The 288358-nt window shown below is 45.3% G+C and overlaps 1 protein-coding gene and 1 long non-coding RNA gene across 2 annotated transcripts; one reads left to right on the top strand and one right to left on the bottom strand.

Annotated features, from left to right (window-relative positions):
* Positions 1-80868: 80868 nt before the first annotated feature.
* LOC137531863 (uncharacterized) lies at positions 80869-133373 on the bottom strand. Its single transcript, XR_011023787.1, has 3 exons — positions 133060-133373; positions 126053-126133; positions 80869-81247 (listed from the first exon to the last, which is right to left on the bottom strand). It is a non-coding gene; the product is annotated as an uncharacterized lncRNA (long non-coding RNA).
* On the top strand, positions 133165-234403 carry RYBP (RING1 and YY1 binding protein). Its single transcript, XM_068251842.1, has 5 exons — positions 133165-133424; positions 139468-139593; positions 212067-212651; positions 230913-231011; positions 233984-234403. Exons 1-5 carry the CDS (start codon positions 133393-133395, stop codon positions 234234-234236), a joined length of 1095 nt encoding a protein of 364 aa, XP_068107943.1. The 5' UTR covers positions 133165-133392; the 3' UTR covers positions 234237-234403.
* The last annotated feature ends 53955 nt before the right edge of the window (positions 234404-288358 follow it).

Here is a 288358-nt window from a genome sequence, read left to right as displayed (position 1 = left end):
CACATTATACATTCCTTACTCCTCTACCCCAACGCTTACATGATACATCCATCAATTCCCTTCTGCAGGCCCCAATTGCTCCTGATCCAACTGATCTCAATGTCTCTGTGTGATGATCGCTGCTCCAGCAGCTGTTGCTGGAAGTAGTAGTGCTGCAGCTCAGGCAGTTCTGATCTATTTCCATGCAAGCTGCATAGCTTTGTCTGTCTTTCCCTGCTGTCAGCTTGTGACTGATTATCATTCACCTGTGTGGGAATCTGCATGTCTGCTCCCATTGGATGACCTCAGTATAAAGATCTGCTTCCTGCAGGGTTTCCTTGGGTTTTCATAGCTTCAGCTTAAGCCTGTCTTGCTGTCGCTTCAGCCCTCGATCGTGTTTCTTGTTCTAAAGATACTTTGCTGGTCTTTGCATCATATATTGGTTCATGGCCAATATATATGCATACCAGCACGTTTATTATTTTCCTTGTATTTGTGTTACGTTGATACATCAGTGTCGCTGATGTATACGTACACGAACTATTTATATCCTGTGTGCAGTTAGTCAGCTTTCCAGCACGTTTTGGTAGGTTGCGCGTACCGTGACCACCCGTGCTGAGGTAGTTACCCTGCTCCTGGTTCTGTTTGTGGATTGCGTTCATCTCTGCGAGGAGATAACGAATCCTTCCGAATCCTGTCCTGTTACCGTTTGTGGATTGCGTTCATCTCTGCGAAGAGATAACGAATCCTTCTGAATCCTGTTCTGTTACTGTTTGTGGATTGCGTTCATCTCTGCGAAGAGATAACGAATCCTTCTGAATCCTGTTCTGTTACTGTTTGTGGATTGCGTTCATCTCTGCGAAGAGATAACGAATCCTTCTGAATCCTGTTCTGTTACCGTTTGTGGATTGCGTTCATCTCTGCGAAGAGATAGCGAATCCTTCTGAGTCCTGTTCCCTGTGTTACTCCATTCCTAGTCAGCGTTCCTGCTTATGTCATATATCGGTTCATTGCCGATATATACATATGTTAGTCAGACGTTACAAATAGTTTCATTGATAGCTGTAATTGTAATACGCTAGGAAAACATACTTATTGTATATTTATCTGTGTTACGTTCATCTATCTTAATCCTGCTATTTTCTGACTGTCCTGTCCTGTCTTTGTGAGGCACGCCATCGCCGCATCGCATTGGCTGCCTCATTCCAGTCTGTCTGGTTTTGGACGCTTGCTGTCGCTTAGTAGCCGCTAGCTAGCAAGCGTTCATTCTGTCTACCTGTCCTGATCTCCTCAGTTCTGGTTTATGCGCTCAGCGCTACTTTGCGCTGAGACGTTATAACGAAAGCATTGTTTGTGGCTGTCAGATCTGCACCGGCTCTGTGCACCACAATCTCCTATTGGAGTCAGTCCTCCCCTCCACTATACTAGGGATAGCCTGTTTCCTTGTGCTAGTGTGTGTACCTCCTCCACGTCAGCTCATGCGTTGCATGCTGACTGTGGAGAATACACCACCAAGCCTTACACTCTGGCCATGGATGACAACACCCCTACTCTTGGCCCCATGGCAGCTGCTATGGCAGTTTGTATGCCACTGAATGCTTACATGTCTACGTAATATATTATGTACCATGATCCATACATCAAGCCTGATAAAACAGGTCAGGGAAAGAGGGGATTACAGAGTAACCAGACCTGATGTGCAGATAACAGATCACAGATATTGCATGCTATACAAGAAAAAGGTCAATACCTGCTGGCTTCACTGGGGTGAGGGCATTTTTGGACCCCCCCTCCAGGCACATCGCTCCCATGCTGTCCTCCTCCGCCTCCTCATTTGCCTGCAACTGGCCCCAGTAAGTCGTCCAGTCGGCGCAGGCGCAGTCCAGCCGAGCACCCTTCCCTGCCTTGCTCCTGCCATCAGGAGCGTTCTGCACTTTGCGCAGCATGCGCAGAATGCTCCTGGCGATGGCAGTGCAATCGGCCAGGCCGCGCAAGCGCAGTTGGCCCCGGACCAGAGGGCTTTCTGGGGCCAATTGCGGACAAACATTGAGGCAGCAAAGGATGGCATGGGAGCGAGATGCCTGGAGGGGGCTGGAGAAAGCCCCAGGTTTGTATATTTTATGTCTAAGTCCCCATTTCAGGGTCACTTTAAGTCAAACATCTGATCTGCTTGCTTGCCCAGGGTCTGTGACTAAAAGCATTAGAGGTAGATGATCAGCTGGACAGCCAGGGAATTTGCATTGTTTAAAGGAAAATAAATATGGCAGTTTACATATCCCTCTCAGGCCAGTTGCCCTTTAAATTGACATTTGTTTTTAAGATCATATAACCAGTCCTATACTGTATATGGAACTGGATTGAATGATAATATTCAAGGTGGATTCAGCCTCCTACCAATTGCATATGTCGTCTAGTAAATTATGTCGCGTGAGCACACACATACACATGTACATACACGCGCGCACACACACACACACACGTACGTACACACACACACGTACGTACACACACACACGTACACAAACACACACATGTACACACACACACACACACATGTACACACACACACACACACACACATGTACAGACACACACGCGCACGCACACACACGTACGTACACACACACACACGTACGTACACACACACATGTACACAAACACACACATGTACACACACACACACACACCACACACATATCCCATCCTGTCATCACCTACTCCTTGTCTTCACTCTCTCCCTCCTCCTCCTCCTTCCAGTATTTTGCGGTATCTGGTGGCTGAAATACCTGGGGCAGTTTCTTAGTGGAGCCTAGACTGGCGATCCATTAATCCCTCTTCTTCTAGTGGGGCTGTGACACATAGGATATGTCAGTAAGGGAATGATGAACAAAGCTCTCTGGCAGCGATCTGTCTTGTGCAGGTAGCTGCATGTTTCTCACACTGATGAGCAACCCAGCATTTGCTCCTCCAGTTCAGCTTAGGACACGCGCCAGCACTGGAATTAACTCTTACAGTGAATATCCACTTTAGCAATATGGTTGTCTATACTCATGCCTTTTCAGGCATATACTTTTCAACATATAATGTCCGGTTTGCTAATCTTTTTAGCTCTCAGACTTGCTTCATTTTCCTTCAGTGTCACAGACAGTGAAACACAATCAGTTTACAAATACAGTACTTTAAAGATGCGCTCACAGGCAGGCAGCCCCGCTATATCACAGGGACAAGGTCTCCTTGGTTCAAAACTGTAGAAGATGGTTTAAACAAGGACTCTAACTTTTCTATCTTTTCATTCATTTTTTTTGTGCCATATGCTGTGTAAGATGGTGTTCACTGTCACTATTCATTTTATTTGCTTTCATGTGCTGGTTTTAAATGCCACAATTCTCTTTCGCTTAGAATCAATGGTGCATGTAACCAGCCCAGTTACAATTTGAACTCGGAATTTAGGATGTCTCCCCATCACCAGAGTCTACTTTACGTTATGTTGAGGGAACTATTGATCTTATCAATTTAGCCAGGATGCCTGGGAAAGCCTCCTGAGTTAAGGCATCTAATTACATTTATGTATGCTAAAGAATGTTTCTCCTCTGTATGTCAGTGTATATAAGCTGTGTTTTTCAGTTTTTGTCAGGAACCAGACCGACGAAGGCTTTTTCATCTCTAATTTAGCCAATAAATGGTATCATCCTGATTCAAAACTTCTAGCTCTGGAATAAGCAAAGATATAGATCATAATGCAATATTACCACTTCATATGCATGGGGGCCACCATTGGACATCTACCGGTATATTCAAAGTGCAACATATTGGAACAGCAACTTCCATCGTGATTCAGATGGACTACCAGTCCTAGCACTCTCAAATTTTAGGCCCACACTCACAGACAGCCGTATTCACTTAATGCAATCATCCACCGCCCGTCCCCCTGGCTGAATGTGAGTATACCTATAAATGTGTCACCCGGTAAAAATAGCGCTGGAGACTGCCACTTGTAGATTATCTGTAAAATTACCCATATTCTCCTAGTTATAATCTTTACCAATATTTTACTACCCCTTCTCTCACACAGAACCCTCCCTCTACCTATGCCTAACCCTAAGACCACCCACTCCCCACCACCACCGCCAGTGTTGCCCAACCCTAGGACCACCACCCCCAGTGCTGCCTAACCTTGAACCCCTCCCCTTGTTGCCTAACCTAAACCTTCTTGGCGGTAACCCCAAGTCAGGTTTGGGTGGGAAACTGCAGCTCAAAACGGTAACCCCGAGCCTGATTTGTGGTAGCCGCCGGGAGATTAACGCAGAGCATAGCCCGCTGCGGGCGTTTCAATTTACCTCCCCCAGGATCCAGATGTCGGCAGCCATTCTTCTTCCTGTCCTCGGAGGCTCTGGATCCCTCTAGTGAGATCCCCTTCTGTTGTCATGACGAAAGCTGGCAATTTCACTATAGGGTTGCAGCGCCACACTGTGGATGAAGGGAGAACTGAAGCGCTGGAGCCCAGGGAGCTGAGTAAGTGCAGGGGCAGCTGCAGCCTCTCTGAGGGTATGATTTTTTCTTGCTTTTAGGGTCTAAAAGCGAATGAAATTTTTTTTACCACTTTGAGACCCAAATATCAGGAAGGAATCATACCGCCAGGGAGGTTAATGGCTAGTTCACACTCGGATTGAAAATTGTGACTCATGATCACAATTCATGATTTTGCACTGCAATTTTGCCGCGATTTGTGGTGTGATTCCTGTTCAATAGAATCAGTATCGCATTGCAATTGCCCCCAAAGCACTGCATGCAGCACGTTTGTGTTTCATGCAAATCGCAAACACTGCAGTGAGAATGATCCCATAGGTATACATTAGCAACAGCACTTTGCTGATCACTGGTGATCAGCTAAGCTTAGAAAAGTGCCTAATTGTGAACCAGCTGTAACCACCGCAACCTAACCTTAACCCCCCTGGTGCGTAACCTTAACCCTTAGTGACTAAGCCAAAACCTAAAACTAATCCTAAACACCCTAATGCCGATATTCTCGCTGCTATAGGTGGCAATAGTAAAAGCTGCAATTAACGGCAATGAACGATAATTATGGCGCCCGATAAATAGCAGGCACTTGACGCCCGTTATTTATCCGGTGCCATAATTATCGTCTATTGCTACTAATTGCAGCTTTTACTATTGCCACCTATGGCGGCGCCATTTTTTCTGGCACTCCTTCAGTGCCATTTATACCTGCTTCGCTCTCTGACAGCATTACTCACATATCTGTGATCTGTTGTCTACACGTCTGGTCTGATGCTCAGTGACCTGGATAAAAGCACTGACCAGTGGCATAAACAGAGGGAAAGGAAAGGTTTGTTCAGGATTAACACTATTCAAACCACATATTGATTATTTCCACTGCAACACCAACAAATAGCTGTGCATTGACTAGTCCATCGGGTCCAAGGGCCCTGGGGCTGCACCACTGGCACTGATCAATAAGGAAACTGAAGCTATGTATACAGTTAACATACCTGTCCAAAATGTTTGTTTGACGTACTTTAGTAATGAGAACAGTACAGACACGCTTCATAGCTCACTCCTGAACAGCATATTCTTCTCTTTGGGGAAGGGAGGAAGAAGGCGTGGGATATGAGACCTTCACAAAAGTTCCCACAGCAATCTGTCAGGCTCAAAATATTTGTTTTGAGTAAAATCTAAAGTGTGTTTGTAACTTCAGGGAGGGATCCCACTTGGAGGAATTACAGGCGCTTTGATTCAATGCAAAATGGCATGTGAAAATCAGAGGTGCTCGGATACCCCCAATCACTATTCAAGTAATCCGGCAACGGCAGTTTCGAAATCTAGATACTCCATGACCGTGATCCTGATTTGATGCCCAAATCCGAATTCGATTTTAACTGTGCTTTGAAGCAGAATCCGTGATCACTTTAACGTTAACAGTAAAGCCCCCATAGATGCTACAATCAACAAAATTGCATGGATTATAAAGGTGATCAGTGGCTAAAATGTAAGAAAAAATCAAAAAACTTTTAGTTTTTGAGAAAATCGATTTTAAAGTTTTAAAGGAAAAAAGTATTCGTGATTAAAAACCCACCGACTTTAGCGGTTAATAGCAAAGCCCCCTTACATGCTAGAAACACAAATTCGCCAGATATGTTAAGAAGAACAGTTTTTTCAAAAACAACTTTTAGTTTTTTTCAAAGGAAAAAAGTATACATTTAAAATGCGGTAAATGACAGTTAATGTAGCAGACCTAATGGTAGTGTAATTTTACATATTTCACAAGAAAGAGCAATGAATTTCATGACGGGGTTTCAAGGGGGTCCGTATGCAGTGCATATGGACCCCCTGGAATCCTCTCCGGAGCCGCAACACTTTGGCCAGGGATCGCTATACAGCCGCAATATGGCTGTATAAAGATCCCTGGCATGTTTTTCTATTTTTGGAAAAAAAATGTTCAATGTTCAGAGGGTGGGAAATAAAAAAAAATGGCGTGGGGTCCCCCCTACCGAGCATATTTAACCCCTTGTCCCCCATGCAGGCTGGGATAGCCAGAATGTGGAGCCCTGGCTAACTGGGGCTTCGGGGCTTGGTTAATAGACCAATAGACTTGGAGCCAAATTCAAAGATGCTTTAGCTCTGCTACACTTAGTATAGCAGAGCTGTCGGCAGTGTTGCGGCGGTGTGTGGCGGCGGCCGATGGAGATCTTCAATCAAGTTGTTACAGAAGATTGCAAGATAGAGGATATTGGCGTGGAACCTTTTCCAAGGATATTGGCGTGGGAACATTTTCTTAAAGGAGTCATCATGCAACGTAAAGTAAAGTAAAGAGTGGTACTTACTGGGGGCTTCCTCCAGCTCCAAGCTCCCGGGATGTCCCTCGCCGCAGCTCTCCCCGTAGCCGTTCGCCGCAGGTCCGTCCCGGTCCCCGGCGATGACGTCAGAGCGACCTGGAGGTCACTCTGTACTGCGCCTGCGTGAGCGGCGCTGTCAATCACCGCCAGGTGGGCCAGAGCGGACTGCGCAGGCGGCGGGGAGAGCTGCGACGAGGGACATCCTGGGAGCTTGGAGCTGGAGGAAGCTCCCGGTACGTACCACTCATTTTACTTTACGTTGCCTGATGACACCTTTAAAGGAACAGGTAAGTATTTCTGGTTAATTTTGAAGGACTTTTTTCGTTGTGTATTTATTTCATTTAACCCTTTGTGGAAATGGGTAAGGTGTACTTTGAACTCCTATACTCATTTCTCCTGGGAGGGGGGTGAGCATCTGGGGTCCCCTTTTTAAAGGAGACTCCCAGTTGCAACCATGAACCCCTCCCCAGGGAGTCGTCGCCCCCACATCCTCCTGGGGCACCGTAGGTGGAGAAGAGTTTCTTGTCCATGGATTGGACAAGGGCTCCTGGGGGGAGGGGAAGGCTTGAACACCCCCAGGTGGGTTTCCACCGGGTACTCAAGTTCTTCAAACATCCAAAAAACATACATACCTGTAGTTGGCTTCCCCATAAAAAAATGGCCTGCAACAGGAAAATAACACATTGGCATGATTCACAAAGCTTCTTCACCTGTTTTCATCTTATCTATGTCACATTTTTAAGCTTCCAAAGAGCAAAAATATAATACAGAATAATTAAGGTAAGAAAAGCAATATTGAAATGAAGTTAATCAGCACCAAGTTACTTTGAGTGATTATTTTGCTTGTAAATATGCTGGTAGGTAATTTGTAACAATTATGTGGGCAGCACGTTGGTGTAGTGGTTAGCGCTCTCGCCTTGCTGGGTTTCTTCCGGGTACTCCAGTTTCCTCCCACATTCCAAAAAGATACAGATAAGTTAATTGGCTTCTCACTAAATTGGCCCTAGACTATGATACATACACTACACGATACATACACTACACATATGACTATGGTAGGGACTAGATTGTGAGCCCCTCTGAGGAACTTTTAGGGACAAGACAATATACTACGCACAGCGCTGCGTAATATGTCGGCGCTATATAAATAAATAATGCACTGGTATGGAGAAAAAAAATTATTGCAACGCATTAAAATGCATTAAGCGTAAAAGAGCCCTTAGGCTGTCCTCTCTACCTGTGTTGTGTGATGTGTTTGTTTATGTTTGTGTCAAGTTTATAATCTATACTCCTTATTTAAAGGATAAGTGTACTTATATTAATCAATAACAAAGCGTACTTACATCAATCAATACAGTATGTTTTGCTTTCCTAAGGAGAACTGCCTGACCTGTCTTCTTCTTCACAGCAGTCTCTGTATGGACTGTGTACAGTTTACTTTAGCTGGCACTCTGACAGCTTCCTCATGCGGGTCCAGTCAAAAATGGCGCATATGAAAAATGGCGCATGGTGATGCCGCTGTTTTTTTTTGCCACTTATTGTTATTTAACAATAAGCTATAAATGTTACTAAACATTTTTTAACGTTTAGCTGTAACACGTTGTAAGTTCTTCTCTGTGTTGCCTGCTGTTAATCCCATTAAAAGAGAACCTCAAAGCTGCCATGTCAAATATCAGTCAGATGACCGAGGCTACACATATAAATGCCTGGGCTCTGCCACTGCCCTGAAAGTACTTTCTTACCCTGTGCATAATGCTCTTGGATGGTGGCTGGCAGGCAGTGCCCACAGTCTACTTATTATGGTGGTCAAGTAGGTGATCCTGTGTGGGTGACCCAGCTTACTGCTGCCTGCATGGCATTCCAGCTCCTGCTGCTTCTCTCGCCTCCTGCCAGCATCATCCCCGCGCTGTCAACCATCCTCACCCCGGGATCTGCTTTTGCTAGATGGCAGAGGTGGCAGGGCTAACATGTCTGCTCCCCACCCATCTACTCCTCCTCGTCCTCCTCACGGTGGGTTAATTAACGTTAAAGACTAGAATAAAATGATAATTAGCGATATGCCACTTAACAATTGAACCTTTCAATTACTTTTTCGTCTGTGCACCTTAATTAAACATTGATATTGCTAAATAACGTTAAGGCTATGATTTCAATGCGGCGCCATTTTTAAACATCAGCGCTGTGTGCCCTTTTTCTCTGACCCGTCCTCATGCACCCTTCAAAGCCACCACAGCTGCCCATTAAAGGGAACCAGAGATCCTGTAAAGAAAAGAAGTTACACATACCTGGGGCATCGTCCAGCCCCATACGCGCTGATCGATCCCACACCGCCATCTACCACTGCCCGCAACTACGAGAACCGGCTCCTGTCAGTGATGTCATCGGAGCCGGGCTACGCAGGAGAAGTGCGCCCTCTACGTATCTCTCCATACAGTGCTGCAGAGATACGCAAAGAGCGCACCTCTGCTACGCTAGACTGGCTTCGACTGGCGGCAGAGCGGGGTCCCGGTTCTCATAGCTGCGGGCAGCGCTGGACGGCGGCATGGGATCGATCAGCGCTTATGGGGCTGGAGGAAGCCCCAGGGTATGTATAACTTCTTTTCTTTACAGGATCTCTGGTTCTCTTTAAGCATGTTAAAACCAGGGATACTGCTAGGATGCCAGAAGGCTTGGAACACTTCTAAAAACCAAAACTGGTATTTGTATGTTGCACTACATGTGCCTTAGCAAAATAATTGCTTGGTCATGACAGTTTATTGGTGGGGCCTAGTAAGATATCTGAACCTAGCACCTCCCCACAAAAAAACTTTAGACAAAGCCTTCTCTCCTTAAAGAGAATCTGTATTGTTAAAATTGCACAAAAGTAAACATACCAGTGCATTAGGGGACATCTCCTATTCCCCTCTGTCATAATTTCACCGCTCCCCGCCGCATTAAAAGTAGTCAAAAACAGTTTTACAGCAGACCTGTGATGAAGGGGGAGGTCAAATTTGGATACTTACTTACCTCAGTAGTGGGGTTCACCAGTTCCAGCCCACTACTGCAGAACCCGCTCCTTCTTCTGGCTATCCGAACTGGGCATGCTCAAATAAGGTTTGCACATGCCCAGTGGAACAAAGCACTCAAGCACAGAGGAAAAAAGGCATGCAAGAGCAGCTTCATTCTGCTTGGTATGCACAGACCTTACTTGCACATGCCCGGTCTGGATTTGCTCGTATGTGGTGGGAATATGGTGATCAAGCACGGTACAGAATTTTTTTTTAAACCTATTCAGCAAACTCTTAAATATGCAAAGCTATTTTATTTTATATACATTATCATTTATTTTATATACATTATCTTTTAATGTACAGCATAGTGTAATATAGTCACACTTTATAAATAAAAGATTTAACACTAAACATGAAAGCTTGTCTAAGCAGAGCGTTCAAATACAGGTATATGTAAGCCTTCCATTGCAAAACCAACAGAATGGTCAGATCTCGCCTGCAAATATGCTACCAGGACACGCTGTGTGGCATGCTTGTACTTTCCCTTTAAAGAACCATTTTGGATGAAGAAACAGTTAATGAGCTGTTAGCCTGAGCAGACACAAGTGTTCCTGCAGGGCTAGACAAACAACTGCAGCCTTCCTAATTTCCATGTAAATGCGCAGCTGATCCCAATTATTGTTCCGGTCAAGTGCCCTCTCATTTCCAGGATATCCCAAATACCTGCACTTAATCCCTAATGAAGATCTCGGGCGGCAGATGGGACTAGGAAGAAATGTGATGTTCGCATGGAGTTTTTATGCTCATTTCAGAGCGTACAGAAACGTGTAATTGCACGCGGGCTAATTGATGTGGAAGCATCTTGTCTTCCAGGCTGCGCACTGCAAACTCAGATTGATCCAGCGTGTCTGAAAGGTGCCCAGTGACAATGGATGGCTGCAAAGCCTGTAGGCATAGACAGCTCGGGCTAACATGTCTGGGTTTACGGAGAGGCACTGAATTAAGTGGTTGATTGCTATTGTCCACCTAAATTAGGGGTTAATATTGGTCATTAGCTGCCACCAGTATAGTGATATGGTTCGACCACAACCAGCATAATGTCTGCTCACAAAGATTCACATAGTCTAAAGCCTGGTATACACCTTCAATTATTATTGGCCAATCACCAGGGGTGTAACAATAGACCCTGCAAGGGATGCAACTGCAGGGGGTCCAGAAGCCACAGGGGGCCCAGTCTTTAGAGACTGGCAACTAAGGGCAAGTAGAGAAAAAGCTTTCTGCTCTCTGCACAATTGTTCTAATGACTATCTGCTCGGCTACTGATAAGGAATCATACAAAGTTTTGCAGACAAAGATTTGTAGACAGTCCCTATTCAGTGTTCAGCAGGGTTTTGTCTGCAGCTCTTTTCTACCCCCAGCCTTTCTACACCTCCCCAAGTACTGTGTCCTGTAGTGATGCTTGATGAGTCTGGGCACGGAGAGAAAAAGCTTTCTGTTCTTTGCAGGTTTGAGGTTTGGTGGGAGGGAGCCCCATTCAAAGTTTCGCAGGGGGGCCCAGTGATTTTTAGTTACGCCCCCGCCAATCACTAACCAAGTTTACCACCTCGATGTGTTATGAGAGTTTACCTAATCAATCTGCTCATAGTATTCAATATCTGTTGACCCTTATACTACAAGGAGGTGGTAAAATTGGTCAGTGCATCAAAAAAGAGTGACAGAGCGAGTGCACACCAATGCCTTAGAATTTCACCATCCCCTGCGTAACAGCGGTGCAACATCCGGATGAAAACAGTGTTATTTTCATAATTTCAACAAAGAGGAAAGATTATCCAGGAGCAACTCGCCATACATAACTTCAATAAAACTTCAAGCTTTAATGTGATTCTTCCAGTAAAAACATCAAAAATAAGAGACATTCAAGCTGCAATACTTATCATCCAAGAGGTAGTACAGGTGGTGTGGAGGAAGGTCGACAATCGTTTCGCCCCTCTATGAGGGCTTTCTCGAGATGTAAAATTGGTCAGTGACTGTCAATTTATAATTAAAAGTGTGTACCATGCTTAGGGCCCTTTTTCGACGATCAGCAAGGCCAGAGTTATACTTTTTCTACCGCTAGGCCAAATGTTTTTGACCCCCTTCCTTGTCAGCTTGTTCTGCAAGTGCTGCATTCTTTCTGCCTTCTGGGGATTTGGAAACATCTCCGCCACTTTGTGCTTATGCCGATGGTCTCGTAGCGTGGCCACCCAGTACAGCTCATTCCCCTTGAGTTTTTTTTATACGGGGGTCCCTCAACAGGCTGGACAGGATGAAAGCCGCCATCTGCACACATTTGGATGCAGACGTACTATCCATCTCCTCTTGCTCTTCCTCAGTGATGTCAGGAAAGTTCTCCTCCTCCCCCCAGTCACGAACAATACCACAGGAAAGTTGAGCAGCACAAGCCTCCTGCGACACCTGCTGCGGTTGTTCTTCCGCCTCCTCCTCCAAAAAACCCCCCCACCTTCCTCATCATCTGACTCTTCCCCACACGACTCCTCCCCCTCTGTGCTGCTGCAGGTGTTGAGGAATCATCTGCTTCTGCTGAGAATTGATTCCACAACTCTTCCTCCTGTTGCTGTTCCTGCTCCTCCACAGCTCGATCCACCACTCTACGCACAGCACGCTCCAGGAAGAAAGCATATGGGATCAAGTCGCTGATGGCGCCTTCACTGCGACTCACCAGGTTTGTCACCTCCTCAAATGGCCGCATGAGCCTGCAGGAATTTCGCATGAGTGTCCAGTACTTCGGCCAGAACATCCCTATCTTCCCAGAGCATGTCCTTTGACTGTAGTTGTAGAGATACTGTTTGACGGCTTTCTCCTGTTGTAGCAGGCGGTTGAGCATCAGGAGCGTTAAATTACAGCGAGTCGGGCTATCGCAAATCAAACGTCTCACCGGCGAGTTGTTTGAATAGTTGCTGAATATCGGCAAAGCGTGCCATGCCCGTGTAAGACCGCCTGAAATGCCCACACACCTTCCTGGACTGCTTCAGGACGTCCTGTAAGCCTGGGTACTTACACACAAATCTCTGAATTATTAGATTCAGCACATGTGTCATGCAGGGTACATGTGTCAACTTTCCCAAATTCAAAGCCGAAATGAGATTGCTGCCATTGTTACACACCACGTTGCCGATCTCCAGTTGGTGCGGGGTCAGCCACTGATCTACCTGTTTGTTCAGCAGGGGCGTTTCTAGGGTCCCTGGAGATCAGTGGCACCTGTGGGCACCAGCGCGCGCCGCGGCAAAAAATGGGCGTGGCCATGCGGTGAGTGGGCGTGGCCATGGGTGGGGCCAAATGTACATGAACTTAGCAGCGGTGTAAGCTACGGATAACGGGCCTGCCCATCGAAATATTGGACGGAGCCCCCTGTCCTTTATTTCGATCATTTACAATCAGTATAGGCATAGATCAAAGATGTATACGCACATACAATTTTGATTGGTCAATCACTGACCCCCAATTTCCCACCCCCGTGCAGTAAGTGGGCCAACAGACAATGAATTTTATGAACAGAGCTAAAATTGGCTAATCAAAATTGTATGTGTGTACCAGGCTTTACAGCTAATACTGTACATACTGAAAGTAGCAGGGATCAGCATACAATACAGCTGGTTTACAATCAATAAAGGCACAGAGTAACACCTTACACTGTACACACTGGAGGTAAATCAGCACACAGTGCAAGCACTAGAGAACAGCGTATACTGTACATACTGTAGGCAGCAGAATTCAGCACACTGCAGCTAGCGTGCCAAAAATATGACGATCACGTTGTGTGGCGTGCTTATCGCGCCGCACCAAAAAATGGGTGGGCCATGGACCAGAATATAGGTGTGGTAACGGGTGGAGACAAATTTACATGAACCTAGCAATGGTGGGACATCAGATTAGGACAGTGGTGGCGAACCTTTTGGAGGCCGAGTGCCCAAACTGCAACCCAAAAGTCACTTACCGGTATCTATCGCAAAGTGGCAACAGCAATTTAAACTAAATACTGTACAAACGTTTTAACTCATACATGAACATTATGGAAAATCCAAGTTGAAAATAAACTGTGAAGATAAACAATTTCATCCATCCTACTCCTGAAAAATGTATTCAATTTTTTAGAACCTCCCAGTTTTATTTTCTGTTTTAAAACGCTAAAAAAGTAGGTTTAATGCTATTGTCTCATATGATAAGGATTCAGCTTTTCCCATAGTCTCGCAGTTAGCAATCATGTGACCCCCAACAAGACATATTCAGCAATCATGAGGCCCCCAACAAATCAGGAGGCCCCCAACAAGACAAATTCAGCAATCATGAGGCCTCCAACAAATCATGAGGCCCCCAACAAGACAAATTCAGCAATCATGAGGCCCCCAACAAGACAAATTCAGCAATCATGAGGCCCCCAACAAATCATGAGGCCCCCAACAAGACAAATTCAGCAATCATGAGGCCCCCAACAAATCATAAGGCTCCCAACAAGACACATTCAGCAGTCATGAGGCACATAAATAGACAGCATTTCACATAAATAGGCAGAATGCCCCCTTAATATGGTAGCCCCCCCAAGTTAGGTAGTGAGTGACAGGGACCCCCAGGTTAGCTAGTGAGTGACAGGCGCCTCCAGTTAGGTAGTGAGTGACAGGGACCCCAATAGTGAGTGACAGGGAGCACCTTTAGGTAGTGAGTGAGTGCCAGGGAGCCCCTTTAGGCAGTGAGTGAGTGCCAGGAAGCCCCTTTAGGCAGTGAGTGAGTGCCAGGAAGCCCCTTTAGGCAGTGAGTGAGTGCCAGGAAGCCCCTTTAGGCAGTGAGTGAGTGCCAGGGAGCCCCTTTAGGCAGTGAGTGAGTGACAGGAAGCCCCTTTAGGCAGTGAGTGAGTGACAGGAAGCCCCTTTAGGCAGTGAGTGAGTGACAGGGAGCCCCTTTAGGCAGTGAGTGAGTGACAGGGAGCCCCTTTAGGCAGTGAGTGAGTGACAGGGAGCCCCTTTAGGGAGTGAGTGAGTGAGTGAGTGACAGGGAGGCCCTTTAGGGAGTGAGTGAGTGACAGGGAGGCCCTTTAGGGAGTGAGTGAGTGCCAGGGAGCCCCTTTAGTGAGTGAGTGCGTGCCAGGGAGCCCCTTTAGTGAGTGAGTGCGTGCCAGGGAGCCCCTTTAGTGAGTGAGTGCGTGCCAGGGAGCCCCTTTAGTGAGTGCGTGCCAGGGAGCCCCTTTAGGGAGTGGGTGCGTGCCAGGAAGCCCCTTTAGGGAGTGGGTGCGTGCCAGGGAGCCCCTTTAGGGAGTGGGTGCGTGCCAGGGGAGCCCCTTTAGGGAGTGAGTGAGTGCCAGGGGAGCCCCTTTAGGGAGTGAGTGAGTGCCAGGGGAGCCCCTTTAGGGAGTGAGTGAGTGCCAGGGGAGCCCCTTTAGGGAGTGAGTGAGTGCCAGGGAGCCCCTTTAGGGAGTGAGTGAGTGACAGGGAGCCCCTTTAGGGAGTGAGTGAGTGAGTGACAGGGAGCCCCTTTAGGGAGTGAGTGAGTGACAGGGAGCCCCTTTAGGGAGTGAGTGAGTGACAGGGAGGCCCTTTAGGGAGTGAGTGAGTGCCAGGGAGCCCGTTTAGGGAGTGAGTGAGTGCCAGGGAGCCCCTTTAGGGAGTGAGTGCGTGCCAGGGAGCCCCTTTAGGGAGTGAGTGAGTGACAGGGAGCCCCTTTAGGGAGTGAGTGAGTGACAGGGAGCCCCTTTAGGGAGTGAGTGAGTGACAGGGAGCCCCTTTAGGGAGTGAGTGAGTGACAGGGAGGCCCTTTAGGGAGTGAGTGAGTGCCAGGGAGCCCGTTTAGGGAGTGAGTGAGTGCCAGGGAGCCCCTTTAGGGAGTGAGTGCGTGCCAGGGAGCCCCTTTAGGGAGTGAGTGAGTGACAGGGAGCCCCTTTAGGGAGTGAGTGAGTGACAGGGAGCCCCTTTAGGGAGTGAGTGAGTGCCAGGGAGCCCCTTTAGTGAGTGAGTGAGTGAGTGAGTGAGTGAGTGAGTGACAGGGAGGCCCCCTCTCTAGCCGCTGCCGCTCCCCCCCCTACCTCTCAGCAGACCTCAGGATCAGCGGCGACCCGACCAGATGTACGAGCGGGCGCTGGACGCACCCGCTCGATATGCGGAAGTGATGTCACTTCCGCATATCAGTGCGGGCGCTGGGTCCTAGCGCCCGCACGATTGGTCGCCGGCTCGCCGCCTGATCCTGAGGTCTGAGACGCGGCGGCGGCGGCTGGAGGGAGCCGCTGACAGAGGGGGCAGCGGCGGCAGGGAGATCCGTGGCACCCCAGGAAAGATTGGGGGCACGTGCCCCCCTAAAACAGGGCTAGCGACGCCCCTGTTGTTCAGAGCAGCCAGGAGAGCTGCTCCAGTGTGACTCTCCACTTTGAGACAAGACATGTCTAAGATGGCGTGACACCGTCGTACCTGGCATGCAGCATAGGCCCTGGAGAGCTGGGGCTGTGTAGCTGGAGAGGAGATTGCAGCACCAGTAGAGTTGAACTGCCACTCAGCCGAGGAGGAGGAGGACAATAGCTAAGAGGATGTAGCAGGAGGAAAGTAGGTGGCAGGAGGCCTGCCTGCAAGCCGTGGAGGTGTCACAACTAGGTCCACTGCACAGCCACATACTCCCTGCTTGCCAGCGGTCACCAGGTTGACCCAATGGGCTGTGTAAGTAATTTACAAGCCCTGACCATGCTTGGCAGACCAGGCGTCCGTGGTCAGATGAACCCTTGACCCAACGCTGTGTGCCAGAGATGACACCACTTGCCTATCAACTTCATGGTACAGTTTGGGTATCACAGTTTTTGAGAAATAATTGCGGCCTGGTATCTTCCACTGCGGTGTCCCAATGGCCACAAATTTTCAGAAGGCCTCAGAGTCCACCAGCTGGTATGGTAACAGCTGGCGAGCTAACAGTTCTGCCAAGCCAGCAGTCAGATGCCGGGCAAGGGGGTGACTGGCAGACATTGGCTTCTTCCGTTTACAGATTTCCCTCATGGACACCTGGCTGCTGCTGTGTGCAGAGGAGCAGGAACCGCTCAAGGTGAGAGGCGGAGTGGAGGGGGGTGGCTGTGATTGTGAAGGTGCAAGGGAGAATGCGGCTGAAGATGATGCACCTGAAAGAGGAAGAGGAGAAGGAGGGTGGCTTTGCTTTTGTGTTCTGCTTTCCCTCAGGTGGTCTTCCCATTGCAGTTTGGGCCTTTTCTCCATGTGCCTTCGTAAGGCAGTTGTCCCTACGCGGCTGTTGGCCTTTCCACGGCTCAATTTTTGGCAGCAGAGATCAGATGGCATTGCTCTGATCTGAGGCAGACACACAAAAAAATGTCCACACCGCTGAGCCCAGGGGTGTGGGCACTATGGTGGCATCAGCAGCTGACGTTGAAGGGCATGTTGGCTGGCTGTCCATAGGTGGCTATACATGGCGCAGGACACTGCCACCAGCTGTTTCTGACAACGAGCTCCCCCTGCTTCTTTCAGCAACTCGTCTCCTCCTACTCCTCTCTCACTCCCCCTCTGAACTGTCCCCTTGGTCATCATGTCTATTAGGATCCCACGTGGCATCCATGGCAGTATCATCATCATAATCATCCTCCCCAGCTTCGCTAGCCTCAGACACCTCATAAACTGCACCAACAGCAGGTAATTTATCATCCTCCTCCTCACACCTTCCGTCCATAGTGTCGCCTATCTCAGACATATGAGATGGTGTTACTTGCTTAGCACCTTCATCTTGTTGTAACAATAATGGAATAATAAGAATGTGAATCAGTGAATTCCCTACCAAATAACTCCTGCGAAGTGTCAAATGCAGCTGATGTGGTGCTTGTAGTAGCGCTGGTGGCTGTGGAAGATGGGGTGTTCTCTGTTAAATAGTCAACCATGTCCTAACAATCTTGGGAGTTGATGGGATGTGCCTTCTTCAGAGCACTATACTTTGGGCCAGGGCCGCACGAAATCACGTCAGCATGACCTCGAACAGACCTGCCGGGTGGCCTGCCTCTGCCTGTTGTTTTGTCCTTATCGGGGGGGGGGGGGGGGGGAGGTATGCACTGACTGCCAGGTATAATACAATGTGCAGTCACAGATGCAGTGAAAGGTATGCAGTGACTGGTATTACAATACAATGTGCAGCTGTCACACAGGTGCAGTTAACAGGTATGCACAGACTGGTATATTACACAGCGTGCGGTCACACAGGTTCTGTGAACAATCATGCAATGACTAGTATTACAAATGTGCAGCTGTCACTCACACACACACACACACACACACACACACACACACACACACACACACACACACGTATCGTGAACAGGTGCAGTGGCTGGTATATAATATAACACTGTGTGTGCTCACATAAATAGGTGCACTGAACAGGTAGGTATGCAGTGATTGGTATTACAAATGTGCAGCTGTCTCACACACACACAGGTACTGTGAACAGGTGCAGTGACTGGTATATAATATAACACTGCGTGCGCTCACTTTGTTAGGTGCACTGAACAGGTATGCAGGGATTGGTATTACAAATGTGCAGCTGTCACACACACAAGTAGTCACTGAATGTGCTGGGCCTGGCAGTGGCACAGTAGGAATTACCAAGGGGCCAAGGTCCCACCAGCAGCTGCGACTGACTGACAGGGCTATATATGCAACATAAGTGTCTGTGGGACACACACAAAAAAATAAATAAAAATAGATCACAAGAACAACATTGGCTCTCAGAAGAGCTGTTGAGGATGTGGAGTGCTTTTTAGCAGTAAGTATCAGCAAGGAGCAAGCTAACAAGCCTAACACAAGAGCCTAACTAAGCTTTCCCTATGCCTATACAGCAGGTTCTCTCCCTTCTCTAATTACTGCATCCACACAAGTGAGTGAAAAGGCTGATGCTGCCTGCCTTTTATAAGGGGGGGGGGGGGGGAACTTCAGGAGGGAGTGTAGCCTGATTGGCTACCCTGTGTCTGCTGACTGTGATGTAGAGGGTCAAAGTTGACCCTAATGATGTAGTATAGGGGGCGGGTCGAACTCTCATATAGTTCGCGGTTCACCGTGAACATGAACCACTGAAGATCGCACAAATAACTTTGCGTGCAAACCGTTCGGGCAATCTCTATAGGGCTGGGGCCCACTAAGGGCCCATTCACACTTAAGCGATTAGCGGGTGATTCCTGCTAATCAATAAAGCGATAGAGCTTTTTAAAGCACTAGGGCTATATTACCCTATGGCAGTAATTACACTGCCGCGATTGGCACAGATCGTGGGTGTTTTTTCGATTAGCGCCAATTGCAAACGGGTTACCTACAGCATTTTCACAGTGATTCAGAAGCGATCACGGTACAGTGCTTATAAAGCGCTGGCCGCGATCGCTTCAGTGATTTTTACTGCTCTAATCATGGTAAAATCACTTGAGCAAAACTCTAGCAGTTAGCGCTAGAGATTTGCAATTTTAGATGTGAACAGGGCCTTAGGGCGCTTTGCGGAATCACAAACCAATCATTCACTGACCAATTTTACCACCTCCAAGTAGTAAGAAAGCTTACCTACACAATTTATTAATTGTATTCAAGATCTCTTGACCATCATACTACATCAAGGTGGTAAAACTGGTCAGTGATTGGCCAATCATAATTGAAAGTGTATACTAGGCTTTAGGGACATTTTCCATGAGCAGTTAATAGGCAGTGAAAAGACTCTCAAACTCTCAAAACTGCTTCCTGCTACCTGGAAACTGCTCACAGCCTGGTAACTGCTTGCTGAGCACACAGTTCAACTGTCCATGGAAATGGGCCCTTGTCCTAGCCCCTTACACTATTCTTTGACTAAAGCCTAATGCTACATAAAAGTCTTTGGAAAAGGCAAGATCACAGACCAATTTTACCCCATTCCATGTAGTATGAGAGCCATACTCTACACAGTCTATTCCAGTGATGGCTAACCTTGGCACTCCAGCTGTGACAAAACTAAAAATACCATCATGCCTCTGCCTCCCCGAGTTATGCTTAGAGCTGTCAGAGTATTGCAATGACTCATGGGACTTGTGGTTCCACCACAGCTGGAGTGCCAAGGTTAGCCATCACTGGTCTATTCTATTGAACTGAACTCCCCATCTGATAAAAATCTTTGCAAGATGCTGCACACAAAGGTGCTGTACACATGCAACAGATCAGTATCTGCAAAAGATCAGTCCCTGCAAAAAATCCGTTCTTGCAAATTGCATTCATGGTCTATGAGATCTGCAGATGTCATACACACAATCATCTGCAGATCTGAAGATCCATCCTGGTGGATCTGATGCTGAAGACCCCTCCCCTGGGGACAATTATCCTGGATGTGGTGTCTGCATGGTGACTAGACAGCAAGGTCATGAATGTGAGGAGCTATTGACTTGTGTGACATCACAAATGTTCTCTCAGTCGGCATAGTGAATGGGTGGCATCAGAGAACACACAAGAACCCTTCCATAAGCAACCTGTTCATAGTAAAAACCATGACCTATTTCTTCAGTGAAAACGTGCAGTCTGGATAGTGTTTATCAGAACACATGCAAAGAATGGTACGGCAAAGGTGAAGCTGTTCCCCAGACCATCTGTTCAATGAAATAAAGGTTTTTAATCCTGTTCATGCAAGAACAGGGGGCAAAGCGCAAAGAGAGAAGGTAGGACAGCAAAGCTGAAGGGCCACCGAGGTTAGGGGGGCACTGAAGAATCCCCAGGTATGCTTTAAAGTTTGGTAAAAAGCTCACTGGTGCTTTTGTACCAACTTCCATATAATACAGGGTGCACATAAGCCAATCCGCAGGCAATCCTTTTGTTTAGTTGATCATGATGGGTCGGAAAAGCAAAGACACCGTACAACTCATCCTTTGTTCCCAACAAGTTCACCGCATGTTCTTGTATATGTTACGGCCAGAACCCAATGTCTGGCCACTTCGGGTTCTGGCCGGGCAAAACTAGAAGTGGCCGACTCACTGCGGCCAATGTGAGACATGAAGGCCAACTTACTGTTTCAATGTGAGAAATAAAGCCGGCTCCTGACCTCTGGCTCCTCCCCCTGCCGCAGTCCTATTCAGCTCTGGCAGCGGGGGACAGACACGCGTCCCCCCAGAGTCATTTGTTGCAGCAGGGAATCCTACCATTCGCTCCTGCAGAGCGGGTGGTGGAAGAAGCAATGTCTGCAGCGTTCCCACTCTGCTTCCCTGCCGCGATGAACGACTCTGGAGGGGACGCGTGTGTCCCACGGCTGCAAGAGCTGAGTAGAAGGTGGGCAGAGGGAGGAGCTTCAATTCTCACACTGACAACATAATTTGGCTGCAATCTTAGTTCATTTCTCACATTGGCTGCAGTGAGACGGCCACTTCTAGTTTTGCCCGGGCAGAACAGGAAGTGGTCATACTTCGGGTTCTGGCCGTAACATACTCACTGATCTGTGGGCCACACAAATATCCAGTGCACCGTATGTGGAACTGATTGATTTTACTAACACGTGTTGCAAAGCGACTCGTTTATTGATCATTTCCAATTGGTCTGCAGCAGAAATCACTTCCAGTCAGCAGACAGTATGATGATTTTGATTGGATTGTTAGTTGATCTGGAGTCAGTGTATGAGCTGTTACGTTTCCTGCCTTTCATAGAATGTACTGTCCAGAGTCCCTCAACTCTTACCCGGCCCTCTAGAGCGACCACAATAAAAATTCATCATAGCCGTGGCCTCGTCCCTGGCAGCTCATTTTCATTTTGCCTCCGAACTCCCAGAGCTGCTCACGCCATGATGTAATTGTGAAGTGTAAACCAACCCAATTAGTCGGGTACTTTATCATATTCAATCCCTGCAGGCTTCACTCATTGCTGTCACGCTGCCCCGTTCTAACCTCCCCATTAGAAAACGATTGGACATCTTTATTTTGCTATGGAGTGACAAGACCCAGGGGGCCGTTCCTGCCCTCCTCCTTACACCCCGGAGAGCGTTCTCCGTGCACCGAACATAATAGACTCCGGAGAATGGACAAGCGTCACATTCTTCACACATCTGTGCTGCAAATTAATAATGAGTGGAGGAAGGGGGAGCCGCATTCAGCGCAGGATAGACAGGATGGTCTACGGGAAATCACAGCTTATTTTTCAGACTTCGGTTAAAGCCAAACTCTAGGGACATATCTAGAGAGATTCTAGACTATGTGATATCTCAGTAAGCTAAGTGCAATGGCCTCGTTTCCATCTATGCGCTTCTGTCCACTTTTCAGCAACATGTATCAATCTGTATCATTGATGTGCTGATAAAAAGCGGACAGAAGCGGATAGAAGCGCACTAAGTGGAAACAAGGCCTTGGCTTTCTACATGCGTTAGGTACAATTCGGTTGAGTTGGGTGATAACGGCCGCTTCCACTGAGAATCTAGCATGTGTACAGTGGCCCCAGATCCCCCCAGAAGATCGACTCGGCTGAGTGCTGGCTGAGAGAATTTCTCTCCCCCCTCACCCCACCTGCTCTGAAATGCCCTTCTGCCCCACAACTGTATAGCAATAAAACGCATCACTAGCCTATCGAGTATTGAGTCTCCAGACCTTGCCAGGCAACAATACTCATACATGTGTAAGCTACCTTAGGTAAGCACAGAGTTTATGCTGAATCCACTTACCTCTGTGTGTTGTCTGTTACTGTCCCCGTTACCCCCAGTTACCATAATTGCTCCTTGTAAAATTTGACTCACCCACTGTTCTGCCCTCTTCTTTCTATGCCTTTCCCCTTCTATTGTGCCCTCTGCTTTCTATGCCTTTCACCTTCTCTTGTGCCCTCTGCTTTCTATGCCTTTCACCTTCTCTTGTGCCCCCTGCTTTCTATCCCTTTCACCTCCCCTTGTGCCCTCTGCTTTCCATGCCTTTCACCTTCTCTTGTGCCCCCTTCTTTCTATCCCTTTCACCTCCCCTTGTGCCCTCTGCTTTCTATGCCTTTCACCTTCTCTTGTGCCCCCTGCTTTCTATTCCTTTCACCTCCCCTTGTGTCATCTGCTTTCTATGCCTTTCACCTCCCCTTGTACCCCCTGCTTTCTATCTCTTTCACCTTCTCTTGTGCCCCCTGCTTTCTATTCCTTTCACCTCCCCTTGTGTCATCTGCTTTCTATGCCTTTCACCTCCCCTTGTACCCCCTGCTTTCTATCTCTTTCACGCGTACGTTAAAAAAGGGCGCCGGGAAAAAAGGGCGCAGGGTTTTAAAAGATAATCATGAATAACGTTTAAAAAAAATTGTGTTATATTTCGTGTAAAAATAATGTTTTATAAAGTTATAAATCATTAAATAATGTGTATAAAATCGGCAATTTTAAAAACGTTAATCTTTCCTGTTTAAAAATTGAAATTTATAATAACGTTTTATAAAACATTAATAAGAATTTAACTAAAGCTATACCTAACCCTACTCTCACACAGAACCCTCCCTGTACCTATCCCTAACCCCTAGACCCCCCTGTTGGTGCCTAACCCTAAGACCCCCCTGTTGGTGCCTAACCCTAAGACCCCCCTGTTGGTGCCTAACCCTAAGACCCCCCTGTTGGTGCCTAACCCTAAGACCCCCCTGTTGGTGCCTAACCCTAAGACCCCCCTGTTGGTGCCTAAACCTAAGACCCCCCTGTTGGTGCCTAAACCTAAGACCCCCCTGTTGGTGCCTAAACCTAAGACCCCCCTGTGATAAGCATTAATAACGTTTTAAAAAAATATGGTGCGGTTTTTCGTTTAAAAATGCAAAAAAAAAAAATTAAAAAAAATTGTACGGTTTTTCGTTTAAAAGTAATGTTTTAAAAATTATAAATCATTAAATAATGTGTAATCATGAGAAACAGTTATAAAACATTAAAAGTCTCCGGGCGCCGCTTTTAAAACGTTATTTTTCTCCGGCGCCCTTTTTTCCTGTTGGGTGCCGATTTAAACGATATTTATTATGGGAGTGAATGGCGGCGCCCTTTTTGTCCACCTGCTTCATGCGCCCAAATTTCCTGCTTCCCTCTTTCACCTCCCCTTGTGCCCCCTGCTTTCTATTTCTTTTACCTCCCTTTGTGCCCTCTGCTTTCTATCCCTTTCACCACCCCTTGTGCCCCCTTCTTTCTATCCCTTTCACCTCCTCTTGTGCCCCCCCCCTGCTTTCTATCCCTTTCACCTCCTCTTGTGCCTTCTGCTTTCTATCCCTTTCACCGCCCCTTGTGCCCTCTATTCCTTTCACCTCCCCTTGTGCCCTCTGCCCTCTATCCCTTTCACCTCCTCTTGTGTCCTTTGCTTTCTATCACTTTCAACTCTTCCTCTGCCCTCTGCTGCACCACGTTTTCATAAAAATAAAATTTCATCTGTGTAAAACTGGCACAATTGTTTCCATGATAACTGTGGTGCCGCTGCAATCAGCAAACTGCGTGCAATCAGAAAATTGGATCTAAAATTGCAAAAGGGCCCTTCAGTGTAAAGGGACCCTTTGTGATGCAATAAAATGATAAAATACCCTCCTACCTTCTGCTGTAAACTCTCCCTGGGACCCACCCAAACCACCCCCCCCCCCCCCCCCGCCCCCGCCCAACTGTTTTTAATCCACATGCTCCTCCTCGGCCTTGTAGTGTCCCCCAGAAGCCTAATAATAAACACCACAATGTTTCCCTATTGTTTTGCATTGCTTACAGTATGAAAGCTTCATTGCCGTACTTCTGCGTTGTGCGTTACTGTCATCGTAGCTTGAAATATAAAAATGCGAGAATAAAAAGAGATACGGTACGTACATTGTATATATACAATGTTTCCCCATTAAAGGACAACTGAAGTAATAGAGGCTGCCATATTTATTTCCTTTTAAGCAATGCCAGTTGCCTGGCTGTCCTGCTGATCCTGTGCCTCTATTACTTTTAGCCATCGACCCTGAACAAGCATATGCAGCATATCAGGTGTTTCTGACAAGATTAGCTGCATGCTTGTTTCTGGTGTTATTCACACACTGCTGCACCCAAATAGACCAGCAGGGTTGCCAGGCAACTGGTATTGTTTAAAAGGAAATAAAAATGGCAGCCTCCATATTCTTCTCACTTCATTTGTCATTTAACTTCAATAGTGTTTGAATTAAAAATCCTCTGAATTCAGATTATTTTGACCTGTCTGCTGGGGAATCTAACAGAGGTCTATTCAAGCACCACTATTTATAACTACACTTACCCTTTAATCCACTCATTAACCTCACACAGCTTTGTCTTAGCTCTCTCCTCACACTGCACATAGCTGGAATCACAGAGATGTGTAACATGACAGTCATGTTGTAATAACACATAATGAATTTTACAATTAAATCCAAAAACTCTTCGCGCACACACACAAGTGTTCATAATCTCCGCTAGGAAACAAATAACAGGATACAAGTCCCGTGTATGAGGAGAAACTGATGACACATCCAGCCTCTGGCGAATGAGGAGGGGCGCCGGCTACATAAATTTACTTGTAGGGGAAAATAAATCCAGATCTATTGGACAAAATCCAATCGCTGCACAAACTGCTGACTCTGGCCTTTCGGTAAACGAGGGAAAGAAAGCGCGCAGGTTTACAGTCCCTGTGGAGGTAATGATCATTATTACTACATAAAGGGGTCTTTCTTCAACACGCCATTATTGTAGGCAAAGGAGAAGCTGTGAGTCCCCACTGCGGCAAAGGTTTCATTAAAGCAGGGCTCCGGACTAGGGGGAAATGTAAAAATAATATTCAATCAAAGGTAAGAAATAACCTGAGAATCCTTAAAGCCAAGCTCCAGCCGATGGTAATATGGTAAGGATTTGCAAGCAGGGCGTCCTATGCTACCTACTGTATATCAAAAGATGCTCAAGCTACTAAAATATAAATAAATGTGAAATTTTTATAACTATACAAAAAATACAATTAACAGCAGTCTTTGTGGCAAAGGCTTCTGTCTGCTTGGGTCAGAATGATCATGCTGGTCACGGTGCAAGAGGACACAGATCAGACAAAACTTTCTGAGATGATCACAGCCTTGCGCTCTGGGAGTCTGCACTGGGGGAAATAATGGCAAGGGGGCTCCTGACTAAAACTTTAATGTAATACTGTAGGAGGGAAAGTGAGTACCTAAGTACCCAAATGATGCAGAGGCTTCCCTTCTCCCACTCCTCCTCGCCGTTCCTCCGCTGTCCCCTCCACAAAACCACTTGGCGACTTGGCTTGTGCATTCACAGTGGCGCGGACCTGTTCGGGCTCTGGTGGAAAAAGCCTATTCAGGTCGTGCAGTGCAGACATGCATCGGTGATCCTTGTGGCTGAGTTTTGGGGACAATCCCCTCCTGAGGTAAGTATCTGAACCCCCCAACCCTCCGAGGTGATTAAAAAACAAAAATCTACTTACCTGGCTTGGAATTCCTCCAACCCCTTGCAGCCGTCCTGTTCCCTCGCCGCAGCTCCAGTGGCTCCCAGTCCCCTCCGGTGCAGATGTCGACTTCGCCAGGACGGCATCTGCTGCGCTTTAGCGTTTGGCATCTGCTGCGCTTTAGTGTTTAGCGAGTCGCACTGACGTCATCCGGACTGTACTGTGCAGGCGCGGTATACAGTCCGGATGACGTCATCGCGACTTTGTGAGCCACATGCTGGAGCGCAGTAGACATCTTGCATTGAAGGGGACCCCGGGCTACGAAACCCCAGGTAAGTATATTTTTGTTTTTTTAATTACCTCGGACCTTCCCTTTAAGGCCCCTTTTTTCCTTGCATTGGAAATCTGCATTGTGCTACCATATTTTACCACAGGATAACACAACGGCAATGTGGCCCAGCATCCTTACCGCATTGTGTTGCGCCAGAAGTGCCAAATCGGCCACCACAAAATTAAGAACACTTTACCGTTGGACTTCCGCAGTGCAGTGGTGGCACTGTAGCGCGTATGCTTGGAACGACAGGTATACTAAGGAGATACTGCACTCCACTGAAAAGAAAGCGTCATATGCTAATCACTTGGCGCCTGATGCTTGCTTTTCAGTGGAGCGCAGACGCTAGGATGGAGGAGGCAGGTGAGTGTGCGTACCTCTGCCCGTCATTATGCGCCGAGCAGAAGTGAAAGATAATGCAGGTTAAAGGTCAGCCAAGTCACCAGGACATCGGGAGGAATAGGAGAATACCTGTGGCTGACGGTGGGGAATGACAGAAGCGGTAAGTATCTAATCTTCTCTCCCTACCCAGTGCAGGTTTCATTTTACCAGAGCCTTTTGGCTTCTGGTAATCTTTAATAATAGCGTGTAACTGTGCAGAGGACATTACAGTGAAAGCTCCTCTTGTCTAGGAGGGGAGCATGATGGGAATGCATCAGTGATCTTGTACAGCGCTATGGAATATGTTACAACTACATTATATCATTAAATAGAATTAATTCAGATATCACTCACACTAAGGCCTCGTTCCCATTGCGTTCCGTTCGTGTGTCCGTCCACATTGGGCTTTTTTAGAGGCGTTTTTTTTTCCTCTCCCGTTGCTTGGGTGGATGATGCGATTTTGTTAAAAGTGCTTCGCTTTTCCCGAGCGTTTTTTTAATTCACTCCCTGATGCAAGTCAGGAAGTTAAATCTTTGAGCGTTTTGCGTGTTTCCTATACCTTCCATTGAGGCGGAATCGCTTCAAAAATGGCCCATGCAACGCTTATCTGAGCGGATTGGAATTGATCCGCTCAGATGTGAACTTTGTTATAGACAATCATTGCACAAGTGCTTTCAGGGCGATTTTGAAAATCGCCAGCGCTTAAAAAATCTCAAAAACGTCCCTAGTGTTAACGAGCCCTCACAAACAGAAAGTAATGGAAAGAAATGACACCAGCTGGTATTTATAACATTTTATAACATTTCCACATTCCTCACTAGTTTCCAGATACCAACCCAACCACAGTATCAGATCTGCACATGACCTTCTATTGTCCTCCTTTAGAATCACCTCCTCGCATTCACATATACAAGATTTTGCAGGTGCTCCATCCCGCCTCTAGAATCCTTTGCCACAACACATCAGTCACTCCCCAACCTTTGATATTTTTAAACGTGCCCTCAAAACTCACTTTTTCCATCAAGCATATCCTCTAACTTAGGCCACTTCACCTTTTGACCTCTGGCCAAGTTGTACTTTCTACCAGATAATCTAAAACAAACTGCCTGTAGGTATGAATATTGTATACTACCCCACCTCTTGTTCCCCCCCCCCCCCATCCCTTTACATTGTAAGCTTGCAAGGGCAGGGCTCTTTCACCCTTTTGTGTTTTGGATTATGTTACACATTTATTCATATTAATTCTGTCACTGTTATTATCGATTCTGTACTTTATACTAATTCTGTATTTTGATAAGCGAAAGTAGATTCAAAAAGCGCTGGGCACCAAGACGTCTGCTACCAGTGACTTTATTAGGACAGGGACAGGTACAAGGTTATGCAAAGGGAGGGGTAGGTCTAACTGAGTGCCAGCCACCTCTGTACCTCTTCTACTATGAATGAATGAATGATTCTGTATTTTGTACCAACTCTGTATTTTGTATATTGGTGTATATCATTGTCTGTATTATATTGTACCCCATGTTTTCTTACTTTTTACAGCGCCACAGAATTTTGTTAGCACTTTATAAATCAATAATAATAATAAAGATTCCTTTGTTATGCTAATCAGCAGTGCCCATTTAAATGTTAAAATTAAAATTTCTTAATGGAAATATTACCATATTCTTCAGCGTATAAGACGCACTTTTTCTCCCCCCAAAATGTGGAGAAAAAGTCCCTGCATCTTATAGGCTAAATACAGGGTGTCTTCCTCCAGTGGCCCTGCTGGTCTCCTCTGCTCCCTGTGTGTAAAAACAATTAGCATCAGCGTGGCTCACGTCATCCAGCAATTCTCTCCTGCAAGGCTCCCCTAGTAACAGCTTCTGATGATGACATGATCAGCAGAAGCTGGCACTAGAGGAGCAGCACCAGAGATGAGAGGTCTGCACCCGCCACTGTATGAAGTGAGACACGCTGCAGCTATGGAAGCAGACAATGGGTTAACATCCTGTGTTTACATATTAGCTGTGTCTGCCAAATTTTTGTTCTGACACAGCTGAGAGATCAAATTACACCTGTGATTACTTGCAGATGGGAAGGGGATATTAGAAAGGCTCTTCTACCGAAAAACACACAGGGAGCGTTTCTCTCTGTTTTCCTTGTGTCCTGCTCAGGTCCACTTTAACTGCAGTCAGATACCTGACCAGTCGTTCATTTCATCAGATATCCTTCGATTTTACTTGACTACAGTGCATTGGGAGGATAATGATGATAAATAAGTAGATGTGAGCGGCCCTGAGCTCCACCGGGACAGCCGCTGTACTGGCTAACAGGATTAATAACAATCTATAATTAATAAAGGCAGCCTCAGCTTCAAGTAATACCTGCATCTGTGTGTGTTCCGTGGCAGCCCCTAACAAGAAACGGTTTCATTGGGTATTAAATGAGACCTAAAATGAACTTGATTGGGCATTGAGATTTTACATTTCAAAAGATTCATGCCTCAAAAACACATCAATCAAAACAATTAGCTGCAAAAGTTGGAATACACTTCATATAGTATACTCTTTTTCAACCACTATCGTCATCCTTAGTGTGTATTCTATACAGCTACCTCAATGTGTCACCCACCCAGAGATCCACAGTGCCATATCACCTCCACTGAGCACAGTGTGCGCCTACTTTCCCCGCCCACAGGAAGGTTTGTTACATAGTTTGGTTGAAAAAAGACATTTGTCCAATAGGTCCAACCAAAAAAATAATAATAAATGAATAGGCATTAGGTACCTTTCTCTCCTGCACCCTTAAATATCTCATTTGATCCAGGAAAAGCAGGGCTGTGGGGTCGGCACTATAATCTCCAACTCTCACTCCAGATACCTAAAATGGCTCAGACTCAGACTCTTTGACTCCGACTCCTATAGGTCCGTACACACGCCGGACTGGAGGCAACGACGGGTCCGTCGTCACCTCCCGCTGGGTGGGCGTTCCAACGATAGTCCTGCGTGTGTACGCACTGTCGGCGGACTGATACGGCTGTTTCTGAGCGATCCGCCGGGCGGATCGCTCAGAAACAGCCGTATCAGTCCGCCGACAGTGCGTACACACGCTGGACTGTCGTTGGAACGCCCACCCAGCGGAAGGTGACGACGGACCCGTCGTTGCCTCCAGTCCGGCGTGTGTACGGACCTTTAGTCTAATACTTACCAGGGTTGTGGATTTTGTAAAGAAAAATCATCCGACTCCCGACACTGACGCCTCAGTTTATGAAACCACTGACTCCTACTCCAGGTACCCAAAATTGCTCCGACCCCCTCGACCCCGACTCTAACTCCGACTCCACAGCCCTCAAAAAAACCCTTCAAAGGTTTGGGCCAATTAATTTTTAAGGGGGAAAAAATCCTTTCCGACTCCAGGTGGCACTCAGATAAAATCCAATGATCAACTCTGCTAGGAATTAACTAGTGATTATAGCCGTCCTTCAATGCAAGGAAAGCACTGATATAGAATCTGTCATAACTACCGGTACTTCCTGTTGTAAAATATTACTGTAAAGAACCCCTTCCTAAATAGATGACAAAACCTTTTTTCCTCCATACACAAATGATGTCCTTTATACAAGCCTGGGGGCAAAAAGCTTATCTGCCAAGTTTTTGTATTCCCATCTGATGTATTTATACATGCCAATCAGGTTACCCCTTAGCTGACTTTTTTTCCCCCAAGTTAAATAAACCCAGTTTGTCCAACCTTGGATCATGGTGATTGGTGAGACCTTCTATCCACCTGATTAATGTAGATGCCCTTCTTTGTACCTGTTCTAGTATGGTAATGTCCTTCCTATAGTGCGGTGCCCAACACTGTATCCAATATGCCAGATGTGACCTTACAAGAGATTTACACAGAAGGAGTAGTACACTAGCATCTTGTGATTTTATTTCCCGTTTCATGCACCAAAGAACGTTATTTGCTTTAGCTGCTGCTACTTGGCATTACATATGGGTGTTTCACTTGTTGTCAACCAATATTCCCAAGTCATTCTCCAAGTCTGAGGTTCCCAGCTGCAAGCCATGTATTTTATATGTTGCTCTAACATTGGCACGTTCAAGGTGCATGACCTTACATTTACCTACATTAAATTTCATCTACCATCTGTCTGCCCATATAGCCATGCTGTCGAGATCCTGTTGTAATAATTTGTATCATATGCACCATCTTATCTCATGCCCCGTACCACATTTCTGTACAGCACTTGGCTCCAAACTGTGACTCAAAGGATCAAGTTTTTTCCCTGTGGGTGACTTTCTTCGTATCTTCGTATATCTGAGCCTTTAGTAGTTATTATTTTACAACTTTGCATCTCTAAATCTCAATTTCTGCTAAAATCTGATCACGAACCAGTTAGAGTGCTGCTCCAAACTAGCGTGGTGCTGATTGATGTACAAGGCTATGTAGCTGTTTATCCTCTGCTCCCTCCTCCATGTGAAATTGAGAAGATTGACTGCCATGCCCCACCACAGCTCCAATTAATAAATAGTATGAGAATGATCAGGAGTTTATTTAGCAGCTTGGGGGAGTCAATACATCACCAGCAGATTGGACCAAGGTGATTGAATGTGCTGGAAATGTCAGGTAAATATTGACTAGTGGATGGTGGCCTTCAGTAGAGTGACAGAGATAAAAATAATAGAATACACCATTAAAGTCAATGTAATGGCTGGGTTCTGCCTGGAAGAACCTGATTATACTTTTACAGATGGAGGTATAAAACCACCACTGAAAGATCATTTTAACTTACAGAAGATATAAAGCCTGTTTACAGCAATCTTTTAATGTATAAAAATTATAAACCGGGAGGAAGGGTATGATATTCAAAAATGTATTACAACAATTGATATACCGTATTTGCCACTGTACAAGACGACTCAGAATATAAGACACTCCTAGGTTTAGAGCAGGGGAGCCTGATCCACCAGACCGTACAGGCGGTCACCTGGAGCGGCCACCCCCCGCCAGATAGTGTGTTTTCCCAGTGGTGACCTGTCTTGCAGCATCTGATAGATGCAGCGCCAGTTCATCGGCCGCACCACAGCTCACCTCCAGCCTGCGGAGTCTGTGGGTTCTGCCAGGAAGAGCAGGGCTATGGGAAAATGGCTTCTAAAGCCCTGCACTAGAGACTACTTGTGTCTCAAGTGCAGGGCTTTGGGCACCATTTTCCCATAGCCCTGCTCTTCCTGGCAGCGCGGGAGTTTTGCAACAGGACTTGCTGCACTGACGATCATCGGGGAGCTACGCCTGGAGACCTGGAGAGGAGTCTTCTGTCAGGTGAGTAAATGTTTTTCTTTGCAGGGGACTCACTAGCACCAGGGCGCTTTGGGGGCACTAATGGAGGAGGAAGACAAAAAAAGAGGAGCCTACAAGCTTAATTTTCTACTGAAATGTTGCCACAATAAGTGTATTTTCTGGTGAAACACTGCCACATTACTCGCACTGCCACATTACTCGCACTACGATTATTTTCTGTTGAAACGCTGACGCATTATGATTGTTTTCTGATGAAACACTGCCACAATATGTGTATTTTCTGGTGAAACACTGCTGCATTACCATTGTTTTCTGGTGAAACGATGGCGCATTACGTGTATTTTCCGGTGAAACGCTACCGCATTACGATTATTTTCTGGTGAAACGCTGCTGCAATACATATATTTTCTGGTGAAACGCTGCCGCAATACGTGTATTTTCTGGTGAAATGCTGCTGCATTACGATTATTTTCTGGTGAAACGCTGACTCAATAAGTGTATTTTCTGGTGAACTGCTGCCACATTACGATTTTTTTCTGGTGAAACACTGCTGCAATGTGTGAATTTTCTGGTGAAGTGCTGCTGGATTACGATTATTTTCTGGTGAAGCGCTACCATAATAAATGTATTTTCTGGTGAAACGCTATTGCAATAGGTGTATTTTCTGGTAAAACACTGCCGCAGTAAGTCTATTTTCTGGTGAAACGCTGCTGCATTATGATTATTTTCTGGTGAAGCGCTGCCACAATATGTGTATTTTCTGGTGAAATGCTGCAGCAATAAGTGTATTTTCTGTTAAAACGCTGCCACATTATGATTATTTTCTGGCAAGACGCTGCCGCATTACGATTATTTTCTGGTGAAACGCTGCAGAATTATGATTATTTTATGGGGAGGTGTGCAGGGGTGCCACAAGTTTTCTCGCCTGGAGTAACAAAATGGCTAGAGACGCCCCTGGTTTAGAGGGCAGACACCAGGGAAAAAATATATATATATTAAACCTGGTAAGTCCATGTTTCAGGAGCGTCTTGTAGATGTTCTCCCCCAACTGATGTCCTCCTGTGTTCTCCTGTGTCCCCTTCTATCCACAGTGAGTCCCCTTCTGTCCTCAGTGAGTCCCCAGTGTGTCCCCTTCTGTGTCCAGTGTATCCCTTTCTGTCCCCCATTCTGTTCCCAGTTTGTGCACTTCTGTTCCCCCCTTCTGTCCCCAGTGTTTGTTCCCAGTGTGTCCCCTGCTCCCCATATGTCTCCGCTCCCCTGCCCCCACCGTGTCTCCTACTCCCCCTTGTATGATTAGCAGTGTAGCGGCAGCGTGTCTCACCTAATCCATTGCTCCTGCGGGAATCGCAGACCTCTCCTGTCCTGCATGGCTTCCCCTAGTGACGGCTTCTGCTGAAGACATAATCTGCATAAGTCGTCACTAGAGGAGCTGTGCAGGAGAGAAGAGGTCTGCGATCCCTGCAAACACCATGGTTTGGGTGAGACATGCCGCCACTACACTGCTAATTATACATAGGGAGCAGGAGACACGTGGGGGGAGGAGGGGGGGTAGAGCGGGCACACAGGGTGAGACAGAGACACACGGGGGGACAATTGCAGGGAGTCCTCGACATGACGGCAGGTCAGAGGTTCTTATCGGCGGACGTTCGTAAGTCGGGGATTCCTTGCATTTGCCGTTTGAGGTGAAGGGACTTTTTCTCCCCATTTTGTGGAGAGGAAAAGTGCGTCTTATACAGCAGCAAATATGGTAATTGGGTAAATGTTTTGAAATTATTTACAAAACAGAAATTTGCCTTCTTGAAGCAAAGTATTTGCGATTTTTCGGGTTAGGGTGAGTTTATGAAGTGTGCCCCAGTGCATCACTGCTGAATATGCAAATTGCCCCTTTGTTGTCCCTGAAAACTAACCATGCAATGATGTGTCAGCTTGTTAATTTTACACACTCCTAGGAGTTCTGTTTTACCATGAGCTTGCTGGGCAATTTTTTTAACTCTTAAAGGACCACTATCGCAAAAAAAGTAGGCAGTTAAGATCTGACAGAACAGGTTTTGGGCCAGTCCATCTCCTCATGATGGGGGATTCTCAGGGTTTTCTTTGTTTTCAACAGCATTTCCTGAACAGCAGTTGCAAAGTCAACTGACAAAATCGCATGTAAGGGAGTAGGGAGGCTGGCTGGTATCTTACAATTTTGGCAGTTAAACTGCTGTTCAGGAAATGCTGTTGAAAACAAAGAAAACCCTGAGAATCCCCTACGAGGAGATGGACTGGCCCAAAACCTGTTGGTTCTGTCAGATTTTAACTGCCTACTTTTTTCGCGATAGTGGTCCTTTAAGAATGCTTTTTCTGAATGCTACAGGGATGCACCAAATTCAGCATTCAGCCAAAATCTAGCTCAGGGTAGTACCATTGCTCATCCCAGCAGAGGAGGAACAAGGGAGGAATAAAAGGTTTAATAGCCTCATTCATTCTAAGCTGGTTCTCCTGACTTCAAAGCCTTTCAGGATTTCCAAGCTTTGACTTTTGTCCTCAGAGGGAAGTGTCGCAGAATACATACAAAAAGGCCCTAATTGATTGCTGATCCTGTAGTGACAGGCTGAGGATGCACTGTCTGAGAGGGCACTTATCCCTCACAATGCTACAGAGTCTAATGGGACCTTCACAATAAGAGGTATAAGGTGTTTATGTCCACATCATATAACCAAACCTACCCAAACAGAAACAAAAACACAACCACAGAACTGTTACTAAAATTAGCAATGACTATAGGTCCATACCCACGGCAAGATATTGTCTGTCATTTTGACAAACGTTCATTCATTTTGCATGATATTGTGTAACTGTCTTTAAAAATACATTCAAGATCGGTGACGAACAATCATTTGTTTTGAAAGGCTGTCATGACGCATCACATTGGAAACGTCCATTCAGATATTTGCTAAAGCCAATGGACTTCAGCAAAAATATTGTTTGCACAAAATTTTTGTTCCATCGTTTGCGTCCCGCTGAATGCAATGTTGAAAGATAGATTGGGGAACAATCGTTCATCGGAGGATTAAAAGGGCAGGGCTGTCCCACCCTTTTGTATCTGGGAATTCTCTATACATTTTGCATCATGTTAAATTTGTCACTGACACTTTGTCTACCAGTTCTGCATTATGTACCGATGTCTATATTTTGTGTATACCATTGTCTGTATTATGATGTACCCCATGTTTTGTTTTGTACTCTGTACAGCACCATGGAGTATATTGGTGCTTTATTAATCAATAATAGTAATAAGGCCTCATTCACACCTAAAAATGCAAACGCAAGCGTTTTGCGTGCTTCCCCCCCCCCCCCCCTCCTGGCGCTCCACTGCGTACTGCATTTCTGGTAAAAGCACTTTTCGACGCGCTTTTCCTTAGCGGTTTTGTAATTCACTCTTTAGCGCAAGTAAGGAAGTGAACTCTTTGACCCGGAAAAGAATAAATACATTGGCTTCAATTCACTAAGCTTAACTCCTGTCTTTAATAACTCTTCTGAGCTGTTTACAGTTAGCAATTATATCACCATGGTGATAACTGTAAAACAGCTCAGAAGAGTTATTAAAGGCCCGATCAGCTCTCGATCGATAAAGCGCTTGATTTTGCACACTTATCATTAGAAAATCAAACGTTTTATCGATCGGGTGCACTTTGGACATGTACACGCGATGCAACTTCCCGTTCAATCACCCATCGATCGGGCGGGAAATTGTATCGTGTGTACCCAACATTAGATTGTAAGCTTATTTGGCAGGCCCTTCCTCCCTGTGTGCTCTTCTCCGCCACCGTATGGACTCAGTAACTCATCTGTTTTATTTATTCCTATGTTGTTACCTCACTATTTTGTGTACCATTGTTGAACGCCATAAAGTCCATGTAACATTATTTCATGTTGTAATGCCTCCCCTATCTTGTACAGTGCTACGTAATATGTAAGCGATTTATAAATAAAGTTTATTAATAACAATTAAGTATGTTTGTTTTCTGTATTGTTTATCCAATCCAACAGAGTTTATAAAATGTCTGTGTGGAAGGGTGCTAAGTCCTCTCCAGTGCTCCAGGATCCCCTCTTCCAGTGGTGTAGCTAAGGAGCTGTGGGCCCCGATCCAAGTTTTACAATGGGGCCCCCCAAGCACTCTATACATTGCAATTGATACGGCACACCAAAACCTGCCAATGGCAACTACAGTGTCAGAGGTGCAAGAAGGGGATGGGGAACGGTTTGTTAATGATTACCACCAATCAAAGTATGGATAGAAGTGTTTATTATGAGCACAGGACCAATAGAGAGCTAATGCTATAGTTAAGGGAGGGCCCTTCGGGGCCCAAGGGCCCGATGCGGTCGCAACCTCTGCAACCCTTATTGCTACGCCCCTGCCCTCTTCCCATCACCAACAGGTCAAAGGCTGAGAATAAAAAGGACATTTTTTTGTCCCTTTTACTGCATCACAAAACTGACAAAAATTGACTGCTATTTAATATATAGGAGCCGCTCACACTTGTCAGTCTGCAACGGTCGGATCCATAAGATCGTTGCTGTAAGTGGTGGAAGTGATGGAAGGTGACATCAGATTTAGTAAATGATTGTCACAGGACCTCGTATTGCTAGCCGTGGCACACAGATCTTATTTTTTTCCTGGATTATATTGTCTCAGAGATGCACACTAAACAGGGCTGCTCAATACTGCTTACATAGCAGATAAAGTAGTTATTGTTTATTTATTTCAACAGGTCACCAGAGGCAAGACAAAGCCTGTCACACTTCACAAGGGCATTTTCAAGCTGAACACTGAGTAGAGATGAGAACAGGGGACGTTCTCAAGACAATCTGAGGCGATGTTGTCTGATAGTTGGTCCTACAGTCCTTTGCACAGTATACTAGCATCTGCGTATGATTGTATAAAACTAAACAGGCATCACTCAAACAGATACCAGGTTCATCATATTCAGTTATAGCTATTGGTATATATGATCTGTGTTCATCTGCACTGCAAACAGAAAAAGTGTAACAGTACTCCTTGTGTTCCCGCTGGCTCAGCAATGGTTAAAGAGAAATCGTGACCAAGAATTGAACCTCATCCCAATCAGTAGCTGATTCCCTCTTTTACATGAGAAATCTATTCCTTTTCACAAACGGATCATCAGGGGGCGCTGTATGGCCGATATTATGGTTAAACCCCACCCACGAGAAACCCTGAGGACCATGGTCCTGGCAGTTTTCTGTCTGTGAACCTTGTTGCATTGTGGGAAATAGCTGTTTACAGCTGTTTCCAACTTCCAAAAAAGCAAACAGCAGCTACATCACCTTCCAGCAGTAAAAATGTCACCAAGTGATAAATGTCAGAATGTAAATCAGGGATCTAAAAGATTTTATAATGGGCAAACACTGACTAAATCATTTATACGTATTTATTGTTAAAATGAAGCACTTTTTTTTTATTACATTATTTTCACTGGTGTTCCTCTTTAAACTCATCCCTTGTTGCAATAATGACCTATCTTATCTGCAGAAAATACATTTTGGAATGGGCTGGCCTTTCTTATGGGCAGTGAAGACTTCTCCTGGACCTCACTCATTACTCTTCACTCTTCATGGAGAAGAGGATGACCCTCTGTGGGAATGCCTAGCAGTGACTATCATCCAGCCCTAGGAACTACCGAGCTGCAGACGTGCTTGCTTCTTACCTGAGGGGAGGAGCAGACTTTAGGAGAAACCAGACCAATCACCATCCTCGTCCATGTATAGAACTTTTGTAAACAATATTTTGCATGGTTCCTAGTTTGAATGTGGGCCAGGACTATTTATTGTATTTTCTCCCTGTGTTTGCACTGGATTCCTCTGGGTACTCCGGTTTCCTCTCACATCCCAAAAACGTTCAGATAAGTTCTTATTGTTGCATATTTATATAGCACCAACATCTCCTGCAGTGCTTTTACATAGTGTATATGCCAATAACTGTCCCTCAGAGGCGCTCACAATGTAATCCCTACCATATTTAGTAAATGGGCTTTATTCACAAGACTTCTCATAATTGACTTATTTATCACCTAATTTTTATTTATTTATGTAAGTATTTATATAGGGCCAACATATTACGCAGTGGCGGCGCTGTGCAGAGTATATTGTCTTGTCACTAACTGTCCGTGAGGATCCGCGTGGCTGCCTGCGCAGTCAGGCAGCCTTTTGATCACTGTTCAGGTCTGCATTCTGCAGGTCTCTGGAAGAAAGACCTTTTGTCAGTTGTGCAGCTTGCTGCTGAGGAATTTGCATACGTTTGTCATGCAGATTGCCTAGCCACGTCCCTTGTGGGCTTGCTCTATAAAGAGCTATGTTTCCCACAGTAAGTTGCTGGTCATAAGAGTTAGTCCTGTGGAACACTCACCTGGAGTGTCAGCCTTGCTCTTTGTTTGAAGATTAGCCTAGAGTAATTCCTGGGACTGCACTAGGCAGGTTTCCCTAGTGCAGTTAGGATTGCATTGTTTGTATTGCCTGTTCTGTCTGTCTGTGGGGTGCTAACCAGAGCAGCGGTTGTTGCTGGTAGGCCCTTCTGTTTTGTTGTTTCCTTTCTTGGATCGCACTCGCTCTGACGGTAAGAGCAGTGGATCGTATCTCTTACGTATTCCTGTTTCCGTGTATCTGTCTTGTCTGCTGCGAACACTTGCTGGAGGCTCGGTGAGGTAACCGTTAAGCAAGCGCTCGCGTCCTCTGTTTTATGTTTGTCTGTCGGTGGTTAGTTAGGCGTGCTTGTCTCTGTTGTGCTTATCACACGGGGACCATGCACAAACGCGTGCACTGTTGCGAATGAGTGCGGTGTTCGCGCTTAGTTAGCGTTTGTTATTTTCCTTACCTTCTCATTGTATGATTTGCTGTGCCTTTGCTACTCTCGTGCTCTGCCTTGCTGTAGCCTTGTGTCACCTCTGGCAATCGCCTCTCTCGCGATTGCGTTCCTACTTCATATCTGCTGTTGTGTATGCACTGTCGCGGGTTGGCGACTGGAGGATTTCCGCAGTGTCAGCGCACGTCTTGTGCGCTGATCACGGAGAGAATTCCACAATCGTTACACTGTCCCTCGGAGGGGCTCACAATCTAGTGCCTACCATAGTCATATGTTTATGTATGTATCGTGTAGTGTATGTATCATGCATTGTATGTATGGTAGTCTAGGGCCAATTTAGGGGGAAGCCAATTAACTTATCTGTATGTTTTTGGGATGTGGGAGGAAACATGAGTGCCCGGAGGAAACCCATCACTGCAAGGTGAGAGCGGTAACCACTACGCCCCCGTGCTGCCCGCATAATTGATAAAAATAACCTATCAGCATATTTACAAGCAAAATAATCACTCAAAGTAAGTTGTTCCTGATTAACTTCATTTCAATATTGCTTTTCTTACCTTAATTATAATGTATTATATTTTTGCTCTTTGGGAGCTTAAAAATGTAACATAGATAAGATGAAAACAGGTGAAGAAGCTTTGTGAATCATGCCCAGTGTGTTATTTTCCTGTTGCAGGCCATTTTTTTATGGGGAAGCCAACTACGGTATGTATGCTTTTTGGATGTATGAAGAAACTTGAGTACCCGGTGGAAACCCATGCAAACACAGAGAGAACATACAAAATCTGTGTAGATAGTGCTTGGAGCACCACTGTGCTGTCTATTAACTGTCTTCCCCCCCAGAAAATGGTCTTAGACTATGATGGACGTACGACCCTCTGAAGGAGAGTCAGTGAAATGATTATGTACTCTGTGGCTGGATAGTGCACCGACTAAGGGCTCTGTGTCCGACACAGGAGACCAGGGTTGGAATCTCTGCTCTTCCTGTTCAGTAAGCCTGCACCTATTCAGTAAGGAGACCTTGGGCAAGACTCCCTAACACTGCTACTGCCTATAGATAGAGCGTGTCCTAGTGGCTGCAGCTCTGGTGCTTTGAGTCTGACAGGAGAAAAGCATGATATAAATGTTCTGTGTTCATGTGTCTTGTACTCTGTAAAATGCTGCAGAAGATGTCAGTGCTATATACATGCAAAAGGTTAATTTCAAGTATAGTCACAAAGTATAAACTCTATTCTCCACTGTTGCTGCTAAACACTTTTAAAGAACAAATTAATTATAGTAATGATGCAAAATTATGTTTATTGTATATATAAATTATGTAGCATAAAAAGGAACCACACGGAATTCAGTTGAGTCAACTTGGAATTACCGTATTTGCAACTCACTGACCATCCCCAAGACGTTTTAAATCAGGATGATACCATTTATTGGCTAACTACAAATGAATAAGAATAAACAAGCTTTCGGCCTTGCAGCCTTCGTCAGGTTTACATCCTGTTAGTTTGCAAGCTGGTGGTACAGACAGCTTATATACATGCAACATCAAAAGGAAAAACAGATATTTTTTTCAAGCATAAATACATCATTAAGATGCCTTAATACAAACAGACCATCTAAATAGGGTAAGATAAGGATCCTTGTTTACTTTATTGCTCACAGACCTGGTATTAGGATTGACCCAGAGGTATCGTAAATTCTTAGTTCACAAGTTCAGCTAGGGTGGCTGAGACAGTTCATATATCATCAGCCTCATACCAATATAAAAAGTTGTTGTCCTTATTCAGACCCTTCTGCACAGCTTTGAAACAATTTATAAATTTTGTTTCTGCTATTAATCGGTCATTTGACGTTTTGAAGCCGCCCTTCAGGGCAGTGACACGAAGATCATCCATGCTGTGTCCGTTGGACCGAAAGTGTGTAGCAACTGGGAGTCCAGATTTGGTATCATTAATAGTGTGCCTGTGTCCATTCATACGTTTGCGCAGAGTTTGTCCAGTTTCTCCCACGTACATAACATTGGGGCATTTAGCACACATGATCAGATATACCAGATTGGTGGACCCACAAGAAAATTTACCTTGTATTCTGTACTCCTGTTGTGAACCTGGTATCGTTACCCTGTCAGTGGAGTAAATGTGTCTGCAGGTCCCACATATTTTTTGTCGGCAGGGTGATGTTCCGTTTTGTTGAGGCCTATTCAAAGAGCTCCTGACAATCATTTGTTTTAGATTGTGTGGTTGCCGATATGACAAGAGTGGAGGTTTAGGGAATATCAGTCTCAGTGATCCTTGTGTAAAATGGGATGAAGTTCCTTAGCAATCCTCCTTAAGATTTCCAGGTGTAGCAATAATAGGTATGAAGTACAAATGTTATTTCTATGTTGTTTACAGTCAGTAGGTTATTTGTAAGAAAGTACAATAAATAGTGTAAAAATACAGGCAGCGTTATATTTTTCTCAACAAAACTTGCAATTCCCCTTAAAGCTGAAATATATACAGTATATATTTAAATGCATTCACGGTTTAACATTTTGTACAATTCTATGCTTTGAGAACAGTCAGTACAGAGCATTCATGATGCTCTATTTGTGGCTTGGAGATGGGGGTGGGGTAGGCAGACAGTGGCAATAAATGACACAGGAAGAATCAGAGAGAAAAATAAACTTAATGTGCTTTCCCAGGCACAGAAAATAAACAATCTCAGCAGACAGCTCCAATTCTCACATATAGGCAAGTGTCAGTCTGACTGTCACTGCACACACAGGGGTACTCAGGCAGTCTGACTGTCACTGCACACACAGGGGTACTCAGGCAGTCTGACTGTCACTGCACACATAGCTGGGAGGGTACTTAGGCAGTCTGACTGTCACTGCACACATACTGTAGCTGGCACCGTACCCAGGCAGTTTGACTGTCACTGCACACATAGCTATAGGGTACCCAGGCTATCTGACTGTCACTGCGCACATAGCTGGGAGGGTAACCAGGCAGTCTGACTGTCACTGTGCACATCGCTGGGAGAGTACCCAGGCAGTCTGACTGTCACTGCACACACAGGGGTACTCAGGCAGTCTGACTGTCACTGCACACATAGCTTGGAGGGTACTCAGGCAGTCTGACTGTCACTGCACACATAGCTGGGAGGGTACTCAGGCAGTCTGACTGTCACTGCCCACATTGCTGGGAGGGTACCCAGGCTATCTGACTGTCACTGCACACATAGTTGGGAGGGTACCCAGGCTATCTGACTGTCACTGCGCACATAGCTGGGAGGGTACCCAGGCAGTCTGACTGTCACTGCACACATAACTGTGAGGGTACCCAGGGACGGATCAAGACCAAGTTGCACCTGGGGCAAGGTCAGGTTTTGGCGCCTAAACTTCCATTCATTTTGCCGCCTTTTTAAGAATTCAACAAACTGCGCCTGGGGCAAGATACCCGCTTGCCCCCTCCCCCTAGATCCGTCCCTGAGGGTACCCAGGCAGTGTGACTGTCACTGCGCACATAGTTGGGAGGGTACTTAGGCAGTCTGTCACTGCACAAATAGCTAGGAGTGTACCCAGGCAGATTACAGAGTACCACCAGGACACAAAGCAGAGTCAGGAACATTAGTCCTGATGAAGACTAAATAGTATTCCAAACTAGATGAAATCTGTGGCTCTGTATGTTAAAAAGGAACCTGAAGTAAGTGGAATACTGAGGCTACTTTATCGATCCAGACTGATGCAGCGCAAAGGTATTTGGTGCAGGATGCATCCTTGGCTATGGTGTGCCATTCACTTGAATGAGGTGGTGAAATAAGTTGTGATGAAACCACATGCAGGGGGCGAGACCTCCCAGCAATCAGTGTAATCTTGGTTCTGTTCACTCCAGTATCAAGCAGTTTCTTCGCAGACTGTGGGTGATCTTGGCACCAAGGATTTGGGTTTTAGGCTCCTTCATTAGGTGGAGTATTTTGAGACTTTATGAGTTCCTTTATTCTTTGATGGGATGGGGTATTCCCAGGATATGGTAAGTCATGTGGTTATAGCTTGGCTTCAGAATTGTCTAAAGCAGTCTGTCTGCCAGGGTCCTGTTGATCTTGGCACTGATGGTCAGTGTTGGCACTCCCATGGTGAGGAATTTGTGACCACGGGACTTTACCCCAGAACCCCTCATGGAATAATGGGCAGTCACCCCTAGGCTAGAAGGTGGCATACTACTTTGCTGCCTGGTGGTTAACAGGCCCAGGATTGCCCAACCAGTGACTGAAAGAACGGGAGGGTGAAGCACACAGAGGCTGGGCAGATTGACAAGACTGACAGAATTAGCAGGATGGTGTGACAGGAAGTACTGGGAGGGCAGACTGAACAGGATGGACTAGTAGGGCAGACTGAACAGGAGGGACTAGTAGGGAAGACTGAACAGGAGGGACTGATGGGACGGACTGACAGGACTAGTGGGACAGGCTGCATGCTTGATTTTGGTGTTATTCAGACACTACTGCAGCCAAATAGACCAGAAGGGCTGCTAGGCAGCTGGTATTGTTTAAGAGGAAAAAATTATTGCAGCCTCCATATACTTCTCATCTACAGTTGTCCTTTAATTACAATAAATGGGCTGCTCCAGCCCACATGCCCAAAATTTTAAAGCCGGTTTGTTAGCAGAAGCATTGTTCCACAGAGAAAGGGAATATTTGAGTAGTGTTATCAGATGGTATATTTAGATCTATATATGTAATCAGAGTTTAAGATGGCAAAAATAATTTGAATGACCCATTTTTAAAAAATGAAATGGAAAACACTGAGGTATTTTTTTTTATAGGTGAATAAACGTTCAACTGGAAATCCCTTTTTTTTAATGGCTTTCAGTGTCTGTAAGAAGCTGTACAAAAGACAGCATGTTTCCTTTACATACATGGAAGCTGTCTAAGGCTGCTATGATAAAAAATGTGTAACAGTGTTCCGTTATTTCCAGGTGGACGCTGAATGCATTTGCCACTTGCTGGATAATCAGGCGGTGAAATTGCTTTCTTCTGGCTAACAATGGTGACGAGTGCGTCATTTAGCCGCGTAAGTCTCTTGTTAAGTGTCTGTTTTCTGCTCCTTTGTTGTGCGCTGAATAAACCAAAGCGGCTCTCAGCTGGAGATCTCTGCAGACCTTGTTCACAACATTCCGCCGCGCTCAGGAGGAGCTGCTCTGACTGATCCGCTCATTCCGCTGCTGGATCTGCCGTTACACTGTCACACCGGCTCCCCTAAGACCACCAACTCTGTCACATCCCCATTCTAGGGCATCGTAAACTGGAAAGCGTGACATTGGAGGACAGCCGTCTCATAAATCCAATAGTAAGTTAAGTCTTGTCACACAATATGATAAATAGACATCTAGTTTCCATTTTATAAAGAAATGTGTGTAAAGAAAATGTGCAGAAAGGAAAAAATCTTATCTCAGTAGATTGCAAACATAGGTAGCTAACAAACCCGGCCCGCACTGTTGACGATGTCTGCGACCCATCTTGCAAGAAACCCAGTATCACATCTTCACAGGACCTGTGTGAGAAATTTGCCCACTTCTTCTCCAACAAAAGTCTCTTCCATACAATCTGCCATTCAACCTACAACACCAAAAACCTATGCAGAGCCATATAATGGATGCAGAAACAACTGCCATGGTCTGACTTTAAGGTAATTACTAAAGATTTCTTAGATATCCTGCTAAACCATCGTCAGGCTACCTGTGACTCGGGCCCTGGCTCAACAAAGTTCATTTTGAAATTCCCTGACCTGTTTAGACCAGCATTTCAACAAACAGTCCACTGTTCCTTACAAGCAGGAACTGGATACTGTGGTGGAGCCGCCCAGTGTATCTGTAATATAGATACCTGATGCGAACTATTCAACACAAGATAATAAATCTTTTTCCAGTCACACTGGTGTCTCATCTTCTAGAGAGGTAAGAAATTACCTCTCTTCCCTTTTAATTTCATATATAAGTGTATAGATAGCTATGCTATAGATACATCGGGCTCCTCCACCACAGTATCCGGTCTAGATCTAGACCTCCAGAGGAGATAATTATAGCTTTACAGTTGTCAACTATAAAGTCTTCAAGGAGCGCGACCATCTAGCGTCCAGTTTGGCCTGCAGAACCAAGCGGGAATGGTTATTTTCCTGCAAGTCTAAACGGTAGTTGCAAGAATTGTGAGTATAAATCACAATTATTAAACCTTGCTCCTATACCTAACTGTACTGCGCCATTGGGCTCCCAGTCTCTCCATTTTCTCTTTAGGAGGCACTCTGTACTCACCATAAAGATCACCGATACCTCGTTACAAGAAGGGATGTTTCCCACCTGTTTGAAGAGGCAATCATCAGACTGATACTCAAGAAACCATCCTTATGCTGGGAATACACGGTTGTTTTGTAGCTAATTAGATGGTTCGATAGATCATTTCCGACATGTCCGATCTCCCTTTCGATTGTGTTGCCGCTCGATTTCTGATAGAAGTGAATGGAAAAAGATAAGAAAAACGAGAGGAAGATAAGAATCAAGAGCAAAATCAAGCGGCAAAAACGATCGAGAGCAAAAACGCACGACAGAAACAAACCGTGTATTCCCAGCATAAGACCCAAGTGTTATGAGAAGCTACAGACCTGTCTCCAACTTTTGACTCTTTACAATCTGGCTTCAAGAAAACATTACAGCATCTGAAAAGATCTACGCATGGCAAGAGACAGAGGCAAGTGTTCCATTCTGATTATGCTTGATCTCTCAGCAGCTTTTGACACAGTTGATAATAAAGTCTTGCTTAACAGGCTGCAAGAGTACTGTGGCATAGAAGGCTTTGTTCTCCAGTGGTTCAACTCCTCCCTGGTTGGCAGAACATAAAGGGTATTCTTGTGGCCTTTCCTGTCCAACCCTGTACCACTAAAATACTGTGTGTCCCATTTCTCAATAATGACGACACCCAGCTACAGTATATTTATCATTCAAACCTGGCATGATAAACCCGAGCTGCAGGAGTGGATGAATGATAGCTGGCTAAAACTAAATGTTGACAAAACTGAGGTTCCTGTCATCCGAGGTCATCACTTGAATGCAAAGTAGCTCCAGTCTCAATCAGCACCACTACGGATAGGAAGTTCAGACCTGAATAGCTCAGACTTTGTGCGCAGCTTGGGTGCACTGATTGATGGGGACTATAACTTCAGGAATCAAATCTCAGCTGTGAAATACTGTATTTCTTTTTTTCACCCAATGAGCATCGCAAAAATTAAGCAGCTCAAGCAGATCTTCCAACCCTAATTCATGCCTTCATCACATCACGGCTAGACTATTGCAATGCTTTCTATAAAGGCCCTGTAAAGCTCTGCAACGCCTGCAATTAGTGCAGAATGCCGCTACAAGGCTGTTGATAAAGCAACCCCACCATTACCACATAACACTGATCATTCGCTCACTCCACTGGCTATACATAAAATGGAGCATCTTCTTCAAGATTGGCCTATTAACATTGAAATCTTAAAAAAATTTGGGCTCTGGATACCCGAAGACTTTGTTGCAACCCATTACACCTCTCACAATCTAAAAAGATCAGAAGATCTAATAAATTGGTCACTCCAAGTGTTCACATCAAAACCTTTGGAGGCAAAGCCTTCTGATATACTACCCCTTCGCTTTGGAACTCCTTGCCACACCCAATCAGAACATCTCCATTAGTGATGTTGCGAACTTCCGAATTTCGGTTTGTGAACCTCCGCGGAAAGTTCGCCGCAATAGACTTCAATGGGGAGGCGAACTTCAAAATTTATAAAAATTTCTACTGGCTGGAAAAATGATAGAAATCATGCTTCAAGGGTTCTAATACCTGGAGCTCCACCCCTTCTACCCTTCTACCTATTCCCTCCTACCGGAGGGAGGAGGGTCTCATCTGCCAGGGAATTATAGTATTTCAAAAGCCAGCTTACATACCGTGGCTGGGGATTGAACCCAGGTCTCAGTGTATGGTAGGTAACTAACATATCCATTATACCACCAACACTACTAGCTGAAACTAGCTGAAACTAGCCTAGCATGTACCATTTATGCTCAATCCAAGAGAAAAATTAGACAAGTTCAGTAAGTCAGCACCTATTCAGTAGGAGACGTTAGGCAAGTCTTCCTAACGCTGCTACTGCCTATAGAGCGTGCCCTAGTGGCTACAGCTCTGGCGCTTTGAGTCCGCCAGGAGAAAAGTGTGATATAAATGTTATTTGTCTTGTCTAATTTTTCTCTTGGATTTAGCATAAATGGTACATGCTAGGCTAGTTTCAGCTAGTAGTGTTGGTGGTATAATGGATATGTTAGTTACCTACCATACACTGAGACCTGGGTTCAATCCCCAGCCACGGTATGTAAGCTGGCTTTTGAAATACTGGAATTCCCTGGCAGAAGAGACAAGAGGCTAATTAAACTCTCCCTAGCAGAGTGTGTGTAGCAGCTGTCCCTTAACTAATTAGTATAGGCAGACGAGTGAGTCAAATGGCTCAAGGACCTTGCTTTGTATAAGGGGGGTGGGGCTCCACCAGTGAGTGCAGTCTGATTGGCAACAATGTGCCTGCTGACTGTGATGTAGAGGGTCAAAGTTTTGCTCAATAGAGCATTATGGGGCAAATCGAACTTCCGGGAAAGTTCGCTTTTGGCAGACGAACGCGAACCACCGAAGTTCGCCGGGAACCGTTCAGGACATCTCTAATCTCCATCCCTGGAAGCATTTATGTCCAAACTGAAACGCTACCTGTTTAGTCTGACATTTACAAACACTTTACTATTTCCTCTTTCCTGTTACAGTACATAGTCCACTTTGCAACTATGTATTGATATGAGACGTAGCTATGCGCTTTGAGTCCTACGGTAGAAAAGTGCTTTAAAGTGCTACTATAGGACTTCACTAGAGTCACTTCATCCTAAAGAACTCTTTCCCACTGCCCATCAGGCTTGCCCCCTCCTTCAGCACCTTTAAACAAGCCCTCAAAACTCTTCGTGAAGGCCTATCCCACCTTGCCGATGCCATCCTCAATTTATTATTTACAGAAAAAGTTCTCCATGTGAGTGTGTGCATGGAAATGCTGGTGCACAACTGTATTAAAGGGACCCGAGCCCCATATATAACAGATATACAAAACAGACCTCCCCTTAGGTAAGTAAATGCATAATGTGCATCCCAAAAGCCCACACCTTCCTGTCAAGTGACAGGCAGCCTATTGGGCCAATCAGAGTGCGAGGATCATATCCTTTATAGTGATTGGACCCTGAAGGGGCTCAGGGCGGGAGAAGAGTAGCGCTCCTTATTTGCTGGACAGAGGCTTAACCACTTTAGGACCGCAGTGTTAAACCCCCCTAAAGACAAGGCCATTTTTCTTGAAATTGGCCACTGCAGCTTTAAGGCCTCGCTGCAGGGCCGCACAACTCAGCACACAAGTGATTCCCCTCCCCCCCTTTCTCCCCACCAACAGAGCTCTTTGTTAGTGGGGTCTGATCGCTCCCCCCGTGTTTTTTTTTTTTTTTTTTTTAGTAAATATTTTTTCTATTTATTTTGTAATATGTTTCACCTTTTTTTTTGTAGTAAATATTTTTTATATTTATTTTGTAATATTTTTCCCTTTTTTTTTTCTTTTTTTTTTTATAAATGTACTAAACCCGCCCTCCCTCCCCCTGCCAGTCAATCACTGTGATCAGCTGTCATAGGCTTCAGCCCCCAGTACAGCGCTGCTATGGATCGCATCGCTGTACAAGGTAATTAGACGGCGGCTTCGCCGACTAATAGTCTCCGAGTGGCAAGCAGGGATGCGCATGCAGCAGCGCGAGCGATCTTCTGATCGCTCCTGATAGAAGGCAGTTCACACCAGTCGGCGTGGAGCAGTCCTGGGGCTGCCACCGCGTTCACGCCTATTGGCATGGAGCAGTTGGCTAAGGGTTAAGTTAGGATACGTGTTCCCTGAACAGGGTTAGGCCCTTAGCGCACTAAAACATAACTTTTATTAGTTCTATTAAAATCAGGTATATCAAAGGTACAGCATTTATAAAACAAAAAACAGCTGCGTTGGTGTTTGACACTATTGTGTCATATATGTATCATATCACTGAGATGGATCACTTTCAGGCAGATAAAGATTGTACATCTATGTGCATGTGTCGTGGAGAGGGAAGGAATCTCCTCTCCAGCACCTATGCACAGCTAGTACATGCACAAATAGGACCTGCTGATCACACCCTCTTGCACCAAACACAGGTATAACGGACAGTAGGGGATCACACCATGCAAACAGTGTACAAAATTACAAATAACTCGACATGTTTCGGCTAAACGCCTTCGTCCGGAGTGAATACATATATACAGTGCTGTGCATCAAACATATACATTGCCCCTGCCCCACATAACTGTCAGCATATATAGCCCCTATCAGAGCTCTGATAGGTGCAAGAGGGTGTGATCAGCAGGTCCTATTTGTGCATGTACTAGCTGTGCTGGAGAGGAGATTCCTTCCCTCTCCACGACACATGCACATAGATGTACAATCTTTATCTGCCTGAAAGTGATCCATCCCAGTGATATGATACATATGTGACACAATAGTGTCAAACACCAACGCAGCTGTTTTTTGTTTTATAAATGCTGTACCTTTGATATACCTGATTTTAATAGAACTAATAAAAGTTATGTTTTAGTGCGCTAAGGGCCTAACCCTGTTCAGGGAACACGTATCCTATACAAATCCCCCGAGTACTCTATTAAGTATTTGCTAAGGGTTAAGTTAAAAGCGTTTGCTAGGCTGCAGTAACCGCTGCTGTGGAAACGCACGCTACACGACTAATAGCACGTGTCGGGTGCAGCACATTACATTTAAAGCACGCTGTGGAAATAACGTAACAGGAGGTTACTCGCACTATTTCCTTTAGTGAATCAACCCCCATATGACTGCTATGGGGTCCTTCAGTACAGAGAAAACTGTGGAATGTTTGGCAGCATACTGATAACAACTATATTCAGGAAAGAAGGGTGAAGAAAATGAATATATGACTATCAAACTGCCATGAAAACATAATACACTGTGCTGCAGTGTCTTATTGTTCTACAAAGGCAAAAATCTGATTGGTACTTATGTGCTTTGGCTATGCAATCAGAGATGCTCAAATCCGATCCGGATGCTATTCGGATTGTAGCTATCTGGATTTCTCCCAGTAAAGCTTTGTGGCCTGGGCTGGGGGGTTTAAGCTTACCTATCATGACGTCTTCTTCGTCCGTCCCTCGGCGCCTCCCACGATGCGGTCCAATCCGGCGTCATGTGACTATACACTTCCTCCTTCAACCCGGAAGGAGGAAGTGTTTTTAGTCACGTGACGCCGGATTGGAGCGCATCGTGGGAGGCGCCGAGGGATGGACGAAGAAGACGTCATGATAGGTAAGATTAAACCCCCCAGCCCAGGCCGCAAAGCTTTACTGGGAGAAATCCGGATAGCTACAATCCGAATAGCATCCAGATCGGATTTGAGCATCTCTGTATGCAATGCGGTTTTTGTTTGTAGTTGTGCTTTTGATTGCCAAACCATAGCCAATTCCCTTTAAGAGAATCCAAGGTGGATCTATTAAATCTTAATAGGACACAGAGGCATGTTCACAATGACATGCCTCTGTGTCCTTCTTCTGCCACCGCCAGTCTTCCCGGGCTCTGCTTTCCCCCTGATAAATAGCGTCAGGCTAGCGACAATCTGCTTGTTGCTAGCCTGATGTTTACCTGGCAGCTTATCAATCAGTTTTCCTCGCATCGCCTCCCCCGCCTCCTCCATAGCGTGGCTCCCACCGCCTCCGTTAGCTTCCTCTCATTCGGAAGCTAAGCCCGGCCCCAGGAGCCGCTCCCCACCTACGCTAGCTTCCTCCAATTGTAAGCTAAGCTGCAACTGAGGAGTACTTCCTGGGTTGTGGCATAGGTTCCAATTGGAGGAAGCTAGAGGAGGCGGGGAACTGCTGAGGGAGCAACGTTATGGGGCAGGCGATGCATGGAAAACGGATTGACAAGCTTCCAGGTAAACATCAGACTAGTGACAAGCAGATTGTCGCTAGCCTTGCGCAGAGCCTGGTTGGGACTGGCGGTGGCAGAAGGACACAGAGGCATGTCATTGTGCACATAACATGCCTCTGTGTCCTATTAAGATTTAATAAATCTGCCTCGGGTTCTCTTTAACAAAGATCTCTTTCCTGACGGCCTACCCCAACCTTCGCATTTAACTTTAAAGGACAACCGAGGTGACATGTGACATGATGAGATAGACATGTGTATGTACAGTACCAAGCACACAAATAACTAGGTAGCATTCCTTTTTTTCTTTCTCTGCCTCAAAGAGTTAAACATCAGGTATGCAAGCGACAGTTTCTGTCCAGGTCGGGACTGGGTCGGACTGGGTCAGACTATAGCATAACCCTCACTGATAAGTAATTACAGCCATAAAACAATTTCCTATCAGTAAATAGCTTCTGAAAGTAGAAAAGAGATAAAAAGGATAAATAATTCATAGATTTGAGCTCTGGCATACTTCAATGAAGGTGTTATTGAGCAGAGACAATGAAACAGTAAAAACTTAAAAACTAGATTTAAATATAAAATAAAACTGTGGGATATCTAAAAAAAAAGAAATTTTTAGAAGGAGGAGGATAGATACAATTGTTTTTCTCATCGGTTTATCTTCACCTTGGATGTCCTTTAACCCCTTGCTGAAGACTAACCCTAAACTGTCCCATTAGCATTAAACCCTTTCTGATGCCTAAACCAATTCTCCCTAATGTTAGCCCCCTTAAAGGGAACCAGAGATGGGGACATGAAAAAGATGTTATACATACCTGGGGCTTCCTCCAGCCCCATACGCTCTGATCAATCCCACGCCGCCGTCCTCCGCTGCCTGCATCTACGAGAACCGGGTCCCGTCACTGACGTCATCGGAGCCAGCCTACGCAGAAGAAGTGCGCTCTCTACGTATCTCTCCAGCGGCTGCTGCAGAGACACGCAAACAGCTAAACCTACCCCTCCAAAACGAACCCACTCTTGACTAGTCTAACCAGGGGCGTAACTAGGCCCCACCGGGCCCCCCTGCAGATTTTCTGAGCGGGCCCCCCCCCCCCCCCCCCCGGGGCCCGCTCGCGGCCGTTTTGTGGGTGCTGGAGGGGTGGCAGCATGAGGGGAAAGCCTTGCCCACAGTCGGCGGGGAGAGGGGTAGTTCCCCCCTCTCCCTCACCTCGGGGCTCTCCCCTCTGCGCTCCCCTCCAGCTCGTAAGTGTCTGTGGGGCTGTGGTGGGCAGCGAGCGGCGGGCAGATACATACCTGCTTCCGTGCGTTCCATCGGAGACTTCTCCCTCTAGCGGCTGACAATATTAACATTATTTTTGTTGTGATGCCTAACCTTTAACCTGCCCTCTAAGAATTAACCTCTTGGTGATGCCTAACCCTATCATTTACCCCTTCCTGATCCTCAACCTCCACCCTACCATTCATTTCTCTCTGAGGCATAATCTTAACATCTCACCTTTCCTTCTCTTCTCTCAGATGCCTAATCCACTACTTGTTCAGTGATAAATCATGCCTGGTCTTTCGCCAAAACTTATGTGTTTTGGGCAGAACCTTAGTAAATCAGGTCTGGCAGTTCACAACTTATAGTTATTTGGTAAGTGAAAGAGGAAATCCAGTCTGTTAAATAATTATTAAGCAAAGAACATGCCCACAAGATTTCCAATTATGAGGTCCATGAAGAATTCATTGGCAAATGTCAGCATGCCATACCTCCACAGATGTATGGAACAGGGATGAGCAGGGACAATTACCAAACTTAAATTTGCGGAAAATTGGCCCATTTTAGCTTACCCAACATTTTCACACCACTGGCGCATATTTCGCATTAAAATTCACCTTTACAATTTCAGCAGATTCACCTTAACAAGGAGGGATCCCGTTGGTTAGTGTACTAACCAGTGGAAAAACCTTGGAGGCAAATTCAAAGATGCTTTTGCTGGGATTCCCCAGTACGTTAGTGGTGAGCACAGGTGTTGGTGGTGCGGTGGTTGACATGTGATGGGGTCAGCGGGTGTTAGGCGCTGGATTGGACAAGGGCTTTGGGGGAGAGTGGGAGGCTTTGCTGCCCCTCTCTTCCAGAGCACACCACCCTCATATCATAGAGAATGCAGTCTGGTAAAGCTAAGGGTGCGGATCCCCATGCGGTCCGGGCTTCTGTATTCTTTCTATACCAGTCTGCATGGATGACAAGGTGTTAAAGGAGTTATCAGGCAAAAAAAACTTACCCCACTTACCTGGGGCTTCTACCAGCCCCATGCAGCCATCTTGTGCCCTCGTAGTCAGTTACTGCTGCTCTGGTCCCCCTCCGTCAGCTAGTTTAGTTTTTGACGACTTCGGGGTCGACGGGCCGTTAAACCGCTAACGCGTAAAAATGTAAATGTTAATGTTCCTGCACCAGCGGGAATGCGTAAAAATGTACGCAATGCGGCCCGCCGACCCCGAGGTCGGCAAAAACTAAACTAGCTGACGGAGCGGGATCAGAGCAGCATTGAGTGACTACGAGGGCACAGGATTGCTGCATGGGGCTGGTAGAAACCCCAGGTAAGTGAAACTCATTTTTTTTGCCTGTTAACTCCTTTAAAGAGGAATGGGAAGGCCACACAACATTTAAAAAAATGCCAGACCTCTACGGCAACTGTCTTTAGTTTCTACTTGATCTTGGGGCATTTTCCCTTCAGTTTTGTCTTCAGCAAGTAAAAATGATTCAGGTCAGGTGATTGACTTGGCGATTGCATACCGTTACACTTCTTTCCTTTAAAAAAACTCTTTGGTTGCTTTTGCAGTATGCTTTGGGTCATTGTCCATCTGCACTGTGAAGCACCTTCCAATGAGTTCAGAAGCATATTGCTGAATATGAGCAGATAATATTGCATGAAACACTCCTGAATTCATCAATAAATACAAGAGAACCAGTTCCATTGGTAGCCATAAATGCCCATGCCATGACACTACCACCACCATGCTTCACTGATGAGGTGGTATGCTTAGGATCATGAGCAGTTCCTTTCCTTCTCCATACTCTTCTTTTCCCATCACTCTGGTACAAGTTGATCTTGGTCTCACCTGTCCATAGGATGTTGTTCCAGAACTGTCATTTGTCATTAGATGTCAATTGGCAAACTCTAATCTGGCCTTCCTGTTTTTGAGGCTCACCAAAGGTTTCCATCTTGTGGTGAACTATCTGTATTCACTCTGGTGAAGTCTTTTCTTGATTGTTCACTTTGACACACATTCGCCTACCTCTTGGAGAGTGTTCTAGATCTGGCCAACTGTTGTGAAGGGTGTTTTCTTCACCAGGGAAAGAATTCTTCGGTCATCCACCACAGTTGTTTTCTGTGGTCTTCCAGGTATTTTGGTGTTGCTGAGCTCACTGATATGTTCCTTCTTTTTAAAGGACACCTGAAGTGAGTAGAATATGGAGGCTGCCATATTTGTTTCCATTTCCAACAATACCAGTTGCCTGGCAGCCCTGCTGATCTATTTGGCTGTAGTCGTGTCTGAGTAACACTAGAAACAAGCATGCAGCTAATCTTGTCAGATCTGACAATAATGTCAGAGACACCTGATCTCCTGCATGCTTGTTCAGGGCCTATAGCTAAAAGATGCAGAGGGTCAGCAGGGCTGCCAGGCAACTGGTATTGCTTAAAAGGAAATAAATATGGCAGCCTCCATATCCTTTTTGCTTCAGTTGTCCTTTAAGAATGCTTTGGCCACGCAAACAGGTTTTTTTCAGCCTACTGATGGCTTGCTTCACTGATAGTAACAGCTCTTTGGATCTCATCTTGAGAGTTGACAGCAACAGATTCCGATTGCAAATAGCACACTTGAAAATAACTCTGGACCTTTTATCTGCTCATTGTAATTGTGATAATGAAGGAATAACACACACCTGGCTATGGAACAGCTGAGAAGCCAATTGTTCCATTACTTTTGCTCCCTTAACACGTGGTTATGTATAAAGCCAAAAATTTTAGAATTATGTTGATGTCCCAATATTTATGAATTTGACTGTATATATTTATTTAATATTGATCTTGATAAGCAGGTTACAGGAATGCTGCGGCATTGATGGCATAGTTGTTCAGTGGTTCCAATCCTTCTTGAGTGGCAGAACCCAAAAAGTGTCTATGGGGCCCTTCCTGTCCACCTCTGTACCACTTAAGTATGGGGTGCCCCAGGGCTCAATCCTTTCTCCCATGCTTTTCACAATTTACATGTTACTGCTTGGAAAACGAATCCAAAAACACAGCCTGACATACCACTGCTATGCTGACGACACCCAACTATATCTTTCCTTCAAGCCTGGCGTGACAGACCCAACTCCAACTATAAACACTTGCTTAGGCAAACTTCAGCAATGGATAAGTGACAACTGGCTGAGACTAAATGCAGATAAAACTTAAGTCCTTCTGATCGGTGGGCAGCGCATGACAACAAAACAACTTAACTTGCAGTCTTCACCCCTGGGAATAGGAGGCGCAGATCTACACAGCTCTGAGAATGTGCGTAGCCTGGGCGTTCTAATTGATGGGGATTTAAACTTCAGAACTCGCATTTCTGCTGTGGTGAAACCATCCTATTTTCACCTGAGGAACATCGCAAAATTCAAGCACCTCATTCCCCAGAAGATCTGCCAACCTTAGTTCATGTCTTCATTACATCCCGACTGGACTATTGTAATGCTCTCTACACCGGCCTTCCAAAAAAGGACTTGTACCGCCTACAGCAGATACAGAATACTGCTGCCAGACTGTTAACCAACCAACCCCCTCACTGCCACATAACACCATTCCTGCACTCCCTTCACTGGCTACCTATAAAAAAGAGGGTCTTATTCAAGATTGGCCTACTTACATTTAAATCACTACATAATCTGGGCCCTGCATACATGAAAGAAATGTTACAGCTGCGTAGCAATCCCTGCAATCTCAGATCCACGGGTTCTAATAATCTATTTATACCCAGAGTCCACCTGAAAACTTTCGGGTCCCAGAGCTTTTTGACATGCTGCTACTACGTTATGGAATTCCTTACCTCAGCAGATCAGGACAGCACCACCTCTGGATGTGCTTAAATCCAGACGGTATATATTGAAGGGGTAGAGGTTATCATATCCTCTCTAGGATTTTCCAGCTGCAAAGAACAGGTCCTGCAGCCCTTCAAAATTAGTTTGCATTTAGATCAGAGCTGGATCATCCACAAGGCAATTCTAGGCAGTTGCGTAGGCCTGGACAGTGGCAAAGCCAGGATTTTCAAGGGGGGATTCCTGAAAGATCTCCCTCAGCCACGCACAATACAGTATAATAATATGGTAGGAAATCATGCTTGGTACATATAATGCAATTTCCCATTTGAATGACAGGATCTGACAATTATTTCCTAAATGTCCGATCTGCTCCCGATTAACAACGGGATCGAGCAGGAGCAGTTTGTATACAGATAATAATGAGGACTGCCGACATTGCTGATGAAGGGGAAAGTGAAGCATTCACACAGCAGGGCACAGGGCTGTGCTCATATCTGGTTCTGTGCTCTGTAAGGGCTGGTTCAGACGGACGTCTGTGTGGTGAGGCCTTTAGGGCGTTGCGGCGGCTGCGCAGTCAGGCTTTCAGTCGCGTTCCGATGCGCTCGCGGTTTTTCTTCCCCTAGGGGAACATTAGCCGTCGCGGTTGGCAGCCCCCTTGAAGCTACATGTCGCTTCCAGGGGCAGCTCGAACGCTAGCAAAAACACTGCGGTCGTGTAAACGCGTGCAAAAGCCCGGTGTAAACGCTCCCATTCACTTGAATGGGAGCGTTTACCGCGACGTTCTGAACGCTTGTGGTAAACGGTCCACAAGCGTCCGTCTGAACCAGTCCTTAAGTTCCCCAGAGCTGCTCCATGCTCTGTACACGCGCTGCTGCTCCATGTTCTGTATACACACTGCTGCTTTATGCTCTGTACACACTGCTGCTCCATGCTCTGTACACATGCTGCTGCTACGTGCTCTGTACACAGGCTGCTGCTCCATGCTCTGTACACACGCTGCTGCTCCATGCTCTGTACACACGCTGCTGCTCCATGCTCTGTACACACCCTGCTGCTCAATGCTCTGTACACACGCTGCTGCTCCATGTTCTGTATACACACTGCTGCTTTATGCTCTGTACACACTGCTGCTCCATGCTCTGTACACATGCTGCTGCTACGTGCTCTGTACACAGGCTGCTGCTCCATGCTCTGTACACACGCTGCTGCTCCATGCTCTGTACACACCCTGCTGCTCAATGCTCTGTACACACGCTGCTGCTACATCTAAAGTCAAGTGTAGCAGGGAAAGAGAGGAGGCAGTGCTGTGAGTTGCAGGATACCTGCAGATTCTGGTGTCTCAACTTGTGCCTGTCCCCAGACACTGCACCGGCCCTGGTCTGAGGGGGGTTCTAGGCAGCTGTAATCCCCCCCCCCCCCCCCCCCCCCCCCAGTTTGCCTATGCTGGAGAGAGTCTAGGAGCCTAGTGATTGAAATCTTACTAAATCAAAACTACCACCAAATCTTAAACAAAAAAAAAATAAATGACCATCAGTGGTGGGCAAAAACAACTATCTTGCCTTGGGCCCCATTTCATCCATTTCTGATTTAGATGTTGTTCATGTGTTTCACTGTAAAAGGCAGTACTTTTATACCGTTACTATTCTGTGCTCTCTGCTGCTGCTGTCAGGGCCTTACACTGCTCACTGGAAGAGGTGGAGGGTTAGTGGCAGGGCTGCAGCCAGCTGTGTGCAGGGTGGAGCCGGGGCGTGCACAGAGTCACAGTGTTTTGTGTGCCTTTAGTGGTGTGTGACAGGTGGGGCATTATGCGCCTGTCACATTGAATAGGTTCTGGGCCTGAAGATAAATAGACGGAGCGTATTGTAGGATTTCTGCTTCCCCTGATAACCCATTACAAATATTTTCTCTCCAATCATATATATATCAATTTAGGCTTTCCAGCACTGTTGTGATGGAGACATTTCCAGATATATCAGCGCTACAAATGACCTGTGATAAATGTCTGGCAGTTTCTGCACTGGGTGCCTTATTTTACATGCAGACATCTTTGCCCTGATACCAGTGAAAGCACAGATTTCTGCTGCAAGCAAGTTTATAAAGGGAAGGCCATAATAAACCCACACTGTATGTGTATAGTATATAGTGTATAGTGTGTATAGTGTTACCTTATGTGTGAAACTATTATTTGACTGACTCCTGACTAAAGTGGTGAGGTGAGGTAAAAGAAAAGATCTAAATGTACCAAGTCATAGTGAATTATGCAAAAACACATGTAAAAAAACATATAATGTATCTGTATGGTGCAACTTTATGTGTGCATTTTTTGTAGTACGTTTCCATTGCATTTTTAAAAGTGAGTATATGCACTACTTTATCGTGTGCGTCTGAGAATCACACGTGAAAGGCAAGCGATTGGCACATTATACATTTAAATGAGACAGAACGCACTAAAAATGCATCTAAAAATTTAAAAACGACGCCTGCCTAACAGTATAAATCAGCCAATGTGTGTCAATGTGTGCAGAGCTGCTGTTGTTAGTGATTAGCCCCTCATGCTATTCAGTGTGTATGGAGGTGGGTCATAGGCAGCTGTGTGACAAGATTACAGTCTACAGCAAGGGTCCACAAACAATTTGGGTCGAGGGCCGGGTCAACATGCTTCAGACTGCTGGGGGGCCGGAGTATACATAGAAGTCTTTGCGAGCCAGACAGTGATGCATACTAAGGTGACAACCTTCAATCCAACAGTGTCACCTGATGTGGAATTTGATTGGAAACCAGCAAATTACTGCTTTATGGCTTCATTCTATATGCAGACCACCAATATTTGAAAATGTAGTTGACCACATCTATAATACAACTGTGTGTGTGTGGGGGGGGGGGGGCAGTAAAAAAAAGCCTCAGGGGGCCACATTCGGCCCGCGGGCCTTAGTTTGAGGACCACGGGTCTACAGGTCTGGAAACCTGTACTGTCTGCTGTAAATGGGCTGGGGCCTCATCTCTAGGGACTTTAAAGTGGACCTGAACTCTTGCACAGGACAGGGGGAAAACAGAGATAAATGCATGTATGTATTTAGAGAGTTTAGCCTGTCTAATTCCTCCTCACCTTTGCCTAAAAGTGTAATTTGATCTCTCTGCTCCGTCATCTGGCTGCCTCAGCAGAGCAGCTAATTTGTAAACACAGGATGTTAAACCTGTGTCTACTTCCATGAAAGCATCAAGTAGACTGAAGATTTATTGCAGGATTTGTATCAGCTGTAACAAATAAAAGTCTTTTCTTTAAATGTTATTATGCATCTTTTATAGCAGAGAGGAAGTTCTGAGTTCAGGTCCGCTTTAAAGGTAGTGCATAGAGGCTTTGGTTTTCAACTCAACAAACTTCAGTTTCACATTAGTTCAGTTTGATAGCGGTTGATCAGTCAATTTCCTGTTGGCATTGATTTTCTTGGCGCTCCAAACACGGATGATACAGAGAACAGACACTGTTGTATTGACCTGAGGAAACAGGCAGGTCCCATGAAATGTGTTGTTTATTTCTGGTGACAAATAAAATTCTTAAAGGACTTCCGAGGCCAAAACGAAAAAAAAAAAAGTTAAATACCTGCATCGCATATGAAGGCACGGAGGACGCCGTCCGCGCCTTCTGTGCCGTTCTGCCGGGTCCCCGCCGCTCAATAGCCCCCCTGGGCCGGCTGCCAACCCCACGGCCTGGGTCGGGCTCTCCTGCCTCCACAAACATGGCCACATGAGCTGGCCGCAGCTGCACAGTCCGCATAGCCGCGAGTGCGGCTGCACAGCTCTAGGGCCAACACTAGAGGCTGTTTCCTGTACCGTGGATCAGGGGGTTGGCCCTAGAGCTGCGCAGCCACACTCGCAGCTATGCGGACTGCGCAGCTGCGGCCAGCTCATGCGGCCATTTTTGTGGGGTCGGGTGCCGGCCCGGGGGGCTATTGAGCGGCGGGGACCCGGCGGAACAGCATGGAGGGCATGGACGGCGTCCTCCGTGCCTTCATATGCGATGCAGGTATTTAACTTTTTTTTCGTTTTGGCCTTGGAAGTCCTTTAAACCTCCTTACATGAGGTAAGACTGTTTCTTTTACTTATCTCCACTTATTACAATAGTAATTTCACGATCTGGGGCGCATCCTCCCATTCGTTAATGGTAATCGTTAATGTGGCTGGGACACAAATTTATGTCACATAAACTAAAAGCAAACTATGGTCAGCAGTTTGTGCACTTAAGGCAAGGAACACACTAAGCAGAAATGCTAGCGTTGCGGAAAATGCAGCGTTTATGTATGTAATGTTAGTCAGTGGGCCGCATCAAAAGATGCATGTGTATGCATTTTGACATTTGCGATTTTAAAAATGCTGGTTTTGTTGCATATTTTTCAAAAAGGCATAAAAAAACGCACATAATGAAAGTCAGTGGTGACGCAATGTAATGCGTTTTGTATGCGTTTTTGGTATAAAAAAAAAAACTTTTCTGATGTATTTCCACTTCCTGTTGACCGCATGTTCGTTTTGTATACGCTAACTGCAAATGCATTAAAACGCACACAATGCGCAAAGAACGCATGTGCAGGAACAAAAACCGCAAAATGCAAACACATGGAAAATGCAATACAAATGCACAAACGCATATGCATAAAAACGTGACATTTCCCGCACTGCTAAGTGTGCACCCAGCCTTAAGGTGGCCACTAACAATCCAATTTCTAGCAAAAAATCTTTGAGAGATCAGAAATTCTGATCGGATTGGTTGTAAATAGTCTCAGTTGATGGGCACAATCGATTACGAACGATTATAAAAATTGTCGTCCGATTGGATTTTTGTGAAACCAAAATTTGGATTTTCTTGTTGGTTGTAATAGATAGGAAGCAAAGATTGGTTCGTTGATGGTATAGTGAACGATTTTTCTTCCGATCAGAATTTCTGATCGCTTTAAAGCTGGCCACTAACGGTCCAATTTCTAGCGAAAAATCGTTCGAGCGATCAGAAATTCTGATCGGACGAAAAATCGTTCACTACACCATCAACTAACCAATCATTGCTTCCTATCTATCACGACCACCAAGAAAATCCAAATTTTCGTTCGACGAAAATTAATTCGGGCGAAATTTTTTTCACTCGTTCATAATCGATTGTGTCCACCAATGGAGATTATTTACAACCAATCCGATCAGAATTTCTGATCACTCGAACGATTTTTCGCTAGAAATTGGACCATTAGTGGCCAGCTTAACGATTTTTCACTAGAAATTGGACAGTTAGTGGCCACCTTTAAGCTGGCCACTAACGGTCCAATTTCTAGCAAAAAATCGTTCGAGCGATCAGAAATTCTGATCGGACGAAAAATCGTTCACTACACCATCAACTAACCAATCTTTGCTTCCTATCTATCACGACCACCAAGAAAATCCAAATTTTCGTTCGACGAAAATTCATTCGGGCGACATTTTCTTCACTCGTTCATAATCGAATGTGTCCACCAATGGAGATTATTTACAACCAATCCGATCAGAATTTCTGATCGCTCGAACGATTTTTCGCTAGAAATTGGACCGTTAGTGGCCAGCTTTAGACTTATTTGAAATCTGCTAAAAAGTTTATTTGCAGATGAAAACAATTTCTGCCACTGGGTTCCTGCACAGGAAGAGGAAATCCTTTCTACCTGTGAGTCACACACACGCGTGCGTGCTGATGCTGTTGCTTGTCTTTTAGAGCAAAGAGGAAGTTCTGAGTTCAGGTCCGCTTTAAAATAAGAATCTTAGTGCAGAAGCTTCTGAGAGCAATGTGTGTACTCAGCTATCAGATGTTATTTTCTAGCTCTGCATCAGCAGTTGGGCTGTAAATCTGACGTAGGTAATGTCAGATGGCTTCATCATTCACCAGAGAGGCCACATAACCGCACTGACAATTACAGTGTGAAGGTTTCAATGAGACCCTTCAGGTGTGCAGGCAGCATGCAATCCAATCTGGCCAAAGAACAGATGTCACCATCTGAGGTGTTTATTGAAGCAGACTGCACAGTGATCATGTGTCACCTATTCCTTCCTCCCCTTCTTCCTCATCTGCTGATAACATACACCAATTATCCAAGGAAACCTGAAGTCAGAGAGATATGGAGGCTGCCATGTTTATTTCCTGATCCCCTGCCACTAATAATACTTAGCCATAGACCTTGAACCAGCATGGAGATCAGAGGTTTGACTGAAATCCGACTGGAATTGCTGCATGCTTGTGTTAGGTGTGTGATTCAGACACTACTGATGCATGAAAGATCAGCGGGACACCAGGCAAATGGTAATGTTTAAAAGAAATAAATATGGCAGCCTCCATAGTCCTCTTCAGGTGTCCTTTAGGGCCTGTACACACTGCTGTGCTTTTAAAATCGCATGCATTTTTTAATCACAAGGTCATTTGAAAAATCATAAAAATCGTGAAGACCTGTACACACTGGTGCGATGCAATTTTTCTGTTTTCATGAATGCTTTGCGATTTAAAAATCGATTTTAAAAACGCAGCGCAACCGCAGTACTTTTTGGTACTTTTTCAATTACAGAATGCTGAAAAGTTATTTTAAACTGAAGATGAAAAATGATCTCCTAGAAGAAAATGTGGGAGACAAAGTGAATTAAATAAGGCCGGTTTCTCACTGCAAACTGGCAGCAGTGATGTGGTGCGTTGCGCCTGGCGTACCGCATTGCATTACTACGGGTTGTTCCCTATCTGTCCACCAGCCAAGCAGGAAGTGACGCGGGCTTGCCGTCACTTCCTGCTTCAGGTATCCGTAAGTGCACGGAAGCGTATTCACGCAACGTCACAACTCCAACATTTTGAAAATTCCTGCTTCACCCTAGGGTAACATGACGTCCAGTCCAATGCAGAGTGACGCAAGTACGCATATTAACGTAATTTTGTCCTAGCGTCAGGGGTGTGGGGAAACATCACTTCCATCGCATCGCGCCATACAGTGACAGTATGAAAGTCTCCATAGACTTTCATCGCCAGGCGGTGGGGTGTGGTAAAAATACTACACCGCGCTGCCCCGGTGTGAAAGGGCCGTCAGGGCGTGTAATTGAAAAAGTATTTTCTCGCTTGCAGTGAGCTTAAAATGTACCCGAGGCGGTTTTGTATGTAATAAATGGGACACAGAGGCTTGTTCCCATCAGCAGGACATGTCACTGTGCCCCCTCCGTGCCACTCTCCAATACTGACTAGCAGATAAGTAGACTATCAGGAGAAGGAGCATCTCTTGCAGGAGTATAACCCCTGCTTAACGCCCCTTCCCCGCCTATCAGGCCATCTCACTGGCTCTCCACCACCTATTCCCTGCCTCTCCCCCTCCATGTATCTCTGTGCTCTGTGCTCTCGGAGGAAATGATTCTGCAGAGTAGTGACCCAGGGGTCGTGGCCATTTTGTTTTGTTTACAATGATACTGCAGGATATCTGGCAAAAAGGAGCAGGATTAGATAGTATGCTTTTTTTTTTTTTTTTTACTTTGGATACCCACTCAGTTTCTCTTTAACCCCCCTGGCAGTATGACTATTTCCGGATTTTAGGGTCTTTTTAAAAGGTTTAATACCCTAAAATCAAGAAAAAATCATGCCGCCAGAGTCTCCGCAGCAGCCCCTGCTCTGACTCACCTCCCTGGGCTTTCGCGCTGCAATTTTACCTCCCTCCTCTGGGTGGTGCTGTAACACTTTAGTGAGATCAATGACGGCGATATCACTAAAGTGATTCAGAGCCTCCAAGGACAGGAAGGAGAACGGCTACCGACATCTGGATCCCCCGGGAGGTGAGTAAAAATGCCCGCTGCGTGCTATACTCTGCACAGAGCTCCCGGCTGCTAGCCCGAGCTTAGCTCGGGGTTACCGCCAGGGAGGTTAAAATGATCCCAAGCCAAAGTTTGGGGTCAAAATTAGATACTTACCTTTAGGACCCATTCACACTGGAAGCACTTTTCTGAGCGTTTTGCGATTGATTACCGTTTTTTAAAATAGATCCAGAGGCTTCCCTCACTAAGTATCTAATTTTGTACCTGAGCTTCAGCTCGGGTATACTTTAAAAGGCATTTGATTGATAAGGTGTTAAAATATCACCTCTGAGAAAAAATGAATTTCATATGGACCACACAACCACACACTCCATGTAAATAGTGTCCTTGCCATGAATCAAACCTGCACTGTAGTGATTACTATTTTGTAAGGCCCCCCTTCCCCCCTCACTTGCAAGCTGCATTGCTATACAACTTTCTTTGCTGTGGTTGCGATCAGATACACGTGCGTTGCTGAAAACTAATCAGTGAGGAAGGAACCTCAATGTTTGTCTCTAGAAATGTCCAGGGCTGTCAACAATCAATTCAATCTGAAAGTACTTCTATAATAAAAAATGTTGACATTCAGCTACCCAATCAATCATGAAATTGCAGCTGAATCAAACCTTCAGCGCTCTGGTGACTTCCCAGCGTGTGACGTCAATCTGCACATGCCTCCAGGAAACACTGATGCAGCCCCATCGGGGAGACAGCAGGAGACACAGTGATCAGATTGGACAGGTGGAACAGCTCCACCAATCCTCCACTGCTTCATGGGGCCAGGATACTGAATACTCCTATGGGAGGGGAGGGGGGCACCAGGCCACCACATTCTGTTATGGAGGTTACCGGGCTACTTAATTGTTATGGGGAACCAGGCTACTTAGCTTGTTATGGGAGAGACCAGGCTACTTAATTCTGTTATGGCGAGACTATGCTATGTAGAACTGTTATGGGGGGACCAGGCTACTTAGCTTGTTACTGGGGGACCAGGCTACTTAGCTCTGTTATGGTGAGACAAGGCTACGTAGTTTTTTAATGGGGGGACCAGGCTACATAGTTCTGTAATGGGGACCAGGCTACTTAATTCTGTTATGGGGGGGAGCAGGCTACTTAATTCTGTAATGGGGACCAAGCTACGTAGTTACTGTCATGGGGGACCAGGCTACTTAATTCTGTTATGGTGGGAGAGCAGTCTACTTAATTCTGTTATGGGGGGGGGGAGCAGGCTACTTAATTCTGTAATGGGGGGACCAGGCTACATAGTTCTGTTATGGGGCGAACAGGCTACTTAATGATGTTATGGGTAGAGATTGCCCAAACGGTTTGCCGGCGAACGGTTCGCCGGCGAACTTCCGGTGGTTCGCGTTCGCCATCTAAGGCGAACTTTTCCGGAACTTTGATTCGCCCCCATAGTGCACCATTAGGGTTAACTTTGACCCTCTACATCACAGTCAGCAGGCACATTGTAGCCAATCAGGCTACACTCTCTCCTGGAGCCACTCCCCCCCCCCTTATAAAAGGCAGGCCCCGCCGGCCATTACACTCACTCGTGTGCCTGCATTAATTAGAGAAGGGACAGCTGCATCAGACTCTCTCATAGGGAAAGATTAGTTAGGCTCTTGTAGGCTTGTTAGCTTGCTCCTTGCTTATTCTTTTTGCTAAAATAGCACCCCACAACAGCTCTTTTGAGAACTAATCTTGTTCTTGTGATCTATTTTTTTTCCTGTGTGTCCCGCTGACACTTGTGTTGCATAGACAGCCTTGCTAATTCATACTGTGTGTGCCACTGCCAGGCCCAGCACATTCAGTGACTACCTGTGTGTGTGACAGTTGCACATTGTAATACCCAGTACTGCATATACCTACCTGTTGTGTTGAGAGAACCCACCTCATCACTGCATATACCTACCTGTTGTGTTCAGTGAACCCACCTCATCACTGAATATACCTACCTGGGGCTTGATTCACAAACCGTGCTAACTGTTAGCACGCTGGTGAAAAGCCCATTATCACGCCTAAACTCAGTTTAGGCATGATAAAATAAACTTGCACGTAAAGTTTTACGTGCGTAAACTTTTACACGCGCAAAGTTTACGCGCGCAACACCATTAAACCCTATGCGACGTTTCGTGCGCACCAGACTTTGCGCGCAAGTGTTTCCCTCAAAGCGGTGCTAACCTACTTAGTGCAATGCTTATCACGCCCAAAAGTCTTTAGGCATGCTAACTAGGTTAGCACCGCTTTGTGAATCAAGCCCCTGTTGTGTTCAGTGAACCCACCTCATCACTGCATATACCACCTGTTGTGTTGAGTGCACCCACCTCATCACTGCATATACCTACCTGTTGTGTTCAGTGAACCCACCTCATCACTGCATATACCTACCTATATGAGTGTCTCGGGGGGTGGCACACCACAGATAATAAGGTTGTTGCTTCATTGTGGACAGACCAAATTTGATCAGCTGGACAGTCACTGTTGTTCTATAATTGTGCTACCACAGCCTGGCGACCATATGGGCTTGAAAACCGCCACGGCCTGCACACTGGCCATGGTGCGCACCAGTCCAGCACGGCCGTCACTACGCAAACAGCTGTTTGCGGTGCATTACACAGTGAGTTTGGTGTGTGTAACGATTGGTGTCAGCAAGTAACAGAATTCTGATTATTAGGTGATCTGCAGTATCACCTATAATGCAGATATATACCTAATTATATGGTGATCTGCAGAATCACCTATAATACTGGTATATAAGAGCTGATGTGACTACCAATAGCAATAAGTGATAGGCAAGGTATAGTGCTTGGTGCAACAGTAGTACTGATAGGTATAGCTATGCCACACCAGAGGAGCTGGTGGGCACTAACTGTACCAGATAGCTATGCCACACCAGAGGAGCTGGTGGGCACTAACAGTACCAGACCCCTCACCAGAGACTAGGGCCCTCTGGTGAGAGTAGAGAGGTCAGACTAACAGAGTTGGCAACAGGCTGGCAGATACGGTACAAAGTCACAAGGCAAAGGCAAGAAGGATATAACAGGCTGAGTGGGCAACAAGATCAGATGGGCAGAAGTACAGAATCACTGAGAGTAAGAATAGTCAGAACGAGCAAGAGTCATACAAAGATAATACAATATTCAATTATAATTATGGCTATCAAACAATCCTATCACTGTGTGAAATCCTCGTTTTCCTCCCGGATCAAAGCACACCGGATCTATCTTAGGCCCCGTTCACACTTGCGGTTGTCAGCCAAACGGACCGGATGGCCTGACCGGATCCGGACCGGATCCGGATCGGAACCGTACGGTTCTGATCCGGATCCGATCCGGATCCGGTCAGGTTGCATCAGGTGTTCATCCGGATGCGATCCGGATCCGTTTGGCAAAAGTATCGTAAAAAAAAAAAAAAATGTTGGGGTCTGGGAGGTCAGCAGAAGGGGGACCTGTGGAATCAGGCCCTCTGCTGTTTAGCACTCACCTCCACCTCCAACATGCTGCCAACATCTCCAGCTCGTGCTGCTCCACTCCAAAATGCTTGCCCATGTGTCCCCGATCCAATATCGCCGCAACAATCCTCATAGGAAGTGGGGTAGAACATCCGGATTTTTTGCCAGTGTGTTGTGCGCTCTCCGGTTCTCATTGGTTTCCATTGGCCGGATGGTGCAGTCCGGCTCCGCCCCGGATACGGCTGCCGGAGGAGCCGGACCCAAAAATAGCGCATGTTGGAACGGACACCGGAGTCCGGATCCGGTCCGGCTCCGGTCCGGACGAAACGGACGCATGTGAACCGTGGCATAGACTTACATTGCTATGCCGTGCGTCCGTTTCGTCCGGCCACCATGCGGTGCGGCTCCGGCACGGCTATTCCGGATAGCCACCGCTAATGTGAACCGGGCCTAAGGTCTGAGCGCTAACACGAAGTATTCGCAACAGCAGACAAATAGCAACTGACAGCTCTCTGCCTTTATGCTGACAGGGACTCTCCGAGCCCTGCCCAACTAGCCAGACCAATCAGCGGCGAGAAGCGTTCCCTGTGACGTCAGCTGACCCGCAGGTCAGCTGCCACGCCTTCGGGAAGAGTAAAGGTCCCGCCGCTGGGCGCGCACACACGCGTAGCTCTGAGCCTGTTTGCTGACGAGAGCCCCGTGCGTGGCGTGTGAGCCAGCTGAGCGGCAGGGATGGCGGCGGCAGTCACGCTGCTTTTCGTGATCGCCGCTTCCCTGCCGCTCGTTGCAGTGTGTCAGTGTGAAGCAGTACTCTAAATACACTCCCTGATTGATGTATACACATGCAAGATGTTTTAAAGCACTTTAGGCCTGCAATTTAGCATTCAATGTGATTTCTGCCCTTAAAACGCTGCTTTGCGTCAAATCCAGATTTTTTCCCGGGACTTTTGGCATGTAACCCACTCTGCCATGCCCCCCTCCAGGTGTTAGACCCCTTGAAACATCTTTTCCATCACTTTTGTGGCCAGCATAATTTTTGCTAGTTTTCAAAGTTCGCCTCCCCATTAAAGTCTATTGCAGTTCACGAAAGTTTGCGCGAACCAAACCTTTTGCGGAAGCTTGCGAACCGAAAATCGGAGGTTCGGGCCATCTCGAGGTGGACCATCCTACATAGTTCTATTATGGGGGACCAGGCTACTTAATTCTGTTATGGGGAACCAGGCTACTTAATTCTGTTATGGGGGACCAGGCTACTTAATTCAGTAATGGAGGACCAGGCTATGCAGTTCTGTAATGCAGGGACCAGGCTATGTAGTTCTGTAATGGGGGGACCAGGCTATGTAGTTTTGTTAGGCCTGTTTCACACTAAAAGTGCTTTTTAGCGCTTTTGTGATCAAAAGCATTTTGAAAAACGCTTACACAATGAAATCCTATGGGCTTTATCACGCCACAATGAATACTTTTTTTTATCACAATTGCAAAAACAATGCATTTTTGCAGCAATCGTGTTATATTTACAGTATAGAAAAGCAAAATTGCTGTCAAAACACAAAGAGATTGCAATGCAATTGAGATCACGAGTCACAAATTTCAGTGTGAAACTACCCGTATGGGGATACCAAGGTACTTAATACTATTGTGGGGGTACCAGCCTTGTTAACTCTGTTATGGGGGGCAGCAAGCTACTTAGGCCTGTTATGCAGGTACTAGGCTACATCATCCTGTTGTAGGGACCACCAGGCTACTAATCAGCAATCCCCATGGCTACATTTTGTTTGCATACACTTCTCCATTACTCGCATTGTGTACACTGTGTAGAAAAGTGCTGTAACTGCTGCTAGCTTTCCCCGGCTTTCTGTTTCTCCCTATATGAGACACAGTGGGTTTGATCCAAATCACTTTTTTTTACTTTATTTTTTCGTAGGTGATATTTTCGCACCTTACCAATAAAATGCCCTTTAAGCCACCAGCAAGAAAGAAAACAGAATCATTTTGACTAATTTTTTTAACTTTTTGGAACTTTGCAGAGTGCTGAAAAATTATCTCATAGGAGAAAACGTAGTAAAAAAAAAGTTAATTGGGAACAGTGGCGGCTCCAGATTCAAATTTTTTGGGGGCATATAGGGGGCACAATGGCTGGCTGGTGGGGCCCATTTGGGTGATCAAAATCAATGTTTAGCGAGCTTTAAATATTTTTTGCCTAACTCACCTATTTCCACTACACATGGATTCTGGATGCAGAAAACTGACTCCAATTAATGCCTATGGGCCTGTTTCCACTAAACGTGATTTTTCTGATGCAGAGTAGTGGAAACAGGCCTGAAATTAAGGATAAGTTGTTCAGCAATGATAGGAACCAAATGTAAACATCACAAACAGAACTCAGAGGCTTTTGAGCAGAGCAGATTGTCCAAATGATGGTGCTATTATGCAAGAAAAGTTAACTACAGATGTACTTGGCTTAGATTCAAAACATTTTGTCTGTAAAATACACGCTCTACTCTATTGGCTAATTTAAAAGCAAAACAGTAAGTTTTCAGCTTGTAAGCGTTCTTCATACTCTATTCCTGTTGACTGACAATGTTAGAACATACAATCAGAAGGAGGTATAGAGATTTTTTTGCAAATATAAGTGTCACTCAGGTACATTCATGACAAGGGAACTTGCAAGGATTGTGAGGTATTTATGGCAAATAGATAATACCCTTGGTTTACTTAATGCCTACATAGACTCAGGCTGACATGGAGAGTTTTTTTGCAGATCCTTATCCTGTTCAGTGTATGCTGCTGGAGCCTGAAAACATTTAACTGTATATTACTGAGTAGGAGGGTACTCAGGGGAGGGGGGGGGGGGGGCAGTGATTCACAGGGGGGCAGTGCCCTAGTGTAGGGCCCATGATTGGGAAGGTGTCAATGCTAGATGTAGGATTTACATCACATAATTGTGAGTAATGCTAAGGTGTTATGAGGTCAGAAGGAGAGCCAGGCAAAGCTTTCAAACTAGCAGGAAGCAGCCACAGCTCTGCTGTACAAAGAAATTAAGACAAAATAAGTCTTGAAATAAAAAAAGTCTAAAAATAAAATAATCTTAAGGATTAAGACAAAATGGGGCCCAAGGCAAATAGTAGTTTTAGCTGCCCCCATAGTCTTTTTGATAATCTAAGGTGGTAGAGGGGTCAGAGAAGGTGGCCGTCTGGTCCCTTGATAGTCTTTAGGCCCCAGGCACTTGCCTAGGTTTGCCTTGTGGATGATCCTGCACTGGCTGTACACAATGTGCACTTGTAAATGACAGGCAGCCAAAGGGTTCTCACATCTCTTCTGGGAGCAAAACCAGTGTTGCTTTATCCATGCATTATTGATCAGGCAGCAGAGCAAGGCTGATTTGTGTTATTTAAAGTAGAGTGACCAGACGTCCCGGATTGCCCGGGACACGTCCCGGATTCGGGGTCCACTGTCCCAGGCTTAATGAGGTCCCGGGAAACGTCCCGCTTTCAGCAGCGGGACGTCCCGGCCTCGGGACTCTGGCCACTCTCTCCTCAATGAACTGGCAGCGGCGTCTATAGACGCCGTGCCAGTTCATTGCCCGCAGCCCGCTCCAGCCTCCTCTTCCGGTGTCTGTTTCCGACACCAGCAGGCGAGCAGGGCTACGGCAAGATGGCTGCCGGAGCCCTGTACTGGAGACCTATTTGTGTCACTAGTACAGGGCTTCGGGCGCCATCTTGCCGTAGCCCTGTCAGCGCGGGAGACCAGAGCAGGAGGAACAAGACGGTCCCGGGACGGAGCAGCGCGCCAGAGGCCGGACACTTCTGCCAGGTGAGTAAATGCTTTCTTTTCCAGGTGAAATGTTTGCCCGCATTGTTTCTTTTCCAGGTGAAGTGTTTGCCCGCATTGTTTCTTTTCCAGGTGAAATGTTTGCCCGCATTGTTTCTTTTCCAGGTGAAATGTTTGCCCGCATTGTTTCTTTTCCAGGTGAAATGTTTGCCCGCATTGTTTCTTTTCCAGGTGAAATGTTTGCCCGCATTGTTTCTTTTCTGGTGAAATGTTTGCCCGCATTGTTTCTTTTCCAGGTGAAATGTTTGCCCGCATTGTTTCTTTTCCGGTGAAATGTTTGCCCGCATTGTTTCTTTTCTGGTGAAATGTTTGCCCGCATTGTTTCTTTTCTGGTGAAATGTTTGCCCGCATTGTTTCTTTTCTAGTGAAATGTTATTGTTTGCCCGCATTGTTTCTTTTCTGGCGAAATGTTTGCCTGCAGTGCGTTTCTTTTCTGGCGAAATGTTTGCCCGCAGTGCGTTTCTTTTCTGGCGAAATGTTTGCCGCATTGCGTTTCTTTTCTGGTGAAATGTTTGGCCGCAGTGCGTTTCTTTTCTGGTGAAATGTTTGCCCGCAGTGCGTTTCTTTTCTGGCGAAATGTTTGCCCGCATTGCGTTTCTTTTCTCAGCGAAATGTTTGCCCGCAGTGCGTTTCTTTTCTGGCGAAATGTCTGCCCGCATTGCGTTTCTTTTCTGGTGAAATGTTTGGCCGCAGTGCGTTTCTTTTCTGGTGAAATGTTTGCCCGCAGTGCGTTTCTTTTCTGGTGAAATGTTTGGCCGCAGTGCGTTTCTTTTCTGGTGAAAAGTTTGCCCGCAGTGCGTTTCTTTTCTGGTGAAATGTTTGGCCGCAGTGCGTTTCTTTTCTGGTGAAATGTTTGCCCGCAGTGCGTTTCTTTTCTGGTGAAATGTTTGCCCGCATTGCGTTTATTTTGTACTGACATGTTTGCCCGCATTGCGTTTATTTTGTACTGACATGTTTGCCCGCATTGCGTTTATTGTCTGGTGAAATGTTTGCCCGCATTGCGTTTATTTTGTACTAACATGTTGCCCGCATTGCGTTTATTTTGTACTGACATGTTTGCCCGCATTGCATTTATTTTATACTGACATGTTGCCTATTGCGTTTATTTTCTGGTGTCCGGGGTAACTGTTACTGCATTTATTATTTAATGGTCATAGATGGCTATGTTTGCTGCTTTGTGGTTACGGTATACTATTAGCATCACACAGTTTCTGCACACCCATGATACAAAGTCTCGTTTGTCCACATCATGGCATAAACACTGCTTTCTTATGCCTCGCTGTTACATCATTACGTTAGCTCCGCCCATACAATGTCATGGCCACGCCCATTTTTTCGGCGCGCCGCAGCCCCCCTCCCCCAGTCTTCGCCGCTGCGTGCTCCTCACTCCTTCCCACTTTTCGACGCGGCGCGCTACGCGCGCCCCCCCCCCCCCCACGCCCCCCCCCGTCCCAGGTTGGACCCACAAAAATATGGTCACTCTATTTAAAGGGAACCAGAGATGAACGATTCACACAAAATAAACATATCAGTTGATAGCTTGTAAAGAATAAATGCTCTACCTGATAATTTCGCCGCTCTGGTGTGCCTTTTTGAGTGTTTTTTTATCCATTATTGCTCCAGGAAATATCCTACATGGCCGCCGGCTCATATCACTTCTGCTTCCAGGTTATGAGGTGTTCTGGATGTGCTGTCTAGCCTCTGAGACTATAGACAAGCAGGGCTGCTGCAGGCTTTCATCTGTCTGCTTTCAACCATTATTCTGGTATGCTGTGTGGCTGCCTGTGTAGTAAGTGTCTCTCATAGAAATGAAACTGCATACAGTAGATAATGACTGGCTGCACACTGCACACAGATACACTGTGTGTGTCAGAGCTTCCTTCTCGGCAGCAGCAGCCCCTCCCATGTCAACAGCTCTGAGTAGGAAATCTGAGCCAGGAAGGGGGCTGGCTTGGGCTTGAAAAGACTCCACAGAAGAGTGACTCAGCTTTAATGATTCCAGGTCAAACCTCGACTGAATAGTCGGAGGATTCTTATCACAGTTGATAACAGATAGATTAGACTGAAAAGAATAAAACTAAAAGCAGGGTAGGTGTTTACTGTCATGTTCCCACTGATAAATGTAATAAAATACATGAGGGTGCTTCGTCTCTGGTTCTCTTTAAAGCGGATCCGAGATGAAAAACGAACTATAACAAGTAACTTGTCTATATATCTTATGTACAGTTTAGATGGTTTAAACAGCAAATCTGTCTGCATACTGCTTTAATAGAATATGATTATTTCTTCCTGTGATACAATGACAGCAGCCATGTTGTTTGTAAACATTAGACAGAGGCAGGCTTATCTGCACCATCAGCACTCAGACTGAAAAAAACCTAATCTCCCCTCCTCCTCCCTCCTCCCCTCTGCCTCTGAAATCTCTGGCTAGTAATACCTCCCCCTCCTCCCGCCCAGACTAAGCTCCCATGAGCCCTTGCTACTGCCAAGGCTCTCTGAAAACTGTGGGTGGGGCTTATTTAGTTTATAGGGAATTAACAAAAACAAAAAAGTATTTAGCTTGAGGAATGCCCTATAAACTATAGGAAGGGAACACAATTATGCAATGAGTAAAAGTTCATCTCGGATCCACTTTTAAGTGTGCTTATTGTTTAGGAAGTGATGGATGCAATGGAGTCACATCCCCCAGCAGCCCACAGATCACACACAAGCGGACACAATCCATAGAGGACAAAACGAGGCCCAGTAAACCTAGGTGTACACATATTGATTTTTCTGGCTAATTTCGATCACTTTGATTGAATCTGTCGGACATTTATTACCCCCTACATATTCACCTTTAATCAATTGTGGGCAGTTTGTTTATTGAAAGTGTCATGGTATTTATTGGAAAACATCAAGCAGCTCAAGTAGTGCCTCATAGATTTCAGCTAAAATCTATTGAAATTGAATGTGCAGTGTGATGTAGAAACTGATCACTATCTGATTGATTACCGATCAGGAAGGAACTGGTTTGGCATGCTGGGCCAATAACTGACCTGCGTATGGCAGCTTTACTCTTGTACTTCAAGAGTAAGGACCCGTTTCCACTATCGTGAATTCGCATACGTTTGCCGCTTGCAAATTCGCATAGCCAATACAAGTGGATGGGACTGTTTCCACTTGTCAGGATTTCTGAGCGTTTTCATCTGCGTGAAAAATCCGCATGGCAGAGCCATCAGAATTCGCATACCGCTATGTGGGTGTATGCAAATTTTCATGCGAATTCGCACGTGAATTCGCATGGAATCAATGGAAAAGCACACAGGCACTGCCATGGTTAAATTCGCATACAGCGCCATGAATGCGAATTCACATGAAAGTTTGCATGAAAATTTGCATACACCCACATGCAAAATTCGCGGCGATTCGCACCGCACAAGTGGAAACGGGCCCTGACTCCAGTGAAAATAATGTAATAAAAAAAAGTGATTCCTTTTTACAATAATTATGTATAAATGATTTAATCAGTGTTTGCCCATTGTAATATCTTTCCTCTCCCTGATTTACATTCTGACATTTATCACATGGTGACATTTTTACTACTGGCAGGTGATGTCACTGGAAGTAGCTGCTGCTTGCTTTTTTGGCAGTTGGAAACAGCTGTAAACAGCTGTTATTTCCCACAAGGCTCCCACAGTTTGATGTCAGAACCATGGTCCTGATATCACACTGTGGGAGGGGTTTCAACACAATATCAGCCATACAGAGCACCCTGATGGTCTATTTGAGAAAAGGAAAAGATTTCTCATGAGAAAGGGGGTATCAGATACTAATTGAGATGAAGTTCAATTATTGGTTACAGTTTCTCTTTAACTAATCCCTGTTTTTCTATACGAACAGCATCCGCTAGTTGCTACGGACAACACAGGCAGCTCTTGTAGCAGACATTTGTAGTATTGAGGCCATGTGTGGCTACACAGGAGCTCAATCTGTATGGTCTTGCTGTGCTCAGAGGCCAGTGTCTTGTGCTCCACATACTTCCCTAATCTCTCTCATGTAATTTGTGTTTGCACAAGTGGTACTTATCAGATTGAATGTAAACAGTGGTCTCTGTTCCAGAAGAGCCTGCTGTGACTTCAGCATCAATTTGTGTCAAGGGTGAAGCAGTTTCACTGGGTGCTGCACTGAAACCTGACAGTGGGAAGAACAAAGTCTCCGAAAGCTGTTACCTGGAGCTGCTTCGTCACATCAGTATTGTGATGCAGCACTTGCAATGTTAATAAATGCAATCATATTTCCAGTATTGATTACTCTTCTAACTAGACATTTATTTATCCTTAAAGAGGAACTGTAGTGAAAATTACCTAATTAGTAAAATTGCTTATTTTTTTTTTACAATATTCATATATAGATTATTTAGTCAGTGTTTGTCCACTGTAAGATCTTTCCTCTCCCTGATTTACATTCTGAAATGTATCACTGTTGGTGACATCGTTAGTACTGCCAGGTGAACTGTGCAGAATATTCGTTACTGAGGGTTCTATGCACAGAACGTGATATTGTTTGCTTGGCAGAAAAATACCTTATTTCGCACAATGGAACAAAGTTTATAGACAGTAAACTGTCAGGACCATAGTTATGACATCACACTGTGGGAGAGGTTTCACCACAATATCAGCTATACAGGACCATCTGATGATCTATTTGAGAAAAGGTATATATTTCTCATGGTAAATGGGGTATCAGCTACTGATTGGATTAGCCATAGCCATACATATGCCTATTATTGCCAAGTCCTGTGCGTTGCTAAGTGGCGGAGATTGCTTTTATGTGTATATGCTGCATATCTGTATATGATATATATATATATATATATATATATATATATATATATATATATATATATATATACTGTATCTGCTGAAGCCATCATTCTCAGACTCGTGGGTTGTCTATTTTTAATACATACTGTATTGTGTGGAATATTAAGCTAAGTACCCACTGAAAGATGAATCCTATGAGATGACCAATGAACAATCTGTCCACGAGTCATATTTCAAGATATACTTGCAAAACCGGCCCCATCAGATTAGTATTATTGCTCTTTTTATAAACTAAAAACAGAAGGTAAGCGCTACACAACTGAGTCCATGTGAAATGAAGTTTGCAAAAAGAGGCATCAACCGCAAAGTCCACATCCAATGATAGCATAAGGCTATAACTTCTTATCTTCCTCTATCCTCCACCAACAACCGGTGTGCAGACACTCACCAGAAAATAAGACCTTAACTAGGTCTATAGGTCCGTACACACGTCGGACTGGAGGCAACGACGGGTCCGTCGTTGCCTCCCGCTGGGTGGGCGTTCCAACGACAGTCCGGCGTGTGTACGCACTGTTGGCGGACTGATACGGCTGTTTCTGAGCGATCCGCCCGGCGGATCGCTCAGAAACAGCCGTATCAGTCCGCCGACAGTGCGTACACACGCCGGACTGTCGTTGGAACGCCCACCCAGCGGGAGGCAACGACGGACCTGTCGTTGCCTCCAGTCCGACGTGTGTACGGACCTTATCAGCGCTTTGGGACACTTCGGGTCGTCCCCCACCACACCGAACTGCTGTATGTCACCACCGGAGCTGTATCTCCTTTTACAGCCCTTCTCATTAGATGCCGACCTCCATGCACTTGTCACCTCAAAGCAAATGCCTCACATAGTGTAAAACCAGCAATATTTATTTGTATATAAAAAAGATTGCACTTACACATTTTCTTTCCTTAAAAATTGCACAGAGTTATTTCTGATACGGGCTCTCCCCCGTTTTGTTAGGCCCCGGCTGGCACTTGTAGTCCCTCTGCTGTGTCCGATACGGCGTGCACTACCGCTATCCCCACTGCTCAGGACGCCGCTCTGCCCTCGTGGTAGCTGTTATTTCCGCGTCAGTAACCCCGCCTTACATGTTTCGTCATAGTGACTCATCAGAGATTAACAAAACGGGGGAGAGCCCGTATCAGAAATAACTCTGTGCCATTTTTAAAGAAGAAAATTTGTAAGTGCAATCTTTTTTATATACAAATAAATATTGCTGGTTTTACACTATGTAAGGCATTTTCTTTGAGGTGACAAGTGCATGGAGGTCGGCATCTAATGAGAAGGGCAGTAAAAGAAGACACAGCTCCGGTGGTGACATACAGCAGTTCGGTGTGGTGGGGGATGGCCCGAAGTGTCCCAAAGCGCTGATAGACCTAGTTAAGGTCTTATTGTCTGGTGAGTGTCTGCACACCGGGTGTTGGTGGAGGATAGAGGAAGATAAGATGTTATAGCCTTAAGGCCCATACACACGTCGGATTTCCGTGAACGACAGGTCGGATCGCTCAAACTCACTTTTATCGAGCGAACGATAGTCTGTACACACGCCCGATTTAGCGACCCGTCGTTCGCGGAAATCCGACGTGTGTATGGGCCTTTATGCTATCATTGGATGTGGACTTTGCGGTTGATGCCTCTTTTTACAAACTTCATTTCACATGGACTCAGTTGTGTAGCGCTTACCTTCTGTTTTTAGTGTATAAAAAGGGAAGCTCCAACTTACTTTTGGACTCTATTTAGAATCCTGAATGTGTGTGGTGTAGCGCTGGGCTCCTTATACATAACATTATTGCTCTTTTATTTAAAGACACATGTACAGACTGCAGTACAGCATAGCGATGTTTCGGAGGATAACACCTCCTTTTTCAAGCTCATGGAGATCACATGGAGATAGACCAATCATATTGCAGCAGTTGCTTTTAGCGACCAATCCCCATCCATCCTGCAGAGCGCACCTGACAGGGGACTACTACTTGTTATGCATGCATCTAAATAGCCAATAAGGATCTTGGAAACACAGGTCATGTGTGGAGCAGTGCGGCTCAACATCACCGCTGCCCAGACACTCCCATCCAGAGCGCCAACCAATTAGGAGAGGAAGGCATCATCAGGTACACGCCCCTGCATCATCAGGTATTACGCTTCTGCATCAAAATATACTTGCAACATGATGCAAACCTTGTGTTGTGTTTTTAAAAGACTAATGGCCAATATGGATCGTCAAACGATGAGGAGGTGCTGTAGACTGCACAGACACACATCATTTAATACTGTATATACTTGAGTATAAGCCTAAGCCCAAAAAATTGCCCCAAAGTGGGGGTCTCGGATTATACGAGTCACTACTCTTATGGCCCATACTCACGGGCTACAATTGTCGCCGCAACACGCGGTGCGCGCGTGTTGCGGCGTCAGGTCGCCTGTGAGTATGGGCCGTCGTACGGGCGCGCACCCCGAACTGTCGCCCGTCGCTGATGTCGCCAGGCCATTGAAAGTTTCAATCGCCTGGCGACAGTCGCCGCCGCAACTGTCGCTAGTCCGCGTGAGTACGCGGACTAGCGACAGCAACCTCCATTGAGAATGCGGAGCTTCCGGCGGGGGGGAGGAGGAACGTCGGCGACAGCTTCCGTCGCGCCGCTGGTCCCTCTTCCGCGTGTGTACGCAGAGGGACCTGGCGAGGAGCTGTCGCTGGCCTGTCGCCCACACGCTCACGTGTTCTGGCGACAGGCAACTTTTGCTGCCCGTGAGTATGGGCCATTTGAGTAACCACCACAGTGCACTTACTATATGCACAGCGGTGCATCATCTGAGGGAGACCACACATTTGACATTTCCATAGGAGGTCCTAGCTAACCTCATCTCGAGTTGTAGTCTTGGAAGGCATACAGGAACAGTGTCTACTGAGTGGTGAGAATCCTTGCATTCCTATGTCAAGTTTTAGATACATGACTATGTGTCTCTGCATTCCTTGCTTTATCTTTATACCAGCTTAAACTTTGCAACAGGATTTCTTTGCATGTCCATCTCCATTGCAGGCCTTTCTGGCTAATTATTGCAGTCTGCTGAATTTATGCTGCTTTTCTAATATATGGTTGTGGCCGGCCATGGCTGTGAGTGGTTGTGACTTTTGCCACCCCCGGCTTATACTTGGGTCAAACGTTTTTCCAGTTTAAGATAAAAGTTGAGGGTTTGGCTTATACTCGGGTCGGCTTATACGTGAGTACATACAGTAATCTTTCATAGCTCTGTACTATGAACAATTATTAAAAAGAACCCCTAATGACGGCTTAATGCCTAAACTGGTTGGGACTGGAGACTGGGCATGTGTTGTTTACTACTTTGATGTATCTATGGTGTATTGTTTAAACGATATGCTCTATATGCTTGAAGGGTCCCTGTCGCGAGGACCCTAGAATTAAGTCATTGTATACTTGCTGTTACATGTTTTAATGGAATAATGTGACTCCTATATTTAAGCAAAAAGTGACCTTTTGGTTTATTTCTGTCCCAGTGATGGTCACTTGTTAATGCTGCTGATATTGCAGATCCTGACCCAGAGCAGGGACAAGGTCCTCCAGCACCCAAGGCTGAGACACCAAAGTGCGCCCCTCCATCCCTCCCACCCCAGCTGTCACACACTGATTGCTATTAGACTAAGAGGGCCACAGGGCCCACAACCTCCCCAACACCTTAATATCTAGTTATCTGGCTTGCAGTCACTGCTATGTATCCCCTTTTCTTATTTATTTCTGCTTCATACACAATTAGGAATGACAGCTGAATGAATTGTGCGCCCCCTCCTACACTGCACCCTGAGGCTGGAGCCTCTCCAGCCTATGCCTCGGCCCTGCCCTGTCCTGACCCCATCATTCAGCGCTGAGGATTCTTGTATATATTTTCTAATACCATTGTTGGATCATGTGGTGACCTGAGCAGCTGATGGATATAATCTCTTTCTACCGATATTGGATCAACGCCTGTATTCTACCAAACAACAGTGAACAATTAACTGTCAATCTGATATGTCATGATGGCCACTCGAAACGCCCATTGCATATCGTTTGTTGGAAGTCGTTGTTTGCTACAATTTCCATGAAAGATATCTGAATGATGTGCCTTCATTTTGTGCTATTTTTTTTCTCCCATGGGTGTGGGACTCTAGCAATACACAATGGTTTGTGAATCGTATATAAATCATTCTACGTTTACAGTTTTAGTGACGCATACTTTTAATGTACTATATGCTTTACTGTGAACAAGTGACTTTTTCCCTCCGTTGCGTTGCTATCCAGTATAACCTGTATGTACTTCTATGTGATGAACTACAAGTGTCAGTATAGCCTGCACCTATTCCACTGTGCAAAAGGTACAGGCTATGTTAACACCTGTAGTGCTTTAGGTGAAGGCTATGCTGGTACTTGAAGTGCTTTAGGTGCTCTCTCTAGGCATGCAGTCCCCCATTGTCCCCTCCCCAAGCTGTCACTCATACTGCATGTCAGTCGTGATGGGCCCAGGGGCAACTCTCCTGGTCTGACTAGCTGGTCCTCCGCCATGCAGTTGGCTCCCATTTTCCCTGTTCCTGTCCTCCTCCTACCCAGAAGTCCTCAACCCGCTCTGCGCCATGAGCCACCAGCAGCCCCGCACCCACCAAGTCACCCGAACACAGGCGGCAGCTTCAGCCAATCCTGCTGCACGCTGCCACTGCCTTCCTTGGAATCCCCACCCCTCCACACCACTAACAGGCTGACAGGCAGGAACTGAGGTAAAGGATGGTGGAGACAATGTTCATTTCTGCTCACTGTATTATATAAGCCACCCTAAGCCATTGCAACAGGCAGTCGGATGACTAGGATCGGGCGATTTGCAATTGCCGGCAAGCACGGATCGGGGTGTGGACAGTTTGCAATGCGCACATTGAACTCTGGCACCCTAGGCATGGGCCTTAGGGGCCTTCCCACAAATCTGACTCTGCCAGTTGCCTGGTAGTCCTGCTGATCTCTTTGGTTGTAGTAGTGTCTGAATCCTGCTCCAGAAACAAGCAAGTCACAGTGCTGAGTTCCACATCGGCTTGAAAAAAAAGCATCGGAGTCATGTGAAGCGCGTTGTACGAATCTCTCCGCAAGTAATGGTGTTGAATTGCTTTTGACGACATTATCACGGTGTCTGAATAAGGAAACCAAAATTTGAACAGCAACACTAACAGTTTTCATTATAACCCTTGCTCTGTTTTTTAAACAAATAGGATTTATAAAGGAAACGACATGAATCAGGATACAATGTCTGATCTATTTGAATTGTTTACATCGTACAGGCTATTTCCCCTGATTGACTCACCTGCCATTATTATGTCATAATGTCAATAAAAAGTCTGTGACTTTTACAAGGATGAGTAGCTGCAATATCCAGGCTAGTTGGATTCACCTACAACTGCAGGGATTGCACTTTCTCTCAGTCTCATTTATATGTGGGGACAGTGGGGACTTATAAAACAACCCAATAAGCATTTAACATCCTTTTCTTCCGGTATGAATGTTTTACTTAGACTAACTTTACACTGTTCTAGCGTTCAGTCTTCATTCATAGCATGTTAAAGGGACCCTAAGCAGAGGTAAAAAAAAGTAAATCTGGACTTACCTGGGGTTTCTTCCAGCACCCCATAGCCCGTGAGGTCCCTTGGTGTCCTCTGGATCCCCTCCGTGGTCCCACTGGTGGCACCAAAACCTGGAGACTTCAGCTGAAGTCACGCATGTGCAGTATGTATAGGCACCCGGCGCGTCATCACGCCCATCGCCGTAAGAGTCCTGCACATGCGCAGTTCAGTCCAGCACCGCTTATGTGTACGACCCCCCAACATCAATGGATGTGATGAGGCATCGGGTGCCTGGACCCAGCATGCACAACTCTGACCGAAGTCGCGGAGCTGGCAGCGGGACCATGGAGGGGACCCAGAGGACACCAAGGGACCAGGCAGGCTACAGGAGGCTACAGGAAGTCCCAAGTAAGTTCAGATTTCCTTTTTTTCACCTCTGCTCAGGGTCCCTTTAAGTACATCAGATCTTTCACTAATAAAAACAACAAATCAAATGAAAAGCTATCAAGAATTAGTGGGATGTTTACTGTCTCATTTGCATAGTTCTCTTGTCCCTGAACCGTTGCCAGGCTCCATCTTGTGCAGACACCTCCCATACAACCAGTTTGTTCTCTCTTCTTGCACGGCTTGGCCGGGATCACTGTGCTACGCCCTCTGGGGACACTGGAGAGGCACAGTTTACAGGCTGTGCTAATTATCAGCTAATTATCCAATTAAAGTGACACCAACACCATTTCATTGTTTGCTGTAATAAGCACCTGGTGTTGTCACCCTCTGCCTATATTTCACCTACATTTCAGTGGTATCAGAATAGAACTATTCTAACAAGCAGTACATTAATTAGTCAGCACATAGGAAGGAGATCAGGTACGCTGTGCCTGGAGAACTACTGTCCTCTATCATGGTAGCCACATTTGGCTGGGTCGGGTGACAGTCTCATGTCATTGGTGAAACTGATACCCACCACCCAATCAGTGGAGAAGAGTTGCTAAGAAGCGGCCACCATATTATTAATTTTCCTCCAGAGATAAACGATGCCTCTAGAATCTATGTTCCTCTTTATGAGAAGCAGTAAAGTGTTGTACCGTGTTAGCCATGAGTAAAAGCAAGAAGTTTTGAATCAGGATGATACCATTTATTGGCTAACTTAGAGATGGATAAACAGTGAGCTTTCGACTTATAAAAAGCCTTCGTCGGACTGGTTCCTGACCAGAACTGAAAAACACAGCTTATATACACTGACATACAGAGGAGAATGTTTCTCCCCTCTTTATGAGGTGACTGTATCTTAACTGTATGCTTTACTACTTCTGATCAGCTTCTCTTCCACTGGAGGATCACATCCTTGTATTTATATTATCTATGCTGCATTTGTTCGGCTGATTGGTATTATATTTTCCCACAGCATGATGTCCTCCTATAAAAACTGAGCCTGTCCATAGTGCTTCCCCTTTCACTGCCCAAGCCTTACCATTGGTCATTTGATATGATGAGCACTTTCACTGGTGATGAACAGCTCAGGAGATGAATCTACTTTAACATGAACCATTTGCAGCCTTCCCTTCCATATGCAGTAACCCCTTTTCCATATCCAGCTACTCCTTTGGACAGTAGCCATCCAAGACCTGGGCCTTTGTGGCCTTTCCATAAATCCAGCCCTGATTTTTAGCAGCTTTATAAAGTGCAATAGTGTGTTCCTTCCTGCAGCTGCATCGCATTACTGACTACTGAGGTAAACCCCATACAAAAGATTGGAAGCTGCAATGCAAACACCCAACTGATGCAAACACCCATCATTGCAATCGTAATAAGGAGCCTAGTGTAAGAAGTCCTGTAATCTTAAAAGTTCAGCTGGGCCAGATAAAAAAGTTTAGTGGGGAGACGTTCTACCAGAACTTGGGTATTGGGTGAAAAGGGAGTTGGTACTTGTAGCAGCTGAAATTGGCCTTGATAATATTCAAACTGGGCAAGATACAGTATTTCACATTTCTTAGAATCATGTGGTTGTTGCCCTATCAGATTATTTATGGTTGGATTTGGAGACGGGCCTTATTCAATTCATTTTGGGCCCGATCCAATTCACTTTTTCTCCTAAGGGCCATTTCCACGGGAGGCTGAACTGCACGCTCAGTGAGCAGTTACCAAGCAGTTACCAGGCAGCATTGAGCAGTCACTAGGCAGTTGAGAGAGTTTGAGAGTCTTTTCACTGCTTATCAACTGCTCGTAGAAAAGGGCTCTTAAAGGAAACCTGAGATCGCAGGATAAAAATATTTTATACTTACCCAAGGCCGTGCATGCACAGAAGAGTCGACTGATTGTGGCCAAACGGAGGCACTCCTTAGGATGGCAAAGGAGGCATCAGTGCTCATGGGGCTGGAGGAAGCCCTGGGTGAGTATAAAATCTTTTTATCCCGTGATCTCCGGTACACTTTAAGCCACCAGCAAGCAAGAAAATACTCAAAAAAATGTTGACTGTATTTTTTTACCCTTCTTAGGAGATAAAAGTTATTTTTTAATTTAAGATGAAAATTATCTCATAGGAGAAATCATAGGAGAAAAAGTCAATTGAATAGGGGCCTTGGCATGGGAGGCCAATGATTGCCAATGATTTCATTACCTTGCCATAGGAGTTCTCCTGCTCCGCTACACTCTTCAATCTCTGTATGTACACAATTAGCTGAGTCATGTTTGAACAACAGTCCCTGGTTAGACTGACATATAATAGTCAGATCGTGCTGTGCACGCCCGAGTATTATCTCTGTCTATACCAGCCCGTGCTTCTTTCTCAGCCAGTCAGCGGATAGCTATTGGCTATGCAGAACAGGTGTAAAATCACCTAAACTTGTGTTAACTGTAGTGCTATAGATCTATAATCTCCTTTTATTAGTTCCTCTGCTTTTGTTTTACTTATCACCTTGGAGGTATTACCTGCTTCTGCGTAACGGCAGTCACACTTAATTAGCTATTTCATCTCATTATCTAATTAACTGAAATTGCTAACAGCAATCTAACTTAATTAGGCTTAGCCACTAAGTGATTCATGACATGGGTTCATGTGCGATTTTTGGAAGAGCTGCAGCATGACCAGATACAGCACTACATTCTGCTCTCAGCAATGGAGATTTCTTCATAAAGCAAAGGATTTTTACAATAGAGATTAAGCTGCGGCAGAAACTAGAAACTACTTTAGTATTATTTACTTCCGCAGCGATGTACAGAGTATATTGTCTTGTCACTTAACTGTCCCACAGAGGGGCTCACAATCTAATCCCTACCAGAGGAGTAACAATAGACCCTGCAAGGGATGCAGCCGCAGGGGGCCCAGAAGCCACAGGGGGCCCTGTGGGGGGAGAAGTTTCTTTTCCCTGTCCTGAAACACTGACAACTAAGTGCCCAGAAGCCACAGGGGGCCCTGTGGGGGGAGAAGTTTCTTTTCCCTGTCCTGAAACACTGACAACTAAGTGCCCAGAAGCCACAGGGGGCCCTGTGGGGGGAGAAGTTTCTTTTCCCTGTCCTGAAACACTGACAACTAAGTGCCCAGAAGCCACAGGGGGCCCTGTGGGGGGAGAAGTTTCTTTTCCCTGTCCTGAAACAGTGCACAGAGTTGAAAAAGCTTTCTATTGCCTGCACAATTGTTATGACTACATCTGCTCAGCCACTGATAAGGGTTAGGCAGCGCCGGGGGGGGGGGTTCGACTAGTGTTAGACATCACAGTCTAATCCCTACTACAGTCATATGTCCATTATAATCTAAGGCCAAATTGGGGGGAAGCCAACTAACTTATCTCTATGTTTTTGGAATGTGGGAGGAAACTGAGGAGCCTAGAGAAAACCCATGGAAACATGGGGAAACCATATGCAAATTCCATGCAGACTCTGTCTGACCCAGATTGAAACTTGGGACCCAGCGCTGCAAGGAAAGATCTACTACAAACGTAATAGTAAATGGCCATCATACTACAGATATTACCTAGTCACTATCATACAACACAGTGGAAAAAGGTGCATAGCAAAAAATACAAGCCAATATATAGCAACACTGTGATACATTAGGAGTGATGGCCCATGTGATCTTACAGTGTAAAGGAATAAGGGGATGAAATGTAAAGTGAATGGAAGTCGGTAGGCTGTACAGTAAGTTGGCAGTAATGTTCTCTCGGAGCAGAAGAGATTGAGACCAAGCAGATCAGTAGCTGGATAAAATGTCCCAGCTCAGATTATAAGATTGCCTGAAGAGTTGGGTTTTAAGGTTGAGTGCAGAAAGGATTGTGAAAGCATGTCTCCCAGCTTTCTGAGATGAGAGATAGGGAACCTTCCTTCTGATCACAAGCATATGTAAACATAATACATTCCCACCACACCACCAGTCACACCTTCATCACACCTTTTCCATTCAGGCATGCCACAGGAGTCCTTAACTAGTTAACGTTACAGTATATATAAATGACCTTTGAGACTCCAGAGATGCAGGAATACTTCCTCAGCAATTAATGAGTGCAGAGCGAGTTGCATGTGCCTGTGCTTATTTATGCCGAAAAATCAATCAAGGACTAATCTGGGAATCCCCCTTTCATGTCCAATCTCTCCTCCCCCAGAGATCAGCAGTTTCAATTGATGCTTAGGTAAGTAGTAGTCTCACCTGTCACCTGTTCCAGCGACAATCTTAGCTCTCCTGTATCCAGTACTGTTTCCAGCCTCCTCCATCTGCATGTACCCGCTCCTGGCTTGATGGTGTCGCCAAGCTGGAAATAAGTACATATAGCAGAGGAGGCCGGCTGGAGTGAAAGAATGGAAGTACCACAATAACTGCTGAAATGTGGAGAGGTGAGATACTACCAAGTCAGCATGGAGTGGCATAGCTAAGGAGCTGTAGGCCCCGATGCAAGTTTTACAATGGGCCCCCCCAAGCATTCTATAAGTAACAAATTGATATGACGCACCAAAACCTGCCAATGGCAACTACAGTGTCACAGGTGCAAGAAGGGGATGGGGAACAGTTTGTTAATGATTAACACTATTCAAAGTATCTATAGAAGTGATTATTATGAGCACAGGACCAAAAGAGAGCTAATACTGAAGTTGAGGGAGTGCCCTTTGGGTCCCCTCTAGCTCAAGGGCCCTTATGCGGTCGCAACCTCTGCAACCCCTATTGCTACGCCCGTCAGCATGCTTCTGACTGCTGATTTGTGTATGGGAGGGGGGAGGAAGTACCTCTAGACTAGTGGTGCCCACGCTTTTTTGGCTTGTGAGCTACTTTACAAATTAGCAAGTCAAAATTATCTACCCATGTACAATTTTAGGAGCACAATTGTATATGTTACGGCCAGAACCTGAAGTGGCCAGACTTCGGGTTCTGGCCGTATCATATACAATTGTGCTCATAAAATTGTACAGAACGCGAAGTGGCCGGCTGATACGGCCAATATGCGAAACGATTCTCCATTTCGGACTTTGGCCGGCCAGAACGTGTTGTAACTAAATGTGGCCAGACAAGTCCTGAAGCTCACCTCTCTGCAAGTGTCCCCGCTCAGTTCTCCCGGCACTGTCAGTGTCCGCGCTGTCCCATGAGGGACAGGTCCCAGGCTTGTACCGCAAGATACCTCCTCTTCTGTAAAAAAAATGCCTCCATCCGATTCCGCCTCCTCTCCCTGCGTCCTCACCCCGGGGCTTCTTTTCATGCTGCCGGCTGCAGATGCTTTCTACAGTGCTCTCCTGCATGATGGACACAGGGCTGGCTGTAGCCGATACCTCCGCTGAATTCAGTCTTCATGTCCGGCTGATCCCCACCGCTCCCCGTGGGCCTTATGAAAAGTGGACCTGAACTCTTGCAGGGGACAGAAGGAAAACATATAGGAATGCACCCCGTATGTATTTAGAGAGTTTAGCCTATTAATTCCCATTCATCTGTGTATAATCACAAGTTGTAATTTGATCTCTGTCACCTGACCGCCACAGCAGAGCAGCTAAAATTGAAAGCACATGATGTTAACAATATGTCTGCTTCCATGAAAGCAGGAAGTAGACACACAGCAGATGTATTGCAGGATTTGTATCAGCTGTAACAAAGAATATTTTTCTTTAAAGAGAGCCCAAGGTGGGCTCATAAAATAATTAAAAAAAATTAGGCTACCTGATCTGGGGGGCTGAGCGGATCAGGTAGCCGCCAAAACCGCTGCTCCTGTGGGCCGCACTGGCCCACTTTCACTTTTCTGACCTCGGGGTCACGACACTGGAAGGAGATTGATTCTCTCTCCCAGCGTGCAGGGAGGCATGGGGCCTCTTTAAAGGTTGTTATGCTGTTGCGTATATTTCAGAGCAGAGAGGAAGTTCAGAGTGCCATTCATGGTGCTGGACAGGACCCGGGATAATCTGGAATTTGTGCATTTTGGACTTTGGCCGACTGACTTTTGCCGTTTCAAGAACTGGCCGGCTAATGTCCGAAATCCCCAGCATTTTGGACTTTGGCCAACATCAAATCGGCCAGGTCTAGAAACGGCCGGCCAATTCTAGAATTGGCTGATTTCTGGTTTTGGCCGTAACATATATATACAAAATGGAGAATGTAGTGCATCAGGATCAACAATGAAGTGCTTTGCAATCTACTGGTAGATCGCGATCTACCCAATGGGCACCCCTGCTCTAGACTACCAAGAAGAACCATGAGGGGAAAAGGGTGGAGGGGGGAAACTAGACTACTAGAGAAAACTACAAGAGGGTTGAAGGACTACTTAAATACCAAGGAAAACTATAAGGGAGGAGGGACCACTAGACCTCCAAGGCAACCAAAAAGGAAGTACAGGACAGGGGCCATTATAAGGAGGCACAGCATGTGGGCTACTTTAAGAGGGCAGAGCACAGGGGCCACAGGATAGGAACACTATAAGGCAGGCAGGGTTGTAGGGAGACTATAAGGTTGGAACAGTGTAGAGACCACTTTAAGGAGTACAGCACAGAAACATTGTAAGGAGGCCCAGAGTAAGAGAGCACAACATTGGGGTCACTATAAGGGGCAGTATATATAAATAAACTAGGAGGAGGACACTATTGGCATGCTAGAGGCTTCTTTATTTGGAGGGGGGTGTTCATAGACATGCAATAAGTCACCATACTAAAGGGCATGCAATGGGAATCAAACTGAGTCATCTCGTCACAAGGCTGGTGCAAGCATGTGAGCTGCACCGGGTCTCACCGCAGTGGTGACAGTGACACGCAGGCAGAAGATAGACCAAGCGTGGGTTGACTGGGGCAAAGGGGCGTGTCACAAGCCCCCTAGTGGCCGGACTGCACAATGCCTTCCAATCGGTTTCAGCACACAGACCATGCAATCTGTGGTCGCAATCGGTGCGCAGAAACCACTGGAATTTTGGCAGCAGATCGACTAGAAGGGAGCTTGTGAGTTACGGTAATACAATTTACACACAATTTCAGGGTATAACTGCCACCATCCTACAGAAGGGTAGGAGCCCTAACTATACTGAGACTAATACCTGCAAATAAAAACGGTTAAACACACTCTATTTTGTCTAGCTATGAACAATAGTAGCGACTCTTCAGAAGCTAAGTTCGGTTTTGTGTTGCTGAATAATAGGTGTAGCTGAACAAATAAATGACGTTAGCGTTGTTTATTATAAATGCAATATAAATACTTAATATATACAGAAAATCGTTAAAATCAACAATTATAGAGACAAATAATAGCACAGTATGGAAAGTAAAAATAAGGGAAGAAAATACTTAAAGGGAACCTTAAGTCAGGGAGAAAAATGAGTTTAACTCACCTGGGGCTTCCCTCAGCCCCCTGCAGCTGATCGGTGCCCTCGCAGCCCCGCTTTAAGTTTGTGGAAATATGTCCTTTCTGAGAAAATTCGTAAAGTTCCTTTGTTTCAGTTCAGGCAAAATGGCCACCAGCCACATGGTCCTCAGGCTGGCTTGATCAGGTGATGGTACACAGGGGAGGACTGCCTCTCCTTGTATGCATCCTGGTTTTATGAAAGCTAGTTTTGGGGTGGGACCAAGCCCGCCCCTCTGGTTGACAACCCAATCACATTTCAAGTCCTTGGAGAGAGATTTAGGTTTAAACTTATAAAACGCTGTAATTCAAAACCGATAAATGCCACATTTGCGCTGATAACAGATTAATACACAGTGAATTTGGGGAATCATACAGAGACCAAGAATCCTGAGTCTAGCCCAAGTGGTTGCACCAAAATTAATAACTCCGCTTAGGAATGGGCTAAAAACTCCCACGATCTCTTAAAGCGTGCACAATTTCAACTGCGCCTAAATGTGTTATTTTAGTAGAGATAGTCAGTGGCATTCTGCTACAATCTTACCAAAAAATTACTGGCTATATTTTCACTTTGGGCTGTCCATATGACAACAATGTCCTGCTGTGTTGCTGCTGTTCTGTCTATGGGACTGCAGTTTTGAATAGGCCCCCTGCTGTGGCTTTTCCTGACTATTCCTGTGTATGCTGTAGTTCACAGATAACTGTGATGAGGTTAATTACCTGGTCAGAGTTGTGACAGGTACTTGTGAACTGTCTTCTTTTGATCAAGTTAATTTAAACCAACATGTCTTCACTGGTCAGCAAACATACGTCAGGAAAAGAAAAGATGTAATTCTGATCGCTGCAATGACTGCGCAAATCTAACCGGGAAGCGATCAGAAAATCGACTGCGCGAATCTTTCCGATTCGCCTGCGTTTCTCACGGCTGTTCCTTGACAGGGTGGAGCCAACGTGCAGAGTGCACAGCAGAGGAGTAAGGAACTCACCTCTACAGGATCAGTCTTCATTCTCCTAGGCTCTCCTTCTCTATAACTTGAACAGCATCTGTCATGTGACAGATGACACTCGCACCATACAGATGTAGAATCTAGGAGGATGAAGATAGTTCCTCGAGAGGTGAGTTCTTTACCTTCCACTGCGCACTCTGCATGGGGATGGAACACCCTCTTGGGCTACCTATACTGGGGGAGGGGGCCATGTTGCTACTTATACTGGGGGGGGGGGGTGAATCTGGCTACCTATACTGGGGGAGTCAAGTGGCTGCCTATACTGGGGTAAAGGGGGGGGGGCATCTGGCTACCTGCACATGGGGTGATACAAATCTGGCTACCTATACTAGAGGGGGGGGGGGGGGGTTCACCTGATTCCACACTGGGTGACACCAATCCTTGGGACACCTCTGACCATGCCAAATTATTATTATTATTATTTATTTATAAAGCGCCAACATATTCCATGGCAAACAAATCCATGTAAGCAAACAAACAAGGGATACATAATGATACAGACAATGATATACATCAAATATGAACACTGATACAAAAATACAGCACTGCTGATTACAATTTGATTTAACATGATGACTAAAATGTATAAATGTCTAACAGAGTGCAAGCAATTAAATTAATAACATTTCATGACACAAAATTGAGTGTGGTAATTTGGTTCAAATTCATTGCTTGCCTGGGGTCCTGTATAGTCTTAATCCAAGTTTAGTTCCAGAGGGGGGTATTACATCAGTGTATTTAGGATATGACAGCATACGTTAACATTCTCCCCATGTGGCACTGTTGCCTGCTACTGGTTTTATACATTTTGCTATAAAAATAAAGTTTTAGCTTAATGTGCACTGGCACTCTGCCTTTTGTTTTGGAAGTTGCAACAACCCTATGATAAGCTGCACTCTGGTGTTTTTGGTCATGGTCCTCTGCATCGGCCTGTCTCTCCCTATGTGTTATACTTTAGCATTCTGGTGGTCTCATCTGAAAGGAAATGGACAAGGTACAAGATGTTTTTTTTTAGCTGGAGACTACCAAAGGTAATTATTGTGTTTATGTAAGGTATTAAAAAGAGTAAAATCAAGTGTTACTTCTAGACCAGGGGTGTCAAACTCAATTAAAAAGTGGGCCGAATTTGAACACTGGGACAGAGTTGCAGCCCACACTCAATGTCTACTGGCTAACTCCCTCCCTTATAAAGTTCCCTGGTGTCTAATGCACCTCCCCCCACCATACAGTTCCCTAATGTCTGGTGACCCCCTCCCTCCCCTATACAGTTCCCTGGTGTCTATTGTTAGTTCTAGAGAATCGCACACTTTTAACAAAAAGCCTGTTGGTACTACTGTCTGGACCCTCTTGAGATCCCGAAACGATCATCAGAGTGACGGTCAGATGCCTAAGTAACTGCACTTTGGAACAATAAACATCTTTTGTTCCTGTCAACCTGTCTGTGTGCGGACCCTACTTTGAATTTATGGTGTCTATTATTTTGCCCCTTCCCTATACAGTTCCCTGGTGTCTATTGCATTCCCCCGCCCCCCTTATACAGCTCCCTAGTGTCTAATGCATCCCCCCTCCCTCCCCCCTGATACAGTTCCCTAGTGTCTATTGCATACCCCTCCCCCACTTATACAGTTCCCTGGTGTCTTGCGGTCCCCTTCCCACCCCTATTCAGCTCCCTGGAGTCTAATGACTCCTCCGTCCCCCATATAGTTCCTTGGTGTCAACTGACTCCCCCCCCCCATTTAGTTCCCTGGCGTCTAGTGCTATACCTCTCCCTCCTCCATATGGCTTCCCTGGTGATCAAAGGCTTCACCTTCAATATAGCTTCCCTGGTGGTCTAGATTGGGCCAATCATAATGCAAAGTGGGGAAGAAGCCACTTGCTGGCCAAATTTTATGGCTAATCATTTGTATAGCTTGAATTGTCAGGTTGTTATAGCAGACTAACACATCCATTCAGCATTTCCTATAAAGAAGCCTCTACAGCTACTCAAATGCAAACACAATATCAACCAGAGTACCATTTGTAAAAATCCTGGCACTCTATAAAGCTGAGCTAGAGTTTAACTTTAAAGCAAGCACTCATCATTGCAGTTAAAGAGGAACTGAAGAGAGAGGTATATGGAGGCTGTCATGTTTATTTCCTTTTAGACAATACCAGTTGCCTGGCAGCCCTGCTGATCCTCTGCCTCTAATACTATTAGCCATAGCCCCTGAACAAGCATGCAGCAGATCAGGTGTTTCAGTGGTTCAAACTTATAAGTCTGATCTGACAAGACTAGCTGCATGCTTGTTTCTGGTTTTAATCAGATACTACTGCAGAGAAATAGACCAGCAGGGCTGCCAGGCAACTGGTATTGATTAAAAGGAAATAAACATGACAGCCTCCATATACCTCTCTCTTCAGTTCCCCTTTAAAACCCCAGTATAAAGCTTGAGCTGCAGAGACTGACAAGCCTTCTGTAGCTGTGCTCGGTTTAGAAAATCCTTCCCAATCAAGGCCAAACTATTCCAGTTTCCTGCAGCCTTGCCGTCTATCCAGGCAGAGACACGCTGAATTAACCTCCTAAACAAAAGCTCTTTTTTCCCCTCTTTCTTTTCACCCGCAGAACGGACGGAGGCGAAATAAGAGAATGTGTCTGACACGCACGCCGGTAGCCTGTCTGGTTGCCACAGAGACAACAAATACTATTGCAGTACCTGCTCTGATTCTTCAAGAGCTCCCCAGCTAACTCTGATGCTTATCCTTCTAAGTGCTGATCCGTCTACTTAGCATGCTCAATAGGCATTATGCCTGCCTGCTCTCTTCTATCTGACAAGTGGCTGCGTAACAAGAGCTATTGAACTACCAGAGAACCTCAGCTTTTTCGATTTTTGGGCACTTGCAGAGATGCGTCTGACTGACGCTTCCATTGGCAAATTGCTTATCTGCACTCTGAGAGGGTAGAACAATGGAATCCTGGAGTGCTCGATGTGTGCCAGTAATCACCTGCCAATCGTGTAACAAAGATCAGCAATGTTTATTGATCAAGTGTAATATAGGCAAGCAGACAACACCCGCCAGTGTAGATGCCAACACACTTCATGTGACAGTCCATTCTGCCAAACCAATCCAATGCCTAAAGGATCTTGAAAATGTACCCGCAAGTAGAGATGTAATTATACTTTTAGACCACACAGCCAGGGGCATAACTACAGGGGAGTAATCAGTGTGAGCGTAGGGAGGCCAAGAGATGTAAGGGGGAATTACTACTACACTCTCTCCAATAAATTGGTCTATCCTTCAGATCGGGAGTTTTTGAGGCTACACTTGTTATAGGTGTGAAGATTATGATGTCTACACTTTTTGTTTGATGACCCTTGCAAGATGTCCTCCTGGCTGTGAGGGTCAACTGAGGTGTACAAGCGAAAGGATGTGAGCATTGGGGGGCCCAATCACTTTTTGCTGGGGGCCCCCATAATTTGTAGTTATGCCACTGCACACAGCCCAAATGTCTTGTGCACTCTTTCCACTTGAAGCATCCCTCTGCCATTTATATGTGTCTCTGCCCTCCCAGCATGTATAGCTACAGCCTGTGTGCAACCCCCCAATCCTTCCTCCCAGCTTCACTGCTACATGCTCTGTCCTCCTCCATCTGCAGCTTTTCCCCTTCCACCTGAAGTTCCCATGTTGTTCCAAATCTCCTTTGTGTTGTCACAGACCTGCCCAGCTCAGTAAGCATGCTTGTCATTCTTTAACTAGCTGATTAAATCTGTTCCCAGGTGTCCCCTGAATGTGACATCATAGTCATGTGACCAAAGCCATGTGCAAGACCGTCATCAGAATTAGTGTTGGGCGAACAGTGTTCGCCACTGTTCGGGTTCTGCAGAACATCACCCTGTTCGGGTGATGTTCGAGTTCGGCCGAACACCTGACGGTGCTCGGCCAAACCGTTCGGCCATATGGCCGAACTAAGAGCGCATGGCCGAACGTTCCCCGAACGTTCGGCTAGCGCTGTGATTGGCCGAACGGGTCACGTGGTTCGGACCCGAACGCGCTCTGATTGGCCGAACTGTCACGTGGTTCGGGTAAATAAATACCCGAACCACGTCATATCTCCGCCATTTGTCTGTGGGTTTAGCTTTGGGTAGGCAGGCAGGGTAGTTCGCGCTCCAGCCACGCTAGCCAGGGTCCCCCCCAGTCATTGTGTGTCACTGCTGGGAACAGTAGTACACCGCTCGTTCAGCCACACTATATAGCATTCTGTGTACTGTTCTGTGTCTGCTGGGAACAGTGGTACACCGCTCGTTCAGCCACACTATATAGCATTCTGTGTACTGTTCTGTGTCTGCTGGGAACAGTGGTACACCGCTCGTTCAGCCACACTATATAGCATTCTGTGTACTGTTCTGTGTCTGCTGGGAACAGTAGTACACCGCTCGTTCAGCCACACTATATAGCATTCTGTGTACTGTTCTGTGTCTGCTGGGAACAGTAGTACACCGCTCGTTCAGCCACACTATATAGCATTCTGTGTACTGTTCTGTGTCTGCTGGGAACAGTAGTACACCGCTCGTTCAGCCACACTATATAGCATTCTGTGTACTGTTCTGTGTCTGCTGGGAATAGTGGTACACCGCTCGTTCAGCCACACTATATAGCATTCTGTGTACTGTTCTGTGTCTGCTGGGAACAGTGGTACACCGCTCGTTCAGCCACACTATATAGCATTCTGTGTACTGTTCTGTGTCTGCTGGGAACAGTAGTACACCGCTCGTTCAGCCACACTATATAGCATTCTGTGTACTGTTCTGTGTCTGCTGGGAACAGTAGTACACCGCTCGTTCAGCCACACTATATAGCATTCTGTGTACTGTTCTGTGTCTGCTGGGAACAGTAGTACACCGCTCGTTCAGCCACACTATATAGCATTCTGTGTACTGTTCTGTGTCTGCTGGGAATAGTGGTACACCGCTCGTTCAGCCACACTATATAGCATTCTGTGTACTGTTCTGTGTCTGCTGGGAATAGTGGTACACCGCTCGTTCGCCACTGTATAGCATTGTGCTCTGTGTCGCTGCTGGGAATAGTGGTACACCGCTCACCCGTCACTGTATAGCATTGTGCTCTGTGTCGCTGCTGGGAATAGTGGTACTGTATAGCATTTCTGTACTGCCACTGTACTGCTGCCAGTCAGCGTGTACTGTAAGGATAAGTGAAATGAGGAAGAAATCCGGTGAAAGAGGGAGGGGCAAGGGAAGAGGTGTTTCCCCTGACGGTTCACGTACAGGCCACAGGGGAGCACCCAAGAAAACCCACTCAATACCGCCCATGTTGTCCAGGACAACAACCCTCACAAATCCAAAAGAACAGGACCAGATAATTACTTGGATGACCTCTCAAGCGTCCAGCAGTGGGTTAAGCAGCACCAGCACATCACGCACGAGGTCCGAGTCCTCAGCCAGTTACAAGGAGCCAGTGGGCACAAAGCTGACACAACCGGCAGCGACACCACGCACACAACTGCCAGATAACCAGTCCGATGAATTACCTCAGGACACAATGGGGTATTCGCAGGAGCTATTCCCAGCCCAACAAACTTCCACCTTTCAAAGGTCAATGGAGGAACAGCCAGAAATGTTGTGCCTGGATTCACAACCGTTAACTGTGGGAAATGCACCGCGCACTGAAATACAAGGCGAGTCCGAAGAGGACTCGGAAACCCAAATCCCAGAGCAATTTGGGCAGGAGGGGTTGCAATTGCAGGAGGTCGGCCGACAAGATCTGGAAGACGACGTTGGAGTGTGCTGCGCAGAGGTTGTTGTGGGGAGCTCTACTCCACGGCGGTGGCCCACAATGACATATGACGAGTTTGAGGAGATGGAAGAGGAGGGTATGGACAATGTGGACAGAGACCCAGATTTTGTTTGTGAACGAGAACATCGCCGTCGTAGCAGCAGCACAGATGAGTCTGTTGAAGAACACACTGCTGCACGAGTTCGCCTTGTGCCACAAGGTAGGCGGCGCGCAATTTCAGGCACCACAAGCGTGGAAGTTCAAGTGAGAGGCAAAAGAGGAGCAAACAGAAATCGCCAGCAAGGAGGCAGGTGCTCCAAAGTCTGGGCTTTCTTTGAAGACTGCACTGAGGATGTTACCATGGCGATTTGCAAGGTGTGCAAGACCCGCCTGAGCAGGGGGAAAAATATTAACAACCTCTCCACCACCAGCATGAGCCGTCACATGCTATCCAAACATCCCACTCTTTGGGCAAACGCGTCAGGACAGGGTACCAGAAACAACACTGCCTCCCTTGGGTTCACCAGACTCACCACCAGACCCGCCTCAGCAGCAGCAGTAGCCCAGCCATTGCGTGGTTCACAACATTCACAAACATCAGACGACGCTGACAGTGACACTGTCACTTTCCGGAGTAGTGCTCTTGAGGTCTCCCAGTGTTCATCAAACACAACAACCAACAGCCCTTCCGTGTGCAGCGCTACGGTTCAGTTGTCTGTGTCGGAGATGTTTGAGCGCAAGAGGAATTTGCCAGCAAATGACCCCCGGGCCGTGGCAGTAACAGCCAGCATAGCCAAGCTTCTGGCCTGCGAAATGCTGCCATATCGATTGGTGGAGACAAACAGCTTCAAGGGCATGATGTCAGTGGCCATCCCACGTTACGTGGTTCCCAGCCGCTACCACTTTGCGCGCTCTGCAGTGCCTGAGTTGCATGAGCACGTGGTCAGCAAAATAACCCGAAGCTTGAAGAATGCCGTTGCCTGCAAGGTTCACCTCACCACTGACACCTGGACGAGTGCGTTCGGCCAGGGTCGATACATCTCCCTTACCGCGCACTGGGTGAACCTTGTGGAGCCTGGCAGCGATTCCTCACCTGCTACGGCACGGGTGTTGCCCACGCCACAAACAGCTGCACCGCCGTCCCTCCCACTGGATAACAGCAGCACCTACCTCTCTGACTCCTTCTCCTCCAACGCATCTCAAAGCTGTACCTCATCCGGAAACGCTAACCCAGCAGCAGTAGGATCGTGGAAGCAGTGCAGCACAGCTGTTGGCATGCGTCAGCAAGCGTTGCTGAAGCTAATCTGCCTTGGGGATAAGCAGCACACAGGGGAGGAAATTTGGAGGGGAATAAAGGAACAGACGGATTTGTGGCTGGCACCGCTGGACCTGAAACCGGGCATGGTTGTGTGTGATAATGGGAGTAATCTCATTCGCGCTTTAAGGTTGGCTAAGCTGACACACATCCCTTGCCTGGCGCACGTGATGAACCTAGTAGTTCAGCGGTTCCTGAGGACATACCCAGGCGTGCCCGATCTGCTGTTGAAGGTGCGTCGAGTGTCCAAACATTGTAGAAATTCCAGTACTGCTTCGGGGGCACTCGCCAAGATGCAGGAGCGCTTCAATCTCCCCCACCATCGCTTGCTGTGTGATGTCCCTACGCGCTGGAATTCTACGCTGCACATGCTAGCCCGCTTTTGCGAGCAGAAGAGTGCAGTGGTCCAGTACATGACGGCGCAGTACCGAGGCGCATCCGGCCAGCTGCCAAGCTTCTGTGGATCCGATTGGGCCAACATGTTGGACCTCTGCCAAGTCCTCCAAAATTTTGAGCAATCCACGTTGCTTGTGAGCAGTGACAACTCTTCAGTCAGCATTACCATACCACTGCTGTGTTTACTGAAGAGGTCGATGTTAAAAATCAAGGAAACAGCTGTCATGATGCAACTGGGGGAATCTGAAGGAGAAAACGATCAGCGTGATGGTACCAACATCAGGCCATCCGCCTCAGGGAACGCTGGCCCCAGCAGCTATGACGAAGAAGAGGAGGAGGAACAGCTGGAGTTGGAGCAGGAATTTCATGCCACCACTGACGAGGGCCAGAGCGGTGCACGTTGGACTTCCACAATTCAACGCGAATGGTCAGCAGAAGCAGACCAGGAGGAAGGTGACGACTATGATGCATCACAACAACTATCACAACGCTCACAAGAGGATGATGAGGATTCTGGTAGGACTCTGGCACACATGGCTCAATTCATGCTAGACTGCATTGAACGTGACCCACGCATTGTGCGCATTCTGGACAACACCAATTACTGGGTTTATACCCTTCTGGATCCACGGTACAAACACAATGTTCCAAAACTGCTTGAAGAAAGAGTCAGACAGGTCAAAATGGAAGAATACCAGCAGGCCCTTGTGGAGACTTTAGAGAGGAGATTGACATCCTCCCCCTCCTCTAGCCAGTTGTACGCAGACAGACTGACTTCCGCAAACCCAGGACGACCAGGAGGGCAGCAAACAACGCAAGCCGCAGCTAGTACCCAAAAGGGAATGGTATCGGCAGTGTCCTTGGAGTGGGAAAATTTTCTGACACCCATGCAGCCGCAGCCCACTGAACAGCAAGCGTGCAGATCCACCTCCAACACCGATCGCCTGGAGAAGATGGTCAAGGACTACATGTCAGATGGCGTAGCTGTGTCGAACCATCCATCTGCACCCTTCAACTATTGGGTATCGAAGCTAGACACCTGGCACGAACTGGCAATGTACGCAATAGAGGTGCTGGCTTGCCCGGCAGCCAGCGTTATGTCGGAACGCTGTTTCAGTGCTGCCGGAGGCATCGTCACAGATCGGCGTATCCGCCTCTCTACAGAAAATGCAGACCGTCTGACTCAAATTAAAATGAATCAATCCTGGATTGGAAATGACTACGCAACACTCCAGGACCCCAACCAAGTAACATGACCAATGAACATCTGGGATGGTGTTGCGTTTCCGGGCCCTGTTTATTGAACCTCTCATCTGTATTACATTTATGACTGCATGGCGGCAAAAAGCATTGCTGCTATATCCGCACGCTTTTTGTCCACATGCAAGGCCTGGGTTGTTGTGTCTCACAAAGCGTGGCCTTCTCCTCCTGCGCCTGCTCCTGTTCCATCACGTCTGCTGCTGCTGGGTTAGCGTTGCCGCGTGGTCCCTGTTTATTGAACCACTTATCTTTATTACATTTATGACTGCATGGCGGTACAAAGCATGCTATCCGCACGCTTCTTGCCCTCATGCAAGGCCTGGGTTGTTGTGTCTCACAAAGCGTGGCCTTCTCCTCCTGCGCCTGCTCCTGTTCCATCACGTCTGCTGCTGCTGGGTTAGCGTTGCCGCGTGGTCCCTGTTTATTGAACCACTTATCTTTATTACATTTATGACTGCATGGCGGTACAAAGCATGCTATCCGCACGCTTCTTGCCCTCATGCAAGGCCTGGGTTGTTGTGTCTCACAAAGCGTGGCCTTCTCCTCCTGCGCCTCCTCCTGTTCCATCACGTCTGCTGCTGCTGGGTTAGCGTTGCCGCGTGGTCCCTGTTTATTGAACCACTTATCTTTATTACATTTATGACTGCATGGCGGTACAAAGCATGCTATCCGCACGCTTCTTGCCCTCATGCAAGGCCTGGGTTGTTGTGTCTCACAAAGCGTGGCCTTCTCCTCCTGCGCCTGCTCCTGTTCCATCACGTCTGCTGCTGCTGGGTTAGCGTTGCCGCGTGGTCCCTGTTTATTGAACCACTTATCTTTATTACATTTATGACTGCATGGCGGTACAAAGCATGCTATCCGCACGCTTCTTGCCCTCATGCAAGGCCTGGGTTGTTGTGTCTCACAAAGCGTGGCCTTCTCCTCCTGCGCCTCCTCCTGTTCCATCACGTCTGCTGCTGCTGGGTTAGCGTTGCCGCGTGGTCCCTGTTTATTGAACCACTTATCTTTATTACATTTATGACTGCATGGCGGTACAAAGCCTGCTATCCGCACGCTTCTTGCCCTCATGCAAGGCCGGGGTTGTTGTGTCTCACAAAGCGTGGCCTTCTTCTCCTCCTGCGCCACCCTCCTCCTGTTCCATCACGTGTGCTGCTGCTGGGTTAGCGTTACCGGTCCCTTTTCCTGGAACCTCTTATATGTATTACATTTATGACTGCATGCCGACAAAAAACATGTTACCTGTGCAAAGAAAACAGACATTTCCCGCATTTAAAAGACAGTTTTCCCTTTGAAACTTTAAAATCGATTTTCTCAAAAACTATAAGCTCTTTTTGCTAATTTTTTTTTCCTCTTGTACCCACTCCCAAGGTGCACATACCCTGTAAATTTGGGGTATGTAGCATGCAAGGAGGCTTTACAAACCACAAAAGTTCGGGTCCCCATTGACTTCCATTATGTTCGGAGTTCGGGTCGAACACCCGAACATCGCGGCCATGTTCGGCCTGTTCGGCCCGAACCCGAACATCTAGATGTTCGCCCAACACTAATCAGAATCCATTCAGTACAAGAGTAGTCCGCTGATGGTGTTTGTGGTCATTGGGGACGCATAGGAATTCAGACTTCAGTTGCATCTGCAAGATGAGCTAATAGCAGCACACTTATATGCCATTGAGGTTTAAGAAGAAAGGGGAGCTGGCCCATAAGGAATGTAAATGTTGGAGAAAGTGTAGGGCTGGAAGAGCAATCAGGGTGTTCAAAGTGATTGTAGAGGATACAATAGACTATTCAGAATATTACAGGGCATGCTGCATCCGATTATGCCAGAAGAACTTTATTGAAAGACGGAATGGGAGCACCAACCTATAGAATATTACTTATATTCTGTAGCATTCAGTCCACAATATGTGCAAATTGAGACTCAGGATTGCCAAGCAAGTGGGTGGCTAGAGCCCAGAGATCTGTGGGTGACAGCCGTTTCATGCTAATCTGTGATCCTTGCCTGTGAACAAGCAAACCTATGCGAATCAGCTGTCAGCAGGACTGGATTTCTGCAAAGCCACCAAGGCCTGGGCAGGAAGAGGGATTGCTGCATAAGTAAGAAAAGGCTGCAAATGGAATACAGAGGTTGCAAATTAAGAGCAACACATGGAAATAGGCATTTGCTGCCCAAGGAACCTGTATAGAACTGAAGGAGGCTGCTGTACATGACGGTTAGACATGGGAGAGGGGGCTGCACAAGGAATAGGAGAAAGCTGCTGCACATGGAAGGGAAGCTGCAAGAAAGTTAGCCTGGGGCAGAAAAAGTAAAAATCTAGCCTTGGCTGTCAGCCACAGCTCTCTAGCCACCCTCTTGCCTGGCAATCCTCAGTCTCAGTTTGCACGTATAATAGATTGTATTCTACAGAATAAAAGCAATGTTCTTCAGGTCGGTGCTCCCATTACTTCTTTCAATCTGGTTACACTTATATGTCAAACTGTGCAGATCAGTTACAGGACACACAAGGGTAATGCTGGGAATACACATTTCGTTTTTGCCTTCGTTTTAGCCTTCGTTTCGATTGTGCCTTTTGTCCTTTTCGTTCCCGAAATAATCGAACGTACGGTTATTATCACCACCCACGGTTTCGGGTTTTTTTTTCGATTCTGATGGTTTTGTTTTTCCAATGATCGAAGGCTGCAAAGAAACGAAACGAAAATCCCTTTTTACAGGGACGGACTAACATAAACGAACATATAATCGATCTGAACAGCCATCAAGCCTACCAATGGCTCGATTAGATGGATAAAGAGAGATAATATCAAACATGTTCGATCACTAGTCGTTCGTTTTTGGGGTCTATTAATCGAAACTATAATGAGATTATGACTATTTTCACATACGTTTTCAACACTCGATTCGTTTACTGAACGAATCGAAGGCTAAAACGAAGGCAAAAACGAAACGTGTATTCCCAGCATTAGGCAAAAATACAAATGCTCTATGTAGGGAGGAAAAATGGCTCTACCAGCTGCCATCCCAGGCATATGTAGGCATTTGTCAAATCTGACCTGTGTGCAGGTTGGCTTCTAGGGAGAGAGCCCTTCTTTTCTCAAGGAAAATTATTAACAATTATTTTAGACAATGAAACATGAATGTTAAAACCAGGAGAAGATCACACATAAGAATAACAATGTATACAGCACATCTATCTTTAAACTTCCATATGTATAACACTGCAAAGCATTACACCCAAACAAATTTAATGGATTGAAAATTGATGACTAGCTAAATAATTAAAAAAATGTCCTCACATAGCATTTTAGTCCTTCCTGGTGAGTAGAATTTCCCATAGCTCAAGTATGTGTTTTCCACTGTGCACTGCTCTGCATGAGTGAGATAGAGGGATCTGTGGGGAGTAAAGTGTCACACTGGGGACCCGGCTGCTTGAATTCTCAAGCAACTGGAAAAAGCACCTACCCGGTATAACAGAGCCAGATAACAGAGACTCTGATGTACTTTCACTTTTCATTGGCTGAGGTCACATGATTATGCCTACAGAAAGCTATTATACTAAATGCATGCTGGGAGAGAACATCACCATCATTTAATACTGAATTTCTCTCCAATTCTGGCTGGCACATTCTTGCAACCATCTCCCATGGAAAGTGAAGCAAATGTTTTTTTTAGCATCAAAATAAAAATTAAGGGTTATATGTTTATTGCTACAGGGAATGGAAAGTGGAAAGCATTCATTTAAAAACATAATATGCGTTAACTTTAGATCAGATTTAAAGTGGCCTGGAAGCCAGCATTTCTACTTTGCTCTTAAAGATATTCCTCACAGCTTTAAAGCTACTATCCCAGAAAAAAATTCTAGCCGAACATCACTGAAATGGTTAAACAAAGCACTCTCTCCCGCTATTCAGCTTCAAATCCACATCTAAACTGGAGATAACAGTATCCGCGGTACGGATATCTCTTTTTCCATCCTTATAAAACCTACGGGACGGAGAAATCCGTACCTCCTGCGCTACTGCCGCTGTCCGCGCTTCCGCCGCTCGTGCGCGTGCTCCCGCCGCTCGTGCACGCTGCCGCCCGCTCGCCCGGAGATCAATGAAGGGGAAAATCCATTCCCGTTCGTTGATCTAAGCCCCCGCAATAATCTGCTGCTTCTATGAGAAACAGCTCAATCATTGTGATTTTTCCAGCCTCGTAGTGCTTCCTGTAAGTGTCCTTCCGGACGCTTACAGGTCGCATGAACAAAACATCACTGTGGCCATCTTGTGGCCAAATAGTAAAACTACACCCTAAAGCATTTTACATATACAAATACATTAGTTTTTACACAATAAATTAACTCATTACCTCCCACACTCCCCAATGTAATTAAAAAAAAATACAATAAAAAAAACATAAATAGTTACCTTAGGGACTGAACTTTTTAAATATTTATGTCAAGAGGGTATAACACTGTTACTTTATAAACTATGGGCTTGTAATTAGGGATGGATGCAAAACTGGAAAAAATGCACCTTTATTTCCAAATAAAATATTGGCGCCAAACATTGTGATAGGGACATAATTTAAACAGTTTTATAACTGGGACAAATGGGCAAATACATTTCATGGGTTTTAATTACAGTAGCATGCATTATTTAAAAACTATAATGGCCGAAAAACTGAAAAATAATGATTTTTTTCCCCACATTTTTTTCCTATTTTCCCATTAAAACACATTTAGAATAAAATAATTCTTGGCATAATGTCCCACCTAAAGAAAGCCTAATTGGTGGCGAAAAAAAACCAAGATATAGTTAATTTCATTGCAATAAGTAATCATAAAGTTATAGACGAATGAATGGAAGGAGCGCTGAAAGGTGAAAATTGATCTGGTGTTTCAGGGGTAAAACCCCTCAGTGGTGAAGTGGTTAAACACAAATGTATCAACACTGGAATGTAAACAAACACTTTCTGAGAAGCTGTCTCTGCTTCAGGTACACACAGTGTTCAGAATAGCTCATTAGAAGATTTTAATATATAATAAAAAGCAGTTATAATAGAAAAATAATAAAATGCAATGCCAGCTTTCAGGGCAAGAAAAACTACACTTGGGAAACTTGCAATTTGTAAACAGATAATATTACATATGCACAAAAGCAAATATGATAACTGTATGAGTAATAAAAAGTAGGAAAACACATTTTTATTGAATGTTATGTCAGTTTCAGACCACTTTATTGCCCAAGACTGGGCACAGTTTATAGCATCTGACAGTTTGGTAAGCCGAATATCAAAAGTTATCTTTCTAGAGTCAAATGAGGCTTCTGCAGGTAAAAAGATTCTATCTTTTTCTCTTTTTATTTGAACATGTGCCCTGAAACAGCCCAAAAGGAAGTGTCAAACGTAGGTAGTGTTAGTTGCTGCTGTGTCTGGCATCATCCCGCTGCTCAGACTACAAAGGGGCACTGGGAAGGGCACAGACAATACGGCTCATGAAGTTTGCTAAAAATCCGCCAGGGGGCAGCAAATGCGGTTTTAAAAAAAAATAAATTATTTTTCATGTAGCGAGACAAAGTCTCGCTACATGATAGCCGCTGCTCAGCGGCACCCCCCCCCCCCCCCCCCAGCCCCTCCGATCGCCTCAGGCGATCGGAGATCAGGAGCTCCCATTCAAAGAACGCCATGGCGACGGGGCGGGATGACGTCACCGACGTCATCGACGTCGTGACGTCAAGGGGGACTCCGATCCACCCCACAGCGCTGCCTGGCACGGATTGGCCAGGCAGCGCACGGGGTCTGGGGGGGGGGAGGCGGCTGCGGCATGATGGATAGCGGCGGATCGGCGGGTAGCGGCAGCGATCGGGCACTGCACTGCAAAAAAAAAAATACGCAAATCGGCCCAGCGGGGCCTAAGCGGTGCCTCCCGGCGGCATAGCCCGTGCTCAACACGGGCTTACCGCCAGGGAGGTTAAAGGTGGTATAAGATGCTCCCGATCAGGAAATTTAAAAGAGAACCTATCAGGCCATCCCCAGAAGAAGTGGTAGTGGCACAGAAGTGGCTGACTGAAAGTGCCTACAACCTATCCCCCTGCATGGCATGCATGATGCCATCATCTCCTTAATAAACTTTCAGAGAGGGCCCATGCAGATGTGAGTGGGGAGGTGCCTGCAGCAGAGGAGCAGCCATATTCTCCAATCATTTTAACAAGGGGAACAAATACCCAGTTCAGTTTCTAGGCTTAATAGTTTTCAGGGGAAAATTGTAAAAAAAAAAAAACAATCCTCAGGCATACTGTTGCAATGCAATAGTCAGAAGTGCCCCCAGTATTAGTTCACCCTCAGTTGGTAGTCAGAAGGAGCCCCAGAACAGGTACCAAGATATGTCCCCCAGTATAAGTAGCTAGAGGAGTCCCAGTATTAGGTAGCCAGAGAGGACCCCATCAGTATAGGTAGTCGCAGACCCCCCCAGTATAGGTAGTCGCAGACCCCCCCAGTATAGGTAGCCAGAGAGCCCCTGCGCAGTATAATTAAAGCAACAGTGCTTCTCCAGTATAGATAGCCAGCAAGCCTCCCAGTATAGGTAGCTAGAGAGCCCCTGCAATATTATATATAGCCATAGAGACCAGTAAAAGGTAGCCATGGAGCCCCCAAGTACAGGTAATCAGAGAGGCACCCCCACCTGAGCGGGACAAGGCACCAGGAGAGGAGAGGGGAAGTCTCATTAGGACTCAGAGCCTTCCCTCTCCTTAGGTGAGTATCTGACTTTTGTTTTTTTAGGACGGGTAACATTGACTTTAAAGAGCAACTCTAAATAACACAAAAATAAGTTATTGAACTTGAATACTGCAATTGTACAAATCAGAAGGCTTACTATGTTTTTTTATCTGTCTAATATTTCTAAAACTCTAAAGCAACCTAAAAAGAGGACACACAGTGGCTATTGAGATGACTTTTAGCATTTTCACCCACTGGGACCCACAGGGTCCAACTGTATTTTATATTATATGTTTCCCCCTGTAACACAATTAGGCAGAATGTGTCCGCCACAGGTATCCTCCAATAACACACGAATACACATGGTCTTATGTGTGCCCAGGAGTTAGCATACCTCTAGCAGGAGACTCCCACACCAACTTTTTTGTTAATTCACTGTAAGGATGAAAAACAATGCATGTGCATTATTGGTTACCATCTGCGTCAGGCAGCTCTTAAAGGATACCAGAGGTGAGAGGGATATGAAGGCTGCCATACTTATTTCCTTGTAAACAATGCCAGTTGCCTGGCAACCCTGTTGATCATCTAGCAGAACTAGTGCCTAAGCCAAACCCTGAAACAAGCATATGGCTAATCCAGTAAAACCTGAATCAGTGCACCTGATCTGCTGCATGCTTGTTCAGGGTCTATAGTTAAAAGTATTAGAGACACAGGATCCAGAGGTCTACTAGGCAATTAGTATGGTTTAAAAGGAATTAAATATGGCAGCCTCCATATCCCGCTCACCTCGGGTTCCCTTTAACCACTTAAGTACCAGTGGTCTCTGCCCGCTTAAGGACCAGAGACCGCTGGTACAAGAAACGGCAGAATCCCGAAGAATACCGACAAATCACCGCTGCTATCGCCGTCACCCCCGCACTTTGGGATTCTGGGCCACCCATTCTGCCGCTTTCATTGGCTCCGGACCCTGCCTATCAACATAAGCCAATGGGAGAGGCGTACGTTGATAGACAGGGTCAAGAGCCAATGAAATTGTCTCCTGACCTGCTCACAGGGTTCTGCGTCATAGAGACGGCAGAGCAAGTGAGCTGCTGCGGGGAAACAGCGGCGAGATCGTCAGGAGCGACGAAAGCAGTCGAGAACACGCAGCGTCGGTTGATTGAATTCTACGCCCTTTCAGCCAGATAGCCATCAAAACAGGGCATAGATTTCAATCAGCGTGGTCCTTAAGTAGTTAAGTTTGTCCTTAAAGTGTACCTCCAGACTACAAAATCTATTCAGCAGCACTGAAAAGGCTTGGTGTTACTTTTTTTAGTTTCACAGCATCAGAACTTTGTTTTTCTTACCCAAACCTCATTTTTAGCTGCACAGAAGCTAAGCTTCGCCCCATCAAAGAAATCTGCCCGGGCATCTTCCCCCTGATGCTGTGCAAAGCATGATGGGATTTCTGATGTTGTTGTTCTCGTTGCCTAGCACACGCACGCGGGAGGGGTGTTCAGGACACAAGACAGTAGGAACTGCGTCTCATGCTCCCTGTCACCTCCTTTCAACCAAAAAGATGGCTGCCCCATGAAATCACAAACATTTGCCTGTTTTTTTAAAACAGGGTGGGTAAGAGATTATATTACCTATCTATTTTAATTAACATAACTAATGTAACTTAATGACAGTATGTTTGTTTAGGCTGAAGTTCCTCTTTGAGTCACATTTGCCAGACCGCTAAAAACCTGTCATGAATCCTGTTTGTATTAGTTTGGGGAAGGCATTATTATTATTATTTAGTATTTATATATTGGCGACATATTACGCAGCGCTGTACAGTGTATATATATATATATATATATATATATATATATATATATATATATATATATATATATATATATCTTGTCACTAACTGTCCCTCAAAGGAGCTCACAATCTAATCCCTACCATTGCCATATGTCTATACTAGTATCCATATGTTTTTGGAATGTGGGAGGAAACCGGAGTGCCCGGAGGAAACCCACGCAGACACGGAGAGAACATACAAACTCTTTGCAGATAGTGCCCTGGCTGGGATTCGAACCAGGAACCCAGCGCTGCAAGGCGAGAGAGCTAACCACTACGCCACCGTGCTGCCCAAGGCATAGAACATATGAGGTTTTATAGCTTTTTGTGGCCCCCTAGAAAAGAGTTCCCTCACTTCCTGTCTGGGTTACAGTGTAAAGAGAAAAGGAAGTGAAGGAAAATTTCTTCATGGCAATACAGATAGAAGTTAAAGAGAAACTCCGACCAAGAATTTAACTTTATCCCAATCATTAGCTGATACCCCCTTTTACATGAGAAATCTATTCCTTTTCACAAACAGACCATCAGGGGGCTCTGTATGACTGATATTGTGGTGAAACCCCTCCCACAAGAAACTCTGAGGACCGTAGTACTCCTGGCAGTTTCCTGTCTGTGAACCTTGTTGCATTGTGGGAAATAGCTGCTTACAGCTGTTTCCAACTGCCAAAAAAGCATGCAACAGCTACATCACCTGCCAGCAGTAAAAATGTCACCATGTGATAAATGTCAGAATGTAAATCTGGGATTAAAAAGATTTACAATGGGCAAACACTGACTAAATCATTTATACATAATTATTGTAAAAATGAAGCACTTGTTTTTATTACATTATTTTTACTGGAGTTCCTCTTTAAAAAGCTAACAGAGGTTCTAAACATTTTCTTCCTATCCAAAAACTAAAATAAAAAGACAGAGTTCCACTTAAAAGGAATCTGAAGTGAAAATAAACTTATGATATAATGATTTGTATGTGCAGTACAGCTAAGAAATAAAACATTAGCAGCACAGATACGAGTCTGATATTGTTTCCAGTAGAGGAAGAGTTAAGAAACTTCAATTATCTATGCAAAAGGGCTTCACTGAGCACTGCCACCTTGTGGACAGCACTGTCTTTTGAAGCTCTTATCTCAACTGTCTGTCATTGTTTCTTGTTTGTTTATGGTTTTCCTGCAGTGGAGAGTTGAAAAGGTCATTAGCTCTGCTCTGTGAAATCATTTCAAATGCTGTGTGTAGTGTGTAAACTGCACATATTAGAGAATGATGCAATGTTATTAAAAAAAAAAGTTATATAACTGAAAATATGAGACTTTTTTTCTTTGATACTAATCTTCTATTTATTATCCGTATTACACATAGAATTAATTATATCAAGTTTTTTTTTCCGCTTCAGTGTCACATTAACCTCCCTGGCGGTCTATTAAAACCGCCAGGGGGCAGCGCAGCACTTTAAATTTTTTTCTTTAAATCATCTAGCTAGCCTAGCGCTAGCTACATGATAGCCGCTGTGCAGCAGCATCCCCCCTCCCCTTCCGATCACCTCCGACGATCAGAGCAAACAGAAAATCCCGTTCAGAACGGGATTTCCTGTTTGGCTTCCCCCCCGTCGCCATGGCGACGATCGGGATGACGTCATCGACGTCATGGCGTCGGAGGGAGTCCCGATCCACCCCTTAGCGCTGATTGGCCAGGCTACACAAGGGGTCTGTGGTGGGGGGGGGCGCGGCGGGTAGCGGCAAATCGGCGCGGAGCGGCGGCGATCGTGTAGTACACGCAGCTAGAAAAGTGCTAGCTGCGTGTAACAAAAAAAAATTGTACAAATCGGCCCACTAGGGCCTGAGAAATCTTCCGCGGCGGCTTAGCCCGAGCTCAGCTCAGGCTTACCGCTGAGGAGGTTAAGATGCACCATGGCGTTCTTGCTTGGGAATTAGAATGTAAACCACTTCAATATTTTCATGTTTAGTGTATGAAACAGCTTTGTCTGTCGCTTGTTGTGTAAAGAATACTTACAATATTTATATGACAACTTGTGCTTGTTTTATAAACACTGAGCAGAAATGTGTATAACTGCTTGTATCACATTTCAGCACTGCTCCTGTACATCTACCTGTGTGCAGAATTCACATGCAGCTGGATAATCAAGCTTAGTGAGCAGAGTTCACCAGCATTTCTTGCTACACATTGGCCCTTATTTAAACCTCCTAAAGGTATCCCTACATCTAATGATTTTGGCGGCTGATCGACCAAGAGACAGATCTCTCTTTGGTGTAAAATCACTTTGCCGTGCTTGGGTATTCCTATGTTCGTCAAGAATGTGTGAATATGTTGCATTATGTATACTGTATAATGTTCTTTCTTCTATATGTGGAAACAATGAAAGATTATTGAAGTTAAAAAAAAAAAAAAAAAAAAAAAAAAAAAGAGATCTCTCTCTGATTTAATCTTATTAGAGAGAGATCTTTTGGCCACCATAAACCACAGGCCACTTGTATCAGAAACACAGAGGCGCCAAAAGGATAAAACAATGTTCGAATTAAAAATAGGGGAGGAGGTACTCACCTACCCATAGAAGATTCCACAAAGATAAACGTTTCAAAAGTAATGTACTCCAATAATTGCAATGCGTTTCGTGGGACACAGCCCACATCCTCAGGCAGTGGAACAGAAGCAGCTGGGGGGCACCAAACATAAGACTACATATCTCTTAATACAGACCTGTCTCCAACCTCCCCTTCTTAGGTAAAGTTATTGAAAAGGCTGTCTATCGGCAACTTGAAACCAGGCTGTCAGTAAACAACATCCTGGACCCTCTACAATCTGGCTTTAAAGAGACTCCGTAACAAAAATTGCATCCTGTTTTTTATCATCCTACAAGTTCCAAAAGCTATTCTAATGTGTTCTGGCTTACTGCAGCACGTTCTACTATCACCATCTCTGTAATAAATTAACGTATCTCTCTCTTGTCAGACTTGTCAGCCTGTGTCTGGAAGGCTGCCAAGTTCTTCAGTGTTGTGGTTCTGTAATGCATCTCCCTCCTCCAGGCCCCTCTCTGCACACTGCCTGTGTATTATTTAGATTAGGGCACCTTCTCTCTTATCTTTTACAAGCTGGAAATCCTCCTCTGAGCTGGCTGGGCTTTCACATACTGATGAATTACATACGGGCAGAGCTGTCAGCACTCTGCAGTAAGAAACAGCCTGACACTTCAGTGGAAGATAGCTGCAGGGGGAAAGAAACACACAAATGATCTCTTGAGATTCAAAAGGAAGGGTGTATACAGCCTGCTTGTGTATGAATGTATTTTCTATGTGTGGACATACTGTACATCAACTTACTTCCTGCTTTGGTGGCCATTTTGTTTGTTTATAAACAAACTTTTTAAAACTGTTTTTAACCACTTTTAATGCGGCGAGGAGCGGCGAAATTGTGACAGAGGGTAATAGGAGATGTCCCCTAACGCACTGGTATGTTTACTTTTGTGCGATTTTAACAATACAGATTCTCTTTAAGAAACACCACAGCTGTGAAACAGCCCTCATCCAAGTCTGCAACGATCTGCTCATAGCAAGGGACAGAGGGGAATGCTCCATCCTAATCCTGTTGGGCTCTCTCAGCGGCTTTTGATACAATTGACCATGAAATCCTGCTTAACAGACTGCAGGAGTACTGTGGCATCAGTGGATCAGTCCTCCAGTGGTTCAGATCATTCCTGACTGACAGAACACAGAGAGTATCCCTAGGTCCTATAATGTCCAAACCTGCACCTCTACAATTCGGAGTGCCACAAGGATCAATCCTATCCCCTCTGCTGTTTGCAATCTACATGTTGCCACTCGGTACACTTATCCTACGTCATGCCTGACGTACCACTGCTACGCCGATGACACACAGCTATACCTGTCCTTCAAACCTGGTAGAACAGACCCTACCCCAAAAATAAACTCTTGCTTAGCTGAGCTACAGGCATGGATGAATGATAACTGGTTGAAACTGAATGCTGACAAAACTGAGGTCCTGTTTGTCCAAAGCCAACACTTGCCATCAAAACAGCTCTATCCTAAAGCAACACCAATCAGGATTGGGAATTTAGACATAAACAGCTCCAACCTTGTGCGCAGCCTTGGAGTACTAATCGATGGGGAATTGAGTTTCAGAAACCAAATTTCATCTGTAGTTAAATCTTCCTTCTTTCATCTGAAGAACATTGCAAAGATTAAACATCTGATTCCCCCAGAGGATCTTCCAATCCTAGTCCACGCCTTCATCACATCACGGCTGGACTACTGCAATGCCCTTTATGCTGACCTCCCTAAAAAGGACCTGCGTCGCCTGCAATTAGTGCAGAATGCTGCTGCCAGATTGCTAACAAACTAGCCTTGCCACTGTCACATTACACCGATCCTTCGCTCACTGTACTGGCTACCAGTAGAATGGAGAATACTCTTCAAGATTGGACTGCTGACATTCAAATCCCTGTACAATCTGGGCCCTGGATACATGAAGCTGCTGACCTGCTGAAGCTGCACCACACCTCTCACAACCCCAGATCAGCAAGTTCTATAAACTTGGTCACTCCCAGAGTGCACCTCAAAAAATCTGGAGATAGAGCCTTCTGTCATGCTGCCCCTACTCTTTGGAACTCCCTGCCACACCCAGTAAAGACAGCACCATCCCTGAAGCTATTCAAATCCAGACTGAAAAGCCACCTGTTTAGCCTGGCATTTCCAGACTTATAAAATTCTTCCTCTGTACCAAGATGGTCGGAGCCATGCTTGTTCGCTTTGAGTCCTACGGGAGAAAAGCGCTTTACAAATGTTATTTGTTGTTGTTGTTGTTAATATAAAGTAGATATAGTGAATGACAATATATACTAATATACAGGGAGTGCAGAATTATTAGGCAAGTTGTATTTTTGAGGAATATTTTATTATTGAACAACCATGTTCTCAATGAACCCAAAATAACTCATTGATATCAAAGCTGAATATTTTTGAAAGTAGTTTTTAGTTTGTTTTTAGTTTTAGCTATTTTAGGGGGATATCTGTGTGTGCAGGTGACTATTACTGTGCATAATTATTAGGCAACTTAACAAAAAACAAATATATACCCATTTCAATTATTTATTTTTACCAGTGAAACCAATATAACATCTCAACCTTCACAAATATACATTTCTGACATTCAAAAACAAAACAAAAACAAATCAGTGACCAATATAGCCACCTTTCTTTGCAAGGACACTCAAAAGCCTGCCATCCATGGATTCTGTCAGTGTTTGGATATCTATTACAGGAAATAGCAGGTGAAGGGGTTCCTGGCCAGCTATTATAGCAACTGATCATCACAGTTTCAACATTCTCTGTGGTGTTGTACAAATATTTCACAAACAATGTACTAGGATAAACAAGGGTAATTTGCATAAAACAGTTGTACATAAAGAAGGGACAGTCAATAAATACACAAATACTAAGATTCAGGAGAAGACAGAGCATAAAGGACACCTGAACTGAGGGGGATATGGAGGCTGCCATACTTATTTCCTTGTAAACAATACCAGTTGCCTGGCAGTCACACACCTGAAGCAAGCATGCGGCTAATCTAGTCAGACTTCAATCAGAAAAATGTGATCTGCATGCTGCAATGTTCAGCGTCTATGGTTAAAAGTATTGGAGGCAAAAGATCATAGGACAGCCGGGGAATTTTCACGGTTTTAATGAAAATAAATATGGCAGCCTCCACATCCCTCTAACTTCATGTGTGCTTTAAAGCTAATGAGAATCTAAAAAAAAAATAATTAACCAGATACTTACCTAAGGAGAGGGGAGGCTCTGGGTCCTATTGAGCCTTCCCGCTCCCTTCACGGTCCGCTCATTCCAGCGCCCCATCGTGGGAGGCTTCAGAAGTCTTCGGGAGCCCGAGTGTTCCCGAAGACGGGCTGCTCCATACTGCGCATGCATGAGCATGCGATAGAGCATGCTAGTGCAGGCGTAGTATGGAGCAGCCCGTCTTAAAGAGAACCTGAGGTGGGATTTAATTATGTTAGTGGGGCACAGAGGCTGGTTGTGTACACTAACACCAGCCTCTGTTGCCCCATGGTGTGCATCCAAGACCCCCCTGCACGCCGCTATACCCCCCGCAGTGCTAGAGACACGCAGCGTGCCGTCAGCACAATGTTTACCTCTTGCCTGTCTGTTAGCGCCGCTCCCCCGCCTCCTCCATATCGGCGCTACCCGCCCCTCGTCACTTCCCTCCAATCAGCGGGAGAGAAGGGACGCGGGCGGGTAGCGCCGATACAGAGGAGGCGGGGGAGCGGCGCTAACAGACAGGCATAGGTAAACATTGTGCTGGCGACACGCTGCGTGTCTCTAGCACTGCGGGGAGTATAGCGGCGCGCAGGGGAGTCTTGGAGGCACAGCATGGGGCAACAGAGGCTGGTGTTAGTGTGCACAACCAGCCTCTGTGCCCCACTAGCATAATTAAATCCCACCTCGGGTTCTCTTTAAGGAGAACTCAGGCTCCCGAAAACTTCCACTTTACTCTTCCAGAGTAAAATGAGCCATAAATGACTTTTCTCCTATGTTGCTGTCACTTATAGTAAGTAGTAAAAATCTGACATTACCGACAGATTTTGGACTAGCCCATCTTCTCATGGGGGGATTCTCAAGGTTTTCTTTATTTTTAAAAGCACTTAGTGAATGGCAGTGGCTCCGTCCAACTGCCAAAAAAAGTGTACAGTGAGCAGGGAGGCTGGCCAGCATCTTTGTATAAATCATTTTCAGGGAATGTCTTTATAAAGAATAAAGGCCATGCTGAGAATCCCCTATGGAGAGATGGACTAGCCCAAAATCTGTCGGTAATGTCAGATTTCTAATCCCTACTGTAAGTGACAGCAACATTGGAGAAAAATAATTTATGGCTCATTTTACTCTGGAAGAAATGAACTTCTTATTTGTATGTGTTTTAAATGTTAAGATTTTCACAACAGTTATTATTATTTATTGTATTTATAAAGCGCCAACATATTATGCAGTGCTGTACAGTGTCATAGGTCAAAATAGAGACTGTTCTAGTCCGCAAGAGGGGTAATTGACAGTAAGATTGCATAATCAAGCTGGATACATTAGGGAGGAGGGCCCTGCCAGAGGTTTACAATCTAAAGGGTGGGGGTGGAGACAATAGGTGCATCTGTTGAGACTGTGTCTACAGAACGTATTATGGTGCTGGTGTAGGCGGTATGCGAGCATGAAAAGGTGAGTCTTGAGAGCTTGTTTTAAGGTAAAAGGTGGGGGCTGGTGGGAGCGAGTTCCAGAGATTGGGGGGCAGCTCTAGTAAAGTCCTGCAATTGTGCATGGGACTGAGATATGCGTGGTGCGACTAGCTGCAGGTCATTGGAGGATCGGAGGGGGCGAGCTGCTATGTGCCTGTGGACCAGATCAGAGATGTAAGTCAGGCAGGTCTTGTGCACTGATTTGTAGACCAAGCACATGATTTTGAAATTGATCCTAAAGCTGATGGGGAGCCAGTACTGACAGCAGAGCCAATACAATAACACACATGTTGGTCCCCCAATCTCTAGTTTTCACTATGCTTGATAGTAGTGTATGAGGGTGAAGAGAGGTGCCGTGCAAGGTGGGCAGCAAATCCTCCCCTCCCCACAATAAAGCACCATGCTTATTGCTAGTGGGCATGGTGTGTGGTAATGATGGGACAAGGGTTAATGATTAAATCCAGTTGTCCTGAGAGTGAAGCGATCATGTAAACCCCCCAGCCCTGTCAAAGGAGTATAGGGGTTTTCTACCTAACTGTGAATACCAAGCAGATAATTGCTTCTTTCACTTGTAGTGACCCTGGACCAAGATTACTTTTGCTGAACTAAGCCCAGCTCCATGCATCGCTTTGTACTAAGAGGTGAGCAAGAAGCTAGGTTCTCAATACATTGTGCACCTACCCCAGGGGGTACTCTGGAGGTGTTTAAACTTGTCATAGTCAATCCTTTAAGCCCCATCTACACGATACGATTCTTTGTGCGATTCGATTACGATTCTATTTACGATCCGATTAAATCCGACATGTCCGATCGGAATTCAATTCAATTCGACTTGCCATTGTTTTGCAATGGCAAATCAAATTGAATCGAATCCCGATCGGACATGTCGGATTTAATCGGATCGTAAATAGAATCGTAACCGAATTGCACAAAGAATCATATCGTGTAGATAGGGCTATACAGAAGTCCTGTGTAAACAAACCTGAATAAGTGTTTAATTTTAACTACCTGCAGACCGAGCGAGTATAAATCTACGGCGGGCAGGGGGCACTGCGGTCCTGACCGGACGTAAGCTCTACGTCCCATTGACCGCACGCCCCCGCCGCTCGGTCCGCTCTGCCCCCGCCGCAATGTAATGCCCTGTCGCCTCTATGACGGCAGAACACTGTGCGCCGGGCAGAAGCAGTTTTCATTGGCTCCTGGCCCTGTCATTCATGTAAGCCGTTCCCATTGGCTTACATGGAGTGACAGGGTCAGGAGCCAATGAAAGCGGCTCCTGACCGGCGCACAGCGCTCTGCCGTCATAGCGACGGCAGAGAGAGCAGCCTGCGGCGGGGACAGTGCGGCGTGTCCGGCGGGAGCGACGGTAACTTGCGGCGATTCGTCCGGAAGCGGCGGTTTGCTGGACCAGCACCCTCTGGTCCTTAAGGGGGCAGAGGGTGCTGGTCCAGAAAGGGTTAAAGAGCAATTATACATAATTATGGAGTACTCCTAACACATGTATTTACTTCAAGACATACTTGAAAAGTTACCAATGGTAGGAGGTACTTGGCCAATGCAATTATTAATAAAGGGGTATTTGCTACAATAATTTTGAAAACACTGAGCTAGAAGGCCCCTGTACTGTTTGGCCAGGGCAGAGGTGATTAATTGATTTCTTTATTACAGCAATTGTATAGCGCTATAAACCTCCAGCTCTCATTAGACCCATACACACGGCAATGTCTGTAGCTGTACAAATGTCTGTAGCTGCAAAGTAGCAACAGACAAGCGACAATTTGGGATTTTATAGTAGCAACAGTTTGCGCTAGCGAAAGTTGTACGAACGTGACAACAGAAGGAGTAAAGACTCAGCGGAAGCTGTCTGCTAGCCAGAGCCGACAACCAGATGTTGCATAAACGTCTGTTGCTAGCAAGTCTACTGTCTGTAGAAGACTTCCATACACGTGAGGACGACAGACTCCGCGACAGTTCGCGTGTCAGAAACCAGGAGTGATTTACCAGTGAAATCACTCAAACATGGCCGTTTCAGTACACAGTCTGCTGACAGTCTTTGTCTCTTGTCGCGTCCACAAAAATGAACCGTCGCTCAAAACATTTTTTAAGCCGTGTGTATGGGCCTATTGCCAGATACCCCACTGGTCCAACAGGGGTCCATAGAAATTCCATGTCCATCAGCAGTTAGCACAGTGCTGTGTGTGTGGGGAGAGGGGGTTGTGGATTTGTTACACCATTGCAAAGCAGCCTCTATGGTAGCTAGCAGAGGGTTGCTAGTAACTACAGCTGGGAGGGGATTTACATGCTTTTCTGAGTCCCCACAACTTTCTGCCACCTCCTATGCTTGGGGGACGGGAGCTGATATACCTCCAGCTTAGAACCCTATATACAGGTTTGGGTTTTTTTTTGTTTTTCTTACAACTGAACATATCCAGCAACTTGGAAAATGTCTCATCTGTGGTAACCGCACTGCTAATAGTAGCCTCTTCAGAATATTAGGTCATTAGGGCAGAACGGTGGCGTAGTGGTTAGCTCTCTCGCCTTGCAGGGCTGGGTCCCTGGTTCGAATCCTAGCCAGGTCAACATCTGCAAGGAGTTTGTATGTTCTCCCCGTGTATGTGTGGGTTTCCTCCAGGCTCTCGGGTTTCCTCCCACATTCCAAAAACATACAGATAAGTTAATTGGCTTCCCTTAAATTGGCCCTAGAATATGATATATGCACTACACAATTCATACATAAACATATGACTATGGTAGGGACTAGATTGTGAGCCCCTCTGAGGGACAGTTAGTGACAATACAATATACTCTATACAGTGCTGCGCAACATGGCGGCACTGTATAAATACTTACATAAATAAATAATTCTCACATTTATATAGTGAATGAAGCGTTAAGTAAGGTGTAGTAACCAGCCGTAATTTAAGCACTGATTACAGCAGCCTTGCTGAACCATAGTGCCTTGTTCAGGCCCTAATGAGATCATTGTATTTGTGGCTTTGCACATACAGTAGGTGTTGCAATGCATTAGGTGCAAATTTTGCAGATAAACTATTGACCCCGGCCCTGCGTTCCCTTTCTTACCCCTCCGTCTGGAAGCACAGCACTGCTGTCTTTCCTGCCATCTAAGTAGAAACAGATGCATCGCTCTGCTGCTTTTCCTGCCATCTCAATAGAAACAGATGCATTGGTCTACTGCAGCCCCCAAACTTTCACCCAAGGGATTGAGTCCTAAATCCTTTGGGCAACAATCATTGTGTGTGTCTGCATGTTTGGGAACACCAGCTCTGCGAACAAGGTAATGGCCAAAACCTCCAAAAGCAAGTTAGCAGTGTCTATGACACAAAGACAGCACGCTTGCATTAATATTGATTTCAACAGCCCATCCCTACTGACTGCAAATGATTACATTATTGAATTTTTAAACAATCGATTTAAAAGGGGTCAAAATAGTCTGCAATCATTTAAAGGAAGCAGATAATTATTATATACGTAACCATTTATCTTTCATTTAATATAAAATTATGAAAATGTTTACACTATTGCAATTGATAATTTGCTCAAATTAAACTAGAAAAATCGACAAAACATTCCTAAGAATGTCACGAGGAAGCAGTTAGCCAGTGTCAGGCACACTTGCTATGTGCGAGGGAGTTATGTTGGCCACATTTTTATTGGGTGGGTGGGGAAGGAAATGGTGGTGGCACTGCTTGCTATGGGGGAGGGGGGTTGGGGTGGATGGCTGCTGCAATTCTTATTGAGGGGTTGGCCACACTTGCCAGAAGGATAGGTTGCTAGGACCGTTAGGCATAGGAAAACCAGGCAGATGCTTGAGGAGGGGAACCACAACTTTAGGAGGGGAACCACAGAGCTAGTCTTAGCACACCATACTTTATAGAATCTTTATAGCTAATTATAGTTCCAACAAAGAGACTGTATTTAAAAAAAAAAAAAAAAAAAGTCCCTCGGGACTTACCTTAGGAGGGGGAAGCCTCAAGGTCCCAATCCCCCCACCCTCCCCCCTGACAAGGCTTGATTTATTTACCTTGCTGGGATCAAGCGCAGTAGCGGTTCTTTGTTCGGGCTAGGCGGAAATAGCCGATTCCGATTGTATCCGCTCAACTGTGCAGGCGCAAAAGTACTCGCGGCTGCGCTGTAGAGCGGATCGTTCGGGTTTGGCTATTTCCACCTTAACCCGAAGGAGGAGCAGCTAGTACACCTGCGCTGGGTCGCGGAAGGTAAATATTTACATTGCTGCACTTCTGGGGCAGTTCTGCAGAGATTGCCAGGACACCGGAGGACAGGGGAGGGGAAGCCTCGTTAGGATCCAGAGGCTTCCCCTTCCAAGGTACGTACCCCCCAGGGGACAATAATGTTGCATACAATTTGCATGATACCACATACTTAGTTAATTTTATGTGGCTCGCTACGGCAACGTCTTTTGTCTTTGTCTACAGTTTGTCCCCTATCTTATTGCCTGATGAAGCGGGCTGTGCCTGCGAAACGCGTTGCATCTTTTGGGGTACCAATAATAAATGTATTTGTTTAATTCAGACAGTATTTTGAGTCTGCTTTCCGGAGGTAAGTCCACCACTGCCTCCCAGCACATTTTAAAATTTTTATTACCTTTTATCCTGCTGGCGCCTCTGTTCTCTTACGAGAATACCCCCCAGGGGACATTTTTCTTAATACAGGTTTTCTTTAAGAAGGGGGTGGATGGTAGTTTTAACACCTAAATGGCATTGCTGTGTCAGTTGTAGCAACTCTGATTGGATTTCCATTCCAGTGATTGGATAATATTCTAACCTGTAAAGACTGAAGTTGTACATAAAGAATATCATGTTTATAAAGTGGATACACACCCTCAAAAATGTTATTGGATGGCAGGGGTGCTCATCCGGATTCCGGATATCCGTGTAACCCGGATATCTAAACTTTTTTCAGCTATCCGAGTCGGATTCGGATTCCGGATTTTTTTCCAAATCTGGATAACTATCTGTGGATATTTGGGCGCATAACGCGGATATCCAAATCTGAAATACTGTAACTAAGGAGATGACGCAGTCAGAGGGCTCCCAGCAGAAGCCCTAGCAACCAATCACAGAGGAAAACCCTGGCCAGCCCCACCTTACCTCATTGAGCCAATCAGAGGGCTCCCAGCCTAAACCCTGGCACCCAATCACAGAAAGGAACACTGGCCAGCCCCCCTGTATAATAAGGAGGGCTGCCACGATGAGACATATCGTCTTAGCTTGCTGAATGCTCACTGAGAGACATGCTCCAGTGCTGGTGGCTTAGCTAGGGCTGTACACAGTTATAAACCTAAAGCTGTTCAGTGATTAACCCCTTCACTACTATCATTACACTATTGTTAAATTGTTAATTAGCTTGAATGATGTCATAGTGTGACAGTCAGAGTGTGTGCTCCAGTGCTGCAGGGTCTAGCAAGGGCTGTACACAGTGATAAACCGAAAGCTGTTCAGTGATTTACCCCTTCACTATCACTGCACTATTGTTAAATCATTAATTGACTGTCACACAAATGACATCAAGCTAGAGTGTGTGCTGCAGGATTAGGGGATAGGATTACTGTGTTATTGTGTAGTTAGTACTGCAGTCAATGCTAGTAGTTGTTAGAGTAGTAGTACTACTGTGTTAGCTTTCTACAGAACTGCTGTGGTGTGAGCAGTGCCAGTGTGACAGTTAGTGTTCACTAGTGTGTTCTCCTCTGCTGTTTGACTGTCACTCGGCACGTGGCACTTGGCGGGTGGCATTTGCCACGTGTCACGTAGCACTTGCCACGTGTCACTTGGCAAGTGACACGTAGCAAGTGCCAAGTGACACGTGCTACATGGCAAGTGCTACGTGACAAGTGACACGTGGCAAGTGACACATGCCACGTGCCAAGTGCTAAGTGCCAATTGCCACGTCCGGCATGCTCCTGGCACACATTACACCTGCTGCTGCTGCATTGCCCTGCTCCTGCTGCCTGTGCTTTTTTGGGGGGGGATTTTAAGTCCCCACATAATCAATTAGTGTTCCCCTTTACAAAATAATGATGCTACATGCCTCATATACCCTAAAAAAATTTTTAAGCAATTTAAAGGCCACTTACAGTTTTTCTCTCCAGATATCCGAATTTGCCCGGATATCCCGGATACTAGGGTTGGATATCCGACCCGGATTGGATATCTGGGTATCCGGATCAATCCGGATTTTGAAAAGGGGTATCCGAGCACTCCTGTTGGATGGCAGTTGGGCGCAGGATTAGACGAATGACAGCTCACCCTGCTGTTGCATAAAATACTATTACCCCATTGAGTTGTAGCAAATTGGGGATACATAATTTGGAGTCCGGCTACTGCCACCACCCAGATTACTGGTACCACGGGATCCTCACATAGAGCCTCTTTTTTCTTCCTGTCCCAGGCGTCCGTCGCATTGGTAACAGCGCTCCCTGTGATGACGTAACCGCATGTCATCACGGGGGCGCTGTTACCAATGCATGGGGTGCCTGGGACAGGAAGAATATACAGGCTCCATGCAGGGATCGCGGAAGGTGAGTTGTAACTCCACTATGCCTGCTCTCCCCCGTTTCATATGGAGGCACCTACCTATACTACAACCTATATTCCACAAGTCCTGGCAGCTTGTGTATGCCGGGTATGCCATTGCGCAGGCATGCATGCGTGTGTACAGTACACTGGGTTCACAGCAAGCACAGTCACAAGCCGCCCCAAGAGGACATACTGCGCATGTACAGCACAGTATGTCCGGGCAAAGGTCACCAACCACTCCAACCAGCACAAGGACAATGAGGGGCATAGTGGGCAAAAGGCGGCAGACTCCGGGCCAAGGGAAAGGGGGGGGGGGGGGGGGGGTCGGGGGAGGGTGCAGTAAGCCTATGCTTATCTTCCCCCCCCACACACACACAGCGTCATTTTTAGATTTTAATAAGGACCAAGGTGTCCTTTAAAGAGAACCCGAGGCGGGTATTTTAAATCTTAAGAGAACACAGAGGCATATCCTTTGCACAATGACATGACTTTGTGTCTCACTATTGCCGCCTCTAGTTCCCCCCCTACCCCCCCCCCGGGGTCTGCTATGCCCCCCTGTAAAAAGCGCCAGGCTATCGACAATCTGCTTGTCACTAGCCTTGTATTTACCTGCAGCCTGTCAATTAGTCAGTGCTCCCCCGCCTTTGTCCACCTCCTTGAGCTTCCTCCAATCGGAAGCTGAGCCGCGACCCAGGAAGTACCTCCCAGGTCATGGCTTGGCTTCCGATTGAAGGAAGCTCACGGAGGCGGGGACAGAGGCGGGGGGGGGACAAGGCGTGGGGCACATGTATAGAGCAAACACTGCGTCCGGAGCCAGCGGAGGACAAGTAGCGGCCATGGACAGGTAATGTATAGTGCCCTGGGCACAATACACATTAATACACATTGTCCCAATATCGCTCGTCGTTACCACCGCGCACACAATTGAGCAATTCAGCCCTACATCTTGCAGCATGTCCAACCGATTAATGCGACCAATTTTGGCCCGAAATTGGTTGCATTGTTGATTAAGTATGCACTTGGCGGCACCTATTTTCATCAATTATAATACACAAATCAGATGGTCGAGTGACTGCCAAGTTGTCTGATGTATGGCCACTCTAAGGGCCCTTTCACACCGCCGTGCAATGAAAGTCTACAGAGGCGTTCATACTACGCCGTTACAGCGGGATGTGACGGAAGTGATGTTTTCGACGCATCCCCGATGCAGGTCAAGAGCTATGTTAACGCGGCACTGCGTTGAGTTGCTGCAATATGCATCGGCCCGGAAGTCATGTTAGTTTATGGCGACACATGGATGGTTAGCCCTTTCGGGACTGGCTGCCTAACTCCCCTTAAGGACCAGGTGATTTTGCATGTGGGGGGGTGGTGCGTTTGGGGGTCAGGCAGCCGGATCCCCACTGGCTAGCTGGGCATGGTGTCCCTCTGGTAGTCAGGTATTCCCCCTGTAGCCAGCAGCCTTTACTCACCTCCTAGGCTCCAGCGATGGACCCTTCTGCTCTGGCCGGCATCCCCGCTCGTACTGCCGCTCAGTTCCGTGTCGCGGCTTGATGACATCATCAAGCTGGGAGCCAACACTTAACGCAGAGCGAGTGGGGATGCCGGCCAGAGAGGAGGGGAACGTCAGGAAGGCGAGTGGATCCTCTTCTTCCACTCTCACCGCCACAGCTCTAACAGTGATCACTATGATCTGCCAGCGATCATAGTGATCACGTGATCAGGAGCCAATCCCGATGGCTCCTGATCACTGAGGGGAGATGGCAGTTGTCATATGACAGCTTAATCTCTCCTCTCGGGTGTGCACGATCTTGTCGGGAGTGGAAATGGTGGATTGCATAAATCGTACACCGCATCAGCCTAGGGCAGCCACAAGTGCGGCGTAGGATTTACATGCGTCGGTGCCCAAAGGGTTAAAAAAATACTGACGCAATGTTACAGCGCACATGCGCGATAGTGTATTTAAACTATACACTTCCGAAGTTCCGCATACCCGAAGCAGGAAGTGACAGCAAGCGTGTGTCACTTCCTGCTTGGCCGGTGGCCAGACAGGGAACACCGCGCAATAGCGTGATGTTCCCTGAAGGCCTGTTTTTGACGGTAAGTTGGTGTGAAACCAGCCTCAGGCTTTCAGCTTCCCAAGAGACAAAGCTGACAAGATCTTGCCAGAAGTGGAAGGAATGATTGTTATAAGAAATGGTGAGCTTCTGAGAGGAACTGACTGCAAGGTAAATATGAAATTTTCATTTGCAGGTACATCATGTGTTCACTTTAAGGCAGTTAAACAAAGAACGGACTTCCAGACACTGCAAGCAGCATCTAAGAATGCAATAACTATTGTGGCAGTTGATAAATGTTGGTCAAAACCGCTTCATGACTGCTCTCATTTGTTGCAATGACAGAGCATGGGGGAGGTGGCCCAGCGGCAGTTGTTAGGCTGTCTATTGCCCGGAAACAATAGCCATCTGTGTAAATTAACCATTTATCTTCCCTCCCACCCACAGAACTTACAATCTATTATCCCTCCTACATACATATACTCAGGGCCGGGCCGAGGCATAGGCTGCAGAGGCTCCAGCCTCAGGGCGCAGTGTAGGAGGGGGCGCACAATTCATTCAGTTGTCATTCCTAATTGTGTTTGAAGCAGAAAGAAATAAGAAAAGGGGATACATAGCAGTGACTGCAAGCCAGATAACTAGATATTAAGGTGTTGGGGAGGTTGTGTGCCCTGTGACCCTCTTAGTGTAATAGCAATCAGTGTGTGCCGGCTGGGGTGGGAGGGATGGAGGGGCGCACTTTGGTGTCTCAGCCTTGGGTGCTGGAGGACCTTGTCCCGGCTCTGCATATACTGTAGGGCCAGTTTCACCAGTTAATCAGCCAATATTGTATTATCTGCAAGTGATTAGCTCACAGTTCTGCCATTAGGAAATTCAAATATACTTTTTTTTTTTTTTAAAGGTCGCTTTCACAACTCACAGCACATAAGACACAGCTAGTAAATGAGAAAAGAGGAACTTGGGTTGTAGACTGTTGTGTCAGATCACCCCTCTCACTGGGTTATGTTATTGTTTTTAGTACATTCTTCATCCTACAATATACTGATAACCTGCTATCCTCTTTCTCTGCTTCCTGCCTATCCAAGGTCTCCCATCATTGGCTCTATAATATGCATCCTATTCCCAGCATGTTATCAGTGTAACCTCTGACCCATCACCTCCTAATTGCCTTGCCTCTCTTCTTCCCCTCTTCCTGCTCTCTCTTTCTCTTCCTCCTGTGTATCTTAAACTTTAATTTCCTGTTTATCTTCTAACTTTGCTTCATCATAAATGGTGTCATATATTGTGTGGCATTTTACACAGTCACCATTGCCATTTTACATCAGCAGTTGTAAATGGCACAAGGTTGGAGTACATTTACAGCAGGGGCGTAGCAATAGGGGGTGCAGAGGTAGCGACGGCACCGGGGCCCTTGGGCCAGAGGGGCCCTCCCTCAACTTCAGGGTTAGCTCTCTATTGGTCCTGTGCACATAATAATCACTTCTATAGATGCTTTGAATAGTGATAATCATTAACCTCTTGAGGACCACAGTGCTATACCCCCCTAAATACCAGGCTGTGTTTTGTGTAATTGGCCACTGCAGCTTTAAGGCCAAGCTGCAGGGCCACACAACACATCACACTAGTGATTTCTTCTCCCTTTTCTCCCAACCAACAGAGCTCTCTGTTGGTGGGGTCTGATCGCCCCCCTTGTGTTTATTTTTTTAAAATAAATATTTATGTTATGCTTTTTTGTTTTATTTTTACTATTTCTCTAATTTTTTTTTTATAATCCCCTTCCTCCCCCCAGCTGGCCAATCCTGGCAATCGGCTGTCATAGGCTTCTGCCTATGAGAGCCGATCGCTCTCTAGTGCCCTAGGGGGACAGCTGTGTCACACGGCTGTCCCCAGTACAGCGCTGCTGATGATCGCAGCTCTGTACCGTGTAAATAGACGGCGATTACGCCGTCTAACAGTCTCCCGAGAGGCGACTGCCGCTCTGAGACTGAAGGTGGGGCAGAGCTCAGCCCCTCAAGCAGGAGATGCGCACGCAATCTCCTGCAGCAGCTGGCCCCAGGACCTGATGCCAATTAGCGTTAGGCGGTCCTGGGGCTGCGGCCACGCCCATTGACGTGGGGCGGTCGGTAGGTAGTTAAACTGTTCCCATCCCCTTCTTGCACCTCTGACACTGTAGTTGCCATTGGTAGGTTTTGGTGCGCCGTATCAATTGTTATGTATAGAATGCTAGGAAGGCCCCATTGTAAAACTTTCATCTGGGCCCACAGCTCCTTAGCTATGCCACTGATATACAGTACCATCCACCACCAGAGCCGTAATAACATACACTGCAGATATTACTCTGTCTAACCACTTCTGCTGGAGCTCAAAGCAGCAGCTATATTCAGTCTCCAGGTTAAGAATAAATATCTTATAATAATAAATAATGTAATAAAAAATGGTCAGGAACCTTGAGGTGCTGCTGTCTGCAGGTGCCACTTGCAATCCTCCTGATCTAAAGTTGTATGAAACACAGCATTTCCTCTTTGCCCTAAAAAAATATTTACAGTATAAAATCTACTACCACAAAAAAAAAAATTGTAGCAGAACAGCATTCAGACAGTTAAACACAGCCCTTTGTTCTTCATTGTAAAGCCCCTTGCTTGCTTCAGTGGGCAGCTTCTGGCCTCACCTGAAGAGGTGAGAACATTATCATTTGATTACTTTTACTAAGGGCCTGTTTCCACTACACACGGATTCTGGATGCATAAAAACTGACTCCAATGAATGCCTTTGGGCCTGTTTCCACTAAACGACATTTTTCTGACGCAGATTTCCCAAAGGCATTCATTGGAGTCAGTTTTCTGCATCCAGAATCCGTGTGTAGTGGAAATAGGCCCTAAATATATCAGACAAAGGAGTGTAAGCATTAGCAAACTGCCGAAACTGAGCTGTCATTAGCTGAGAAGTGACCACTGGATAGAATGTAATATATAAATACAGCAGCTATGCAATAAAATGCAATGGCAGATAAGCTGTACTTTGGGAATTTGTTGACAGACAATATTACTTGTGCACAAAAGCAAATATGATAACTCTATGGGTAATAAAAAGTAGAAAAACATTTTTATTGAATGTTATGTCAGAGCTTTATCACTCTCTAACAAATGTCATCTTGGCATGAAAGTACAGTATTCATTTATTGTAATATTACACATATTGACTTGTGGTTGCTTGGAGTATATGCCTTCTTTATCTTCCTCCTAAATGTTGCTGTGTTTATTTACAGGGAACCTGAGGTGAGACCGATAGAGGCTGATATATTTCCTTTTAACCACCCTGGCGTTCTGATTAAATCGCCAGGGTGGCTGCGGGAGGGTTTTTTTTAAATAAAAAAAAAACTATTTCATGCAGCCAACTGAAAGTTGGCTGCATGAAAGCCCACTAGAGGGCGCTCCGGAGGCGATCTTCCGATCGCCTCCGGCGCCCAGAATAAACAAGGAAGGCCGCAATGAGCGGCCTTCCTTGTTTTGCTTATATCGTCGCCATAGCGACGAGCGGAGTGACGTCATCGACGTCAGCCGACGTCCTGACGTCAGCCGCCTCCGATCCAGCCCTTAGCGCTGGCCGGAACTTTTCGTTCCGGCTACGCTGGGCTCAGGCGGCTGGGGGGACCCTCTTTCGCCGCTGCTCGCGGCGAATCGCCGCAGAGCGGCGGCGATCAGGCAGCACACGCGGCTGGCAAAGTGCCGGCTGCGTGTGCTGCTTTTTATTTCATTAAAATCGGCCCAGCAGGGCCTGAGCGGCAGCCGCTGGCGGTGTTGGACGAGCTGAGCTCGTCCAGACCGCTCAGCTGGTTAAACAATACCAGTTTCCTGGCAGTCCTGTTGATATAGTTTATATTACAACCCTGGAACAAGCATGTGGCTAATCCAGTCAGAATCAGAGCACCTGGTCTGCACACCTGTTCAGGGCCTATGGCTCAAAGTATTGGTGACACCAGGATCAGGGGGACAGCCTGGAAATTTGCATTGTTTAAAAGGATATAAATATGCATTAAAGTATTTTATAACGTGCGACTTTAACGTCGCACTGTGAAAGAGCCCTAAGAGTAACCCTCCTGTAACTATGCCTAAGAAAGGACTACTGAAGCCAGAGGTATATGGAGGCTGCCATATTTATTTCCTTTTAAGCAATACCAGTTGCCTGGCAGTCCTGCTGATCCTCTGCCTCTAATACTTTTAGCCATACACCCTGAACAAGCATGCAACAGATCAGGCGTTTCTCACAATATTGACAGAACTGACAAGATTAGTTGCATGCTTGTTTCTGACGTGATACAGGCCCTACTGCAGCAAAATAGATCAGCAGGGCTGCCAGGCAACTGGTATTGGTTTGAAGCAAATAAATGTCAGCCTCAGTGTTCTTCTCACTTCAGTTGTCCTTTAAGCTCTAACCCTGTGTCCTAATACTAACCTCTAACCCTATCACCTAAAACTAGCCCTCCTATAACTTTGCCTTACACTAACCTCTAACCCTATCGCTTAACACTAGCCCTTCTATAACTATGCCTAACACTAACCTCTAACCCTATTGCCTAACAGTAACCCTCCTATAACTATGCCTAACACTAACTTCATCACCTAACACTAACATCTAACCCCGTCACTTAACACTAGCCCTCCTATAACTAAGCTTCCAAACGCTGTAGACAAAAACACTCTGTTCCAGCCAAAAACATAACTCAGCTATCCATTAAGCATACACAGTTACTCACTTATACCTGCGCCAAAGCTGATCTGAAACGTAGCTTTATAACAACTGAACCCCAGCGCAAATTCTATACCACCACCGCACACTGCAGCACTCGATGCACCATAGCTGCATATTTCCACTGCGGCCTATGGCTTCTCCTAAGTAAACAATTGGTCCTTACACTCAAATTACCTTTCTTGGACAACAGAATGAGGATAAGGTAGGAAGCTGAAAAGGATAGAGGAGGAAGGAAAAGAGAGCAGGAAAAGAAGTGACAAGAGGAGGAGGGTATGGAGAGGAGAGGGAAGACAGGACGCAGAGGAATTGGACATATGGAAATATGAGAGTACATGAGAGGAGGAATAGAGGAGAACACTGGAAACCTGCTGAGGATAGGGTACAACAGGTGAAGACAGGAAAGGATAGGAAATACATGATTAGTAGAAACGTCAGAGGAGGTGATGGGGTGCAGAGAACAGGAAAAAAATATGGGATGACAGGAGAGGACAAGAATGGAGGGGACATAATTAATAGGGGAGGACAGAAGAGGAGGAGACAACAAGCGTAACATGGCAGCATAAGTCAGGGAAAAAATATAGGACAGGAGAGGTTAGGCTAGCACTGGGTTGGTGATAGAACAGCAGAGAAAAGGACAATAGGAGAGGACAGGGTGGGAGAAGGGAAGAGGAAAGGATCAAGAAGACCACACAAGGGAAAGATCTGGGCCAGCTTTCTGGAAAGGCACAAAGCTGGGACTAGGGGAATGCTTGACATGGGCATGGGGTTGCCGTTTATGAAGAGGAGGCTACAAATGGAAACAGGAGGTGGCAAATTGGGAGCAACACATGAAAGAGGGGAGCTGCTGCCCAAGGTACCTGTACATGAATGGGAGGGGATGCTGTATATGGATGTTACACGTAGATGAGGGGACTACACATGAAATGGGATGGGGGCTTTTGTTAATGGAGTGGAAAACACAAGAAATTTGGCCCAGGTACAAGGCCAGACTTCTGGAAAGGTCACAAAGGCTCAGGTCTTGGGCGACGACTACCCACAATGGCAGCTAGACAAGGAAGAGAGCTGTAGATGAAAGAAGATACTGTAAATGGGGAACACATGAGAGAAGGATGCTACCAATGGAGCTATACATAAAAGATAAAAGCAGAGCCGGTTTTAGCAACAATGGGGCCCCAGGGCAAAATAAACCTGCCCCCCCCCCCCCCCCAACAGATACCCCGGAACAAAAATCGGCATTATGGGACCTTTTTGCAGCTGGTATAGTCAGGGTGTGAAGTCCCAATCAGTCGGAGCTCCACATTCTGGCTATCCCAGTATCCCAGCCTGCATGGAGGACAAGCGGTTAAAAAGTCTCAGGAGGGAGGACCACACATAATTTTTTTTTTTAATATCCCACACTCCCCCCCCCCCCCCCCCCCCCCCAAAAAAAAAATTGGGAAAAAATGGCAGGGATCTTCATACAGCCATATTGCGGCTGTATAGCAATCCCTGGCCAAAGCGCTGCTGCTGTTGCGGAGTGTCCACCCCCTGGAAACCCCATCAGGAAATGTATTGCTCTTTCTTTTGATACATGTAAAATTACACTACCGTTAGGTTTGCTACTAAAAGTGACATTTACCACATTTAAAAGTATACTTTTTTTCCTTCGAAACTTTAAAATCGATTTTCTCAAAAACTATAAGGTCTTTTTGAAAAATGTTTTTTTCCTCTTATTCTCAATGATATCCTTAATATATCCTGCAGGGGGTTTCTAGCATTTAAGGTGGATTTGCTATTAACCATTAAAGTCAGCGGGTTTTTAAATGTGTATTTTTTTTTCCTTTGAAACTTTAAAAAGATTTTCTCAAAAACTATAAGGTCTTTTTGAAAAAGCCACTAGGGGGCCATTACAGGCTCTGGGGCCCTGGGGCAATTGCCTCCTTTGCCTCTATGGTAGCGCCGGCCCTGCATAAAAGAATAGAACCACTTTACATGGCTGTTACACATGGAAAGGGACTGCAGATGGAGTGGTAAAGCCCTTGATGCTCATATGGAGCCACAAGAAAATTGGCCCAATAGTGGCCATACATGGTACAATTTTTTCATACAATCTTACCATTTCTATGTAGTATAATGGTAAATTAAGTGACTATACTGAAAGGATAATATAGGCAGTTCCCTTATACTACATAGAATTGTTAAGATTGGATGAAAAAAAAAAATGTACCATGTATTGGCCACCATAAGGGAGTAAAAAGTAGAAATCCAGCCTTGCCCAGAGATGGAAAATGTATTAATGAAATCTGGCCTTGGGGAAGACAGGAGACAAGGTGATGAGAAGGAGTGAGCAGTAACGGAAGGGGAGGAGTGAGCAGGAGCAAAAAGGGAGGACAGAGGAGGATAGAAAGACAGGGCAGAGGGGGAAGCAAGGGTATAAGTGTATAGTGAACAGGAGGTGATAGGGAAGGAGAGTGGGTAGCTGCAGTGGTCGGGGAATAAGAGTGAAGTTTGCAGGGGAATAAGAGTGAAGTTTGCAGGGCCATTTTAAGCTGCTAACCACTTCCCAGGGTGAAGTGGCAGAGGGGGGAGAAATGGCTGAGCCCATGTAGTGTACCCTGAGGTGGGTTGAAGTAACTCACTCATCCAGTATCCACCAAGCACACACGCAACATGTCTTCAAGCAGTGAAGCGGAGGGCAGGAGAGGGAAGCGGTGGAGCGGAGGGCAGGAGAGGGAATCGGTGGAGCGGAGGGCAGGAGAGGAGAGCGGAGGAGCAGAGAGGAGGGCAGGAGAGGAGAGCGGAGGAGTAGAGGGCAGGAGAGGAGAGCGGAGGAGTAGAGGGCAGGAGAGGAGAGCGGTGGAGTAGAGGGCAGGAGAGGAGAGCGGTGGAGTAGAGGGCAGGAGAGGAGAGCGGTGGAGTAGAGGGCAGGAGAGGAGAGCGGTGGAGTAGAGGGCAGGAGAGCAGAGCGGTGGAGTAGAGGGCAGGAGAGCAGAGCGGTGGAGTAGAGGGCAGGAGAGCAGAGCGGTGGAGTAGAGGGCAGGAGAGCAGAGCGGTGGAGTAGAGGGCAGGAGAGCAGAGCGGTGGAGTAGAGGGCAGGAGAGCAGAGCGGTGGAGTAGAGGGCAGGAGAGCAGAGCGGTGGAGTAGAGGGCAGGAGAGCAGAGCGGTGGAGTAGAGGGCAGGAGAGGAGAGCAGAGGAGTAGAGGGCAGGAGAGGGGAGCGGTGGAGTAGAGGGCAGGAGAGGGGAGCGGTGGAGTAGAGGGCAGGAGAGGGGAGCGGTGGAGTAGAAGGCAGGAGAGGGGAGCGGTGGAGTAGAAGGCAGGAGAGGGGAGCGGTGGAGTAGAAGGCAGGAGAGGGGAGCGGTGGAGTAGAAGGCAGGAGAGGGGAGCGGTGGAGTAGAGGGGAGCGGAGCGGTGGAGTAGAGGGCAGGGGAGCGGTGGAGTAGAGGGCAGGGGAGCGGTGGAGTAGAGGGCAGGAGAGGGGAGCGGTGGAGTAGAGGGCAGGGGAGCGGTGGAGTAGAGGGCAGGAGAGGGGAGCGGTGGAGTAGAGGGCAGGAGAGGGGAGCGGTGGAGTAGAGGGCAGGAGAGGGGAGCGGTGGAGTAGAGGGCAGGAGAGGGGAGCTGTGGAGTAGAGGGCAGGAGAGGGGAGCGGTGGAGTAGAGGGCAGGAGAGGGGAGCGGTGGAGTAGAGGGCAGGAGAGGGGAGCGGTGGAGTAGAGGGCAGGAGAGGGAAGCGGTGGAGTAGAGGGCAGGAGAGGGAAGCGATGGAGTAGAGGGCAGGAGAGGGAAGCGGTGGAGTAGAGGGCAGGAGAGGGAAGCGGTGGAGTAGAGGGCAGGAGAGGGAAGCGGTGGAGTAGAGGGCAGGAGAGGGAAGCGGTGGAGTAGAGGGCAGGAGAGGGAAGCGGTGGAGTAGAGGGCAGGAGAGGGAAGCGGTGGAGTAGAGGGCAGGAGAGGGAAGCGGTGGAGTAGAGGGCAGGAAGGGGAAGCGGTGGAGTAGAGGGCAGGAGAGGGGAGCGGTGGAGTAGAGGGCAGGAGAGGGGAGCGGTGGAGTAGAGGGCAGGAGAGGGGAGCGGTGGAGTAGAGGGCAGGAGAGGGGAGCGGTGGAGTAGAGGGCAGGAGAGGGGAGCGGTGGAGTAGAGGGCAGGAGAGGGGAGCGGTGGAGTAGAGGGCAGGAGAGGGGAGCGGTGGAGTAGAGGGCAGGAGAGGGGAGCGGTGGAGTAGAGGGCAGGAGAGGGGAGTAGAGGGCACGAGAGGGGAGCAGTGGAGTAGAGGGCAGGAGAGGAGCGGGCAGCAGGAAAGGGAACCAGAGGAGTAGAGGGCAGGAGAGGAAAGCAGTGGAGTGGAGGGCAGGAGAGGAAAGCGGAGGGCAGGAGAGAAAAGCAGTGGAGTGGAGGGCAGGAGAGTGAAACTGAGGAGTGGAGGGCAGGAGAGTGAAACTGAGGAGTGGAGGGCAGGGAAATGTAGCAGAGGAATGTAGGACAGGGGAGGAAAGCACAGGAGTGAAGGGCAGAAGAGTGAAACAGAGGAGCGGAGGCAGGAGATGGGAGCAGAGGAGTGGAGGTGAGGGCAGGAGAGAGTGAAGTAGAGGAGTGGAGGGCAGGAAAAGGTAGCAGAGGAATGAAGGGCAGGAGAGGAAAGCTGAGGAGGGCAGAGCGGGAGAAGCTAAGGGATGACAGGGAGCCACACGATGTCACTCAGTAATCCTGTAAGCGAAGACGGAATATTTCACCTTCCCCTCTTGCCAAGTGCTGGACTTTTAAAGCCCCCTCGCGCAGCTATTGGGCGAACCGGGTCGTGACGTCACGTCGGCTGTGTCCCCGCCCTTCCTTCCGTCCCTGAGTGACTGGTGTGTGCAGTCTGCCAGCGGATCGGCGGAGGAGAGCACGGCTGGGGCTGATCCTGGACTCCCCCCGCTCCATCCACCCCGCAACCGGCACCATAGCCCCCTCATCAACTGCCATCCCTGCACCTCCCCCCTGATCCCTCTCTATCGCAAGGTGTGGGGGGTCCTTGCAGATCACCCGAAAGGGGGGAGGGTGCACCAGGCGTGGATTTTACATTCATGATTATGGGCGACAAGAAGAGCCCGACCAGGTACAGTGAGGGGGGTGGGGATTGTGGGGAGGGGGGTTCGGTTATTTATATACCCCCTCTATGCCATGCAGACAGATGGAGAGATAATCTCTTCCCCCCCCCCCCGCCAATCATTCTCCTGCCCTTGCAAGTGGAGGCTGCAGGGACAGCCCCCTCCCCAAATTTGCTGCTGATATATAATATATAGCTGTCTTGTTTATATCCCTCTTGTATTGCATGCAGAGAGTTGGGGGATTATGCCCCCCCTCCCCCCATACACCTCTTGCAAGTGAGGACTGCAGAAGCAGCCCCCTCCCCAAATCTGTTGTCAATATATATCATCTATAGCTGTCTTGTTTATATCTTTCTGTTGCGCACAGAGAGTTGGGGGGGGGGGGGGGGGGGCAGTAGCCCCCCTCCCTCCAATGTGCCCGATTGACAGTCATCCCTGGCCCATGCAAGTGGAGGCTGCAGAAGCACCACCACCTATGATTAGCTCACAATGTATATATTCTGTAGAAGAGTTATTAATACCCATATTCTGTGCAGGAGCAACCCTCCCCCTCCTTCCCCCAGTACTTGCACCATCTTTGACAATCACCCTTGCAAGTGGTGGCTGCAAAACCAGCACCCTGCACCCCCCATATTCAGGGAATTAGCTTATTACCCATGTCTGTGATCATCACACATCTACCCTTAGCACAGGAATAGCATAAATAAGCCCAATTTAAAATGGGCAGAATGGGCCAATGTGGTCTTTATCTGCTGTCAATATTGTCAGATCGGACGCCTAGCTGCTCCTAATGTATGTGATCTATAGGGAGCTGAGGGGAAGTGCGCTAGGGCATAGCTCTGCTATGGCGGCTGAGCTTCTCAGACACATAACACACACACACACTCCCTGCACAGAGCCTCAGACAAAGAGAATATTTACCAGGAGAGAGAGAGAAGGGAAAAAAAAAACAGGGCAGGGTGGAGAGGAGAGTGAAAACGCCTCCGCTGCCCCTAAAATCTAAATAAATGATTACAGTCATCAGTACCCCCCTATCTCTTAATATTATTCCCTTTATTGCTAGGTAAGTAGGGAGGGCTGCGAGATGGGAACCGTAGACAGTGGGTGGTAGGAATGTCTTGTATGTGAGTGCTTGCTATAGCTGCTTTGTCTTTTGTGTGCTATTTTCACAGTGGGGTGTGTTTGTCTTTTTTTTTATTAACCCTTTCATGGTTTTTACTCCCAAGGATAAAAATCCACCTAATGAGTATGGGAAGGAGGGAGGGGGGGAAAAGCTTCAGAACAGGGAAGGGTTAATGTTGGTAATTGGCGGTGGGGAAGCGAATAGGGAAAAAAAAGTGGGTGCTGTCGTTGCCAATGGCTGCGATGGGGGCCAGTCCGTCCTCTCCCCCTGGGTGACCGTGCCACGGTCTTCTCTGTCAGAGCTTGACAATTAGGGCACTGGCACAAGGAAGGTGGCGAGGAGAGGAGGGAGGGGGTGAGGTGAGGCCAGAGCTGTTTGCATGGCAGCAGGCTGCAGAGGATAGGAGTGGAACAGTCCCCCCCCCCCCATCACCTCATTTGACGGTTTTGGGCAATTTAACCCCTCCTGGCCCAGACGCTTTCACCCCCTCTCTGGCCTTGTAAGGTTAATTTGAAGGGCAGCAAATTTAATCTAAGGTAACCATGCTGCCTAGTGCCCCCTGCAGTCACTGAATTGACAGCCTGCTTCAGTAGACACTTGCGCTTTTTTCCTTGAATAGGTAGCTGGTCCTCACTAAAAGGTCCGTTGAGCTCGGAACGAAAAAGTTACGCTATGTGGGGAATTACTAGCAAGATTAACAAACGGGCATGTAAAATTATTCCATTCTTTTCAGCACATGATACATTTGACATTGATATAACTTTTCTTTGTTGGTTATTGGTCTACTGACTTTGAGGCTAGTTTCACACTAGATTGTTGCATCGGGTTACTTTATAACACATTTGAGGTGGTATGCAATGAAACATAGGCAAGGAATCAACTAACCAATGTGCACCTTTTCTGACTAGCACTGTGCGTTTCTAAAAACGCACTGCTTGTTCAGCATTGTAAGAACAGAATCTGTTGCATCTCATGGCAACTGAGGATGTGGGTACTGTTTGCACACATTGATTCACACCACCTTACAGTATGCAGAACAGTGTCAGTTACAATGCAACACCTCTCACTAGAGAAATATGGAGGATGCAGTTGAATTTCTAAAATATGCTAGTTCCCTGGCTGTAACTGGTCCTGTCAATGTTATTCTTTCCAGACTATTCTGGAACAGACATGCAGTGGCTTTTCCCTATCTTAATCTGCATACTTGTTCCAGGCGAGCAACTCTTAAAGGATAACTGTATTGAGAAGACTATGTAGGCTGTCTTATTTATTTCCTCTTTAACAATACCAGTTGCCTGGCAGCTCTGCTGATCTATTTGGCTGCAGTAGTATCTGAATAACACCAGAAACAAGCATGCAACTAATCTCGTCAGATCTGACAAAGTCAGAAACACCTGATCTTCTGCATGCTTGTTCAGGGTCCATGGCTAAAAAGTATCAGAGGCACAGGATCAGCAGCATTGCTAGGCAACTGGTGTTGTTTATAAGGAAATAAATATGGCAGCCTCCATATACCTTTCACTTGTCATTTAAAGCATAATAGCCAAATCTACAATGGTGACCTTCATGTAAAGTACACTTTAAATATTTCTTTGTCCAGCAAACCTAGTCTAGATATTATTTTTTTTTAATCGCTTTGAGTAAAGTGGAAGATATAGGAAGTTTGTCTTGAGACCAAGGGTTTTCAGATCTCCATAGACAGTTTGCTGCCTTCATGTCCACCTTTATTGTAAAGTGAAACACTAGATAAAATTAGTTTTGGGTACAGCAGGCATTGGTGCGAACATCTCAGATTTTTTTTCTGTCTGTGCCCCATATAGGATATTTTCCCCCTTGCTTCCTGTTCTCTGTGACCATTGTAAGCATGCTGGAAGTTTGGAAACTTTCCAATAGGGACAAACATAGGAAGGAAAAATAAAATTACCAAATGTACTGAACCTCACACACAATATGTAAAGTTGTTTAATTGGGGCTCATTGGAGAGGTTCCACATCACTTCTCTTGTGAGTATCCCTCATTAATGGGACAGGAAGTCTGTTATCTCCCAGTGAGAAACCCAGACACAGCCTTGTATGCACACTAAATGGAATTTGGTTGAGGTAGCCAATACTGACCCTGCTGCTAAGAATCTAATGTGTGCACAGCAACCCTCCATGCCCTCTGATGCCTCTGCCAGCGATCAGTGATGTGATAGTCCTAAACCAGGCGGTATCTGCTTGAGCAACCACGTGTGTGGATTTTACCATTCATGTGGTAATCAATCCAATGACTGCTGGGCAGCTGAACCATCTGTCTAGTAACCCCTAAAGTCAATTGTAGGTTCTGACTCTTCTTATTATTATGGAGGGCGAGAGAACATTGTCTGGAGTCCCACTTTAACCCTTCTCCAATTTAAGGTCTTGAAACATATACTGGTTTGATGTTCAAGTAACTTTTACTGGGGACTCTGTTTTAGAGGCTCTGTCAGACTAGTGGGCTAAGTGACAGCTGTCAGTATACTTCTATGGTATCACTAGACAGGATATCAGCTGTGTTTTGGAAAGACTTGCCATTCCCACTCTCTCTCTTTACTTTGAATATGTTCTATTCTAAGCTTCTGAAGTGTGCGTGTATGGGTGGGTCTAGTTCAGTTGAAACCGCATGTAAACATACTGTGAAAGTTTAATGGAAGTAATGTACATTAACCAACCAATCTGCCAGTGGACGCTTATGCTTGATATTGGTGTGCTTTTGCATGCTTTATGAAAGGGATTTCTGTGTGTGATTATGTCTTGGAATGTATGAGTTGAGTTAATGATTAGGTGCTTTAAGAGTCAAACCACCCGGAAGCAATATTTTACAATTGTAGGCGGGGTTTGTGGGCTTGGTCCCCTGCTGGCCACTTGTAATATTCAGCAGGAAGGTGTCCCTGTTGGCATTGTTGGTTCTGTCACCACCTACCTTGTGGTGCATTGGTTTATAATATGAAAGGTTCCTCAGTAGAGCGGAGCCCTTAACAATGGCTGTGGGGAGAACTTGAGTACAGAGATATCACCAACAGAGCCCCTGAGAGTGATAGTATGGCTAGGAAATTTAAAGCAGAACTCCGCTTTTACTAATAGAAAACCTCTCCAAATTGCCTTTCCTGGCTGGAAATGGGAGTGAATATTGTTAAATTTGGCATACCTGTAGATTTGTGCTCTCCTTCACTGTATTGGTTATCTTAGTAAAGACAAAAGGTTGCCTAAAATTTACAGTCTGCCTTGTGAGATCTCTTTGTAAGCTGTGAATGAATGTCAAACATGAGGATTCTGAGATGTCCTGTTTCAAGCAAGCTTTATTTTACAAGTCAATCACTATTAGGCTATAGCGGCTAGGAAATGTAAAATTCCTAGCCGCTAATATTTTTGTCATAGTAATTCTGTTGCTTGATTCACACACAAATCTGTACATTTCCAGTCCTGTCTTGTCAGTTTTGTATCAGTTTTCTATTAGGGCCATTTCCATTACAAGCGGTGCGATGCGCTGTGGGTGTCCTGATTCCAATGCACGGCAAAGTAACCGTTTCCACTCCGTGCAGGGCAGTGCAGAGTGATCCGAGAATCTGCAGCCCCCTCCATACACTTCTGCTTTGGGAGATGCGGAAATGACGCGGCCAGCAGTGAAAGTGATGCGATGTGGCTAGGTAGCCGCACTCACATCACTCACTCTGCAAATGGTTTAAGGGCCCTTAGTTTTACCCAACAGGATTGGAACTGTGCATCTTTTATGTGTGAACACACCCATAGAAAACGGACAGGACTGGACCTGAAAGGTTCAGAATTGTGTGAACCAAGCCATACAAAACTGATGCCAACTATAAAAAACTGACAGGACAGTACAAGGACTCCTTTTATGTGTGAACCCAGCCTAATGGTGCCCATACATGGTACAATTTTTTTCATGTTTTTTTTTTTTGGTTTGTTTGTTTGTTTTGATAATTTTGTTTCATTATTCCGTTAGATGGAATATAAAGATTTTTCCAACATGTCTGATCGGATTTTTATTGAAAAAAACTGGATAATTGATTCTTTTTTCTTGATAAGAAAAAAAAAGATTTAAAACTTTCATTCGATTTGATCATTGTGGTCGAATAAATGGGGAAATTTAACGTTTTTATTGTACCGTGTATGGGCACCATTAGGCTGTGTTCCCACTTGACAGTAAAACTGACACTTTTTTTGTCCATTTTACAGCATAGCAAAACTGGCAGTGAATGGCTCTTATTTTATATATAGGATCTGTTCACACTTGTCAGTCTGCAACAGATCTGTGGGATCAGTTGCGGTAAGCGTGGCCGAACGTCTGTGCAGTCTGCGATAATCCCGGGCTGGGTCACTAAACTCCTGCTGGCTGCACATGATCTGGTCCAAGTGGGGACCTAGCCTAATGCTGGGGATACACGGTATGTTTCTGTACCGTGTATCGACCAGCTGATCCGGCCAGCTGATAATATTCAGCTGGCCCGATCAAGCCGCTCGACCCCCGCCCGCTTGATCCCCGCCGGCGGACAATGGCAGGGAATCGAGCGGCTAATAAGGAAGCGCCGGCGGGGACGAGCGGTAATCGATACGAGCAGAATGTTTACCTTTATAAAGGAGAAGCTTTTTGCTTAGTCATTTTCAGACTTGACCAGTTTCTCATCCAGGGATATTTAGGTGCTGGCTGTCGATATTATAACAAGTACATTTGGTTCATTTAATAACTACAATCCATGCAATGCAGACTTTTTCTATTTGTTGTTGAATTAATGGGAATAGATTTTGAAAAGCAGTATTTTTCTTTTGAGAACTATCACCTGCATGGTCAATGTCTTTATTTCTGCTTTATATTGATGTTTATGAATTTTATTAAGAATTTTATGTATATTTTGTAATATTTTAACATTTTTTTCTCCCCTTTTTGTTCAGGCCAAAACGGCAAGCTAAGCCTTCAGCTGATGAAGGATATTGGGATTGTAGCGTATGCACTTTTCGGAACAGTGCCGAAGCCTTCAAGTGCAGTATATGTGATGTCCGGAAAGGAACCTCAACTAGGTATAGTCCTGCTTTTATGTAGAATCCTCCTCTCTTGAAGTGCACCTGCAGTATCGAAGACATGTAGAGTGTCCGGCTTTTGCATGTGTCCAGGGCATACTAGCTATGATCAGGGGCGTAACTAGAAGTCACCGGGCCCTCCTGCAAGAATTTGAGTGGGCACCATCCCCCTCCCTCCCCCACCCCCCGGGTACGCTCAGGGCCATTTGGGGGGTGGAAGGAGGGGGGACAGTCACCTCTTGCTCTCCCCTCCTGCTTCTATCACTGGTGGCGGGCAGGACACATACCTCCATCCACCGCCGCAAGGTTCCAATCTCTAAGTGCTTCACACAACTTTAGTTTAGTGTGAAGCACTTAGAGATTGGAACCTCCAGCGGTGGATGGAGGTATTTGTCCTGCCCACTGCCATTGATAGATGCAGGAGGGGAGCACTGAGGGGAGAGCCTGAGGTGAGGGAGGAGGGGACTGTCCCCCCCCTCCTCGCTGATGTGCAATGCTCTCCCCTCATGCTCCGACCCCTCCTGTCCCCCCAAAGCGTCCCTGAGCGGGGCCCCCCGCGGGTGCACGGGCTGCATCACCTTTGTTACGCCCGGCTTTGATATCGTCCCTGTTGTGTTTTGTCTTGTATAAAGTGGTGGAGAATTAGGACTTCTTTCACTGGGGAGAATTCACCTTCTGACAGACAGGAAATTGCTATGAGTTGAACTTCCTGTTTCCTCTTTCTAGATTTCCTCATCAATTTATTATACAGGAGGGTCCAATAGGAGCTGAGCAGATTATTGTCCTTCACTGTTTATAAAGAGTACACTCTGGACGGGGTAAAGAAGTAGTTTGGCTCATATAAAAGTACTGAGTGTTACCTGTGCAGGAAGTAAGAGGAAATCTTTACTTAGAATGCAATAAAAACATTGCAGTAGTTCTACCCCTGCCTTCTCCATTCTGCTAAAGTATTTGTAGTGGTGTTGGAATAAATGTTAAAAATATATTCCTGTTGCATTTTCAACATTGCTATTTACATGGCTGATTTGCAAATGTTTGGTTTCTGTCTTGTTTGAGTTGCACACACAAAAAAGCATGTAGCCTGTTGAGTATGAACAGCTGATGTGTAGTAGATACTGGCTCTGCATCAGAGCATTAGAGAGTGTTGGAGGCCGAGAATAAACCCTGCAACTGGTTTTACTTAAACTAGGTTTTGGTAACTAACAAGCTGTTCATATCATGAAGAGGTGATTAAAGAACAACTGAAGTGAGAAGGATATGGTGGCTGCCATATTTATTTCCTTTTAAATTATGCACATTGCCTGGCTGTCCTGCAGATCCTCTACCTCTAATACTTTTAGCCATAGACCCTGAACAAGCATGCAGATCAGATGTTTCTGACAAGATTGGCTGCGTGCTTGTTACAGGTGTGTGGTTCAGACACTACTGCTGCCAAAGAGATTAGCAGGACTGCCAGGCAACTGGTATTGTTTAAAAGGTAATAAACATGACAGCCTCAATATCCCTCTCACTTCAGTTGTCTTAAAAGGCTATCAGCTAAACCCTTGTTTGGATACACCTTGGAAGATGGACAGAACATTATACCACAGTGTTAAGTTCTGGTGCTAGACTGGAGTTTTAGAGGAGATTGATAGTCTTAAAGGTATCTGAAGTGACCGATGCCATGATGGTATAAACATGTGAACATACAGTGTTGGCCCTACTTCAAACACCCCTGTGTTCACTATTTATTTTTTTATTGCATGAGTTAATAAGGGTTTACCAGTGAGTTGAATCAGTCTGGCTAGCAGTTCTTCTGAAAACTAATTAGAAGTTGTAAAACTTCTATGTGGCTGTGCAAGCACTTATCATAGCAGGCTAGTGATTACAAGTGCAGTAGGATATCATTTCTCTGTGTGGGAGCTAAATGAACAACAGTGATGTAAGGGTGATGTGAAGTGTGTTTTTGTTTGTTTTTTTTCCCCCTTGGTCTCTTAGCCAGAGTAGTGTTAGTTTTTTTGTTTTCAGTTGATGATGAATCTAAATATTGCTGTTGGTGAGTCAACATTGGTGTTTTTGTCAAAATTCGTATTACTTATGTTGTTACTTTTACCTATTTCTGTCATGCCGCTACAAATTGAGAACAATTAAAGATCTGTTTAGCATCCGACACAGACTAGTGCAATATTTGTGTTCTGTTACCTTTATCTGATATTATATGGAGGAAGGAATCTACTTGTAAGCCAAACTGATGTTACATAAAGGTCTTATGGGTTGCTGGGGATGCACTTTAGTATCTGTGTGCTGGAGTACATTATCTTGGCAATAAGAATGGGGCTAAAGAACAGGGCAGTGGAGTCAGTCGAAACAATTTCTGAGCACCTGAAGTCACAGGATCAGCAGTTGCCTGAGTCTCCTGCTGATCCTGTGTCTCTAATACTTTTAGCCACAGCCCCTCAGCAAGCATGCAGATCAGGTGCTCTGACTGAAGTCAGACTGGATTAGCTGTATGCTTGTTTCAGGTGTGTGATTCAGTCACTACTGCAGCTGAAGAGATCAGCCGGACTGCCAGGCAACTGGTATTGTTTAAAAGGAAACATCCATATCGCTCTGTTAAGGTTCCCTTTAAAAGTTAGTGTCCCAACACATTGTCTGTTTAAAGAGACACTGAAGTCTCCTAAAAATCATGTTTTTAATTAAAAAATGTGTTTAACATCTTTGCCCTACCTATACCTGCCGCATCCCCGCCGCTGAAATCTATCTAAATCCTTCCTAACTCCCCCATCCCTCTCCCCCGCAAAATCCACGACTTTCTTGGTTGTGGATTTTGCTGCTGTTGGAGGCAAGGCTATGAGCCGCAGCTCTGCCTCCATGCATCGTCTGTCAGCGGCCGATCTCCGCCTCTCCCTGCCCCACTCAGTGAAGGAAGACTGAGAGGCGGCGATCCGGGCTGACAGACGCGCTGAGAGTCAGAGCTGCGGCTCATAGCTATGCCTCTCACGGAAGCGCTGCCTGGATTGCCCCCCAGGGAGTTTGGGGGGATTTAGTTAGTGTACAGCGGCGGTTTAGGTAGGGCAAAGATGTTAAACACATTTTTTAATTAAAAACATGATTTTTACGAGACTTCAGAATCTCTTTAATAAGATTCACTGGAACGCCATATCAGATGGGGTCTGGTGCATGGATCTGCCCCTTGCAGAAAATGACCTATGGCCTCTTCTCTATCAGATATAAAAAGGTAGATGCCTTTTTCTGTAAGGTGGGAGGGCTACACGCTGGAACCAGGCTGATATGCGGCTCTTGTGAATCTTATACAGACATCATGCTGGGGCTTTCAAGTCGGCAGTGACAAGCTGGGATGGCCAACAGGGTAGAGTGTCAGCTTCCTGGTCAGGAGCTTTTTGTTCCCAAAAGCTGATGCCATCTTAATACTGTGTAACTTTAAAATCTCTAAACTTTGGCAGTGATGAAATGCCTTTAATGTTGATGATGATTTTTATATGCAAGTTAGGAGTCGAGAAGTCGCAGTTGGTGGAATCCTAAACTGAGGAGACTTATGATTTTTGTACCTGTATAGATATCTGAAGTCATAATGACTATCAGGCACTGTTCTGTATATACCGTTTGTTGCACACAAAGTGCCCCAATGTTGGCTTCTTTTATGTCAAGCGAGACTCGTGCAGTTAAAAAAAAAACTTCCTAAAAAATGGTCCTGTGAATTGAAGCAGCCTTGTTGAAGGAGCTTGCAGCAGGCTGTATTGGCAGGATACTGGTTTTGCTTGTCTCAGCATCATCCTGCTGTTCAGACAGAAAGGGGGCAGGTCACACAGAAAGATGAAGATGACAGCATGCAGCTCTGGAGGTCTATTCTGCAGGAAGTGGTTGTTGGGGCTTTTGATCAGGCAATTTAAATCTGGTTTATTTGTTCTCAGTTGTGTGAGCTTCTGTATAAAGATAAAAGAACAAATTAAAGAGAACCTGAGATCAACATAAAGGGGATATTTATACTTACCCGGGACTTACTCCAGCCCAATGAGGTGAGTAGGCACCTTTGCCGTCCTCCAGCCACTTCGCTATCTTCAAATCCGCTCCGGTAATCTAGCCGGCCGCGCTCTTCTGTGTACGCGTGTCTCGGCCTCGTGCGCACCCTCTGTCCTGCTCCTACAGCCGGGAGCGTTCTGCAGCTGCGCAGTAGTAATACTGCACAGATCGGTGGGGGTTCTCGCGCAGAAGCCCAAGACTGTCCTGATTACTGAGGCTGATTAGAAGACAACTAAAAACAGCGCAGGAGATTTGGGCGCAGCTGGAGCTGCCATAGGCTTTGAATAGGAATTAAGGCTATAGCAGCGTTCAGTGAGTAATTTGGGCACTGTCAAAAGACGGAGCACAAGTTACTACAAAAACACTGTAATTTGGCCACCATCAATAGCTGGAAGACAAATTGCATATCTCCCCAACTATCCATGGCGGCCTGGAGGGGGAATAGTAATGAACGCTTATCGGCTTTACCCTGCGCCCAAATCTCCTGGCCGCTAAAACTGAGTGGCCGGAGAGGATGGTGAGGAAGCCCACGCACCTCATGAGGCTGGCGGAAGCCCAGTATAAATATACTCTTTACATTGATCTCTGGTACTCTAAGCCACGAGTGCCTACACAGAACTAGGGGAAACGTTTCCCCTGGACTTGTGCTTTTAATAAAAAAGACAAATGGAGCTTGTTACTAATGTGGAAATCTCAAGTATTTTAGAGCATTGCCCCTGTGCATAATGTGATTTCCTGCCCTGTGAGATTTGCGGTGTGTCCCCCCTGTGTCCTCCGCACAGTGCGGTTTTTTTTTTGTTTTTTGTTTTGTTTTTTGGATGAATAACCCAACACTTGTTCCGGTGACGAGGCTTGGACTGCGTATAAGGAATTTACATAGAAGTGTAAGAAAACAGATGAATCATCTTTTATCTGAAACTCTATGGTTAGAGAGGCCAGACATTCTTCTGCAAGCGTTTCCTGCACGTGACTGACAGTTAATAGTAAACAAGGTGCAGCCAGCCTGTTTCTGTGCGTGTGATGCCTGGCCTTTTATTGACTTTGTGTAGTTACTGAAAATATCCTGCTTGTGTTGTGGTTGTATAAGCTTTTATGTGTACCTGGCCAGGCTTATCAGTTTATATCAGTATTTTGTTTTGTTCTTTCGTGTTTGTGTGCTGTTATATATCCATGAGACAGTGAAACTAGTATAGTTTTCCTTTAAAGAGGAGCTGTCAGCCATACTATGCCAAATAAAAAAAAAAAAAAGACATATATAAGTAGATAAATACTAGCTCTACTTACATAACATGTGTATTGCACGGTCCAAGTGTTTATTTCAGTGAACTTTATAAAATTAAAAAAAGGTAAATTGAGAGAATTCTGTTCGTTGGCAGGTGCCATCTTTACTCCCTCAAGCTGAAGCCAATGGTGAGGTCATTTCCTCCCTTACTCCCCCCTCCTCCCCACACCAATAGCTAGCATTATGTCTCAGGCAGGGAATCCCTAAGGAAATGGTAGCAGGGACAGGGGTCCCCATGGATGTGATGTGATGCGATGCGGTGGTGGCAGCCAATGCCCACATGAATCAACAGAGATGCCTGTCGGGATGGAGTGTGGGGAGGGGGCAGACACGGACAGTCATGAAAGGCAGCCAATGAGAGGGAAAGGAGTGAGAGTGACACAGGCTGCAGCCAATCAGGCTGAACTAGCTGTGTCTGTGTAGAAACTCCACCAACCCAACCCCCCCCCCCCCGTCCCCGTCCCAGCCTGCACTGTAACTTCTCTTTTGCGGCTGATTACTGGCTGCGTACTAAGGAGCTGGGGACATGAGGTTTAATCTCTGCAATAAAAAAGATTGATTTTAAAGTTATGCATTGTCGTTGCCTTTTTAGCATTCCTTTTATATGATCAACAGATAGAAATAGAGAATTGATTTTGTTTTTCATGCCTAACAGTTACTCTTTAAAGCTAAGCTGTGAGCAGGCTACATACAAAACTACAACTTCTCAAAAGGTTTTTAAAGAGAATCTGTACTCTAAAATTCTTACAATAAAAAGCATACCATTCTATTCATTATTTTATCATGTGCCCCTCTGTGCTGTTTCTGCCACTCCCTGCTGCAATCCTGGCTTGTAATTTGCCAGTTTTAGGCAGTGTTTACAAACAAAAGACATGGCTGTTACCAGAATGTGATAGGCTCTGAGAAGCTCAGTCTGTGACTCACAAAGAGCCTGCAGGGGGCCTGGAGAGGGTGTGTATAGCTTCTATCCTATCACAAGCAGACCAGCACATTCCTGCCTGAGTCAGACAAAGCCATCAGAGGAAAGATTAGATTATATAACAGAGATAATACAGCCACTGTGCAACTAGGAAAGGCTGCAGTAATCCAGACCACATTAGAACAAGTATAGGAATTTATAGGATAGAAGAAATAAGGCTGAACATTTTGTTACAGAGTCTCTTTTAAGTGGAATTTAGCATACATTGTTTGCAAATCAGGTTGGGGCACTGGGAGTTAATACAGGGAGTCCCAGACTAACCAACAACCAACACCCGACTTACAAACAACCCGCAGATACAAACAACTTGAAAATGTGAAATTTGTAGTTTGAAATGTTTGAGAAAATTAATCTTAAAAGAAAAAAAGTTTTTTAAACCGGTAGAATTACATATTGCTGCTGTACACTGAAGGAACAGGGAGACCGAGGTGACAGTGGGTTGGGGGACACTGAAGGCACAGGAGATCAGAGGGGACAATGGGGTCACAGGCGGGTATAGAGGAGGTACAGGGGACAGAGATGACGTTTCAATTGGTTTAGGTTAAGAACAAATCTACAGACTCTCTCGTTCTCATTAACTAGGGACTGCCTGTGTGTGTACCTACCAGCAAAAATAAGCTTTCCTCATTGTCTCCTCCTTGCCTCTGCAAGGAAGTGGTTGTGCAGCACTGTAGAAGTGTCCCCCTGTCACTCCCTCCTTGGTGGTGATGTGCATATGATGATCTGCCTTCCCCAGTACAGTTACTCCCCCCTCTTTGGTGTAAAGGATTGGGTAAAGCTGCCTAAGGTGTAGGTGTACAACCAGGTAAGGGAGTAATGCTGGGAATACACGGCTCGATTTTGAGCCATTAAGATGGCTCCATAGATAATTTCTGACATGTCCGATCTCCCACTCGATTGTTTCACCGCTCGATTCCCGGATTGAAGTGAATGGAAAAAGATAAGAAAAACGAGCGGAAAATAAGAGAATTAACTGCGGATTTGAATCGAGCGGCAAAATCGAGACGTGTATGCCCAGCATAAAGGTTGCCACACACCATACAATTAATAGATCCAATTTTTCACCAATTTGATAATTCCGATCAGTTGACCCGAAAAATCAAGAGCTTTTCTTTTTTTTTTTTTTTCCCCCTACCAGGCTACAAACAGGTATTTAGTACAGATGTTGTTCCCTCTGTATAGTTCAAAGACTGGTAAACAAATAAGGAAGACTTTAAAGGGATACTGTAGGGGGGCCGGGGGAAAATGAGCTGAACTTACCCGGGGCTTCTAATGGTCCCCCGCAGACATCCTGTGCCCGCGCAGCCACTCGCCAATGCTCCGGCCCCGCCTGCGTTGCCGTGTCCTCGATCCCGATTGATGTCATCAAGAGCGCACAGCGCAGGCCCAGTATGGTCTGTGTCTGCGCAGTACACTCCTGGTGACATCAGCGGGAGCGAGGACACGGCAACGCAGGCGCAGTGGTTTTCTGACTTTAACCCTCCTGGCGGTATGAAAAATTCCGCCAGGAGGCAGCGCAGCAGTTTTTTTTTTTTTTTTTTAAAAATCGTGTAGCGAGCCCAGGGTTCGCTACATGATAGCCGCTGCTCAGCGGCATCCCCCCGCCCGCTTCGATCGCCTTCGGCGATCTCCGGTCAGGAAATCCCGTTCAAAGAACGGGATTTCCTGGAGGGCTTCCCCCGAAAATCGGCCCAGCAGGGCCGGAGAAAACCTCCTGCAGCTTTCCAGGTGTGTGTGTGTGTGGGGGGGGGGAGCCCATCATAGCACATCATAGCGCATCGTACTGCTGCACAGCGCAGTAGATGTGAATGGCAGAAGGGCTGTCCATGCCCTTCTGCCGTTCTTGCGTTTCACTTCATACGTGCTCTCAAATGCGCACGGAAGCGCATATGATGTGAACGAAGCTCTATACAAATGTTTGTATTATTATTATTCTTCTTGAGCTCCATTCCACACCTTTTTGTTGTCCTGCTACATGGAGCACCCTCAGTGCCTGGCACTATGTGCCATCTTGGATTGAGTACTCAGTTTGTGCGTCTAAACTCCAGAATGGACTACATATATAACAGAGTTCAGTCAGGCATAGGAGACCAGACTACAGTAACACTCTTGAAGATAATAATGGAACATTAAGCACATTTCAGTGCCTACAGCTTGCACGGTCAGTTAGCTTAGCAAGCTTACTACAGTTTTTGTAGTTTCTTTGTAAGCGATTCTTTCTCCAGATTTTTGTTAAGCCGCTAATGAAAACGAGAAAAGTAGCATGGGTTGGAGTTCTTTAATGGAAACTGAGGCTCTGTGCTGGTGAACTGCTGGGCGTGGAGCTCAGAGCTGGAAGGGGCAGAACTTGGCTCTAAATTGGGAACATCGAGACCCTATTAAACAGAGAGCAGCCAAGAATGCAGGGGCGCCCCGAAGCAGAGCAATCCATTTGAGTATTATCACAGGTACTTTGTGACATCAGTGTACTGTAATATTAGTCACTTTATGTAATGGGGAGGATCCATTTAAAGGTGAATTCTATTGTCAGTGAAAATTGCCATAAACCTAGAACAAGTCCTTTTTCATAATTTAAAGAGAGTCTGAAGCGAGAATAAATCTCGCTTCAGACCTCATAAATAGCAGGGGCATGTGTGCCCCTGCTAAACCGCCGCTATCCCGCGGCTTAACGGGGGTCCCTTCACCCCCAAATCCCCCTCCGTGCAGCGGGGGAGCGCTTCCGCATTGGGGCAGGGCTAACCGCCGCAGCCCTGCCCCACGCGCGTCTGTCAGCGCGTATCTCCGCCTCTCCCCCACCCCTCTCAGTCTTCCTTCACTGAGAGGGGCGGGGGAGAGGCGGCGATGCGCCGCTGATAGACGCGCCCTGCCTCCAGGAGCGACCAAGTGTTGCAGTGGGGGGTTTGGGGGTGAAGGGACCCCCGTTTAGCGGCGCGATAGCGGCGGTTTGGCAGGGGCACACGTGCCCCTGCTAACTTTGAGCTCTGAAGCGAGATTTATTCTCGCTTCAGAGTCTCTTTAATGTCTTTAAAAATTCTTTCTATTTTAATTTGAAGCAGACAGTGAATTTCCAGAACTGACAGCGAGCTCCTTTTCAGTAATCTATTTCTTGCGAGCAGGGCTGTGGAGTTGGTACGAAAATCAGCCGACTTGGACTCCTCAGTTTATGAAACCTCCAACTCCAGGTAGCCAAAATTGCTCCGATTCCTCCAAGGCTGTGGATTCGGAGTCGAGGAATCAGAGCAATTTTTGGGTACCTGGAGTTGGATGATTTTTGTACCCACTCCATAGCCCTGCAAGGGCTTTGGAGTCAAGGTGTCGGAGCAATTTTGGGCACCTGGAGTCGGAGTCAGTGCTTCCATAAACTGAGGAGTTTGATAATTTTTGTACTGACTCCATAGCACTGGACTCCTTGACTCTGACTCCTTACTCTTACCAGGGCTGTGGAATTAGTACAAAAATCATCAGACTCGTACTCCTAAGTTTATGAAACCACTGACTCCAGGTACCCGAAAATTGCTTATGGCCCATACTCACGGGCAACTAAACTGCCTGTCGCTTGCACACGGGAGCGTGTGTGCGACAGGCCAGCGACAGCTCGTCGCCAGGTCCCTCCGCATACACACGGTGGAGGGACCTGGTAACTGATGCGGCGGAAGCTGTCGCTGTTGTCCCTCCCCCTGCCGGAAGCGCCGTCTATTTGTTATTATGTTGCTGTCGCTAGTCCGCGTACTCACGCGGACTAGCGACAGTTGTGGCGGAGTTGCGGCGGCGACTGTCGCCAGGCGATTGAAAGTTTCAATCGCCTGGTGACATCAGCGACGGGCGACAGTTCGGGGTGCGCGCGCGTGCAACGCACAATACTCACGGGCGACCTGTCGCCGCAACACGCGTGCGCGCGCCACGTGTTGCGGCGACAATTGTAGCCCGTGAGTATGGGCCATTATGGCCCGTACTCACGGGCTGCAAAACTCGCCTGTCGCCAGCACACGTGAGCGTGTGGGCGACAGGCCGGCGACAGCTTCTCGCCAGGTCCCTCCGCGTACACATGCGGAAGAGGGACCAGCGGCAAGGCGGAAGCTGTCGCTGACGTTCCTCCTCCCCCCGCCGGAAGCTCACCGGAAGGTCTGTGAACCTCAATGGAGGTTGCTGTCGCTAGTCCGCGTACTCACGCGGACTAGCGACAGTTGCGGCGGGGGGGGGCAGCGGCGACTGTCGCCATGCGATTGAAAGTTTCAATCGCATGGCGACATAGCGACGGGCGACAGTTCGGGGGCGCGCGCGCGTGCGACGGGCCATACTCACGGGCGACCTGTCGCCGCAACACGCGCGCGCCGCGTGTTGAGGCGACAAAAGTCCCCCATTAGACTCCGACTCAACAGCCCTGTTTGCAACAGTGGAAACTGTACCCTCTTGGGAGACAAGACTGTTCATAAATACCATTCTTTGACTAATTGGGTCATTAGTAGCTGTCTGTGACACACCCATCAGGCAGTTTTGCAAGGAACACTTTGGAATGTTTGTGATTTTATATGCACTGATGCTGGGAACACACGGGTAATTTTTGCAGCAGATACATGGTTAGGTAGATAATTTGCGACATGTCCGATCTCCCGTTCAATCGGTTTGCCGCTCGATTTCTGATAGAGGTGAATGAAGAAAAACGAGCGGAAGATAAGAGAATCAAACTGAAAAATCGATCAAGCAGAGAATCGAGCCGAAAGAATGACCTGTGTATTCCCAGCATTAGAAACCTAGTAGAGGGCCATCTTAAGCTATACAATTTTTAGACCTAATTTTGAGTATATAGGGGCAGAGAGGATTTGTTTTTGGTTTTTGTTTTTTTTTTCGTTTGGGGGAAGCTAGGGAGGGATAATGTATTTAGAACCTATTAGATTGTACTTCCTGAAAGAATCTGAGATGCTCTGGTTGCCTGTTGTTTACATACATGCCCCTTTCTGCACTGTGGCTCTTCCTGCTGGTCTGACAGACTCCCCAGCCTCCACTGCTGGCTATTGCTGACCGTGACATAACTGTTCAGATATCTGTGATATCTTATCCACACATCAGGTCTATGATCTTGGCAGAGACGAGAATGAAATGGGTTACGGAGAGCTCCTATCATCAGACCTGGTATGAAGAGCGACAGCTGTAATGGATTGTAATTGCGTTGTTGATCGCAGAGCTATTTGGCGTTTAGCTGGCATATTTATTTTGTAAGTATACTTCTCTTTTAACAAAAAAAAAAGACTGTCTGCAGAGGAGCCCAGAGTGTGCAAGCAGCGCTTGTCTGCTCCATGCTGTCAGAGCCGCTGGCTGGGAGCATCACATGACAAGGGCAGTCAAGGTGATGAAAAGATGAGGCACTAGATGAAATGCTCGGACTGTTCCCATAGAAGGCTGCTTCTCGCACACAGGGCCTCTTGTTAATCGATCTCAGATAGTCACGCTTGTCACAACTGTCAGATTTGTGCTGTATGCAGAATTCCTTTTTCCTGTGCCGCAGTCTAGTATAGCATTCACTGACATGGGCCAAAAAGGGGAATTTTTCTGTAGTATCTTTTCCATGCAAGGAATGTGTTCCACTGACACGTCCAACACTTCAAAGCCCAACTAAATCCACAGTTCAACAAGACGAATTCTAATAGCGGGTTACATTGAGGGAATGTAAACTGTATAGAAGCAAAGCGGTGGGCAGTATACTTCACTTCTTTCATGGGACAAATGTGTTTGGAACTGCAGTAGAGTCTGCTTGAGCTCTCTCTGCCTTCAGCTAATGGAGGGGTATATCAGTAGTGAGCATATGATATCTCCCACAATGCATCACTGCTTAATATGCAAATGATCCTTTGTTGTCCCTGTAAGCTAGCCACACCCCAAGAACCGCTGCATTGTGAGAGACCTCATATGCTCACTCTAACCTGAGTTATCACAAATACCTTCTGTTTTAGGAAGGCAAACTTTTGTTTTGCTTAACATTTTAGTAAGAGGGCTTTTTGGTCCTTTGTAGCCCCTTACACACTACTAGGAGTTCTGGTTCACCATGAGCTTGCTGTGTAGTTTGTAACTTTGACAAGCCTTGTGAGAACAATTTAGAAAGAGATTGTCCATTTTTAGGTGTGCAGTGTTCTCCCCAGAATTATTTTCCAGCCGGGTGGCATGAAATAGTAGCCAGGTGGCATGAAAAAGCAGCCGGGTGGGGAGAGATGAAAATGCAGGGCAACTCTGCTTACAGCATAGGAGGTGGTGAGGAGGTGAGCCAATGCCAGCCGGGTGGTCACCAAATCTAGCCGGGTGGAGCACCCGGCTAAAAGAGCCTGGGGAGAACACTGGGTGTGAATTCAAATCAAATCAGATAGCTTTATTGGCATGACCACGCTTCAATACAGGCATTGCCAAAGCAGGGAGAATGGGGGACGTGGGATAGGGGTGCAGTGGGTTAGCAGTTCATGGACATTTTTGGGGGGAAAGGGGAATTCTCTGTGAAGGCCTAAAATTCATCCCTTTGATGTGCCGTACCACTGTGACCATCCAACCGAACATGCTACTATAGAACATTGCTGGGGATGCCTATAATTCACCAAGTGCTCAATTCCAAGGGAGCAGGACAGGTGAAGGTGCGAGAATTAGACTTATCATGTGCGCAGCCTGCAGAGTGCTATTGCCATTGTTGCACAGATATGAAGCGTGGTTTCTTGTCTCAGTTTTATGGATATGTGATTGTAGTCGTTTAAGTGCACTTGTGATATTGAAGGAAATGGTGAGAGCTGTGTTTGAAATGTTAGTCATTTTTTAAAGCGTATTTTTTCAGGAGTATAACTCTTCTTTGTCAGATCTGTGAGAAGAAAACTGATTTACCTTATAACCGTCTTCTGCCACTTTATTATATGGATGTGTGTCCTAGTTGAAGGATACAGGAGACCAGGGTTCAAATCTAATCTCTTTCTAGTCAGTAAGGAGACCTTGGTCAAGAATCCCTAACACTGCTACTGCCTGCTGAGCACGCCCTAGTGGCAACAGCTCTGTTGCTTTCAGTCCTCCAGGAGAAAAGCACAATATAAATGTTCTGTGTCTTGTCTTGTTAGTATAAATGAACAGCTATAAAGAAGAGTTCGCTGTTTAAGGAATTTTGAAGGAATGGAGTAGTGAGAGTAAAAGTGGTTGTAAAAATGTCTGATAGTGATTTAAAAAACTCAGGTCAATACTGAGTCCTATCTTCTCATGTGCTGAACAAGATTATCGTCTTATATTAAAAGCAATACTATTCTTGTATAGGAGAACTCATGGAGAAGCATGCAATTAGTTTGATTAGCTCATACATTTGCAAAGCTCTGATTTGCTGTGATCTCACATGATCATGACTAGAAAATCAGAGACTTGCATATGTATCACCTGACCAAACTGATCATATGGTCCATTTAAGTTCCATCTACACCATACAATTTTTTTGTGCGATTCGATTCAATCCGACATGTCCGATCGGGCAGTCGGACATGTCGGATTGAATCAAATCGGACAAAAAATTGTATGGTGTAGATGGGGCTTTAGACATGACCATCTCTATTCTTGTATTGTAAACCTCACGTTTAGTTCTATGATTGAATGCAGATTATAGGCAAAATAAATATAAATGTGCCTGAAGGAATCCTACGAAGACAAATGGAGAACATACAAACTCTGTGCAGATAGTGCCCTGGCTGGGATTTGAACCCGGGACCCAGCGTGGAAGACGGGAATGCTATCCATTACGTCACTGTGCCTCCCCTAGTTTTTCACTCATATCCTAAAAACATGCTGATATGCTTACTCCCTAACCTACGTCTAGCGGTTGTGGTTCACCATGCCTGATCTGGGTACTCTGTAAAATAAAATGTTGATTGGCGATTTGGACCACTGTCCGGAATGTGGCTGTCGGTCTTCGGAAAATTGGAGTATAAGCCATCAGTCACCAATTTTAAAAGAGAAAGTTTAGAATCCGGATGATACCATTTATTAGTCAACTCAAAATGTCAAGTGTTTTTTTGATGTAAGATTGTTCCACAGACTTCCCTACCTGGCTTATGTGGCAGTTCTCTATATATTTGGAGTGGAGGTTTACTGGTGTCTGGGAAAACTTCTTTCACCCTCATGAATGAAAATTTATGACCTTGTGTTTGGTGACTCCTTTCCCTAGGGCCTTGATCTTTTAGGTCAGGTTAAGAGGTCAGGTGAGGAGCAAAGATAAGATCAAGGAAATGGCAAATAGATTAGGAAAGAACAGAAGAGGGTGAAAGCACGGTGATCACAGCCTCTCCAGCCACCTTTGTTGTGGGAAGCTGGGGTCAGATTCCTAGATTGCGGTGCCCCCAGAGGGGACAGAGTACTGGCTGTGGCTGCAGGCCTTGAACGCAAGCTCTGTACAGATGTCTGACCTGGTGATATCTCATTTAAAATACAGTAATCATTGATCATTTTGTGTTTTATCAACACATTTCAGGAATGTTATCGCACAAAATGGCTGCCAACATGTCGTGTAGGGTCCTCAAGTAGTGGTACTGTACTTTGGAAGTTAGGGCTGCTGCACTTTCTCCCCTCCCCCCTTTTGTTGGGGGGGGGGGTGGGGATTTTTTTTGTTCCTCATTTAACCACTTTGCATCTAGACCTTGTTTCCCCCTAATGGATCAGAGCAGTTTTGACGTTTTAGCCATGTCCCTATTTAATCAGCGATAGCTTTATCCCTACTCGCTACACCTAAATGATCTGTATATTGCTTTTTTTTATTCTTTTAGACAAACTAGACTTTCAATGGGGGGTATTTTGCAATAGTGTCCGAGGCTTCTTTCACATCTGTGAACGCGTGCAGGAGCTGTTCTCCGGCACGTGATATAGCCTGCAGCGTGTCGTCGGGATGTTGCGGTGCGACGCAATCGGCGGTGGTAGTTATTAGTTCACTCGACGCCGGCTCCCGATGTTTAAAAGCTCCCGGGTGCGTCGAAGCACAACGCACCAAAACGCAGCGTCGGATGCGAAAGGTAAAATGAAAGTCTATGGACTTTCATTTTATCTTGGTTAACGCAAAGTATTGACTTTGCGTTAAACCGCAGAAAACAGGCTCAGATGTGAAAGGGCTATAAAAAACACCAGAATCAAGCAGGCAGCCAATTTTGTCAGATATGCCAATAATCTGCATATGCTTCTATTAGTATTAGAGGCAGAGGATCACAGGACAGCCAGGCAACTGATATTGCTTAACAGGAATTAAATGTCAGCCTCCATATCCCACTCGCTTCAGTTGTCCTTTAACGGGCAGTGCGCCAAGAAGCAGTGACCAGGATAAATACATTTTAAAGTGGATTTCATGAATATATCTAAAATGTGAATGCGTTCAAAACATAATGGATCTGCTTTAGGTATTTTGGACTGTTCTACAAGAAAGTAGTGAGAAAACGGTCATAAAATCCCTTATTCGCTATTCTTAGATGTTTATGGGATTCTGGATAGCTCTTCCTGACCCGTGATTGTAATCAGACGGGTTTTGAATTTGTGTCCGCTATATTTCTCTACCTCGCCTGTCCTCATCTCACACATAAACATCACGCTCTCTGCCAGAGATTGTAGATCTAGATACTTTCTGTGCCTCTAATTGCCTCGTGAGCTTAATATTCCCTGCCAAAAACGTATCGATTGAGTGGTGCGGAATTAAAAATATATGTAATTAGTCTGCAGCATCCCTGAATCTTTCAAGGGATGGCCGGGAGTGAGGTTTTTTTTTTTCCGGAGAGCTGGCAGTGCAGTCAGGAGAGTGGAGATGTGACTGTCTTTGAACTAATATCTGCACATTTGTAAATAGGAGGCATCACTTGAGGCCCGTTCATATTGCCTGTGATGGACACACTGCGTTGCTGCCCCGCTATGACTGCCCAGGGACCCTGTTTGTAAACATCTTCACTGAAGACCTTATGCAGTATGCGTCCAGATGCATTTTGAGTCAATAGTCTTGCAGTCCCATCAATTTTTGTACTGGATTGAGCAGTCAGCAGCACCATGCAGTGTGAATGGGCCTTTACTCATGTCGATTCTATGCTGTAGATGATGTTACTAGTAACTAAAAATAGACTTGCTTTAGGAGTGACTGTTGCCAAACTTGAGTTGCTATTACAAGTGTCCCAGAGGCTGGAAGTTTAAACAATAACACTCTGGTCCCTTTTTCACTAGCTGCGATCCTCTGCAAATAGTGGATCACGGACGCTTTGCCAAACGCAATTAACCTGTAAATTGCAGTGCTGTTTTTTTTTTTCACTAGAGCGATTATTTTTTCCCCCCGATCGCAATCACCAGCCTGTAGGATGTTTGGTGCGGTTGCGCACAGGGCTGTGGCGTCGGTATAAAAATCACCCGACTCCTCAGTTTCTGAAACCATTGACACCGACTCCACGACACCGACTCCTTAGTCTTATACTTACTAGAGCTAAGGATTTGATATAAAAATCATCTGACTTCAACTCCTCAGTTTATGAAACCACCGACTTTGACTCCAGGTACCCAAAATGGCTCCAATTCCTCGACTCCAACTCTTGACTCCACAGCCCTGGTTGCACACATACTAGACAGTTCACGGTGCAATCGCGGCAGTCACAATAGTAAGAAATGCGATTGCGTTACCTATTGGGAAAGGACCTATCTTGTGACAGTTGCATTGAATGCAAGTCTATTGTTAAAAACAAGTTTTGGCACCTATTAGACAGTTTGAGTCGAGTTCTGTACAGGTGCGTCACTGTTGTCTAGTGGCGTGTTTTGTTGCTGTGGCGGGAAAGGAGGACCAACACATAGTGCATGATGGAGTGAGTGTGATGAGGAGACAAAAAGAATTAGCTGGTGCTTGGATGTAATGATGTACGTAAATCGTTGCTAAACTATCACCAAAACTAATCACAATTGATTGGGGTGATAGAAGTTTTAAGTGAGTTAAGGCCTGATGCACTCACCAGTGGTAATATTGCTGTGCGGAGTATTATTATTGGTATTTCTGTCTGCGAGTGTTGCCACGGTAACTCACATTTTTAAAGGGCCTCTGTTACCCATGGACTTTTTAATGCCTAAGCAATTTAATCAAAATTACTACTACAAATTACTGTTTATTCAAACACTGGGATAATATGCTAAACACCTGATTTTGATCATATTTTTTTTTATTAAAAAAAAAATAAAAATAAAAATAAAAAAGTGGCCACAAGCATACTCTAGGCAAGAAAACAAACTTGAATTCACTAAATTTTCTACAAAACGCAGGCCCCTTTCAGACAGGGAGCTGACAGGCGGGGATTTCACCACCTGCCAGCTGCTCTCATGCATTAACCGTGCGCTTGTTAGTGCTTGATACTGGTGCTGAACAGCCCGCCCCTCCCCCCCATAGTCACATCTGAGCAGTGTTCAGACGTGACATGTTGTGGTTCTCTGTCGCCAGGAAATGCCAGTGGTGTTACAGCTGATGCCATTTGTCTGCATTCAAATTGCACCTGAAGCGCCACAGTAGATGCTGGCACTATATCCTCTGTAATAAAACCTAGCTGTCCCTGCATCATCCTTCCTGTCCCTGGTTGTGTGTCCTTGGGTTTTTGTACTACACACGTGCGCAGTACAGACAGCCGTTGGGACAGGAGGACAGGCCAGGTTGCTGGGCGGGTGCGTGCGCACTGTCTGGTGGCAGCGGCATGAACAGACCTAGAGCCCATTTTTAAATGGGCTTAGGTCAACTAGTAAATTCATAATAGTAGTAATAATAATAATAATAATAGCACATGTGGGTGGCAGCCGCCAGACTCAAGACTAGCGCACAGTTCAGCCTCCTGTCCGAAAGAGGCCTTACTAAAAGATATGTGACCCAAGGACAGATTGCCATTTTTTTTTTTTTTTTTTTTTAATATAATACATGCTGTATATATAGTCCTGGTTTATTTGCATTCTTCAATGTCCCCTAACTGTTGTAAATAAACCCTGGTGGAATTGGAATAAAGGACTCTGGAGCTGCAAGGCAGGGGACATAACCACTTTACAATTGTCTGACTTCCGAGAGTAACATGACTGCTTTGCAGAGACACGGCAATTTGCACATAACCATTGCCTTTTGCATCATTTGATTGAATAAAGCCGTGCGTGTTATTTCCCTGATCTTCAGGTTACTCCTAGGAAGGAAGCAGCTGGCTCTAATGCATGCTGATAGATTGCTGGGTAGTGATGGAGTTAACCTGCCTCCTGTCATATCTCTGTCTCTCTGGAGGACTCCTCTGCACAGCGTATTATTAGTCTGTAAAGTGCAGCTCTCACTGTTTTTCCGAGCCTGGATTCCGCTCCTTGTCCGCTGCAGCCGATAATTCCATTTGACTGGTGACGGATGGCACTAGGCAGTAATGCCACTGCCGCTATAGCATTACATTAGTGCTGCCATCCATTCCGTTACCTGCCAAACGCATACATCTTCCAAATTACAATATATTTCTCCCCTCTCCTTTGTGTGCGTAACATTCAATATTTATTAACCACTCAAAAAAAAAAGACACTCTTCCAAAGAATGCTGTATACAGTTGTGCTCATGAATTCATACCCCGGCATGTTTTGTAAACTGTATACCATTATTTAAGGAAAACATTAATGATCAGGCTAACCACATCTTGTTTATTGTATTAATTGGATTCAGCAGGGGGCTTCTACCAGCCCCTGCAGACATCCTGTGCCTGCGCCATCATGGAATGATCCTGAAGTCTCCCACAGCGGCTACATTTCCTTTTTAGTGACTGGCCAGTAGCTGGGCCACTGCACCTGCACGGCACTGGCTGCGTGCGTCATCGCTCACGTCGCCGTACTGTGCAGGATGGTGACAGCGTGAACTCGCACGGGGCCAGCGCCGCGCAGGCACAGTGGCCAGTCGGCAAAAACGTAACTTAGCCGCTGCGGGGAACCCAGGGATCATTCCGTGACCGTTTGGGCACAGGACGTCTGCAGGGGGCCGTAGAAGAGCATACATATGAAATTGCCGCCGGGAGACTTGGGTGTAGGATACAGCGGGTATATGGCTTATCCTGCTGCTGCACAAGTCCCGGCAGTGTTAATTACTGTTCCCCCTCTAGGTCCATGTGGATGGTGGGGAATGATGTAATTCAGCTTCCAGCTATCGCTGGCAGCCGAATTACAGTGTTTTAAAAGTAACTTCAGCTCCTTCTTCTGATGGCGCCGAAGTTACTCACTGTGCACCGCTATAGCCGTAATTCCTATTACGATCTATTGTGGTGCCAGCTGCGCCCAAATCTCCTGCGCTGTTATTACAGCGCTCGCGTAGAAGCCACAGGTAAGTTAAACCTTTTATTTTTTTCCACACAGTTAAGGTTCACTTTAAGCAAAGTTGATAAGCACTCCATTGGTTTGGTCTGATTGGTCCATGTGACCTTATTGAGATGGTATATAAATGCCTGTGTGTCTGTTTTTCTTTTGAGTGAGCCTATACAGAGTGTCTCTCCGAAACAGCGTCTGTCGCTGTCCCTGGGCTTAATCTCTTTTATGCAATAAAGAGCTTTAAATACATCTACATGGTGCTGCTGATCTCTGCTTTTCAAGGTTCACTTTTTAAGGAAATGTATTAAAATTAAAGGAATACGGAGATAGTCTTTGAAAAATGTGCATACTATTAGGGCTCTTTTCCGCTAAGAATCGTGGGAAAATTGCATAGCGATGTGTAGGGCTTGGGAGTCGGTCAAGGAGCTGGAGTAATTTTTGGGTAACTGGACAGTGGTTTCATAAACTTAGGAGTCAGTGGGATGATTGTTGTACCAACTCCGCAGCCCTGGTAAGTATTAGACTAAGGAGTTGGAGTCAGAGAAATTTTCGGTGCCTGGAGTCGGTGGTTCCATAAACTGAGGAATCAGGTGATTTTGGCTCTGTGTCTGCAATTTTCTTTGCTCACCTATAAAAAAAAAATATAGGAGCTCAATCTCACAGAAAATGCATCAGGAAGACGATTGCTCGCAAAGAAAATTGCGTCTCAAATGGATCAGACTAATGGAATCGTTCGTGGTTTCCATCAGCTTCACTGTACCTAGCGGTTTTGTGATTCTGCAAGCGATCGGAATCTGATTGCAAAATGCTAGTAGTGGAAAAGGGCTCTTAGTTCTTAATAATGTGTGTTCCCCTTTAGCATCAGTGATGGCTTGTAGTCTTTTGTGATCATTGTGGATGCGGTTAAGTTTTGTAAAGCTGCCCATTCTTCTTGGCAAAAAGCCTCCAGTTCCTGTAAAATCTTATGACGTCTTACATGAACTGCATGTTTGATATCTTCCCCAACGTGGCTGTATGATATTGGGGTCAGGAGACTTTGATGGCCACTCTAGAGCCTTTACTTTTTCTGCCGTAGCTATTGATGGGTTGATTTGGTCTTGTGTTTGGGATCATTGTCATGTTGAAAAGTCCAAGTACACCCTATGCATAGATTCCATGCTAACAAATTGTCTTCCAGTATTCCCTGATAAGTTAACATTATTTTCTTTGAATCCTGTTCAATTCTTCTGGTCTTTCTAGAAGAAATTTTTGTTGGACCACCAGACTGTAGATTGGTGTCAACAGAACCCCTCCATTTCTACTTCTTTATGAGAGTTTGAACACCGCTTTTTGGTATTCTGAACTCTTGGTTATCTTTTATATCCTTTACCTGTTTTGTAAAGTTGAACAACCTTCTCTCTATGGTGCTTTGACAGTTCTCTTGCTTTCCCTATGGCTAAAATGTGCCGATTACTGTGAAGAGCCCATAATCTCACCGACTTTATATACATAGACTACTGTAATTACAAGCAAACAGCCAATTAACCTGTGTGTGGCAATTTATGTGTAATATTATCAAGCCAAAACTTCAAGGTTATGTAAACCTTCCTTCAAGGCCATTTAGGTGCCTCCACTTGTCATCACATTTTTGTTTTTGGTCCTTCAAGTGAAACTTCTCTTATGTAATAATATATAAATAAAACCTTTATCAGTTCTGCATATTTTGTAACATTAAGGGGAATTCCACTTTTATTACATTATGGTACAGTAAATATTGATCCGTGCTGCACATGTCTTTTTGCAATTTATTGGCGTTAAAAAAATTATTTCCATTTTAATCTGTGGCCTGCTAGGAATTTTGTTTGAAGTACTGTAACCATGAGAGTAATCAGAACTCCCACCTTGCTGAAGGAGTAATTAGGTGTAGCTAACTGTGCTGGTATACAACCAATGTATGATGGAAGCTTTTTGGGAGGTAATCTTATTTGGTTGGCTTGTCTGTTAAATCAGTAGCCTAAAATTCAGTGATAATTTCCTATATAGTTCTGCATTTTCTCTCTCTCTCGCCTGCCAGCCTTGTATCTGCCGAACCACTGTCACTGGGTTATGAATAGATGACAGCAGTGTGAAGGGAAGATTGCCTGAAGGAACTGTCAACCTGCCACTGGCACATCACATTGCCTATGGCCTTCTTACAGTGGGAGTCCACTCATAGACCTGTAATAGTACATCTTTGATTGTTGCCCGACTGAAATGCAATAGCCTACTACATGTAATTTTTACCTTTTCTGACTGTGTGAAGAGGTGCCTCCACCTTTCCTGACCTTGTGATGAGGAGCCTTCACCTTGCCTGGCCTTGTGAAGGGGTGCTTCCACCTTTCCTGACCTTGTGAAGAGGAGCCTCCACCTTTCCTTTCCTTGTGAAGGGGTGCTCTCACAGTTTCTCATCTTGGGAATGAGGGCTTTGCTGATCTTGTAAAAAGATGTTTTCTCCACCCTGACCTGGTGAGATTCCTTTACCTTACATCTGACCAGTTATGCCACACAGGTAGACTGATAAAGCAGCACTGAAGACCGAGAAGACCTACACCCTGCAGAGGGTCCCACTCTGCCTTTACATGGGAGCAATATGCACTTCTAATCCTAAGCGCTGGTCAGATGATCATTATTATTAATTAAAAATAAAGCTGGTTTTCTAACCGTATTACCTTGTGGGTATAGGATTGTAAATTATTTTGCCCACCGGTCATATTGTACTTTTAAAAACCCTACGTGCAAAAACTTGTGAAGTAAGGGCTGCTTTTCTAGTTCATTTTTTAAAAACAGCACTTGTCTAATGGTGTGTACACACTTGAAAGATTAATGTAAAATCTTAGACCAATTTTACCACCTTCAATGTAGTATGAGAGCATACTCTACACAGTCTATTCTATGGAGCTGAACTCCCCATCAGATAGAAATCTTTGCAAGATGCTGTACACATTCAAAAGATCAGTATCTGCAAAAGATCTGTTCCTGCAAAAGATCCGTTCCTGCAAAATGCATTCATAGTCTACTCTATGATATCTGCAGATCATCATACACACCTTGTTTAACAGACATTCATCTGCATATCTGACAATCATCTGCAGATCTTAAGATCCATCCTGGTGGATCTGATCTGCAGATGAATGTCTGTTAAACAAGGTGTGTATGAGGATCTGCAGATATAGACTATGAATGCATTTTGCAGGAACGGATCTTTTGCAGGAACAGAGCTTTTGCAGATACTGATCTTTTGAATGTGTACAGCATCTTGCAAAGATTTCTATCTGATGGGGAGTTCAGCTCCATAGAATAGACTGTGTAGAATATGGCTCTCATACTACATGGAAGGGGGTAAAATTGGTCTGATATCTTTCATTAATCTTTCAAGTGTGTACACACCATAACTCTGATGCTGATCTTCTGTGGTTGAGAACACTTGCGTACTTGTTCTGTGCCAGTGACTCAGATTCTAGCGGCTGCATGCTGGTTCCAGGTGGGTGGGTGACTCACACTCCAGAAACAAAAAGATCGTCATGACAGCCAGACTGCTGGTGCAGGGGGCCTTTAAATATACAGGTTTGGATCAGCAAATGGTATGTATGACTTTGTCTTCAAAGTTGGAGATTTATAGCCTTGGTAGCTTGCCAGATTACAGTGTTAAGGAAAGTGCTTCTAAAGATCCTTCTGAGAGCAGCTGTGTTCGTAAACTGATACTTACTGCATGAAACTGGTGACTGGACAAACTGCAATCACCATGGTGACTAGAAAATGCAATCTTGTGCCCAGGATGTGCTCCTTATTCTCGCTAACAGTCTGGGAGCTATTAGAGCCCTCATTCCCCCACGTGCAGGAATTTCAGCCTCTGTGTTCTGTTATTCTGCTATTAGTGAGATCAGAAAGGATGTTCTCCGACTCCAGTCACCCCCAGTGACCTCCCAACCTCTTGTTCTCTGATGTGTTACTTTACCACTGTAATGGGTTAGCATGGAAAGAGCTGTGTCTGCAAGCAGTATAAACTGGAAGGCAGCAATTCTCAGTGATGCAGTGGAGCCATAGGCTAATACAGCCTATGTCTGTGTAGAGTGTGCTGGTATAGTGATGAGAGGTGAAGACTGGAATACTGACTTTGCCATTATCATAATAGAGTATTGTACTGTTATCCAACAGTTAAAGCATGTAAATTTTGAATACAGACAATGCCATTTATTGGCTAGTGTAGGCACTTTATATGACCATCAATAGAGTATTTACTGTGTTATTTGTTAGTCAGTAAAAGTAAGATGTTCTGAATTGGTATACCATTTATTAGCTAACTTAAGGCCCGTATTTCTACAACTATTTTTCCGACGACCAGTGAGGTTTTTTTGAGTGATCATTTCTGCGACCTCACGATGTGGGTACAGATGCGCAATTGCACGAACGACACTTAGCGGCGCGGGGATAAAGATCGTCACAGCAGATTGGATCTTTGAGATGACTGACGACTCCGCAGAAAGTACCGTAATCGTTGACTTCCCTTTGCTTACAAAGTATCTTTAGCCCAGTATTGAGGGACAAACTCTTCTCCCCTCCCTACACGTGACCCAAACAGGCGGTGGCAAATAATTGGGGGGGGGGGGGGGGGGGGGACAACACTTGGATATAGATGACAGGCAGAGTGGTCTTTGTTAAGCTAACCCTGTCCTGGTATGAGAGTTTCCCCCATTTTTTGTTTAGGGCCCTAAAATTTGTATGAAAGGCTAACAAAAAGTTAAACTGACAAGTTGCTAGAAAAGTGTCCGGTCCTCTTCAGGACAGGTCCTAAAACACATATAAAAATGGTATGCAGGAGAACAGAGGCGCCAAAAGGATAAAAGGAAGCTAAATGGGCCTAAAAAACAACTTCTTGGTAAATAGAGGAGGTAGTGGTGGACTTACCTCCTCCAAGTAGACACACAACGACTGTAGTAAAGACAGTCAAAATATTTTATTTATGCACGCCAAATATGCAATGCGTTTCGCAGGTTTGATCCCGCTTCATCAGGCAATAACAACGGAGCAATAGCATATGTGGTCAGTAGAAGAGCCAGGCACCTCTATAAAAATGGCCCTTACCTACAAAATCTCTGCTGCTTGATAAAGCTCAGAGTAGTGCTGCTCACTCTATAGACTGCCAGTTGCTGCATGGCTTTTAAAGCTACATACTCGCCACCCGACGGGTCCAACAACGTCCCCTTGACGACTGTCGTTAAGAGAAGCTTCTTCCTGCTTGCGACTACATGACAATCCACCATTTCTGACGCTTAACTATGTGCGATCACTGCGGGGGGCAGCATCATTTAACATGATTATGTTAAACGATGTTGCCCGACGTCAGGTAACATCGCCGCAAGTATCGTCAGGTGGGTACTCAGCTTTAGTGTTGCAAGTCATCATTCATTTTGATGTTGTCACCACATCGACCCTCCTCTGGGAATTTCCTTGAAGGTTCTCTCAATCGAATGCACTGGATTATGGGAGGCGTGCAGTTCTGATGCAGTGCAGCCAAGTTATTCTTCTTTAATTGTAGATGTAGATTTTGTCAAAACATAGATTGAGATTTTAACCCATGACCTCCGCTTTAAACACACAGGCTGAAAGTGCTCTTTCTGAACACAGAGCAGATGTCTACAGAATCAAGATGACAACAGTGGAACGTGTGAATTTTTTTAAACTGTACGCAACAACCCCAGACGTGTTTGCGTCTTCTGGTTGATGGCTGTAAACATCAGCTTCTGATGGAATAAATTCCTCCAGGCGGTCAGGGAAAGACACAATGTGAAATTCAGACAGATAATGTCTGTCCCCAGGTGGATGTGCGGCAGGAGTCAGACAGAACTCCTTGTTCCTCTATCTCTGTGTGATCTGGAGCAGAGAGGCAGCCTTGTAACGGGTCACCGGGGGCTTATGCTGACAGCCGTCTGTCACTATCCATAGTGATCTGCAGGGCTGCGGCCTGAGAGCAGAACGGATGATACTGTCCTCGCTACCTTGTGCGGATGCTTGTGATAATTCATTCCAAACTGGTATGAATAATGCCATTTCTATTAACACAATTTATCAACCAACTTAGGGAAACTGTGTACACACGCAGAATTACACTCAGCCATTAAAGTAAACCTGAGACGGGGGTATTATACATACCTGGGGCTTCGCTGTCGTCCTTCACTGTCGTCCTCCGCCTCCTAGTTCTTATGCAACTGTACATGTGTGGCCCAGCCACACACATCTCCCGCGGTGCCTCCTTCCATGGGAGCACAACGGGTGAGCGTGCACGGCCAGACTGCGCCAGCACCGACTGTCCCCGACTCACCAAGGATGATTGCGGAAGATCCAGGAGGTGCAGAGGACGGCAAGGGAGAGATCTGCCTGGAGGAAGCTCAAGGTATTTATAATTTTTTCCTCCTGCCCCATCTCTGGTACACTTTAAGGATCATCTCTGCTGAGTATCTAGCTTGTGTGTAGGAGCCCCACTGCCAAAACATCCGGCATGCAGTGTCTTTGGAGACATCCAACTAATCGCTGTTCTCCTCTTCACCCTTCCTACCAGAAGCCGCTCCATCATGCGCCACATGTTGTCCTTCATCCACCTTCCATAGCAACAGACGCATCGCTAGCAGAGTCCCAATCTCTGCGGGTGACAGTCTTTGTGCATTTGAACCAGGCTTAAAGGATACCCGAGTGGTAAATAAAGAGTGTTCTGTTCCTTACATGGAGCTTCTTGTAGCCCCTGTAGTCTTTTAGGTCCCTCGCTGTCCTCCCGGTTCTGTTCCTTGCTCAGCTGTACAGCCAGCTAAAGTCTGCCAAAGTTAGCCAAGTCGTGCACTACTGCGCATATGCGGTGTGGTAACAAGTCCTAATTAACTGCACACTTGCAGAAAGCTCCTAGTGCGATTTAAGGTGGTGCACCGTGGGGTCAGCACTTGCGGGGCTTAGCTAAATTGTGGACTTTTTTTGGGCCGCACAGCGCTTCACAGAAGAAGACAGGGAAGACAGCGAGGGACCTATAAGACTATGGGGGCTAAAAAAAAAGCCCCAGGTAAGTAAAAAAAAACAAACACTATATTTACCACTCAAGTATCCTTTTAAAAGGAACCCAAGATCAGACTATGGTGGCTGCCATATTTTCTTTTAAACAAAACAAGCAGTTGCCTGGATGTTCTGCTGATCTTTCTGGTCAGTAGTGTCTTAATCCCACACATGGATCTGTCATAGCATTGCTATGGACAACTGATGGATGCGGACCGACGCAGCAGATCCTACATCTGATCCACTGCGTCATTCAGATTATGGCTGCAGTGTAATGTAAACCCAGCCTTGGTAACCGCTGCGGGGATCAGCAATACTGTGTGGTTTTGCGGGGAGAAAAAATGCCTTCAGTTTACTGCCATTAAAACAGGGCTAGTACACACAGTCAGATTCTCAGCTGATCACGTGTCCACATCAGCTGTTTGCACATTCACATTGCCTTACATGTTCAAGGCTGATAATTACCAGGACCTGAAATTTCTACATGACTGATAAAATAATTCCTCATTTCCGATTGGTCAAAAACTGAATTTCTTCTCAGTGAGCGACCCAATCATTTTGCTTAGATGGTTTGTTAATTGGAAGAAAATATTGAATGGTATGTAACAATCCTTAAACTTTATACATGCTAGAAAAAACTTGGCTATAATGTTTATTCTACAAGGTCTATCCCGGGAATCTTGCGTGTGTGTATAGCTGTCCCACAATGTTGTTTAGTCATCCAGCTCGCCTAATAGCTAAACAACAAGCAACAAATGGGTGCCTTGTCTCGTGGGCAGTCCCATCCCATGCTGCTCGGCAGTAGTGCTGTGCAATGCACACTACTCAGTCCTACTGCTGTCTCTGAGGGAGGCTGTTAGGAATGAGTACCGCTTTATGTACCCAGGGCAATGTAATCCACTCTGCATTCAGCCGGTATGAATCTCCATGCGGTTCTGCTCCTCAGACCCCCACCTCCCATGTATTGCACATAGGTTGTGGTTGAAGATGAGTGTTCAGCCACAACTGGGGTTAGAATTAATGTACAGGAGCCAGAGGTGGCTGTTCAGGAACATTGAGAGTTAATTTTCAGAGCCAGTACCCAGCACTAGCCTCATAAAGCACTGGGGTATCTGCATGGAAACCCAGCATATGTGTGCGTAGTTGCTTTTACTGTGAAACAAATTTTCAGGCTGTGCTGGCATATGAAGGCCTTCAGCAGAGGACGAGCACTCTTGTGTATTGTACGCTTCTAGAGCAGCTGCAGTTCATCTAAGCCTGCCTTAGGCTTAAGCTTAAGTGAAACCGTGAATAGTATTTGCTTGTGGTCAGCATTGCGAACCGCCGATTATAGTTCTGGTTAGGGCTGGAGGGGAGCCAGGGTGGCTGAGAAGCATTTGAAACTGGAAGAAGTGTCAGACTGGATATTGCAGCGCCTGATCGCAGCACGTGGGCTGTTGCTTAGGTTTTTTTCTTTTCTTTTTTTTAAAGCTGCCTTATCAGGTGTTGAAATGATTCATGCTGTGAAGGAAATCCTGGACACTTATAGCAGGGGTGTTTCTGAAACATTCTGAAAATTTGCTTCGGTTTCTCTGGTGGATCATGGCAGCAAAAGGCGGAGATAGAAACTGTCTGTGGCCATCGTACATTTAGCAACTGCAAGGAAATGTTTGTACACCATGAATGTGACAGATCGCCCAGCAAGCTCATGGTGAACCAGAACTTCTAGGAGTTCTGGTTTACCATGAGCTTGCTGGGTAATCTGTAACTCTGGGTGTTTTCAACAAAGCAGGTGGTTTGAGCGCCGTGTGCCAAATCTAGGCTCCGCCATAGCAGTAATGTTATACTGTGCGGGCGGCGATCACCAGACCCCAAACTACACCTCCCTCCCAGTTGCGACGATTCGGAGAGGGAATAGGATTTTATGGATCTGAGTGGCAGCAGGGTGAGCTGTCGTTCGGCCCACCCTGCGCTCAGCTCACTGGCGCCGTAATTATACGTACGCGGTTTCAAGTCCTACCTCATAGAACCATGTTAATCCATGCCATGCACTGATGAGGATCAACCAATCCGAAACTGCCTGTATGCATGTGGTATTAGTTTGGCTCTGCAATATTAGCAATCTGACACACCATTGCATTCCGGCACTTCTGGAGGTGTTTTTAGCTCTCCGGAACAACAGAGATGATTTGCATATTCAGCAGTGATGCATCGTGGGAGACCTCGGAGCTCACTCCAACCTGAATAATCACAAATACCTTCTGTTTTAAGAAGCCAGACTTCTGTTTATCATGAATGTGGTTGTACTTTAAACCCTACTCCAGGCATGGAGCTAAATATACCATTTCACAGTTTAGTACTCTGATGTCCAGGTGCATAATGGCAGCCTCCCAAGCTCCCAAACAAAATTATCATGGGCCTCCCTGCACCCCATACCCCACACGTAGTGGATAGTCGAGGCATGGGCAAACTTGGCCCTCCAGCTGTTAAGGAACTACAAATCCCACAATGCATTTGCCTTGGAGTCATGACTGTTGCTGTCAGACTCCTGCAATGCATTGTGGGACTTGTAGTTCCTCAACAGCTGGAGGGCCAAGTTTGCCCAAGCCTGGGCTAGTCATTCTGCTTCTCTTGCAGACTAGCACAAGGAGCGCTGTAATATTTACCCGATCCACACTGCATCAGGTCTTCTTTCCCCCAAGGCAGACGCACGCTCTGTGCTGCCATCCTTTAGCGTTTCATCACATGACATGCATCTGGATCCAGAGGATGACACCATAGAGCATCTGGCTGCTGCAAGGAACAGGTAAATATTACAGCACTACTCTGCAAGGTGGGAGGGAGGAGCGGGGTCTCTCTTGACTCGGTAATGGGCTGCATGCAATTTGCATGCAAGCCAGACTTATTTGCATTCTATTGAGCATCTGTAATCTGGAGTTGAGCTTCAATGGGAACCAATATGCATTTTTGTAATTGTGCACAAGGAGAATTACGGTCATCAGTAGGGATCAAGACTCGATCCCTTGGGCTACTGTTAGGATTCCATTGGTCAACAGATGCGTTGCTAGCCTGTAGGCTATTAATGTGTTCTGTTGTTGTGAAGAGGGAAGAATGGATGACTATGCAGACCACAATGGAGCGTCTGTAAGCAGGAGGGGTAAGGAGAAAAGCCTCAGCCTGCACTAGGCAGAGATGACCCATCACTCCAGATGTATTGGGGCTGCCATAAACACGTTAGATTCTCAACACAAATGGTCATGACCATTGTTTTGGGGTCAAGAAGTGTATCCCGTTATCAAGGCTTACATCATGGTGATTCTTTGGTGTGCTGACCATTGGGTGGATATCTGTTTTTGAATGTGTTGGCCAACTACCTTATGTCAAGCACCCAGTTACTAGGGTTGATGATTTGCCAGAATGATCTTTGTGAGGCATTGGACAAAATGGGGCATAAAACAAGAGGGCCCTATTATATGGGGAGCATCACAATGGAAACATTGGTCTGCATAATGGGGGCACTATAAAGGCAAACATGACGCGGGTAAATGTGGGCGCATGGTGGAGCCGAAAAACAACTCAACCTGCTCCTGCAAAAGTCCCGGCAGTGTTCATTACTATTCCCCCTCCAGCCCACCATGGACTCGGGCAAAGATGTAATTCGGCCAGCTATTGTTGACTACCAAATTACACTACTTTAAAAGTAATTTGGGCTTTGTCTTTTGACAGTCCCCAAATTACTGTCTGAGCGCGGCTATAGCAGCCTATGGTGCAACCAAATTTCACGGTGCCGTTTTTGGTTCTTTTTAGACTATATAAAGTGGGGACTTGTCAAACTACAAAAGCTACATTTTTTGTTTACACTCACACTGTTACAATTTGTTACTGTTCTTACATCAAATGCATGTTATTGGTGAACTGCACTTTATAAATTGCTGCAGTGCAACTTGTGAAGGAACTTCTAATTGCCTTAGTAGCCAATATTTAAACTGAAGGTTGACATGTTTAAAACATATATTTTTCTGATGATAAATAAGAAAGTGATTGTGCTGGCAGAAATTACAACTGTTCTTTGATGTGGTGCGCCTTTTTAAAACCACCAGAAACTCAAAACAGTCAATATAACTTGAAGGCACTCTCCAGCTTGCATTACGAAGTTCCAAGATCCCTCCTATTGCTGTGATGTAATGTCAAGCTTTCAGCAGGAAAGCCTCTACCAAACACTGACTCACCCTAGTGTTGACACCATATAATTGGGCCAAACAGCGCTTTTGCGCAGTGATAGGGCTTCCGACCATGGTGGACTGTGATTTGGGAGGTGGAGTGGTGCTATAACATTTAATACATAGGTTTTAGGTGGAATATTGACTGTGTTTATGGTTAGGCTAAAGATGATCAGTTTCTCTTGATATTTTTCCATTTGGAGAAATAATGGATTTGTAAATGTAGCATTGGCTGGTGGTGATCTTGAGTCATTTATACTTCCTGTTTTAGCCTGTACATGAAACTGAACTGATACATGACGACCACCACCAATGCCCAGGCTAAAGCGTATGCATTTTTGGAAAACGTTTTCTGAAAGCACCCTTAGTGCTCTTTTGGGGGCAGTTTTGGCTCAAGCACTGTATAGACCAGGGGTAGGGAACCTATGGCTCGGGAGCCAGATGTGGTTCTTTTGATGGCTACATCTGGCTCACATACAAATCAGTAGGGCTTGATGCACTAAGCTACACTGCTCAAACAGCGCAAGTAAAATTTGTCAAAGTAGGCATGGTACTGCTGTAGCATGCACTACTAACTTACTCACGCTAACCCAAAATTAATGGCTGCTCCAATTGCCCTGTCAGGTCCAGTGACTTCGTAGGACAAGATCCCCGCACTTTGATTGGCCCAATATCCTGCCTGTCACTTGAGCTAATTGTACAAGCTGTTAGTCTGCATTTCTCCTGTCTGGCTCTCGGGAAATTGCTGATGTTGCTGAAACCCAAGAGAAGCTGTAGAAAACGTGTCTGACACTTCCACTGCCCAGCAGATCAATTGTATACACATCACCATGGCAACAGGGACGTAGCCCTACTGTCCCAGTTTGAAACATATTGTATGGCTCTCACAAAATTACATTTTAAAATATGTGGCGTTTATGGCTGTCTCAGCCAAAAAGGTTCCTGACCCCTGGTATAGACAATGCTGCAGGGCTTCCAGCTGAGTAGTGTGTAGTTCTTCAGGTAGGGATGGGGAGGATATGTGACTGAGCCCTTTTGTGGGAACCTCAAAGGAAGTTCCAACAGGAACAGTAGCAGTTGGGATTTAATGATCTGTCCTGCCAAATCTGGAGGTTAACAACATAAGGGGACGCATGTGCAATGACAACTCTTTCCTTGAGGGCTCGTTCAGACTATACGCGCTGCCTTGCACATTTTGACAGCATGTATAGTGTGGGATACGCAAGAACGGTAGAAGGGCATAGACAGCCCTTCTACCGTTCCCATCATATGTGCTGCGCAGCAGCACGATTGCGCTATAGCGTACTGCACGCATTTTTGGGAATCGCAGCGCAGATCTCATTCATTCCGATCGCACAGCCATCTGCGCTAAATGAAGGCCTCAGACTCAAAGTACATAGAATGTCTCAGTTCAGTAACTTGTGACAGTGTGGGTTTTAGTCAAGGAAGAAAGGGCTTAATGTCCATAAAATGCCAGACTGAACAGGTGGCCTTTTAATCTTTAGGGAGGGAGCTGTCCTGATTGAAATTTTTAGTTTAGACTGAGCATTGAATCTCCTGTTTTGGTTGAGAAAAATCTAAAGTGGAGTATGTAGCTTTACAGATTGTACACATGCTTCTCCTTGATTTCTTCTGTTGGACAACTTATGTTGCAGAAATTGATTTTCCTGACCATCATGAGACATGTGGTAGTCAGGGCTAGTCAATAGCTGACTGTAACATTTGGGAAATTTGGCAACTACATCTCTCCATCATAGTTTCTGGCTCTATTCCTGTCTGCCCTGTTGTGCCTTTTCTTCTACAAGAAGGATATTCACACACCTCCATTTCCATTCTTCATAATCTAAAATAATTTGTTTACTTAGGAAATACTTCTGCAAGAGTACACTTAGGGCCCTTTCACACTGGTGGGGTATTTTAACCACATCGCAGGGCAATGAAAGTCTATGGGATAGTTCATACTAAGTCATGTACGTGTATGGCAACGCGCATATTAAAAACGATCCGTCACAGTTTTTCATGATCTGCATGGGCGGAAGTGTATTTTAACAATACACTTCCACGCATTTCGATTGGCCAACAGGAAGTGAGCGTCACTTCCTGCTTGGCTGGCTGCCAGATGGGTTACTGTGTACTAACACGGTAATCCCTGGAGGCCTGTTATTGGCGGTGCATAGTCCCTGGAACGCAACGCTACCGCCAATCCACTGTCTGAAACTGGACTAACTCTACATGTGCGTCTCAGCTGTGTATTCACTGCTTTGGATGTTGTTGATGTTGGACCTACAGATGCCCTCATGCCAAGATCTCTGTCAGAGGCTCTTCTAATTTATATTTGTTTTCTCAAAAAATAAGTTTTAGAAAATCATAAGTGACATGTAAAACACTAGTGGCTTGGACAGACTTCAGCTTGTTATGTAATAAGGCACTCAAAAGCTACACGTGAAGCTTGTCTTGGCTGGGCACTCCTGTTCACCATGGATAGGGATGGGAAAAGTTATGGTCCTCCTGCTGTTGAAGCAAGGAGGAGAATATGCTGGCTAATGGCCTGGAGAATCCAACCACATGGGATTGCAACTGCACAAGGAATGGTTGGTTGTAGTGGACTGAAGAGCTTTGTGCAAACACACAAGTGTTGCCCAGTGAGGTAAGGAGACAGTCAAAACATAAACCGCTTGGTTCATTTGGTGAATACCCATATCCTACAGGAAAGGGCACTGTCATGTGACAGACATCCTAGGCAACATATCATGTTCTATAGCTACCCAGAAAATTGTGATTGTTTCATGTCATTAGAAACAATAGAAGCTGCAAACAGACCGGACAGTACCCTGACCTGTCATTTCTCCAGGATGCTCCTGGTTACGGGCAGGCCATACCCGGTGACCTGAAGTGTGATGAGCTGCACATTGAGAAGGTCATCACTGTGGACGCTACTCTAGTAAGCAAGTTCAGTGTGTGTTCCGCTTCTTCTTTTCCAAGTGCCTATAAAAGGAACTGTAACAACACAGTAGTAAACTACTGTGTATACCCACATATAAGCCTAATTTTTCAGCACAAAAAAATGTGCTGAAAAGTTACCCCCTCTGCTTTGATGCAGGTCAGTGGAGCAGAACGGATGGTGGAGCAGGTTTTGTTATTGTGCACTAGTGATCCTGCTCTTGCCAGCTGGCTCCCTGCTGTGTCCGTGCCCCGCATCCCCTGCAACATGTATCACAGAGTGCACTGCTCAAGAGACTACCTGTGTCCCCTGACTTGTGAATCGGACTGTGCAAGCAACTTGTCAGTGGTGCAATGATATGGGGTTTTTCCTGTGTGGCAATCTCTGTCTATGGCGTCTTAAGACACAGCTGTATCATCCTTGGGGCACATCTGGCTATGGGGAGAGGGGCTGGCTTGCATTGGGGCACATCCGGCTGCTGGGGGGGGGGGGGGGGGGTATAATGGATAGGGGGCTTAGGCTCCCTGCACACATGCTGCACGCGATTCTGATTTTTAATCGGTTTTTACATCCGATTCCGATTTTTAATCGTTATTGCATGCTGCATTTTTTCCTCTGTTTTTTTGGTTGATTGCATTCAGGGAAAATCGGAATCGAAAAACGGATTTGCACTGTGCAGGGAGCTTTATACACGAGTCCCTCACTTTTTTTTTTTCCTGGTTTCTGAGGGGAAAGTGGGAACCTTGGCTTATACAGGGGTCGGCTTATATGTGGGCATATACGGTATTCAGGATACCCACTTTTACATTTAAATATCCTGGTTTCAGCATCAGAAGCATTTTCTATAGCTATTTATTGGTATGTAGCCCCGCCCTCCCACTGAGGCTTTTTCTAGGCCTAGGCTGTTTATTATGCCCCCAGAGCATTCTGGGAGACCAGCTATGTTTTTGTACTGGCTTTAGAACTCTCAGTAAATGAACATTCCGCAGAGATCAAAAACAGACAAGATATTTTACAACAGACAAACGTAATAATTTATAAATTAATATTGTAAAATAAATAAATTTGGTACAGTTCCTCTTTAATGTTTCACTTGCGTATTCAGCAAAATCTGTAATGTGCTGAGGGGTGCCAAGACTTTAGCACGCAGCCCTATGGGGAGGCAGCCTGGAGACTGACTGCTGCTTAACTCGGGACACGCTGCATTAGCCGTGCAGCTCCGCACATGTTCTGGGTTGGGCATTACGCCAACTCTTCTGCCAGCAGGGAAAAATAAGCATCAGAATTCCCTTTAAGCCTGACGTGTCTCTGAGCAGCGCTCCTTCATAGCAAGTCTGGACTGACATTGTCACTATTATGGCAGAACCCCGATCCAACCTTACTGTTTTGTTTTTTATTTTTTCACTGTGTGGTATATGTTCTGTTGTCCTTCACCTCACAAGGGTCAGCTTCATCATTTATGGGGTCCTGATAGGGACCATTTTCTTGCATATAGTACTAGATATTCTTCTTGTGTTACATTAATGTTTAAAGTGGCACTGAAGGGAAAAAAAAGTATGATATAATGTATGTGTAGTACAAATAATTAATAACATTTATAGCAAAGAATAGAATCTCATATTTTTATTTTCAGTTATACAATTTTTTTTTTACACTGCATCATTCTATCATATTTGCTGTTTGCAACCCACACTCTGTGTTTTAAACTATAGAACAGAGCAGAGTTAATGACCCTTTAAATAGGTTTTCTTTAAAATGCTAAGTATTTCTGCATTGAACAACAATGTGCATTTGGACACCGTCTGTTGCATAAACAATAAAATCCCTTTATAGTACACTCCAAGGGACCAGGAAAAGAAGTTTACTGTATCAGAATTTTACTACAGTAGAATCTCGTTCTAGTAAACTGATATAGTAAACCTCTGGATTTAGTAAACTATGTTCTCCGGTCCCAGCAATGGCATCTGAATAAATATACAATGTATGACCAATTCTCATATAGTAAACTACTTTTCCCGGTCCCTTTGGGTGTACTGTAAAGGGATTCTACTGTATAATCAGAATTGGTCATGCATTGTATATTTAAACAGATGCAGTTGCGGGGACCTGAGGACCGAGTTTACTATATCCAGAGGTTTACTTTAAAGGGAAGGTTCAAGCAAAATAAAAAAATGAGTTTCACTTACCTGGGGCTTCTACCAGCCCCATGCAACCATCCTGTGCCCTCTTAGTCACTCACTGCTGCTCCAGTCCCCCACTGGCAGCTTGCCGACCTCGGAGGTCGGCGGGCCGCATTGCGTACATTTTTACGCATTCCCGCTAGTAATGCGTAAAAATGGATGTGTTAATGTTCCTGCACTAGTGGGAATGCGTAAAAATGTACGCAATGCGGCCCGCCGGCCTCCGAGGTCGGCAAGCTGCCAGCGGTGGACTGGAGCAGCAGTGAGTGACTACGAGGGCACAGGATGGCTGCATGGGACTGGTAGAAGCCCCATGTAAGTGAAACTCATTTTTTTTATTTTGCTTGGACCTTCCCTTTAATGAGATACTACTGTAGTGTGTGTACTGTATGTATGTAAATTATTTTTGTCTTATGTGTATCGTATGGCACTGTGTGTCTTCAGTTGAATGAAGCAGATTTAACATGGCTGATGTGTAGAATTCAGTCTTGAAAATACAGATCTTAGAGAAACCGTGACTAAGAATTGAACTTCATCCCAATCAGTAGCTGATACCCCCTTTTACATGAGAAATCTATTCCTTTTCACAAACTGATCATCAGGGGGCGCTGTATGGCTGATTTTGTGGTGAAACCCCTCCCACAAGTAATTCTGAGGACCATGATCCTGGCAGTTTCCTGTCTGTGAACCTTGTTGCATTGTGGGAAATAGTGGTTTACAGCTGTTTCCAACTGCCAAAAATGCAAGCAGCAGCTACATCACCTTCCAGCAGTAAAAATGTCACCATGTGATGTCAGAATGTAAATCACGGATTTAAAAGATTTTACAATGGGCAAACACTGGCTAAATCATTTATACATAATGATTTTTAAAAATGAAGCACTTTTTTATTACATTATTTTCACTGGAGTTCCTCTTTAAGTCTTATACTGGAAATAAAAATAATACACTTCTATGTTGCTATTATTCTATTTACCATTAGTTAAGCACATACATACAGTTATCTCATAGTTTATTTGCACTTCAGGTTTGCTTTAAGCAACAAATGATCCCTTATTTATATGCAGAGTAAAGCAGGCCATACACTGGCTCGATTCACGGCCGTTTCGACAGCAGATCCGATCCTGGGATCGGATCTGCTGCCAATCGCTTGCGCTAAACGCACCCGCCGATCCGATTCCCTCCCGAAATCGGATCGGACCGTCGATCGCGCCGTGCGGGAAATTACCCTCGATCGCCCGGCGGTAGGAGCGCGTCGCTTGCGGCGTACGATTCGGGCCCGATCCGAGCATGTATACATTACCTGAAGCTGGCTCCGGGGTCCTCTTCTCCTCGCTGCACCGCATTTCCGCATGTCCCAGTGTACGCTTATACTTCCTGTGTCACTCCGGTGACCAGGAAGTTGAAATAGAGGGCGCTCTATTTGAACTTCCTGGTCACGGAGTAACACAGGAAGCGCCGGGATGGAGCAAGAACAGCGGTGCGGTGCAGTGCGGAGAAGACGCCCGGGAGCCAGCCTCAGGTAATGTATACGGGGGGGGGGGGGGGGGGGACAGGCGGTAGGAGCAGCTGAACAGATTGTGATCGGTTTCAGGCTGAAATCGATTCACAATCTGTTTGCAGTAAAGGCAGCCATACGATCCCTATCTGATCAGATTCGATCAGATAGGGATCTGTCAGCTGGTCGATCTAATGGCACATCGACCAGTGTATGGCCACATTTAGGGCGATAGCAACCTAACTTAACAAATTATTTACGGTATTACTGCCCAATCATTGGTCAGGGATTAGTAATCTGTTTACCATTTTTCTCCACCTGATTGATGTTGGTCAGAATTCTGCAAGAATCTGATAAGGACCAGCTACGTTTTCACCGCCCAATACTGTACAAAGCTGCCTGGCCATCTGTTCTTACACCGCTATTCCGCCCACTTCATTACATATTGCTGTTGTGTCTAATAGCACTCGGTGGTCTTCCCAACTTGGTCAGAACTTTATGGGAAACAGATCACTCACAAATTCAATCAAAGTGACCAAATCTGATGGAAATATTGACCCAAGTATTTAGTACTCAAATCACCCCTCTATTCATGTCCAATTCCTGAAAGAGAGCAATTCGTATAGAAGACATGCATTATTATTTATTGAACTGTATTTATAAAGTGCCAACCTATTATGCTGAACAATGAATAAATAAGGAGACAGACTACAAGATCATGCAACGGTGTTTAAAGGAAACATAAGGCAAGTTCAATGATAGCAGATTTACTTAACTGGGGCCTCCTCCAGCCCCTGGAAGCCTCTCTGTCCCTTGCCACAGTTCGGACTTCAGGCACTCTTCTGTGGTCCCCTCCGTGGCGGCCGCCGACCCAGCCGGCCATGCTCATGTAGCCGGGAGCATTCTGTGCAGGCACAAGCCAGGTGCATTCTGTGCAGTACACTCCCGGCCACAGGAGAACAAGTGGCATGCGCATGCACAGAAGCCGGGTTAAGCGCCACTATGGAGGGCACATCAGAAGAGTGGCTGAAGGAGAAACTGCAGCAAGGGACACAGTGGCTTCTAGAGGCTAGAGGAGGACCCAGGTAAGTAAATCTGCTACCATTTAATTTGCCTCATGTTGTATCCTTTAAGTCTTTAGAGACCACATGGTTTGTTGGTCTGCAGGAAGGGTACCCCATGAAAGGGGGTGCACAGGCAAGTTGGATACGCAAGCGGGGAGGACCCTGCCAAAGGCTTTACAATCTAAAGGGAGGGGGTAGGGACACACTAGAAACGGGTTGTATAATAGCTGCTCAGCAGACCGAGTTATGGCATTGATGAGAGGGGAAGACAACTCTTCAATAGGCACAGAACACAACTACCAGAAAGGCTTCTTAACCATTTCCATATTATCCAAAATGACAATTATTTTTCCTCAGAATTTGAATTAAAGAGCATGACAGCCATCTAGGTAAATATGATGTTGCTGTTTAAAAAACAATGTCTTCATTCAGATCATTTCAAGTACATGCTTGTGCTTTTTCTTTAAAAATAACCTGCAGTACATGGCGCTTTCCAGAGCAGGGTGAGAATATTGTACATTCGCTGTGTGCTGTTGCCAGCCGCTGTCCCTCTGTCTCACACGTTGATTCAAGAAGTTTTCAGCGATCAGATGGCCCCTTCGGCCATGGAGCTGCGTTCATCTAATAAGCCACAGATCGAGTGACAGGAAATTCTCTGCCTGGGTAAGGGTCACGCGAGGACAGCGGAGAATAGCGAGCAGCTTCACGCCCAGGCTCCCTGCGTGTTGCAGGTCTGTAGTAGGAGGCCTGGGCCCTTTTCACTGTTGGTCTACTGCATTCCTTCTCCGCTTGGCTGTATTGTTCACTGCAGCAGGCTTGTTAAACCCCTTCCTCGAGGGGGCCCCACATGCTGATCACCAGAGGAGACTTGGATGTCACGTCCACACTTCCAGCACTCACCGTGTCGCAGTCACTTCAATGAAAGGCGAGGCCTGTGGCGGATCTGTAGAGAAAGAAGTGTGTGTGTGTGGGGGGGGGGGGGGGCTTTACATCAAGTGTGCAGAATAATGGTGAATTGTAGAGGCCATTAGTGAGAATTAGGAGCCAGCAGGATCTCGGGAGCCAGAGAAGATTAGCATGCATTGACCTCTGTAAAAATGATGGCCGGCCCCTCGTAGTCAGCAGGATTTTTTATTATTTTTTTAATGCATTTGCTGTCTCCCAGGAATTATATCCAGCCTCTATTCAAACCCTTTCCTGGTGTGAGGCGCATTAAACTGTCACTAAAGTCTTGAGGCTTAAACAGCTGAATACATATATATGTAGGAAAATTTCCCTTTACGGGGCTGGCACAGTTTTAAAAGACCTCACTTGAATTTAGAGGCTTATTATTCTTATTTTTTAGGATTAATATAGCGCTGATATCTTCTGCAGTACTTTAGAGTACATAGTCATGTCGCTAATTGTCCCTCAGAGGAGCTTACAATCTAATTGACTTCATTACGGTTGATCGAAAGTCGTGGTGGCCCACACACTACAAACGATAACTTATGTGATCTACCTTTGATCTGACCGATGTTGTGTCTCCATGCTCTGAATGCAAAAACGGTATACATATGACATGTGAACAGTAACCAATTCCTGTGCGATTGACTAAGTTGGTCAATTCGATATATCAGCCACTTTTCATTGATTGGGTATACTGGAACACACTCTATTCTCTCTAGATTCTGTAAAATGATCGGATCGAATGGTCAATCGTCCACCCAAATCGCTAGATGTATGGCTACTTAATCCGTACTGTAGGCCTAATTTGGGGTCAGCTAATTAACTTATTTGTATGTTTTTGTTTTTTTTCTTGAAAGCATACCTACTGGCAAATAACATGAAAGCAGAAAATGTTTCTAGGGCCTCCACCCCCGGCAAAGTTGTTTTTTTTGTTTTTTTTGTAAAGGAACCGCACTGTGCAGGTGATACACTACCACCAGCCTAAACTACTCAGACTGCCCCTAATGCCTGGCAGGTCCAGGGGATCGGCTCGTAGCCAATGACCAAACTACTGTCATCTGTCCGCTGAACTAAGCCCTAGCTGGAATAATGAAAGATCTACGAATGTAGTAAGCTCAGCCTATTATGTGACCTCTCAACACGGAGGTCAGTGATTGGAAGAGGCGAGAAAAACTAAACACACATAGTAAACAGGTGTGCCTCACTGATGAACCTCCACTGGGGTCACCGTTGAGTCAAACCGTGATCAATGCCAATTTGTGATGGAGAATGTTGCTGTTATTTCAGGATTGAATAGTACTTGCATAGTAAAACTCGTATTCCATATTTACTCTGTGCCGTGTTTGTTGATGCTGGCAATATTTGTAGCAGGAAGTGTAACCAGCCTTCAAGCTGGAGAACTGTGAAGCTACAATCATGTAGTCAGTTGTCTGTGAGGCTAAACAGGCTTATGCTGGGAATACACCATGAGATTTTTTTGGCACATAGATGGTTCCATAGATAATTTCCGACAGGTCCGATCTGATTTTCAATCATTGTTCTAATTGATTGATTTCTCATAGAAGTGAATGGAAATTGATCAGAAAGTCGATCGGACAGTAAATCTGCTGAAAAAACTCTCATTTTGTATTCCCAGCATTTAAGGACAACTGATGTGAAAGTGATATGGAGGCTGCCATATTTATTTCCTTTTTAAACAATACCAGTTGCATGGATGTTCTGCTGATCCTCTGCCCAGGTCAGGTGTTTCTGACATTATTGTCAGATCTCACAAGATTAGCCATATGCTTGTTTCTGGTGTTATTCAAACACTACTGCAGCCAAATAGATCAGCTGAGATGCCAGGCAACTGGCAATGTTTCAGGGCTGTGGAGTCGGTACAAAAATCTTCTGACTCCGACTCCTAGGTTTATGAAACCACGACTCCAACTCCGACTCCGGGTACCCAAAATGGCTCAAACTCCTTAGTCTAATACTTAACAGGGCCGTGGATTTTGTACAAAAATCATCCGACTCCGACTCCTTAGTTTATGAAACCACGACTCCAACGCCGACTGCGGGTGCCCAAAATTGCCTCGACTCCGACTCCACAGCCCTGCAATGTTTAAAAGGAAGTAAATATGGTAGCCTCCATATTCTTCTTACTTCAGTTGTCCTTTAAAGTGGCCATACACTATTTGATGTGGCCAGCAGAGAGATCCCCCCCTCCTCACATCCTCATCTGATCGGAGAGGGATCTATCTAAACAAATCCCCTTCTCACTGCAATAGATTTTTCATACATTTGCAAATAAAATCTATTGAAAACCTGTGCGTACTGCCTGCCTGGTCTCCCCATCTACGTTCCCCCGCACCCCCGGGCCATGCAGACTGAGGAACTCTCACTGGTCTGCTGGTGATTTCTTCTGTGTCTTCTCTACACTGTCGGTGCTTCACCTGTAAAGTCTGCTTTCCTTTTCAATGCTGCATGTTGTGGTAACACATACCTCCATGTGGCTCCTGAGTATAACAAGACACGCAGGGACAATAGGAGCACAGGGCATGGCTTCAGTGCTGGAGCAGGTAAAATACTGTTCTCCACTCTGCATGTTGAATTTGAACAATGACTGATAGAGGAGCTCTGGAGGGGGGCCCGCGGGATGGGGGCAGAGAGAAGCAGGTCCATCCCAGCCACTGGGCTCATGGGGGCTTTACTCTGCCCTTGAATCTAACCAATACTGTTGTGTTGCTTGAGACAGTATGATGCCATCAATACCTGCCGCTCCTCAGCCACCCACTAAACAGATTTTGGGCAGTTTCCATTGAAAAAGTTGATCAGAAATGTAGAACAATCTGTTGAGTTGAGTGGTCAGGCATTTTGGGCACAATGGATCTCTAGCAGAATTGATCAGTGAGACTAAATTGTCCAGAGAAATAAAATTCTTTTCGGCCGTCCTTACCCTGCTTTGGATTGTGTTGATTTGTTCCCTGAGAGGTAATCTGGTTTCTCTCAGAGACTGTGTGGAAAAACAGTGTATTCCTATGGGCTCTCTGTGTTGCATTTTTCCTGTTGGAAATCTTCCAGTTAAAGCAGTGTTAACATCATTATAGCCGGCGCTGGTGACTGATCTCAACTGAATCCACTAGCTATTCACAGCATATCTCATCTGGAATTGATGAGAAGATTTCAGAGAATAATAGACTGACCACTGACAGCCTGATATTTGCAAGTGAATGGAATGTAGAGGTTAAAGTCCAACTACAGCGAAGGTTCTAAATATAGCATATTTGATAGCTTACTTTATTATTATTATTATGTGTTTATTAACAGCGAAGGAAATAAGTATTTTATCCGCGGCTAATTTTGCTTGTTTGCCCTCTGACCATGAAAAGACCAATCTATAACTGCTATAGTATCGTAGGTGCCTATGTTAATAGCCACAATTAGCATCCATTATGGGTAATAAATATCAGGCGCCAGGGCCCCCTGCTATGCAAACTGCAGCTTCACGCCCTCTATTTATAGCTGCCGCTTGCATAGCGGTTGGCTTCAGTGCCCAAATAACCCATAACAGCCGCTAGTTGCGGTTATTAACATAGGTACCTATGGTGGTGATGACACCCATATTCTCGACAGGCATCAGCGAGGGATGGGGGATCCTTAGTGTTAGGCATCTGTGGGGGGATCGGTTATGGTTGGGCATCCAGAGGGAGGGCTTGTGTGAAGATTGGGTTGGGGCATAATAAAAGATTGGTAAAGATTACCAGAATTAAGTTGTGGAACATTGGTAATCTAAATGTACGTCTTATAGGTACGTCAGGCGACAGTCTGCCAGCATATAGCAGGCTTTAGTTATTCCAGCTGTTCCCTCAGAGGAGCACAGACTCTAAACCCTACTGTTAAGGTAGCCATACATCTAGTGATATCGTCCTGATATCGCTCGCCATTACTGCCACGCACACGATCGAGCAAGATGGCCCTACATCTTGCAGCATGTCCAAACTGATTCATGTGACCAATTTCGGCCGGAAATTGGTCGCATTGTCGATCGGGAATGCACTTGGCAGCACCAATTTTCATCCGATTTACAATAGTCGAATCGGATGGTCAATCGGTCGCCTAATGTATGGCCATCTTTACCATAGGCCTTTCCATAGTCTAAAGTTTTGCGCACACAGTTATACAGTTTAGTTAAAAAAGACATCCTATCATTGAGTTCAACCAGAACATATGGTACAACACGAGCCCGCACCCTCACATATCTCAGCTGATCCTGCGCTACTTTGCAAGGTAGAAGAGAAGTTAAGCGGACCCCCGGGGCCTGCTCGTGATCGTGGGGGCCATTGTTACGCCACTGCATCATTTTGGACTAGTGTAATTCTCCGTTTTCTTTAGGACTCCTAAACACACCTGGCGTAATGTGACCAAATCAGTGAGGCCCACTTTTCATTGAAAGCATGTCTCAATTCCGGGCTTACCACACACTCCGCTAAATGCAACTGTTGAGGTGCCGCAGCAGGACACTCCACACAGAGTCCAGTGGTGTGCTGCAACGGGATAAGGTGGTCTTGTGCTACACAATGGATCGTTCCAAGTGTAAAAGAGCCCTAATTTTCAAAAGCACTTAGGCCCCACACCTTATTGAGTGGCAGTTGCTCAGATAACTGCCAAAACTGTGTGCGAGCAAATGAGGAAGCCAGCTGGCATCTTTGTTAAATATGCTTACAAGTTAGTGCTTTTTTTTAATTTTCTTTTTAAAGAATGGAAGAAATACTGGAATCCACCATAAGCATATGAGATAGATCTGAAAAAGCTGCCGTAATGCTGCTAAAGGAGGTTCAGACAGTTATTAAATCCAAGGGTTCTCATACTTTTTCCACCTGCACTGAGAATGTTTACATGGTGTGTTCAATAAAAACATGGAAACGTTTATTTGTGTGGTATTAGTTTAAGTAGACTCTGATTGTCTATTGTTGTGACTTAGATGATCAGATCACATTTTATGACCAATTTGTGCAGAAATCCATATAATTCCAAAGAGTTCACTTATTGTATATGTTGACATGTTTTTAAATTTTACAATTTTCATGGTAGTGGTCCTTTTAAATGAAAATATCAAATTTGCCACTCCGTGTAGTAAGAGAATTAATCTTAACCAGACATTCTAATAAGCGAGTGAAAACATTTTCCTTTCCTCCATATGCAGTTCATGTCCTCTTGTCTTTTGCACAGCCCTGTGGATAAAAGGTTCATTTGTGCAGCTTTATATAGCCCTTCAGTGTATTTATATGTTTTAATTTGATTGTCTCTAAGCAGCCTCTTTTCCAAGCTCTATAAGCCCGGCTTGTCTAACCTTTCTTTGTAAGTGAGATCTTCCATCCCTTTGATTAGTTAGTTGATTAGATGCTTACTAAGCAGAAGGCCTACAATTTACCCTTTATGTTAATCCAAGTGTTTGCAGCTAGAAATCCTGATTTAAACATAGGAACATTTTACTTTAGCTACCCTAGATGAAGGAGTTAACAGCAGGCTCTGTCCTGCTGGATTTACAATCAAAACACTAGGGTGAGCACAACCAAAACATTCTGAGAAGATCACACTGTGAGGCTCTGGAGGTCTGCAGCAGGAAGCAATTGGTGGAGAGGTTCCTGTTCAGTAAAGTATTTGTTATAATCTAATCGAGGCGCTTGCACACAGATCTAAATGAGCGCTGCCACTGAGCTCTACACGAGACTGGGGGAATATCTGTGTTGGCGTCAGGCTTTCATGTGAGTTCTGTATGATGTGCCAGGACTGTATGTGATGTGGATACAGTTTGTGTCCCAGGAGATGATGGCTCAGTTATAAAGAACATCTCGCACATATTTTGAACAGTTTGCTAGCTATCTGAGTTTAGAGGAGAAACTTGGATCTCATTACATGAAACGTTCCCATCAAGCACAATATTCTTGCGTTACATAAATTTACCATCCTGATGGGACAGGGGACGGTTTTTACTGCCCCGCAGCTTGGAGCTTGGACTGTGTCCTGCTCTGGAAAGGTTACATAGAGTATCATCTGTATTGGCAAAAACAGGACACTATAGGTCCGTACACACGTCGGACTGGAGGCAACGACGGGTCCGTCGTTGCCTCCCGCTGGGTGGGCGTTCCAACGACAGTCCGGCGTGTGTACGCACTGTCGGCAGACTGATACGGCTGTTTCTGAGCGATCCAGAAACAGCCGTATCAGTCCGCCGACAGTGCGTACACACGCCGGACTGTCGTTGGAACACCCACCCGGTGGGAGGCAACGACGGTCCCGTCGTTGCCTCCAGTCCGGCGTGTGTACGGACCTTATCGCTTTCCGTGATACCAGGGTGAAATCCAGCAGCCGATTACCTTCAGAAATAGTTTTCATTCTACCCTCACATTTGTAAGCAGACGTTACTGTAGGAGTGCCCTCTCTCCTCCAATGAGAACAAGGTTCCTGTTTTCTAAGTTTTAAAGTATCTCTGATAAAATCTGTTAAATAAAGCCCATAGGGGTCTAGATTACCTTTACAGAAGTGGCCTGGCTCTGCTCGTTGCTGTCAGGGTCTCCCCATTCCCCATCCTCCGTCCTTGTTGCTCCCCCACCATCCGGAAGTTCTTCCAAGCGGCGCAAAGGTATTGTGAAGTGCTCAGGCACACGTCTCAAGCTGTACAGTAAAAGAATGCGCTTGTGAATGAGCGGCTGCTTTTTCTGTGCTCGTGGGAATAGGAACTTGCGCCTTTCTGACGGAATTCGGACAATTATTTCCGACATGTCTGATCTGTTCCGGATCGAGAAAGGGATTGATTTTGTGTAGTTTGGACTTCCTGCCCGATCACCCGTCGATAAGACATCGGGTGTTCCCAGCATAAAGAGCTGTGCTTAACTTGGACTTTTCATTAGACTTAAAGGGAACCTAAGGTGAGAGGGATATGGAGGTTTCCTTTTAAACAATACCAGTTGCCTGGGAGTCCTGCTGATCTCTTTGGTTGCAGTAGTGACTGAATCACACACCTGTAACAAGCATGCAGCTAATCCAGTCTGACTAGCACCTGATCTCCATGCTTGTTCAGGGGCTGTGGCTAAAGTATTAGAGACACAGGATCAGCTGGAGAGTCGGGGAACTGGTATTATTTTAAAAGGACAAATCCATATCCTTCTCAGTTTAGATTAACTTTAATGATTTCTCATGATTGTTTTGGCTGAAAGTCTATCTGTGCAGGTACCCCCCCCCCCCCCCCCCATAGCCTCTACCTGGCCTAACTAGAGTGAATGGCAATTATTTCAGTCAAAATTTTTGTCCGCTTGCTGCTTATGGACAGCGGAGTGTGATCGCTCTAAGGCTACTGGCCTGCCTGTTGGTATGGTTCAAGACGTTCACTGAGCTTTTTTTTTCCTGACTTCCCATTACCAGCAGAAAATTGTATACCCATGGCTATTGCTGGGCTGCCCCCGATATTTCTCATCATGTGTAACCACAGTACTTAGATACAGTTGTGCCCATAAGTTTACAGAATTTATGATTTCTAAACAATGTTTCAAAGAATGTGAATAACACAAAAACTTTTTTTACTCATGGTTAGTGGTTGGCTAAAGCCATTTATTGTCAAACAGTGTTTACTCTTTTTAAATCATAATGACTACACAAACTACCCAAATGACCCTGATCAAAATCTTACATACCTAGTTCTTAATACCATGTAATGCCCCCTTTAACATTAATGACAACTTGAATTATTTTGTGGTAGTTGTGGATGAGGCTCTTTATCTCCGCAGACAGTAAAACTGCCCAGTCTTCCTGGCTAAAAGCCTCCAGTTCCTGTAAATTTTTTGGCTGTCTCGCATGAACTGCATGATTTGAGGTTTTCCCCAGAGTGGCTTAATGGTATCGTGTTGCTGTAGCAGGTGACCAGTTGACTTGGCTTTGTGTTTTGGATCATTGTCATTTTGGAATGTCCAAGTATGTCCCATTCTAAGCTTCCTGGCTGACAAGTGCACGTTTTCCTTCAGCATTTTTTGATAACTTACTGCATTAATTTTGCCATCAATTCTGACTAAATTTCCTGTGCCTTTGTAGCGCACACATACCCAAAACCTCAGCGATCCACCACCATGTTTCACAGTAGGAATGAAGTACATAGGCCTTGTTGACTCTTGCTATCATAGGCCTTGTTGACTCTTGCCATCATAGGCCTTGTTGACTCTTGCCATCATAGGCCTTGTTGACTCTTGCCATCATAGGCCTTGTTGACTCTTGCCATCATAGGCCTTGTTGACTCTTCCAAATGTAGCGTTTATGGCTGTATGACAAAAATTTAAAATTTAGTCTCATCACTCTGAATTACTTTGTACCAGAAGGGTTAAGGATTGTTTCTGTGCAGTTTGACATATTGTAAGTGGAATACTGTGTGGCATTTGTATAGTAATGACTTTCTTCTGGCAACTCGACCATGCAGCACATCTTTCTTCAAGTGCCTCCTTATTGCGCATCTTGAAACTGCCACACCACATTTTTCAGCGAGTCCTGTAGTTCACCTGAAGTTATTTGTGGGTTCTTCTTTGCATCCTGAACAATTTTTCTAGCAATTGCGGCTGAAATTTTAGTTGGTCTACTGTGGTTTAGTTCAGCTACCTTTTCCCGCAGATGCATTGACATTTCTTTTTTGCTTTCCCTATGACTTAGAAACTTATTGAACTTTTATACTCACCAACTAATTACAAGAAAATAGATCACAGGTAAATATGGTTACGTTTAATAGTCTTTAAAACCCATTTGTGTCAAGTTGTGTGCATGTTATCTGGCCAAATCACCAGGGTATGTAAACTTTTGATGAGGGTCATTTGGGTAGTTTGCATAGTGATTATGATTTAAAGAGTAAACAAAGTTGTTTGACAATAAATGGCTTCAGCCTACCACTAACCATGAGTGAAAGAAAAGTATTTTTTGTGGTGTTCATATTCTATGAAAATTGGTTGAGAAATCATAAATTCTGCCAGGGTTTGTAAACTTATGAGAACAACTGTATGTCTGAATCACATACCTGTGATTAGTAATCTGCACATAGGCCTGAAACACACCAGAGGAGTTTTTCTGAGCGTTTTGAGTTTTTAAATCTGCTGCTAATGTTATCCTATGTGTCTGTGCACACTGGAGCGATGAGGTTTTGTAAAAAAAACCCATAGCATTACATTGGGAAGAGGTTTTGAAACCTCTAAAAGCTCTTCCCAATGTAATGCTATGGGGTTTTTTACAAAACCTCATTGCTCCAGTGTGCACAGACACATAGGATAACATTAGCAGCAGATTTAAAAACTCAAAACGCTCAGATAAACTCCTCTGGTGTGTTTCAGGCCGTACTGTATAACCTGAAAGCACAGAGCAGGGAGAAAAATGGATCACAGAGTAATCATTAGGCCTAATGTGCAGCTATTTAAAGGGGCACTGATGCGATAAAAAAAAGTATGATATAATGAAATGTAAGTGTAGTATGGATAATTAGTAGAACGTAAGTAGCAAAGAAAAGTCTATTATTTTTATTTTCAGTTATATAGCTTTTTTTTCTATATGATTATTTTATTTATAATATATATATTATATTGTTTATAATATAATTTTTTTTATAACCTTGCATCATTCTCAAATGCTGGGAATACACCATACATTATTTTTATTTTTATTTTTTTTTTTTTTTTTTTTTTTATAGGTAGATGGTTTGATAGATAATTTCCGACATGTCTGATCCTATTTTCGATCGGTTTTCTGGTCGATTTCTCATAGAAGTGAATAGAAAAAGATAACAAAATTGATCGGAAAATCGAAAATAAGATCGGACAGTAAATCGACTGAAAAATCCCGTTGTGTATTCCCAGCATAACATTTGCAGTTTACAAACTACGCTCTGCATTTTAAACTATGAAACAGAGCAGAGTCAATGGCCTTTTGAACTTCTTTGCAGTGAAATGTTATCTGAAGTTGTCTTTCACTGTTTCTTTGCTATATAATGCTAGGTACACATGATGCAATTTTCTGACACATTTACTGCCAGATCAATTATTTCCAACATATCTGATTTCCATACATATCGTTTTTCCATAGAAGTGTATGGAAAATCGATCAGGAAATCAGATTGGACATATTGGAAATAATCGATCTGGCAGTAAATATGTCAGAAAATTGCATTGTGTGTACCTAGCATAAGTGCTTCAGAACATAGCAGATAAAGAGCAAAAGACCAAGTTGGGTCGGAGAGCTCAGAGAAGCTCTTTTGCATAGATAACGAGTCAAGTTTCTTAACTCTTCCTGCACTGGGCACAATATGAGACTCCTTTCTGTGCTGCTAATCTTCTAGTTCCCGTTTAAACGACAACCAGGCGTAAAGTTGGACGTGTGTACGCACCTTTAGCTGTACTACACATAGATTTCATATCATAGGTTAATTTTCACTTCGGATTCCCTTTAAGTAAGGCTCAGTTAATACTACAACGGAGTGGCATCATATCTTTATAGCACAGATACGCTGGCTCTCCGATGGTCACTCAGTGTACTGGCACTGTGAACAAAGCATGCGGTGTGCTGCAGCTCTGTGTAAAACAGTGTCCAGCCACACTTCAAGCGATGGAGATGGGTGGCCTCATTCACTTGTTACAAATAGAACCACAGTGTTCCATATTCTACTGTGGCTAGCGTGATGCTGTGCTTGATGCACTGCTTAGTACCACTGCCTGTATAAATGGGCCATTATGCTGCAAGTTGTTGACAGCAGTGACTATTCTACTCCAGAGGGGTCATAGGCCTCCTAAGCCTGGTCTCGGACACACCCCTTGCAGTCTTTTGAAGCTGAGAGGAGTGTGATGTCACCCTTTTCCTGTGGAAAGGTGTTTTTTGCATCACAGAATGTTCCCTTTTGAAAGTGTTTGTATTATAAGAAAAAAAAAAAATTAAGCAGGGTTTGATTTGTAGCTGAATCCTTTAATCTGTGATTCTACGGTTTGCCTTTTAATATTTCCATTCATCTTTCTTCTTCCTAGTTATAGTAACAAATGCAAATATATGGAGACATATGTGTAGGATGCCCTCGCAGAACACTTATGCAAAGTAAGAGATGATAAATCAGAATTACCACCGGCGTAGTTTTTTCTTGTTCCGTTGTTTCAGCATTTGCATGAGCCTTTTTATAAAACGGCGCTGAAGTTTTCACGCCAACCGCCGCCTGGCCAGCATCCTGCCTCGATTGTTCTGTCATTTTGCATTCTCTTGTGCTTGGCTCCCAGTTCATGGCTTTTCTCTGTGTTGCTAATGGGCACATGATGGAGAGGTAGTGTTCTTTCTCCTGCAAATGCTGTAAAACGTCTTATTAGTGTTGAGAATCTGTCTATAGTCAGCATTCAGACTAAAGGTAGCTATACATGAGGTGATGATGGGCAGATTCGTCCAAGAGACAAATCTTTCTCTGATCGAATCTGATTAGAGAGAGAGGACTGTCAGCTGCCAATACACCGCAGGCCGATTCCCGATCAATTTCATGCTAAAATCGATCCGGATTTGGCCTTGTGTGCCACCTCACCGTCCCCCCATGTGCTTGTCCTCCACTTGCTCCAGGCTCCATGCGCATCCGTACACGCACCCCACGTGGTTGCCTAGTAACGCGGGCGTGTGACCTATGTCCTCACACACGCGCCCCTTTACTCCGGACACCACATGGGGCGTGTATGGAGCATGGAGTGCGGCCAGAGCAAGCAGAAGACAAGCGGTGGCCACGGACAGGTAATGTATAGTGCACTGGGCACATTAGGGGGGCACCTCTTTTTCCTGTTTCAAAGCTGATTATGAACAGAGGAAAAAGAGGTGTTTGAACATGAAATGCAATAACTGGCATAACTTGCGGGAAACTTTTTTTTTAATGCTTTATGGAATTCTGTTTAAAGCTCAATGGCTCTAAAACACTATCTGATAACTTAGGATGCAGAGCCCAGATGTTTCTTCTTTGTATCAAATGTTTCGATAGCTACAAATCCCATGTTACTATTTTTGTTGTGAATATAGCAGACTCAGTGATGGAATTCCCAGCAGGCAGTGTGGGCAGGGCTTATGTTTGCCTAGGCATCATCCTCTCGGTAAAAATGTGTAAGTGTGACACATGTCCTGAGGTGTCTGAGATCACAGCCTGCAGCTCTGGGAGTCTGTTTGCAGTAAGTGGCTGATAATGGACTCTCTGAGCATGGATTTTTAAAGCTGACTTGAACTCGGAACTTCTTCTTGACTCTAAAAGATATGCAACAGCACAATAACTTTTTTAAAGGCTTGTACACACGTCAGATTTTTTTTCAAACGATTGGACGTTTGAACGTCAAATCGGGCGTGTGTACGGTCGGTCACTCAGCTGATAAGACTGGTTTTGACGGAACTGCTTGGCGGATCGTTCAAATCCAGTCTTATCAGCTTAACGACTGACAGTACACACGCCAGATTTGTCATCCAAACGACCGGTCGTTTGGAAAAATCTGAGGTGTGTATGTACCTTAACCGAAAAACCTTTCCTTGTTGCAGCTGATACAAATCCAGAAATAAATCTGCATTGTTACTACTTCCTGCTTTCATGGAAGCAGACATATTCTTAACATCCTGTGCTTTCAAATGAGTTTAACTGCCATGGCAGTCATGTGGCACAGGGGAGAGATCAAATTACAACTTGTGATTAGACACAAATGAGGGGTAATTAGGCAGGCTAAACTCTTTAAATACATACATTGTGCATTTCTCTGTTTTCCTTCTCTTCTGTGCAAGAGTTAGGGTCCACTTTAAATGTGCTTTATGTGAAGTGGGCTAACAAGAACTCTTGAATTCTTAACACTTTAACTTTTTTTTTTCTAAGTTTTCTTGAATAATTGCTGCTAATTTTCTACAGCAGCAATCATTTACTTCTAAACACGTGTACGAGTATGTGCATGATCGGCGGCGATGGGGCGCACGTGCGGGAGGATCTTTTAATCCAGGATGTGAATTTCGCACTATGTTACAGTATTAGGATGTCTAAATAAATTAACTTACATACATATACATGTTTCAGATTTTATTCGGCCAAAATGATTGTTTTGGTCAGTAATCTATATTTTCCATATACTGTTCTACTGGGCGCTGAACGGCATATCTGTACAGCCTTCACCCTGTAATGTCCACCAGAAACAATCTGGGTTGATCTTTTTGGGGTAGTGCATACTAGGTACACACCATAAATTTTCTGTAATTTACCTGCCAGATAATTTCCAACATGTTGGAAATTATCTATCTAACCATCTATCTGCCGAGCAATTAGGCATTGTTCTACTCAGCAGGAGATAACCGAAAGACAATGCACCAGAGATAGTGACCAGTCTCTACAGAAAATAATCTAATGCAGAAAATCTAAAGGTGCCCATACACTTGCTCGATTTCCCACCGATAGACAGCGTATTCGATCACTGTGATCGAATCTGCTGTGAAATCGATACGCAAACGCTAACCGGTCGACCGATTTCTGTCCCAAACCGATCGATGCCGTCGATCTGTCCGCACAGAAAATTTTGCTTGATCGCCGCCGGGTCGGGAGTGTGTCAATGGCGCCTTTCGAATGTCCAGCGACTGACTCTAGCTGCAATACATTACTTGATCCGGCCGGCGCGTGCCCCCGAGCTCCCTTCTCGCCGCTGGGCTCCGGGTGGCTTCACTGTACTTCCTGTCGGGGGAAGTTTAAACGGTAGAGCGCCCTCTACTGTTTAAACTTCCCCCGGCAGGAAGTAAAGTGAAGCCAGAGCGGAGAAGAGACAGCGAAGACCGGGGGACTCGCGCAGGCCGGATCAGGTAATGTATGCAGGGGGGGGGCGGAAGCGGCAGCTCCACATATTGTAAATTGATTTCATAGTAAAATCTATTAAAAATCTGTTTGCAGTGTAGGCAGCCAATAGATCCCTTTATGATCAGATACGATCAGTGAGGGATCTATCTGATGGTCGATCTGGTGGCAATCGACCAGTGTATGGCTGCCTTAACTGAAAAATCTAATAGAAAAATCTAACAGAAAATTGTGTGGTGTGTAGTAGGCAAGACACAGCTCTCCAGCCAACCTCTCTGTGAATAATGTTTTTTTTTCCTCCTGATCAGTCAATTTTCGTGTTTTTTTTTTGTTGTTTTTTTTTTATATTTATATAGTGCAAACAGGTTCCGTAGCGCTGATTAGTAACTAATCAAACAGAAATACCAAATCAAGCAAGGAACATGTAAAAAAAATCTTAAAAACATACAGCTAATTGCACCTCTCCTCATAAATTGGCCAAAGGTGCCCACTAATGATCCAATCTTTTTCATCTAATTTTACCAAATCTATGTAGTATAGTGTAAACTGAGTGAATATATTTAATATCCATAAGGCAGTCTCTTATGTTACATAGATTGGATGAAAGAGATTGGATCATTACTGCCCACCTACAGCTTGTTTCACTAACCGGCGTTAAGCTGTAACGAAAAAACGTCCCCTGGGGGGTACTCACCTCGGGTGGGGGAAGCCTCCGTATCCTATTGAGGCTTCCCCCGTCCTCCTCGGTCCCACGGTGGTGGCGAAAATCCTCCCGGAGCGGCGGCGATGTAAATATTTACCGCCGTGGCTCCAACACAGGTGCAGTATTCGCTCCTTCCCACGGAGATAGGCGGAAATAGCCGATCTCTGCCGGGCCGCTCTACTGCGCAGGCGCAAGTCTCCTGCACCTACGCAGTAGAGCGGACCCAGACGGAGCCTATCTCCGTCAGAAGAGCTGAAACTGCGCCCCCGCTGGAGCTTGGAAAGGTAAATATTCACTCTGGCGCTAACTCTTAGCGCCGGTTAGTGAATCAAGCCCCATGTGACTATGATACGAACGTTTTTATTGCACCGTGTATGGGTACCATATGGAAGGGAAAAGATTGTGAGGAACAGTAAATGTACCCATAGACCTGACGATTATGGGCAGATTCGACGAAGAGACAGATTTATCTCTAATTGAATCTGATTATAGATAAATTTGTGTTTTTGTTGATTCTGCCCATATACTCCAGGCCGATTCCTGTCCAATTTCAGCATGAAATCTTCAGGGAATCTGCTGAGTCCGCACCGCTGCTGCCGCCAATGTATATTATGCTATGACTATGCTATGCTAGACGCTATGCGCCGACTTTGCCTGTAGCGTGTACAGATAGCTGCCCGGATGGATTACAGACACCGCGCAGAGACTGCTGCAGGACAGGTGACATATAAATGCACACACCAGGCACATTTATACATTGCGACGGTAGCGGCGGGGGTTTTGTGGTCTCGTTTTTAGTTCCAGAAATCGCCGCCGTACCGACGCAAACCCGACCAACTTCGGGCCGACATCTTGCAGCATGCGCGATTGACCATGCAACCAATTTCCGTCCAGAAATTGGTCGCTTTGTCGGTCGCGAATCCACTTGGTGGCACCAATTTTCCTCCAATTCTATTATAATAATTGAATTGGATGGGCAATCGGCCGCCAAGTCGCCTGATGCATGGCCACCTTTAGTGACATGACTAAGGTGACAGGAGGCGTCAGTGCCATATAAATGCACAATAAGAATTCCGTACCAAGAAAATTATAAGTTTAATGATCAAGGATCAGAAATAAATATAGGTTTTAATCTCAAGCTCTGCTACTGAGCGCCCAGCAGCACTTGGAAGACTTTTGTGCCTGCAGTTGCTCTTTCACCAATTATAAATGTAGAGAGGAGATAACACAGGCACCCAGTCACACAGCTTGATCTAGTGATGACAGCCTCATGTCTGCAGGTCACGCAGGCGCTGACTGACCCGTCTATGGCTGTGGCTGACAAGGAAAACTGCCCAGAGTCTGGAAACAGATGACAATCTCATAACTGAGAGAGCCACATATCACCACAGAACAGTCCAGCCTCTCTGGGTGGGGAAAGGGTTGTGAGGGTGGCCGAGGGGGTGACACGCTTTTGTCAGTTATTTTTCATCTTTAGAGGGAAGTGGAGAGAGTGTGACACTTTCTTGCTGATGACCCCCTTAAAGCCCAGTCATCAATTTTAGATTGCTGTGAAAAGTGGTTACCGTCTATTTGAATGTCTGTCAGTTGTTTCCCTGTGGCAGAGGGTTTTCAAAAGACATGATCTTTGTCAGGTCTGTTCCTCATTTCCTGTCCTGGCACTCCGGTTTCCTCCCACCACCCAAAAAATACAGATATATTAATTGGATTTCCCCTAAATTGGCCCGAGTCTACAATAGACATATGACTATGATAGGGAGTAGATTCTGAGCCCCTCTGAGGGACAGTGACAGTAAAGTGACAAGACAATATGCTCTGTACAGTGCTGCAGAAGATATTGGCGCTATATAAATACTGAATAGTAGTAATAATCGGTCCTGAAAGAAATACTAAACTAAACTGTTCTCTACTTCATCTCCTCTGTACCATGTTCTACAGTGATAATATTGTGTTTCCCAGCTTATAGCCAGTGTCCTCTTGCCTTGCTGGCCAGAGCTGCAGAATAAACTGCCTTGGTATCATGGATGCCACCCTACTTTTTTTTTTTTCAAATTCTGAAAAAGCCCTTTACTGCCAAACTCATTTCTTTCTAAATGACACTTGATTCTTGCTTCAGAGACTAAAAGGGTTATCTCTACCCCTAAAATCAGGCAAGAAGTGCACACATTATAATCGTACTGTAAAAAAAAAAATCCCTCTGGGGCATACTTACCTCGGTAGGGGGATGCCTCAGGGTCTCAATGAGGCTTCCCCAACCTTTGTAGATAACAGGAATCCAGCGTTTGCTCCCCCGAATCCTTCCTTGACAGGCGCAGCAGCGGCTCTTCGTTCGGGCTAGGCAGAAATGGCAGAGCCCGATCATATCCGCTCTACTGCAAAGGCGCAAAATGACTCACACCTGCACAGTAGAGCAGATCGATCGGGCTCAGCTATTTCCGCTTCAACACGAATGAAGAGCGGCTAGTGCGCCTGTGCAGGATCACCGTAAGTAAATGTACCCTCGCACTTGAACGGAGGGGCGGTGGAGGACAGGGGAAGCCTTGTTAAGATCCAATGCTCTAACCCCCCGCCCCCTCCCCCCACTGCTCTGTTTATTAAGTAGTCTACATGCAGTTTGCATTGCAAGCATTCCAATATAATCATAAATGTTTCTGCTGTAATGAATCTTCTCTCCGTCAGCATGGCTCTACTCTAGTACATTGCTGAGGAGAGGGAAGCTTGTTACCTCCCCTCCCACATTTCTTCTCACCAATTGGCTGAGGGCAGTTTAGCATGACAGTCTGAGGCTGATAAGGGAAATACACTTCTCCCCTCTGCAGAAGCTGCTGAAATACTATCTATGCTGTGCTCAAGTGTGTTTACAAAGAAAGTTAGATATGACAGTGCAGTTTCTTGGAGGAAAAAGAGTAATGGAGGAAATTGCATCTGGATTGGCTTCAGTCAGAGACAGTAATGCGCGAAAATACCTGGAACAGTTTTCTCTTTATTATACATAGTTCATTGAAATCAAAACATGGATACATATGTTCTACAAGTAGAAGAAGTATTTATCTACTTATACATGTGGTTTTTTTTTCCTTGGATAGTATGGCTGTCCCTTCTGCTTTAAAGGGAGTCTTTTTTTAGAGCGATTTTTAAAATAAAAAACGGATTCTCACTTGAGAAGGAAGGCTCTGAGCCTTCCTGTTCTCCTCCCGGTTTCCGCATTCCCCTGCAGGCTCCCCCGTTAGCCGTCCATGACCGTTCAGTTGTGATCTGCTCTCTTCTACGTTGGGTGGGTTTCGAAGTCTTCGGAAGCACTCGGGCCCTCTCACGCAGTCACACATGCGCAGTTCAGAGCCGTCCGTCTTACGGAGCCGGAGTGCTTCCGAAGTCTCCCATGGCGGGAGATTCAAACGGAGGAGTCTGCAAGGGAACGAGGACACCGGCAGGAAAACAGAAAGGCTCTATAGGACCCAGAGCCTTCCCTCTCCTTAGGTAAGTGCCTGTTTTTTTTTTGTTTTTTTTTATTTATTTAAACTTCAGACTTGCTTTAAGAAATCTCCTGACACACAATCCCCCTAGCCACCCCATAATGGGCCCAGCTATGACAATTAACTTTTAGTATCAAAAAGCTTACTTATCTGCTGTAGTTAAAAAGGGGCAGTTATGATTAAATTTGAGTTCCTAACAGGGTTATTAAAAATAGGATTTGTGGACTCCAGTGGGGATGCAGGCAGCAGTAAAATGTTCCCTCTAGTAGCGTGGGAAAGGCTTTGCACTTCTGAGATGTTTTTATCTCTGTCTGTGCCCCTCACTAAAAAAAACTTCTCACTTCTTGTACTGGGAAAACTCCAAGACTTGACCAGCCTTCAGAGAAAAAAAACCAAAAAACAGGTTTTGCTTTGTGATAATCAAGCTTTGTTTCTTTGTGATAATCAAGCTTTGTTTTCATTGATTTAACACTTTGATTGAACTTTCTGCCATGTACTGAAATATCAGTGGTAAGTAGAGTGGCTCTTTAAGACTAGCACTGTTGTGTGGTAGTATGTGTTCCTTGAGCGTTAGTGAAAGGCTTGTTGTGTGTGATGTTTGTGTAGCTCTGCCAGTGACGTGCCAGTGACAAAGTGCAGGACCCATAAACCTTTGTAGCTTGACTGTGACACCTGCAGAGGTTTTGTGGCCTCTTCAGGTGAAGGACGCCTTTGTTTATTTTGCTAAACACCTGCCACAATCAGTGCATTCAGGTTTTATGTACGGGGATGTGCAAAACACAGACTACATCATAGAAGAAACCTGCAGTCCTGAATTCAGGCTGAGAAAAAAAAAAAGGCAGGGACCCCCCCCCCCCCCCCAAGCAAACTTGTAGCATCATATACCATGGACAGCCTGACTGTATTTCCTTCCTGTTGGAGAGGGGAGTGATGTCTTATATAATGGTGAGGTAGCCCCAACCTGCCTCTTTAAGTCGCTTGCTGGGATTGGGACATGATCCTGTACAGACCTGGATCATGTACAGACCTGGAAGCTAGCGCCATGTTCTGTTGCTATGCAGAGAGGAGGCATGCCGTCTGCTTGGCACATGACAGTTTGGTACGGAGTGGGCAAGGAGAGAAGGAGAACAATGCCGTGGACCCACTGCAGTATCCTATGGTGGTTACAGGTCCACATCATAGGGATTCATGCTGAAACACTCAGAGGACTGCTTCATAAAATAAAGGGTGTTTCTGTGTTTTTACATACCTTCAGTATAAATGGCCTTTTTAGATGTTTTGGGAGAAAATCTACGCAAATCTCCAAGTATCATTCTTAAAGGGACACTTAAGTCAAACAAAAAAAATGAGTTTTACTCACCTAGGGCTTCCAATAGCCCCCTGCAACTGTCCGGTGCCCTCGCCGTCTCCCTCCGATCCTCCTGGCCCCGCCGGCAGCCACTTCCTGTTTCGGTGACAGGAGCTGACAGGCTGGGGACGCGAGTGATTCTTCGCGTTCCCAGACACATTAGCACCCTCTATGCTGCTATATGGTATATGATATATGCTATAGCAGCATAGATGGCGCTATTGTGGCCAGGAACGCGAATAATCACTCGCGTCCCCAGCCTGTCAGCTCCTGTCACCGAAACAGGAAGTGGCTGCCGGCGGGGCCAGGAGGATCGGAGGAAGACGGCGAGGGCACCGGACAGCCGCAGGGGGCTATTGGAAGCCCCAGGTGAGTAAAACTTTTTTTTTTTTTACTTAAGTGTCCCTTTAAGGCCCGCACCCACTATGCAATTTTTCCGACGATTCTTCCGTCATGGAAATTACAGTACAGCTTTTATGGTGACCACAGTGAAATCCAATAGAATAAGGCTGGGTTCACACTTATCATTGCGAAAGAAACCCGAATGTGTTTTCACGTTAAAATTTGCATTACGCTGTTGACAGTGTAGATGTGTAAATTGTCAAAATTGACTCATACAGGCAACTTCAGACAGTCAGTTTGGGGAATAATCATCAGCTCTTTGCACACGTTTAGTTTCTAGTCTATGCTCATGTTTTTATGTTTAGGTAAGCCTTTGATCCCCTCAATGCTGGTTTATCTGTAGCCATGTTCTATCTGCAGTATGTTAGTCATTTCCATTGCCTAAGCTGGATCTCTCTTTACCACCCCATTAGTGCTTCCTGTAGGGGTAGACTCTGCAAAGCTCCCACAATTAAAGTGACAAGATCTGTGTTTTCTGTTGACGAGTCAGCTTTGTGCAGGGCGGCAGTCCGATCACACTTTGCTCCGAGAAGAATGTCACGGATGTAGTTCGGTCTGCCGAGATGTTCTTTGTTCTACTCCTTATCTGTGACTATGGGACAGGGCTAATTAAAAATGTAGGGTCAAGAGCACAGGGCATTGTAACAAGATTCTTCTGCAGCAAGTTGCTAGGCGTAGAGTTGCAATTACCCAGCTTGCTGCGCTGCCTTCCTCTTCAGATACAATGCCCTGGGCTCAGCAGAGTTTCCTACTTTTTATAGTATAAATTCACTTTAGCTTTAATAGTGTTTTAGCGGTACAACACAGCATATTGTATTTCCATTAAAGGATAAGTGTATTTGTAGTATAAATGTGCAAAATTGCCTTTACATTTCTCCCTTAAGTAATTGCAATGCATTACTGACTTTGTTCCCTTGAGCATGTGTGAGAATCTTCTGGCTGTCTAAATTTCCCAAATACCTCTTCACCACCAACCGTCTGTGTATCACAGCCTACTGGGCCTCAGCTACCCCTCTGCCTTTCCCTGCACACCTACCCCCTCTGCTGTCCATTGCTCTGTGTGTGACAAAATAACTAGCATGTCTCGGATTTGTTCTTTCTACGTCAGGTCTGAATAAAATTAGTGAGGGTCAGTTCCCACGGTACCTCAAATAAGGGCGCACAGTAATCTTGTTAGTAAAATATTATTATTAAATACCAATATTTTACTGTAAAAACATAAAATATCAATAATAGTGATATTTTACTAAGGCCAAACCTAACCCTACTCTCACACAGAACCCTCCCCCCTGGCACATAACTCTAACAACCCTCCCCATGCCTAAAACAACCCCCCCCCCCCCCCACCGCACACAAACTACCTATCTAGTACCTAAAACCCCCACCCACACAAACTACCTAGTGCCTAAAACTAACCCCTCACCCGCACAAACTACCTACCTAGTACCTAAAACTAACCCCCCACCCGCACAAACTACCCAGGGCTGTGGAGTCGGTACAAAAATCTTCGACTCCGACTCGGACGTTTATGAAACCACGAGTCCAACTCTGACTCCGGGTACCCAAAATGGCTCCGACTCCTTAGTCTAATACTTAACAGGGCTGTGGATTTTGTACAAAAATCATCTGACTCCCGACTCCTCAGTTTATGAAGCCACAACTCCGACTCCGGGTGCCCAAAATTGCCCTGACTTCGACTCCAACTCCACAGCCCTGAAACTACCTACCTAGTACCTAAAACTAACCCCCCACCCGCACAAACTACCTACCTAGTGCCTAAAACGAACCCCCCCACATACAAACTACCTACCTAGTGCTAAAAACTAACCTTCAACCGCACAAACTACCTACCTAGTACCTAAAACTAACTCCCCACCCGCACAAACTACCTACCTAGTGCCGAAAACTAAACCCCCCCCCCCCCCCCCGGAAAAACTACCACCCTAAAACACTAACCCCCCATTAGGGATAATCAAGAGATGCAAATACTTCAAAGTTTATGCAAATATATGCAGTTTAAAAAGTGGACCAATCAATGTAAATAAAATTGTCTGGTCTATTCTAAAGCTGCATATATTTTCATATAAATTTTCATCAACTCGGAAGTATTTGCATATCCTTAATTTATCCCTATCCCCCACCTGCACAAACTACTTACCTAATCCCTAAAACTAACACCCCCCCCCCCCCTGCAGAATAGCAGCATTTGGGTTCCTGCAATGCCTGATATATCCAACCCCCAAATTTCTGCTCTGGCACCCAGCGACTGCTATTTTGTATTGGCGCCAGATCACGTGCGGCCAGCAGGAGTGGACAGTGTAGTGTCCTCTCCAACACATTTAGCTACATAAATCCACGGCAGACTGACAAGTGTGATTGGCTACTGTATCTAAAATGGGAACCGTTCACTGGTAATTATTTGATGCAGTAAAACGGACAAAAAAAAGTGGAAACACAGCCTAATGGAATATAATTGCATTATTGGTCAGGGTGTAATTGGAGGCTGATTTAGTAGTCTTATATCTGTAACATGAACCTGAGAGGAAGAAATAAAAATGTTATACATACCTGGGTATTCCTCCAGCCCCCTTCACGCTGATAAGTCCCTCACCGTCCTCTTCCGCTGCCTGCAGCCTCCATACTACCAAAACTAAAATTTCAGTAACCTCTCTTAAGTACATAAAAGAACATTTGAAAGCCTTCTCAAGTTTTCCCTGTGTGTAAAAACATTTTTATTTTCTGGTTCATCAGCAAAGCAAGAATCTTTTTGCCTGTGTTTTCTCTCTTCTCCCCCCTCACCTCTACTGAAGTGACTCAGCTGTTATTATTATTATTAAAGAGGCACTTTTTTTTTTCTCCTTTTTTTTTTTTATCTGATTTTATGCTTAAGGGCCCATTTCCACTATCGTAAAAATTCGCATACGTTTCCCGCATGCGAATTCGCATAGTCAATACAAGTGGATGGGACTGTTTCCACTTGTCAGGATTTCTGAGCATTTTTGTCCACGTCAAAAATTTGCATGGCATAGCCATCAGAATTCGCATACAGCTATGCGGGTGTATGCTAAATTTCATGCGAATTCGCACGAGAGTTCGCATGGAATCAATTGAAAAGCACACAGGCACTGCCATGGTTAAATTCGCATACAGCATCATTCATGCGAATTCGCATGAAAATTTGCATGCAAACGAATGCGAAATTCGCATCCTCATGCGGATTTTTTCCGCGGCGATACACACCGCACAAGTGGAAATGGGCCCTAAGTCCTCATCAGTATTACATTCTAAGTGGATTTGCCGCATTCCCGTGGCAGAACGAGTGATATATGGCAGAGAAATAGCCCAGCAAAGTTCTGGGCTCGCAGATTCCTTCCTGGAAGAGGCAGAGCTGTACGCAGTAGCTCTGCCTCCTCTCCAGTCAATCTCCGCCTCTCCCCGCCCATCTGTCTTTCACGGAGATTGACTGGAGAGGAGGCAGAGCTACTGTTCAAAGCTCTGCCTCTTTAAAGAGACTCCGTAACAAAAATTGCATCCTGTTTTTTATCATCCTATAAGTTCCAAAAGCTATTCTAATGTGTTCTGGCTTACTGCAGCACTTATACTATCACAGTCTCTGTAATAAATCAATGTATCTTTCCCCTGTCAGACTTGTCGGCCTGTGTCTGGAAGGCTGCCAAGTTCTTCAGTGTTGTGGTTCTGCTATGAACTCCCCCCTCTCTGCACACTGCCTGTGTATTATTTAGATTAGAGCAGCTTCTCTCTTCTCTCTTATCTTTTACAAGATGGATAAATCGTCCTCTGAGCTGGCTGGGCTTTCACATACTGAAGAATTACAGACAAGGGCAAAGCTGTTTGCAGGAAGAAAAGAGCAGCCTGAAACTTCAGTGCATGAGAACAGGGGGAAGAAACACACAAATGATCTCTTGAGATTCAAAAGGAAGGCTGTATACAGCCTGCTTGTGTATGGATGTATTTTTCTGTGTGGACATACTGTACATCAACCTACTTCCTGTTTTGGTGGCCATTTTGTTTGTTTACAAACAAACTTTTTAAAACTGTTTTTAACCACTTTTAATGCGGTGAGGAGCGGCGAAATTGTGACAGAGGGTAATAGGAGATGTCCCCTAACGCACTAGTATGTTTACTTTTGAGCGATTTTAACAATACAGATTCTCTTTAAGGAAGAAAGGAATCTGCGAGGTCTATTTCTCTGCTATGAATCACTCCTTCTGCCACGGGAATGCGGCAGATCCACTTAGAATTTAATGCTAATAAAATCAGGTAAAAAAAAGACTTCAGTGTCTCTTTAATGACAAATATCGGGGTGCTGGACCTAGTGCCGTTTCTACCACTGTTTTGGATATGATCAGATGTAGAATGTGGTAATTACATACAGTGGTTTCAGATATCAGGCAACCACTAAAATTCCTTCTACCACACCAAGGTGTTTTGGTGAATGGGGGGAACGGAACGTTATGGGATCAGAGGGGTGTGCAAGCCTTATGCTGGGAATACATAGGTCGATTAGCCGCAGGATCGACCCCAGCCGCGTTCCCGCTCGTCCGTGCAGATTACCGCTTGTCACCGCCGGCGCTTCCTTATTGTCCGCCGGCGGGGATCGAACGGGCGGGAGTCGAGCGGCTTGATCGGGCCTGCTGAATATTATCAGCTGGCCGGATCAGCTGGTCGATACACGGTACAGAAACGTACCGTGTATCCCCAGCATTAGACCAAGGGATAAAGGTGTCTTGAAGTTGATGAAGTGAATGGCGAAGTTTCTAATTAAAGATAAAATTTAATTGTATATGAATTTTAGTGACCCATCTGTTGCGTATTGCCACTCACAGCCTTCTTCATTAGGTGCCTAACTTTCTTATAGGTGAATTATGGTAGGAACCACACTTAACATATCTATAGTCCAAATGCTAAATAGGAGATTCTAGTACTATTTTCATTTTAAAAGTTCAAAATCTGCACTTGTTGACCCTGAGGCAAGGCTCTGGATCGCTCTCTCCATGTCCTCATTCCTTCACTGTCCACTCGGTGAAATTTATTTGACCGGCAGGTCAAATACGCCTTTGCCTTCGTTCCTCCTTAGGCAGTCTTTAAAAGTGTCCCTGAGTACTTCCGAAAATGAGTGGATCATAAGCCGTTCAGATGCGCCTATCTTCAGAAGCACTTGCAACCAAAAGGCGTCATTTTTAACGGGACACAGTGGTGGAATGAGTTAATGGAGAGAGGACCTGAAATGGATCTCAAGCCTTCCTTCCAAATAGAGGAGTCTCTATTTTTTTACAGCTTGCTTTAGGTTTTCTTTAGTTTTGGCTGTCTCAAGTGAATGAACACTGTTTTGTAATGTTTATGCAGCTCCCATACAGACACATCTTGAACTATTGAACTTTTTATCTGTTTTCTGCAGTCAGAAGTGTCAAGTGGTCACCCTTCTAGGTTCACATCTGCTGTTTATCCTGTGAGAAATTCTGAGTGGGGTTTACATAGTTCCCTTACATAAGACGGCAACAATCGCTGTAAAAAAAACGAAAGATTCCAGAGCTCTAGAACAAGGCTCCGGACAGCCTACAAACATGGCGTAATAGCAGTTTGGGAGTGTGTTTACTCTGTGTAGAGGAAAGTGCCAGTATGGAAGGCTAGACGGCGCTTAGGCAGCGGATGGTGCTTTACGAAGGGAAGTAGGCAACGGCGTCTGCATTGGCTGATGTCTCTTGGCTCTTGTAGTGCTACATATGTTCTCTCTTAGAGGAATTTAAACTACATGTGGAGATTATTTGAGACTGTTCTTTACTGTCCTCAAATCTCCTGAAACCCGAGGTTGATGAATTAATTAAATATCCCCTTGGGATAATGAGTCAGCGTTTGAAGCCCAGCAGATTAAAGGTAGTTTTTTTTTTTTGTTTTTTTTTCCCTCTTCCTCTCATTTCCAGCCCACGTTTCACATAAGCCAGACGTTACCTTCAAATATAGCTGGTAAAGTGACCGGCGTTTTCCCTCTTGGGTTTGACTGTTTTTGCTTTTTCTGTAATTTTGGTTTGCTTTCAGTAATTCCTGCATTCAAATTTCCCACTGATTGAGCCATGTGCACTTTTAGCCTGTTGTGGATCAAACTCGTTCTGCCAGTTTACGGTTACAATCCTGCTTGTATCACCCCAGTCTTTAGCAGCTAGCAGGCTTATAATGGTATCTCTGCAGGATGTGTTTAGCTTCAGTTAGACACTTTTTGGCGGAATCTTTTATTGCTGTCTGTCTTCATCAAATTTCATTAGTTGATATAGTGGGAATTAATTCAACCCCCTGGATTTTATAGGTGTCACTCGTTTCCTGTTACAGGAGACCACCAATTATCTAAGCTATGCTCCAGGAACAGGAAGTATGGGAAATAGGGCTCTAGACAAAGCACAAACTAAATGTGCCCATTAATGATCCAATTTCCCGAACGCCCACCAGTGTAGGGGAAAATGATATAAGCAATCTGGCTTGACTAATCGCTCGAAAATTTCGATCTGAACGATCGATAGAAAAATCGTTCATCATCGATCGGAAACCACTAACTGCACCCAATCCAATCATACAGTTTATGGTTCGGGAGATTGTACTGTTAATGGGAACTTTTAGGCGGCACTTTTGGCCTAGGCATCTGCCGAGGAAACCCTAAAAAGGATCTGGTGTTACACTTTTACTGGCCGAAGCTGTCTCTGTAGCTCTTGATTCTGATATGTTGATTTCTCAGAGTTTCAGACTGTATACAGTATACTCTTGCTAAAAGATGAAATTATGGTTATCAGAGTCCATCCACAGATAAACCATTTTAGTTTTCATAGCGCAAAAAGGGTTTTAAACATTTGCTTTGTTTTTTTTGCTGTCAGTACCCCTGCTGTCCTTTGATTCACTATGAAGTTCCTTGGAGTTTAACGTACTCTAGTGGTATAGGAAACACGGAATGGCAGGCTCTTGAAGGTGGCTCTAACTGTTCTTTACTTTAAAGTATAAAATTGGTTTTGTATGTTACTGTTTCTGTTCCATTTGGGCAGTGTACAACACGTTAGGACAGGAAGAAGGGAAACACAGACATCGGTAAACACTGAAAAAGGCTCTAACCCTGTTTCACATCATTAAAAGCTAAAATATTTTTTCCCCTGCTCAACTTTATTATAGGTTTAACTCAAGTGATTTTATAAATTGCTTGTTGCTTTTGCACCAATGTAGCGCCCTGGACCATGGAGTTCCCTGTCCCCCAGTTCACCCCTTCCCTATCACTCACATCACTGCAGTACAGTGCTATATTACGTTTTTAGTTGCAATGCCATCTACTGGTAATTCCTGGTATTTCAGGTAGCCGTGATCAATTACCATTTAGGACTAGTTCACACTGGGGAGCACAATGTGCTGCGACAAATGTATCCTTATGGGATAATTCTCATTGCAGCGCTTGCGATTTTCATCATTCTCTTGAATGGGAATTGCAGTCACCGTAATATCGCCAAATTTTCATGATACAAATGCTGAGCGATTGCAATTTGCGTTTTGCGATCCAGACCTTAAAGTGACATTTTTCTGCACTTTGATCCCAGCCTTTAGTTCAGGGGTCAGGAACCTTTTTGGCTGAGAGAGCCATAAACGCAACAAATTTTAAAATGTAATTCTGTGAGAGCCATACAATATGTTTCAAACCGGGACAGTGTGCATGAGGGCTCACGTCCCTGTTGCCATGGTGATGTCTAACAGTTGATCCTCCTGGGCAGCGGAGGTGTCAGACACATCTTCAACTTCTCTTGGGTTTCAGCAACATAAGCAATTTCCATGCGAACCAGACAGGAGAAATACAGACGAACTACTTGTACAATTAGCTGGCTGACTTGGGGGTTGATTCACTTTGTAGGACAAGATTCCCGCACTTTGGACCTATAGGCTGCCAGTCAAGTGACGCAGCCTATTGGACCAATTAACATTCGGGGATTTCATCCTAGACCTGACAGGGTCCAGGGTGGGACAGTTAGAGCAGTCGTTAGTTCTGGGGGGAGCATGAGTAGTTAGTAGTGCATGGTACAGCAGTAGCGTGCCTACTTTGAAAATTTTACTTGCGCTGTCACACTAAGCTGCGCTGTCACACTAAGCTGCGCTGCTTGTGCAGTGTAGCTTAGTGAATCAACCCCTACGGATTTTGTCTGTGAGCCAGATGTAGCAATCAAAGAGCCACAACTGGCTCCCGAGCCGTAGGTTCCCTTCCCCTGCTCTAGGCCATGCCTGACTGTCTAAACCCTGTAACTGTTCCTCAATTAAAGGACAACTATAACGAGAAGGATATGGAGACTGCCATACCAGTTGCCGGGCTATCTGGCTGATCATCTGCTTCTAATACTTTAAGCCATAGCCCATGAACAGTCATGCAGCAGATCAGGTGTTTCTGACATTGTCAGATCTGACAAGATTAGCTGCATGCCTGTTTCTGGTGTTATTCAGATACTACTGCAACCAAATAGATCAGCAGAGCTGCCAGGCAACTGGTATTGTGTAAAAGGAAAAATCCATATCCCTCTCAGTTTAAGTTCCCTTTAAATGCTGCCAAACTGGACATCCATATGGAATGGGCCTTTGCATCCACCACCGAGGTGTACAAGGCCTTGTCAGCCTAACATAAATTAAAATTTTGTAGTCCGCTACTGTGGAAGAACTGATATCCTGCAGGAAAGTTAGCGTAAGCAAAATAAATTTGATTTTTTTTTTTGTTTGTTTTCTAATCAAAATCTGTAGCTTTTTCTGTCAGTCCTTCCCTCCGTTTTCAAGCCGTCAAGTGTGTAGCTGTCATTCCGGAGACAAAGTAATAATCGTGATTCCTCAGAGGGACACAGACACTATTGTTATATGGAACAAGGCTGTCCTGCTTTGACGCCGCGGCACGAAACAGACGTGCTCTGAATTGGAGATTAGCCTCGCCGCCTTTATCTCTTCGCTGCGTGAAAGATCGTGTTTCCATTGTTCCTCTGCTGTAAAGTGGCACAACGCAGCTGACACTGTGGAACTTGCTGTAGAGTATATCCAGGCTTCTGTTACACAAGACCTGTCACCAATATATAATCCAGGCAGCTGGGCCTAGCTGCAGTGTGGCCACTGGTTCCTTCCAGCAGATGAAGGAAAAGCCTTCTCCACACATAAATGGTTTCCGGTGTAGACACTTGGCGGAAGTACTGGTTGGCAGTAGAAGTTTCTCAATTAGATGTTCACAGATGTGTCGCTTCTAAAGTAACCGGACAGGAACCCGCTGAGCAGCTGTTCCTTGTGTGACGGACCTACAGAACTGCAGGCTGTGATCTTCTTAGATGACATGCATAATGCTGAATTAGGCCATATTCCAGGCCATAGATCCTGCTGCAGCTGTATAGTTACCATATTACAAAGCAGCGTGAGGGAATGTTGGAGTATTACATACCCTACGCGAGATTATTGGGCTAAATGGAATAAAGCTGAATGCTCACCTCATGAAGCAGGAAGATGGACCCCAGCGACGTCCCAAGATAACGAACGTTCCCAGATCAATCTTCCTGCCGATGGGTATACGCGACAGCACACTAAAGGTGGGCACTAACGATACAATCCTTTTCATCCAATTTTACCAAATCTATGTAGTAGAAGGGTAAACTGAGTAAATATATTGATTGCATAATTTAGGCAGTTACCTTTTATATTACATAGAAATAATAAGATTTGATGAAAGATTGTATCATTAGTGGCCAGCTTAAGGGTGCGATCTAGAGTTCAAGCGAATGTGGTATTTTGCACGGGAGTCGTCAGGGATCTGTAAGACCAGATGTGACAGTCATTGTTGCCGCCAGCCACTTTGTTGACGGGTTGTCGGAAAAATTGTGTAGTGGGTAACGGGCCTTTACTCTTAAAGTCTATATCTAAAAAAAAAAAAAGTTTTGTCCTTTAGTAATATTTCAGCGGCAAAAGTTTGAAACTCTCTGAGCAACTTGTGCTGCTTGAGTTCAACAGACGAGACACAGGTTGTGTGATCAACGGCTCAAAAGATAACTGCAAAGGCAAAAAATAGCTGGATACTGTGGAGAGGAAACTGACGATCTTTATTCACACAGCAGGATCTGTAAGGCACCTTGTGAAGGTTCATTCAAGACGCAGGCCATGTGCTAAGACCCAGTAAGGGTGGCCGTACATTTCGTGATCTACTACCAGATTGACCATCAGATGGATCCCTCTCTGATCAAATCTGATCATGCATGGATCTATTGCCTACCCACACACTGCAGATAGATTTCCAATTGATTTCAGTATGAAATGTGTCCCCTCCCAGGGGCCCTGTGGTGAATGTTGCAGGCACCAGGTGCAACTCCTGGCCCCTTCTGTGTGCCTGGCATCTTCTTGAATTGCCACTGCAAGCGCCTGTACCACATGACACCGCCGTATGTAGTGACATCAGTATATGTGGCCAGGGGCGTAGCTAAGGAGCTGTGGGCCCCGATGCAAGTTTTACAATGGGGCCCCCCAAGCACTCTATACATAACAATTGATACGGCGCACCAAAACCTGCCAATGGCAACCACAGTGTCAGAGGTGCAAGAAGGGGATGGGAAATAGCTTGTTAATGATTACCACTATTCAAAGTATCTATAGAAGTGATTATTATGAACACAGGACCAATAGAGAGCTAATACTGTGATAGAGGGAGGGCCTTTTGGGGCCCCTCTGGCCCAAGGGCCCCGATGCGGTTGCTACCTCTGCACCCCCTATTGCTACGCCCTTGTCACGTGTTTGTGGTATATTACACTAGTGGTATAGGCACTCGTGATAGTAATTTAATGACCTAGTATAGGGCATCCTGTTTCCTTGGCAGTCTTGTGGTTGCCCCATTTTCCCTGGCAGTCTAGTGATTGCCCATTCTTGCAGAGATAGGCAGCAGAGAAAGCAATGCTGGAAGTATTTCTCACCCCTCCTGGGCCTGCAGCCATCAGCTCTCCCCCTCCCTTCTACTAACACCAGCATCTAGTGTCTGCATGTACCAGGTCCCTGCTTTATGATGTCATCAAGTCAGGACCCTATATGCCGATACAAGACACCAGCATTAGTGTAAGTGAGGGGGAGAGACAATTTGCTGCCAGAATCAGGAGAGAAGGAGAAATACTTCCAGCATAGCTTCCTCTGTTGCCACACACTGCTGTGGAGGTTGGGGGGGGGGGGGGGGGGATTTTGGGGTTCGACACAAGCATAATAAACCCTGGTTAGCCCCTCACTTGTTGCCCCTGGCAATGAGCACAGGCATGTGCTATCGCACATACCGTGCTCATCAGACTGACAAGTCCTTCTACTACAGCTGGTGGCGTGGAAGACGTTATTATACTGTACTATGGCCACATGTGGTTAACGCTGATTAAAAACAAGTGAAAAACTGTATTCAGGATATAATAACTGACAAAACTAAGGGCATCATTTTAAAGCATTCTAGGGTCCTCCTTTAGCAGTGCAGACCGCAGTGTAATTACTTCAGCACTACTTTTATAGAGCATTTATTTTTTATAAGCTTTGTTCCACTATATATTATTTACTAAGTATGCATGGTAGCGATAGGTATGTAAGCATGCTTTAGTGACTGCTTGCTACTGTCATTATGCCTTCCTACTCCTTGTGGACCAGCATAGATGTATAAGCATTTCACTGAACACAAAACACTCACTAGGTGGCCTGTTCTCTTGTTGCAGCAGTTGTTCAGAATAGATTCTGATTGCACTGCCTGAGATACAGATAGCTAAAGGGCAAACCAGGGGTTTGATTCATCAAAGCGCAAGTTAAATACAGTACTTCAGCGTGCGTTGTGACTTACAGGTATTGGGCGCATGCTAACACAACCCCGATACTACTTCGCAGTAGCTCTACGTCACTAGTGCGCAGCATTAACTAGTGACGGACGTTACTAAGGAGTGCACCCTACACTGCTAGCAGCGGGCTTAAGGTGACCACACACCATAAAATTTTTAAATATCTGTTCAATTTAAGAATTGCAATCCATTTTTCTGACTGATTGTAACATTAAAAAATAAGACCAATGTACCACACACGTATGTTCAATTTTTCCCCAATTATGATAAAAATGATTGGAAACGCTGACAAAATTGCTAGGGTGTGTATATTAATAAATTGACAATCTAACACACACCATGCAATCTTTAGAAAGATTGAAGAAAAATATCTGACATTCCGGATCGATAAAAATCGAAGAAAACTGGAAATCCGATCGGATTTTTCAGACGAATGCTTTCGATTTTTTTCGAATTGCTGTAAAATCTGATCATTTTATTGTATCGTGTGTGTGGCCACCTTTAGAGTGCGCCTGATACATTTAAGTCACGCTGAAGTATTTAACTTGCGCTGTAGCAGTGTGATAAAAATTATGAATCAAGCCCATATGTCTTTAAAAACATGGATGTGGTATGGTATGTATGGCAAATAATTTTGTATAAGGATACTTTGCAGCTTAAAATTTGCCAATTTCAAAAAACTGTAAAAGTGTGTCTTCTACAATGCTGCTTCTCTGTATGAATATGCTTGTCCAGTAGGTCTTGATGAGGAATTAGTGTACCCAAGGCAACATGAGATAAACGTGTTTATGTACAGTGACAAACATTAATAACTAGGCTGTTTTCTTTCTCTGCCTGAAAGGGTTAATCTTCAGGCATGCAGGCGACAGTTTGTCTTGTCTGCACTTGTCAGGATATAGCTAACCCTCACTGATGAGGAATTATCCATAGCCATAAAACTCTTTCCTAGCAGATAAGACCTTCTGACTGCAGGTGATAGAGAAAAAAAGGTCAATAGCTCATGTATTTTAGCTCTGCGATACTTAATAGACTGAGCAGATACAATAAAACATTGAATCTAATTTGTAAATGTTTTTACAATAAAAAAATTTTTTAGGAGTAGGAGGATAGATGCAATTGTTTATATTAGTTTATTTTAAACTTGGATCCACTTAAGGTGGTGCCAACATATTGCTGTACCCTCCAATATTATACCCTGCTAAGCTTGTGCAGCCTACTAACGGCAAATAGACTAGGTTTCTAGTGCTTAACAGACTTTATAAAAAGGGTGGTCGGGCAGATGCTATAGGTTGTGTTAAGCAGCATCACCCCTGCACTTGTGTACACACACACACATATATACAGTATATATATAATATTTTTTTTCAATAGTTCTATAAATGTATTAATTTCTTTTTCTTTCTATTTTTTTTTTTTTAATAGGAAACCCAGAATAAACTCTCAGCTAGTGGCACAGCAGGTGGCACAACAGTATGCAACCCCTCCACCTCCCAAAAAGGAGAAGAAAGAAAAAGTTGAAAAACCTGAAAAAGAGAAAACTGAGCGGGACAAGCTGGACAAGGAAAAGCCGGAGAAGGACAAGCTGGATCGGGAGAAACTGGACAGGGACAAGCTAGACAGAGAGAAGATGGATCAAGAGAGGCTGGACCGTGAGAAGATAGACCGAGAAAAGATGGACAGAGAAAAGCTAGACCAGGAAAAGCTGGACAGAGAAAAGCTAGACCAGGAAAAGCTGGACAGAGAAAAGCTAGACCAGGAAAAGCTGGATAGAGAAAAGCTAGACCAGGAAAAGCTGGATAGAGAGAAGCTGGACCGGGAGAGGCTAGATCGAGAGAAAATGGACAAGGAAAAGTTGGACAGAGAAAAAACTAAGGAGAAAATTGAGAAAGAAAAACAGAAACCAGAAAAAGAACAGAAAGTGGACAGAGAAAGAGACAGGCATGAGAAGAAGCCTGACCGGGACATTACTTCAAGTGTTGTTAAAAAGACCACTAACAAAAAGACAAGGTAGGTGTACACAGGTGATATCCTACCTGGATACTCAGGAATCTCAGACTCTTTACTGCCCAACATTTCCATTTTACGTTTACATAGTTTGGAGAGGCCTGAAAGCCTTGGGGTTTTGTAGTACTTGTCTGTGTACCAGTTTAGTAGAATTCCCTACATTTCCTGACTCTCGGACTTCCATGAACCCTTTCGACTTTGACGTAAATCCTGACGGTCCCTGGGACAGGAAATGACCACACAGCTAAAACCTGTAAAAACAATGAGGCTTGGAACTGTTTCTTGCTCTATGGGAAAAATCATTCATTGCTGTCATTGCGGATGAGATTTTGACACTTCCTGTCATGAAGTGAGAGAAAGTTTCCTGCATGAGGAGATGGACAGCTATAAAACTCAAGAGATTCAATACTCTATTCATTGTCCAGAGCGTTTTTTGTTTTTATTCTGGAGCTGAGCTAAAGGCTCATTCAGACTATGCACGCTGCCATGCGCATTTTGGCAGCGTGTATAGAGTGCAACACGCAAGAAGGGTGGAGGGGCACAGACAGCCCTTCTACCAATCCCATCATATGCGCTGCGCAACAGTGCGATGCGTGATCGCGTACTGCTGCATGCATTTTTGGGAATCGCAGCGCAGATCCCATTCACTGTAGTGAATGGGATCTGCAGTGCATAGTAGCGCAGATGGCGTGCGATCATACGCGTTGCGTTCCGATCGCACAGCCATCTGCGCTGAATGATCTAAAAGAGGCCTTACCATGCATGTACAGCCTATCTCCAGTGTTTTTTTTTTCCTCTATACTAACCTCTCCCAGCCACTCAAAACCTCCTCAAACGTTACTGATTTTGAGCTTTGATGGTTACATGAAACATCCCTGGAAGCCTGGTTCTCTAGATGCCCCTCTATGAGGAAATACTGGAGAGCAGGCAAGTGTCAGGCCAGTGCAAGCTACAACCCTCCACACTGCATTCCATAATACCCAGCAGAGGGCGTACTGTATTTAAAGCAGGATATAACCCTGCATTTCAACTTTGCTCTAAAACATTATTTACAGCATATTATATGCAAAAAGCATTTTTTTTTTACTAGACCAGCATTGGAAGGGTTAAACACAGAGGTTTAAAGTTCCGTGGAGAGATATGCAGAAGTTCAGATTGTTACATTCTATTTAGTTAACTGTATCTATTGAGAAATGTTACACACTCTTTGGCTGTCCTCCAGCTCCTTCTCAGTCAGAGACAGTGAGTCACATTCAACACTTATACATTTATGTAAACATAATGTATCTATGTCAGCTTCGGATGCGTCTGCAGAAATCTCCAGGAACTTTAAAGCCCTGTGTAACCCTTACAATGCTGGTCTAGTAAAAAAAAAAAAAAATGCTGGTTGCATATAATATACTGTAAATTATGTTTTAGAGCAAAGTTGAAATGCAGGGTTATATTCCACTTTAAGTTAAAGAGTAACTTTTAGGCATAAAATACTAAATCCATTCTCTATTGCAGGCTATTACACAGATAAAAGGATGCTAACCAGGCAATTCAAAAAGTTTCAAATCAATGTTACTTTTTTCCAATTAGGTTTTTTCTCCCCATGCTCCCAGGCTCTATATTCGTACACAGACGCAAAAGAGAAGTGACATGGCATGCTGAATCAGCCTGATTGGCTGAAGCTTTTGACACTCACCTGTTTGGCCGCCTGATCTCCCCTTCTCTGTGGTGGTTGTAGCAGCTGCTAGGGCGCAGGGAGGGGGGGCCAGAGGCTGTCTCCTGTCATAGTCCTCGGCCCCCCTCCTCCAGTGTCATGTCTGCCCCCTCTCCGTTCTCCTGCCACCGCCGCATTCCCCCTCCTCCCCGCACTGCACATTGGGGAAGGATAAAGGCGGCGCACACAGACTCTCCTAATAATGGTTCCAGGCGCTGCAGTTCCCTTCTATTCTCTTTGCACGATCGCCGGCGTTAGTGCAGAGAATAGATGGGAACGGCAGCACTTGGATCCATTAGTAGGTAAGTGTGTGCCTGCTGCATTTATTCCTCCCCGATGTGCACAGAATCAGTGCGCGGATGAGGGGGGAGGGGGTTGAAATCTAGCCGGAGGACAAAAGATGGCCCCTGCCAGCTACAGGATTCTGCTCATTTACTATATAAAGTTATCTGTAATCAAAACGTGGACACTACAATACATCTGTTATGTAAGTAGAGCAAGTATTTATCTACCTACATATGTGTTGTAGTTTTTTTTTTTTTTTGGGGGGGGGAGGCATATTATTGCTAACAGTTTCTCTTCAAAGCTAAACTTTCACCCAGGATTGAACTTCACCCCAATCAGTAGCTGATACCCTCTTTCCACCAATAATTCTTTACCTCTTCTCCAATAGATCAGGGACATCTGTGTGGCTGATATTGTGGTGAAACCCCTCCCATAGTGTGATGTCAGGGCCATGGCCCAGACCATTCGGTATGTGAACTTCATTGCATTGTGGAAAATAGCAGGTATTTCCAGCTGCCAATCAGGCAGCATCTCCCTCTGTGCATAGAGATCACAGTAAACAAATATTCCACAGAGATCACCTGGCAGGACTAAAGATGTCGCGCTTGTGATAAATTTCAGAATGTAAATTGGTTTTACATTCTGTTTTACAATAGGCAAACATTGACTAAATACAGTTCCTCTTTAAGCAACAGAGGTACAGAGTATCCAGCAAGTTCAAGGTGAACCAAAACACCTTGGAGTGTGTGAGGGGCTACAATGGACCAAAAAGCCCTCTTACTAAAATGCTGTAGAAAACAAAAGTTTGCTTTCTTAAAACAGAAAGAATTTGCGATAATTCAGGTTGACGTGAGCTCCGAGATGTCTCCCAGTGCATCACTGCTGAATATATGCAAATTAACCATTGCTGCCCTTAGAAGCTAAACACACCTCCACATCCACTGGAATGCAATGATGTGTCAGCTTGTTAATATTACAGAGCCACAATAATCCAACATCATTGCATTCCAGCGGATCTGGAGGTGTGGCTAGATGGCCCCAGTATAAATGGCCTGGTATAGGTGCCCCAGTATAGGTAGCCAGGCATAGGTGCCTCCAGTCTAGGCAGCCTGATATAGGTGCCTCCAGTCTAGGCAGCCTGATATAGGTGCCCCCAGTATAGGTAGCCAGGTATAGGTGACCCCAGTATAGGCAGCCTGGTATAGGTGCCCACAGTATAGGTAGCCTGAAATAGGTGCCCCCAGTATAGGCAGCCTGGTATAGGTAGCTAGGTATAGGGGCCCACAGTATAGGTAGCCTGGAGGGGGAGCAGCGGTCACACAGCCGTGTGGAAGGGGGGCCTTACTCCCTCCCCCCCTTCCCCCTTCACTTCAGGCCCCCCCTTCAGTGCTTCCCCCTCCAGAAATTACAGCAGCGTCTGGGCAGAGAGACACACCTCTTCTGTGTTCCATGCGCTTGAGCTTCACAAGCTGACGGTCTCCTTTGTCTCCAGAGCTCACTCTACTTCCTAGTAAGTGGAAGTAGAATGCGCTCTGGAGGCAGAGGAGACCAGCGGCTTGTGAAGCTCCAACGCATGAAACACAGAAGAGGTGTGTCTCTCTGCCCAGCCGCTGCTGTAATTTGTGGAAGGGGGAAGAGGGGTGCTGGAGGGCCTGAGGTGAGACTGGGGGAGTTTGGCTCCCTTCCCTGCAGCTGTGTGCCCACTGCACCCCGCCCATCTCTAAAATCGTCACTGGGCAGTCCCCAGAAAAGCCCTCCCTCCCCCCAGGCCTTCCCTGGGGCCCCCTGCAGTGGATGTGATTGGTAACGCTCCTGTTGGTGAATTACAAAACTCTTTACAGCAGTACTCCACATTATTACAATTTACCACAGCTTACAGGGTGCATGCTTATTATGACCGAGAGAGATTTATTTCACATGCAAGCCAGTGTATTTGAATGTGATTGAATGTGGCTGCCTGAGCCTTTGGGCCTATTTACTGCAAGGCTGATAAAAGGGTGTAGGGTTTCCTTGCTGAGGTATACTAGCCTGCCCACAACAATAGCAGCTGGTAACGAGCAGAAAAAAAGCTGGCAATTGTGGGGGTCCACCTTAAAGGGATCCTGAGGTGAGAGGGATTTGGAGGTTGCTATGTTTATTTCCTTTTAAACAATACCAGTTGCCTGGCAGAGTCATCCCGGTCCTCTGCCTCTAAAGCCCAATCTACACGATACGATTCTTTGTGCGATTCGATTACGGTTCTATTTACGATCCGATTAAATCCGACATGTCCGCTTGAGAATCGAGTCTATTCAATTCGATTTGCCATTGCAAAACAATGGCAAATCGAATTGAATTGAATCTAATCCCGATCGGACATGTCAGATTTAATTGGATCCTAAATAGAATCGTAATCGAATCGCACAAAGAATTGTATCGTGTAGATGGGGCTTAATGCTTTAAGCCATGGACCCTGAACAATCATGCAGCAGATCCGATACGCTGAATCAGGTTTTGCTGGATTAGCCATATGCTTTTTCCAAGGCTTTGACTCAGACAATACTTATGCCAGAAGATCAACAAGGCTTTCAGGCAACTGGCATTGTTTACAAGGAAATAAGTATGGCAGCCTCCATATTCCTCTCACCTTGGGTTCCCTTCACTCTAGTTGTCAGCTCATTGTGCCTGTCAGTAATGCTAGTGATTGCATTGCATGGGAGTAGGCTAAGGGCTGGTTTACACGGACGGTTCTGTGATGGTAAACAATGGACTTGGCACTTGTCATTTAACCCCTGTCCATTCAGATGAATACAGCCGTCAGGACAATTGCTTACCTGCATAAACTTGGGTTTGCGCAAACAGTGCCTTTTGATTCTGTCTTCGGCTGTCGTGTGCCCTGTGCTTAGCCAATCCTAGAAGCAACATTTGGCTTCCAGGATCATTTACCGCCACGTTTCAGTGTCCCCTTGTAGGGATCAAAAACGCCTCATCCCGGGAAACGTCGCCAAAAACCAACAAATGCTTTTCTGCGCACTTGCAAAAAAGTATTTAAAATGAGATGCCGGCTGCCACGGGTTGCTGGTTCAGGTTAGTGAGAAATGAAACAGGAAGCTTGCGCTCATAGGGTCTCGCTCTGCTTGTTGCTAGACAGACACTATGGCTAATAGGTGGGACTAGTATATCTTAGCAGGAAACCCTGTCACTGTTTTGTTAGTTTGTTTGCACCCTTTTTTGTTGGGCTGGTTCACACTACAAGAGCTTTTTCTAAGCGCTTGTGATCTTAACCGCTTGAGGACCACAGTGGTAAACCCCCCCTAAAGACCAGGCTGCGTTTTGTGTAATTGGCCACTGCAGCTTTAAGGTCAAGCTGCAGGGCCGCACTACACAGCAGACGATTGTTTTCTCCCCCCCTTTTCTCCCCACAAACAGAGCTCTCTGTTGGTGGGGTCTGATCGCCAGTTATTCTTCTTTTTTTTTTTCCCTTTCTTTTGAAATCCCCCTCCCTCCCCCAGCCAGCCAGTCACGCGATCGGCTGTCATAGGCTTGTGCCTATGAGAGCCGATCGTTCTCTTGTCCCCAGTACAGAGCTGCTGCTCATCGCAGCGCTGTACTATGTAAATAGACGCCTTCTAACAGTTTCCCGAGCTGCAATAGCCGCTCGGAGACTGAAGGAGGGGCGGAGCTCCGCCCCCGAGAAGGAGATGCGCTTCCTTCAGTAGCCGGCTCCAGTTGGCGTTAGGCGGTCCTGGGACTACCGCCTCGGCCACGCCCGTTTGGTGTAGAGCGGTCGTAGAGTAGTTAAAAGCTCTTGTTAATGTAATGCTATGAGTTTGTTCTCACTTGAGCAATGTGATTTTATAAAAAAAATCAACCATTGCATTAGCTAGAGTTTTTCAAATCACTAGCGTTAAATAAAGCTCTTGCAGTGTGATCCAGGTCTAAGTAAAAAGCTCGTACACATGCTCAGTTATTACCACAGGAAGTGATTGATTGTGATTGCTCTTGAGTAGAGTTTCTCTTACCGAATAGCTACGTACTCGTAGCTACTTGGAATCGAAATTTAAATTGGCCAATGCTGCCTGTGGGAGAGGAGAGAGTTAAGTTACGCTGGCATACCCCACTAGATGCATCACCTCCATGTGTTAAAAACAATTTTTCCTCCCTTGTCTCGGCAGTCCCTCTGTAATAAACCATCGCAACCCTGTCGAAAGGTTTCAGTGTTTCCTGTAGTAGTCTCGTACTCCTGGAACTCCTAAGTGGCAAGTAGAGAGAGGCCAGGAGCCCAGTGGTGCAGTATAGTTAATATGGGGGTTGGATTGTAAGTATAAACATTTATACTCACAAGATTGGGTTGCAGATCACTGCAACCAACGTATAGGGTTACGAGGAATAAACCGCCACCGCTCGGCTTTCCAGGTCTTGCCGGATGGTCGCTCTCCTAAACACAGTTTTGGGTAAATCAGTTTCCTCCAGAAGATCTGATTAGAAATTTTGGGGGGCATCCAGAGTGTTTTTCTTCAAATAAGAAAATAGAGAGGTGCCCATACCCTACTTATACTGCTGGAAGGTACTGTGTATTGACCTGAGGAAGCTGGCTAGTACCCATGAAACACGGTGTCTTCCTGTTACATTCACCCCAAAATTTTCCTCCCCAACCCTGCTACTCCCAACGTGACTTCTTTCCTTGCCCATATTTTCATGTCTTAACAATTCCCACTAATGTATAGGATAATACAATGCAATAACATTTGTAAAGTGCTTTTCTCCCATAGACTATCCCCACAATGTACTACAATCTACCCCCAGCACCCAACCCTAACCTTCCCCCAACCTCAAAATAAACATGAGCCCCAGACTACTCACCTGATGGTGTCCAACACTGAAATCGCTGGCAGAGATCACACAAAGTATGCAAACAAGGCAGTTTTGGTTGTTCCAGCGCTGGCATAGTTTTGGCACTATTAGTTTCAGTGCAGTGAATGGAGGGCTTGCACCAAGACTTGTTCTCACACCAAAACTACCTCCACACTGGATTTACTTGCTTCCTGGTGACTTTACTTCCTGATGAGTCACCAAACTTAGCCAAAAGGTTTCAGTTGCTGTATAAACCTTCTGGTTGATAGCCTTACATTACTCATTTCCAGAAGGTAATTGACACTTTAAACTCCTTTATACTGTGGTATTTTTGGGTACTTCTGTCATAGTTTTTACTTTGATTGTGCTCGCTTTCAGGATAGTATCTTTTTACAAACTAACTTTTGTAAAAACTTTCTTCTGGAGAGTAACCATTGTCTTTTAGTAACAGTAGATACACAAAACCTGCACATGTGGGTACCACCTTCCAGTTATACCATATTACCGCAAAATATCTTCACTTGCCTGGACCGGTAATTACACTGCTCTTATGTAAGGCGGATTTGCCACCCTGTCCCAGGTCACATCAGATCAAAGCCAGGGATGCTGCTTCAAAGCGGGATTGTCATCCATAAAATCAAATTCCATTTATATTTACACTGCTCTGTGTTTATTATGCAGTCTACAACCTGACCCTGCATTGCAAGCATTCTCATATAATCATAAATGTGTCTGCTGTAATGCCTAGTACACACCATACAATTTTCTGTTAGATTTTCTGTAATTAGATTATTTTCTGTAAAGTACTGGTAGAGACTGGTCATTATCTCTGGCGCATTGTCTTCTGGTTTATCGCCTGCTGAGTAGAACAATGCTTAATTGCTAGGCAGATAGATGGTTAGATAATTTCCAACATGTTGCAAATTATCTATCTGGCAGGTAAATCTAATGCTGGATACACCCCATGAGTTTCCGTGTCGAATGCGTCCGTCGATACGCGTCGATTCGATTATTTCCGAGCATTTCCGAACGAATTTCGATGATTTTTAGATCGATTGCCATGTAAAGTATGGCAAATCGACCTAACGATCCATCGAAGCTTGAATCGGACATGTCGGAAATAATCGAATCGACGCGTATCGACGGACGCATCGAACGCGGAAACGCATGGTGTATATCCAGCATTACACAAAATTGTATGGTGTGTACTAAGCATAAAAAATCTTATCTCAGTCAACCTGACTCTATTTGGTACATTGGTCACCTGCTTGGGGCTCCAATCACTAATCCTTCAGCAATACCTGCTTTGTTTCAATATGACCCAGATGAGGGCCGTGACCTCTTTACCACATAACAGGCATTTTTGTAAGACAAATCCAGTCAGAGTTACTGGTTCACTTATATTTGTTCATAAACTGCCAGCTGAGGGGGAGGTCTGCTATTAATAACCTGGCAAAAAATAAATTTTCTGGTATGTTCAGAGAGTTTCAAACTTCTCTAAACTTTCTAATGTGGTGAACCTATAAATGTACAAACTCCATTCTAAATTGCTCCCATTAAAGGATTTTGACAGCTGCTATTCTAATACTTAATTATGATAGTAAAATATCAGTAATCTTTACCAATATTTTACTATGACCTAACCCTATTCTCACACTGAATCCTCCCTCTACTGATGCCTAAACCTAACACCTTCCTGGTGGGTGCTTAACCTTAACTGCTTCCATACTAGCAGTTTCTGGCCCCTTAAGGACCAGAGACTGCTGGTGGAAAAAAAAATGGTGTCACGCCGCACTAACCTGCCGCTATTACCGCTCTCGACGATCTCCCGTCACTGTAGCCCCTTGCTTTGCCGTCCCTATGATGGCAGTCAGGAGACTATTACATTGGCTCCTGACCTTGTCATCAATGTGAGCCAATGTGATTTGCTTACAGTGATCACAGGGTCAGAAGCCAATGAAATCTGCTCCTGACCGACTCAGGGAGCTCTGCCATCATACCAATGGCAGAGCGAGGGGGCTGCAGTGGCGAGAGAGCGGCGAGATTGGCAGTAGCGTGTGGCGGGGAGAATTGAAATCTACGCCCTGGCAAAGATAACAGGTGCCAAACGGTGTAGATTTCAATCAGCTTGGTGTGGAAAACACACACCACACACACACCTACACACACACCTACACACACACCTACACACACACCTACACACACACCTACACACACACACACACACACCTAACACTAGAGAATACCACCTCCTGACCCCTGATATTTTCCCTGCAATGATTAGCGACTATAAATGGTAACTAGCCGCTCTAAATTACTAAATAGCGGGTATAAGTGGCTGTAAACGGTTAATAGCAGCTATAAACATCGGGCGCCTCTGTACGCCCAAATAACAGTTTGTAGCTGCTAATTACAGCCTTTAACATTGGCGGTGCCATTTAGGTGCTCTTCTTACCTGTTTTGGATTTTGCCTACCTGGAAAGATATGAGAACCCCCCTAACTGCCTATTGCTTACAGAGATGGCAACAAAAAAGCCTGTTTATCTAGAATGGGGAAAGTAGTAGAACAACCAGAAAGTAGTAGTTGTTCTCTCTCACTTCCTGTTCGTAGGACTCCCCATGGTATATAGCAGTGATGGCTAACATTGGCACTCCAGCTGTGACAAAACTACAAATCCCATCATGCCACTGCCTCCCGAGTTATGCTTAGAGCTGTGAGAGTATTGCAATGCCTCATGGGACTTGTAGTTCTACCACAGCTGGAGTGCCAAGGTTAGCCATCACTGGTATATAGTAAATTGCTGAAGATACACAGAGGTTCCAGACACAGGAAGTGATTGAAAATACCCTGCGTATATGTATCTAAGTTCAGCTTAACCAGCCACAGATAATGAAGACAAAACCTACTTAGGTGGTGACAGCACACTGTCCTTCTCTTCAAGTGAAAATTGTATCATTGTAAACATCGACAGCTCGGCAGCTGCGTGAATTAAGGCTGGGAGTGAAAAGCCTCATTGTTGGCGAATAAAGACCCGGCATTGTTTGCCTCCTCATGTGAGAGAGGCTGTGAATTTGTGGCTGAAGAGCCCGTAATTACCCGATATTGGGAGGTTGTGTGTTTGTTGCCTCAGCTTCAATAGCTCATCTGCATTCCAAAACAGAGCGGGAGGCGCTGCTGGCTGAGCTATATCGCTCAGTGGATATTTGTATGTTGGGGAAGCGTATTCTTTCATGTGCTGAGATGGAGCTTGGCTCAGAAATGGCTTTTTAAATCCTATTTCACAGGCCCGGGAGGAATAGCGGGAGAAAACTCCCCACTATTGAACGGCAGCCTAATTGGCATTAATGGGAGGAAGTGTGCAGAAGAAAATGTTCTTAAACCAAGAACTCTGCCATGCCTGCCATAAAAGCATCCCCAAGTTATGGCAGTTATTTCAGTTCATTTTTTGAATGCCTTTTTACCCTTGTCATTTGATTTTAAAGATCTCTCACTACAGCCCGTTTTGCTGAAGCGTTAGCTCTGTATAGTCACCGGAGTTTGATCTCGCTGGTTGTGCTTCTTCCCAGCAATGTAAACATTTGCTCCCAGGCATAACCTTGGCTTTTTTGTTTTTGTTTTGTTTATGTGACTGTAATTTAAAATTTTGTGTCTATTGACTCTGGAGCCATCAAGCGCATCAGTCTAATTCAAATGGAACTACAGTTGAATATCGGGTATTGGGCACAGACAGGATTGGTTGCTTGTGACTCAATGTTAAAAATAGGCCCAGCTAATACAGTACTATACCCATCTCTATATACGGTACAAACCATGAACTCTGTGTATTAAATGTTAAGAGACTAATTAAAAGTATATTAGCCTTGGGGGAGCCATGGAACCCAGTTTTGAAGCACAGCAGATCTCACAAACGGCCTAAGAGGTTGGCCTTCATCACTGTGAGTACTGCCAGCAATTTGTGCTTGTTGGCTGAGACTGCTGGTTAATTGAATTCTGCATAACCGGAACTCTACTGTAGTTAGAAAGGAAAAACGATTGCTTGGGGGTGGAAGGCGAAAACGAAAAGGTGTAAATTGCAGATGATGATCATTGCACAACCCAGTGAAAAAATAGCCTTTGGTTGAGCATTACAGTGAACCTGTCTAGACATGGGTTAAAATGAAATGGGGGGACCTAGGTAAGGTAGTAGTTTTGGCTCCTCCTTCTGGTCCTTCTGGTAAGTGAGGTGGAGAGGGGCAGGTGGGCCTCTTGACTCCCATTAGGCCCCAAGCTCTTCTCTAGGTTTGCCTTGTGGATGATCCTGCTCTGCTAGCCAAAGATTTATGGCCCATACTCACGGGCAACTGTTTGGCCTGTCGCCAGCACACGTGAGCGTGTGCGCGACAGGCCGGCAACAGCTCGTCGCCAGGTCCCTCCGCATACACACGGCGGAGGGACCTGGCAACTGATGCGGCGGAAGCTGTCGCTGTTGCTCCTCCCCCCGCCGGAAGCCCAATGTAATCCTATCTTGTTGCTGTCGCTAGTCCGTGTACTCACGCGGACTAGCGACAGTTGCGGCGGAGTTGCGGTGGCGACTGTCGCCAGGCGATTGAGCGGTTCAATCGCCCGGCGATATCAGCGACGAGCGACAGTTCGGGGTGCGCGCCCGGGCAACGCCGCATACTCACGGGCGACCTGTCGCTGCAACACGCGCGCGACATTTGTAGCCCGTGAGTATGAGCCATTATAGTGGGAGAATCAGGTTTGTGTTGTAATTGTGCTCGCCTCTTCCTTCTCACTAAGCTGTTTTAAACATGTCATGTTTTTATTTTTTGTCTGAGCTCAATTTGGAGAGCTGTATCCTTTTTTTTTCAGGTTTATCGTTAAAAGGAAGTGAGAGGAAATTCTCCAACAGGAGTCAGAATAGCAATTATTAGGAAAGTTTACAATATCAGAAGGTTTTTGTGTTTGGATTTTGGCAGTCTACTAAGATTTGCTTTATTTTGTATCCAGAGACAGGGTCACCAAACCTAAAGCTGGGTACACACATCCAATTTTACCTCTTCAATGCAGTATGAGTTTACCTACACAATCTGTTCATACTATTTAAAATCTGTTGGCCCTCAAGCTACATGGAGGTGGTAAAATTGGTCAGTGACTAGCCAATCAAAAATGTTTGTATGCACCCTAAAAGAGGAAGTGCAGGCGAATCTCCCCAGTGGAGTACCCAGGCATAAACAAAAACTTGGCTGAGGCTCTATCCCTTACTCCTTCTGCCTAAAGCCACATTATAACAATTTGTCTAGAGTTGCACTTTCAACCTACGAAGTAGGGCCGGTTCACATTACAAAACGCGGACGGCCACGCATGCGGAACGCAACACATGCGAATGCACGCCATCCGCGTTTGTATGCGTTGCATGGCTGATCCCATCACTGAAAAGTGAATGGGACAGCCACACGTTTTTGCAAAATCTGCGTGCAGCATGCGTTCCCGGACCGCACTGGTCCAGAACGCATGCAGTGTGAACATCAGACAGTGCACTCTATGCACTGTCTGTCGTGCGTGTCTGCCTCCTGCACGCGTTTCGAAAACGCGGCTGGAAACGCGTGCAGTCTGAACGGGCCCTAAAACTAATCTTTCAGTTAACCCTGGAGTGAGGATAAAGTTAGTAAAGTACAGGTGCCCATTAACAATACAATGCCACAGACAATTTTTTTCTTGCCTCGCTCTGTTCCTTCCTTGCCTCGGCCGATTCCATTAATCTGATCGAATTTTGGGCTGTTAGTGGGTACGATCGATCATCCACGGGATTGTATTGTTAATGGCCACCAAAAGCCTAGCTACTTGCAGTGCAGTGACTTTACTTGCAGTCAGTGCCATCCCTATCCTGATCCTCTGGCATATTATTCAGCATGGTCACTGGAGCCTGACCCAGATGCAGTAGTATATGAATAGAGAATGCAGTGGATGTGACTGCAGTTGGGCTGTTGGGCCAGATGGCCTGCCTAGGGCTCTCCTTCAGCTGTAGCATTAGCATTTCCCTGCTACTATATAGCTGTAATAGTCATATCTTTGTGTGTGTGTGTGTGTGTGTGTGTGTGTGTGTGTGTGTGTGTGTGTGTGTGTGTACACAAGTGCAGGGGTGATGCTGCTTAACACAACCTATAGCATCTCCCCGACCACCCTTATTATAAAGCCTGTTAAGCACCAGAAACCTAGTCTATTTGCTGTTAGCAGGCTGCACAAGCTTAGCAGGGTATAATATTGGAGGGAGGGGGGGGGGGGGAGAGAGAGAGAGAGAGAGAGAACAGTATCACATCATGCAGTTCTATTTATGGCTTTTGTAGCTACTTTCCTTTCAGGATGTCACTCTCCACTCCCCCTCCTCTTGCTAGCCTGTCCATTCGCACAGTAAGGGAGGAAGGCGAGGCGTGATGTCACAGAGTGGGTGGAGAGCAGCAGAAGTAGTCATTACATTCAGGTCATGCTCCAGTGACATGTGCTGACAGTTAGCTCTGCACTGATCGTGACACTGCCAAATTCTTCGTTATGCTAATGAGGGTCAAAACATGGATGACACTGACTGTAAATAGTCATAGCACTGCGTGAGGCTTTGCTTGCTTAACTTTGCCCTCAATACTGGGTCACTTTAAATAATATGCAATCCTAGCATAACAAGTGCTATGCAGCTTGTGCCACTTTCGAAACATAAATCTTGCATCTTCTATAGAAAGGAGTATTCTAGAGATTCCTAAATTCTCACATCTTTTACTGTCTTTGTATTATTATTATTTAGTATTTATATAGCGCTGACATCTTCCGCAGCGCTGTACAGAGTACATTGTCTTGTCACTAACTGTCCCTCAGAGGGGCTCACAATCTAGTCCCTACCATAGTGCTATGTCTATGTATGTATCGTGTAGTGTATGTATTGTAGTCTAGGGCCATTTTTTTTAGGGGAAGCCAATTAACTTCTCTGTATGTTTTTGGGATGTGGGAGGAAACCGGAGTTCCCGAAGGAAACCCACACAGACACAGGGAGAACATACTAACTCCTTGCAGATGTTGAGGTGGCTGGGATTCGAACCAGGGACCCAGCGCTGCAAGGCGAGAGCACTAACCACTATGCCACTGTGCTGCCCCGTTTTTGTTTGTTTTTTCTTTTTTTCCTCTCTTCTTCCTTCCTCTCCTTTTTTCTCTGTCTCTTTTCTTCCTCTCCTCTGTCCCTCTCCTCTATCCCCATATTTCTCTTCTCTCTCGTAAGACTCGTGCACATTATTGATAATATTCAGCTGAGACGTTTTTATCCGCCTCATCTCCAACGAAGAATCGACCGTGTGTACAGCTGGTCCTAAAGCCCATAGAAGATCCGCACATTGTAAATGTAGTGTTTTTATTGTTCCATCACATAGACTCCATCTGACTGTTATTGCCAATGATTTCGGGGCCACACAGGGTTACCTTTGCCAAGGGATTGGACAGATAATACAAGTATGACAAGAAGCGCACTCTGTGTGGCCCTGAAATGATTGTTGGCGATAATAGTCAGATGGTGTCTTTCTAAGTTGAGGAAAAATAAAAGTACGGTTCCTAAATTAAACTGCTGACTTTTGGATTTCGTATTGCTATTTGTCTACCACCTTTATCCATTCTGCTTAAAGGTGTGCGATCCTCTGGTTTGTCTACAGCTGGATACCGCTTAACAATGCAGCACACTGGCAAACAAGTGTGTTGTGTTCTCACTTACCCTGCCGTCAAAAGCCACATGCAGGTTGCAGGTGTGCTGTCCCTACTCCCCTCTACATGGCAAAAATTGTCTGTACAGCGCTCGTGCACTGCAGTGTTGCCCTAAGGATCAAGCAAGGGTAAGGGTGCGTACACACATGCGACTATAGTCGTTTGTAACGATCGTTCCCCGATCTTTACCAACGACGATCGTTACAAAAAACGAACCACCGACTATTAAGGCAAACGACGAACGAGCCAAATCGTTACAAAAGAAAGTTCTGTTTCGGCGGATTTTAACCAACGACGATCGTTTGCAAAAGTAGTACATCGTTGGAAACTGTCGTTCGTACTAGGCTTGACATGCGCATTTCACTATTTCTCTGTGAAACTTCTCATTTTTATGCGCAGGTGCAATAGTTGCTTTACGTGATGTAACGTTCGTTCTAACGATCAGGTCGTTACACACCTTTTAAAACTATCTTTACTTAGGTCATTCTTTCATCAATTAAACGTTCGTTCGTCGTTCTCAACGAACGATCGTTGTCGCATGTGTGTACGTAGCATAACACAGTTTTATTTTGCATCTGATGCTTTTCTCTGACACCGTACTCCTGTCTCTAGGGCTGTATTAATTATTTCTCAAACATGCACATAAGGCATAGGTGCGCATGTATTTGGAAACAGTACATATAATTTAAGTACAAATACTCCTCAAAGATGAACATTAACCCAGGAGTTACCTTAATTCCAATCAGTAGCTGATAACTCTTTTCCCCCTGAGAAATCTTTACCTTTTCTCAGATAGATCATAAGGGGGGGGGGGGGGGGTTCTTTGTGGCTGATATTGTAGTGAAATTACTCCCACAGTGTGATGTCATGACCATGGTCCTGACAATTTGCTGTCTGTGAACCTCGTTGCTTTGAGGGAAATAGCAGATTTTTCCCACTGCCAAGCAAGCAGTGTCTTCCTCTGTGCATAGAACTCTCAGTAATGAACATTCCGTACAGATCACCTGGCAGGACTAAACCTGACCCCACCAGTGATCAAATCAGAATGTAAATCAGAGAGAGGAAAGATTTTACAATGGCTAAATAATCTATATGACTATTGTAAACAATAAGCAATTTTATTCATTGTTATTTTCACTACAATTTCTCTTTAAAGAGTAACTGTCAGGCAAAAACAAGTAATTTTTATCTATGTTCCCCTGTGTTAAACAGTGTGGAAGGAAGCCAAATATCAATACTGAAGTAAAAAAAACTCTCTTACTTTATTGTGGGCTGAATAGCAGCCTTCCTTATCTCCAGGCTGTTTAGGAGGCCGCATCAGACTGAAAAGGCCGCAGTCAGCCTGCAAAGCAGTATGGGAAGGCTTTACTTCCTCTCTACTGCCCTCCCTGCACCACCCCTTCATTTCCCTATCCAGCCCTGCTGCAGCCTCATTGGCTGGTCCCTCTCTCCTTCCCTCCCCATCCAGACAGCCCGAGTGACAGCTGCAGCCCCCCCCCCCCCGCGAGTGACACCCGCGATCGGCACCCCCCCCCCCCCCCCCCGAGTGACACCCGCAATCGGCACACAACCCCCCCCCCCCCCCCCCCCACACACACACACACACGAGTGACACCCTCTATCGGCAAGCCCCAAACCAACCCCCCTTCCCCTCGCGAGTGACACCCGCGATCGGCACCACCCCCACCCACCACCCCCGCGAGTGTCACCCGCGATCGGCGCAACCCCCCCAACACCCCCCCCGCGAGTGACACCCGCTATCGGCTCCCAAACCCCCCTCCCCCCGCGAGTGCCACCAGCAATCGTCGGCACTCCACCCTAGCGTCCACCCCCCAACCCCCCCCCACCGCGGGTGACGACCGCGAACGTCGGCGCACACCACCCATCCCCCCCTCTCCCCGGAGAGTGACACCCGCGATCGTCGGCGCACGAAGCCACCCCTACCCACCCCCCTCCACCCCCCCCGCGAGTGACATCCGCTATCGTCGGGAGCCCACTCCCCGCCACGAGTGACACCCGACATCGCGATCGCACGCAAACCGACCAACATCGCAATCGCCCCCAAGACGACCGACATTGCAATCGCAAGCAAAACGACCGACTTCGCAATCGCTCGCAAAACGACCGACTTCGCAATCGCTCGCAAAACGACCGACTTCGCAATCGCTCGCAAAACGACCGACTTCGCAATCGCTCGCAAAACGACCGACTTCGCAATCGCAAGCAAAACGACCGACTTCGCAATCGCAAGCAAAACGACCGACTTCGCAATCGCAAGCAAAACGACCGACTTCGCAATCGCAAGCAAAACGACCGACTTCGCAATCGCAAGCAAAACGACCGACATCCCAATCGCAAGCAAAATGACTGACTTTGCAATCGGCCGCAAAACGACTGACTTTTCAATCGCAAGCAAAACGACCGACATTGCAATCGCAAGCAAAACGACCGACATTGCAATCGCAAGCAAAACGACCGACATTGCAACCGCAAGCAAAACGACCGACATCGCAAGCAAAACGACCGACATCCCAATCGCAAGCAAAATGACTGACTTTGCAATCGGGCCCAAAACGACCGACATCGCAATCGCAAGCAAAACGACCGACATCGCAATCGCAAGCAAAACGACCGACATCGCAAGCAAAATGACCGACATCGCAATCGCCCGCAAAACGACCGACATTGCAAGCAAAACGACCGACATTGCAAGCAAAACGACCGACATCGCAATTGCAAGCAAAACGACCGACATCGCAATCGCCCGCAAATTGAATGACATCGCAATCATCGGCAACCACCGCGACTGACAACGCAATCGCTCGCACAGCTCCCCCCCACCCCAACTGACAGCGAGATCGCACGCAACCCAGACATGATCGCTCCCCGCTGAGTGCCTAATACACACGATGCGTTTTCCCGCTCGATCCGCGGGTCGATTAGATTATTTCCAACATGCTCGATTCGGATTTCGATAGTTCCTGCCGTCGATTTGGCATAATTAACATGTTGGAAATAATCAAATCGATCCCGATTGACCCGCGGATCGAGCGGGAAAACGCATCTTGTGTACCGAGCATAAGACCAGAGACTGGTAGGAGTGTCTGAGGGCTGGGACTTGGGAGGGCTAATGTATAATTAATCAGGAAGCAGGGTAAGGGAGGATATGACATCACAATTGGCTTCAGACAAGACAGACAAACATGGAACCTGCCATGAGCTGTCAGGAGCATCATTCTCTGCATATACTAAATAAAAATTCTGTGAAATCCAAACGTGGACAGTGAAATGCATATGTAATGTAAGTACAGCCAGTATTTAGCTACTGATATATGTGTTTTTTGTCTCTGAGATCCTATACCTAACAGCTCCTCTTTAAGTTTTAGGCTGGCATAACGGCAATCCCTTACTGGAAAGCGTGGGCAAGTCTGCTGTGTAACTCCTTGGCCTTTTCCATCATTTTAAGCGTTGATGAGTGTAGCTTGAAGCAGTATAGCGGGAGCGATGGTTTCATGGCAGGAAGTTAATAGAACATGTTGAGATTTGTAGTTCAGCAGCTTCCAGTAGGCACAGCTTTGCCACATGGGGCTGACACGATAGGCTGCCTCCCAGTCCCTCTGCATTGCACAGTCCATGTTTGCCAAGCAGACTGATGGCTTGGCATGCTTGTCTGTGTTGACATGAACAGAATCTAAATAAGCATGTGTTGTCATCTCTCCCACAGACCAAAGCCAGACATTCACAGAGACCCACAGAGCGAAATCAACAGTATTCAGTCTGCAAATGCCGTGACAAAGATTGGCAACTTCAACCACACTTCTAGGTGAGTGCAATGAAACCCGGGAGCGTTGTGTTATTCATGTTCCAAAGAACCGTTGGATTTACTGATCGGATCCCTGGATTTTAAGCTGGTCTTTAGGGTCTTTTGGTTTAATTTACTAAAAGTGAAAGGAATTTATTATAACTCTAATATAAAGATAGTATCTTTCTGCACCACCCTTAAAGCCAAATTGTCAAGGAAAGAAATCTCCCTGCACCCATTCTACTAACAAAAAAAAAAATGTAGTGGGGTTTATTAATTTATATACTCACCAGAAAATCGGTCGTATGATCATCCCGAAAGTGAGAGGTGTGAGTGACAACCTGGTAATTAAGGATGTGTCAGGCTCCTCCTTGGAATGCACTGAGGACAGGACTAGTGGAAGCATGTGCCACGCCCCCTCACATTCAGAACAGAGGGAGGGTAATGCAGCATGTCACGCTCTCCCTTGGAATGTACTGAGGACAGGACTAGTGGAAGCCTGTGCCACGCCCCCTCACATTCAGAACAGAGGAAGGGTAATGTAGCATGTGTCAGACTCCGCCTTGGAATGCACTGAGGACAGGACTAGTGGAAGCCTGTGCCACGCCCCCTCACATTCAGAACAGTGGAAGGGTAATGTAGCATGTGTCACGCTCCCCCTTGGAATGCACTGAGGACAGGACTAGTGGAAGCCTGTGCCACGCCCCCTCACATTCAGAACAGAGGAAGGGTAATGTAGCATGTGTCACGCTCCCCCTTTGAATGTACTGAGGACAGGACTAGTGGAAGCCTGTGCCACGCCCCCTCACATTCAGAACAGAGGAAGGGTAATGTAGCATGTGTCAGGCTCCCCCTTGGAATGCACTGTAATGGGAGGACTAGTGGAAGCCTGTACCAGACCCCCTCACATCCAGAACAGAATGAAGGTAATGTAACACGTGGCTCCCTCTCTAAATGCTCTGGGGGGGGGGGGGGGGGAGGACTAGAGGAAGCCTGTGCCACTCCTCCTCGCATTCAGAACAGAGGGAGGGTAATGCAGCATGTGTCACGCTCCCCCTTGGAATGCACTGAGGACAGGACTAGTGGAAGCCTGTGCCACGCCCCCTCACATTCAGAACAGAGGAAGGGTAATGTAGCATGTGTCAGGCTCCCCCTTGGAATGCACTGTAATGGGAGGACTAGTGGAAGCCTGTGCCACACCCCCTCACATTCAGAACAGAATGAAGGTAATGTAACATGTGGCTCCCTCTCCAAATGCTCTGGGGGGGGGGGGGGGGAGGAGAAAACTAGAGGAAGCCTGAGCCACTCCCCCTCGCATTCAGAACAGAGGGAGGGTAATGCGGCATGTGGCTCCCTCTTGGAATGCTCTGTGAGTCAAGGACTAGTGGAGGATGTGCCCTGCCCCATCACATTATACAGGGGGAGGCAGGCCAAGTCAGTATGCTTCAGCCACCATCCCAGAATGCACTGCGGGTGGAGTCTAGCTTGTGCTGTACCATTTCACATTTAGAACAGAGGAAGGGAGTGTAATCCAGCATGCATCAGGCTTCCTCCCAGAATACACTATGGGGAGGCAGGATGAGATAGTAAGTATTGGACCCTCCTATAATGAACTCTGAGAGGATATGTGGAAGCCTGTGCCAGGAGGCAGGGTGAGGCAGTAGGCATCACACTTCTCAGAGAATGCACTGTTGGGATGTAGGACACGTGTAAGCCAGTGCCAGGAGGCAGTAGGCATCACACCCCTCAAAGAATACACTGTGGAATTGAGGACACATGCAAGCCAGTGCCAGGAGGCAGGAAGATATTGGACCCCACAGATGCCCACCATAGACCGCAATGTAATGTTGTAGCTATGTGCACCCAGGTGTTTGATTAGAGTGACAACATTTGACTATTTAACTGCAGAAGTGCTGGCACTCGACTGTTGTATAGCTGATCATCTATTACAAAATAGATGGGGGGGGGGGGGGGGGGGTGAGCAGTGTTAGGCTTTAAGGAGAAATGTATGGTTTGGAAGGGGGTAAGTTTAGTGTGAGAAATAATCAGGGTGAGGAAGTCAGTGCTAGGCCTTAGGGTAGATAGTTAGTGTCAGAAAAAGTATTAAAAAAAAAGGGAGGGGGGGGGGGGAGATAGTGTTGGGCGTGTGTTTAGCCAAACAGCGTGTCAGTCCCTCTCCCAGAAGGTGCTGCAGGAACTGACTTAAAGGGAACCCGAGGTGAGAGGTATATGGAGGCTGACATGTTTATTTCCTTTTTTAAATAATGCATTGCCTGGCTATCCTGCTGATCCTCTGCCTCTTAATACTTTTACCCACAGACCCTGAACAAGCATGTAGCACAGGTGTCTGACAAAATCTGACTAGATTAGCTGCAGGTGTGTGATTTAGACAGTACTAACCAGAAAAATAAGCAGGACTTCTAGGCAACTGGTATTGTTTAAAATGAAATAAATATGGCAGCTTCCATAGGTCTCACACCCCAAGTTCCTTTTAAAGCTCTCCCTGACCGCCTGACGATTTTGGAGCCTAGTCTGTGTGCTTTTATTTCTAGATTTCAGTTTGTTTTTTATCGAGCATTCTAATCCCTTCTCTTCATTCTAATCCCTTAATGTGCGAATCAGCTGATTTCGGCGCGCGGCTCTGAGAGCCGAGCGCTGAAACTGGGTGCCGTCATAGCAGCAATGCTATGATGCGTGCCCTGCGTAGCGGTAATTCGGGGCTCTGGCGGCTGCCAGACCCCGAATTACATCTCCCTCCGAGTTGCGACAACTCGGAGGGAGAATAGTATTTAACGCCGCCTCGGAGTTTAGCGGCAGCAGGGAGAGCCGTCATTCGGCTCTTCCCGCACCGAACTGAGCAGCGCCGATATGACACGCACCCCTTAATGTGCCCCACTACTCTTACAGGACCACTTGAGCAGTGCTGGTGTATGTAGTGTGACAGTAAATCTGTACATTTTCTAAGAATTTTTTCTCGTTCTTCGTCCCTGCAGGCCCCGGCTGAAAAACGTGGATAGGAGTACCGCGCAGCAGCTTGCGGTCACCGTGGGGAATGTGACCGTAATAATCACAGACTTTAAAGAAAAGACTCGTTCTTCTTCCACCTCGTCCTCTACAGTCACCTCCAGCGCGGGCTCAGAACAGCAGAATCAGAGTGGCTCCGGCTCGGAATGCACAGACAAAGGCTCGTCCCGCTCGTCCACTCCCAAGGGCGACATCTCTGCAGTGCACGACGAGTCCTTCTGAAAAATACAAATTTAAGGGAAAAACAAACAAAATATTGCACATTAATTCGGCAGAAGAGACTTTGGATTGGGATCAAGAATTCCCGGAATCCCCGTCTGCCTTTGTTTATATTCCTGGATTACTCATTATTTTTTATTGATGTTTTCCTTCGCCTTTCCCCCCCCCCCCCCCCCCCCCCACTTCTGGATACAAACCTAATGTGTGCTCCGCCAGGACCATGTCAAATGGATATTGGGCTTTTGGCAACCGTGGAATTCCTAACCCCACATGGATCACCTCTTGCTTGACTTGCGTCAATTGTAATTGAATGTGTGCCCCCAACCTACCTTTTTTATACAGATCTACTGTGCACAAGTGTCCATGTAAATTTTTTTTTCCTTTTTGGGCTATTTTTGAAATTTTTTATTTATTGCATTCACACCCTCCCCTTCATTTTGTTTCTTTATCTTCCCCACTTTTTTTTTTTCTGTGCCCTCCGTGGACCTTCTCCCTGTAATACAGCATATTATCAATTTTTATACATCAATATATATATAAATATATATAAATATATATATGAATAAATGGTTATTTAAACCAATACATATAAAAAAACACTGGTGCTTGATACACTGTGAAGTGAGAACTCTGAACACAACACAGGTCTGAAGACGAGACGTTTCACCCGCGGCAGCACCAGAGGCCCCTGTCTGCCATTTTGGTGCTGGTTGATATGGATGCCAGCTAAAGTGACCCCCTTCCTGTCAAAAAATACTTAGCGTAGATTGTGTCTCTGCGCATTCAGCACTCACACAGAGTTATATTGTGTTCTGGAAACAGGTGCAAGTTATCTCAGACACAGTTTCCGCATAGCACTTATCCTGTATCTTCACGATTGGCTGTCTCAGTACCTAGTGAGAAAGTTCATAATATGTACTGAATTTGCTCTATTGCCTAAATTTCCTGCTCATGGCTGGTGTTTTTAGATAAGTGAAACTAAAAAAATCTAAATATAATTGCAATAAGCAGGCCATGAAAACCGCTCTTACTTGAAACTGTCCTGAATAGGCATTTATACGAATCTGAATCCCCCATTATACTTGTATCTAAAAGTAAAATTTTATTCACAAGGCTCGGTTTCCTCAATTTAATTTTTTGCATGTTTGTTTCTTTAAGGCGCCAATTTTAACATAGAGGTGTCTTAATCTGCTGCCTGTACTTGTTTTACTTCATAAAACAGTCATATTTTAAAGATGCCTAACCGGTGCTGGAGACTGCAATAACAATACAGTCAAATAAGCCAACAGCATTGCACAAAGCTTCAGATAATCATTTTCATGGTAGAGATTCAGATGATTACAAATGCATATTTGTTTAATGATTCCACCTTAAAACAGTTTTTGGACAGTAAAAAAATCACTGTAATTTTCACCACTGTCTGGTTCAGGTATTGAAGAAGGTTAGGTCATCCCATTGGATAATGCTTTTATCTGAACTAGACGCCGTTGACAGCTACATCACAGACTTTATTAAGGGACAACTAACACCTGTTTTAAGAGACAACTTGCACCTGTTTTAAGAGACAATGCAGTAACTGGGAAGTTCACAGTTGTTTCAAGAAACCTTTAAAAAGATGGACCCATGTCCAAGCCCTCTGATGTCTGATTCGTGTAATATATTCCCGTAGTGGCTTTATAAGTGTATTGTTTGCAGAAATGGGATGGTTTTGCTCTCGCTTTGAATGGGATGGAAATGGAGTTATTTGGTGAGTGCAAAGAGCAGTGGAATGCTGTAATCCGTGTCAACCAATTAGCTTTTAGCATGTTAAGTTGGGCAGACTAATGTAAACTGGTGTGATTGGCTGCCAGGGGTTACTGCAGCTGCTGTTCTTTGTCCAGAGTTTGGACACAAGCATGTTGTCTCTGTGATTTGCCTTTTACCATTCTCTACAAGAGCCTTCCTATCCAGTCTGTCAGCTGGGCTATATTCTTGGTCTCGGTCAGTTTCCTACATGTTTCCAGTGCTGGGTGCTTGCTGGAGAGTCAGCCTTTGGTAGAGAGATTGATTTTTCTGTGCTACGTGAAATACATCCTGTCTGTGTTACCCTCAACAAGTTCTCTGATTGTCTTTTCTTAAAGCCTAAGCACCAGCCACTTGTAGTACAGATTTCCATATCTGCTGAGGTGCTGTGTTCCACTCACTTGCAGCCATAATTTATGCTGAGCCAAAATGCAGCACCTTTGCCCACAAAGTCTGTATGTCACTGCTTCAGCTAGGCTGTTTTGGGTCATATTAAGACAGGAACAGCAGGAGTCTTGCTGCTTTTAACTACAGGAATCTCCTGCATTAGTCTCTCGCTGCTTTTAGCTGCAGGAGTGTCTCGCTGCTTTTAGCGGCAGGAGTCTCTCGCTGCTTTTAGCGGCAGGAGTCTCTCGCTGCTTTTAGCGGCAGGAGTCTCTCGCTGCTTTTAGCGGCAGGAGTCTCTCGCTGCTTTTAGCTGCAGGAGTCTCTCGCTGCTTTTAGCTGCAGGAGTCTCTCGCTGCTTTTAGCGGCAGGAGTCTCTCGCTGCTTTTAGCTGCAGGAGTCTCTCGCTGCTTTTAGCTGCAGGAGTCTCTCGCTGCTTTTAGCGGCAGGAGTCTCTCGCTGCTTTTAGCGGCAGGAGTCTCTCGCTGCTTTTAGCGGCAGGAGTCTCTTGCTGCTTTTAGCGGCAGGAGTCTGTCGCTGCTTTTAGCGTCAGGAGTCTGTCGCTGCTTTTAGCGTCAGGAGTCTGTCGCTGCTTTTAGCGTCAGGAGTCTGTCGCTGCTTTTAGCGTCAGGAGTCTGTCGCTGCTTTTAGCGTCAGGAGTCTGTCGCTGCTTTTAGCGGCAGGAGTCTGTCGCTGCTTTTAGCGGCAGGAGTCTGTCGCTGCTTTTAGCGGCAGGAGTCTGTCGCTGCTTTTAGCGGCAGGAGCCTGTCGCTGCTTTTAGCGGCAGGAGCCTGTCGCTGCTTTTAGCGGCAGGAGCCTCTTTTCCCACAGAAAGTAACATTTGGAGAAGCTGTTTTGTAAGCTGTCAGATGCATTTACACAGGTGCCTGGAGTCAGTCTGTTTAGCGTACCTGCAGGCAGTGAAGCCTTTATCAAGCAGTGCTGCATTACAACAGGCAACATAAGTGGTCATAACATACTGTTTGCTTTGTAACCCAAATTTGATGACATTCATAAATTCTTCCTTATGCAGCAATGTGTCATACAGTGCATGGTATATTGTAAGGGCATATGGATTTCAAACCTGAGACAATGTTCATTTTTCAGGATGGGGTGCGGTAGATTTGTTACTTTTGTCAGGTTTTTATTACTGTCTCTGCTGGGGGGTGTCCCTTACTTCCTGTCCTCTGTGACCCTGTTGCCAAGGCAGGCAGTGAATTTGACACAGAGATTAGAAAGACTTATACAAAAATAAGTTTTCAATCCTATGAGTGCCTGAACAGATTCCGCTCCCACTCTGTTTACACAGTTACCAGAACAGGAAGCAGAGTCGTATCTGTGGGGCACCAACACCTCACTGATTCTAAACCCCTCTAAAGGCTCATACACACGTTGGATTTTTGCAAACGACCTGTCGTTTGAACGTCCGGTCATTTGGACGTCAAATTGGGCGTGTGTACGGTTGGTCGTTCACCTGATAAGGTTTTGAAGGATCCGCTTGGCATACACATGCCCGATTTGACGTCCAAACGACCGGTCGTTTCCAAAAATCCGACGTGTATATGAGCTTTTATATTAACAAAAGAGGGATGACACTGGAGACATTCACGTCACTTCCTGTTCTTGGTGACTCTCCAACTTTGACCTAAAATTGGGGATGGTCAGCGAGATGCAAATAATTCCTGATTGATGCAGTATTATGCAAATTTTGTATGCAGCTTTATTCAGCTTAAAAATGGACCAATCAAATCCCACCTCAGCAGGATTTTATTGGTCCACATTCATCATGTTGATCACACTTACTCAAAATCTTATCCAGGCATCAAGACGGCAATTAAAACCTTACAGGGGATCTACCTCTCAAAAGGAAATGTTCTAGTTCAGGCAGGAGTTTTGCTGTATACAGTATGGATCTCTAATATAGGCAATTTTCAGAGCTACTTTCTGCAGTCCTGATTTCAGTTGATCGTCTAGCCTACGGTGTCCCTTTAGGACATTCCTCCTACACGCCATTCCCTTTTCCCTTAGCTGCAGAAAGTGAGAGTAGCGCTGAGCTATGAAGAAGGGAGGATGAGAAGACTTGGCACTGTAGGCCCAGCATACAGCCAAGATCCAGATCAGCGATTTATATGAAATAAGTTCTTGAAACAGACATTTCTTTGTTGCTGATAAAGTACGAGGAAGATTAAATAATTCACAAAGTATGGGTCCCCTTTCAGCGACCTCTCCTCTCCTCGGCAGGGAAAAGCAGAGCCTGTGTTGCTCTTACTAAGCAGCTGACCTGTTTCATGTTCAGGTTAGCTGATGTGGATTGATTGATGTAGGCAACATCCCTTTTTTTTTTTTTTTTAATTTTCCCTTTGATGCTGTTGTCACTGATGTGCCCCATCAGCGTCGTACAGTCCAGGCATCAAATAAACTGGTTGCATTTTCCTTTTGCTTTGTAATGACTCCTAACAAATAATTCACCTAGTTATGTATTGCAAAGTTATAATTTGCATTGTGTGGATGGCTGGGAAGGTTTCATACAGGGAACACTCTCTCGCCCATTTTGCACGCATTTTGCCGCGCTACGGGAAATGTGCACTACCATACATTGAACTACAGTCAGAGGGCCTCTGGAGAATTGTTTTTTTTTTTTGGGGGGGGGGGGGGGGGTTGCTTTTGTCCACATTCTAATTTTGCATTTCTCCACGCGGTAATAAAATCAAACCACTTTCTTCTTTTTTCCTACGTATCACACCCATTTCTATTTGTATTTTATCGAATCACGCGTGGAAGACGCATCAAAGCATGACAGAAAAACTGGCACTTTATATTGCACTGGCAAGCGGTTTCCCTGCTATAGACTCATAAAAAGTAAGTGAGGAACAGTGATGGTCAGTGACTTAGTAGAAAACCAGAAATCTCTTTTATTAAAGCGGACCTGAGGTCAGAACTTCCTCTCGGCTCTAAAAGATAAGCAACAGCATAATAACCTTTTAAAGAAAAAAATTGTCTTTGTTATAGCTTACAGAACTCCTGCAATAAATCTGCAGTGTGTACTTCCTGCTTTCATGGAATCAGACAAAGGGTTAACATCCTTTGTTTACAGATTCACTGCGCATGCAGAACTGCCAAATTTCTGTACTGACACGGCTGAGATATCAAATTACACTTTTCTCTCTGTTTTCCTTGTGTCCTGTGCAGTTCAGTTCCACATTAACTGAGAGTGGGCAAGTTAATGGAAGCTGATTGGTTGCTGTGGGTTCTGCAGATTGTGCCATCTTGGATTGCTTAAAGTGTGAGAAACTTAACTGTGTAGATGAATGTAGATGAATGAGTGACTCACATGTGGGCGGGGACATAGTTACTGTACATAGCTGATAGCTGCCACTAAGAGACTGAGATTTGGGATTGGCTACAGCAGAGTGCACCTATCTTATGTAATGCATCCTCTGCCTCTTGTGAATCAATAGGCACGCTGCAATGCAGACGCCATTACCAAGGCTTCAGAGTCTGCCTGTGCCATTCCAGGGGTACATATTCACAATATCGCTGCAGTTTTGTTGCAGTGTCCTATCTCTACTACAATGGGATTGCTCTGCAGCTATAAGGGAGTACAGCAGGAGGGGTCAATGAGACACAAATAGTCCTAAGTTGATGCAAATTGTATGCAACTTTAAGATGGGCCAACCAAATGCAGCAACTGCATTGTTTGGTCAACTTTAAAGCTGCATATATTTGCATCACGTGTGTATCCACTCTCAACTCAACAATTTTCTGCATCCCATTGACTGTCCCTAGAGTGCTCAGTTGTGCTGCGGGATGCTGGGGAAACGGACTACTAATTCAGCTGCAACAAAGTGGAAATGTTACTGTGTGTTCCCAGATTCAGAGTGAACCTCTGATACACACATAACTCTGCATACATTAATAGGTAGGAGCTTTTGTGGTCTGTGGCTCAGTATGGTAGAAGGACAGATTCACTTTCAGTGAGAGCATAGACATCAGTGGAGAACTCTCCATACAGTACAGAGGAAGGTTGGATAATGGCAGTTCTGAGAGTGGATTCTACCATGGAAGACCATGGTCCCTAATGAATTAAAGCCAGCTCCAGACACTTTTTGCCACTTCAGGACTGCCCACAATAAAATGAACTGACCTTATATGAATGTTAGTTTGTGGCACACAGTCTGTTTTTACTGCAGCAGTCTAGCACCTTCTGACAGCTGACACCTGGAATAAATGAGAATTGATGATTGGCTCCTGAGCACTATGATCACATAAGTGTCACTTTTTTCTTTCTTTCTTTCTTTCTTTCTTAATTTCCACCTCTGTGTATCCTGCAGGGTTTACCTAAAAAATAATCTACACAATGTTGACATCTCTGCATAGAAAACATATGGAGTAATCTGTTTCTGAAGGTTTTACTGCTTCAATTTGAGATATTTACATATTTTTGGTGGAAAACTCACAAATATAATTTTTTAACATTTTTTTTTTCTCTAAAAACACAAACAAAATTCAAGATTTATTATAAATTGAATGGCATTACAAGAAAGCCCTATTTGTCCTGGAAAAACTAGATTAAACATGTTTGGGTAGACTAAAAATTGCCTGAGAACTTTCCACTCAAAGCAGAAGTGAAAAAAAATGGCTTGGTCCTTAAGTGGTCCTTCCATCCACAAGAGGGGTATTGGCTAAAGAGGAAACGATGGGTCATGTGCTGGAACTGTGTAGGTCTGCCCTCTTATCCGAAGGGTCCAGGAGGAAGTATACTGCATCCATCACATTTGTTACTCCAGTGCTTCAAATGCCAGTCACTAAAGCCTCAAACACTTTCTCCTGTGCCACTCCATTGTCCATTCTCTCTTCTCCATGGACAGTACAGCCCTTCAACGTTTGTTATGAGCGAGTGCATTTATGAACCTTAAAGAGACTCCGTAACAAAAATTGCATCCTGTTTTTTATCATCCTACAAGTTCCAAAAGCTATTCTAATGTGTTCTGGCTTACTGCAGCACTTTCTATCACAGTCTCTGTAATAAATCAATGTATCTTTCCCCTGTCAGACTTGTCGGCCTGTGTCTGGAAAGCTGCCAAGTTCTTCAGTGTTGTGGTTCTGCTATGAACTCCCCCTTCCAGGCCCCTCTATGCACACTGGCTGTGTATTATTTAGATTAGAGCAGCTTCTCTCTTCTCTCTTATCTTTTACAAGCTGGATAAATCGTCCTCTGAGCTGGGTGGGCTTTCACATACTGAGGAATTACAGACAAGGGCAAAGCTGTTTGCAGGAAGAAAAGAGCAGCCTGAAACTTCAGTGCATGAGAGATGCAGGGGGAAAGAAACACACAATGATCTCTTGAGATGCAAAAGGAAGGGTGTATACAGCCTGCTTGTGTATGGATGTATTTTCTATGTGTGGACATACTGTACATCAACCTACTTCCTGTTTTGGTGGCCATTTTGTTTGTTTATAAACAAACTTTTTAAAACTGTTTTTAACCACTTTTGATGCGACGAGGAGCGGCGAAATTGTGACAGAGGGTAATAGGAGACGTCCCCTAACGCACTGGTATGTTTACTTTTGTGCGATTTTAACAATACAGATTCTCTTTAAGTTAATCTAGTGAAAAGATTAAATACAATGACAGATGTATCTCCAATAGACTCCATTCTCACTGCAATCCATGCATAGAATTCAGAGTATGAAAGTTGTTGAGGCCCCTGTTTTTGTTTACTCATCATTGACTTTATAGGAGAGGAGGGGCTGAGTCAGTAGAGGCTTGGACCTGAACATCTGTCAAGATCCTCATTTTCGGCATGGACTTTAATTACAGATTCTGTTCACTAGGTTAAGTACCCTAACCAAGTAATACATTCTTTAAATTAATATATGTACTTTAAAGCTTATTTTGTAAACACATTTGATATGGGAGGTGAATCTGAGCAGAGTTCTTTGCATCTGTCTTGATAGTTGTCCTTCATGCCCCTTTTACACTGACAGGTTAAACCTGTTGTTTTACCCTATTTTACTGCAAGGGGCTGCAAAAGCAAGGAAAGTCCATGAAGATTTTCACACCTATTGCGGTGGGCCAGAAGTATCCAATCCGACACAAGGGCTGCAGCGTGTTACCGCAAGCACTGCGCCTAACGCACGGTCCTTGGGGTAATGGCAGTCTATGGGCGACACAGTAAGTGTAAATGCTGGAGCGCAGTGCATCGCGGCAGGAATGCATGGCCTGACAGGAATTCCCAGTGACTTACTTCATGCCTATCAGGGAGTACGTCTCGGGAGGGGGGGGGGGGGTTGCAGTGCTATGCTTATGACCTTTTCCCTGTCTCCGGACTGGAGACAAGTTGCGTAGCTGAATATTAACTCTTTCAAGCAGAGAAAGAAGAAAAACGCACCTTATTTATTTGTATGCTTGCCACTGTACATACACATGTCTCTATCATCATGTCATGTGTCACTTAGTGTTCAGTGGTTTTAAACTGGTACACAAGGACAAAACCTGTCCTGAATTCAGATACCCAACGTTGAACCGAGCCCTATGGGAATAAAACAGGTTTGTAATTAGAACCTGCTTTGCCACTTTTACTGTTCACTGACATGAGTGAAAAATACTCCCCTGGAAAACACACCAGTCATAATTCTGTTCCAAGATGGCCATTTCTTTTATGAATATTGCTACTCAGGTCTTCAAATAAAATTAGCTGAGAATTATTTCCTCATTATCGTAATTACAACTTTGTACCAGTTCAGCAGCACCGAGTGCAGTAACCATGGCACTTACCATTCAAAATTCATTGATGATAAAGCCATCAAACCTCCCTGAAATTGATGGGGGCCATTGCGCTCTCTTCTTCCAAAGTAATACAACTCTATTGTCAAAGCGGCTCAGCATAGAGCAAATCACAGCAGAAACCATACTAGAGTCCTGCCCTATGCAATGACACCAGCTTGTACATATTGTGTATAAATCCCTTGTTGTGCAGGCCTGATAGTCTTTGTCCCCCGCTCCCTAACCTCTATGGGTGGGATGATTCATATCCAGGGATAATAATGGCTGATATCTCTACCTAGAAACAGTTTGCATCTTGTATTTTTGTGGTATTCTTCTTTATATAGTTGACAGTCCAATTCCTTCCCTTGTCATTTCTATTAGAAGCTTTAGTTAAGGAAATCGAAAATGTAATCAAGTCCTTTGAGTATATCTGCCACAAAACTCCTTTCGTGGTAGACTACCTGTTTACTAACTGATGCGGAAAGTTCAGTTCCTGTGACTGGCTGCACTTTGCACTGGACAGACTCCATCTGGCTGTGGAATTACACTTTTACAGGCTGGCGTGTTTTTTGCATATGCAGTGTGAACTATGATATAATATACTTAAGTTATGCCTTTGCACCAGTGCTGACAAGGATATAGGTAAATACATTAAAGCAAACCTGAAGTGAAAATAAACTCATGAGATAGTGAATTGTATGGGTAGTACAGCTAAGAAATAGAATATTAGTAGCAAAGAAAAGAGTCTCATATTGTTTTCCAGTACAGGAAGAGTTGAAAAAAAAAACCTTAAGTTATCTATGTGAAAGAGCTTCTCTGAGCTATTTGACCCACTGGGTTGAATGTCTGTTTTCTAAAGCACTTAAACAGCCAAGAAGCAGTGAGAGACAGCTCGCGATAAGGTTGTACTGCAGGAAAGTTCTAAGGGTCATTATTTCTGCTTTGCTTTAGAGCTTAAAAGACAGCGTGTGGTTTTAACTATTTGCCAACCGCGTCACGCTGATGGGCTTGGCTGCGGTGGCAGCACCAGGACCGCCTAACGCCGATAGGTGTAAAGTCCTGGGGTGGAGATTTGCAAGAGATTGTGTGCGGCGATGCATGCGCATCTCCGCTTGGATGATGGATCGGTGAACAGCCATCAGTCTCCCAGCGCCGATCGCCGCTAGGAGACTGTTAGCGAAACCGCCGTCTATTTACACAGTACAGTGCTGCGATCTACAGCAGCGCTGTACAGGCGGCTGTCCCACTGAAACGCACACAAAAGTGATCCACTGTCATAGGTTGAAGCCTATGACAGCCGATCGCGCTGATTGGCTGCCAGGAGGAGGGAGGGAGGGTAAAAAAAAATTAATGAAATAAGAACGGAAAATTATTTGAAAAATATACATATAAATATTTATTAAAAAACAAACAAAGATCCTGGAAGCGATCGCTTCCCACCAACAAAAAGCTCTGTTGGTGGGCAGAAAATGTGGGGGGGGGAGGGGGAAATTCACTTGTGTGCTGAGTTGTGCGGCCCTGCAGTGAGGCCTTAAAGCTGCAATGGCCTATTTGGTAAAAAAATGGCCTGGTCACTAGGGGGGTTGCAATGTTATAAAAAGCTATATTACTAAAAATACAAATATAAGACTTTTTTTTATTGCTACCAATGTTCTACTCATTATCCGTACCACCCATACAATTCAATTGGTTTTTTAGCTTCAGGTTCGGTTAAGGATTTACAGCTATAGGGAAATGCCGGGTAAAAATATTATTAAATAAGATAGGGAGTAGAAACTCAGCAGCCAATCAGCAATCACCTTATATTCTGGCTGCTATGCACTGATACTGAATGAGATCGGGTTGTTGGGGGAACTGCTCTTCTCACATCATTGCATTGCTATAGAAATTAATCATAACCCCTATTTGTCTTTTACGCTAATAGAGTGTATCTGTCATTGCAGAGCAATGGGGCTGGCACTGTCACTGCCTCCTATAACATTTATAGCTTCCTGGCTGTCACTCTGATCTTTTGGCTATAATGCAGTGTGAACTACTCACTGGAACAAGTCTGTAGATGGGAAAAGTAATAATACCTGTTTTCCATAATTGTTCCAGGCAAGTGTTTAGAAAATATTACAGTGAGGAAACAGGCACTTCATTTTAACCTTCTTAGCGGTAATCCCGAGTCAGGTTCGGGACGGAAAGCCACAGAACAAGGTGGTAATCCCGTGCCTGAGTGAGTTTCATACAGGAGCTGCTTCAGATCTCTCAGTGGTATGTTTTTTGTCTATTTTTTACGGTCTAAAAGCTTATGAAAAAATGACATGGCTTTTAGACCCTAAATCTGGAAATAATCATAATGCCAGGGAGGTTAAAGTAAGTTAAGATGAGTAAGCCTGTGTAGCTCTGACAGGTGTCCTTTAAGTATGGATAGTTTTCAGAGAGCTTACTGCCTTAGTAGGCCTAATGCTTGCCTGGGCACCGCATTAAAGACAGCCCCCGTGTGGCTACATTATATAATGACGAAATATATCCTATGGTCAGGGCAAAGGCAAGAGAGGCTCCAACCTCAGAGCGCACTGTAGGAGGGGGCAGACAATTCGCTCAGCTATCATTCCCCTATTGCGTTTGAAGCAGAGAGAAAAAAAGAAAAGGGAATACATGGCAGTGACTGCAAGCCAGATAATTAGAGATTAAGGTGTCGGGGGGCCCTGGGGTGCCCCTTAGTCTAATAGCAATCAGTGTGTGACTGCTGGGTTGGGAGGGATGAGGGGGGGGGGGCACTTTGGTGTCTCAGCCTTGGGTGCTGGAGGACCTTGTCCCGGGACTGCCTATGGCAGTTCATAAAGAAAAAAAAAATCCTATATGAACTTTTTTTTGTTGTTGAAGGAGTCGGTTTTTCCTGTCCTAATGGTTGGCAGATGCTGCGTTCCAAGGGGTGTGAACGGTATCCTGCTGTTCTGCCTTAACTGACCTCTTGGGCAGAGCTGTGGGTGGTAAACCCTCACCCCAGTCCCTCCTTCCTAAAGCTGAACACCTTTTGAATAAAGGTTGGTACACGTGCTTTAGGGTTCTCAGCCGAGGGGGCCATCTCTGCCTTGAATTTAGCTCATGTACAGCGATGCATTGCTGAGACATCCAGAGTGCTGTATCATCTTGGCCACGCACGATGATCCCCATTTCTCCTTCCCTTTCCATAGCAACAGAATGTGACCTGTCTGTATGGCGCTTGGCCCCAAACTGCCGCACGATGGATAAAGTCCTTATCCCTGCAGGCGACAATTTTTGTGTGTGTATGCACTTTAACATCCAAATAGCATAAGAAACAAATACAGTGCAGGAAAACAAAGTAGGACAACCTCTGTTTCTGAAAGCTGGGCTTCTCAGTTTTCTGGCAGTTCATTTAGAGATGTCAGAGGCAGCCACCTGCGGCAGCTTGGCTTCTGGTTTCAGATGCTTTTCTGCAAGCGTGGTCAGCTCTATGGAGTGTGGAGGCAACGCACAGTGAACAAGCTTTTTTTTTTTTTTTTCTTCGGCCACACTGTGGTTATAACGCGCGGTGCAACTTTGTTCCAAATCGCACCGCTACCGCAGTACACCAAGGTAAAAGGGACCCTTCTGATGAAAATTTTAGCAGCTCTGTGTAACTTTATTGCAGCTGGATTGGGAAGATTAGTATGGGTCTTTGAAGGCAGAGAATGCTATTTCTGTTGCTTTCAGTGGAACAGTGTAGAGGGGGAAACAAAAGCAAAAACATGATCTCCACTTACAGATATGGTGATTTAAGGGTACATACACACATCCAATTTTAATTGTCCAATTTTACAAATTCCATATAGTATGAGAGCTTACCTACGTAATCTGATGATAGTATTGAAATTCTGTTGGTCCTCATACTACATGGAGGTGGTAGATTTGGCCGATCAGAATTGCATGTGTACGCAACCTAAAGCCTGGTACACACTTTCCGTTATGATTGGCCAATCATTGATGAATTTTACAATCTCCGTGTAGTACGAGATCTTACCTACAAAATCTTCTCATAGTTTTCTATATTAGCTAACCCTCATACTACATGGAGATGGTAAAATTGGTCAGTGATTGGTCATTCATAATTGAAAGTGTGTACCAGGCTTTAGAATCATTGGGCTTGAAGATTTCAACTTTACTCTTCCTAATGTAGGCCAAATATGCATAAGTTTAAATGCAATCATCTTAAAGCGTTACATTAAAAAATGCAAATGAATCCAATAGTTAGTCGTGTGGCGACCTACACATAGTATTAGAATTTTATTTTGATAAAAAATTACAAATCTGATCCCTCCACTCTTCCCATGCCAAGCATCCATTGGTTTTGATGCAATCTTTTTATAACAAAAAATTAAAAAGCAAACTAATCCGACACAGTAAATTTTATGGTGACCACAAAGTATAAATTTTTTTTTTTTATCTGATAACCTGAAGCATAAAACAGTGATTTTATGGACCACCAATTGAAGCTATTTCCAACTTGTTAAATTATCCATAGATGCGCACAAATATTCTTGGAAGGTGCTTTGGGTGACTGCACCACTTCAGATTTCTCTGCCCGGGTGTTGGTAAATAAACACCTCCACCCTCTCACACATATAATAAAGTCAGAGTTGTGGAAGCACTTTCTGCTGCATGCACTTTTTATGTCAAAGCACAGTGTCCTGTTTGAGATACAGGCACTTAAACAAGAGCAGTACTTGCCATACTAACTTTTCACAAATGCCTCACAGCAGACAACATTTCCCCCTGCATCATCATATCTGCGCTCATAGGTAAGGCAAATTTAAGGGTTTATTCAGCAGAAGATGAGTGGAGAATAATTTAACTGTCCGTACTTGAAGGTAATGTGCTGAAAGCAGGAAAAAATCATGGCTGTAAGGGTAAGAGTGATGGGATAGATTGTGATGGCTAGACAGCCAGGTCTGACCATCTCAGGGTGTTCCTGGTATGCAGTGGCTAGAAACTACCAAAAGTGGTTCAAGGATGAAAAACCGGTGACTGGTCATGGCCAAGATTCATTGATGCACATTGGGAGCAAAGACTAGAAAGCATGATTGGCTGAAAAGCATAATGCTGACCATGAGATAAAGCTGTTAGAATACAGTGCATCATAGCTTGCTTCATATGGGATGCTCATACCGACCCCTGACCCTCTCTCCTGCAGTGGTCATGTGAGCATCAGAACTGGACTATGCCACAATGAAGGAAAGGGACAGGTCTGATGGGTCACCTTTTATTTGGCCTCCAAATTCCCCAGATATGCGCTGTAAACACGTCTGTTCCATAGAGGAGCAACCTCATATCTTTCAAGAATTTAACCCACATTCCAGGCACAGATGTGTTCCTAGATTTGTGCAGGCATTTAGCCATAGAAATTGTTTTTTTAATTATCTTTAAGCTTAGGTGATTTCAAAGCCTTTCACCAGTAATATATCTGGTCAGGAGATGAGATACTGGCCACTTCCTGCACTATAGACTGTCATTGGAATAGGCTGCAATCTGTTTCAAAAAATTCAGCCTGTGCCATCCCGCTTGTAGCCAGAACAATGGCAATGATGCACTGTAGGCAGCTGTAGCAGCCTCACCTGCGTAACCTGAAACCAAATCCCTTCTCTGTTTCTGGTCTTGTGATCAAAATTTCAAGACAGACTGGACGCGACTGACAGAAGTGAGGGGACCCGGTACCAAAGCTGCTGACAGCGGAGGGCGGTGGTGTGGGAGCGATCCGTGCAGATGGGGCTGGAGGAAGCCCCAGGTAAGTGTACCTTCTGGTACACTTTTTAAGGACCAGAGACTGCTGATACAAAAAAAACAGGTTCACGCTGCACTCCTGTCGCTGAAGCTCACTTGTCCTGCCATCGCTTTGACAGAAGAGCTCCGAGGGCTCACAGTGATCATGGGGTCTGGAGCCAATGAAAATAGGCTCCTGACTGGCTTATGGAGCTCTGCTGTAATAGCGATGGCAGGGCAAGTGGGCTACCGCAGCACGATTGGGTCCATGTAGCGTCCTAATTGTTTGTTACCTCATCCACCCCACCAATGCTTGCCAGAGCCCTCCTCTTCTTCATGGCCACAGTCCCATCCGTGTACAACCCTGGAGGGTCTGAGGAGGATGGGGGAAGCCTCTGGACTATTCAAAGGCTTCTCACTTCTGAGGTAAGTATAGTTTTTTGCCCTTCAGCTACCCTTAAAACATATTTTATTGATAAAATGTCAAAATGTTTTCTCTGTGAAAACGTAATAGAAGTTAATTGAATGTGGGCTAAGGAGTGCGGTCTTGTTTTCATAAATCTGCCTTCACATTATAAAGGTGCTTATTGCTATGTTACTGTGGTCGTATCCGATACCAGGTAGAGCCAGGTCAGTCTTTTTATTTGCTACATGAAGGACCTTTCTGGTTAGTATTGTGTTTCTTTGATGAAGTTGCCTGGCAGCGAATGGGAAAACTCATTCACTGCTGCGTCACATCTTCAGCCTGCCCTGTCTCTGCAGGCATTGTGATTTGTTTATGAGCTAATCTTTGGATGGCAAACCAGACACATAGGTCTATCGGCATAGTATCTGCTACCTCAAGTGTCATGTCTGTGGGCCGCATTACGTGTGAAAAAGTGACAGCCCCTCTGCGCTGTGTTCACGTTCGCATCAGATAATTGTGTAGAGCTGTCGGAGTTCTCTATCCAGTGATCTTTTCCTCCCCCTCTGAGGAAGCCTTTGTTATGCCCTAGCTGGCCCTGGACCAGCAGAATAAAAATATTGTGTACAGAAAGGCCCTTCTAGGCTCCAGGTCCTATCTACAAGCTTGTGAACAACAAAAACTGTGTTCTTTTGCCAACCAATCTGTATCTCTCTTTCATTGTTTCCTATCTCTGACAGGAACTGAGATTTGCTTAGCACAGCATCTTTCTGTATTGGAGAGCTTGTCTATTCCCTCTTCTTTGTGTTACAGCGAGTTTACGGCCAGATCGGAGACTCGCAGCGAAGGAATTAAAGTCTGCGTTCACCAAGTGTTCCGTAGCGGCTTTGTTTATCTGCGTCAGTCACGGCCTTATTACAGTGTTTTATGGGCCCATAATTGGTGGTTTAGCTCAGCCTGCGGAGCACGTTTAACTCCCTGCCGTCAGCGAGCTGCGGATTCCTGTCTGAGGTTATAGCTGTACCTGCGCCGTAATGTTTTTCCTGTAAAGAGAATTTACAGAGTGCGGAGTTATGCCTGGTATTTGCTCCGTGTGGATCAGCTTAGTTGTTCTACGTGTTATTATTTGGCGGGGATGCTTTTAATTTACTGGCTTGTATGTGTAATTCTTCACTCAGTAAATGAACTTATGGAACTCTGGCCTAACTAGAAGCAGGCATTGTGTGTGTGTGTGTGTGTGTGTGTGTGTGTGTGTGTGTGTGTGTGTGTATGGGAAGCTGCCAACAGAGGCATAAACAGTTGTTTCTTGGTATCCCTATAGGGGGACTTTATTGCTATGATTGCATGGTTATGCTTATCCTATGGCTCTCTGTAGGAATGTAGCCAATGAAGTACACTTCACAGGAACCCGATGATATATATATATATATATATATATATATATATATATATAGTGGCTGCTATATTTATTTCCTTTTAAACAATACCAGTTGCCTGGCAGTCCTCCTGATCTCTTTGGCTGCAGTCATGTCTGAATCACACACCTAAACAAACATTCAGCTGATCTTGTCGGAAACATTTGATCTGCATGCTTGTTTAGGGTCTATGGTCAGGTTATAACAGGCAGAGGATCAGCAGGACAGCCAGGCAACTGGTATTGTTTAAAAGGAAATAAATATGGCAGCCACCTTTTTAGCTCTCATTTCAGATTCCCTTTAATGGTGCCCATACATGGTACAATTTTTTTTTTTTCATCCAATCTTACTATGTAATATATGGGAACTGCATAAATAATCCTTTCAGTATATTAACTTAATTTACCCTTATACTACATAGAAATGGAAAGATTGCATGAACAAAAATTGTACCATGTATGGGCACCATAAATTCTGTCCAGTGCAGAGATCAGGATTAGATCCCTCAAGCGAGAGTTCGGAGCCCAATGCTGTACAGATGCATTGGTAACCTGCAGGTTAGCGACACTTTCTGTTGCTATAAAGGGGGCAGAGGGCAATGGAATGGCACACAACAGATTGGATCAAAATGGGCAGGGTGAATAGGACAACAATGCCCTTGGCCTGCGTTTGGATGAGCGGACCTTCCAGGCTGATTGCTTGCCGATTCATCGAAAGCCGCTGTATAAACATACCAGTCTATTGTAGGTCAGTAATGCTCAGTGAGGCCCTAAGATGGACATGACTGTAACTTCACTTATAAGGGAGCCTCTCAAGAAATGAAGAAAGGAGAACTTCATTATTTCCAAAAAATGTCTATCTTTGGTGAACCCTCAGATTACCTCTCAGGATGGTTGACAAGACCTCTTGCTGTACTTGGCTGACAGCTCTAGCAACAATGGGATGGACAGGCTCACACTTGGCAATTAATTCATATTGACTATAGGCAGTTAGTTGATTGGAAGCATGATCAGTAGCTGCAGTAAACCTTTCTCAATCAGGCAGTGTGTTCACTGACCCCCGCCCCACTGCAGTTACCAGGACAAAGTTGTCAGGGCACCGTGATCATTTTACAATCAGATTTCTTCTGTAAACCGGATATAAGGCTGCAAAGGCTTGTACACATGTTCAACAAAGTGCGCAATGCACACCATGACATAAACGACCCCGCGACAAACCATTTACACAACTTGTATTTTCCACGCACCAACCAACTAAACTAATAACTCGTCCACATATGCAAACGAAACGACGAACTGCATGACATGACTGCATTCAAAACAAGTGTGTCGTTCATACAACGCTTTTCACATGGCCAACTGCCTGAAATCAGCCCAACCGTCGAGTAAATTGATCAGCCGGATAGATCAGGCAAAACCGCCTGTTATCTGTTGCTTGTCAAGTCATTTGCCACGCATACATATGCCTGATTGTCGTCCAACAGACCAAAATCCGATGATGAACAGTTTTGTAGAGCGTGTATACGGGCCTTAATATTTTTTCAATGGGGAAGTAAATGGTTGTTTGAGGCACTATTGACTTGTTTGGGGGGAGCTTGGACATCTGAGTCACAGCCGTGCTTTGGTTCCAGAAGTGGTACTGGGGTTCTACGTCACTGGCCAGAAATGCAGTGCCTCTCGTGAAGGCCTGAGAGAGGACATTAAATGACTAACTGCATTTCTTTTTGCATCCATTTTTTTTAAAGGGTCTGAGGTAATGTTGCTTACAAGAGGGCTGACGAGAAACGTTTTGTGTAGTCTGAATGGTTATATGAACCTAGTAGTAAGTACCCATACAAATCTGCTGTGTGTGAGATAGCAGGTCCACCAACAATCAATTCTTAAAGTGTACCCAAGCATACTTTAAAAGAGAGAAACCCCTGTATCCTGTAGAAGATGCACACAAAATCTGCGGCCATGTTGTGCCTGCGCAGTAAGCCAGAGCCACACAATCACAGCTCTTTGTTTACGCAGGTGCAGCATGGCAGCGCTTGTGCTTGAAGAGGAGTGTGGTTTGGGTCTTCTGGAGGGTCCTAGCAACAGGTGTGAGGACCAGGAAGCCTCTTCAGGATCAAAAGATTTCCTTCTTTTTTTGGTAAACCTTTCCTTTTTGACCCAAGCTTTGGCTTGAGTTCACTTTAAGCCTCGTACACACATACAAGGACTGTTGCCTGCAGGAATTAAAATGCAATCCGTCAGGGCACAGTTAGGGCCCAAGTTCTGTACAGATGCATCACTAGTCTGTTCTGTTTCTATGGAGGAGATAGGAGATCCAACAGCGCAGCTAAGGATGGAGTGGTCAGCCCAAATAATGTGCCAGTCTTATCTCTCGCCAGCTCATGGAGGGGGATCAGGGGCAAAAGCTGTCCCGACCAGCTGCCTCTGCCGAAAACCATCTTGCATGTTTACAAGGCTTTAGCATGGGACCATTTAAGGACAAAGGCTTTACGGCCTCTTGCACACTGCAAGCGATTCAGATTCAGATTCCGCTTTTTAATCAGTTTTTACATCCGATTCAGATTTGCAGTTTGCTCCCTGCACACTGCAAATCGAAATCTGAAACGGATGTAAAAACAGATTAAAAAGCGGAATCTGAATCGCTTGCAGTGTGCAAGAGGCCTACATGTGTATTTACCTTTCTTGTGGCTGCAAATTACTTTTTGGATAGGTGAAAGAGGAAATCTTACTTCTAGTTTCAAATATTTTTATTTATAATAATAAGAAAGAATATACAAACAATACTTTATAAACCCCCCTTGGGGATGATCAAGTAAAGAGTAAATAGTCAGAAAGACTAATCACTATGAAGAATGCGAATATCAAGTGGTATTCTAGAGGTATCTTCTTTTTTCCAAAGACCGGTAAATATATAACAACCATTTTTGTGTAAACAGAGTAAGGCCTCTTGCACACTGCAAGTGATTCCGATTCAGATTCCGCTTTTTAATCAGTTTTTACATCCGATTCAGATTCCGATTTGCAGTGTGCAGGGAGCAAACTGCAAATCGGAATCTGAATCGGATGTAAAAACTGATTAAAAAGCGGAATCTGAATCGAAATCACTTGCAGTGTGCAAGAGGCCTAAGCGGTAAATAAAATCTCTCAATTCTAAGTTGTATCCGGCAACAACAAAAACTAACTTGATTCCATGGACAGAGAACACATTTCAGTGCAAGCACTTGTACAAACCAATTAGTGTGCAGGAAGTGGAACTGTTCTAGGCTTATTGGAAATCTTTTGGCTTGTATCCACTTATAAAAACTGTGCGTGTTCCTTCAGTTTTTTCCTTTTTAATGATTTTTTTTATGGTTTTAGTTGTTTAGAGCAAGCTGTCCAGTCTCAGATCTTCACCCCTTTTGCTATAGAGACTGGTTTGGTTTATCCTTTCACATTGGTGTTAACCATTTAAAGGGGAACTGAAGAGAGAGGTATATGGAGGCTGCCATGTTTATTTCTTTTTAAGCAATACCAGTTTCCTGGCAGCCCTGCTGATCCTCTGCCTCTAATACTATTAGCCATAGCCCCTGAACAAGCATGCAGCAGATCAGGTGTTTCAGACTTTAAAGTCAGATCTGACAAGACTAGCTGTATGCTTGTTTCTGGTGTTATTCAGATACTACTGCAGAGAAATAGACCAGCAGGGCTGGTATTGATTAAAAGTTAACATGGCAGCCTACATATACCTCTCTTCAGTTCCCCTTTAAGGCCTCTTTTCCACAAGTAGTTGATAGGCAGTGAAATGCCTCTCAAAATCTCACAACTGCAGGCTGGTAACTGCTCACTGCTGCCTGGCAACTGCTTGCTGAGCACACAGATCAACTGCTTGTGGAAAAGAGGCCTAATAATGACAAATGGCAGAAAAAAAGAAGTCAATTTATTTTATTTACTAGCAAATATGTAGAAGCCTATAAACCCCAGTGAACTCCCTCTTAAATAAATAATAAAAAAATCAACTTGGAAAGTACGGATATACCAAAGCTTAGGGCTTTAGCGATCAGTGATGACAAAACAGGCCAAACGTATTTTGTAAGGACAGGGGGCACAGTATATTTGACAAGCGTGAGATGGAGGGTGCAGCCCAGAGCAGCCAGTCAGACTCCAGCTTTCATTTCCCAATCTGCCCTGGAAAATGGTAGCTTGAGAGTGACTGCATGCTCCGGGCAACCCAGGATCTTTAGTCTCAATAACAAAACTAGATTTTCAGGTGCTCAATCCAACAGGGCTTGTATAGAGAGCACAGTGTTGCATATTTCCACTCTCATGAATTGCAGTATTTCTCGATTTTGTACAGACCACAGCAGCCACATTACGAACAGACTTCATAGTTCAGATTGAGGAGCTTTATTTCCTCCGCACCACAAAACACTTTAAGAACAGAAATCTAAATAGTGTACCTGTCTCCTAGGCACAGTGGAGGCAGACGTTCTGGGGGAGGAATTCAATTTCAGCCAAATAGAGCATTAAGAATGAGTGAAATGTTTTCTCTAGTACAGTATTAATCAATGAAATGCTAATTTTTCTGACATGCGGGCACATATAATGCAAACTGCATGCAGTTTGGTATCGGGCCAATCGGGATCTTCATTGCGACCTGGGGCCCACTACAGATTGCAGTCGCACTTACTCAGCGTTTTTTGCTATTGTTTTGTATAGAGATACTTGGATTTTTCTATAGCAATTTTTATTTGGGTGCTAGCAATTGCGACGAGTAATTGGCTGTTTCTATTCCTCTTTTTTTTTTTTTTTTTGGTGGGGGGGATAGGGGGTAGGGGGTGTTTCAGTTAGTAAAATTGCTTTTGTACAGCAATTGCAAAGTGATTTTGTAGTGAACTTATACATAACATTGAGTCACAATCACTAGCAAAATGCTGCTGGCAGAGCGATTTCGATTTTGGACAACTCACATTGCTCCAGCGGGCCCACCTCCATCCACTGTCATTGGCATAGTGATTTTTTGGCAGCAATCATCAGGAAATTCCAAATTGCTGATGAACGCGCTCTAGTGGGTCTTAAAGGGAACCTTAACTGGACGGGGGGTAAAGAGTTTTACTTACCTGGGGCTATTACCAGCCCCCTGCAGCAGTCCTGTGCCCTCGGCGCCGCTCTGGAATCCTCTGGTCCCCCGCTGTCACTTAGTTTCGTTTTTGACGACTCACCAGTCGCCGGCCGCCATGCGTATTATTGGACGCATTCACCAATGCAATTAGCGCTATTGCGGACCGCAACGCGTACAAAAATACGCGTTGCCGCATTCCGCACGCGTAGATATGCGGCAACACGTATTTTTGTACGCGTTGCGGTCCGCAATAGCGCTAATTGCATTGGTGAATGCGTCCAATAATACGCATGGCGGCCGGCGACTGGTGAGTCGTCAAAAACGAAACTAAGTGACAGCGGGGGACCAGAGGATTCCAGAGCGGCGCCGAGGGCACAGGACTGCTGCAGGGGGCTGGTAATAGCCCCAGGTAAGTAAAACTCTTTACCCCCCGTCCAGTTAAGGTTCCCTTTAAGCTTGGTACACGCTTTCAATTATGATTGGCCAATCACTGACCAATTTTACCACCTCCATGTAGTATGAGGATGTACCTACACATTCTGCTCATAGTATTCAATATCTGTTGACCCTTATACTACATGGAGGTGGTAAAATTGGTCAGAGATTGGCCAATCATAATTGAAAGTGTGTACCAGGGTTAAGGCCTTGCTGCATATGATTGACTAAATTCTAAGCTGCAAGTTGGAAAAACTAGCATCTCATTCATTTCTGTTCTTGGTCAGTCGGCAACACTTTGTCGTCTGTCAGCTGAAGGAATATTCTAGTCTGTGGATGTTTGTTTTATTGTTATTTTTTTTTTAAGATTAACTTTTAATTCATTAAACTGTTTTTATGCCATATTTTCATGATGTTTTTTCCCCATATATAAATTCAGTGTACCACCTAGTGGCTAGCTGTGTATCAGACTATGTAGTCCGCATCATCTGTGCTGAAATAAATAGAAAATATATATAAAAATACATGTAAAAGTGAAGCCACGGAATAGTGCACTGCTTTTTATGAAGCTTTTGTGTCTGAGCTGCCTCACAGATTAGCTTTGCATTAAAGGAAACCTGAAGCGGAAAAAAAATATGATACAAGGAATTGTATGTGTAGTACAGATAATGAATAGAACATTAGTAGCAAAGAAAAGTCTTTTTTTATTTTCTGATATATAGGGTTTTTTATAATGTTGCATCATTCTGTCATATTTGCAGTGTAGAAACCACACCCTCTTTGAAGCTATAAAACAAAGTAAAAATAATGACCTTTTGAACTTTCCTGCAGTAAAATCTTATCTCAAGCGGGTCTCTCACTGTTTCTTTGCGGTTTAACCAGCCGGGCGGTATGGACGAGCTCAGCTCGTCCATCACCGCCGGAGGCTGCCGCTCAGGCCCTGCTGGGCCGATTTTCTTCAAATAAAGAGCAGCACACGCAGCCGGCACTTTGCCAGCCGCGTGTGCTGCCTGATCGCCGCCGCTCTGCGGCGATCCGCCGCGAGCAGCTGCGAAAGAGGGTCCCCCCAGCCGCCTGAGCCCAGCGTAGCCGGAACAAAAAGTTCCGGCCAGCGCTAAGGGCTGGATCGGAGGCGGCTGACGTCAGGACGTCGGCTGACGTCCATGACGTCACTCCGCTCGTCGCTATGGCGACGATGTAAGCAAAACAAGGAAGGCCGCTCATTGCGGCCTTCCTTGTTTATTCTGGGCGCCGGAGGCGATCGGAAGAACGCCTCCGGAGCGCCCTCTAGTGGGCTTTCATGCAGCCAACTTTCAGTTGGCTGCATGAAATAGTTTTTTTTTTATTTAAAAAAAACCCTCCCGCAGCCGCCCTGGCGATCTTAATAGAACGCCAGGGTGGTTAAAGTGAACCTCCGGACTAAAAATCTACTCAGCAGAACTGAAAAGGCTTGGTGTTTCTTTAACAATTTCACAGCATCAGAACTTTGTTTTTCTTACCAAAGCTCCACCCATCAAAGAAAACTGCCCGCGCTTTTTTCCCCTAATGCTGTGCAAAGCATGATGGGAATTCCTATGTTGTTCACGTTGCCTAGCAACTGGGAGGGGTCATCAGCACACAGGACAGTTGGAACTGTCTCATGCTCCTTGTCACCTCCTTTCAACCAAAAAGATGGCTGCCATCATGAAATCAAACATTTGCCTGTTCTTTTAAAACAGTGTGGGTAAGAGATTATATTACCTATCTATTTTAATTAACATAACTAATGTAACTTAATGACAGTATGTTTGTTTAGGCTTAAGTTCCTCTTTAAGTGCTTTAGAAAACAAGAATATATTTGACCCAGTGGGTTAAAGAGCTCAGAGAAGCTCTTTTGCATAGATAACTGAAGGTTTTCTTTTAACTCTACCTGTACTGGAAAACAACAAGTCTCTTTTCTTCGCTACTAATGTTCTATTTCTTAGCTGTCCTGCACATACAATTCATTATTTCGTAAGTTTATTTTCACTTCATGTTTGCTTTAAGAACAGTAAAGCACAATAACTGTGCTATATTTCTCAGCAGAAAGCACAGGATGTATTGAAAAACATATGGTCATTCTCATCTATGTATGCTGTTGCAAACACAACAGGATTTTAATTACATTAATGCTGCGATAGAATCATTTTTATTTAAAGGAAATCTTGTTTTTTTTCTTATTAATTTTTAATAGTAAAATAGTTTTTGTGGGTTTTTTTTTCTTTTTTCAGCCAGGAAAATATTAAACAGGATATTCCCTTATAACGCCATCTGCTGCTTTAGCTGGCAAGCTTTAAGTGCAAGAAGTGCCTCAAGAAGAGCACTTTATAAGGACTAGCAAGACCTGGTTATCAGTCACCAAGTCTGAGGACTTTGCCATGTGTAATATCACAGAGAATTTTTACTGCAACTTAAGCAAATTTCTCAACTGCTTACAAAACATTAACAGGTCATGGTGCAGGTGGAGTGCCAAACATCTGAAGCACTCATTTGAAATCTTTAAAGAGAACCCGAGGTGTGTTTAAAGAATGTTATCTGCATACAGAGGCTGGATCTGCCTATACAGCCCAGCCTCTGTTGCTATCCCAAACCCCACTAAGGTCCCCCTGCACTCTGCAATCCCTCATAAATCACAGCCGTGCTGTGAGGCTGTGTTTACATCTGTAGTGTCAGTCTCAGCTGCTCCCCCGCCTCCTGCATAGCTCCGGTCCCTGCCCCTGTCCCTTCCCTCCAATCAGCAGGGAGGGAAGGGATGCAGGCGGGGACTGGAGTTCTGCAGGAGGCGGGGAGAGCAGCAGACTGACACTATAAAGATAAACACAGCCAGCTCTGACAAGCTGTTTGTCAGCAGCGTGGCTGTGATTTATGAGGGATTGCAGAGTGCAGGGGGACCTTAGGGGGGTTTGGGATAGCAACAGAGGCTGGGCTGTATAGGCAGATCCAGCCTCTGTATGCAGATAATATTCTTCAAACCCACCTCGGGTTCTCTTTAATGTTTTTAATAAAACAAAAAAACTTACTTTTTAGGTGCTGAAAACAATAAATGGATATGCTCAAAATAGCACTAGACGTACCCTCTTACTTGAAGTCTTAAATTTCAATAGGGGGGGGGGGGGGGGGGTTTAGAGCCTCCTTTATTGCCTTCTGTGTTGCAGTAGCCATTTCCGAGGCAGGACATAAAGGAAAAATCCCAAATTGAAATAAATACCTTGAGGTGCCCACTAATGATACAATCTTCTCTTCTTTTTTTTTTTTTCTTTTTTTTTTTTTTTTGTGGTGGTCCTATCTCTTCCCTACTATGTTGAAAACATAAAAAATATCCCAGTTTCTTAAGCCTCAAAACACTCTACATTCCCTTTAAATAAATAAAAATATATATATATATATATATATATATATATATATATATATATATATATATATATAAAATGCCCCCTCTATTCCAGGTAAACAGGTACACTTCAAACAATTGTCAGGCAGCACACATCCTGACAATGGTTAACCTGCCTTATTAAAACCCTTTGACTCGTCTCCTTTTCTTCTTAAGCTTATTGTATCCTTAAATTATTGAAATTTTTAATAATTGCTGACTATATTAAATGTATTTTTTTTCTTTTTGCATTTATTGTAACCAAACCTGGGTTAAGAGCCAATATTTAGCAAATGCCATTGAAATGTACAAGTTTTCAATGGACAACCAATTCTGTTACGTTTAACTTGTAACCTTAATTTACTGTGTAAAGCTGGTTACATCCTGTCTAGTTTTTGTAGCTTTGTTTTTGTTTTTCTGCCGCTTCCTATTTGAATGCTTGTTTATGTCAAGACATAACTTTGTGAAACTTTTATTTTTTGTTTGTGTAATATAAATTTCTCTTTTTTTTGTTTTGAAAACAAGCTTGTAGTCTGCTTTTAACAGTTTCTACTGTACAGTCTATGAAACATTCTATAATTTTTTTTTCATGCTAAAAATTGTCAATTGGTGGTTTTTGTGAAATGGTCAGAAATTCACAGCTCTTTAAATGTTTATTCGGGGAATTTTTATTAAACATTTCCTTTTTTATTGTTTTGCTTTTTTTTGTTTTTGTTTTTTTGTCTAGCAAAATGAAATTAAAAAAAGATGTTAATATATTCCTGTTGCTAGCATGTGCACTGCTGTCCTAGAAGCCACTTTATCATTTTTCTTTTCCGCTTTTATTAGACATGTCTATTTATGAATCTCTTGCTTGTAGTTTTTTTTTTCACAAATAAAATGCTCAAAAATGAATGTACATCCATGCTTTTAATGATATTTCTTTTTTAATTCTCCTGACCGAACAAATGTTTAAGACTTCTGAAAGAGTGCAAATAAGGCCCCGTTCACACTTGCGTTTTGGCAAGTAAACGGACCGGATCCTGATCGGATAAGGACCTGATCCTGATCAGAACCGTACGGTTCCGATCCGGATCCGGTCCGTTTGTATCAGGCATGCATCAGGCTGCCATCTGGATCCGTGGGCAAAAAATAGTGAAATTAAAATAAAAAAATGTTGGGGTCAGCAGAAGGTGCACCTGGTGCACCTGTAGAATCAGGTTCCTCCGCTGTAGGCCTCACCTCCACCTCCCGACATACTGCCAAACAGCTCCAGCACGTCTGTCACTGCTGCTCCACTCCAGATATGCTTGGCTCATGTGTCCCCATCCGAAATGGCCGCTTGGATACGCATAGGAAGTGGGGTAGAACGACAGGTTTTTGTAGGGAGTGTGTTCTGTGCCTTCCGTTTCCCATTGGTTTCTGTGTTCCGGATGGTGCTGTCAGGCTCAGGTCCGGCTCCGGTCCGGGTGCGTGGGCCGGAGATCCGGACCCAAAAAATAGTGCATGTTGGAAAAGTGTCCGGATCCGATCCGGCTCCGTACTGTACGGAACGGACACGTGTGAACGTCCGCATAGACTTTGCATTGCTATGCGGAACGTACGTTCCGTTTGTACAGTATACGGTCCGGATCAGATCAGGAAAATCCAGACAGGGAACGCTAATGTGAACCGGGTCTAAGGCGTATTAATTATTATTTTGAGTTTATATGGTGCCAACATCTTCTGCAGCGCTGTACAGAATATACATTTAAAGTCTTGTCACTATCTGTCGTCAGAGGAGCTCACAATCTAATCTTGCTACCCATATGTTCGTTGTAGTCTAGGGCCAATGTTAGGAGGAAGCAAATTAACTTATCTGTTTGGGGGGTGGGAAGAAGCTGGAGTGCCCGGAGGAAACCCATGCAGATACCGGGGGGGGGGGGGAGGGGAACATACAAACGTCTTCCAGATAGGGAACCAGCTCTGCAATGCCAGAGTGCTATCTACTACACCACTGTGCTGCCCACAGGCATAGGGATCGTTTAACTTCTTTTGTGCTCGCAGATTTATATGACACAGCGTACATAAAGCTTTGTGCACACGCCATACTAAACTCGGCCAAAGTGGCCATTAATGGTTTTCCCAGCATAGAATGCAACAGTCATACTGGTGTCCCCCAAGCTGGTTTCAAGATTCAGTGCTATAGCAGAATGACCCATCTGTACCACACTTATTTGCCACAGTGCTGCCCTAAGGACCAGCTCAATCCTGAGTGGCAACACTAATGGTACATGCATAAATGGCTTAAAGGATAATAGAGCTGAACAATGTATTATAAAGGAGGGGAGCAGGCATGTAATAGATGCAGTCATCATGCCCACTGATCCCCCGTTCTCCTTTTTCCCTCTTATTTCTACGATGACATCATTGTGCCGGGGTGTGCACACAGAGCTCTCCTGGCCGCACGCACCTGCGCACTACCACCCCACCCTGGTGGGGTGGTAGTCAATTTAGGGTACAAAGGAGGGGGATGGGGAGCATTGAGCATGAGGACTGCATCTAATACATACCTGCTCCCCCCCCCCTTTTAATAAAATGTTCAGCTCTGGTAACCTTTCAGGGCCGGTTCACACCAATGTGTCCCCCTTCGTTTTTGCCAATGGGGGGGTACTTACAGAACTGCCTCCATTCAAAATGAATGGAAGTAGTTCTTTTACAGACAGTGCACATGTTCGTTATTGTTTATCATCGTTTGTATGATCGCCGTGTTTGTGCGTCCTCAACCATGGCCCAGTGCCTCCAGAGTCCCCACAATGCACAACAGGGCGAGTAGGAGGACAATCCCCTCGGTCTCTGCTCATCATGTCGATTTGCCAGTCGGAACACTCACTGATTACACTGACGGAAATTGGGGAGCCGCTGTACACGCTGGGTTTTCAGTAGAGGTGGCCCTGACTGGCTGCCTCGGTCAAGAGCCACTAGCATGTGTGCAGGACTTAAAGCCTTGAACATGGTTCTCGGTCATGGCAGCCTCTGCCAAGAATCAGGTGTGTGTGTACAACAACGCTCAATTGCCTTTGATGCCTTGCTAAGAGATCAGCCTGGCAAATTATCTCAGCCGAAGGCATTGTTCTCTTACCCACGCTGCCCACTTTGCCATGTCTGTTGGCCCTCTTCCCTTCTCCATAGCAACAGAACTCAGCCTAGTGACGCATCTGTACAGAACTCAACCCACAAATGTTTTCCAGTGTATCAAGTCCCGGTCCAACTGTGTGTACTAGGCTTTACTTATGTAATGTAAACTGCCCAGGTCTCATTTTTCAGCACCACCTGACCCACTCCCTGGTTGGCTTATTGGTTTCATACTTTTGTCCAACTTGCAAGTGTTCAGACCTGCAACCCACCTAAACTTACTTTCATCCTTTCCTCTTAAAATTCTCTCAAAAAAGGCTAAAGATAAAATAAACTTCTTTCATTCATAAACACTGCCTATGCAAAATGTATGTATGTATGTATATATATATATATATATATATATATATATATATATATATATATATATATATATATATATATATATATATTAGAGTACTCATACTTCGTAGCTATGGAAAGACATCTTAAATTCAAATACTTCAGAAAAAGCAGGTTGGAACCTTTGTCGCATTGGTATTGCGGTTTGTGTTGCTTCTGATAAGAATTTCTCTTGGTTTAGTTCCTGTGACATCAAGGGCTCTAACTGGATTGCAATTGAGGCCATGATATCACATTAAGGCCCTCCCCAGTCCCTTCTGTGCCCCATGTCTCCTCTGCTCCCCCTGAATAAAAGAAAGAGGCAGCACTGCTCATCTAATCCAACAGAGCCCACGGCCATCAGAGACCTATCTCTCACTGCTCCCCTAGTGCTGGCTTCTGCTGATCACGTCATCAGCAGAAGCCAGCACTAGGGGAACAATGAGGGAGAGGAGAGGTCTCTGAAAATCACCGGCTCAGATGGATTAGGTGAGCCGTGCTGCTGCTGTTTTCATTTATTCAGGGGGAAGAGGAGACATGGGGACAACACAGGGAGTCCCTGACATCGTGGCAGGTCGTATTGGTAGGCGTTCGTAAGTTGGGGACTCTGTATTTAGCATATAAGACGAGCAGTGACTTTTTCCTCCCCATTTTGGAGGGAGAAAAAGTGTGACTTATGGTATATGCTGAAAAATATGGTATATTTTTTCTGAAAAAAATCTGACAAGATAAGTCACATGCTTGTTTCAGGTGTGTGATTCAGACACTCCCAGTGCCAGGCCACTGGTTGCATTTTAAAAAAAAAATATATATATATGGCAGCCTTCAGGTTCCCTTTAAAGGAAACATCAGGCAATATCCCCTACCCCCCGATCTACTTACCTGGGGCTTCCTCCTGCCCCTTGAAGCTGACATGTCCCATGCCACAGCTCCACTCTCAGCCACCGAACCAGGGTCACAGTCGGTGCAGAGGGCGACCTCGAGGTCGTCCTCTATTGCGCCTGTGCAAGCGCCGCGTCAAGTCCACATTGTCCGGAATGTACTGCGCTGGCACAAAACTACAAAGTGGACTTGATTGAAAGCAGCGCTTGCACAGGCGCAGTAGAGGACTCCTGGCAAGGCACCGCACGGGGACCTCGGGCCGGCGGCTGAGAGCGGAGCTGCGGAATGGGACATGTCAGCTGCAAGGGGCTGGAGGAAGCCCCAGGTAAGTAGATCGGGGGGTAGGGAATATTGCTTGATGACTCCTTTAAGCGAGTCTGTTATCGGATCTCTCAAATAGAATTTGTAGCTGTCGAAATTTAATTGGAAACAAAAGTAACATTTTGGCTCTGCTCTAACTAAACAGTCAGATTTTAAAGAGTATGTCTATAACTATGATGTGCCTTGAACTGTGGCGAGCCACGGAAGTAAGCGACGGACATTTGGCACCTGAGGGCTGGAAGGTTGGCCCCCGACAGTGATCCGCTGGTCAGAACTGACATTTCATCGTGTTACTCAAACTCCGGTTACTGTTCACCACTGTCTTGCCAAGCTGTGGAAGGCGATAGCTCTCGTGCGCCCAAAACTTAGGATGAATGTGTTAAGGCTTACCAGGCATTTAATTCAATAACTTTGTAAAACCTCCTGGCACCGGCTGGGAATCCTTTTAATCAATACACTTAGCTGCCGCGCAATATGAGCTTATCACAGCAGGAGGCTATTGTGAAGACTGTAGGATCGCTTTTCGTCCGAGAGGCGAGCTCAGAGCTTGTTGCAATATGTCGCCGTGGTCTGTAATTTAATCACCTTTTTTCCATGCCTTTAAAACGCACCTCGGCTTAAAGCCTCACTAAACAATCTACAGAAAGCATGCGGGCATATTGCTCAGTACTACTAGTATTATAGGGTTACTTAAGCAAAAGTAAAAAATAAGATTAACTTACCTGCAACCTTTCTTGCAACCCCCCGGAGTCATCCTGTGTCTGCGCTGTGCTTCCGTGACCCACCAGCCAGCAGTGGTGACCCCCTGAAAGCTGGCCAGTCGGCAGTTACTGTGCATGCACAGCCCCGGCACCCTGATTGCGCTCCCCTGAGCAGGCGCAGTAGTGATTTTCGCTTTGTGACGGTCACCACTGCTTGCCGAAGGGTATTCAAACGGTGCGGGCACAGGGGGACTGCAAGAAGGCCCAGGTAAGTTAAACTGTGGGTTTTTTGGTTTGTTTTTTAATTAGGCTTCAGATTTCCTTTAATCTCCCTGGTGGTATGATCCCTTCTGATTTTAGGGTCTAAAAGCGGTACAATTTTTTATGTGCTTTTAGCACGAAAAAATCATACCGCAAGAGAGTCTGCAGCAGCCCCCCTACACTTACCTCCCTGGGCTCCAGAACTGCAGTTTTACCTCCGTACACCGGGTGGCGCTGTAACCTTAAAGTGAGATTGCCAAGGTGATCTCACCAGAGCCTCGGAGAAGAGGAAGAAGAATGGTGGCCGACGTCAGGATCCCTGGGGAGGTGAGTTGAAGCGCCCGCTGCGCGCATTGCTCTGCATAGAAACCTCCGGCAGCTACTCTGAGTGTAGGTCGAGGTTACCACTTTGAGCTGCGGTTTTCCACCCCAACTGCAGCGCGGGGTTTCCGCCAAGGAGGTTAAAGAGGCACTGTCGTGACATATATTAGGATGCAGTAAATTATTCTGGATACCCACTTTTTGGGATAATTTTCCTGGTTCCAGCATCTGAAACTGTTCCTATATCTACTGTATATATTGCTGTATATTGGTATTTTAGTTCTGCTTTTCAAGTGATGTGTAGTCAGTTAACAAACATTCCGCATAGATCACCTGCCAGCAGCAAAGATGTTGCCGCCTGTGATACATAGAATGTAAATTAGGGTAAGGAAAGATTTTATTTAGGCAAACACCGCCTAAATAGTTTATAAATACACAATTTTATTATTTCCACTACTGTCCCTCTTTAAGTATGTGCAGGATCTGAATTACTACAGCACAGCCAATCCCCGGTGAGAATTTCATAAGTGATCCAGAAACATGGACTGAATTTTTTTTTTTACCCATTTATTTATAGTTTGTTATTATTTGATAATCAATGGCATCCCTTACTTGCCTTGTATTGATCTATGATTCTGAAAGACAAGTAAAGTAACAGTTGCGTGAATGTGGTCATGTGTACTGTCATACAGGAAGTACTTTTCTATAGGATAACTATACTTACAGATTTCATGGCCCCCCAAACCTACAGCACTTCCTACTGTAAACACTGAGGACTGACTTATCCAATCAGTCACTGCTTAGGTTGTGTACATCCAGCACCACCACTCTGCCCACTTTGCCATAGAACATAGACAGATTCTCCATTGAAAGCTTTCTACTCAACAGTGCCACCTAGTGGTCAGGTGGAGCAGTGGCGCAGAATGTAAACAACATTTCCTGCTTTTTTTTTTCTTTAATGAACAACATTTGTAAAGCATGTCTCAGACCAGTAATTAGTTGAATGGTATACAATTGTACAGAGGAAAAAATTACATTTTCAAAAATGCTAGGCTAGACTGGTTGGTTTCCAGTCAGGATTTAAATACCTCTAGGGCAGGGGTCTCAAACTCAATTTACCTGGGGGCCGCAGGAGGCAAAGTCAGGATTAGGCCGGGCCGCATAAGGGAATCAATCAATCAGCAGCTAACCCCAACAACCCCCCCCCCCCCCCCTCCCCATCCCTTGCATTGACTTTTATTTCAAAATCAAATTCACACTGAAGCTAACTATTTTGCCTATTTTACCTTATAGTTCGCTTCAGTGCTCCCATTACAAGTAATACGCCATGTCCCCGCCGCAAAAGGAGGGCTGCAGAGCCCAGAAATCGCCCAGTAGGCAATCCGCCGGCATTTCCTGGAAGGGGCAGAGCTTTCAACTTGAGCTCTGCCCCTCCTGACGTCAATCGCTGCGCATCGCCGCCTCTGCCCGCCCCTCTCACTCTTCCTTCACGGAGAGGGGTGGGCAGAGGCAGCGATGCGCCGCGATTGACGTCAGGAGGGGCAGAGCTGAAGCTGAAAGCTCTGCCCCTTCCAGGAAATGCCGGCGGATTGCCTCCCGAGCGATTTGGGGGCTCTGCAGCCCTCGTTTAGCGGCGGGGATGCGGCGGATTACTTGGGAGCACTGAAGCGAACTATAAGGAAGCTTTTGCCGGCGCGGGCCACAAAATATTGTATCGAGGGCCACGAGTTTGAGACCCCTGCTCTAGGGGATGGGGCTGTCTTTACTGAATGTGGTAGGGAGTTCAAAAGGGTAGGGGCAGCATGACAGAAAGCACTGTCTCTAAAGGTTTTTGAGATGAACTCTGGGAGTGACAGGTTTATAGATCCTGCTGATCTGAGCTTGTGGGAGGTGTGTTGCAGTTTCAACAAATCCTTCATGTATCCAGGGCCCAGATTGTGTAGGGATTTCAATGTCAACAGTCCAAACTTGAAGAGGACTCTCATTTTACAGGTAGCCATTCGCGTTAGTGAAGAATTGGTGTGATATGACAATAGGGCAGGTTTACCAATACTCAGGTGCGGACTGGCCCGGTGGGGTTGGGAGGAGATTTCCCTTTGGGCCGTCTCCTTATTAAACAATCAGGGCTGGCGGGTTAGTCTGGTAATGGAGCTCAGTCCTGCTCCCCAGCTCACTCTTACCAGTCCTGGCTGTCACACTGCTGCATGTAGGACTAGAGGGCATTGACTCAACTCCTCCGGTATGCTGCTTCTTCATTGGTTGCAATTAGTGCATGGTAATGCACTGCTAAACTCCACCCCCAGAACTGAAGCTGAATCAAAGAGACTGCAGACCGTACGGAATAACTGTGTATTGAGCCCAGGGCATAGAGTGACCAGATTTTTGTGGGTCCAACCTGGGACGGGGAGGGGGGGGGGGCGGCGCGCGCAGCGCCCCGCGGCGAAAAGTGAAGAGGTCTGAGGGGCGCGCAGCGACGAAGACTGGGGGGAGGGGTGGGAAAATGGGCGTGGTCATGACATTGTATGGGCGGAGCTAACGTAATGATGTAACAGCGAGGCATAAGAAAGCAGTGTTTACGCCATGATGTGGACAAACGAGACTTTGCATCATGGGTGTGCAGAAACTGTGTGATGCTAATAGTATACCGTAACCACAAAGCAGCAAACATAGCCATCTATGACCATTAAATAATAAATGCAGTAACAGTTACCCCGGACACAAGAAAATAAACGCAATAGGCAACATGTCAGCACAAAATAACCGCAATGCGGGCAACATGTCAGTATAAAATAAATGCAATGCGGGCAAACATGTCAGTAAAAAATAAATGCAATGCGGGCAAACATGTCAGTACAAAATAAACGCAATGCGGGCAACATGTCAGTACAACATAAACGCAATGCGGGCAAACATGTCAGTACAAAATAAACGCAATGCGGGCAACATGTCAGTACAAAATAAACGCAATGTGGTCAAACATGTCAGTACAAAATAAACGCAATGCGGGCAACATGTCAGTTCAAAATAAACGCAATGCGGGCAAACATTTCACCAGAAAATAAATGCAATGCGGGCAAACATATCAGTACAAAATAAACGCAATGCGGACAAACATGTCAGTACAAAATAAACGCAATGCGGGCAACATGTCAGTACAAAATAAACGCAATGCGGGCAACATGTCAGTACAAAATAAACGCAATGCGGGCAAACATTTCATCAGAAAATAAACGCAATGCAGGCAAACATTTCACCAGACAATAAACGCAATGCGGGCAAACATGTCAGTACAAAATAGAAGAAAAGAAAAAAAGAACAGCTATAAGTAACCACATTTGCCTGCACTCTGAACAAAGCCAGCATCTTCACAGGACTTCTGTGGGGGCTGTCGTCCTGCCTGCTGCTCTGCTCTGTACATGGGGCCCAACAGAAGACTTCTATGCGGTGCTGTGCTGCACTCACACGCAGAGGACACGCATCACATTCAGGCAGGGACAAATTTCTGGAAAGGCCACAAAGGCCCGGGGAGTTGCTACATAGGGGAGAGGAGGCTGAAAATGGGGAGCAACATATGAAAAAAGGAAACTGATGTCGAAGGGAGCTGTTCATGAAGAGAAAGGCTATAGTAAATGCATGATACACATGGGAGAGGGGGCTGCACATGATATGGAAGGGGCACTGCTGCACATGAAAACGGAGCCACAACATACTTGGCCTGGGGGCACAAAAAGTTTAAATCCGGCCTTGCATTCAGGAGCTGCTACTGGCCAAAGCCATAACCATCCATATGATAGATGTCAGTGTAGGAAAACATGGACATAAGTTGGTAACATTCTAAGAGGGATATGAAGACATCAGTGTGCTCCTTGAGTGTGTACCATCTACGGCAGCTGAAAAAGTTTGGCCTACCTCAAAATCTAATGGTGCAGTTCTACACTGCAATTTTTCAATCCACCATAACATCATCTATGACTGTATGGTTCAGCTCCTGCTCAGCATTAGAAAAGGGGAGGCTGCAGCGCATTATCCGATCAGCGGAAAGGATAATTGGCTGTAGCTTACCTTCCCTGCAGGATCTTTACGCTAGCAGGTGCAGAAAAAGAGCAACCAAAATTGCCTCTGACCCCTCTCACCCAGCTCACTCAATCTTCCAGCGCATGCCTTCAGGAGTAAGATTCCGGTCAATCGCTACCAATACCTCTAGACACAAGAACAGCTTTTTTCCTTAAGCGGTAGCCATACTTAAGGCTGAACCACGTTAGAGCTGCTAGGACTTGATAGTAATCAGCACAGAACTGTAAATGAACAATTCTCACTTTGCTTACTGCCACTATACTTATAATGTCCTTGACTTGTAATATACACACTGTCTGTCCTTGTATTGTTTTTGTTTGTGTTTGTTAACCACTTGCCGACCGCACACTCATACTTACTGCGGCAAAGTGGTAGCTGGAGGACCAGCGACGCAGATCTGCGTCACCAGGTGCCTCCCTAATTAATCAGGAAAGGCCGCTCCTGTTAGATCACGGAGCGGGTCTCCGTGAATAGCCTGCGAGCCGCTGATTGCGGCTCGCAGACTAAATGTAAACGTAGGAGACATTTGACTCCTTTGTTTACATTGTACGGCGCTGCTGCGCAGCAGCGCCGTAAGGCAGATCGGCGATCCCCGGCCAATCAGTGGCCGGGGATCGCCGCCATGTGACAGGGGACAGCCTGTCACTGGCTGTACAGGACGGATAGCGTCCTGTGCAGCCCGGATCATCAGGGGTGAGAGGGAGGAAAGGGAGCGGGGGAATTTCGCCGCGGAGGGGGGCTTTGAGGTGCCCCCCCCACAACATGCCAGCCAGGAGGAGCGATCAGACCCCCCCTGCACATCATCCCCATAGGGGGAAAAAAAGGGGGGCGATCTGATCGCTCTGCGTGCCAGCTGATCTGTGCTGGGGGCTGCAGAGCCCACCCAGCACAGATCACAAAAAATAGCGCTGGTCCTTAAGGGGGGGTAAAGGCTGGGTCATCAGGTGGTTAAGCAACTGCCAAGACAAATTCCTTGTAGATGCAAACTTACTTGGCGAAATAAAATTGATTCTGATTGATTCTGATTCTGATTCTAGTCGAGGCTATATCAGCACTATATTAGCCTGGGAAATAAAACTTAACTAGCAGCCATGTCTAGGCTCTAATACATCACTGGAATCAGGTTCCACAAAGCACTAGGAGTTCAGCTCTCTAAATCCCACTTCAGGCAAGATGTTTCAACACCCCTTTTACTACGATGACTGGCAGTCTAGCGTTGATCAAGATGGTGCTGAAAATTACTTTCCTTACAGAGGTTTAGTAAAGGCAGAAAACATAGTTGCACTGACATCGGCCGCTGACATGATGTAACCTTAGCCGTGTTCTGTCGGGGGAGGTCCAGCTGGTGGCTAAACAGGGGGTATGACAAGCCTGGTATTGCAAAGATAACGGGCCATATGCAATTATTTTTTTCTCCTAGGAGATAATGTTTATCTTGTCTTTAAAAGAAAATTTCAGCACTTTACGATTGAAAGAGTACCAAAAAGTACATTGAAAAGTTGTATCAAAATTATTAGTATTTTATTGAGTATTTTTATTTTATTATTATTGCGTATTTTCTTGCTTGCTGGTGGTTTAAAATACATTTTACTGACAAAGGCCCATATGCAATTAACTTTTTCTCCTGCGTTTTCTCCAAAGTAATTTTTTCGAACTTGCCAGTAAAATGCCTTTTAAATCACCAGCAAGCAAGAAAATATGTCAAATAGTTTTGATAGTACCTTTTCACCTACTTTTTGGTACTTTTTAAATTACTAAGTCCTGAAAAGTTATTCTAAATAGAAGATGACAAATGATCTCCTAGGAGAAAACTCAGAAGAAAACGTTAATTGCATATGGCCCTAGGAGGTGTGAAAATATCACCTAGGAGAAAACTAAGAAAAAAAAGGCAATTGCATATGGGCCAACAATGACAGGACACCATTCTGTGGTGTGGGCAAATAATCCAGATTTGTGAAGACAAATAATGCTTCCCAACAAACTAGCACTGCAGATAGGGACTGTTTCTACTAGTGCGTTTTGCAGCCGGATTCGCATATGCAAACTGAATGCAATTTAGAAAACAGATTTGTTTTTATGTGTTAATAATGCAATGCATCTGACTGGTGCACACGCTAGATTACTGGCAGAGGCAGCCAATTGATGCCATGTCTGCCAAGTTTAGACTAGCATGTGTACACACCGGGAGGACCTGGAAGGGGTGGGGCTAAGCAAAACATTTACACAAAATGTCACTTCCATGTGATTTCACTGGCTTATAGCCTAATAAACACCTTCAATTTTGATTAGCCAACCATTGACCTATTTTACAATACCATGCAGAATGAGAGGGTTACCTACACAATTGGTTTATAGTAATCAAAACCTGTTGGCCCTTATTCTACATGGAAATGGTAAAATTGGCCAATCATTTGGCCAGTCAAAATTGAAGGTGTGTACTAGATTTAAAGGATACCAGAGCTGAATGAAGTAGCAAAAACAGGGGGAGCAGACATGTACTGGCAGCTGTCCTGATCCCCCCTGTCCAAATGCCCCCCGGCAGCCTCTTCTGGGTCGCCTGAGTCGGGCATTAGTGCACAGGTGCTGGCCCAGCTGCGCGTGTCCTACAGCGCATGCCCACGGCCAGGAGTGCTCTGCGCATGCGCATGACATAGCCATGACAACATGCACAGTGCACTTCGGGCTGCGGGCGCACGTTGTAGGATGAGTGCAGCTGGGCCAGCACCTTCGCACTAATGCCATTTAGGAAAAGAGGGAGGTAGAGGAGAATGGGGGGAGCGTTGGGCATCAGAACAGCTGCCAGTACATACCTACTCTCCACGTTTTTACTACTTCATTTGTCTCTGGTATCCTTTGAGGGCTTGTTCACACTAAAGGCGTTTTTTGGATTTTTGAAGCGCAGGTGATTTGTACAAATCGCCCTAAAGTGCTTACACTATGCTTTCCAATGAGATAGTTCTCATTGGGGCGTTCCGTTTGCTTGCTGCTGCTGACAACAGCGCTGCATGAACCATTTTCAGGGTTATTTGCCCTGAATAGAAGGTATAGGGAAATCGCAAAGCGCTTGAAAAAGTGCTTTTGTATAACGCTTTCTCCAGCGCTTTGATGAATAAATACATTGTATTTATTCATTCTCGGGGGCAAAGTAATCACTTCCTGACTGATGTCAGGAAGTGATTTAAATAATTGCTCTGCTAAAGCGCTTATAACACGCAGAGCAGAGCGATTTGAAAAAAGAATATATAATCGCTCAGCGCGGGCAAGAGCACGAGCGGAACACAGTGTGAACGAGGCCTCAGGGCGCGTACTTGCGTCCAGTTTTGATTGGCCAAAAAATGACCAGTTTTACCACCTCCATTAGTATAAGGGCCAACAGAGTTTGAAAACTATGAACAGATTATGTAGATAAGCTCTCATACTACGCGAAAGTGGTAAAATTAGCCAATAATTGTCCAATCAAAATTGGAGATGTTTATGCACCCTATGCCTCCGGATTTTCCGACTGATTTCACACTCGTTTCTCACCGGCAGTAACCAGTATTCTCTACCTTTCCATCCTGTGATGAGGTTTCATTGCTCACGTTTGTGACGTGTTTGCTGTAAACAGCTGAACCTATTTCCGCTGTTGAGTTATTGAGCCTGACATAAGCCTCGGCTCTCCCTGACGGACGGACGTCTTCCTGGCAGCTGCTATTTTTTTCTCTTCCCCAGCAAAGTATCATCTTTCTGGCTGTCAGGATTTATGGTTTTCATTAATGGAAATATATCGTGAATATTTCTACAGATGCGCGCTGACCTTGCCTGTTTTCCCGTTGCATGCGCTGGGGATAATTGCTATGTGATAAGCAGACACAGCTGACCTCTTATTTTCCTATTAGGCATAAACAGTCACAGAGCGCGAGTCGGCCCGCAGCCTTCCGCCTCTATTACAGGCATCTCATTTGTATTCCGTAAATGCACCTGTGCTGCTGGAGCGAAGCTGGCCACCAACCACCGCAATCGCGTATGTAGCATATCTCCGACTACATTCACCTTTGTAAATGCACGGCTCACCCCGCACAATGGAGGCTTATTAGCAGCATGCAGAGTTAAAGTGCACATGTCACACAAGATATATAACGGCCAGGGATGCTTCTGAACACTTGTTGCCCCAATGAAAAACAACCACTGCTGCCCCAGATGAGTAGGGAGGCGGGCTGCAGGTGTGCAGTTGTAAAGCTCACTTGCAGCAGCACCCCAACTCGCAGGTTGGTATCAACACTAACGCTGGGTGCACACATTACTGTGCGTGAAAGGGCAAGTTTTCTGTCATGTGCAGGTTTTTTTTTGTGTGCATTTTTAGTGCGTTATGTTTTTTTTCCAGCATAAGCATTTTTTAAGCGTTTTGCCTGCGTTTTATGCGTGTGCTGTTCGCATATACAAAACGCATATGCGTTTTGTATGCGTTTTTATATTTGTGTTTTATGCCAATCACTAGGAAGACAACAGGAAATGGAAATACATCACAAAACAATAAAAAAAATGCATATAAAAACGCATCAAAAACGCATACGAAACGCAATACATTGCGTTCCCATTGACTTTCATTATGTGCGTTTTTGATGCATTTTTGAAAATCATGCAACAAAACCGGCGTTTTTAAAAACGCATGTTTGAAAACGCATATGCGTTTTTTATATGCGGTTTTTATGCAGCCCATTGACTTGCATTAGCGGCAAAAATGCTGGTTTTCCACAACTCTAGCGTTTCTGCTAAGTGTGTTCCTAGCCTAAGGCAGTATAGTTATTCCTGCTGTTACAGGGAACGCCACATGTTTCCCGCACATTGCCTCGCACTGCATAGCTGTTGTTGTCATGTAGATGGAGCATTGCAGCGCGGCAAACCATGTTACGAAGCAACCATTATGCCTCACCACAACGCTTCACTGTTAATGTAGCCTTAAAGGGGAACTGAAGTAAGAGGTATACGGAGGCTGCCATATTTATTTCCTTTTAATCGATACCAGTTGCCTGGCAGCCCTGCTGGTCTATTTCCCTGCAGTAGTATCTGAATAACATCAGAAACAAGCATGCAGCTAGTCTTGTCAGATCTGACTTTAAAGCCTGAAACACCTGATCTGCTGCATGCTTGTTCAGGGGCTATGGCTAATAGTTAGAGGCAGAGGATCAGCAGGGCTGCCAGGCAACTGGTATTGCTTAAAAGGAAATAAACATGGCAGCCTCCATATACCTCTCTCTTCAGTTCCCCTTTAAAGTGTACCTAAGGCGTAAAAAAGTAAAAGTAAATACTTACCTAAGAAGAGGAAAGCCTCTGGATCCTATTTAGGCTTCCCACGCCAGCCTCCGGTCTCCCTGTCCCTCATTGCTGAGTGTGGACCCCATGAAGATTACCGGCAAAGGCTTCTCGGTAATCACATTGGGGATGTTCCTCTTCACACGTGATCGCAGCCGCGCCTGTGCAGTAAGCCGGAGCCACTCCTGCAGGAGCCGCTCTGAACTGTTACGCAGGCACGGCCGTACTCACATAGGTGCAGCACAGCCACACTTCTGCCAGAAGAGGAACGTGACCCTGATATTGAGGAGGGTCCCGGCCAGTGGCGGGGAGCCTGAGAACAGCGTGGGAAGCCTATGGAAGGCTTCCCTCTACTTAGGTAAGTACTGTATGTGCTTTTTAAACTTATTTATACCTTGGGTTCTCTTTGAAGTGGATGTAAACTCTCTGGGAAATCTGTGGCCCAGGACATATATATATATTCAATTTGCATCAGTGAAAAAATATAATTCAGATATGCAGACCGTTGCAACGGTGAGAAAAGGAGTTGTCGGAATAACGGTTGGTACTAAGACCAATTAAGCTGAAATAAAGTCCTATGTATGGACTGAAAGCAAATCTCTGCACAGGCAACCAAGTGTATTTTTTAGCCAGGTGGCACAGGTGGAAAGGAGGCTCGGAGTATCGCTACTACCACAATACACCTGGTTGTATTGGTCGTGCTGCCCCTACCCTGTGGAATGCCTTGCCAAACTTAATCAAGACAGCTCCAACCCTGGCCTGGACACATTTAAATCTAAATTGCCTGTATTGTCCAACATTTATGATCACATAACTTTTTCCCCCTGTACTGATCTGAGACAACTTATGCACTTTGGGTCCTACAGGAGAAAAGCGCTTTACAAATGTTTCGTTGTTGTTGTCCATGCAGAGACTTGCTTTCAATAGGAACCTATTTCAGCTTGATTGGTCTTAGTACTGGCCAATGTTTAGAGAGCTAGTTTATATTTATCCTTTTTTCTGTGCACTTTCCAAAAAGTGCTGTCACCGCAAACCACGTGTAACCCTCTGTATGCTCTAATAATGTTAAATTATTTGGGTGCATGTGTCTTTATATGAGTATGTTGTACATGTATTTGCATACATTTTTCATGCAAATACATTTTTTTCTCAATCTGTGTGAATACCTTTTTGTAGGTGAACTTTGAGGTTTTTCTGATTTTAATTTAAAAATGCTTGTAGATACTGGATGGAATTTCAGTAGTACACTGGGCACCACTCTAGTGTTCTGCAAATCTGAGTCTAATTTTGTTTTGTGCAGCCCAAGTATTGAATTTTACTTTTGGCGCAGGAAAGCACATGAACAACATTTACTGTATTAGTTAATAAATTGCTTTATCGCAAAGGATTTATTCTTAGCGTATGATGTGATTTACTTGCCCTATGTGTGAACTGAAAAATTACTGCATCCACAGCCGACAGCCAAGCTGTTTAGGATGGGGAAGAAATTGATTGGAACAAACTTGGAGACAACAAGGACCATAATGTGCATACTCTTGATGAATTAAACCTCTTTTGACAAAACCTGCTCAACCTTTCTGATCGAGAAAAGCACCAGTAGAAACTTTTTAACAATAGCCACTACTTTTTGATATTCGGGACTACAAGCATTGACTAAAGCTGAGTACACACGTACGATAACGATCGTTCAAAAACGAACGATAACGACAATCGGAACGATAATCGTGCGTTCAAAAAGTGTGAACGATCGTTTTTGTGAACGATAACGATCGTTATCGTTCAATCGGACCGATCCAACCCGGCGGATTTTTTCGAAAGATAATCGTTCAATCGTTGCAGTGTGTACAAAGATCGTCCGATAACGCATGTTCTTATTGCCTGTCATAACGTCACTTCCGTTTGCGCACGCATTTTTTTATCGTTCGTCGTTCAGTACTTTATACTTATATCGTTCACGTGTGTACACAATCGTTCATTACGAACGATCTTTTCAGTCTAATTTGAATATCGTGTAAACGTCACGAATCGTTCGTAACGAACGATCTTTATCGGACGTGTATACGAACCTTTAGCTGACAGAATCTGAGGGGGACCTCCCCTGGATATATCTATCAAGCATTGATTAAGAAAGGGCTTTTTGCTCACATTAACATGGCTGTAGCATGTAGGTAGAGTATAAGGGCTGGAACCCACAGGAGCGCTTTTGGCAGCGTTTTGGCAGCACTGCGATACGCTAGCAGTTTGCCAAAACGCTGGGCTAATGTTAATGGATGGGGCAACTTCCACAGGAGCGTTTGCGTTTCTCAGAAACGCAAACGCAGGACATGCAGCATTTTGGGAGCGTTAGCGCTTCAATGTAAAGTATTGAACCGCTAGCGGAAACGCTCAACAAAACCTAAACTGAGCGGTTTTGCTAGCGTTTTGCGGTTCAGCACACTGTAACAAAATGAAAAATAATTCACAGGACCAATCAGGATAAAAACGCAAAACGCAAAACTCTAGGCACCCGCTGGGGAAAAAAATACAATATTGCAAAACACGACCAAAAACGCGCATGAATCCGCTTGCAAACCGCTCAGACAAAACGCTAGCGGTTGCGTTTTGCGTTTGCGGTTTTCAGTGGGTTCCAGGCCTAAGTAGTTTTTCTAACCGAAGGCTCAGCACACACTGACAATTTTGTAGGCGGTAAACCAACCTCTAAACCCCATCAGCTTAGTAACGATACCTTCCAACTTTTGGAGCCAGGAAAAAGGGACACTAAGCCCCACCCGTGCCACGCTATTCCTCCTCCTCATTAGTTTAGTTGACTCCAATGCTTTGTGACCATACAGTATGTACTTATGCACGCCAGATGTGTCTGTCAATCACGGCTTCTTTCAGCTGTATCATAGGCATGCTCATACAGTGGGTTGCAAAAGTATTCGGCCCCCTTGAAGTTTTCCACATTTTGTCACATTACTGCCACAAACATGCATCAATTTTATTGGAATTCCACGTGAAAGACCAACACAAAGTGGTGTACATGTGAGAAGTGGAACGAAAATCATACATGATTCCAAACATTTTTTTACAAATAAATAATTGCAAAGTGGTGTGCATAATTATTTGGCCCAGTTTGATCTAAGTGCAGTCAGTTGCCTATAGACATTGTCTGATGAGTGCTAATGACTAAATAGAGTGCACCTGTGTGCAATCTAATGTCAGTACCAAAATGTGGAAAACTTCAAGGGGACCGAATACTTTTGCAACCCACTGTAGATTCCGTCTATCCATCATATAGCCTTTGCCATCCTCTTCTTCTTTTGCCCTCAATTTTTCCAAGCATCAAGGATTTTTCCACAGAAAAATCTCTGTGGAAAAATCAGATCAATCTCTTCTCATTATGACAAATATGCAATTCACTTTTTCTTCTTTATTTTCACACCTTGTCTATAAAATACTTTTTAAGCCACCAGAAAGCAAGAAAATACTCAAAATAATGTTGAGAGTACTTTTTGGTTCTTTTTCAATTGCAAAGTGCTGAAAAAAAACATATTTTAAATACAAGATGGGAAATTATGTCCTAGGAGAAAACTCAGGAGGAAATTTCTTGCATATGGGCCAAGGTGTCCAAAGTATTTGAGTTTTAACAGTAGTACTATCAACCCTTCTAGTGAACACTCTGGCCTAATTTCTGTAATTATTGACAGAAGGTAAATAAGGACAGATTGTTTCTCAAAGTGACACTGAACCAAAACAAAACAAAACAAAAACAAACTTATGATATAATGAATTGTATGTGTCATATGGATAATTAATAGAACACAAGTAGCAAAGAAATTTTCAGTTATATGGCTTTTTTTTATAACATTCCACCTTTCTATCATATTTGAAATTACAGACCACACATTGTATTTTAAAGTATGAAACAGAACAGAGCTAATTGCCCTTTGAACTCCCCATGCAGTAAAACCTTATCTGAAGCTGCCTCTCACTGTTTCTTTGATGTATAAGTGCTTCAGAAAATAGGACTGTCTCTAACCCTAGTTGGGTCCCAAAGCTCAGAGAAGCTCTTTTGCATAGATAACAAGTGACGTTTCTTAACGATTCCTGTACTAGAAACAATATCAGGCTATTTCCTTTGCTACTAATGTTCTATTTCTTAGCTGTACTACACAAATAATTCATTATATCATAAGTTTATTTTCACTTCAGATTCCCTTTAATAAAATCTCAGTAGTCCATGCTGCTTGGTGAACAGATATGTGCTGTGTGTAGTGTGCTTTGTCTTGCTCATTATTATGCATGCATTAATAGGAGTTGAGGTCACTGTGTCTTCTCCTCCCTCAGCAGGGAAACACAATGTCAGATTCATCCAATGAGGTTAATTAATTAGAAGCAGCATCTTTGAAGAATTGACTCAGCGGGTTTCGGAAGGCAGTCTATAAATCTCTCACAGTTTGCATGAAGTCTGCACTACCTAGTAATTTGTGACTCTGTTCAAGGAGAAAACAGCCTGAACTTAAAGGGGAACTTCAGCCTAAACAAACATACTGTCATTAAGTTACATTAGTTATGTTAATTAGAATAGATAGGTAATATAATCTCTTACCCACCCAGTTTTAAAAGAACAGGCAAATGTTTGTGATTCATGGGGGCTGCCATCTTTGTCATGGGGGCAGCCATCTTTTTGGTTGAAAGGAGGTGACAAGGAGCAGGAAACACAGTTCCAACTGTCCTGTGTCCTGATAACCCCTCCCAGCTGCACACGCTAGGCTTTAAATGTCAAATTCAAAATGTAAAAAAAGAAAAATTTGCACCAAAACAGCAGAACGAGAGCAACATCATCAGAAATCCCATCATGCTTTGCACAACATCAGGGGAAAAAAGCCCGGGCAGTTTTCTTCTATGCAGCTAAAAATGAGGCTTGGATAAGAGAAACAAAGTTCTGATGCTGTGAAACTGTTAAAGAAACACCAGGCCTTTTCAGTGCTGCTGAGTCGATTTTTAGTCCGGACGTTCACTTTAACCAACCTCGTCAGGATATGTCCAGTTAATACAAGGATATCCCTCCCTGCCTGGTAGGTTCATTAACTGAATTGAGTTTCAGGCTGTGCCTTTTTTCTTCAGATAGTGACAGATGTTGAGGACTCTGGATGAATGGATAGATAAATGGATGGAAAGGCTGGAGCTGGTGCTGCTGAGTTTGGCCTCTTGCACACTGCAAGCGATTCCGATTCAGATTCCGCTTTTTAATCAGTTTTTACATCCGATTCCAATTCAGATTTGCAGTTTGCTCCCTGCACACTGCAAATCGGAATCTGAATCGGATGTAAAAACAGATTAAAAAGCGGAATCTGAATCGGAATCACTTGCAGTGTGCAAGAGGCCTTAGTGTTACTGGTTGTTTTTTTTATAGTATGATGAAGGCACTGTCCTCAGTGGGGCACTACTAGAGAATAAAACAATGTTGTGTAGGGACTCAGAGCAGGTCAGGTTGTTAGGTCAAGTATTGGATCCCATGCAGACTGGTCCTGTTATGCTACGTACACACATGCGACAACGATCGTTCGTTAAGAACGACGAACGAACTTTTAATTGATGAAAGAACGACCTAAGTAAAGATAGTTTTAAAAGGTGTGTAACGATCTGATCGTTAGAATGAACGTTACATCACGTAAAGCAACTATTGCGCCTGCGCATAAAAATGAGAAGTTTCACAGAGAAATAGTGAAATGCGCATGTCAAGCCTAGTACGAACGACCGTTTCCAACGATGTACTACTTTTGCAAACGATCGTCGTTGGTTAAAATCTGCCGAGACAGAACTTTCTTTTGTAACGATTTGGCTCGTTCGTCGTTTGCCTTAATAGTCGGTGGTTCATTTTTTGTAACGATCGTCGTTGGTAAAGATCGGGGAACGATCGTTACAAACGACTATAGTCGCATGTGTGTACGCACCACTAGATGTAACTGTATAATAGATTATAATCAGGCTGAAAGGAAACATGAGGTGAAAATAAACTGATGAGATAAACAATTGTATCTATCCTCCTTCTCCTAAAAATGACTATTTTTAGATATCCCACACTATATTTACCACAAGGACAGAAGCAATTTTCACCTGTCAGCGCTCCTTCCATTCATTCACCAATAACTTTATTACTACTTATCACAACGAAACAATCTATTTTTTTTTTTTTTTTTTGCCACCAATTAGGCTTTTTTTTTAGTGGTACATTTTGCTATGAGTTATTTTATTTTACATGCATTTTAATGGGAATAATAATAATAAGAAGAAATGGAAAAAAATCATTATTTCTCAGAATTTGGCCATTATAGTTTTATAATAAAATGTTCTACTGTGCATAAAACCCACACATTTTATTTGCTAATTTCTCCCAGTAATTGCAATGTTCAACTGCCTAATGACTGCTCCACGATTGGCGTGAGCAGCTGGAAGGCATAAAAGTGATCTGCTGTCACAGGCTGAAGCCTATGACAGCAGATCACGCAGATTGGCTGGCAGGGGAGGAAGGGAGGGTTGAAAACATAAAAAAAGAGGAAAATTTATTAAAAAATAAATAAATATTCTTTTTAAAAATAAATCAATATTTATTAAAAAATAAATCAACAAGGCAGAAGGGATCAGACCCCACCAACAGAAAACTCTGTTGGTGGCAGAAAAGGGGGGGGAATCACTTGTGTGCTGAGTTGTACGGCCCCGCAGCGAGCCCTTAAAGCTGCAGTGGCCCATTTTGTAAAAAATGTCCTGGTCACTAGGGGGGGTTTAAGACCACGGTCCTCAAGAGGTTAAAATATTTCCTTAGTACAATGTATGGCGCCAATATTTTATTTGAAAATAAAGGTGCATTTTTTTCAGTTTATCGTCCATCATTAGTTACAAGCCCATAAAGGCAATAGATAAGCGCTTTGAGTCCTATGGGAGAAAAGCGCTATAGAAATGTTATTGTTATTGTTATAACAGTAATATACCCTCACAACATACATATTAACCTCTCCCGACTGCCTAACGCCGATAGGCGTAGGCAGAGCCGGGACAAGGTCCTCCAGCACCCAAGGCTGAGACACCAAAGTGCACCCCTCCATCCCTCCCACCCCAGCTGTCCCACACTGATTGCTATTAGACTAACAGGGCCACAGGGCCCACAACCTCCCCAACACCCTAATATCTAGTTATCTGGCTTGCAGTCACTGCTATGTATCCCCTTTTCTTATTTCTGTCTGCTTCATACACAATTAGGAATGACAGCTGAATGAATTGTGCGCCCCCTCCTACACTGCGCCTCTCCAGCCTATGCCTCGGCCCGGCCCTGGGCGTAGGGAAGGTGGAAGACCCAGGACAGCCTAACGCCGAAAGGCACAAGTCCTGGGGCGGGGTTTTGCAGGGGATCACATGCGCCGATGCGCGTATCCCCGCTTGAGTGACAGAGCTCCGCTCCATCATCAGTCTACTAGCAGTGATCGCCGTTTGGAGACTGTTAGACGGCGAAACCGCCATCTATTTACGTTGTACAATGCTGCGATCTACGGCAGCGCTGTACTGGGGGCAGCCTTGTCACTCAGCTGTCCCCTGGAGAGGCTCACAGAGTGATCGGCTCTCATAGGCTGACGCTGTCATTGGGTGTCGGGGGGAGGGAAAAAAATAGTTAATTTTATTATAAAAAAACAGACTAATAAATGAATTTTAAAAAGGAAACCCTGCAGCAGCCATCAGAGCTCACCAACAGAAAGCCCTGTTGGTGGGCAGAAAAAGGAGGGGGATCGGTTTGGCTGCTAAGTTGTATCGCTCTGCAGAAAGCTATTAAAGCTGCAGAGCACTTCATTGTAAAAAATAGCCTGGTCACTGTGGATGGGGGGCGGGGGGGGGGGGAGGGGATGAAGCCCATGGTCCTTAAGTGGTTAAAAAAGTTTAGTACCTAATGTACTAAAAACTGTCATTTTTCTTAACGTGTTTTTTTTTTTTTTTTTTACACGGGGGAGGGTGGGGGGTTAATGAGGCTTTATTTAATGTGTAATGTCATTTTTTTTTCCTACTTTAATTTTACTTTTTGTCCACTAGATGGTGCTAAGCACTCTCCTGGAAGTTACCAGGAAGCGCTCTTTTTTTTTTTTTTTTTTTTTTACTTTTTGTGACGTTCTGTTTTATAAATCAAGATGCCTCGTGATTGGAGGCATGTTGATTCATTCGCAGGGGGATCATTTGCCTTCCCCTTCCACAATTGATCCCCTGTAATAGCGGTGGGGAACAAGAGTATACCAGACAGCTACAAGTGCGCACCCACTACAACGCTACTGGACGAATATATTCGTCCAGGTTGCCACTAAGCAGCTCCTGCTGGATGAATATATTCGTCCACTTGGGCTTAACTGGTTAAATACACTTTTTTAAGTTTTTACTTAGCAGTTTGTCTCTGCTCAATGACACATTCATTGAAGTATGCCATAGCTAAAATCTATGACCCTTTTAATCTCTTTTCTGCTCTCAGAAGACATTTTCTGCCAGGAAAGTGTTTTAAGGTAGTAATTCATTATCAATGAGGGTTACACTATAGTCTGACCCAGTTCTGACCCGGACAGAAACTGTCACTTGTGTACCTGATTTTTACCTCTTTCAGGCAGAGTAAGAAAAAAGAACACCGCATAGTTATGTGTGCTTAGCATTGTACATAGCCATGTTTGTCTCACCATGTCACCTCGTGTATCCTTTAAAGCAGGGGTCTCAAACTCACGGCCCGCGGGCCATTTGCAGCCCTCGATACAATATTTTGTGGCCCTCGCCTGCAAAAGCTTCATAATAGTTCGCTTCAGTGCTCCCAAGTAATCCGCCGCATCCCCGCCACTAAACAAGGGCTGCAGAGCCCCCAAATCGCCTTGGGGGCAATCCGCCTGCATATCCTGGAAGGGGCAGAGCTTTCAGCTTCAGCTCTGCCCCTCCTGATGTCAATCGCCGCATGGATCGCCACCTCTCCCCGCCCCCTCTGTGAAGGAAGGGTGAGAGGGGCGGGCAGAGGCGGCGATGCGCCGCGATTGACGTCAGGAGGGGCAGAGCTGAAGCTGAAAGCTCTGCCCCTTCCAGGAAATGCTGGCGGATTGCCCCCCAGGCGATTTGGGGGCTCTGCAGCCCTTGTTTTACGGCGGGGACACGGCGGATTACTTGTAATGGGAGCACTGAAGCGAACTATAAGGTAAAATAGGCAAAATAGTTCGCTTCAGTGTGAATTTGATTTTGAAATAAAAATCAATGCAAGGGACCGGGGGAGGGGGAGTGCTGCTGATTGTGAAATCACTTATGCGGCCCAGCCTCATCCTGACTTTGCCTCCTGCGGCCCCCAGGTAAATTGAGTTTGAGACCCCTGCTTTAAAGGAAATATCCAGGCACATAAAAAAATGACATTTACTTACCTGGGGCTTCCTCCACCCTATGCAGCCGACATGTCCCCCTGGTGCAGAGGCTGACCTCGAGAGGTCGTCCTCTACTTCGCCTGCGCACATGCCATTGTCAATCACTCACACGTGGTGTGGAGTGTACTGCGCAGGGGTAAAGGATTGGGATGCAATGCAGGAATGGCCTATAATCCACACCAACATATGGGCACCATCCAAAACAAAAGAGGGAGAAGGGGGAACAACAACCAGCACGATTCAAAATTTGTGTAAAACATACAATAGATAACATACTAACTCAGCAACTGCACTAAGCCAGGCCTAATGTACAGCGAAAAATGTGATGACTCCCCTTTCCCACCAATTCTGAATCAAACCCCCATCTAGCTGCTTCAGTTTTGGCCCCAATTCTGGCCACTGGGCTCAACCTAGATCCATGGACAGTGAATAGCTCAGTCGTGAAACCCCTACCGGCCTGGTCCATTTTAGAAAGACACAGGCGTGAAATGAGCATAACAGTGGTTAACCACACACCACCTGCAAGCAAACTCCCATTGGAGAGCTTAGATGAGATAGCCAACTTGCTGATGCGAAAGGCCCCAAAAAAAGCCAAGAAAAAAGTTGCCCAAAACTTTGTCTAGTGACACATAAATTGAAGGTAATAAATCAATTAATGTAATTAAGAACTTAAAGGTGACAGGGCAAGTCCCTCACCTAATGTCCAGCTCTTTTATTTAGACCTTTAATTAGATCCTCAACTCCATTGAGTTTAAACATGAAGGTCAGTCCAGCCTGCTTCTTGGACATTGCCAAGGCTAAGACCCCTTGGCAAAATCTGCTAACAATAGCATAAAGCAGCAGGCACAAATGATCATCGTCAGACAGAAAACCTAACACCTGGCGTGGCAAATCATTCCATTGCTCCCTAACTGCCGAATATGCCAATCATGTTGACCAAGACATAGACCTCTCAAATAGAGTAAAGACAGAATGAAAGGAATCTTCCACATCATCTCTGGACAAGACCCCACATGCTCCCCCGCCCTGGTGCCACCACTTGGAATCTGTCTTACTGGAAACGCATTGGCGATTATGTTAACCAACCTGGGAAGATAAACAGCCGAAATAAACATATTCAGACGGAAAAAAAACATAAAATCAAATAACAGAGCAAACAAACAACTGGTGAAGACAATGCAGAAACATTACTAAGGGCCAGTACCACACCCAGATTATTGCAATGCAAACAACTTCCCATACCTTCTCTGCCACAGTGAATGAGAAGAGCTCCAGGAGAAAATTCTTTAGGAAGCCAGTTAACCAACATGGCTAACTGGCATAGTAGGAGACCGAGATTGAACAACCCATTGGAAGGCAGAGATGGTGTAAAATTCACCTTCCCACAACCTAACAAACAAAAGCTTTTGAGGTTCAGTGGCAACAGTCTAATCACTGACACTATATCATTCTTCAGATTGGTACAGTGTTGAAGCAAGCCGGATGAACAATGACTAGGACTAACAAAACCAAACTTAGAAGAACTGTTAACTATTAACTGTAATATTTATAACATGTACATATAAGGGCTTGTTCACACTATGAGCATTTCCGATTTTTTTTCAAACGCTGGTGATTTTAGAAATCGCCCTAAAAGCGATTTTGCAATGATTTCGTATGAGAGTGTTCACATGTGTGTGTTTCGTTTTTATTAAATTGCAAACGCACTACATGTACCATTTTCTGAGCGTTTTTGCTGAATGGAAGGTATAGGGAAATCACAAAGCTCTTGCAAAGGCGCTTTAAATTGCGATTTCCCTTCGCTTTTAAGAATAAATACATTATATTTATTCTTTTCCGGGTCAAAGAGTTCACTTTCTGACTGACGTCAAGAAGTGAATAAACAAATCGCTCCACAAAAGCGCTTAGAAAAGCGCAGGGAAAGGCGCTTTGAAAAGCGCTCTATAAAATGCTCAGTGCTTGGGATTGCGCTGGCGATTTATAATGTGAACAAGGTGTAAATGTACATTTCTTCCAGAGTAAAATGCACTATAAATTATTTTGTTCTGATGTTGCTTTCAAATCGATTACAGTAGGTAGTGAAATTTTGATTGGTTTTGGTCCACCTGATGGGGGATTCTCAGGCTTTTCTTTTTGTACAAAAGCATGCAGTGCGTTCTTTTGTAAATAAAGAAAAGTTTCTCAAACTGTTTCACAATCCAACTGCCAAAACTGTGTGTAACCGAGTAGGGAAGCTGGCTGACATCTTTGGATCCTTTCCAGGGAGTGCTCTTGTAAAGAATAAAGGTAATACTGAGAATGTCAGTGCACCCGATAAAGAAATATACATACCTGGGGCCTCCTCCAGCCCCCTTCAGCCTCTTCGGTCCCTCGCCGTCCTCCTCTGCCAACGGGATCGTCCGCAATTGGCCCCTGAAAATCCTCCAGTGTGGACCAGTGGGCTCAGGCGTAGTCCAGCCACACATGCTCCCTATTACGCAGATGCAGAACGCTCCCGGTGATGGGAGTGTGGAAGGGGCGTGCACGCAGCCGGGCCGTGCATGCGCAGAAAACCCCAGACCGGAGGATAGCCCCAGACTGGAGGAAAGCCCTAGACCAGGCCCAATTGCAGATGATCCTGGCAGCGGAGGAGGACTGTGAGGGAGCGATCAGCCTGGAGGGGGCTGGAGGAAGCCGCAGATATGTATATATTCTTTTTATTTTCCTATCTCAGGTTTACTTTAAGGGGAGATGGACTAGTCCAAAATCTGTTAGCTTTTTACTACCTACTGTAAGTTACACCTACTGCAAGTAATTTATAGTGCATTTTACTCTGTGAGAAATGTACATTTTATGTGTACATGGGGATGTATTGGCCAGCATGGTGGCCTAGTAGATAGCGCTCTTGTCTTGGAGCGGTTCAAATCTCAGCCAGGGCACTATCTGCATGGAGTTTTTATGTACTCTCTGTGTCTGTATAGGTTTCCCCTGGGCACTACGGTTTCCTCCCAATTCCCAAAAACATACAGATAAGTCATTGACTTACCTCTAAAATTGGCCCTAGACTGCAATGGACATATGAGTATGGTAGGGAGTTCCTCTGAGGTACAGTTAGTGACAAGACCATATATACCCCGTAACGCGCTGTGGAAGATGTCGGTGCTGTAAAAACATTTAAAATACTAATTAAAATAATAATAATGTAAATTCAAAACATTTTCACAATGGTGGTCCTTTTAAACCTGAAGCGCATTAACCTGGCTACAGGAAGGATGAGCATTCATACCGAAGCTTGCACAACCCACCAAAACTGCATTCTTCGTCATTGAACTGCCAGCATAGCACTTTGCCCTTAACAGTCAGTTGTCCTGGTGCACCACTGGCCACATCTTGGAATAAATGGCCACTTCTATATGGAATGATAAGCTTCATCCACAAACTTATATCCTTATGATCCCAGCAGACCACTGGACCCAACAATTTTCCCTTTGCTTAAACTGCTCATTATCAGAAGGGGCTCCTACCTCAACATCCCCACCTATAGCTTCCTACCCTATGCATCAACCCTTACCATCCTTGCTCAGCAAGCTCTATCCTGCGGGCCTTCCCCAGGCTTTGAGCCCCCATCCAGGGCCTTCTTGACTGAGATATATACACACACCCAAGCGTGGCAGCTCACTGTGTGCATTGGAAGTGGCTGCAGCTCCCCTTACCTGCTATATGTTCCTCAAAAAAGGTTTAGGCATTGTTCCCCCAAAACTAATTAGACTGTGGGTCCCCTAATATGTCATAAAAACAATGTGTCCCGAAACATAACTAGGCAGTATGCCCCTCAAACCTATTCACGTGCTAATAAAGCAGTGTGCCACCAAATCATTGACGTTCATTTGTCACCTGAAAATAAACATGAAGGCACTATAGTCACCTCCCATCTCACTTGCCTCCCCCAGCTTCTAGTGCTGTGACTATGCTGAGAGACTGAGGTGATACAGCACAGCACA

The sequence above is a fragment of the Hyperolius riggenbachi genome, chromosome 9, assembly GCF_040937935.1.
Source record: "Hyperolius riggenbachi isolate aHypRig1 chromosome 9, aHypRig1.pri, whole genome shotgun sequence".
Classification (NCBI taxonomy): Eukaryota; Metazoa; Chordata; class Amphibia; order Anura; family Hyperoliidae; genus Hyperolius; species Hyperolius riggenbachi.
The sequence above is the reverse complement of the archived record's forward strand: the minus strand, read 5'-3'. Positions and strand labels throughout refer to the sequence as shown.

Bases quoted from the DNA above. Each gene is read 5' to 3' on its own strand.
- RYBP (XM_068251842.1), top strand. From the start codon at position 133,393: ATGATTATGGGCGACAAGAAGAGCCCGACCAG. The intron at 133,425-139,467 runs GTACAGTGAGGG...CTTTTTGTTCAG, and splicing joins GACAAGAAGAGCCCGACCAG to GCCAAAACGGCAAGCTAAGC. The intron at 139,594-212,066 runs GTATAGTCCTGC...TTTTTTTAATAG, and splicing joins CGGAAAGGAACCTCAACTAG to GAAACCCAGAATAAACTCTC.